At 37.7% G+C, this 288,358-nt stretch overlaps 11 protein-coding genes across 17 annotated transcripts in view; 8 read left to right on the top strand and 3 right to left on the bottom strand.

Moving 5' to 3' along the window:
* The first annotated feature begins 18,563 nt into the window (after nucleotides 1-18,563).
* Nucleotides 18,564-22,079, top strand: cyp1a (cytochrome P450, family 1, subfamily A). The gene is made up of 7 exons (XM_032561525.1): nucleotides 18,564-18,674; nucleotides 18,967-19,837; nucleotides 19,939-20,065; nucleotides 20,156-20,245; nucleotides 20,450-20,573; nucleotides 20,702-20,788; nucleotides 20,953-22,079. The coding sequence occupies exons 2-7, from the start codon at nucleotides 18,998-19,000 to the stop codon at nucleotides 21,248-21,250; spliced, it is 1,566 nt and encodes a 521-aa protein (XP_032417416.1). The 5' UTR covers nucleotides 18,564-18,674; nucleotides 18,967-18,997; the 3' UTR covers nucleotides 21,251-22,079.
* A 22,016-nt stretch (nucleotides 22,080-44,095) lies between these two features.
* cskl (c-src tyrosine kinase-like) lies at nucleotides 44,096-92,350 on the top strand. Of its 2 annotated transcripts, none has more exons than XM_032560914.1 (13): nucleotides 44,096-44,245; nucleotides 75,772-75,855; nucleotides 78,063-78,176; nucleotides 79,608-79,720; nucleotides 83,319-83,538; nucleotides 86,628-86,721; nucleotides 87,218-87,283; nucleotides 87,698-87,797; nucleotides 87,955-88,045; nucleotides 88,283-88,356; nucleotides 88,929-89,124; nucleotides 90,315-90,401; nucleotides 90,989-92,350. In XM_032560914.1, exons 2-13 carry the CDS (start codon nucleotides 75,841-75,843, stop codon nucleotides 91,169-91,171), a joined length of 1,353 nt encoding a protein of 450 aa, XP_032416805.1. In that variant the 5' UTR covers nucleotides 44,096-44,245; nucleotides 75,772-75,840; the 3' UTR covers nucleotides 91,172-92,350. The 2 variants fall into 2 exon arrangements, with proteins under 2 accessions (XP_032416805.1, XP_032416804.1); XM_032560913.1 differs by having other exon boundaries at nucleotides 78,060-78,176.
* A 29,759-nt stretch (nucleotides 92,351-122,109) lies between these two features.
* On the top strand, nucleotides 122,110-128,508 carry cplx3b (complexin 3b). Its single transcript, XM_032561036.1, has 3 exons — nucleotides 122,110-122,645; nucleotides 126,395-126,482; nucleotides 126,575-128,508. Exons 1-3 carry the CDS (start codon nucleotides 122,488-122,490, stop codon nucleotides 126,797-126,799), a joined length of 471 nt encoding a protein of 156 aa, XP_032416927.1. The 5' UTR covers nucleotides 122,110-122,487; the 3' UTR covers nucleotides 126,800-128,508.
* A 6,686-nt stretch (nucleotides 128,509-135,194) lies between these two features.
* LOC116718596 (growth arrest-specific protein 1) lies at nucleotides 135,195-138,080 on the top strand. Its single transcript, XM_032560719.1, has one exon. It carries the CDS (start codon nucleotides 135,849-135,851, stop codon nucleotides 136,590-136,592), a length of 744 nt encoding a protein of 247 aa, XP_032416610.1. The 5' UTR covers nucleotides 135,195-135,848; the 3' UTR covers nucleotides 136,593-138,080.
* Nucleotides 138,081-142,216: 4,136 nt separating this feature from the next.
* On the bottom strand, nucleotides 142,217-160,530 carry ulk3 (unc-51 like kinase 3). Of its 2 annotated transcripts, none has more exons than XM_032560717.1 (17): nucleotides 160,433-160,530; nucleotides 159,751-159,892; nucleotides 159,448-159,588; nucleotides 158,644-158,764; nucleotides 158,333-158,428; nucleotides 157,974-158,117; nucleotides 156,226-156,308; nucleotides 155,289-155,444; nucleotides 155,057-155,162; nucleotides 154,893-154,933; nucleotides 153,088-153,190; nucleotides 150,426-150,490; nucleotides 149,739-149,817; nucleotides 148,073-148,113; nucleotides 144,736-144,783; nucleotides 144,534-144,621; nucleotides 142,217-143,158 (listed from the first exon to the last, which is right to left on the bottom strand). In XM_032560717.1, exons 2-17 carry the CDS (start codon nucleotides 159,853-159,855, stop codon nucleotides 143,142-143,144), a joined length of 1,434 nt encoding a protein of 477 aa, XP_032416608.1. In that variant the 5' UTR covers nucleotides 159,856-159,892; nucleotides 160,433-160,530; the 3' UTR covers nucleotides 142,217-143,141. The 2 variants fall into 2 exon arrangements, with proteins under 2 accessions (XP_032416608.1, XP_032416609.1); XM_032560718.1 differs by having other exon boundaries at nucleotides 144,534-144,597.
* An 816-nt stretch (nucleotides 160,531-161,346) lies between these two features.
* On the top strand, nucleotides 161,347-173,955 carry tars3 (threonyl-tRNA synthetase 3). 2 transcript variants are annotated; one of them, XM_032561371.1, is made up of 19 exons: nucleotides 161,347-161,684; nucleotides 162,556-162,642; nucleotides 163,057-163,244; nucleotides 163,339-163,462; nucleotides 164,410-164,534; nucleotides 164,769-164,886; nucleotides 165,046-165,110; nucleotides 165,204-165,282; nucleotides 165,468-165,614; nucleotides 167,814-167,912; nucleotides 169,584-169,750; nucleotides 169,856-170,018; nucleotides 171,100-171,237; nucleotides 171,595-171,672; nucleotides 171,759-171,859; nucleotides 172,054-172,158; nucleotides 172,454-172,526; nucleotides 172,632-172,746; nucleotides 173,386-173,955. In XM_032561371.1, exons 1-19 carry the CDS (start codon nucleotides 161,364-161,366, stop codon nucleotides 173,532-173,534), a joined length of 2,442 nt encoding a protein of 813 aa, XP_032417262.1. In that variant the 5' UTR covers nucleotides 161,347-161,363; the 3' UTR covers nucleotides 173,535-173,955. The 2 variants fall into 2 exon arrangements, with proteins under 2 accessions (XP_032417262.1, XP_032417261.1); XM_032561370.1 differs by having other exon boundaries at nucleotides 162,553-162,642.
* A 1,074-nt stretch (nucleotides 173,956-175,029) lies between these two features.
* On the top strand, nucleotides 175,030-180,495 carry tm2d3 (TM2 domain containing 3). Its single transcript, XM_032561335.1, has 6 exons — nucleotides 175,030-175,169; nucleotides 175,479-175,580; nucleotides 177,028-177,188; nucleotides 177,277-177,451; nucleotides 179,040-179,115; nucleotides 179,231-180,495. Exons 1-6 carry the CDS (start codon nucleotides 175,064-175,066, stop codon nucleotides 179,394-179,396), a joined length of 786 nt encoding a protein of 261 aa, XP_032417226.1. The 5' UTR covers nucleotides 175,030-175,063; the 3' UTR covers nucleotides 179,397-180,495.
* Nucleotides 180,496-185,434: 4,939 nt separating this feature from the next.
* larp6a (La ribonucleoprotein 6, translational regulator a) lies at nucleotides 185,435-192,780 on the bottom strand. The gene is made up of 3 exons (XM_032560917.1): nucleotides 191,385-192,780; nucleotides 187,956-188,154; nucleotides 185,435-187,377 (listed from the first exon to the last, which is right to left on the bottom strand). Exons 1-3 carry the CDS (start codon nucleotides 192,236-192,238, stop codon nucleotides 186,280-186,282), a joined length of 2,151 nt encoding a protein of 716 aa, XP_032416808.1. The 5' UTR covers nucleotides 192,239-192,780; the 3' UTR covers nucleotides 185,435-186,279.
* Nucleotides 192,781-200,679: 7,899 nt separating this feature from the next.
* On the top strand, nucleotides 200,680-233,353 carry lrrc49 (leucine rich repeat containing 49). Of its 2 annotated transcripts, XM_032561277.1 has the most exons (18): nucleotides 200,680-200,784; nucleotides 200,912-200,977; nucleotides 201,394-201,463; nucleotides 202,121-202,300; nucleotides 202,461-202,551; nucleotides 203,464-203,667; nucleotides 204,549-204,615; nucleotides 207,649-207,792; nucleotides 213,311-213,372; nucleotides 215,717-215,864; nucleotides 218,276-218,359; nucleotides 220,249-220,424; nucleotides 221,438-221,533; nucleotides 225,367-225,601; nucleotides 226,411-226,596; nucleotides 227,751-227,860; nucleotides 230,050-230,203; nucleotides 232,603-233,353. In XM_032561277.1, the coding sequence occupies exons 1-18, from the start codon at nucleotides 200,695-200,697 to the stop codon at nucleotides 232,816-232,818; spliced, it is 2,379 nt and encodes a 792-aa protein (XP_032417168.1). In that variant the 5' UTR covers nucleotides 200,680-200,694; the 3' UTR covers nucleotides 232,819-233,353. The 2 variants fall into 2 exon arrangements, with proteins under 2 accessions (XP_032417168.1, XP_032417169.1); XM_032561278.1 differs by lacking the exons at nucleotides 200,680-200,784; nucleotides 200,912-200,977; nucleotides 201,394-201,463; ... (3 more) ...; nucleotides 204,549-204,615; nucleotides 207,649-207,792 and adding an exon at nucleotides 213,124-213,189.
* Nucleotides 233,354-236,473: 3,120 nt separating this feature from the next.
* On the top strand, nucleotides 236,474-279,842 carry thsd4 (thrombospondin type 1 domain containing 4). 3 transcript variants are annotated; one of them, XM_032561331.1, is made up of 19 exons: nucleotides 236,474-236,791; nucleotides 237,339-237,393; nucleotides 237,554-237,620; nucleotides 241,095-241,414; nucleotides 241,571-241,612; nucleotides 242,809-243,229; nucleotides 243,907-244,009; nucleotides 245,281-245,417; nucleotides 266,775-266,979; nucleotides 269,495-269,670; nucleotides 269,827-269,923; nucleotides 270,216-270,410; nucleotides 270,541-270,670; nucleotides 271,267-271,471; nucleotides 271,724-271,897; nucleotides 273,402-273,575; nucleotides 273,690-273,869; nucleotides 274,327-274,471; nucleotides 274,683-279,842. In XM_032561331.1, the coding sequence occupies exons 2-19, from the start codon at nucleotides 237,365-237,367 to the stop codon at nucleotides 274,823-274,825; spliced, it is 2,943 nt and encodes a 980-aa protein (XP_032417222.1). In that variant the 5' UTR covers nucleotides 236,474-236,791; nucleotides 237,339-237,364; the 3' UTR covers nucleotides 274,826-279,842. The 3 variants fall into 3 exon arrangements, with proteins under 3 accessions (XP_032417222.1, XP_032417223.1, XP_032417224.1); XM_032561332.1 differs by lacking the exon at nucleotides 241,571-241,612 and having other exon boundaries at nucleotides 236,475-236,791; XM_032561333.1 differs by lacking the exons at nucleotides 236,474-236,791; nucleotides 237,339-237,393; nucleotides 237,554-237,620; ... (3 more) ...; nucleotides 243,907-244,009; nucleotides 245,281-245,417 and adding an exon at nucleotides 256,817-257,002.
* A 7,209-nt stretch (nucleotides 279,843-287,051) lies between these two features.
* Nucleotides 287,052-288,358, bottom strand: part of pepd (peptidase D) — a 12,409-nt gene continuing 11,102 nt past the window's right edge. Inside the window, exons 14-15 of the mRNA XM_032561334.1 lie at nucleotides 287,794-287,985; nucleotides 287,052-287,618 (exon numbers count right to left, since the gene is read on the bottom strand). Of these exons, the coding sequence (XP_032417225.1) occupies nucleotides 287,487-287,618; nucleotides 287,794-287,985 (324 nt within the window). The 3' untranslated portion in view covers nucleotides 287,052-287,486. The remainder of the gene's footprint in view (nucleotides 287,619-287,793; nucleotides 287,986-288,358) is intronic.

Here is a 288,358-nt window from a genome sequence, read left to right as displayed (position 1 = left end):
TTCATACGGTTGATTGACAACGCCAAGATTATTCTTCCTGGTTCTGACTGGTTGTTTTTGACAGAAAACAGTACATTTCTTCAAATGACAATAGCAGCACAGTGAGGAGGTGGAGAAGATCAATTTTTTCACAGATCTCATATTATACTTTTACGATATGGTGATAGTTTGAACAAATATGTAGAGAACATATATTTTGTTATTAAAGTTACCTACTGCAGCTTTAAAAAGGATCGGGATTTTGTTTAGCTTTGTTTCCCTCTGCATGTTGTGGGCTGATTAGTATTTGAGATCCTGTGTTCATCAATCAGAAAAGAAACTATGTTTCATGCTTAATATAAAGAAGTTCAAACCACCATTTCCCTACATGATGTTCAGTGTTGTGTTGTGAGTGAAAGTAAAGTTGGACAGAACATGTTAAGGCTGGGAACTTTCTGAATATAAAACTATTTGACTGGTAGCTGAAAAGGACTTTAGATTTACTGCTCATCTTGGAAGTCAGGCAATGTTCAGAAGCAGTGCTGGTATTTCATCATTTCTCTTTGATGGATACATCCTGAGGGCAGAGAGCCACTTACACTGCAGGAAGAGCCATAAAACGTTGTCTCATTAAACTACATCAAAGAAATGGATAAAAACTGGATTTAATTGTGTTATGGTTTGCCAGAGTAAAACTAAAACATGTTAACTTAACTCTTTCTTCCTTTATATCTTTCTGTTTTTTTCCAACTTGGATCAAAATGGGAAAGTAGGAATGTGCTACATGAAAATAAACATATTTTTCCTCTGTTGTTGAGTGTATTTAAGGTATCTGCATAGAATATGTATGGGAACATATTTTAATTTTTGCTTTTTTGTATATAGTACTTGTGTTTTTATAGTGGAGCAAACAAGTCCCATGCCTGTACTGAGAGATTGCTTAACTTCTGCTGCAACTAAAGAAAACACCACGGTCCTCTGAATGACAGACGGTTCCTGTCATTCAGAAATAAGCCAACATTTTCATTCATGTGTCACAGGGAGTGTCTTTGGGATTGTTTGTGTGCTGGCTCTGAGGACTAAATGTTTTCATCTAGTCCTCGGAGTTAATTAGGGTAATATATGAAGATTTTATTTTATTTTTTTATGTTTATTTGCAATGCATCCTGAAAATAATTAAGAGAATTACGTTTTTTGATTTAACTTTTTATATGTACAGTATATGTTTGAGTAAAATGAATATTGTTCTTTTATTCTATGAACTACTGACAAAATGTCTCCAAAATTCCAAGCAAAAATGTTATACTTATTTGCACAAAATGAGAAATGGTCAAATAATGAAAAAGATGCAGTGCTTTCAGATAATGCAAAGAAAACATATTAATTTAGAAACAACAATAATAATGTTTTAACTCAGGAAGAGTTCAGAAATCAATATTTGGTGGAATAACCAGGAGGTTTTCAATGGGGTTCAGTGCAATATGGTCTCTTCATTTTTTCCAGAGCTGGAAAAAATTAAGAGTCCAGAGCTGTTATATATATACGTGTGTGTGGGCGTGTGGGGGTGTGTGTGCAGGAGTATTTCAGAATACACGTAAACATGATACAAGTATTTTATATGCATTTGGTTAATCATTACCTTCTTTGTAGAAAAGAACCTAAAAGTTATTGGGCCACTATCCAGTTCTCTCTGCACACTCTGTCTCATGGTAATATCTCGTTGTGCATCATAAATTACATGAAAGCAACCTCATGACTCATACTGAGGGAACTGGAAGTGCACATTGGCATAGTTGCATATCTGCACTGTTGCACACCTGCATTTGTGCAAAAGGAATTGAGGCGTTTACTTGAGCATAGACAAAGTTAGCACCACACCCAAGAAGGAACATTTCTTACTCTTTACCCATCCTTTAACACTTTTTTATGCACCATGCTTGAGTTTTCATGCAAAGTTTTAAAACACGCTTATTTCAGAGAACAAAGGGGTCAAAAAGATATGCCATCATATATAAGTCATTATTTATATTTATGAAAGCAACCTACTGTTGCTGTTTTCTTCATATAGCCTGTGGACAACTTTTAAGTTTAAAGATGACAAACATATCCAAGTGTTGTTGTATCTAGAGAAATAACCTCTGCGTGACAGTGATTGGTAGCCCAGTGATACTTCTGACACCTGTATTGCACATTATCTTACAATGCATGATTATATAATGTCTTTGTTTAATGTAATGCTCCACTGTGTAGCTAATTGTCCTGTGTCACGGGCGGCTGACCAGTTACACAATGGTTAGTGTTTCTGTGTCACGACAAAGATCTGTGCAGTCATATTTATAAGGTGATTCATGTGTGAATGGTAGCTATGCGTGAAAAGATTTTTTTTCTACTAGCTCATAGACCAATAAAACCAGACATTGATTTGGTGTAATATGGTTCCGGGGTTGTGAAAGTTCATTCTTGACAAGACCCAGTTGTTCTTGCAGTTTAGTCAGAATAAAATGCTTTGATTTATATTCCTAAATCACCACTTCAAATATTTTGAACTAAGTCTCAGGTCTGACTTAAACTAATTCTTGTTCACTTATCATAATTTGTTTGAAATAAATAAATATGTTTAGGGCATCACATATTCATTTATTAGTGTAGAGCTTTTCCCATTGCCTGTCATTTGTTTTATTCTTTTCTGTTGTTGTTACTCGGTTATACTATACTTTACAAAGGCTGAATTTCCCCAACAATGTTCTTAACAGATTTTAAGTTTAATCAGAAGAAAAAGGAATTTCGACCAAAAGGTTTCCATTTAAACTGTATAATTCTGGCCACTTTTAACTCTATTATAACCATTAAAATGGCACAAGAGTTATTTTTCACCCTTTAAATTACTACTTTATTGTTAAAAACCTATAATAATACAGAGTTACTGCTAAATTTTGAAAGATAAAGCTGCTTCGGTCAGTAGCAGCAACTTATAGCACAGTTTTAGAAAAAAAAAAAGAAACATAAAATTTAAATGAATTCAAACATACAATTTTCACCTAAATAAAATCCTGATTCTGTTAAAGCACATTAGATGACACATTCTTAAATCATGAAAATTAAATACATTTCTCTTCATTCAGTTACTTATCCTGTTCTCCATTTCCTGTCAATAAATAGATTAAAACAAATCTAACAGGAAAAAACCCTCAATACTCAACAGTTTTAAGTGTGGGAACCTGAGTGTGCAGTTAATATTCTTTTAAGCAGGGGCGTGCTGTGGTGGCTCAAGGGGTTAGCACAGGGGGAGCGTGCTGTGGTGGCGTAGGGGGTTAGCACACCCCACATTTGGAGGCCTTAGTCCTCGACGTGGGTTCGACTCCTGGTCCTGATGACCTTTGCTGCATGTCTTTTGCCCTCCTACTGTCGCAAAAATACGAGCCACTAGAGTCGCAAAAACTCTTTGGAGAAATAATAATAATATTCTTTTAAGCAGCATTGTTATAGCTGCATTGTAGTCACAATGTCAGCAAGGCTGCCACTGGGCCTCTGACCTCCAGCAGGCCAGGCAGGTGAGGTGTCTCAGACCAACTGTGACAGTCCGGGGTTTGAACAGGCAACCCATTAGTTGCAGGACAAAATTTTAAGTCCTGAGCCGCTGTCTCCCTGAAAGCCGCAGGTATTGTTTTTACTGTTTTATGACTTTAACAGTGTTGTTAATGTTTTTTATTTACTGCAAAGTGTGTGGCTTGATCTTTGTATGGGTTCATCCCTCCCCGCCAGGTTGTTATTGTAAATAAGAATTTTTTCGTACTAACTCACCTGGTTAAGGAAAGGTTAAATAAAATGAAATAAGATAAACAAACAGCTGTTTCATGCAATATTTCTGTTATTTTGAAACAACCTGTTGGGTCCAGGATGAACTGTTCTACAAAGAAATAGCTCAATCTGAGAGGCAGGTGCAGTTTTACGACAATTACATTTTAATTTGGGGAAAACTGCAATGCTGATTCCCCATAAATCACAGCTGCGATTGATTGAAATCCTTCCTCGCCTGACGGGCTCAGTAATAGGCTGTTGGCAGATCTATTTGTAACATCATTTGATGTGGCACTGCAGGGCAGACTGAATAAAAGACTTTCTTGTCACTACATGTCGCCTGACATCACTAACATTTCCTTGGAAAAAACCTGTGTACTTTCTGATGTTCTTTCTAACTTTATATGGAAAAGCTGCAGATTGTGGATGGCAATGTTTCAGCAAGCATGCAGACAATTTGGAAAAGAAAATCAGGAAAAATGAGTTTTGCAGTTCTGTTCACAAGATGCACATGTATCAGAAATACGTGAATGACAACAAGCGTTGGCCTGAAGGGATCAAAATTTACTTAAGCCATGTTACACCCATTGGCAACAAACAACTAGACTATTTCCTGTGTCATTTTCACACACTCAGTTATGTCTGCTGCATGCACGCATCTATAACCCTGCAGATACCAGCAGCAACAAAAACACAATAGCCTTCTTGCATGCAGCCATTGTGATTTATGCACAGGCCAGGCGTGGCAGCTCCTTCAGTAGTTTCTGTCGTGTCTCTTGAGCGGTGCCGTATCACGATCACCATCTTTAATCTGCTGGTGTGAGAGTACACAGAGCCATTGGATTACTGCCCTCATTTATCACACATGCCAAGGCGGCTCACAACAGCCGGTGATGTTAACACACTCTTTCTACCTGAGTCAACCTGAATTGCGTAACAGAAATGCTTTCTGCTTGTTTCCCACTAATGTTTTATCCTTGGAGCATAAATCGCACATATTACAGTTGCGGGAGTATACAATTTGAAACATTAACAAGGACTGAGATGTGTTGAGACTCTATGCATCTATTTTTATCGACATGCTGAGACACAGGAAAATAAAATGTTGGGAGTGCTTCACAATACACACAAATAATGTATTACCCCCAGTGCAAAAGAAAGGGGCAGTAGCGTTGTAGTTCACACCTCTGTCCTGCAGCTAAGTCAGCACTATCAGCTGCTGTGTCATCATTCTGCCTCTGTTCTCCCACTGCGTGTAATAAATCCAGTGTGTCTGAGCACCTGGCATGCACAAATGATTAACTAGTGGCAGAGAGAACTGATTAAGGAGATAAAGCTTGGCACACAAAAGCCTCAGTGGTACGCGTGTACCTGTAGAACCAGAGCTTCCTCACGCAAGGGTTTTTTTCTTCATCTCTTCTTAGCATTCCATTGGATTCTCTTCGCTTTTCATCTGAACACAAGGTGTATAAATCAGTAATGCTTGTGATTTTCCATGCTCCCTCCTTTGGTGTGTCTTCAGAATTAAATCACAGAGAGGAAGAGCAACTCTTTGCAGCTGTTCAGAGACACACAATCAAGTTTATGAAAGAAGCCAAGGTCTTTAAAAAGATCTGTGGAGCATTCAAAACAGTCGCAACTGGTGCATAGTAGTATAAACTTTCTTGATCAAGTGTGCAAAACAAGTGTGTGCAAGTGTTATCTCAACAAAGTATTCTGGGCAAAGGATATGACTGCTCACTTTTCTACACTGCTCTACAGGCAGGATAAATATGAGATGTGACAACTGACTCCTTCTCCATCATGCTTCTCGTTAAATGCATCAATTTGCATTTTATTGTGACAATCTAAGAAAGAAAGAGCACAATGTACGACACATGTACGCTGTTACACAGTGCATTTCAAAAGTACTCACTTTGACTTTTTCACATTTTGCCACAGAACAGCTACAAACGTCAAACCATTTTATCGGATTTTTATGAGAAGGATAAACAAAAGTTTAAAAAATTTGATAAGTGGAAGTAAAACGATACATTGTTTTATAAGATAAAAAATTTAATAACTCACTGAATTTGTTTTTAACCCCCCGCTCATCCTGTTTGTCCACGCTTCGGAAAACCACCTCTCCTTGTGTTTTTATGTTGCGTGTCCATTTCTGCCCATTCTTATTTGCAGAATAGATTCAATCCAATCAGTCTGGAATTGGGAAAGTCTGTGAACAGCCATTTCCTGTTCTACTCAATCGCAATGAATTCTCAATTAAATTTAGGTCTAGACTTTGGCTAGTCCATTCTAAGACATGCATATTATTTTATTCTAAACCATTCAATTGTAGCTGGCTGTTGTTTAGGTTTCTTCCTTTATTGGTCTTAATTTTGATCTATCCCTATTCTCATCAACTATGACCATCCTTACTCTCCCAACTGAAAAAAAGCTTTTAGTGTCTTATTATGTGATGTATTGAAGAGAACAGAACACTACCTGCATTTATACTGTAAATGTATTTGACCACTATTTACAAATTAAGTGACTTCTCAAGGCATTTGGTTGGGCTAGATTATTAAAGGGTTGCAGAGTAAAAGGGCTAAATAAAACACTTAGATTTTTATTCATAAAGGATTTTTAAAACTTTACACCATATTTATCCACTTCACAGTATGTTATATTAAGTTAAAATATAAGTTAAATAAAGAGCCCTAAGTTTTGTGGTTGAAATATATGGTTGAAATATTCCCATGTGTATATTGTGGTGCTGGTCCATACTGGAAATGCCAGTTTATTAGAGAATATGGGACACAGAACTGATTCGGCAATTTTAGTAAGTTTGGGTTATGTTAATCCTGCTGGGCTAGATAAGATAAAGCACGTTTTCTGAAGTCTTAAGAAAATGCATAAAGTAGAAATGTATGTGAGGTACTCCAAAATGCAGAGCGTTATTTTATTTTATTTTATTTATTTTTTATTTATTTATTTTGGCTATTTCTCTCTTTTTTTTTTTACCCTCCATCCAAAAGAAAACAAGTAAATATATTTACAACAATGGTGGACAATGACTTTGTTTTGTAAACAAGGCTGACCGTCACCTCTGTCCGTTCTCAACTTCCTTACCCCATTCTATGTCCGAATAAACACAGTCTGCACGCAATGCACAATCATTAACTCGGAGATCGTCTATTTAAGGTAATGCTCACAACGTGCCGTTTTTGTAGTCACAAAAACATAGAAATGTCATAAATACGGGGGCCGTACTTTACAATATTAGGAAGCATTTTGGTTATTTAAAAAAACAAAATTTGATGCTAAAATATGCTTTTGTTTACGTTCAGTTTTACTTTGGATATTATATTGTATTTTGTAGAACTGCTGAACTCATTTCAAGCCATTGTTTCATAGAGTCCACAGAAATATATACCAGTAAGTTAAAAATTATTATCTCTTTAATAATAAAAATGACAATGTAGAAGTCAAGATATTTAATTTATCTGGTTTAAAAATCTGCAGAAAAGTAGGCAGCGTGAGCCCTCTTCATTAACAGCAGAACAGCACTCTCTTTGTCTCGCTCTCTCTCTCTGAGCCCTTTGATTGGCTGACTTGCTTGACATAGTTCACCCTGCATGAAGGTTCGAGTGGGATGATGTGCGTGCATGTGGATAGGGGATGAAAATGTTAATATACTGAATGTAATGCGTGACTATTGTTGCGTGCCAAGCTCCTCCATTTGCTATTTCCCCACAGGGACTAAGGTGATCTGTAATATTTGTATTCTATAGAGAAGTGTCTGAACAAGAAGTGACACCTTCTGCTTCAAAAAAACCCATATTGAATAGCTTTGTGAATATGGTAGAATAAAATATTTTTAAAAAAATAGATGAATGTATAGAAGGTCATAATAAGATGAAAAATGCTTTTTTGAAACTAAAATAGTACCACATTTTCCACCAGTGTAAAGAGAAAACTTTGCAAATATTTTTATTCAGAATCTGCACATCTTGGGTAATCTGAGTACCATAAATGTAAATTTTATTTCCCCTTGGAAGTGAGAATTTCCAAATAATTGGAATAATAACTGGGATGCTCCTGCTAACTTTCCAATTTGGAAAGTTGTAAGTTGTCCAAAAACCAAGGCCTAAAATTGGAAGTTGTAAAATTCTAAAACTTCCTGCTCCAATAGCATTTTTATGAAATTTTACTCAAATTGCAAACCATTCTAGTCCTGTTGTGAATGTCATCATATCCATTACTAAAATAACTGGCACGTTGCTAATAATTGTCTGATTTACTATTTGTGTAAGCAAAAAAAAAAAAAAAAAGCCAGTAATTGTAAAGGTTGACACATGTTCCAGGTTAACTGTTTTTCTATACTTCTGATATTTTGCATCTTGAAGTAGTCACACACAGCACAGAGTTGTACGTTGGGGAAGTTATAATTACTGTTGACTTCCAACATGGAGCCAGGGTTTTCTTCATGGATGCATTTCCATTAGCTGAATTTCCTCTTGGATATACTCCATTCATTTTTGTTACTATTGCTCTCCCTTTTTTTTATCTTTGTCAGTTTGGGTCATGACTCTGCTTAGACACGCTGTCTTGTGATTTTTTTTTTGTCCTCTCTGATCTCTCCTTCCTTTGCCTTCCCTTTTATGTTCAGTTATGACACCTTCGTGCTCCACTGTAGAGGGAAAGGTGACAGAAAGATAAATGACCAAGATATTTCCGCACGCAACCATTGTTTCTGCTGCAGAGCACGAACGTGCTGCTTGCAAGGTAAGAGCAGAGCAGCAAGGAAATCATTGGCTCAGTTACTAATCTGGTATTCACACTTCATAGGGGAAGGAAGGAGATCTAGTAAGCACCTCACAAAACACACGCTCACTTCAACACATACACACCAGCATGGAAATACATGAAGACTTTTGCGTTCGTGGCATGCAAGTGTTGGTGCTGCATTGGTTGCGTGCGAAGGATATATCAGTGTGGGCTGTTCAGCTGATTTTTATGACAAACCGGCAAACTCACTTTGACCTGTTGTCTGCTGATTACATCCTTTTGTTTTTACCCAAAATAACAGCTTAACCCCTTCCTCTACCACAAAGCCCTGCAGCTCCAATCACTGACCATTAGACAAAGCACAGTCTTATCTCTTCCTAATTATCTCACGATCACTTAAAAGAAGCAAGAACATGAATATCTTCATGAACCTAACCATGTTGTTTTTGATTGTTAGAGCTCTTAACATGTTAACTACAAATCATAGCCATAAATCCAAACAATATTGATCTGCAAATCTCATACATGCACATTTGATGCACAATGGAACATTGTATACATATTCAGTGAGTAAACTAAGACATTTTTTCATCTTTATGAAATAAGAGGTAATTTTGTATCAAATGGTAGTTTCTGAAAACTGATTACAGATCAAGGTCTCAGTAACATATATAAGCTAAGAGCCTTTATGCCTGAGCCTAGCGTTTCTCAACGGGGGCGTTCAGAGGACGGCGGGGGGCGCTGGCGGAATTTTTTACAAAAGGCGCAGGGATTCCGTTGGGGGGCCTTTGCTCCAAGGTAAACTACACCTTAGATGCACAACAATACAAGTTTAGACTTTGAGCAACTTGCTAAAACTGTACTGTGTAACATTAAAACATGCATGGCTGCAAGTGTGTCGATGGCAGCTCTTCTTCTCTTCAGTGTTTGTAGCTTCTTGGCGCAGCCTCGTTCTCCTGGTAGCTTCACCGTATCAGTTCAGTGTTACACCGGCTGATGACGTTGATGTGACTCACTTGTCTGGTGTCTGATTTTCAAATATTTTATGTTTTATTGAGGATTTTTGTACATATGTTTTAACAGTGCTGTAGTTGTGTCAAAGCAGAAACTTATATTAAAAAGTGTTTCTTGTCCGTCTGGATGCTGCCCGCTACCGTGGAAGGACAACGGAATTTCGCTCTTATAAACATGATTATTAAAATCACGATATCTTCACTGTGTATCCCTCAGAAAAATGAACTAAGTTAAATAAAGAAATCCCTCCGTGGGTGATTCCACGATAGAGAGCGTTCATTTTATAGAGTTATTGGTGCTGTAAGTGATCCGGTATGAAACGGTGGTACCACAGCACTTTTGAATTTTAATCATCAGAATACCGGATATCTGAAGCTGCTAGCCCCGCGACCCGACCCCGGATAAGCGGAAGAAGATGGATGGATGGATGGATGGATGGATGGGTGGATGGATGGATGGATGAATGGATGGAGAATACCGGAATTTTTCCGTTGTTTTAAAAGACGTCAGTCTACCTTTCCCCATCGATACGCTTCCCGACAGTGCGCACCGTAGGGGGTGAAAAAAAAAAAAAAAAAAACGACGCAAAACTATGAAACAAGAGAACCGAGACGTAGAACGGAGCGACAAACTAGATGTGAATGTCATAATGGTGTTAAGTGACTCCATGACACTTTCAGTTTAACTAGGATTTGATTTGATTGATTAAGAACCAACTTTGTTCTGTGTAATTTCTGTCCAGAAAAACTATTAACCTATAAATCAATAGACAGGTCTATATAAAGACAAAATTCATGTTTCTGTCCCATATTTATATGGCATTAAAAGGATCTGGAACTTTTGTTTTTCCACTGAAAGCACTGGTTTACACAGTAAATGCCATGTGGGTGAAATTTTATGGATCATGCCTTGATGTTCCATTCTCCTGAAGGCAGCACAAAAGCTGCACCACCAGAAACTCACAGAAACACTGAAGAGAAGAAAAGCCATGATTAATATAATTGCAGTTCTATCCATGCTTTAATGTTTGCACAGAACAGTCTTTTGCAAATAGTTGAAACTGGCATTGTTGTACATCTTTTATCTGGTCATTTTCTGCAATATTTAACAACTAACATCAGAAAATGGCACAGAAGAAGATTTTTTTTCCCACTCTGATTGGCTGCTAAGCCTACCGATTTTAAGTTGAATGTCCATTCATTGCATTTTTTCGTAGATGTCTGTAAACAAAATTTTTTATTCCCATGGCTTTTTTGTTCTCTGGAAAATTATTTTTGATGATAAATACAGAAACAACCATAAAAATTAAAGCATCAACAATAGTGATAGTAATATTAATAATAGAATAAAATTCAATGCAAAGATGCCTACAAATTTTTGATGGGGGGCAGTAAGAGACCTGGATAATGGATAGGGGGGCGCTGGCCCAAAAATGGTTGAGAAACACTACCTTAGCCTTTATGAGTGCAGAATTTATTCACAGTTAAGAACTGCAGGCAACCAATGAACTTCCAATACTGATGTGTTCAGTAGGAACACATCATAAAAATGTGAAGACAGGGTCATGTATTCACAGTCTTTAAGCATCATAGAAGCAAAGAGACCAGTTACTGGAGTTTTTGAATGGGAAATGTCATTTTTGTCTGATTCCAGTTGACTTCTTCTGAGTCTTCTTCATCAGGCATGTTTCATGATCCATCAAATTCTTCTCAGTTGGAGAGATATCTAGACTCTGGGCAGGTCAGTTTAGCACCCAAACTTATTCATTTGGAAGTTGTGCCATTTTAAGGGATACAGTATTTGGTTTATTGCCACATTATTGGGATAGATGCAAATCTTTAAGTTTGACCTGGAAATGTCAGACCAACATTTCAGCCAGTATTCACATATTGCTTCCTGTATAATACTTAGAAGATGGTGTTATTGGTAACAAGCACAATATTTTAGCTGAGCAAAGTTACATATTATTGCCACTGCTCTGTTGCTGTCATATTACATTAATTATTCAACCAGTAATTTGTGCTGTCTGGTCTAAGTTGGGATTTTATTTGTGGGGACAGCATTAAAAATTAGAGGTGCAATCAAGGTGAAATGGAAACTATTGTAAAAGCCAAAAATCAGAACCCCAAATCAAAACTTTAAGTCACCTGTAACATTAACACCAACTATCAAAGTGGTTGTTGTTGAATGGAACTTTTGGGGGGGATTTGTTCAGAATGAGTGTTTAAGTTTTTGTTTTTTTTCTTTTTCCATGTTGCTTTGTGGACTTGCGAAAACAACCAACTGAACGTTTTAGCTCCACATTAATTGGGTGCACCAAGCAGTGATGAAAATGTGCTGTGAGTTTATATTAGGTCATGGCAGCATTCATGTGAGGTGTCGTGACCTGCAGCACAAAATAATCCTATTAGTATTTGCTCGATGGGGCACAGGCAAGCCTTGGAGGCTGTTCGGCGGTGTCCTATGGGCGCAGGTATTGTTCTCATTTACAGAAGAATAGCCACAATGTTGTATCTCAGTTAAAATGAGGTTCTGCTTTTGAGAAATATTCTGATATAATCAGTGATAGGGAGAAAGTACGAACCATAAATAATTTTTTTCTGCTAGTCAAAACTTTGGTTTCTATATCATAACATGTGCAAAACACATCTGTCATGGAATGTTACACGGGAAGTTAAAATCACATCAGATTACCTGCTGTCAAGGAATACATCCTGCTCCCATAAACACAAGAATTTCAACCCTGGACTGCAGTTAAAAAAAAGAAAAGAAAATTCATGATGATATGTGTGATTATTTTTTGTGGCCATCTCAAACCACTAAAGTTTCAGAACTTTGAGGCTGTAGCATGCACTTATTTTGATGCTTAAACCTTGAAGTCAGTCACAAATAGAAAGAAACACTCTTCACAAGGCTTGTATGCACCAGAATAGATTCAGGCACACAGAATGGGTTCCATACCTGCACGCAATGTGTATGCGTGACAACGTTTGCATGAGAAGACTGAAAACCTTCTCAGTCATTACACCCGCTTTTATGTCCACAAACTCTTTGAGACATACATGACTGGAGGCAAAACCATTTTTTTTCTTAATTTTTCTGCACAGTTCTCATAAGATAGACACAGAGAATCTAACATTTAAAATCTCTTGGGCTTGGTGTCTGCTCCATTTAACCTGCTGTACTCATGTTCACACACAAATACACCTGTGGATCTGCACAGTGGCACAGTTATGTGCCACTGTGCAGACAGTTATCTGTGCCACTGCTGCCTTCAATCTCTTTAATCTTTTAAAGAATTTATGAACTACATCAGTCCTTCCAGTGTCAACTGATCTTCCACATTCTTCATTACTTATTCGTCACCAACTGAAACGTTCCTGTTCCATTCTGGGAAATGCCTTTTTACCTTCCATGAAAGAGGTGAAGAGGTTCTCATTTATATTATAGAATAGAATAGAATAGAATAGAATTACTTTATTCATCCCAGCATGGAAATTATTTCGCAGTTACAGCAGCATAGAGACAAGAAACACAACAACCACCACTGAGTAGCAATTGTAGACAAGATAAAATAAAAATAAAATATAACATGCTGTCAATATAAAAAGCAGCTTAGAGCAGTCCTTGCAAAGATTCAAAAATGCAGAAACAGTATGTATATGTAAATATATGTACAGCAAGTGTGCCACAGTGCAGTTGTGCGAAATTGGACTGATTTGTGCAGAACAATAATTTAGCTTTTATTGTACAGTGAGATGGCATGTGGCAGGAAGGATTTCCTGCCACATGCCATTTGTCAATGAGACAGAAGTGTAGAATGCAAGTGGATCTTAATATATTTTAATTTGTTTTTGTAGTTCAATTCCAATTTGAAGTTGTACATTTCACACAGGGCAAGTTTTCTTGTACCTTTCTATTGATTTGAATGATTATACCAACAAAAAAACCAAATCAATTTTGTCAGATAAGAATGTTATGTAAAAATCACATAAATTGAATTTTATCACTTAAATGTAAACTAAAATTGATATCAATGTACTGTACAGTCTATCTCCCTCCTCAGTATGTGGTCAGGGCTCATTTTGCATCTACAACTGCATCAGCATAGCATGGTATGTAGGAAACAAGCCCAGCTTTAAATGGGATTTTCAGCTCACCTGCATTGTTGGGTCTGACCCTGGTGTTTCTTGACTTCCTCTTGACAAAAACCTACAGCATCTCCTTAAAGCTTGTCAGCTGTGGGACTTCTAATATTGCTAGGAAGATACTTTTTTCTACCACATTTTTTTCCACTCAAACTTTCATTGCTATGGTTGGAAACAACTCTTTGAGCAGCCGGCTTCTTCAGCAAATGATCACTGTGTCAACTCATAAATCTTTTCATTACCCTTTAAGCAATCACCAAAATGAACAAAAATATTACACCCAATCACAATTATTATTATTATTTTTTTACTTATTGGGACAATCATAAAGAAGCATAAGCCAATAAATGTCATCCTTAAAGAACCTGACTGTTCAGGGTGAAATACCCAAGTAGTGGTTCGGTAGGAAGAAAAAAAAAACTGTAATAAAAAAATAAAAAATTGCCAGAACGGTGTAGAGCTGGATCCAAATGCAGAAAAGAGGCAGAAAATTGTAACTATTTACTTAACTAAATAAAGAAAAAAAATCAATACAATGGAAAAATACACAAGGACCTGAAACCATGCTAGAGGTAACAGAAAGATCTGACTCAGAACTGACTAACGTGAAAGATATTTCAGTTGGAGCATTAATTGCTGAACAATGAGCAGGTGGTTGATTAGAAACAAGGTGCAGCTGTGAGGGAAGAGATGCAATTGAAGCTGAGCTGTTGAATTTGCTGATACAATAGGAAACAAAGAAAGAGAAATCCCAAATGTAAACACACCAGAGACACAACCCAGCATAAGAAATGATCAAGATTCAAAGCAAAGGTGACACAAAAACACAGTAGAAATATGGCAAATAGATAACCATCAATCTATCAAAAATAATTACAAAGAAATGCTTGAAATGATGCACTTTTTGTGTAATGAATTCTTAAAATTTTGTAAGTGAAATGATGTAATTCTTCATTTGAAAATGCCATACTCATCCAAACCAATTATTATGCTTTTAAGTGTTTTATTACAAGTGCATCTGAATAAATTAGAATAAATGTGAAAAGTTTATTTATTTCAGTTATTTTATTCAAAAACTATAGATAATACACATATTCATTACAGCTACAGCTTATAGCTAATGACGGCCTGACATTCACTTTGAAAGAAAACTATATTACCATAATTTAATAAAGAAAAAATATAATATATGTATATATACAGTATATATATGTAATGTCTTACAGAACCAGGGAAGATTGCTGATTTGACAACTGCCCAACAGACAGTCTATAATACCCTTTATTAGGAGGATAAGCCACAAATGATCAACGATAATTTTTTGATAAAAATCACTAATTATGCTGTGTACTATGTGAAATTCACTTGTACTGAATTACTGATTGTTTTTTTTTGTTTTGTTTTTTTTCATTTTTGGTAAAAAATGATAAAAGTATGTATATATTTTGTAATGATTTTATGAGGATGTGCTTGAATGCAAAATATGTTAAAATGTAATTTAAACTTTATCAGTCCAATTTCATTGACACTATATTTATTTATTTATTTATTTATTTATTTCAAATTAACCTTTTGTGCATTCCTTTTTTGTGATGCAGAAAATTGATTGCTATTTTTTTTACAGTTTTCTAAAACGTCGTTTTCTTTACCTCTTGCTATTTTCCGTAAAGCAATGCCCTTTGAATTATATAACGTATGACTGGCGTGGTGAAAGTAAATATGCCTCTTTCCAAAAATGCATATAATTTTGGAAAGAAGATATGTTAATTATTTTACATCTCTAAATGATCTGTTTTGAAGTTTGAAATCAAATATGCAATTTTATTTATTTACTTATTTAATCTTGTGCTATTCGTATGTAAAAGAAAAAGAAATAAAATGAAACAGATTTTTTTTTTCATTGCATCTTTTTAATTTGAAATCATAATTATTAAGAATTATGATTTATTGGTTGCACTCCTTACCAGCGGGCTCAACTCTTGGAGCTTGCAAAAGTCCGGGAGGGGTGACGAGGTCATCTTGTTCGGAGTTTTGGCGATTCGTTTTGCCCTACAGCGACCTCAGCGTGTTACATGACTGCAAACAGTGAAGCCTGAGTGGCAGATTGCATGACTCCAAAGCTACAAGATCCTCTCATTTACAGAAGCTACAGCGCGCGCGCGAATACACGTGCACCTTCGTGCGGGCAATGAGTGAGGGGCGTGAAAAAAAAAGAAAAAAGATTTGAGCTTTTTTTCCTCTTTGTTCTACGAGTTTAAAACCTTTGTGTCTTTTCCAGGGGCTACAGCCTTCGCGTGACTTAACCAAGCAGATTTAGGATTGTCCAGAAGACGGAGACCCTCCCCTCTGGACGGCAGCTCCGCTTCTCACGCAACCTGCTGCACCAGAGGGGTAGCGCCGGAGCGCACGGAGAAAGAAACCCTGCAGATTCAACACATGCATCCCCCCAGGGGACCGGGACAGCGCTGTTCAGCGCGGACCGGAGGGAATTGGCGAACAAATTAAGTTATGTCTTTTGGACGTTATTCAAAAGAAAAAGTCTCATTTTCCTTGAGAGTTGTGCCCAAGGCCGTTGGATCTTGGTGCACAAACTGTCTATTAAGAAAAAAAAAAAAAGTCACATTATTATTAAGAATGTGAAGGGAAGTAAAAGAGATAAACGAGATATAACGCCCTCCGTCGGCAAAATCCTATTTTAGCAGTCTTTTGAAATAAGCAAAATAAATATTCCCATCTGATTGCTTGTTTTTTTATTTGAAAAATCATTGTTTTTTGTGACAGCATTTCACTATTATAGGTTCTCTGATTTTTGACACCACGTTCCTTCAAATTCAATAGCACACGCACAGAATAACTGTCAAAGTCACAAATGCAACATTGCTGTATTGTTTATAACACCAATGTTGGTTATATATTTTTTCACTATATATCACCTAAAAGGTTACCTATATCAGTAAATAATTTCAGAAAAAGTTAAATGAACACTTGTAGATCCATTATATACAAGGTGATACATTCCAAATGTTTAGTTGTGAATATGATTTACAGTTAATGACCCACAAATTATTTACCTAGGAAAAAAATAACAACAATAAAGGATTTTTAAAGTAGAAATAACAGCCAACGGACAAGTGTACTGTACATTATACTTGGTCTGAACTTGGTCTGCATCTCTCTTCTCTCTTGATTTTTACATGAAAGCAAAAATTTGGTTTCATTTATAAAGAAAAGGCAGAACCACTTAGCAACAGTCATTTTAGCCAATGTACACTTGTGACAGTTTCTCTGCTGGACTCAAAGTTTTGTGTTTGTGCACTTTTTTTCTAGTAGAATTTTTTTCTTCCAATAAACTTTCCATCATAATGCTTTGATACAGCATTGTGTGAACATCTTCCAGCAATAATCTTTTGTGGTTAAGCCTCCCGGCAGTTGGTGTCAGTGGATCTTCAGACAACAAGTTAGATGTCTTGTCCATAACCATATATAGCTTTACATGCTCATAACTTCTACATAAAAAAACTATTTAACTTCATCTGTCATTCGAAAAAAAATTTCCTGAGAAAACAAAGTTCTGACTTTTTGCTTGAACTATATGCTTTACTTAATGACTTTGTTTTAGCTATATGAGACAAGATTTCTAAACTGTTCAATATTCTATTTTATGAAGATGGATGAGCTCTGTCAGAACATGTAAACATAAACAACTGCAGATACCTGCGAGTTTTTCATCCCTTCTTGTCCAGCATTAATCCAACAGATTAGAAAACAACGTGGGCATGGCATGAGCTAAGGGGACAAAAGGTTTAAATTCAATAAAAACTAAAGTGTAGCTGAGAACCAGGTTGGTGCTCTTAATAATGTGTTGTTGTTTTTTGTTTGTTTGTTTATATTTTTTTTTTCTTTAACATAGTGGATTTTTGTTTCAAAGTTGTAACGGTGCATTAGTTAAGCCACTCATTACGCAGCGCTTTATTTAAGTGTATGAACTCGTCTGGCCTTTTGCTCCGGCAGCAGCGCCGCCTGCTCCCCCTCCCTCCCTCTAACTCTGCCCAGCATCCTCCTCGAAGGGGAGGGGAAGGTTTGATCTCTGCGCTCTCACGCAACTGGTCAATCTTTAACTCCTGCAGAGTGCATACAGGTACAAGCACGCAATGGCATCTGTTTTTATCAGCACTGTGTAACCATGCCTGGAAAAGGCTGGCATGGTCAGCAGTCTCGTCCTTACTTCCAAATCTGGAAGGTAAGATGGCTGAAAGTTTGTTTGGTATCACAATCACAAGCAAATAACCCATCTCAGTTGCTTCCAATTAAGTCCGCTTCATGCGAGAAATCCTTATAGTATCAAGAAGCTCCTTCACCGGGCATGAACTCTTCTGTGGTTATCCTGACAGACCGCACTCGCAGAAGGTCTCTGCGCCAGCAAATATCCTACCTGCACAGACCGAGCCAAAGTGCATTCAAGTGTATTAATCGTACCACATATCCTGCATTAGAAAATGCCAAAACTGTTGCATTGAAAATACATAGCAGATACTGCAAAGTTTGAAATACCTGCATAACAAGTGCATGATGACAGTGATTTGAACTGTCTTATCTCAGATCACACACTGATTTACAGCCAGTTCAGTGTCTCATACAGAGCTAAACTTGAAGAAAGCAGTGGAACATTTGCAATACACACAAATTTTGTAATGTAAGGACCACACACAGACACACCCACCAACTTTTTTTTATGTTCCAAACTTCATTCATGGCAGAGAATTAGAAAAGGAGAGCCGCAGAAATTTGGAGGAGGAGAGATGATGTCATCCACAGCAGCCAATCAGATTGTGCAGTGCTCTATAAATTATAAGTCCACTCTCGGTTTTGAAGACATCAGCAACGTTAAGGACACCTTTGCAAAACATTTTTGTGTTGTTGGATACACATCTCTGGAATTAGAGTTTTCTTTTTGTCATTCAACAGAAGGTAAGGTGACTACCTGCATAAATATTTTTTTAAGATAGGAACAAGACTGTGGGGATTCTATGATGCTTGACTTTATTTTAAATTAGTAGTACTGACATACTAGATGTCCAAGACATCTACTACCACTGTGCATAGTCTGCAGGTGTGCACAGATCACCACTGTGCAGCAGAGTCAAACACATGGCATGGTTCTCACTAACTTGAGATCTTGCTGTGCAATCATTATGTTGCACAATACTGCTTTCTTCTCTCTGTCAACACTGATCTAATGTCCCTCCTATTTAATTCACAGGTTGAGCAGAGAACAGAGAAAAGTTGTCATCATGGCATTAATGATACTGCCATTCATCGGAGCACTCTCAGTGTCTGAGGGTTTGATAGCCTTGGTGACAGTGTGTTTCGTGTACCTCACCCTTAAGCAGTTCCGCAGAGAGATCCCAGAGGGGCTTCGTCAACTCCCCGGCCCGAGCGCATTTCCTATCATAGGGAATTTGATAGAGCTGGGAAGCAAGCCTTATCTAAGTCTTACTGAAATGAGCAAGCGCTTTGGAGATGTGTTCCAGATTCAAATCGGGATGCGTCCAGTTGTCGTTCTGAGTGGTTATGAAACAGTTAAACAGGCTCTCACCAAACAGGGGGATGACTTTGCCGGCAGACCAGACCTGTACAGCTTCCGCTTTATCAATGATGGCAAAAGTCTGTCCTTCAGCACAGACCAAGCTGGCATTTGGCGGGCTCGCAGAAAGCTGGCCTACAGTGCACTGCGTTCTTTTTCCTCCCTGGATGGAAAGCTCCCAGAATACTCCTGCGTGCTGGAGGAGCACATCTGCAAAGAGTCAGAACATTTGATCAAAGAACTCCAAAATGTCATGAGAGTTGAAGGCAAATTTGACCCTTTCCGCTACATAGTTGTTTCTGTTGCCAATGTCATCTGTGGAATGTGCTTTGGCCGTCGCTATGACCATCATGACCAGGAGCTGCTCAGCTTAGTAAACCTCGCAGAAGATTTTGTCCAGGTGGCAGGCAGTGGCAACCCTGCAGACTTCATCCCTGCTATGCAGTATCTTCCCAACAAATCAATGAGGAAGTTTGTCAACCTCAACAACCGCTTCAACAACTTTGTTCAAAAGATCGTCACTGAGCACTACACCACCTTTGACAAGGTACTCTACTGCATAAGTGATAAAATATAATGTACCCCAGTCTTATTTTTACTTTTAAGACATAGTTTGTTTAATTAAATGGCCAAATCATTTATTTCTAGGACAACATCCGTGACATCACAGACTCCTTAATAGATCACTGTGAGGACCGGAAGCTGGATGAGAACTCCAACATCCAGATGTCAGATGAGAAAATTGTCGGCATTGTCAATGATCTTTTTGGAGCTGGTAGGTTTTAATACATGCTGAGTGGTTGGATTGTATGGAAACATTATTTTACACAACATGATCTCCTCAGTAATGTATTTGTTCTCCTAGGTTTTGACACCATCTCTACTGGTCTGTCGTGGGCAGTGATGTACCTTGTGTCATATCCAGAAGTTGAGGAGAGGCTTTTTCAGGAAATCAGTAAGTTAGAGCTTTTTCCTTAAATCATTTTTTTTTTGCCTTTTTTATCTTGCCAGACAGTAAATCTTACAAAAAACCATTGGTATTTACAATTTTGCTCCAGACTCACAAAATAGAATGTGATTTTTTTGTTGTTAAGAAAACAACTCATGCAGTTTCCATCTTAATCTGGATTGATATTTTACCAACTCTTCTCATTTTTAGAGGTGCAGATTGGTCTGGATCGTACTCCTACTCTTGCTGATAGAAACAATTTGCCTTTACTGGAATCTTTCATCTTGGAGCTCTTCCGTCATTCTTCATACCTACCTTTCACAATCCCTCACTGGTAAGATTTGCTTTTTTTCTACTTATAGTTTTGAGAATTAGCTGTTAGCTGGCAGAGTATGTAATGAAGGCAAAAAAAATCAACATCAACATAGGATTCTCAATGATCTTGATCTTTGCCTTTTTCAGCTCTACAAAAGATACGTCTCTGAATGGCTACTTCATTCCCAAAGACACTTGTATCTTTATCAACCAGTGGCAGATAAACCACGATCCGTAAGTTTCTTGATAGCTTTTAATATTCAATTTTGAACTCTCTTAGAGTTTTTACTGCACCAAAACAGTTGTGAAACCTTACATGACAAAGGAAACCACAATCCAAATAAATCAGGAAACAATAGGATCAAGCCTGAATTTCTTTTGATGTTGTTGCCTTTCAGAGAGCTCTGGAAAGACCCCTCTTCATTCATCCCAGACCGTTTCGTCAATGATGATGGCACAGAGGTCAACAAGCTAGAGGGAGAGAAGGTGCTCATTTTCGGCATGGGAAGGCGGAGGTGCATTGGCGAGGTTATCGCACGAAATGAAGTCTTCCTCTTCTTAGCAATTATCATCCAGAAGCTGCACTTTTACAAGTTACCTGGAGAGCCTGTGGACATGACCCCAGAATACGGCCTCACAATGAAAAACAAACGCTGCTACCTGGGAGTTTCAATGAGAGCTAAGGGTGACCAGTGAAGCTATGCATTATTCAGAATGTAAGACTCTGAAGGTGTCACACCTCACAGAATGTGAGAAGGTGTCTCACATTCTGTGATACTATAGACTGTGATACTATAGATTTAGAGTTACATTAAGTGTGAGTGAAAGAAGTATTTTTCTGAGAATCGAGGGCACTGAATGATCTTTATCTATAGAGCTAATGGCATTGAGGCAGGTAAGGAAAATTGTATGATGCAGACTGTAAGATATTTCTACATTTGGACTACTTTGTAGTTTGAGGCTCTGCAAAGCAATATTTCTGCCAATTGTCTCTGCTTATAAATGAAGAACAAGAAGATGCATATTGCTGTGTTGTCCTGTAATCTAAAATAATTCCATGCAAAAGTGATTAGGGATACAATAGGAGTTGTTAGTTTTTTGGATGGAGAGTAAATTTTAGGCATTACTATGAAGGGCACTGCAATCTACACTTTGTACCAGAAGTCGCTGTAGCAAACAGATATTACAGTATGATACCATTCCATTCAAGTTTGTAAGCTAATTATTTTCATTTCACTATACTGTAAATGCCAATCCTGAAGCTATATTTGTATCCCTAAATGTGATTATGTGTGTGTGTATATTTTTATAGGTCATTTTTATAATTCAAGCATTTGTTTATGCTTGAGGTGAACTACTTGTCTGTGCCAAAAAATGATTAATCAGGGCAGTTCAAATGATTCTGGAAAAATATCCTAATGCTGTACAATTTTATATCTCTTATATATGCAATGCATTGTATAGAAAAATAAAAGTTGGAATTATTTTATCAACAGAAATAAAATAAAATGCTGTGTATAATGCAGTTGTCTGTCTCATTTTAGCAGACATTAATGGGAACCATTATGATCTAATAAGAAATGTACTAAAGATAGGATTTCTCACGTGTTTTAAATCCATTCACCTTCCACCAGGAAGAGGGGAGAAAATCACAACAAACCCACGTGGTTGAAACAGGAAGTAACGTAAACCCTCAACACTGCGTCAACTACATGAGCCTTTTTTCAAAGTTTAGCTTCACGCTAGTGACGTATTTGAAGGTATAAATCTTTATGTTGTCAACTAATAATACAGAGACTCATTGTTAAAACATGTCAGTTACTTATTTACAACAATCAACGAAAATAATGGTAGTCAACTTCTATAATTAATAAAGCCGTTAACCTGCGGACTAGCAGCCTCTTCGCTAGTCGTTCCGCGTCCGCATCGTACGTCATCTCGGCCGCCATATTGTGAGTGGCACCTTTTGTTACAATCCATGCTACAAGCTGTGTAATATATATTCATTTTAAAGGTCTTTTTAGTTGAACCACTTTTAGTGTGCAGTCTTTTATGATACCGACAGAAATATTAGAGAGTAAATGGATAAATAAATAAAGTATGTCATTTCATTACATACATTTACATTTGATCCATCTATTTAAACAATGGCCTGAATAGCTTTGTAAGCTTTTGAACAATTATTTTAAAACATTTGATTATTTAAAAAAATAGGCATACCTGTGCGTATTTTAAGGCAACCCATCAAACACACTGTTTCTTAGTATGACATCCTGAGAAAATAAGATATTGGAAAAGGAATTGTCAATCTTCACAATTATTTTTACATTTAAGCAATGCAGAAATACCCAGCCACTATACTGTTTAGGATGGAAATTGGTTTTGTGTCCAAGAGATGTATATTTACTGCAAAATGTGCATTTTAATCCAGAACAAAAGCAACAAAACCAGTAAGAGATGATTGGTGATTTGTATCACGTCATTGGAGTGTTCTTTAGAGGGTGGAAGGAGGACTGGTGCACTTCACCAAATCCATGGCAATATTGGGTAAACACTTCTGGAAATATTAAGCAAACATCTTAAGGCATCGTCAAGAAGTTATAGTCCTGATCTCATAAAAGTCTCAGAAGGAGTTGTGGCTTCAAGACACTTCTTCACACCTGACTCAGTTGCCCCTGTTCGTTTAGGTGGACAGAACCAAAATAACAGCAAGGTGTTGTGTGAGGGTATGATACCCATAACATTTGACTATAAGTCATATAGTTACAATTAAATATTCCAAATTACTGTAAGATATGTGAACAAGTTGATTCAGATATTCAATCTCCCAGTGTTCACTCAGTAAATTGCATTGGGGAGGAATCATTTGCAGATAGACTTACCAAGAGCTTATTAGTAATACAGTCAGATTCATTTATGAATGGTACACATTTTCAGTGTGAAAATTATTATTTTTCGTAAAAGAAAGCAACTGTCGTTCACATCAACACTGGGTTTCGATCATCACTTACTTTTCCCCCCCCCTTGTATCACTTGAAAAATTTGAAGTTTGCAGAGACTCAAAACTGATTCTATAAGTCATCCTCTACTCTAATCCAACTTATCAGCAGGACACCATGGCCAGAGTTACAGAACAATGTACAACTCGAATCATTCCAGGACATGTGAGTGAAACGATTAAAACATATTTGTTTACTATGCAGCTATTTTTTGTGGTGAAGACCCCAGAAAGTAATAAACTGTATTGTTTGAAGCAATGAAATAGGTCATATTAAAGGAAAGTGTAAAATATCCCATAATCTTGTCTATAGGCTATTTTATAAATTCAGAGAAAATTAACAAAATAAATGAAGAATTTCAGCTCTTGGAGTTTAGACATAATTGATGCAATTGGTGTGTGTAAAATATATGCTATATTAAAACGGGTTAGTTTTTTTCCAACAGGCCCTGTAATATTATTTATTAATATTACAAGTAGCTATTTATTAAAGTAATGACAACCTGCTACATATTGCAAATCCTTCTTTGTAGAACATAATTGTAATGTCTGACATGAAATAGAAAATGTATTAAATATTTTTAAAATTCCGCAAAGTTTCTTTTTCAACCTACAAAGAGGATGAAGATACTAAGTGTATGGGCCCCATATTAGCACTAATCCGTGTGGCTTTGTTGTCTTTCTAATACTGCTTTCTACCAGAAGTTGGATTTTTGAAGTTCCAAGTCAGAAATACAACAATGAGCCCTGAAGGTGGAAATATGAATGTTAAAGGCAAAGGTTGCAGCTCCAAGTTCATTTTCTAGCTTGGCTGCCTTGGAAAACAGCTGCTCTCTGAAGCCTGCATGCCCTTCTCAAAATGCCATGTTTTTGTGGCATAGAAAAATGACACCATGATAAATTATTCTCACATATTTTCTATCTTTAATCTAACATATATCCTTTACAATTCCACAAAAAAAACAAGTAAATCTGTTAGGGGAAAAATATATAACAGCTACAAAAACCTATAAGTGAGCACAAGTTCAGTATTTTTTTTTTTTAATCTGTCAACATCCCACATTTTGACTTGGTTACTTGATCACTTTAACTGAGAAAAGCCCTCCAAATCTATGAGACTGTGAGGACGTCTCTTAGTTCCTACAGAGTTTCTGCTGGACTTAGTTCTGGACTCAGGGTACGCCATTCTATAACTTTAGTTTTCATCTGTGGAAGCTATTATTTTATTTATTTTGAGTTGAAGTAGTTCATATTTTCATACAACTTGACTAAAACCTCAGTTCCATCTAAATCCATCTAGATTAATTTAAACATTTCTGTAATCCACCATCAGACAAAGCATATGCTTATTAAATCAAGGTATGAGATATATTTTCTTCTTGTTAAATAACATGGGGGAGTACCTCTACTTAGTGTGCATTGGGAATGATGCAGAGAACATGAAACAAAAGTGAGGAAATGGAATGTTGGAGTGTCACAATAACATATCATCGTTGTTTTAATTTCTGCAGACTATCTGAAAGTTCTTCACAGCTTTTGATTGCAATAACTGAGATTATTACGCCTAATAATTTCAGTTATGTTTACTTTTAACATATGATCAAATGTCATGTGTCCTTCTTCACTCACTATCAGTGTACAATCTCCCATTGATTTCACCCCCTAAAAGGCCATGACTTGTATCATCTTGGAAAATTATTTATACCACATCAGTTGTTTCATTTCCTGGGATTTTCTATGGGAGAAAAAGACACGGTTTTCGCATTTGTTTTGTTAGCACTTTGTTGAAGTTCTCTTTTCACTTTCAAAGGCCTGTTGTGGGAAATCTCTACCTGCTTTGATTGTCAAATGAGACAATTTTTGCCCATTTTTGCAAAATAGCTCAGGTTGACTCATCTCGGTTCAAGACCTCTGTGAAAATCTATTTGGTCAAAACTAACCTTTACACTTTCCAAAAGAGCAATATATTGTCTTCACCTGCAGATTTCAGTTGACTGTGCTAATAATCTTATTAGTATGGCCAATGTTTAATACTAGGGAAGAAAAAAACTTAAGGAACTGATAAAATGCCATTTTATTGCTGTAAAAGAAAACTGAGATCTTTGTGTAACAAAGTTTACCCTTGTGAAATCAGCTTCTGTTTTAGTCTAAATAAATTAGCGACAATGTAACAGGAATGCAGTTCAACAGTGGTCCTAGCCAAATCATGCTGCCATTGTGTTATTGTTTACATTGAACTTTGCACTGTGATGGGTATTTACTGGTGCTCTGCAATGGCACTTAATTTAGTTGTTTGTCATGTTAAGTTGCAGCTTCACACCAGCTTCACAAAATGGTCAGCTGCCAACTAAGGATACACAGTGGTAGATTTTAATCATAAAATATTAAACTTTTTTCAAAGAGAATTTATATCATCATGTAACATTTCTTTTTACACCACGACTGGATTTGAGTTATTGAAAAGAAAATATAATGGCCATCCAGAATGTTTATGTAATTGTAAAAAATAACTAGAAAATTCCTGAAGAAATTTAACCGGGGCCTGCCAAAGTGTGCCCGTCGGTTTGGACCCAGCGTTCTCATGCTAAAAAACATGGACTTGCACAATTCAGTATGTTAAAGTAAGTGTATCAGCTAAAATTAGCCAAAATTCTAATGTTAGCATGATTGCTATGATTAGCATGTGGGAAATCACTAGCATGTTGTCTTACATTTACTTCCTACATTCAGTGTCCTAAACATTGCTAATAAGTAAGAAAAATAGCTACAAGCTTATTTTAGGGAAAAGGCTAATGCTAATGCACTAACCTGAGAGAAAAAGATAATGCAGGCTAATATTGTTGCACCGCCATAGGCGGTGCACTAACCTCAGGGGGATATTGAGGCTTTTATTTTGAAAATTTCAGTAAGCTTCATATTAAATTGCCACACTATTCCAATGTGTAACAGTGCTTTGGATAAACCAGTCACATAAAACCAAAAAGAGCTATTAGATGATGTAAAAATTGTTAAGGCTTTTATTTTGAAATTTTCAGTAAGCTTCATTTCAAAGGGCCAAACTAATCCCATGTGTAACAGTGATTGGGTTAAATCAGTTATATAATGCCCAAAACACAAGTAGTTCTAAAGGCCAGCTCAGTCCTCCTCTGTAGGCACTGAGTGTCCGCCATGTTGTAGTTCTAACCTTCAGTCATTGTAGTTCTAAAGAGCCGCACAACTGTGATGTGAGTGAGACACACAGAGAGAGACTGAATTCTAAGTTTTTGAAGCAGTTAGTTTTTCTGAACAAAGCAGGCCGAATAACTCCTTACCGTTCAGGAACCGTAAGGCCGATTCAAAAAGCATTTGAAGCATATGAGAGGGCTATTTCTGCTCTCCGATAATACCGCTATACATATCTGCAGCTCTTTCTGCACTAACCTGAGAGAAAAAGAGGACAAAGGCATGAGATATTACACACATTGTGTGATTTTGTTGCAAAATAAATCTTTTTTGTACTATAATTAAAACACAACATGACATAAGTTTTTTTTCCTCCTTTGTCATTTAATGACAAACTCATTTTGTGTTTGGAAGTGTATGTGTGTATTATCGCTGTGGTTCATATTGAGAAATATGAGCTTGGGACTGAACAATGATCTCCCCACCATAAGATTCCCATAGCGTGCTAAAGGCTTGTACCACAGTTCCTCTTTACAATATGTGTGTGACTAAAATCAATAAACATTCCCCCTCCTTCTCAGTGTCTGCTCCTAAAGCCTGGCTTTCATGCCTCCGTGCCCTCGTGTCCTCTCTCTCCCTATCTCCCTGCCCTCATTCACTGTTGGCTCCCACAGGAAATCAACACCCCTCCCCAACAGGAAGCCACGTTGTCCCAGTGTGCTCGGAAGGCCAAACTGATATCAATTGTGGAAGCAATGTTTACCTTTTGAGTTTTTATTTAATCTCTTGCTCTCAGGCCGGTGGCCAGGGAGCTAATGCCCAAATTGCATGGGGTCAAAGTGCTGAGTGGCTTGGGCAGGGCCGGTCCTTTCACATGCAATGCCATGCTCCCAAGAAGTCCCCTTCACAAAGAAGGGAAAATAGGGTGGGCTGTTGCTTTTACAACATCAGAGATTCCAGGAATGGTTTCTAAATATCAGCCATTGATCTCTTTGAGGGAATGGAATGGGGCTTTGGAAACTGGCTGCTTTTTTGGATAATCCAAAGGCCCATTGAAGCAGAAGCAAATTCCATCAGACGGTCAAGAACTAGTGCTTTGGTTAAGCAGACTGAAAACTGTGCTTACAAAATGTGCTTTCATAACCAGCGTACTGGCTTGGTCTATGAAATTAAAGCTAAATCAGGGTTGGAGTTTTGTCACCTATTCAGGACTTGTTGAGTTCACACAATTTTACAGATTGTACAGTATTGAATGAATCAATTTTTGCCTGCTCAGCTTTAGTGGGCTTGCTGTAAGCCCACACCATCATTCCCATCACTTCTTTTCAGCATGTATGGGATGCAGAAAAAGGTATTGGTCATTGTGCACTGTAAAATATTGTAATTAACAAATCAATAGTCGCATTCTAGTTTCGAATCCCCTATCGATGATAAATTTGTATGCAATTTTACTCCATGTTCAAAATAATCTATTTTTTCATTATTATATGTCATGGTCAGAATACTTATAATTTTGCTTTAAATAATGTGACTGAAAATTCAAATGCTAAAAATGTTGCTAAGAACTACTGGGAATATGTGAGATGAATAAAAGATTATGAAGACCATGATTTATCACGTCTTCTTTGTTGTGCCTTGTCAGAGATGGAGTTAAAGCAAGTCTGTTATTTTTACAATTATGAGTTCTGCAGTGAAATTTCATCTCAACTCCTCTGTGCTTGTCCAGATTTGTGGTGGAAAGATTGTTTGAAGTAAAATCAGTGTCTGCCTGCTGTACCTGTTATTCATTAGCGTTTTTAACTTGGATCTGTGCCCAGTTCATTCAGATTTTGATCCAAAGCATGACAAAACACTTCCTTGTAAATAAAGACAGAGCTGGTTTGTGGTAAATAGGACGCTAGCTTCTGTCCTGTTCACACTGGTGAATTTACTGACCTACAACGGCTTTACAGACATGTTGATCAAGTGTCACTTTGCTTGCTTCTTTTGGTTGATCATGTTTAATCACATGCATCAAAACTTTTTATTGTGTTAAAAGTGAAAATAGGTGAATGGCTTTGTTTTTAGTATTTTTTGAGAATTTGTGCAAATGCTTCTTTTATGGTGACATACCAACTCAGCGCTAAATGATTTGGAATGTTGTTGTGGAAAATAATTTAAAAAATGTAGTTGGTTAGAAGTAAACTCAAAGATTGCTAACAGGATTGTATTAACAGTGTACAACAACTTAGTTTCCCAGTATCTTGCGTGAGAGAGCCCAAAGTACCTGTCATACTGACAGTAGCGTGCGACGCTGCCTTTCTGTATCCTAGTTAGCGTGAGAGCTGAGATGATTGGAGTTGAAGGCCAGGTTTTTCCAGTTTTTTTTTTTCTCTCTCTCTTGGTTCATTTTAGGTTTTTGTTTTGTGCTTACATGTATGTAAACTTTATTGAGTGTCAGCTACTGCATGCTCAGTGTGTGAGCTGTAAAATGATTTCTATGGTAGCTGTTCACCTGTTTCTATGAGAATATGAATAGTTGGCAGTCACAATCAGTGTAAGATTTCAATCCAGAATACAAAATCTGTTGTATAATATTGTCTTACAGACATATTCAGTAAACTAGAGTATGAGTTCAGATGAGGTCTTTTTGTCAGATTAAAAGTACCTTTTGAAAATAACATTTAAACACATATTAAACATACTTTCTATTAAGCCCACATTTCTATAATACATATGTTTTGTTGTGGTCTGGCGTAATTTTCTAATATTAAATATCTTGTTTTCAAGACCTGTAGATAAAAAAATGATCATAATTAACAAAAATAAATGGTTCCAGACATTCATCTATATCTAATTCATCTATATAGTGTGTTTCATATCTTTATAAAATTTCTGAAATAAAGTGGCTTTTCAGTAATAATCTAATTTATTCAATTGGTATATAAATATTGGGTCATTTGTAGAAAAGAGTATTGGTTTTATAATTCAACTTTATACATTTATTTCAGTTTAGAGCTGATTGTGATGTGATCTAACAGATGAAATATACAGAAGTATTTTTTATATTTAAAATGGAAAATATAATAAAACAAAATATGATGCTCTCACCCCAAAGCAGGGGTAACATGTAATGGTGTAACATATGACGTAAATTTAGATTTTACACAAGATGCTGTGTAATTTGAATAAATATCTTTTGAGAGTAAAACACAACACAACTCAAAGATAAACACATATTTCTATATGTAAATGTTTAATCTGGGTCTGAAACGTTGAACAAAATACTAAAAATGCTACTTTGTGGAAATTTTCACAAACAAAAGAAAAGAATAGTTTTAAGCAAATGGAAGAGAGAGTAAAAATCTCCAGAATTTTGTAGCTTCCAAGTGCTTACTGTGTAGAATACAGTTGAGCTATCTGCCCATGTAGAGCCTCCAGTCAGCTGCATTGAGTTTGTCTTTCTTTTAACCAATAAAAAATAGTCTGTGTACATTTCCTTCAGCCAGCTGACTGGGAAAATACAGAAACAGGTAGGGAAGGGGCAGTGCTATGCTCCACACATTGGAAGAAAACTTGTCACATTAGCATTCTGTGTATGACGAAGACTTTTCATACAGTTAACCGGCCCATCCCTAATTAAGACTATTGCAAACTTGTATTATGTTTGTAACATTTGATGATATAACTTCCATGTGTTTACCAGGTGTGTTGACCTTTTGGACAGACTGCTTATTTTGGATGAACACGATTTTTCCACTGTGTACTCCTGTCTGAAGCCGAAACAACACTGGCCAAGAGGACAGTCTGGTTATGTAAGAACACTGTTTTGACAAGCGCAGCAGGGAAGGACTCCAGCTATTGTTTAACAGTGAAATCTGCACAAGATTTTTTGGGGCACCTGATGCGCAGCACTATATAAGCTCCTAATTCTTTAGAAGAAGGGTATGAAGTGTGTGTTTCATTTGAACATAAGCTAAGATAAAAAGTTAAATACAGAGGTTGCTTTTGCATGTACAGCTGAGTAATAGTTATTGTTTAATCACTAAGCTTTGTAGAGGACTTGTAGTGTTATTGACTAGGTTTTCCAACTTGTTCATCTGTTTTTCAGCTCCAGAGCAGTCCTCAGCTCAAAGAAATGTGTCTTCAATAAATATTTGTGAAGCTAATAGGCTTATTTTGTTCTCCATCCACCTGTATGTTTGGTGCTTCTCATACAGAGAGGCTTAATAGAGTTAAATGCAGTGCAGAGAAAGAATGTGATCATCAAATTCCAAATAAGAATGAATCATCATCCTTAATCCTAGGACAGCAACGTGTGACATAATATGAGATGGTTCCTTGCAAAGATATTCTTTTTTCCACATATTATCACATTAAAACCAAAAATCTGTGAGGTTTGAATTGGGATGTCATATGATAAACCAAAAAAGTAGTGCATAATTAACTAACAGGTGTGGTGTGCTATTGTTTTTAGCAATTTTAACTTCGATTCCCCAAAATCAAATTCAGTGCAGCCTCCAGGAGACACCTAATTTTCAACATACATTCATTTGTATGTATAGCTGTTCAGTGAAGCCCTGAGTTGACTTTAAAAAAAATAATTTTTAAAGAAATAAGATCATATAAACCAAGCAACAAATCAGGGAGGGCTTTTGATAAAGTTTTGGAGTCTTTTAGACTTGCAGCGAAGAATGGCCAAAGAAACAGTCTATAAATGTGGAAATCTGGAAAAGACAAACCTCAACATGTTTCAAGTAAATAATTAAATGTTGACTGTTCCTTTTAGATTTTTATTTTTGATACATAAGAAAAAAACATCAATTTTCCTTCCCCTTTACTATGTTCTACTTTGTGTATCACACAAAAGCCCCATGAATATATTAGTTTGTGGTTGTAACATGGCAAAATGTGAAAAAAAGTTCAAAGGGTATGACTATCTTTGCATGACACTGAATGCATAAATAGTTTAGTCATATTACTTTAGCTTTGAAGTTGATAGAGTGTGTTTCTGTTTCCCATGAGAGTTGCGTCATCTTATGCAATAGAATTGTAGATGAAAGTGTGAAGTACTGGTTTACAATCTGTTGTTCTCATTATTAGATAATGAGAACAAGTAATAACTCTAGCTTTTTATTCTCTGTAGTGCAGTATTTGACAAGCCTTTTTAAAGCATTCAGAGTGGGAGAAATGGTTAAAATCTCCAGGAATAGAATAGAATAGAATAGAAGTACTTTATTCATCCCAGCAGGGAAATTACTTCGCAGTTACAGCATAGAGACAAGACACAATAACAACTACCACTGAGTAGTAGTAGTAGATAAAATAAAAAAATAAAATAAAATAAAATAAAATATAAAATGCTATGAATTGTGAAAATATAAAATGCTGCATTCCTGGTTACTGTTTATCATGGCCCGACTGACTGATCTCCCACGTTCCTTCTTGTGTAAGCTAAAAGAAATGATGACCTGTCCCCTGTTACTTGAATTCATTCCAGGATTCAGATTCTTACATAAGTGGCTAATATAACATACACATGTGACATAAAGGTTACAGAAACACAAACCCCAGAGTCCAGGTCATGAGAGGTTTCGTGATTATCACCTTGCAGGACGTGAAGCAGGAAACCCACTTACAGTAATACAGGAGAGCCTGAGTTCTGTGGCCTGTAGTGTGTAGCGTTGTTACACCAGAGCTAACAACTTTAAAAGTAATAATTTTGTAGAGCAATGTTTATGGTTCCAAACTCTGAAAACATGTGAAATAATGATGAGAAACAAATTTATTATGCAAACTTCTGTTTTCTTGTTTGTGTGACATTTTTGAAATAGATTATGTTGGCTTTCTTTCCCAGAGATTTATTCCAGATATCCTTAAAGTCATCACTGTAACGGAAACTTTATAAACAGGACATCCTAAACTTTGTCTGCACTCACAGCAGCACTGCAGATTTGCAAACACTGAAGCATATTCACCTCTTTTCCCTCTGTAAACAAAATTGCAGATAACAGCTGGCTAAATTTTCAAGAAATCAACTGATTGGATTTATTGAAATTCAAATAGTCTTTTCACCTCAAAGTCCAAAATAGGCCTTTTTGGCTCTTTTGGTAATTTCCAAAGAACAAACAGATTTGGTTCAGCTCTGTGTTGCTGTCCGCAGACGATAACTTCTACAGATAACCGTATCAGCTAACTGATAGCAGCGTTCTTGGAAAGAATGGGTGTGCTGAACAGACCAAATCCCACCTTAAATATACCTGCCACCTTAGCTTTGTGACTGTCTCTGCTCAGGGACATATTAACACTTTGACCTCTCATTCTGTACTTTAGAAAATGTAACAGATACTGTACATACCAGGCCTTTTCACAGAAGCTATGTGTGGAAATAGCTAAAAGCTGAATTTGAAATGGGCACAAAATCACTTTCAGTCGGCCCTGACAGTTATAAGAACTCTGGAGCTCATTAGCTTTTTTTTGTTGTGCTTGCTGGGAAAAATCTCTAAAGTGATGTAAAATCCAGATGCTGTGAAGCAGATGAGTCAGAATCATGTTTTTAATCCTTTATCAGACATTGGCTTGATAAAGCCTGATCTTCACTCTATGTCCTCTTGTCAGACCAAAGGAAATTTGGCTTTTTGTATGCATATTAAGGCCCCAGAGTCAAGAGAAGGAGTGGAAAATCCCAGCCAGCGATTCTTTAGGAAGCATTTGATATCTGCTGGTATTGATCCTCCTGTGTTCTCCCAGGAACTCATGAACACCGCATGTTTCCCTTTGTTGGCATGCTTAAAGTAATGCTGATTTAATTTTGTAGCTGGACTTCGCCTTTCTCTATACAGATTTAATAACCTTGTTATCACTGAGTTACTGTAGCTTGACCAGCAAACTGGCCTGATCTAAACCCCAAAGTATTGTTAAAATGAACATCCAACAATGCAGACAAGCTAACCGTTGCTATTAACACAACCTGGGCTTCCATTACACCTCAGTAGAACCACAGACTGGTTGCCTCTGAACTGAAATATATTAGTTTATATGTCAGGATGCACATATATAGACTTAATTAACCCTCTCTGTGTTTTATCTAGGGTTGGAAGGGGATATTAAGAGACAATTGTAGTTTCTTTCAACCATTAGGTTTTCAGGACTGTCCACCAACTTAAACAACAGCAGCTCCTATGATTGGGATGCTGAACAGAAAACCCTCCAGAAGCCAAAGAAACTATAAATGTTGGGAACATTAACCAATTTTTTGTGGATATGTTTGGCAGTGTAATATTTCTGTTTTGCACGTGTGATAGCAGATTAACTTTAATGATCAACTTTAATGTACACATTAAAGAATTCACTCTGAAAAAAGTTCAAGTTTTCAGTTTTGGTTCATTTAATGAACAAGGGAGATAATCGGTGGCTGATTTCTAACCCTGACTGACTCAGTGGTGCATCACTACTGAAGAAGTACCTGATGAATATTTTGCTGTTTACTCTCACTGCCTTTTAACCTAACCAGTTTGAAAACATGTGCTTAGATCTCAGTGGAACTTAGCATGTAAAGTGGCCCAAGGATTTCCCAGAACCAAAACTGTTTACAAGAAGAAGGAATGACACTTCATACTTTGATATTTTTTTTCTATAAAATTATATGATTAAGGTGCAACAGCAGTGCTCAGTGGAAACACTTGTGTACCGCTTGACAGAGAGCTGCCAAGTGCAGCTTTATTTTCTTTCCATGCAGACAGATTTGCTTCCCAGGGCTGTCATCATAATCCCCATCCTCCGCACTCTGTAATTATAGTGCCGCCGTACAGCCTTACATAAACAGCACCTCTAAAGGAGGAACAAACTGCAATGCTCTTGACCTGCAATCTTTGCCAGTAAACAGATAAATCAACAATGTGAGAAGGTAGAAAGAAAAACAGTGCCCAGCTGTTGGTTCCGTTGACATAACTCAGTGACATGGGGATTTGGCAAGTCTTTTTCAAACGCCATTGTTTATTGTAGAAGTCTGTAAGTTTAGATCTGCTATTATCTAGTTTGACTTAAGTGAAACTGGAGCACAAATAGGTCAGACAGCAGCTTGCATTGTGATCAAGTCAAATGTATCTGGTTTCTGTGATTTTATATAAACAGTCAAAGAAAACAGCTGCTATATGTTGGGCTGTGCTTACTATGTTTTGAAATATTCAACTCTTCGAGTGAAAAATATTAATGAAGTTTGTAACTGATAGTTGTTTTGTGCACACCATACCAATATTAGGCTGTTATGCAGCAATAATATTACCACAATGATTTAAGGTAATCACACTCATTGAAACGATATTTTTCCTCACGTTGCACCAATTTACTGACACCCAATCTCTCTCTCCAAGCTCCAAGTCTCACATGTGGCTTTAACCCAGCTGGCGTTGGTGGCTCTCTGTTCCCTTTGCTTGTCATGCTTCAGATACTGTTTCGAGCTCAGTTTATTTTAGCGTGTCTGCTTACTCACTGTCACCTGGTTGAGATACTTGATTGTTGAGATTTGTTTCTCACAGCATCGAAAGCGGATGCGTGCATGTGTGTGAAAGGGAGGAGATGGCATGTGTTTGTTGGGGTAGTTTTTGTAGCGGCAAAGTGTTTGAAAAGTAGTTAGTGCATCTTAGTGCAACTCCTATTTCCTCTGAGCTTGGCAATCAAATCAGCACTTTGCATGACAACAAGTGGCTGACATTCCCGTGCTTATCACTCACACAGGGATCCGCATGTTCCACATTTCTGAAACACATTATCAGACTTTGTGCAGGACCTATAAAAATAATAGCAGAGGAGTATAGATAAGTAGCGGTATTAGCTGAGGCCCAACTACATTGTTTTATATTTTGTGCGTGATTTGTGTATTATTTTAACCATGTTGAGCTGCATGTCTTGTAACTGTTGGCACCGTCATGGGATGAGGTGTAAATTTGTGTACACCCGTGAGGCTGCCAAATTCCCAGTAATCACCCTAGAGATATGAAGGCAGCCATAAGAGAATAAACTACCTCCCCACAGTTTTATTTATCAAAGAGACTGAGCCAAGCACAACTGCTCTCCCGGTTTGACTTTCATTACCCTCCTAATGTGCTACAGGCAATAGATAGCTAAAGATTACCAATAACACTGGCAAGATTTACTCTCACTTCAGTTTTTATCTGAATTTACATTATGTTAAAGTATTTCAAATTTACACAACAAAGGACAACTCTGATAGTGTATAGTTGTGCTACATTTCTGACAGACACAATAAACTCAAGTGGCTTTAAGCATTAGGTCAAACTAACTCAGACCCCTCTACTACGTGTGGATATCCATCTTTCTATGAACAGCACCAAAAAAAGCCTAAAGTTTTTCATGGGATTTAAACTCTAGTTTTCTGTTTTGGTATTGGTGTGGTTGAACTGTCAAGCGTTTATGGTTTTCTGGTGACCTAATTAATTATTCTGGTTAGGTAAAGGTGAAATTTTAAAAAGTGACATATTTTAATTGACAAACTTTTCATCATACAACTCGCTTTAATATCCATGTAATCAGTTGAGAGATGTTGTCTGAATCTAATACTTTACGACCCTACCCATTGCTGTGTATGCACTTTTTCTTTATGCACAAGAAAGATTTGGCCTTTTGGAAAGGCCCTTATTGAAATATTGATGCTTCAAAAACACAGTTACTAAGTGACAAATGACGTCTGTTAATCATGTATTTACAGGCTGGTTGATGGGGCAGATAGCCCTACTAATTGACCAGCTAATTTTGGTGTAACTCTGCAAAGAGCAGAAAAATATAAAAGGATAATATTAATTTTCAATAAGGACTTGAAATGACTATTATGACAAGATCTTTTATAAGCATAAAACAATGTGTGTATAGTATATTTTTGCTGAAGTCTGTGCATTCTAATACCAATAAATAAACGTTATGTGAAACTTTAGAAGTTTAATCATATTGAAATAATGTAGCAGAAATAAGAATAATTGTTAGTTTTCTGTTTTGAATGATAGAAATAATATTATACATTTTTATTGCAAGCCTTTGTGTAAAGTGTGGCTTTTTCACAAAAGGGTCCCATAGAGTGTGAATTTCATTGTGGCTCAGGAAAGATTATCTACAAAAAAAAAGAAGGTATTTTTAAATGTATAGATAGTCTGCATGTCCATATTGTCATCTGATAATTAGTGGTGGTTTTTATAGAGTTGTTAAAAATTAAAGAGGTAAATAAATAAGGGCTTCTTTCAACTAATTTAAATGCACAGCATGCATTTTGTATTTTAGGACTTGCACTTCAAGCAATACTCGCTGCTGTAAAGCTGATAATGATCTAAACTTGGCTTCACTGTTCCTGATTCAGATTTTTTTCATCAGGTGTCACATCGACACAGACACCACATATTTTATAAGCGTGTTGCAGGAAATGCTTCTTTACTGTAATTTTTCTCCCTGCCAATAATGGCCTTCTTTTCCTCTTCAGGGTTGAGTTATAACAATTCCTTTTAGGGAAATTCTCATCATTCCAGATTTATTTACTTACCTTCTATTTGTTGTTCAACCAGTGCATTGGATTTGATGGGTTCTGTTTCCTCTGTTTTGAATCAGTGTTACTAAGAATTTCTGTCTGAATGTTTTTTGTCAGAAAAGCCCAAAACAAAGGGGTAGTTCATGCAAGTCTGTTCAGTATGTTTTCTTGGATGATCACAGCTCTTGAATACAGAAGTTTGTCAAAGGTCCTCTACTTGTGTTAAAAGCTGACAAATATCCTTTTCAGATACACTTTTTTTTTTTACATTTTGTCATATTTCAAACACAAACTTCAGTGCTTTTGTCAGAGTTATCTATATGAGTGTGAGAAATAGTGTTGAACTGAAGAGGAAGAATTACATTGGCGACCAGGTAAGAGGGGAAAAGGTTATCTTTAATGGTAGAACCACAGCTCCACAACAAAAACTGAGAACTAGAATGGGCTCAGTAGAGCTACCAGGAAGCAAACAACAACATCATTCCAACAAGCAGGAACCAACAAGCACAGGAAGAACAGGTGAACTGAAATACACGAGGAGATAATCAAGTAACAGAAAACAGCTGTGACCAATAACGGAGAACAGGAACAACACAAGGACTAAATTAATTAAACTGACCAAAGAGAAACTCAAATCATGACAGATGGAATGACACAAAGTAATACATTGTTGTAAAGGTTAAAAATAATGATACATTTTGTAACTTTACATTTTATTGTTTTTTTATTGGCTGTTATGTAAAAGTTTAAACCAATATGCCAAACCTTATGTGACACAACATGGCCATTCTTGCAAAATGATGAGTGACAAGGAAAGACTTAATTAAAAAAAAACAGTCAAGAGGCCTAGGGTAACTAAGTTGAAGTCCACTGCTCTAATCGGAAAATCTGTCTCTAGGACTGCTATTAGTTTTGCACTCCATTAGTCTAGCTTTTATGGAAGAAGGTCAAGACCCATTCAAAGTTTTCCTTGAGCCACCATGGAGATACAACAACCATGTGAAAGAAGGTGTTTGATCAGTTGAGACCAAAATGTAACTTTATGACTTACATGCAGAATTCTGGATGTGTGGGAACACTGTCCATCACCGTGACTCTATCATACCCATGGTGTATGATGTTGGGAGGATACTTCTCTTCAGAAGGGACAAGAAAATTAGTCAGAGTTAATTGGAAGATGAATGTAGCTCGATATAGACCAATGCTGGAAGAAGTCCTGGAAGAAGACCTGTTATAGGTTGCAAAAAACGAGAAAGGTGGACAGTGACCTTTAGCATACCACCAAAGATATAACAGAATTGTTTAAATTAAAGCATATTTATGTTAGAATGGCCAAGTCAAAATCTAGGCCTAATCTAATAGAATCTGTGACAAGAGTTGAAAATTGCTGTTTGCAGATGCTCTCCATCAACTCAGACTGAGCTTGACTTTGCAAAAAGGAATGCTAAAAAATTTCAGTCTCATCTTGTGCAAAACTGGTAGAGACATACCTTAGAAGACTTACCGCTGTTATTAACGCCAGAGAGTTTTTTACTGTGTATTGGCTCATATGGGGAATAAATACAAATGTACCAGAAATACTCCTCGTGGTTGTCTACCACTTTCTATCAGTCTGTCATAAAAAAAAAATCTCAATAAAATATTGTGATACATTTGTGGTTGTAATACTGCAAAAATGTGGAACTGCACTTCAGTGAGTGACTGGAAGCCATGCCTCTCTTTAAGTGTAGTCCCTCCAAATCTCTCACCACAGGATCTTTGTATACAGGTGCAGGTGTTCAGGTATGTAGGATGTTTCTCATTTTTTGTCACGCCAACCCTGCTGTGTGTTATGACTGACACAACCGCTAATGTGGGGGGTCCAGCCCAGTGCAACCCAGTCCCAGTGCAAATCACTGGGGATTGGTCAGAAATCATGTGATGGTGCGTGTGAACTCAGGGTCCACTGGGAATGGGCGTCTCACTCTGAGCACCTCATGTTTGCCATGTTTTGTAAAGACTGCCTGTCTTCCTTTTGTTGCCACAGACAGCAGTGACAAATGGTGAAGGAAAACAGAGAATATTGCTAGATGGGAACAAAATTTGGTCAGCCAGAAGATTTTTATTGTTTTTTTTTCTTTTCCTTTTTTCACAGTAGGATTGTTAGAGGCAGGCAGTTTTTTGTTGAATTCAATTAAAAGTAAAAACAACAAAATATTATGAAATGTCAAGTTCTGTAATTTATAGAAACAATATTTGAATCATGTATTTTTTTCCAAATGATGAACAAATATTGTTTTCCAACAGCTCCTGTAAGCATCATACACAATGCTTTTTTCACCAATCAGTATTTTTAGACTTTTTTCCGTCCGTCCGTCCGTCCGTCCGTCCATCCATCCATCCATGGTTGTTTGCGTTTTTAATCTGATTAATTATTTAAAACCTGACCACTGTAATGGTCATAGTGACCTTTTATAGTTATGCAATGAAATGAATTGGAAAATTTCAAAATTTGAGTATGGAAAAGTATGGAAATTTTGAATAGAAACAGTCTTTAATTGCAGTAAGGCCTTCTGAATGAGAATGAATTTGGTTATTTACCACTAACAGTTCTTAACGGAATATGCATCAGTTTTGTTCTGTGTTTTTCATTTTCTATATGTGTTAGGGATTTAATTCTGATCCTCGATGTGATTTGTTTGATGCAACACTATTTCATAAACATCTTCTACACTAAAGCAGTGCAGCTTAGTTTTTTTCTTTCCTTCACCTTTTCTAGAGTTTGTCTTATTTAGGATCACAGAACAGAAACTCAGTGGATCACTTAACAAACAGGTTTGTCTCACACTTTTTTATCAATTTGTCACTGTGACATGGTGCTTCTCAAATGTACATCCGGAACTATTGAGAGCTCAGATCAAGTTGAACTTAGCACTGCTCTGCCAGGATCAAAGGTAAGATCAAAGGGTGTGCCACTATTTCTGTCTCTGTCATCAGTCATCAATTGCTTCTTCATTCAATTCAATTAAAAATAAGGAGAGATGCGATAATTTGATAACATTTTCCTTACGTATACATGTAGCTGAAAATATATAAAAATTGTTAGTATTGATATGTTTCTGTGTTTCAAAGGAAACCTAGATTGGAGTTTTTACTTTTAACTGCATAACAGAAGTAGTGCAATTTTTTTAGAGAAATGAATTGTACTTTGTTATTAGGTTTTACATCTTATTTTATGCACAGGATGGTAAGCAATTGAACTAGTTAAAAAAATAAACAGGTCTATTGTTGAATTTCGGAGTTTAATTTTGGAGAAGCCCATTCACTGTTAAACTAGCATTTAGTGATTTTTACAACTATTTGGCTTGAATAAATTCACTTCAGATTTCATGTTAGAATATTAATAATAAACATTACATTACAAAACCAGCTATGTGTAATTTATGGTCAAAACAAATAGCTGTACTATGAGGGCATCAGATATTAGAGAACATTAGGGACCAAACTGCATCATGAAAAGGAACCCAGTCAAAAGACTAAGAATACAGTTAAAGGGAACTTTAAAGCAGGGTTAGAGTACAAAACATAAACATCCTTCTTTGGGGATCCGGTTTTTCAGCAGACACACTGAAGCCAGTCAGGATTGATGGGAGGAAGGACTAAGGTCTAAACAGAGCAATTCTGTTAGTGACTGCAGTTTTCAGATTGTATTTTTTAACATTTTTGAAAGCCTTATTAAAATTTTCTTCATTTTAACAGTTTGTGTTGTTCGGTCGTGTAAATTCCCATTTAAATGTATCACAGTTTGCAGGTGGTAACGTGACAAAACATGAAAGGGTATGGATTGTTTACCTTGGCACGTACCAGGTCAAACAGATTATGTACACAGAATAGAAATAAGGAAATCCGTTATTGGTTGGGGATTTTGACTGTTCCAGTCTTGTATAACTTGTTTGTCTCTTAGCATCTTTTTCACTTTGGCAGTCTGTTTGTCTCCTTTTTTGTATGAATTAACTGTGATTAAGAAAAGTTTAAGCTATAGCCCACAAGGGCAAAAAAACATACACAAGTGGTGGGGGTTCCCAAGACAGGTTAGTCAACCATAATCACTCAAAATGTATTGAGCATTCAACCAGAAAGTCACAAAAGAACCCAAAACAACATCTAAAGTGCCACATACCTCTCTTGCATGTGTTGTTAAAAGTTTAACAATAAAAAAGAAGCTGAACAAAAATGGCCACCACAGGAGAACTCCAAAGCCAAAACTAGTAAACAAAATAAATCTCGGATGGCAAACGCTTTTTCACAGCACTGTATCTTGCAGTACAATTAATCCTACAGATGAAATTATTTTCTAAATAAACCCTAGAGGAGCAAAATATATTTCAATGTTTAGATTCAGTTTCTACGCAAGTCTTGGTTGCACTGATGAAAGATCTATGATCAGTAATGAACTCTTTGTATAGTGATTTGTGCTCTGCTACATACTAGATAATCAAAAGAATGTCGCCATCTAATGGACAACCTGAGAAATCTTTTAAAACTCCTAAGCTTACGTTTCTAAAATATCCCAACCTAACACACACAACAAATCTATTTTTATGAAGATGATGGACATTGTTTTCTGCAATATTTGACTTAAATAACTCTGAAATATCTTTTGATTATTTATTCCATCCTGTACGTGTCTGAGAACCACCTCAACAGCCACTAGAACCCACTTCAGAGGGAGCAGGTCCTGCAGTCGCCCCGTCAGCTACTGACTGAGCAAACAGAAACTGGATTTCAGTGCTTAGAATTGATCCTCCATCGTAAGCAGCTTCAGGCGATGGAGTCAAAATGGAGCACATCTTTAAGTTTTTCTTAACTTTCAGTTCCACCTGTAAGATATTAATGTTCCAAATTAAGTTTTTTCAGGAACCACCATCAACTTCCACTCACCCTTCAGATGTAAATATGGCATCTTTATGCAACCAGCACAAAGATCAAGAAGGTTTTAGTTTGATTTACCAACACATAGCATTACAGAAGTTCCTGTTAAAAGACAAAACAAAACTTGAAATGTATTCAAGTTTCTGGAAGAGAGCATGCAGCACCTCTCATGACTGAACATTTCCCCATTTAACCACTTTTTGGGAAATCCCCAGTAATCTATTGCTATACTGTATTTAAAATCCTTTTTCCTGGTGTTAGTAGTAGCACAAACAAGTTACATTAGAATATCTGTAAACATCAGGGTTTTTTCCAAGTCTTGTCACAGATTTCCAAATAGATATAGGTCTCTCCCTTTTCATCTGATTGGGGTGAATTTAGCTGTACCCATCTTCAAATAATCTCTGACACACTTCCCTGTCCATTCTAATGAAAAGCATTTTCACAGGATGATTCTTGCAAACCACCATTAGTGGGGAGGGTATCCAAGTAGCTTGGAGGTTTAGATTACTATCAAACACTGTTTTCTGTGTAGGTCAAAAAGCCTCATATGTACGGTACATATTAGGACATCCTCAGGTCTCAGGAAAAATCCTCACACATTAGGTCAAACAGCCTCAGATGTCAGACCACAGACAAAAAGCCAGCAGACCTCTTTCTAAACGGCATCAGAATAAAAAGTCGACGCAAAAATGGCCTCAGATGAAAATGTGTCAGAATAAAAGCTCTTAGAAAAAACAGCATTAGATAAAAAAGTCTCAGAAATAAAGGCGTCAGAAAAAACGACATCAGAATAAAAGCTCTCAGGAGTCACAGAGAAGCTCCCAACAGGTGGCGCCATTGTCAGGTCTTGGGTTTCAAAATACGTCATCAACGTGCTATTTTGGCACACTGTAAGGCAAATACACGAGCATTTAAAACCATACCAACTGCAGCAACAGAGGTAGAAATGAGAGAAGAACACAATTGGCAATAAATTAATGGTTAAATCTATAATGAAATACCTAGGACCGTGAGACATGAGAATTTTTTTAAGACAAAGAAACAAGGACTTTTGGATGGATAATTAAAGAGAAAATAATACAATTTTACGTGAATAGGTTAGAAATCTGCCTATTCAAGGCTAATTTCATTTGCCTTGAATAGGCTAATTCAAGGCAAGTGGTATTATTGGTACAATATCAGGGTTTTTTCACCTGGATTCTCCGAGAAGCAATAATAAATATGACACTAATGGGGAAAAAAAGAAATTTGAGACAGTTTGTTCTAACTGCCTCAGATGAGGATGGTTTCCTGAGACGTGAGAATGTCCTAAAATGTACATCATAGTACATGACCAGAGCATCATGGTTTGAGGCATGAATTATGATGGATTTCTTTAAACAACAGTTTTTATTTCTCGTCACTTTTACTTAAAAGCTGAATTTCATCAATAACATTTCCTACCTAAGCTGTAGTATCAATGCATCTACTCCAGAGGTTTTGCAATACTTTTTCCATATTTGAGAGCTGGACTAATAAGTGTCCTGTGGTATTGTTTTAAAATCTGTCCGGTGTTCTTTGCCTGTGTGTTGCAGTGGATTGTGGATTTTGTTTAAGCAAGTAAATATTCCTGAATAGACATCTATAGCCCCCTTTTCAAATTTTAAGTTTACGTTAACACAGCAACAACAACAACAACAACAACAAACATGCATCATTTTCCTTCCACTTCAAAATAATGCCCTGTTTTGAGCTGGTATGGCATAGAAAACGTTTAAAACCATGTAACAAGTTTGCCATCAGTTGACGCTCACCTGTTGGCCACGCGGTTGCGCTCACACACCGTTCACTGTTCCGTCTCTGCTTGCATGCGCATGCGCGTATCGGTGACGGAGATGAGCCCATTTCCTTCCAGCAGCAGCAGCAGCAGGCCTGGCAGACACACACAAACACAACACACACATATGCAGTCAGAGGACAGAAAGCCGTCAAAGCAAAGCCACGTTTCGGATTGTCCGACATTAGCCCCGCGAAAACTGGATGCCCCCAAACCGCAGAAGTTTTACTGATGGGCGTTCATCGCTAACCTCCAGCCGCATCTGCTCGACACCTCAGCGGTATCTTTTGGGTGAGTTGGCCACAGCGCAGTGACTGTTTTGTCTCGGTTTGTTGCTGCTGCTGCTGCAGCTGCAGCTGCAGCGTTTTACCAGGGGGAGGTTCAGGGCAGCTCTCCGCGGAATGTGGTTTAATCTCAATGGTTTGGCGTTAAGCTTACATTTCCCAAACGGTGTGGGGAGAAATGATCCAAGACTGCCGAGCTAACCTTAAATCTCGCTCAGTGTTAGCGTTAGCTGCTGCTCAGTGGTCAGTAACGTCACGAGATCCATTATCGGACAGTAGTTCAGATGTTTGTTAGGTCTGACTAGGTTTTACATTTTCTTTGTGTCTGCTAATACGGTTAGCAATATAATAATAAGTACCCGCACACAAAGCAAATAAAATCATTTCTATGTCTCCTCTATGTGCTTATTTTAATGACCATTATGTCATTGGCGCTTCAGTAGTTGCACCCCAAACCACTGAGTCACCCCCTTTTTTTCCTAGCCTCTGCTTCCATATTCGGACAAGTTAAGATTTTCAATTATTTTCCTCTCGGAATACCATTCATAAAGCTTTGGGTAAAATAAATTGACATTCTGGAAAAAAAAAAAAGGGGGAAGAACTGCTTACTGAGGTTTAGTTAGTGAGAGAATTAAAGTAAATAAATCTGTTCACATTAAACATGTAAATATTGAGATTTACTACTTCGTTTTTAGCCTGATTAACTCGTGTCCGACAATGTGTTTAGTAGCTTTAACGTAGAGCTAGAATCTGGTTAAACCTCAACCTTTTGTGTTTGTGCTACACATATTACACGTCTTTTTTGAATTGACAACTACAAACTTCAGCAGCAGATAAATGAAACAATCTTGTGTTTACAGTTTGATCATTTCTGAAAAGCATGGGTGAATAAAATGCGTTGCTCCGTCCATTTAAAACGTGGATCAAGATACTCACACTTATTTTATTTTTGCACTCAAAAGAAGCTCGTGGGTCCCTGCAAATTTTGCATTGTTTAGCTTTTTCAGTTCATCAAGGTAAACGTCTGATATCTTGAAAGGCACGTATTTGTACAAGCCATGACAGGACTGACAATAACAATTCATGTGTGACTGCATGCGGTGTTATATTACTATACACAGAATTAGTAATATTCCAGAGAAATATAGGTGAGGACTCTCAGGTTAATCAGGTCCTGATCTTTAGCATTGGGCTGTTCTCAGGGAACATTTCTTCTGATTAGTGTGTTATCTCAGTGTCTGCGCTTCTTATCTAACATGTTGGCGTTTTGTGGTAGGTCAGATTTGACCATGTTTCCTGTTCAGATCTTGTTGCCTCTGCAGGTTTGACCAACCAGCAGTTCTGGCATTACAGTCTTGAATGTCTGGTTAGATTGGCTTGTTGCTTGTAAGTGACTGACTTGGCTCTGTTTTTAATTGAACTCTTGACAGAAAAACAAAACAATCAAAACAAAACTCTTCTGTTGTAAAGAGAATATAAATATACTTTTTTCATTATTATTATTAGTAGTAGTATGAACAGAAAAAGTAAAAAAAAATTATCACATTGTATAATCCTTTTCAGTAAAAGCAGAAAAAGCAACAATTACTATAGAGGTAATGTTGCCAAAATAATATAACATATAGACTATTTGTTTTAATAATGTTGGCAGTAACATTTTACATTTATTCATTGTTTTTATTTATTTATGACATATTAACTGAAGCAAAAATATAAAATAATTTCCAAATGTTTATAAATTTTTTATTCTGTTTTTGTTGTACAGTAATTGCTTTAGAGCAGCACTTCTCAATTCCAGTCCTCAGGTCCCCCTGCTCTGCATGTTTTAGATGTGCCTCTATTCCAGAACAGGTGATTCAAATGATTGCATGACCATCAAGTACTGCAGAAGTCTGTTAATCACCCACAGATTCAATCCAGGTGTGTGGCAGAAGGTAAACACCTAAAACATGCAGGGCAGGGGGAGCCTGAGGACCGGAATTGAGGAAACACTGCTAGTGCAAGTTTAAGTTTGTTTGTGAGATTATCTGCTAGGGTAAAGCCTGCAGTCAGCTGCTATATAGATATCCTTCTTGTATTTTGGCAACTGTTGTTGAAAATTTGTATATTAAGAGTAATGGGTGGTTAATTTCTCTTGCATATCATCAAACAGACTATGAACTATTGGAAATAGTAATGGACCAATTCTAGTTTTCTGGCTTACAATTATCTCGTTTTCTTTTGACCTGATCAACCAATTCTGTGTTAGATTGATTTCCATTTTAAGTTATTGTCTTTTCAAAGGACTAAATCATGAAAAAGAAGAAAAAATGGTATTCCAATTGTAACTTTTAATCCAACCAGAAAACAATTACTATTTATGCAGCAACATAGGTTCTTAAGTTTTTATCTGACTTTAATTAACCTAAAAAGTGCTTGTAAGTGCATACATATAAGTATCTGTAGGCCCAAATTGTGAAAGTTCTTAGTTTTGATGCTTTTAATAGAACAGAAATGTCAACATTTTAATTTTTTTGACCTGCCAATTGAGACATAATTGTCAGATTCCAGTCTCTGGAGTTTGAGAATTGTTTGTGAATCTCTAATAGAAACTATGTGGATCAAATGTTTAGCAGTTTTGAAACTGTACCTCCACAAAACCTTGGTAGACCTTGATGCCGGTAACAGGCCTATGCCTAAATCGTGAAATGAAATGTCATCAGCTTGTTCTGTGCTGGTTAAGTGGGAGCTGATGATGAGAGCTGTGGATATCTTATTAGAGAAATCTGTTACCATGATTGTTTGGAGAGGGTAGGGGCTTGGCTTGGCATTCATTGTTCTCTGATGAATCTTGTGAACCAGACTGCAACATGTTAGCAACCCATATGCCAGATCTGTCAGGGCTGAACTGCTAGCCGTATGCCGGGATGTCTTGCAGTTTATTACTTTTTGTATTTTATTGTGATTCTAGTCAAAAGGCTATAGTTTCAAGAAGCTTTCAGGTTGTAATGCTTGGCCCAAGAGGCTGAAGCATTTCAGATGAACCCTGTGAACACCACTTTGTGCCTCTTGTCACACATTTCTTTGCCAGTAATCCTCACTGATTCTCCATCAGGTGAGAGTTGTCCAGTTGATGTGCAGCCAGCAGCACAAGACTGCTCTAAAAGCTTCATGTTGGCCGTCTTTTAATTAGCTCTGAATCCATTTTGAGGGAGGGGAGAGGGCTTGTTTCTGTGAATAGCAGTGTTGCTGTCTCATGTTAAGCTTTGAGCCAGGCTTATGTGCTCAACAGAGAAGAAATGGCTCCTCTGTCTGCACAGGATCCATCTCATTGCTCATTTGAAAACCATCCAAGGTCTGCTGACCTCCACGTTTTTCCCCCCCCGACATGTTTCTTCATCTTTTATAATCAGCGATTGCAATAAAAGAGGACGGATTTATTGGAGACTCTCATGCACAGTCTAACAGGATACAGGTATTTATCAATCATCAATCAATCAAATTTTTATTTGTATAGCACATTTCAGCAGCAAGGCATTTCAAAGTGCTTGAAATAGTTTCTTTATTTATGGGCAACATTATATTACAGAAAGTATATAGTAGACCCTGCTAGCTCTGTGTCACGCTACATAGATGCATTCAGCACCAAAGTTTAAATAAAAGGCAGTCTGATGAGTCTCTCACCCAGGCGTGCAGAGTTTGGTGTCTGATAAGAAACATGCACATTACGGGTGATGCATTTTTATTATAGACCTTGTTACATGCAAAGTGAGAAAGCATGTCATGGTCCACTTGGGTAGGAATTGTAAAGGAAATGGAAACTGACATAAGCTCTGCACGGCTTCCTCTTTCAGAAACAGATGCTTCATACATTCAAACTGTACTCCCCTGTTTATGAGGTTCTAAATAGTTTCTTTATCGACATTCTGTGAATTATGGTCTATTTTATTGGTCTCTAATCTGTTTCCCATATAACCCTCTTGTCTAGTGTTTGTTTTGCCACATACCAACATGAGTTCACATCAGGGACTGTGCAATTAAGATCACTTGTATATCAGTTTTTGATTTTTGGGGGATGAAAATTTACATGTTAAGCACAACAAGTATCATTTAAAAATGTATTACATTCGAGTTAAATTAGTTCACAATAATTGTGATTGGTTTTTTTTATTCTCCCTTTATGTTAACCTAGGGAAGAATATTCTGGCTGTACTTTATTACATAAGAAAATTGAAAAGGATTTTTGTTTGAAAAGAAAAATCTACCTATTGTAAGTGTTGCTGAATTTGCAGAATAAATCAAATCGCTGTTATTAAAGTCTTTTTGCTAGCATTTTTAATATTGCTACTGGCTGCTTGGATGCAATATTTGATAGCCTGTCATATTTAGATTGCTCTGCATAATTTGTACATTTGACCAGTTGGATGAACTTTTGCTATCCCGGATGCCCACAACTGATGTAGACGTAATATTAAAGCTCACAGATATTGATGAAAACATCATGATGATGGAAAAGAAACAGAGGAAAGGGGGAAATGTGAGTAAATCAAAACCAATCTCCGTCACAATTTTTATGTATTGTGCTTAGGCTGCTACCAGCTTCCTTACAGCCCTGTAAAGATTACACATCTATAAATTTTATTTGTAGTTTTTGATCCAGAGTTTTGTTGTTCTGACCAACCAGATAAAGTTTTCTTTCTTTAAAACTTTATCCTACTAAGTACTACAATACATAAAGACTAGCATCTGCAGTCTGATGCAATACACCTATCTTGATATCCTGCCTGTCTAATTAGTTTTAGATGTGTGTAATGGGAAAAATGATTCACCTCACAATTCACTTCTCTCCCACAATGCAGTGTGGTTCACTGATTTTACAGAAAATAAAATGATTCAGTGTAATTCTGTTTAACCATTCGCTGAAGTACATAAAGCAGATAAATTATACTTTGAAAACCTAACTACCTTTTAATAAACAACAACCTGTTAGACAACCACAAATGGGTGTCCAACAGTTGTGCACTTTTATAGAATCTGATGAAAACACTGATGCCAAATAAAAAATTATAAACCTCTCTGACTGCATGGGATTAACAGTTATTGGGAAACTCATCGGTTACCACAAAATGTATTCTCTTTCATGAACTACAAAACAGAAAATTAGTGTTCAATAGTTTTCTTCCAGAAGTTATTGCTCAAAAATTTATTAAACATTCATCATGACTGCGAGGCAGTCCACCTGTGCTGAGAAATTTGTTTCCAGGCTCTGAGATATGAGCAGATCAAAAATAAAAACATTGAAAGCCTTCTTTTCAGAAACACTTAAAGGCTTAATATTTTTAAAGCTGGCAGTGGCATATGTCTTTAAAGTAACAAAGCTGTTAAACCAGACCAAACCTGAAGCAGGTATAATGGGGTTGCAGGGAGACCTTGGGGTGCACAGTATGTTGCTTCTCAACTAGATAATCAAGTTAGTTGTTCTAGTTTGTTGTTGGCTGGTATGTACATTTTTACTGCCTCCATCATCTTTACGTTGTTGGTTTTTTTTGACAAGTGCCTTAGAATCAAATAACTGGAGTAAAAGCATGGAGCATTTTATTAAAAGGAGTGAATTTTTGTTGGATAATTTTGATTATGGTAAAATTGACCAATTTCAATCTCTGTCTAACCGAATGGTGCATCATTAGTCAAACTTTAATTTAGTCTCAATTTGTGAGAATAAATTTGAAGTCTGTGTCAGCAAAAATATCAGAGCTAGCAAACTGTTAATTTATTCATTATTTTTCTTTAAATAGATGTCCATATGTTTTGAAGAAACATCAGTCTGATTTGATATATAATGTTTTGAGTCTAAGAAGTGACTTGTTAATTTGCCATATTGTCTGCCTCAGTAGGACAATGTTTTATTTTTTGAAGCTGTAACCAGTCCTTACCTCACTAAATGTGATACCTACACATGACGTGTTATATATTTATTTTAACCACAACCAGTCCGGCAATTTTTTACACAGTGGCTTTGTGAAAAACATTTTAAAGTTTGAGAGCTGAGCCGTGCTTTTTCAACCTGGGGACAGAATCTATTTTACCACTACTCCTTCTCAGGAAATCATGCTGCACAGCAGAGTAGTGTGACTAAAATCTTGCGCAGTAAAATACTTACAAGTACACTCCCTGCTCAGTCTATCTTATGGCTGCCTGGGGATCTTTTTGATGGCCAGGACTCTTATTACCAGCTCACCCCTGAGTCTCGGTGTTTCACCCTCAAGCAGTAGAAGTTTCCCACTGGTATCCTCCTGACAGAGAAAATGATGTTAAACTTTGTAACATTTCTAGAAACTGGCATTTTAGACAGCTTTACATCCCATTTCCCTGATCAAATCTTGCTGCTTGACTTCTGCTAGCATTCTAGCAAGGATAAAATTAGAAAGGTTAAGGGAAATGAAAAGGGGAAGAAATCACAGCATTAACATTTCATGACTGTTTTGTCTCGTTTCTTTAATTTTTAATCTACACCTATTTTTGGATTTTGTTCCTGAAATGCTGTTAGAAAAAGAAAAGTGAAAAATGTTAATGCTCCTTCTTTCAACACTGAAGATATTTGGGAGTGAGAATTTGGGAAACCGCACATTTTTTTTCTACTGACCTTAGTAGAGTCTTACCGCCCATGTAATAAGGAAAAACATATTATTCCTATGTAGTTATTGTTTTGTAGGTTAATACAGAACTTACGGTCTAGTTAAATAAAGATCAAGTCCTTTTTATAGATGTCTGTGGAGAGGAAAGTATATGTTTTTGGAGCTGGTAAGCTTGGTATTTTAAGTACTTCCCTAATATGAATTAATAAGAGTTTCTTTCGGTCAGTGTCTTCTGTAAGTTGGATCTAGAGTTGTAATATTTCAGAACTCAACCAGAAATCCTTAACATTTATTTAATGATACTCTTCCATGTTATTCCACTAACCACTATGGCTTCAAACTTAAGATGTATCTAAAAATTTGAACTTTCCATTTATCACAATGTTTTGTGGTGTTCATTATGTTAATGATCCAAGTGATTTATAAAAGGTACACCAGTCAAAATAGCCAATGCAATGTTATCCCTAAACAGCACATGAATCATTTATATTTTAAACAATATTTATTTTCTGTATTTTCCTTCTCCCATGAAACCAATAGTAGAAAAATAGTAATTCCAACAATACATACTCTGAATAATACTCATTTATTATTCAGAATATGTAATCATCACCATATAAAGTTTGTTTTCAGGATAGTTCTACATTTTTATGACCATAACAGAATTTATTTACATTTATAAATTATCATTTAGAATCTAAATAAAATTTAGCCTGATTCTCCCATTATCTAACAGAAATGACTGAAGATGTCTACTCTGCATCTTGCTCTGATTCTCACCGACATTTTAAAAAAGTACTAAAAGACCACATTAATGTTTAACACCTGTGCTTTGTATTTGGCTGCCAGTTGACACTCTAAATGTCAGGGTTAATTATTTTCCATGTGGAGTAATGCTGATAAGAGAGACTGTACTTTGGCCAACTCAAATGTTCTCCTTGTTGAGAGCATTTCCTTATTGTTTTATGCCAGTTGTGACTGGAAGCTAACTTTTGTCTTTATCATGCTTAAACTGAGGGTGTATTTTACTGGACTATCACATAGGTTTCAATGGAAAAAAAGGAATGGATAATTTTTGTAAATTCGACTAGACCAAAGACGGTGTAAACTAGTATTTTGACACAGCATTGTTTTAAGAAGTTTACATGGTAGAAATCTGTTTACATTGAAAGGTTTTTTTTTAATATCTTGTATTGAAATTAGTAGTAAAATTGTATAAAGTCTTTTCCAGCACTATCTTAAGATAGTGGATATGGTTATGGTCAGAGTTGGGTATGGGATTCTCAGTGTGATTTTTGAACACAAATCAAATCCCTCTTTTCTATTTCCCCAAAGATATCTTTGTTTCATAGCTAAACTAAAGCTTTTTGTTTGTTTTGCTTCTAGCGAGACTGTTGAGGTTTTCCACATTTCAACAACTTGTCTGCTCAAAGTGTCTTCAGAAATGATAAGCTATTCATTAAATCTTATGTTCCATTACTTGCTGCTTGACTTTTGATGGTATTCTAGCAACGATGCTAGAATCCAGATAGTGCATTAAAAACTGTACCAATCTGTACCTCACTTATAGCTATACCTACATGTGAGGTGTTATTTGGTTCATCTGTTTCCTGTATTTTGTTGTTTTTGTGACAGATTTATAATATTAACAATGGACTTTTCAGTTTAAACTTTATGAAGTCTAAACAGAAAATAACCTCCCAAACAAATGTCATGTCGCTGGTTTCCTTCATAAGACTATTGCCATCTTTTCCTGTGTATGTGGATGTTTGCTGTAGTTGGTTTCATTGTATGATTATTCTGTGCACTATCCTACGTCATGATCACTCATGTGCTTTATACTCATACCATTCAGGGAAGTATAAGAAAGACAATGCAGTCAGCAGGAAGAAACCGTTTTCTCCATTTAAAGATCTGTTAAAATCAGCTGAGTTATTTTGGTAATCCTAAGGTGGAAATAAATCAGTAGTGATGGCAATGACTGGGAGACCCTGTACTTCCTCTTTATCTCTCTTTTGATGCTCTGGAATTGTTTGAAGTTATGTGACAGAAGGCTGAGAACCTTAGTGAATTGAATTTTGTTTGTTTATACTTGGTGGATTATTAGAAAAAGTCCTGTGGAATTTCCTTTTTTCCTGTTTTCTTAAATTACAAGAAATAGTGTCATTTATTTTTTTTAAATAAGATTTTGCTGTAGAAGTTACATTGGTCCTTTTATCTGGAAGCAGGTTTTGCTTGAGATTTAATGAAAATGCTAATCTCATGAATGACTTGCTGTGCTTTGTGATTTTCAAGTATCACATTAGAACATTTTGATGGAAATGGCAAAGTTCAAATTAACTTCCTCAATTTTGCAAAAAGGTTTTTACGGTACCTTGCGGTTATTTTTTGGCTTTTTGGAAAAAAAGAGTTAAAATGGGAGATGGAAATGCATTTGCTGAGTAAGTTCTGATGCAGCAAACTTTCCCATCCACTGGTGGTGTCCAAACCTCAGCACCAGGACTGTTGGCCTGGAGTGGGCAGCGAGAGTCACTCTAGGTTGTGATGGGAGTAGTGGAATACCTCCATCCGCAGGTGGGTCTGTGCCTCACAAGAGGCACAAAAGTCTAGGGCTGTTGTAAACAAATATTTTAGTAATCGAGTAATATATCGATTATTCTTACGATTAATCGGGTAATCGGATAAAAAAAGATTAAATAAAACATTGGTAAATCTAACATAACAGCAGTATTACTATCACATATCAACATCAGTCCAATGTTTCATATTTGAGCATCCCTAACAATAACTTTTGCGTAGTTTAGAAAATTAACTCGTAACAATAGTAGCCGACTTTCCAAGTTAACCTGAAGAAAAGTTATACAAAAATCTGAAATTATATTCAATTCAATAATAAAGAGGCAGGCTCACAAATGGGTGATTCTCACGAACCCAACCTATTGAATGTCTTAGAAGATTTTAGGGGCATACTCATAAAAATCTCAAAATAATCCACTTTTATTTGGACAATCATTATTTCTAATATTTGGCACAGATCATTGTTGGTTACCAAAATAAGTTTTTTTATGTTTTTTAACTGTTTTTGGAGTCATAAATTCATTACCGTAATGCGTCCTAAGGGGAAAAAAAATGCTTTCGCCTCAATTTATCATTATAAATAATCAAGCAGGTTCATAAAAAATACCATAAATTTGTTTAAATATACATAAATTAATAAAATATGATAATATATAATAATTTCCTGTTAAGTAATTCAGAATATTTCAATAAAAGTGAGTGTCCGGTGGTTCAACTCTCATTACCGTTACACCGTGTTCAAAGTCCTGTAATATTCACAGCATTTTTTTAAATAAAGTTATTCTGACCCATGATGCACCACAAAGAAGAGAAGACAAAAGATGGCTACAAGGTAAGATTGTTTGACATCTTTTGATCATGATAACTGTTAAGTTTCTCCTTCCATATGCCTATGTTTACACTATAGGTGATCATTACCGTAATGTATAATACCTCATGTTCTTAAAAAGTTATTAATAAGATACTTTCTTGTTTAGAAGAAGTTAGGGAGTTCACACTGTTTGTGAGAAAAGTTTAACTGAGTCATCACGACATGCTAGAATTTTAAGCTAGCTCATGTGGATGTCATTCATTACCGTAATGCATAACTTTCATTACCGCGTAATCTGAGGCCTGTTGCGGTAATGAGAAACAAGATTACGGTGATGAACAGTGTCATTTTGCAATAATAAATAGATAAATGTATAGGTTATTTAAACTGTAATGTTGTTTGTTATTGTTTATTACACTTTCAAAGTTTTTTAGGCTAAATTTCTATGCTAATTTATGCTAATTGATATTACCTAATATGAAGGGCAAAAGGAAGTGAACTGAAGAGGGCGGCATCAAAAGCTAGGGTGGAAAAACATAGGCAGAAGATTTATAACAATCCGGACCTTCTAGAGGAGTATAGAAGAAAGGAAAGGGAAAGGTAGTGTCTCTCTTTCTCCTTCTCTTCCCCTCTCCCTCTCTTTTTCCCCTCTGTCTTGTCTCTCCTTCTATTCTCTTTTTTCACGCTCACACTGTACAAATACAATATGGAATATGCTGAAGACTTTGCTGTCTCACAAATGTTCCTATTGATATCTTATTTTAACAGGTATCAGAAGCGCAAAGAAAAAGGGTTGTTAAAGGCAGCTGCAGATCTGACACCCAGGCAGCTGCAGAAACAGCGAAAAAAATGGAGGGAAAATTCTAACCGATATAATAAAAAGAAACAAACAGTTCAACACATACTAAATGAAACCCCTCCCTCAGATGACAGTGTGAACGAAATCAACCCTCAGCCTCAACCACGACTTAGTAAAATAATCATCCAACCAAAGAACATAAACTCTAATCCGTCTGCAACATCAACACCAAAGCGGAAAAAAACTGCCAAATTAAGAGAAAAACTAAGGAAGGCACAACAAATTCTCAGTGACAAAAAAAAGGACCTCGATAGTCTGAAGAAAAAAATAAAAAGAATGGAGGAAAACAGGTCCACAGTTCTACTTACAAGTCGAGCCAAACAGAGGAGAGAGAACCACAAGAAGCAGTGTGAGAGAAGCCAAAGAAGAAAGATGAGTGACAATGTCAGACTGTTCCTAAATAGAGATGATGTGTCCACATTAATAAATGGTAAACTTGGGGAAGTCAGGAAGGGTGGACAAATTTACAGGAAGAGGTTCCTCTCAGACACCATGGGAAATCTCCACAAGAGATTTCTTAAAGAGAACCCAGGCCTCAATGTGTCCCGCTCCCAGTTTTTTAAGCTGAAGCCCTTCTGGATAGTGAGACCAAAGGTCACAGACAGAGAAACATGTGCCTGCAAAATTCATGAGAATTTTTCAAGTTAAGTTAAAAAAATGCACCATCTTGGAATGATACATACATTATCTGTTACTGATGTAGTGGCTTCATCCGTCTGTGATTCTGAAAACATTGATTGCATGTATGGTAGATGTGAAGCCTGCAAAGATCTTACTTTCCCTGCCATCGTGGATCCAACAACAAAAAACAACATCATATCTTGGACTGAGTGGACAACAAGGTCAACACCAGTAACAAAGAAACTGCAGGACGGCACTACCACTGAGACTGACATCAGAACCACAACCCTGGAGAAGAAAGTAGCTAGTGTTGAAAAACTTGTAGAACTAACAAAGTCGGAACTGCCCCGGATCTCTACTCATTTGTACAACATTTGGCACCAGTTCACTCATCTTAAGCAATTGAAAGAAAATTTGACCCAGCATGACGTTGTAGTCCATGTTGATTACAGTGAAAACTACACCTGCAAATGGAGCAAGGAAATAAAAGACACTCACTTTGGTGGATCCCACCAGCAAGTCACACTCCATACAGGGGTGTTATACTTCACTCGTGGTCAAGCTGAGTCCTTTGCTACTGTGTCTGCCAGCTTACAGCACGATGCTGTTGCTACATGGGCACATTTGCAACCGGTTTTAGGATACATAACATCTAACTACCCCCTGGCAAAAAATATCCACTTCCTGTCTGATGGACCAACATCTCAATATCGGAATAAGGTAGCATTCTACCTTGCGTCCACAGTGCCTTTTATGAAAGGGTTTAAGACTGTGACGTGGAACTTCACTGAGGCCTCTCATGGGAAGGGAGCTCCTGATGGAGTAGGAGGTGCTCTTAAAAACCTCGCAGATCGTGTGGTGGCCTACGGCACAGACATCCCAAATGCTTCTGCTCTACTAGAGAATTTGGCAAAGCACTCATCTGTTAGGATTTTTGAAGTAACAGAGGATAATATTGCTGCATGTGGGGAACTTGTTCCTCCATTCCTGAAATCAGTCCCAGGAACTATGAAAATACACCAGGTAAGCACCCACATGTGCAACTAAACAAATTCATACAAATTTTTTATCTTGCTTGGCTTTTTTTTTTTAGCTTGATTTCAATTTTTTCAATATTTTTTGTTGTAAGTTTGCATTTCAAAACAAATGTTTTTTTATAGATCTGACCTTTTCATGGTTTTGCCGATAAAACTAAACATAATGTCTCCACAGGTTGTTGCTGCTGAACCAGGAAATATTAGATTTCGAGAGGTCTCGTGCTTCTGTAGTCACTCTTGTGACTGCTTCTCCCCAAAGGAGTTTGTTTTCACTCAAAGGGAATCTGAAGAGACCATCAAAGTAGGAACATGGGTCCTTGTGGACTATGACGGAGACCTCTATCCTGGCACAGTAACACAGGTAGGTTTAAGACTGAGTGGAGAATTGGAAGTCAGGTGTGCAAGTATTGGATTCAGATTGTCAACATGTAATGTGGTGGTAATGATCATGTAATAATCAAATTGTCTTTGAAAAACGCAGTTGATAACATTTTTTTGCTTCATTAATCCAGATTGCCAGTGGTCAGTATGAGGTTGATACAATGAGCTGTGCGGGAGACAACCGCTTCTACATCCCATCAATAAGATTTGCTGGTGAGAAGGTGTGGTATTATTTGGATGACATCAAAGAAATTATTCCTGAACCACTGCCTACCTCTTCATCTGCAAGACACTTCTGTGTAGTGTCAGAAATCTGGGCCAAGTACAAAAAGAAAGTAAAATGAATTATTAGCTACATTGACATATTAAGGCAGCTGTAGATAGAAACAAAAGAAGGAAAAAATTTCCACCAAAAAATCAAAAATTTTGTAGAATATACAAGTAAATTTGTAACTTTTGAAACTCAGAAAGTTCCACATTCGTTTCTCAAAAATTTCTGATTTTAATCTCAAAATTTCATGGGTTTTTGTAGTAAATTTTTGACTTCTTGAAAAACAAAACTCAGAAAGATTCTGACATTTTTTTAAAAACTACATTTTTTGGCAGAAATTTACTCCTCTTTTTTTCCTATCAGCAATGGCCCTCTTACATTGTCATTTATCAATGTTAATGAGAAGAATAAAAAAAAAAAACAGAATATTGGCTGTACTTCTGAAATATGTGATTTCTTGTGTACTAGCATTGTTTCTTGTTTATCTGAGTGGACGCTGTTCATCAGCAAGACTCTTCGGATTCACTTCCGAGTCCTGATAGCTGTTACTATAAGCACTGTTACACAAACATGGGACTGTTTTTCTGTTCAGTTTGTGTATGTCAACTTAATAAAATTTGAAAATGTATGTTTTACTAGGGTATTTTATTGTTTGTGTAGTTAAATATTAACATAGTTATGAAGGGTTCACTACCGAAACATTGTTTTTCATTACCGACATATGTTTTTTCATTACCGCCATGTTAACTTTATGAGGATTTATTTAGATTAGTTATATGAATTACTTTTATATTTTAATCCCTTGATGAAACGTGCCAGACCCTTTATATTATGGTTATATTGTTTTTTCAATGTAATGATTTGATAAAAAATCACAATCAAAATTGACTTTGAAATTTGCATCACTGTTACGGTGATGAAATGATTTTTTGCATTAAAATAAAACATTTTGTTAAAAATGCCTGTTTTTGTTTATATTTGTATCTCTGTGCACACTGAAGTCCTTGGTGTCCAAAAAATGTAAAAAAAAAGGTTTTGTGGTTTGAAATTTCTTCATGGAAATTGTGTTACGGTAATGAATTTATTTGCTCAAAGTTAGAATAAAATGTTTAAAATTACCTAGAAAATGTGCATATAGATTATAATTTTACAATGAAAAGTAAAATTAGGATCTATTTTATAAAGAGTGAGTGTTTTTGTGTGTATATAATGTTTTTTAATTTTTGCTACAAGTTGGACCATGTTCGTGAGAATCACCCAAATACGCTTATAAAAAATGTCTATACTCCAGCTTTTGGTTTATGTATTCATCTTCAGTCAGTTTAATAGGTGAACTCTCACCTTGCCCAGACATTTAAAGCTTTTGTGTTTGTTAGCGACGGGATTTGACACCTTTGTTTGTCACACACAGAAACACGTCTACCAGCTACGTGCCGCCACGATGCGCTTCGACAACATTTGATGAAATTATGCCCTGCGAAGCCTGGTTAGTTTTCTCCAAATCAATTGATGGAAAAGCGTCTAATGTGAATTTTTTTTTCTTATTTTTTACGTTGTTTAAAGTTCACTCAAAGTTCATGACAATTGGATGGAAACATAGCTATTTTGTTGAATTTGTTTTGAATACATGTTGCCTTACACTAAGAAGGTTCTGGGTTCTAATCCGGGAATCTGGTCTTTCTGGATTGACTTGGCATGGTCTGCTTGAATCAAGTACTCCAACTTCTACCCCAATAGAGACCAATATAACAAGCCAAACTAGCTAAATGTGTGCATTGCTAAATGTGAACACATGATTGTGTGTTCTGTGTGGTGGACTGGTGATTTCAGCAGGTTGTATTCTGTCTTTAACCCAGGGGTCACAAAATGCCATCCTCAAGGGCCAGACAGAGTCCTGCAACTTTCAGATGTGTTCCTTCTGAACACTTGAATTAATTGATGAAATTGACTCACTAGCAGGCAGTCAAGCTCTACCGAACTCTGTTAATGAGCTAATATTGGAGCCAGGTGTGCTGAGGTAGAAACATCTAAAAGTTGCAGCATACCGGCCTTGGAGTACTGGAGTTTGAAATCTCTGTTCTAACACAGTGAGTGCTGAATGTCCCCCCTTGTCTGATGAAGGCATATTAGTTGTGTCTGCTGATTTTTAAACCACCTTTTGATTTTGAATGGTGAATGAAAGCGACAGCCAATGATGCAGTTTGCTTGGGTATAATTTAGGTACTTAGAATTCACTCTTCCGTGACATGCCACCCGTACACACAGACCATTTGCTATATTTGCTGATGTCATCGAAGGAAGATAAAGCTTATCATCTCACGTTTCTGTAAAGCCTCTTCGGTCTCTTGGGAAAGTAGTACCGCCCGAAACATTTAAAACATGCAGACACTGCCTAGCTATTAATTCATGTTGTCATAGAGGCAGCTTGGATAAATGTTAGCCTGTGAATTAATTTTTCTGATCTGTGCCAAATGAGGAGCTTGACTTTGCAGCGCTTCAGTCAGGGTGTGCATCGTTAGTGCTGTAAGAGGAGCTTTATCTAACCTCACTGTAAAGCAATTTTCTCCAGATCCCTTTTGAATGTTTTAGAAGGGATCTAAAACATCCCTTCTAAAACATTAAGGCATCATTAATTTTGGACGTTTAAAAAGTAATTTGTCAGAAACAGTAAATCTAAATGATTTCTTTGCTGGTCACTTAAAGGGCTTTGATGCTGTTTTTACACTAGAAGTTGGCTGCTTGGATTCAATTTTGTTCCATTCAGCGGAGTTTGTATTATCCTATACATATTGGGGTCCAGAATAAACTTTTGCACATTTCTTACAGATACTTCACTATCAAAACATTACATTGAGTCATACTTTTGTAATTTCCTGTACAAATTAATTGCAATTCATAAAAAAATTGAGATGAAATGTTTTATAACCTTGTACCTACAGTACTTTTGTCTAAATGTATGCATTAATACTATTAATTTAATCTAACAAATCCTCCTCAGCATATCATCAAACATGGTCCCATGTTTCTACACCATAGACAGGAAACTAGAACAGAAGTCAAAGTTTAAACATCTAGGATGATGGGGCAACGTGTGGAGGCCTGCAGTGCTAGTAGAGAGGCCCACTGGCAGAGAAGGGGTCGTCAGCACACTCCAGTTCACTGGATCCCATGAAACTAATATTTTTTTCACATATATAATCTCATACTTGATGTATAATTTTGGTGTCATCTGGGGATTTGTCTGTTTATAGTTTATCAGAATTTGTGTGAATGTTGTCACGTGTAAGGCTTTGTTTCAGTAACTGAGCTAGAAGTGAACAGGGCTATCATCACACGTTGTTAGGCTTTCATTGAAGATTTTCCCTTCTCTTTGCAGGCAGGATATGCAGTTGGTACCTCTGCAAACAGCAGCCCTGCATTAGCAAAATATCTTCTGTGCTACGTGCATATTTCTTTATGTGCATCCAGGGGTTTCTCAGTCCTGAAACCTTGTTTCACTTGCAGAAAGAAGCTCAGAATATTACCTAGAATTTTTTTTTTTTTTGAGTTTAGTTTTGTTTAATAATTCCTGGCTTGATGTTTGGTTGTTGCAGAAGTTGTGAAGTTGATCAAAGCTTTGCTGTCGTAACTTGATGTGATGTGACCACAGTGCTTAGTTTGGAGTCTCACACACACACTCATCCCAAGATCTTCAACAAAGCTAAAAAACAAAACATTGGGCTGGTTAATTCTGACAGTTTTCCTCCGAGATAATTAGGCTCCATTTTTAATGTAGACTAGGAAAGGAAAGAGTGACCTAGTTAGTTTTGTCTCTTGGGTTGTTCTATTACGGCTGAATCAGTAACGAGTGATAAGTGGTTATTTTTAAGGCGAGTTTTAATTCTGAATCTGAACACAGTTTGGTTGTGTTTATTAATCACTGAAGTAGCATTTTCATAATTTTACAGGTTCTGCTGTTGTTTACCATTCATACCAAGATGGAAGAAATGACAAATGTGTAGGCCTGTCACGATAGCAAATTTTGCTGAGCGATTAATTGTCTCAAAAAATTATTGCGATAAACGATAATATTGTTTGAAGACCTTTTTACACTGATTTAATGGAAATGACGTAATAATGCATGTGATTTCCTGCCAAAGATAGATGCACTTTATTTTCAAAAGAATATTTAACACTGGAGCTGATAAACAAAATAAACAAAACAACCAAAAACAAAAATAAAATGGATTCTCAGTCTCCATTAACAATAAATGTACTTGAATAAAAACTAAACAACATAAAGCCAAAGTGGAAATAAATACTGCATTCAACCAAAAGAGGGCAGATTATGGAGTCTGTATACTATGTTGCCCTTCAGTAATAATTAGATTTAAATAGAGAAGATGGGCACATCGACTACCTGATGCAATAGTTCACACTACATGATTTTTTGCTCCTATTTCTCCCCTTATGACAATCTTAAAACGTTGGTCTTTCTAAGATTGTGTGGTGTGTTACGGTAGATCGTCGTTGCCGCTCCGATCTAAATCAGGGGTTTTCCCCGACTGGGAGCTTTAACTACACCTGTTGAATGCGACAGGTAGCCAATCAGAAAGCGCGGATTCTCCTCCGTGTTTTCTGAGGGGAAATTACCTCGGGGAATCCCAAACAGCTGACACGGCGCAACCCGAAGTCCAGCGGACGTGGAAACAACATTAATGTTTATTCAACATGCAAAGAATATAGAAATGACAAGGGGAGGAGTTGGAGCGAAATTGCTACCGCAGTTGATAAGCCCGGTAACTTTTCAGCTGTTCTTCGTTAACGTGACGTAAATAGGTTATAATGATTTTCATTCAGTCAGGACTTTACGCTGACATTAGCCACATGCATTGCAGGTAGATTGTAGTAAAGCATTGATTAATGTCTGGTTTTAAAATTAGTTAACTGGACTTGTAACCATTATTTTGTGCCCATTGTTGGACACCACACGGCAGGAACGAACCCGATCGAACCGTTATACCTAGGATTTCTGTCGGCTAATGTGTGGTCTGTCAGGTTTTAAAAATGGGCCGACAATCGGCCGACAGCTCTAAGATCGTGTAGTGTGCGCTGGGCATTACACTAAGGAAATGAGGAAGGGAGGGTCAGTGGAGAGCACAGGAGTTGAGCCTTTTTTCATTCGGTGTCATCAACAGAAAGAGAAAAGGGCCGGAAGAGACGATAATGCCGATAATTGAAATGACGTCGATAGTTTTAATTTATCGTACGATTAATCGATTTATCGTTTATTGCGACAGGCCTACAAATGTGTGTATCAGATCCTTTGTTTCAAGCAATTTAATTTTAGTTGTCTTTACACGTTGAAGGCATCATTAATTTTGGAAGTTTAAAAAGTAATTTGTCAGAAACGGTTAAAGAAATGTCTTTACTACTTTATGTGAGTGTATTAATAATATGCATGTAGCGCACAAATGCCTCCAGCATGTGAACACACGCATGTTGTTGATTCTAAGCAGGGAAACGCTCCACAGGGTGCTCCACAGTGTGCGCTAATGCTAGTCTGTGGTTGTGAATGAATAATTTAGCATGTTGGCATTGCTGGGTGGAGCCTGGATTATTCATGGTTGGCACAGGAAGCGACAGACTGCTGTTAATATTAAGGAGCCTCAGATGCAGAGCCTCTCTATACTCCTCACTCGTCTTCCTCCTTGCTGTGTCCTTGCTTCCCTAACCTCTGTCCTCTCCATCTGTGAGCATCATTTTTTAATATCGTTTTCCATCTTGCATTGAGGGTACTTTCCATCTCTCTTGCTCTCGTGCATCTACCTTCTTTTTTCGGCAGCTGTAGACATTGAATCTCTTTCTCAATTTGAGATTACTTACTGTGCAGGTAATCTCTATAATCCCTTTCCTGAGCCATAACAGTGATCCAGGACAATTTGCAATTCCAGTTGCTGGCCAGCCTGTAGCTTCTCCCTCCCTTGCCTCTTTCTCTGCTCACTGAGTCTGATTTTTCTCCATTCTGTCTGTTCTGTTGCCATTGAATGCTTCTTTTATTGAAGAGATTTGAAGCTGCAGTTGCTGCTAATGCTGCTGCCATATTGTACCAGCACCCCTCTGTGGCTGCCTCTAATGAGATTCTTTGTGTCACCATCGTCGTGCTTTGCCTCCTCATCTCCTCCTCTGTTCTGAATGGTGGAATTGTCATGCTTAGCTATCAAAGGGGAAGGGGAGGCGATGAAAACAGCAGCATCCGCAGCAGGCGGTGTTCTAGCTTTTTTCTCTATTATTCTTCACAAGCCCTAAAATGTTTAAGCAACTTGTGTGTATGCATCCATCTTTAAGGGACTGACGATATGACAAGACTTAATACCAGTTTCTTTTGAATTTGTGGCACATGATATGGCAATATTTAAAATCTTCTCTTCATTCCAATAATAATGTCCTATTCTCTAATGCAGCTGCAAGCAGTAAGTCAGACTCTGACCCTCCTTTACACAGCAGGACAAAATTAGCAAATTACAGCTGTTTTCCCACATAAAGCAACAGCAGATGTGTTATTTAACAAGTTGAGTTACAAAACAAAGCTGGAGTTTTGCTGAACTTTTTGAATAAAGCTTATTAGAATTAGTACATCTGCAAAAGTATGTTATACATCAGTGGTCCCCAACCACCGGTCCGCGGACCGGTACCGGTCCGCGCAAGAAATAATGAACTACTTCCGGATCTTTTATTTTGAAAATCCTAAACCGGATTTTACCGGTTACGTCTTGCGCGTCAAAATTGAGCCAACTTGCAGCAGAATGAGTAACAAAACAACATCGGAGTACTGTGAACCCTTACTATTTCGCGGTTCACCTTTCGCGGTCTCGCTGCTTCACGGATTTGCATCGTGCATTGTGTTCTGCATTCGGATTGGCTAAACAGTCTCTCCGCTTCTTCTCTACCTGTGTGTCAACAACGTTGCGGTATAATATGTACACATACAGTACGTAAAACAGCTTGCCAAATTTAACATAATCGATGGTGGCATGTCGGTTTATAAGAATCTTTTTGCCCAGAAGAAAAAAGAGCGACAACAACTACCGATAACTATGTTCTTCTTTCGAAAAAACACACCTGCACCGCGGGCTTTAGAAGAAAAAAAAAAAAAAACGCTACAGAGCGGAGTCAGGATGCAGTCAGAAGAGCAGTGAAATACACGTGAGTCACTATTTGTCCTACTGTATCATAATCATTTTTTATTTTCTCCCTTTCTAATCCAATAACTCGGGTCGCGGTGGGGCGACGCTGATCTCTGCAATTCGGGCACGGGAATCCACCTTCAGTTCATATTAAAATTATTATTTTACAGTACAGTAGTTATTTGTAAAAAAAAAAAAGAAATTGTTTATACAGTACTTTATATTTGTTAAACAAATGTTTGGGCCTGAAAAAAGGTTTTGTTCTTTGGTTTCAATGTATTATGGAGTATTTTATTGTATAATAAATGTAAAAAAATAAAGGTGCCTACTTCGCGGATTTTGCGATTTCTTTTTGGAATGTAACCCCCGCAACAAACGAGGGGGTTAGCCCCCTCCCGCCCCGGACTCGATACTTACGACGCACCCCCCACCCCCACCCCCCACCACCCCCAGGTCCGCATCAAAATTGCGAAGGGCTGACGGGTCCGCGCGACTAAAAAGGTTGGGGACCGCTGTTATACATCATGATCTAAAATGACTAGCACCTGGTCTGGCCCATATTCAGACCGCACGTATGCTAAGCAACTGCGAAAACCCCAAAACGCCCCCTGAGGACAGTAATAGAACAAATTAACCAAATACCTAAACATTAAACTGCAACAGATCAGGGACTGAAAGAGTAGACTTTTCAGAACATGCCATGTTTTGTTAGTGAAAGCACTAATAAAAATTACATTCTGACTGGAAACTAAATTAAATGATCTGTATGTATTCTATTATGTGATATTTAATGAACTGCGACAGAGACCCTGTGCAACCCTTAGCGTAAAGCTGATGTAAACAGCAGAAGTGTCTAAAAAGGAAAGTCCAGAATAGCAGCGTATTAACATATCCTCTGTTTTGTTAAAAAAAAGGTGTAGTTTCTAGGTTAAAAATAAGTAGTCTACTTAGTTAGAGGAACTTTGAGAAACACATAGAAATACTGACAAAACAGCAGGACAACTATCAGAATTTAAACTGTTTTGCATGTCTAAATAAATTTTTTTCTCATCATTTGATAATGAAGTTCATGACCCTTTTCTCTGTTTATGAGCTTCTTTTAAACTAAAGCTGGAATGGTTCCAAAAATGACTCCAATGAATGTTAAAAAAAATCCTTCAGGCAATTTGTTGCCTTAATTCTTTGTCTTATATTTACTGTTCAAGTGCTTTATTCCCTTTGTCCCCCATATGATCATGTGTTTCACAGGGGACAGTGTTTGAGGTTGCACAACATACAACAGTTAATTTCACATTAACTGTGATGGAGAGGCGGCAGACAATTGGCAGAAATATTTGGCAAAAAGACTAAAAGGTTTAGCTAGACAGAGTTTCCTTAGCATAGTGTCAACAAAAAATGAAGAGAATTGTATTTATGAAAGACTTCCAAGACAATTTCTTAAATATTCTGTAGTTCCAGCCATTCCTCAGATCTCGCAGTCCGACATGTTTTAAGTGTTTAATTGCTAACACACACTTGGCTGATTAACAAGCCTGTCATATGATGGCATTTTGAGGAGGTAATTTAATCATTTGAATCAAATATGCAGGAGCAGAAACACTTCCAAAACATCTCTATAAATCTGAAATGCAAAACTGAGAACTCTAACTCGAGATGGTCTCTTTACATTTTTTTTCAGTTTCACTACATCACCTGATAAACAACCTGTGTTTGTCATTTGTTTTTGACTGTGGGAGAGGAGGTTAAGTGATGTGTTCAGGGATTTTAAGTGAAACTGAGCTTCCAGCAAATCGGATACTGCGGCGGAGTGGTTGCTTTGGAAATGCACATCATTACATTGTCATTTTAGATGTTGTAGGTGGCACAAAGATCCATAAATTGAATGTATTCATGATATTGCTTGAAGAAAGTGCATGCTTTACAATGCACAAGGTAAAACATTTATAGTTTAGCTTAAGCTTGTTTAGTCTTCAGTCATCCATTTGTTGCATGTCTTTCTGCAATGCTGCTTCCCTTTGCGTCTCACACTTATTAATAGTTTGTCCAGTCATCTCCCAAACACCTACACACTACTTACCATTGGCTTCTTCTACATTCTGATGGTACCATTGACTTTCTCCTCCGCTGCCCTTAACGATTCTAAGCTTTGTGTCCTTTCAGCATCTCTGCCAGATAGATTTGGACTGTCAACAAAATGAAATTAACACTCCTGTCTATTCACGATTCAGTATTTGTCTATTCAAGGTCTCTTGTTTTTATATTGTACATGAAAATATATAAAAGAAAATGCAGTTTTATAAGCTCCTACCTAGGTGCAGTGCTAATTGAAAAACTGTTGGCTGGTTTTTGTAATTATTTATATTAATGGCAAAAGTGACTGCCATTAAAATGTTATAATTTTAGCATTTTCCATGACAGACTGGCTGACGGCTTAAAAGAATAAACTAGAATCACTACATGGAAAATGCTTAGCCTTCCTGGTATCTATTAAAGTCGACTTTGGTTAAATTTTTTGCCAGTTCAACCAGTTGTCTACGGTAGAAAATGACCAGAAAAGAGTCACCTGGCAGATGGCTCTTCTCCGTATCAGAAATAGACGAGTAAGAAAACAACTAGACGTTTTTGTTGTTGTTTTGTGGTGAAATCAGTTGTTGTTGATCTTATTTAGCTCCAGCTACATTACAGCCAACCAGTATAGATTGGCTGACCTGGTCTCAAGACCTAAATCAGGTGTTTTTCAACTGATCAGGATTGAAATCCAGTTTTTCTATCTTCAACATGACTTGATAAGCTAATTTAGATTTTTTGTTTGCATACGCTTTTAAAACAAAAAACAGCTTACAACTCTGCAAACACAGAGACTCTCCATTTATAAAAGGGGATATCCTGTAAAAAGAATCAGAAATTGGACACCGTCTCAGCAGGCAGACCCTTCGGTTCAGTGTCTCCGTAATGTATTCGATGATGAAAACGGCTGCAGCCTGCCTCTGTCTGCATGGATATTGTGTGGATATAAATAGCCAGATCTGGATGAATGTGTGCTGAGCCTGGAACCGCGGCACACAGAGCTTAAACAATAAGCAACCATCACTACCCTTCCTCCCCCTCTGCTTTCTCCACTCCAGGAGCCTCCCAGAGCTCAAAGGGGGCCAGGGGTGAGTGAAATGGGTGGGCGGGTTCTTCTGTCTCCCTCTTCCTTTCTTTCTTCTGCTTCCTGCATCCCTGCTCTTGTAATCTGTCATCAGCAGCGAGCCCAGGCCTGTCACTTGTTACGTCAGAGAGGCAGGCTGGAGGGTTGCTCCCTGTCTGCCCACCTTTCAGCCTGCATGTGGTGGGAGAGTTTTCACTCCTGCACTGCTTTCAGTCATTTAAAAAAAATGTATTGGACCAGTTTTGATCTGAATGTTTTTCCTTTTTTTTGTAATTTAATATTCTGGAAGCAGGTATTTTTCTACGATATTAAAACAAGATTTCAAAATGTATCACTTAATACATGCTTTTAGCATTACATCTACTGCTAAAGACATCACATTAAAATGCTTTCTTTATCTTTAATATCTAGTAATAAAGAATTTTTTATAGTTTTATTTTATTGCATTGAGAACAGAAACAAGTATGTTATTATTTTCTTGCTACGTTTCAGCAAAAGGTTTAATATATTTGCTTTATTAACTTAAATGGAATAGGATTGCCATTAGTGACTTTTCTTTATTACTCTGTCAACTTTTTTTTCTTTTTTAGATTAACTGAAAATTCATTTTCCTCAAAGAAGGAGATACTTTAATATTGTTTGCATGACTAAATGTGATAAAAATTGGAACATTGATTAATTCAGACACATCTTTCCATAAACAAATATTTATGGGAGAATATAGCTGATTGATATGGAGGTCTCTACTGCTCGACGGTAGCCCTGGATGTTGTCTCTTCCGCTGCTCGTCATGCATGTATTGTATCCTCCTGTGGTTTCAGACAAAATCTTACAGCAGCCAATCCTCCTGTTCATTATCACCTTACATGAAGACCTTCCACTTCAGCTTTGACAAGATTTAAAACCCTTTACAACCCCGACTCATTTCTGAATGAAAGCAGACGCTTTATTAGCCATGTTCTTTAAAGTACCGCTCCTGACTGCTGTCAGGGGTTTTTTACAACAATATAGAGAAAAACTGCTGTCAGTCATTTTGAAGGTTACATAAATGAGGATAATTTTCTAAAGACTGTCGACTAAAAGCATTTGATTTAAAACTTGACATTAATGATAATTTACGTTGACTGGTTGTGGCAGCTCTACACAACAGTGGAAGAAGTAAAAATCAGTAAAAAAAGAAAAAATTCTTATTCTACAGTACATTGTTTTTCTTCTGTTTGGTAATGTGATGTTAAGAACCTGTCAAGTAAATAAACAATGTTTCTGCTCATCAATAGGCAACCTAACTCAACCCATGGTTGCATTTCTTTTAGTACTGGGAAAATTCTCACCCAGTTTTCTTTTCATTTTACTTTAAAGGGGAAAAGTGACTCAGTTCTCCTGCATTTGGATGTACACAGCTGACTGACAGCTTGCGGCTGCTCTTAAGTAGTATTTCAGTGCTCTGTGCTCTGAAATAAAATTGCCCAAACTTTCCCACTTGGGGTCTGACATGTCATTAAAAGCTATTTTAACAGCTGGCCTGGTATAAGGAATTTGTATAGTTTCGAAATGGATGTATTAAAACCATAATGTATAGAGAGATATTTTCCTCTGAATCATAGTAGACTGTGAATTTACTACAGTACTGTTTTGATCAGATGTGTATTTTACAACACATTACAAATTCTCTTCATAGTTTTAGGCACATTAGTTGCATAGTTCTTCTGGGTAAAATGTGAAGGAGCTACTTTGTTTCTATGTGAAGAGGGAAAGTAGATCAGGCTTATGTTCTCATTGTAATTTTTTTTGTACTAATCCTAAAAATGGACTGTCAAACTGTGCAAAGTAAATGAGAATCATTTAAATTTCCTCGTTAATGTATTTGAAAGGCCTTTTCTGGGATCTGGGATGCATTGACAGGCAGATTATTCCTGAGATGTCCGGAGCAATGTGGAATAGCCTGCAGCCACAGTTTCTCGTTCTTCCGTACCAAGCACAGTGGGTGTACAAGGCTCAGATTTCATGGGAATTAGATGCAATTTCTGGTTTAAAGCTCAACATAATCTTTGTTTGGATGAATTAGAAACCTAAGGAAAGCAGTCAATATTGTTACTGTGTCTTGTCAAGACGCACTTCCTTTTTGAGCCATGTTCAGTCACTATGTGTGGGGGAAAAAAAACCTTGTTTGTTGCTCTAAATCTCAGGTTGTGTTGGACTATATTTGAACTTAGTATAAATGTTTAAAAATATCCAAATAATTTAAATCCAGAAGGCCAAAGCTATCTTTCTGTTGCTGCAGAATCCTACAAAAGACAAAACAAAGAGGTCAGGAGGAAAAAAAACCACTCCAGCTAAAAAAAAAAAAAAAAAAAAAAGGTGACGGTCCCTGGAAACATTTGATGTGGCAGATGGCAAACAGAGCCACAGTCATCATGGCTGAGTAAGCAAGAGCATCTCTTAATTTATTTCACTCTCTCATGCCTGTCTGATACTTTTCAGCTTGAATTTGAAAGTATAGCTTTATGCTCATTGTTAACTTTGAATATTTTGGATTTAATTGTAATAGGTAAATATGTTGTATAGAATTGTGAGTTTGTGGTATAGTTGCCTTGCCTTTTATTTCTCTGCTTTGCTAATAGTGTTAGTTTTTGTTCCTAATTTGCAGTGCTGTGCTGTTATTCTACGCGTATGTGCCACACTCGGACACATCTATTTGTTTATTTTAATGTTTGAATAATTAAATTATCTTTTCTATAAGTTCTATTTAAAAGTATTTTGTTGGTACTTTCAGTTCATCGATTTAGTAGTTTTGTTTTGACTTGTAGAAGAAGCAGCGCTGCATAAAAATGTAGTTTTAGTCCAGCTTTAAACCCCAGATATCAGAGCTCTGGGATCCCTGAAGCATGTGGATGTAGTGACTGCTGGGATGGGAGACTGCTCAGCCAATGAGAGAGATTTGAGAACACTGAGGCTAAGGATGTCCAAAACCTGACCCTTATTCCCACAGCCTACTTCCTGGTTGACACAAACCCCTGTGTACTGTCATGCAAATCAAAAATAAAAACATGCAAACAATAGGGTTTGCACAGTGCAGTCTGGTTATGGCCACATTTTTTCAACATTTTTAATACAATTTCTTCAATTTTGTATCTAAAATGCTAAATCTGACAGGCTCATGCAAAAGGAGATTTCTCTATATGTCAAAAAAAATAATAACCTGAAAGTATTGTTGAGTTTTTATTTCTTTTAAATCTTTGGATTTTATTGCTGCAGGCAGCTTTACTGTCAAGTGATTTACATAGAGGGAAATTTGACGCAGCCACGAGTCATTTGTTGTTGACAGTTCCAAGCTGTCCTCTGTGCAAACTCTCAGCCCTGTAAGCATTTTATTGTCAGCCTGTACTGAATATTTGCATACCCAACAGATCGTATTTCCATATCTTTCCACACTTTTCTCTTTGTTGCCAATACATTCTATAGTGAAAGCTTCATGCTCTGCTTGTGTGGGACTTTACTAAAACTTTACTGCACTAAAATTTCCATGTACTACAAAAGCTTTTTTGAATTGCCTGCAGCCTAGGAATAAATGAAGGGGTTTTATGTCCTAAATAAATGCCATTTGTTTGTTAGGAAAGTGTTTCCTTGTATAGGTCAGCAGATCACAGAGCAGTCAGTTCTTGGCAGGAAATGCCAACATTATGATGACCTTGAGTGAAAAGAGTTGATGTGTCTTGCGATCAAAATTCTTTCTCAAAGTAGATGGGTTTAGTTTTCTTGTGAGGGAAAGGTCTACTAGCGTTCTTTCAGCTAGCAACGAGTGGAGGAGAAGTACCATGTCATTCCATACTTGATGCAACTGGACAAAACTCTGCTCATACTTTTTTTTAGCATGTCTTTAAAATTACTTTACATCATAAGATGGTATGGTGCGATACTTTTATCACAACTCGTCCTCTCCATATTTGTGATGGTCTGACAAAGTGTAGATGAGGATGTAAGTTTTGACTCATTTAGTGGAATAAGTCTATTATGTAAGTGATAAGTATACCCCACATTTGCTTATTTTGACTATTGCTAAACATGACTCGTGTTTCTAAACGGGGGGAAAAAAAACACATTTATGCAACTGATTCCATCGCTGTTTAATTCTTTCCTGGACAAATTGCCCAAATTAGCATTAGCAAATTTAAAACAGATTTTCTCCACGTCTATAATTAAAATTAATAAAATAAATTGAACACAGCCACATTTCTATATAATTTGTGTTGTCTAAAACAAGTACAGGTTACTATTATTAGATATGTTTACTAATTTACCTTCTTCAGCAGCTGCACAGTTTTCCATAGTTTTAATAAAATCTTAGCTGTATGTTTTTGTCTGTTTACCACATTTCCATTTTCACCTCCAGGTCTGCATTTCTTACTTCTCCCCAGAAAATTTATGCCTTAAGACATTTTCCACAACTTTATATTATCATCCAGAAATCTTGGACAACTAATATTTTTCTTTAGAAACTGTGCAAACTTAATGTGCCTCAGTGACATATTATTTTCAAGGACAGGTCATATTTAAGTACCTGGTTCTCTTCAGTGATGCATCAGGCAAACCCCCCAAAATCTGAATTGATTGGTTTTTGTTAAATTAAATGGGTGTTAATTTGCCTTCTGCTTTTTTTTCCTTTGCTGAATTGTGGTACTTTTTTGTAATAAGCACCGTTTCAACATTACTGGCTCAGAGATTTGTAAATGCATAATGCTTTTCATAGCAACCTGATTTATGATTTGAATCTGAATGGAAATGAAAATAAAGAGATGCAGAAAGAGCACTTTAGTTTGGGTATCTAAATAAATGCAATTCATTACACCATATTTCGGACGTTTTGTCATTTTTGATCAAATAAATGATTTGATTTTAAACATTTAGCAAAAATAATTTTGTTTTTACTTTATGAGGGCTGAATTTTAGTCTAGGCTAAATTTTAGGTTTAACAAAAAAACATCAACAGCAGATTGCAGAAGCATAATAAACAAAAAGTTGCTGAAGATGGGGAATGTTGCATATAGAAGTCTCTCTGTTGCAAATGAATAGGGTCATTTGCTGAGAAGTCGTGGAATTCAGTTGGAATGTTGCAATTATTGTGCATGCAATGCTCTTCTTTGTTGAGCGTAATGAGAGTTATTGTTTAATGCTTGCTCATTAAATTCAATTTTACCCAGGGCTATTGATTTCAATCTAGCATAAATAAAAGACAAGATGACATTTCACAATGACAAGTATTCTGAAACGTCTCCATGAAGCTCTCCCTTTAGACCATCTTCTAGATTGCCTTAAAATTAACGTGGCACAGAGAATGACTCAGTCCGAGGTTTCTCAGTCATAAGAATTACTTGCTGCAGTCTGAAGAATAAAGCACTATTTTTTTGATTCATGATGACTTTCATTCATCCAAAGAACCATGATAAAGGAATACTTATTTTATTTTTTTTCAAAATGGTAGAGATTTGCTTGTAAACCTATGAGTGAAAACTTTTAAGTTTTAACAATAAATAAATGTCCAGAACTACTCCTCTGTCAAGACACGGGGAGAAAATCTGCAGGAGTTGAATTGTAATTGAATATTTAAAGGGTACACTGATTATCTTTACAAACAGCTGTTTTTATAAAAATTATTTTCATGTATTCTCTTAGTAGGTCATGTCAATTTCTCAAGTTTTATGGAAGTTTCCAATTCCTAAAAGTGTCAAAAGTAAGAAATAAAATCAAACTGCTGGATCAGAATTTCTGATTATATTTTATGTCCAGAAAATCTGAGTGGATAAATATCACCAATCTGTATGAACATCTGCAGATGGCTAAAAAGCAAACTTAATTTTTCACTGCAGATTTAAAGTGTGTGAAACAGAACGGAAGTGCTTACAAAGAGAAAATGTGCTTTCTTTTGTCCTTTATCCCATTTCTGGTTCAGTTGCTGTCTTGAGGGTTTGTTCATGCAATATTTCTTTGCTCTAAAATTCCCAGTGATGGCATTGTTTCTCTATCTCTGCAGTCTTTCCGGAATAAAAAAGGTCTCCAAAACCTTTTAAATTTGACTTGTGATAAAGATCTACAGTGCAGAGGATATACATACTGTATATATTTGTCCTGAAACATCCTATTATTCGTTGTCATAAACCTAGTTTCAAATACAGCTGTGCTGCATCTCCTGGATCTTCTTTCCAAGGTTTTATTATTTTCTTGTGGAATTATTGTTCAATTTAAAGTGCATAAAGCGGCATGGTTCTTTATTCATCAACAGAAGATTGAGAAGTCACAAGGCCTTACTGAGAACCACTCAACTCCCTTAAGAGTAAAGATTTCAACAGTTTAATGCTAAAGCTCTTGAATAGCTCGCAGGCATTCTTCACTCCTGGATCGAGATAAGAATAGCATTTGCTTGTCTCTCCTCTACCATTTTGCCAGCAAGTGTGGCTGAGAGTTGGTGTTGCAGAAGTAAAGAAGGGCAAAAAGGAGAGAAGCGTGTTCCCTTTGGATTCACCGGAGCAGCCTAGCCTCAGACAAATTTGGCTCTGTCAGTTTGCATACACATCTGTTCTGGTCTGCAATTAGGCTCTTTCCTGTTTCAACACAGGATATGGTCATGCTGCGAAGCTTAGCGATTGGTGCTCTCTGGTCGTTACACTGCTCTTATTGATCAAAGATTATACACAGCAACGAGAGATTTCAGAATCTCTTTTATGTATTTATTTTTTTATTAGCACCTACCTATTTTGGTTTTGATATTTGGTCCAGAATTTAGTTTGTAGTTTTGGATGCTATTCTTTGTCTGCCGACCTGGCCTTGTTGAGATGGGTTGTAATTGGTTTAAATGTAGCCACAGACACTTTTGTCCATGTTGCTGTTCAGATACAGCCCAGTTCTCCCTTTATAAAGCTTTGGAAAATGTGCGTCATCTACTTCCTCCTTGTGTTTCTCCACCCTCCTTGTTTCAACTTCCTGTTTTTGGCACAAGCTGGAAGTAAGATGCTTTGAATGGGAGTCACTGTGGTTGCTGTTATCCAGTGACTGCTACAGTTATATAGAGAGCTGCTTCTGATTTGTTGTTGTTTTGAAAATACACAATTTTTTTGTAAATTCAGAAAACTGACTGCTTTGGTTTAGCCAAATATTTTATCTTATTTTGCAAGCATTTCAGACTGTCTCTGGAATAGTGCATCTATTCCACTAAGAGCAAAACTCCTGCCCCCAACATTACAATCAAACCATGCTCCATTTACTTTACCTCTGAAGTGGAAAACCATAACACTTGTTATGGTTGCTTACGGTCATTAACTGCAGACTACAGATTCACCAAAAAATTGTCTCTTGAACCGAATTGCCAGATTTTTAGCTTGATCAACCCTGACCAATGACCGCACAGGAACTTAAAAGCAGTCAAACTAAAAATAAACAGTTGACATTTTCAAATTGCCTCTTTGCTTGACTGTTCATCTTAATATACTTCAGAATAGTGGGTATGAGCTGAAGCTCAAAGTTGATGGATAATAGAAGGACCTTGAAATTCAATAAGACAGCAAATAAATGTGACCCAATGTGCACCAAATGGGGTCGCCATTATTTGAGCTTTTTATATTGACTCTGCAAATCTTCACTTGTTTTGATCTGCAGCCAATCCCTTTTAATTTCTAGGTGAATCAGTTAGAGGTGTGAATCGTTCCTCTGTCTTTCTCAATCTGCATCGCTGCATAATAAACATCCACATGAGTTATTGTGTGATAAACTGCATTCCAAAGTTGATGCCTCCCTCTGATAGTTCAGAGTTGTTAATGTTCTGAAGATTGTCTCAGTGAGTACATTTCTTTTCCATACTCTTTGAGACACATTTGCACCTGTTTTGTTTGTTTTTTTGGTGGAAGGGAGGACAGCAATGAGCAGAGGGAAAATAAGTGCAATTTATTTCAGTTTGTACTTGAAAGAATCTGTAAAGTTTATGATGACAAAAGTGCATATTTCTGTATTGTTTAATGTGCGTGATTCCTAATGCTGTTGGCTTTTGTGTATTACAGCTCTGATGTTACTAGCTGAACAGTGACCACTGCCTGCCCAAGGACACCTGCTGCCCAATTCCCCTCACCATGTCTGCGATCCATGTAAGCCTTTCTTTGTCTTGTTTACTTTCGGTATCCTTGAGCTTCTGACAGGTTAATGTTGAACTTATTTTTGACTCCTTTGCATGTTTATCATACAAGTCATCTGTAGAGCACTTTAAGGAGTGGCCTTAAAATATGTTTCTCACCCTCTTTTAAGAATGCATTTACTAGACATCTGCCAAAATTACTTGCAGAAATTATTTTTTTTCTTTACAATTGACTGAACTAGGTTTGTTTTTAAACTAAAATGTAAACATTTGGTTCCTAAATTAAATAACTCATTATAGAAGTTTAGCCACACCTGATCATTAATCAGACTGTATTAACATCATAAAGCTGTGGAGATTGGAAAGCTTTTCTATGCTGCTGTCGTCCACATCTGTACCAAATACTAATGTTTGACGATTGTCAACCTTTTTCCAGCAAAATTTATAATAAAAGAAGCTCAGTTGTGTTCTATCAAATTCATTTTATTAGAAAAATCACATACCCAATAATGCATTAACATCAGCATTGGCCAATATCAGTAATTTTTAGCATATCAGTATTGGCCTATTAATTAAAACAAGGCCATAATAGACATTCATCTTGAAGTCTTTCATCTTCATTTAATCATCTAGATCAAGCTAAAAGAGTTAAGAAAAAACACCCTGACTGTGACCATCAAGGCTCCATCTTTAGCTGACCTGGTTCTATTAATCATTTACTAAGCAGATTTCATATTGACCAGATAAACTGTGGGTAGTAAAGGAATTTATTTATATTGCATTGTCACATGCCATGTTAAGAGCTTAACGTAACAGTGCTTCTTCCATTTTCCCAACGCAATCCAACTAGAGCCGAGGAGAGTATATGAGCATATTAGTACTGCTGGATAATATTTTCACCTGCAAATAGCATATTATTGTCAGTGACAAACTTCACTTTTTTGGGGAAGAAAGCCACAGACTCACAACTACTGCTTAGTACTCTATTTTGTCTCATTCACATTATTATTTAAGGATGGTTTCAATTAGACTTGCCAGAAAACATCAGGTCAGCAGTTTTAATGGTGACAGTGCATAATTCATGATGGGTAGTCTGCACTTATGGATAATTCAAAACTATTACATCAGCATTACAGATTTGTATAGATTATTTAAAGACTTCTATGCATTTATTCAGTTTGGAATTATTAAGATAAACTATTACTGTCTTATTAGAAATTGAGCTTTCATTTGTACTATATGACAAAAAATTGAAAGAGGATGCAAAGAACGACCCTCAATAAGACATTTAAAAGAAACTGCTGCTTCATGGGTTTGCCTAAAAAGTCAGTCAGTTCCTATTTGCAATCTCACTAAAACTAGGAAAATGGAGCACATCACCACAGTCAACATCGCCCCAGTCAACATTTCAGAACATTAAAGTCTTCTGGTTCTGGTCTTCTCTGCATCCCCAGAATAAGAAGCAGCATTCAGTTTATACACCACTAATCTGGAACTTCCAGAAAACCTCAAAGATCCTGAAACACCTGTTAAATATAGGCTAAAACCCCTCTTCCTTAGAGTTGCCTTTCATTAAAAACATCTCGGATATTGATTATTATATTTGATATATATTTGCCTGACAATGCAAATTAATATCATTTGCATTGTCAGACAGTGCAACAAACATTTGTACCGCCACAGTGCACTCTGCCACCCATTTTTTGTGAGCAGGAAGGTCGAAAATGTATTTTCCGGTTTGTCTGAAACGCTACAATAAGCATCAACTACAGAGTTCCATCTACATCTCCATGTCTCCACCTATATGCATACACCCACCGCGCTCTTCACCACCATTTGCTCCAAACCAGCTGCTAGGAAGCTACTTCGAGAGGAGACGGGGTGTCGTATTCCATGCAACGCACCAGTCATTTTAAGGATCTCTATTGGTGCCCCAAAAAACTATAAAAACCTGGACATCAATCAATGAAATCCCCCCGTATTCCCTGGACCGAACTTGAAAATTGGACGTTATGCTGCTAGCCCTTAGCATTCCTCAACCGAATAAGCATGTTGCGCAACATAAATAATCACCCGGCTTTAACACGTAGCGCTAAATAGTGAAACAAAATTTAACAAAGCTTTGAGAATTTTAACAATGTAAATTCTCAAATCATTTGAGGAATTGTGACAGCCCTACTACAATTTAAAGGTGCTTTTTCTGTGTCTTCTGTGTAGCAGGTGCCATGGTCATCTGGCACAGAGTGCGTTGCCAAGTATAACTTCAAACCTGGCACTGAACAGGACCTGCCTTTCTGTAAAGGAGATGTACTGACCATCATTGGAGTCACCAGGGTAAGAATTACTGTGTGAGACTCATTTCACAAGTTGCATTCTCAATTTAAATGGAATGACCAGCATTAATGTGTGAATAAGGGTGGTATTCACTTTGTATTTAGGGGGTGAAGCTCTTGAATGCACGTAAGGAGTGAGGGCTGATCCGTTCCAACAGAATGAGCTACTACTTCTAAAATTGCGGAAGAAGTTCATGCACACAGTGAATTGCAGTTTGTGGTGATGTCATATGTCGAAAGGAGCAAACAGTGGACATGAGAGCATCAGAACTGGACCGAGCAATAGAAGCTGTTGGCCTGGTTTTAGGAATCATGTTTTCTTTTACGTCATATAGATGACCAGATGCATGTGGATTGCTTTCCTGAAGAATAGTACCAAGATGAACTAGGGGAAGAAGGGCAGCCAGCAGATGGAGTATAATAATTATTTTTGCTGGGACACATTGTGTCCTGCCATCCATGTGGATTTTGTTTTAACACCTACTTTTTTCAACAGGATTATGTTGTAAAGTGAACCAGAAATGGTTTCAGGAGCACAGCAACAATTTTAGGTGTTGATTTATCCTCCAACTTCATTTTAGTGGATTTAGACTACATTTAATTGTATAAACCAGTCTCATAATTCCTCGAAAGGAGATCTATCTCAAAAAATTAATACTTCCTTTCAAGGGAGTTATCTTTACTACATGTGATAGGAGCAGAAAGAGGAGATGAGATGCAATCAATAATCAATATTTAAAATTCTTTTTTTTAGGGTGTGAGTTGTGGAGTGTCTTTATTTTTTAAACATTGAGATTACAAAAGCTTGATATCAACTGTGATCAAATTCTTTCACATTTACATTTAAAACAAAGGAAGCACAACAAACAGAACAAGAACAGAACAAGAACAAAGAGAGAAAACAAAAGGTTACTATTCTGTAGAAACACTACTTGAATGTACATAACCAAAAGGAAATTAGATAGCCAATAGACACTTCCTGCAAAATAAACCAATTCTTTACTACATTTTTTTATTAATCAAGCCAAAATTCTTGCATGTTGTTTTATTAACATAGGATATCCATTTTGACCAGAGTGCTGTACACTTGTTCATCTCAAAATGAATTGAGAATGTTAATCTTACCATCTGATAGATTTCTTTAACACATTCTGTCCATTATTCTAGAGTGGGAGTATCAGGTAGGAGTCAAAGTCTGATGACTGCTTTTTCAGGCTGTAATTAAGATCTATCTCAATTACTGCTTATTTTATTGAGGGAGTTTAACATTCATGCAAACCAACAAAAAAAAAAAACAACTTGGCAAGATCATATTGTTGCCATGTTTTGTGGATTCTTGGTTTGCAGGTGGTTTAAATGTACTGTTCAGATGAGTGGGCCTTCAGCTTCAACAGAGATGGAAGTTAACTCTTTTGGTGTTTGACTCTTTTAGGATCCAAACTGGTACAAAGCAAAAAACACAGTGGGCAGAGAGGGCACCATTCCGGCCAACTACGTCCAGAAACGGGAAGGAGTGAAATCAGGAGGGAAGCTCAGTCTTATGCCGTAAGTACCAGAGTGCTAATGGAGCATGCCATGCGTTGTAAAAGCAGCTGGGCATTCTTATGCAACACTTTAAAAACACTGCAGGAGAAATACTGCAGGGATGTGACTATGGTTGTGCATCTTGCACATTTGTGCCACATATGTGTCTGCTGCTCAACCGTGTGAAAAAGTTGTTTGGCTCCCCGCAGCGAGGGGAAAACACAGTTCCGACATCAATCCACGGAAATTCCGCCTTTATGGTGTCTCATTTCATCTGTGTCACTGTCTCAGAGGCCAGAAGCATCTGTGTGCCGCTTCAGAGTGACAGAGTGGCTCTTTTTGAAATTGTGACAAGTCAAAAAGAGGACAACATGATGAAAGCTGCATGCAAATCAAATGACACAAGAAAGCCAAGCCTCTCTTTCTGCAGTATCAGAAAATACCGGAATGTTCTGACTTCAAAATGAGCTTTTCATTCGTGAAGCAAAAGGAAACAAGTGCTACAAAAATGTTGCTTATGTTAGTATAAGTTGAAGTTAGAAGAAGTTATAGTGAGCTATTGTTATACTCAATTTCTAATTGGATAAAATGTTGACATTTTTTCATTACCGTAGAAAATTAAATTGGTAATTAGCAGTTCATTGCCATTTTTTTTAAATCTTTTGTTCATTTCAAAGAAAAGTATAATCTACACTATGTACATCTATATTAGTGAAATCAGATCTTCGTTAATTATGGTGCCGGTGCTCGTCAGCATTGCCTCTTTAACTTACAGTGGCTGACTTTCACATCATGTTGGAAGGAAGCATTTGAACTGACTTTTGACCCTCTTTGTTTCTTCATGAGCTACTGCTGAAAGCTCTAGCCTCTCTCTCTGTGCCACCCCTGGTATCGTCTGTCCACACTGGTGTGAATGCTCATCCAGCATGCTGGAGTGTGTTTGTGTGTAAAGACAAACACACTCCTATGTTATAGGAGTATTTGCTTATACATCGTAATCATAATCATTCCAGTATTTTCCAAGTATTGGGCAAGCCTCTTATTACCTGTAAGCAATAATCATAACAATTAACAGACATAAGCACTAGAAACATAGCTTTTTGTAATGAATGTACATTACATGAGTTTAATTTTTTAACATGAATATCTGACATAGACTTTAATGGAATTCATTAACCTTAGATAATCATTTGTGGTGTGATATTGTATTAATTAAAATTCTTTGTATATTTGTATTGTAATGGGGAGGCCAGGTCATATTTTAGTGGATTTAATTGCTAGGATTTTGATATCACCACATTTTAGTGCTCTCTTTATGCATAAGCCGTCCTCTGATAGTACTGTTAGTGATGCAGAGGGACATTTTATATGTTGTCATGAATCACTAACAGATGTCTCAGTAATGGCCTCTCCCTCTATTCTGGGTTACATAAGGGTTCAGCTGTGGTCTTCTGTCCCCATTCTCACACTCACTTGTTGATACTCAGCAGAAGATGCCATCTTGGGGGCTCTTATTGCTTCTGTTCACTCTGCTGCCCTCTTGTGGGTGAATTCTGCTCCTCATTGTGGCACCATCCTATGATAACAACAAGGATATTAAACACTGGTATTTCCTCCTTCCATGTTGGACCAAGCATGTTTAGGACTCCGTCCTGTTTCACCATGATGTCACGTCTGAAAACTGCAGTTGGTTTCTCGGAACAAAGCAGCGCTGTGTTTCCACTGAGCGCATCCATGGCCGTTCACACAGCTTGTCGTCCACTCTCAGATTAGCGGGAGTTAAAGAGCTTCTGTCCATCGGAGAAGCTGCAATCACTGATCTAATCAACTCAACCCGCATTAAGCTGCTTTACCACGAAGACCTCCGATGTCTCATGAGCCCAAGAGCTGAGGAGGAGGAGGGTGCAACGGAGGCAAGCACCAAAAAACAGGATAAATCAATTGAGTAGTTAATTACCACCCATTGACTAGCAAATGCTGAAAGGAAGAACCTGTTTTCATGGAATAGTTCTTCCATGAGTGGCAGAAGTCAATGAACAACTGTGCAGTGTCAGAGGCAAGCAAGAGCATTACTCAACTTTGTTCTAAAATAAGACATTTGATCTTAAATAGACATTTATGTAAAAAGAAACTAGCACCTTTGTATCTTAGCAGAGGACTCAATTTGTTTTTTTCTCCTCCATTTAGTAAAAGTTCAGGTCACTTCTCAGTTCCCCCTAATCTCACTCGGGAGTGGGTCTCTTGGCTTGTCGGACTCGCTGCCCTGTCTAAACCTTTTTGTATTTTCCTGTTATTGCTGTGCCTGCATGTCAGTTTCCTCTTCTGCCCCCAGACTTTATTTCTGTGTGTGTGTGTGTTTCCTGTTGTTTGGAACCAGGTACATTCTCACTGAATCTCTAAGACGAGAAAGCCTTCGCCTCTGGTCTGAGTGGAAGCGCTGCTGCTGGCTTCCCTTTACTGCTCCACTCCTGTTTTTCGCTTCTTCTTTCAGAAAAGATAGCAAATCACTGTGTGTGGCTGAAACTTCACAAGTTTAGTGACATTGACATAGTTTCTCTTCTTTTTTTTGTTTGATTTTCTCAGTACAGAAACTGTGGCCAAATGCAGTTTATAGAACTTCTTTTTTTAGCTCTTATTTACTCTGAGGAGGCGTCTTCTTGGCTCAGCAGGGGGGTTTTCTGACAAAAAGAAGACCCGATTGATCTGCTGGGATAATGGTTTGTGTTGTAATTGCATCCTTCAGCAAGCACTACCTTAAGCAAAACACTGCTCTATTAAGTAGTTGCTGATATTTAGGAAAAGGAAAAAAATGCTTTGTCTTGTAGCATTTTTATTTCCAATCAAACAAAAAAGTAACACGCATTTGTATCAGACTCTCATGAGTCAGTGCTGTCAGACCGCCGTGGGAAAGTCTTCTGGGGTACGCCTCCATCAGCATTTTGTATCCAGAGGCTTATATGTTAACCCATTTTTTTGTAGGCTAGTTCAACCTCAGTCAGATTAGATGCATCTGAGAATTAGCCAGGTGTTGCCGTGGATTCTTAATTTATATTTAGGTTTGGAGTTTGACGGGGCCATTTTAGCACGTGCTTATGCTTTTGATTGTTGCTCTGGCTTTATGTTTGCTTTTGTTCACTTACAAGAAGCTCAATTCAAAGGCCTTTTGCTATTGTTTTTATGTCTGACCCGTCTGATGTCTTCATGATGCCGTTTGTTCACCAATGTTCTCTATCATACCTCTTAGTCCCAGAACAACTGGTTGTCTTCTTAAAGTACAAACATTTTATTTACTCTTCCGCTGACTTCTAGAGGAATTTTGTTGCACTAGATTTTATTCGAGAGGTAGCAGAATGAAAGGGATGTAAACGGAAACAATTTTTTGGTAAAAAGTAGTTTTGTAAATTGTCATTTTCTTTTACCATGATGTTAGGCACTTCTTTGCAATAATTTCAGATAAAATTGTCAGGTGATGCACTAAAATTTGTGGTTGTAATATGACAAAATATGAACAACTTTTAGGAGTTTGACCTACATTATAAAGTTGAAGTTATTTCAAACTCTTACATTCCCTTTCTGTTTCTGTGCTTTACTAACTTTTCTCTTTTCTCCATCACGTTAGATGGTTTCATGGGAAAATCACTCGCGAGCAGGCGGAGCGTCTCCTCTACCCCCCTGAGACGGGGCTTTTCCTGGTGAGGGAGAGCACCAACTACCCTGGCGATTACACCTTGTGCGTCAGCTGCGACGGCAAGGTGGAGCACTACCGCATCATCTACCACAACGGCAAACTGACCATCGACGAGGAGGAGTTCTTTGAGAATCTCATGCAGTTGGTTGAGGTGAGGGTTGAACTCAGATGGTTTTTTTGTGCTTTTTGTTTGGTTGTTTCTTTTTTAGGTGTTGTTATTATGCAGGTAATCTATTGTATTCCTCAGTTATCATTATTATAAAGAAGTGCTTTTTAAATAAAATGTGTAAAAAAAAATATGTATCTCATGTTGTATAAGAACAAACCTGTTAGATTTCTTAAAAAAGACCTATTATGCAAAATTCCCATTTTGCATGTTTTTGTATTTGCGTTTGATTTTCTATTGTTTCTAAAAACAGCCCAAGCACTTAAAAAAACACCCAGCTGTTTCTCTGGCAATAAGTAAATGTTTTTTGGTATCTGCAAAATGAATTCTTTCAAAAAACCTCCTGATTAAGTCTCATTTGACGGCGCTATGCCGTCACCTATCAAACCCAGCTAAGTGTTTTGTTGTTGACTTACCATCCACAAACCACTTGCTGCATTCTTGTTACCTGTGCAGGAGGTTCTACTTCTGCTTTTCAAAGATGTACAGTTGTATAATTGCGGATTTGTTTGCATCCATTTTCTCGTGTGAGTGTAAATGGATGTGGCTTATTTGTATTTATTTAAAGTGACAATAGGGTCTAAAACGGCTCATTCTGAAATGAGCTCAAAATTGGCAGTTGTGCCAATCTTAGCAGACTAAAATCTTATTCTGCAAAGATTTTAGCAGACTAAAATCTTGATTTTGAACAGCAATTGCAATGAACATGTTTTGTATAGCTCATGTACCCATCCTAACCTGTTCCAGGAGGCTTAATAGGTTACCGTTTAAATACCAAAGAAATGTACTGTTACTAATAATGCATTTGGAAAAATGCATTATTATTAAAAATATTGTGAACAAATATATATTTGTTCACAATCCACAGTACAAACTTTGCCACCATATTAAAGTTTGGGTATTCATTCTTGCTGAAACATTGCATAACTCAAAACAAGGATTCACACTCACTATCCACCTTTCCCTTAACATCAAGACTCAAGCATACACTCTGAGCGCTGTTTGATCGTCTCCCTTCCTGCCTCCTATCTGAAGGCAGGTTCAGAGGAAGGACAGAGAGGAGAGGGGAAGACGGGAGGCGTGGTGGCAGGCAGAGAAAGAGAGGTCTTTCATCCTCTCAGATAAACAGGAGGAGAGAGGCTAGATTGGCGGCTATCACACTTCTAATTGGGCCTCATCTTTTTACCCCGTGGGGCAGTGGAAGTGGACGATAGGAATTTGCCAGCTGGCAGTGAGATCATCCCCATTTCTGGTGCATTCTTATTATCAGCCACCCACAATCTCTGTCTATCCTGTTCACACCCTCCACACTCGACTCTGCCCCCACTTCCTTTCTCCACCTCCCCTCTGTTAGTCTTTCCTTCTTCGAGTTCCCTCGTGGATACCTGGCATATTGCTTTTTGTCCTCCTCTCTTTGTTATCCATCTCACTCTTCCCCCTGCTGGCTCATATTCCCCGCTCTCCTTCATTTTCCCTTCTGTCAGCCTCTCCATATCTTTATCCAGTAGACTGTCTGCATTCCCCTGTAAATAGCCTTAGATAGGATTCTTCACATTCTTTGGTGTTTTTCCATCTAGCTGTCTGTTCCAGCGCTCTGCTGCTGTTCTTGGTCACAGCATGTTTCATATGGCTTCTTCCTTCTATTTATCCCTAAACATACTGTTTGCTGACAGCTTGTTGTCAGTTATGGCATCCGCAGTAATGTTATGGATGTGATAAAAGCAAAGATGTCTGCATGTGGTAGCCGCAAAATAATTGCATGATGGAGAAGTATTGTCTTTTATGCACTCATTGAGTATTTTTACTTTATAATCACAGCCTTCAGTGTTAATTACACATGGGAAGATCTTGATTTAGCTAAAACGATTATGTAAATCACTTTTTTTGTCAATTGCAACATGTTACACGAGCAGAATCAGACTATTAGGAGCATTTCAGTTGATAAACACTGCACCAAACACATAAATGAGTTAGTTCAACAGTAGGAAAATCCAAGATATAGCATAATCATCCAAGTACATGTTCTTATTTAATATTTGAGGATCCATTGGCAGGCATGAACACTAGCAAGTTCAGAGTACATTCTTCCTGTACCTTGCTCTCCCTCTGGTGGTTGTAATGGTGACTTGCACCTTAATGGAGTAACAACCCTTCTTCAGCTCCCTCAGAACCCAACAAACTTCCATTTTTTATTTGTCTAATATTTGGGGCTGGGCGAGACTTTGATTTTATCGACTACTCTAATTTTCTGTTTTTGAACATTTAATTTTTGGAAAATCTGTAATTTTCATCAGCTGATTTTTTGGGGTTTCCAGAGTTATGCTAACCTGCCCAAGAAGTACCTTCATGTTTGACATGTGGGTTTTACAGCATCTGTTTGTTTCAACTTTGAATTTAGGTCAATTCCGAGAAGGAATTATTGAAATAAAAAGTTTTTAAAGATATTTTCTGTCATTGCTAATTATTTAAGGGGAAAAAAAGTGAGGAGAAGGTAGACTAAAATTGTAAATTGAATTTGGTATTAAAACATCAGAAAATTTATTTTTAAGCCATATCAGCCAGCCGTAATAATATATGAGCCGCAGTACAACCTGATTTCATGACCCAATGACACGGTTTTGTTGTGTTATGTGGAAAATCTCATAATCACTGACCTCTCACACTAAATTTCCCCTCTGCTGCGTCGCATCAGTCTAGCTGGAGTGCTGACAGAATGCTGTGTATTATTGTAGCCTTGTCTTGCCACTGCTATGGCCTTAAGTGACCTGTGTCAAACCTATTTATGGTTCAATTTCAGATATGACATCTGGAAGTGAAATATACAGTTCTCAGAAGAAGTTGTGCTGTTATTAGTTGCAACAGTTTTCCTTTTATCACAATTTTCATGTGCAGCTGTTTGCAGATAAAAGGCTTTTCTGAATTATTATATGAACAAAGTGATGATTCATTAAGCACCACCCAATGTCTTAAGTCTTAATGCCTCCAGTTTTAAGCCTTCATAAAATATAAAACAGGGTAGTTTTACATTGTAAACCTAAAAATGACGTCTTAATTGTGCTAAATTGTGTCTGCAGCACTACACCAAAGACGCTGACGGGCTTTGCACCAGACTGATTAAACCCAAATTGATGGAAGGGACAGTGGCGGCACAGGACGAGTTCTCCAGGAGTAAGTTTCTCTTACTTTTACTACACCACTCCACTAGGCTTCTGGCACCGAGGCTCACAGAGACATTTGTTTACTTGCCGTCGTATTAACCTTGTAAGCGCAATGTCACATGCATGCGCATGCAGTAAACTACAAACCCTACATGCCCTCAAAGGTTGTGCTGTCATCTACAGCCTAATAGCTTTAATCACAAGGGTGATTAATCTTTTTTGTGTGTGGATACTCATGGGCTTCACCAGCAGTCAAAGTTAATCTGTACCAGCCGGCTCCTCCTCCATGTGCCTTTGCTGAACTTCATGCATCCCTCTAAACATGGCTGATTATCGCAGCACTTATTCTAAAAGTCGACACAAAAAAGAGCTCTCATCAAAGTGAAACGTATTTTATTACATCTTGTGATTAGTTTGATTGTAGGTCTCTGAATATTCCGGGAGAAAAGATAATATCGTTAATGTTGCATTACAGTTATTAAGCCCCTTCTGGCCCCTCTTGGCAGGTGGCTGGGCCTTGAACCGAAAAGAACTAAAGCTGCTTCAGACAATTGGAAAGGGGGAGTTTGGAGGTGAGTAATTGTTTTTTTTTTCTTTTGATATAATTAGAATTAAATTTCATACAAAATCGAAATCATTCTGCAGATGATTCACTTTTTATTATTATTATCCCTGTAATTCCTGAGACCTTGGCTGGTTTTTTACTTCCTTACATTCATTCTGTGAACAGAGTGAATCTAAAACAAAAATTCAGAAAATCATATTGTATGATTTTTTTAAAGTTATTAATTTGCATATTTAACTCATTAATCTATTACTTGCATCCCTACTTTTAAAGTTTCAAGGAATTCTGGTTTGTTGGAAGCAAAAGTTCAAGAAATGAGAGGTGGATCAGGACAACCGCAAACCTGCATCAGAGCTATGATCATAATAAACAGCGATGACTTTCCATCATATTGAAATGAAAACATGTCTTTCATGACTAGATGTGATGGTGGGAGACTACAGAGGGACCAAGGTGGCTGTCAAGTGTATCAAAAATGATGCCACAGCACAAGCTTTCATCGCCGAGGCCTCTGTCATGACGTAAGATCAGACTTTTTTTTTGTCTTCTGTAATTTGAAACAATTCTTTATACTTCTGTTTCTTAATGAGGTTTTACTTTAGCATGAGCAGCTAAATGGATTTATGTATTTTCTTGCACACCAACAGCATCATTTTCTCCATCTGTTTGTTTACAAAGGCAACTGAGGCACAACAACCTGGTGCAGCTGCTCGGTGTTATTGTGGAGGAGAGGGGCAGCCTCTACATCGTCACAGAATACATGGCCAAGGTCAGTTAGATCAGTGTGTGGGTGGGTGTGTTCTCTAATAAAGTAAAAAATATACCCAGTTGTAGAACTGGTTTGACTTTTCTTAAGTTATTAAATATCAGTCATTTTGGATTATGATCGATATCTTCATAATTATTCCAGAGACTAAATGCACTGAATGCTGCACATGTTTATTTTTCTGAATTACCATTTGATGTTTTCATAATCTAGCAGTTTACTGACGTTAATATCCCACAGGGCAGCCTAGTGGACTACCTGCGCTCCAGAGGACGGACTGTTCTTGGTGGGGACTGCTTGCTAAAGTTCTCACTGTGAGTTTTCCTCTTGGTTAGATTTAATTCTGAAAATGTTTGTTTAGCTGTCAGGAGTTCTACAGAATTTCATGGGAACGGCGTCAGCCGTTTGGCTGGAAGCACTCCAGAACTGTTTGTTTACAGACAGACAGATTATTCAGATGGTTTTCTCTGAAAAATGGCTGCTGCATTGGCAAATATATGCTTTGACTTAATCCTTTTTTAATTAAACAGTTGTTAAGACAGTGCTGTCTTCTAGCACCTGTGAAAAAAGACAGTGAAATGAGCGAAAATGTTCCAATCTGAAGGTATTTGTGCATTAATCCACTGTGAGGTGTTCAGTGGCTTATTTTCAGTGGGACACATGGAATACTTGGCTTCTCTTATTAGAAATAGATTTTATTTGCATGAAATCAAGCAAGAAAAGGAAGAAAATATCTACCAGACAAAGATATTGGATCTGAAAACACAATATTCTGTCTCTATATTTGACTTTTCCTCTTGTCAAGAGCTAATCACACATTTCCTCTAATCTTTCATGTAATAAAGTAATAGTTATGATATTGTTGTCCTTTACTTTCTACCCACAGTGATGTGTGCGAAGCCATGGAGTACCTGGAGGCCAACAACTTCGTCCACAGAGACCTTGCAGCTCGGAACGTGCTCGTGTCTGATGACAACATCGCCAAGGTCAGCGACTTCGGTCTCACCAAGGAGGCCTCCTCCATACAGGACACTGCCAAGCTGCCCGTCAAGTGGACCGCCCCAGAAGCACTGAGAGAGAAGGTGAGCAGCAGATCTGCACTGGCAGGCTGCGGCTTTCCTTAATTTAAACTAATCAAAACATTTCACTGGGTTTATTAGTGCAGTTACTAAATATTATCTCGAAGCATTTTCAGAACAGTAATACGAGGCAGATTGTACCATGGTAACCATAGAAACCAGTCAATTGTACATCCCTGATTTGTTTTAGGTGTTTTATCTTCAGCTGATTCAGGTAATCTACATTACGTAAAATAATGGAAATGGCTCTAAACTCAAGTGCCCAACTGATTTAACTGAATCAGTTCAGTTAAATTCAATTTATTTCCATGATTTCAGTTCACAACAAATGTATCTAGAAAGGTAAAATTATATAATTAAAGAAATCCCAATTCTTCGCAATCATTTTTGGCAAATTCAGGAACATACATTCAAATTGGATCCTAGTTTTAATACAGTTCATGCAAGTTTCAGTTTCTAATACCAATTGGTAAAACTTTGTCTAATCATGGCCTTATAGTGACCCCTCCAGAACGACTACTTGCTTAAATGGCACCGTGTCTGTTTTCCAATAAATAATTTCTAAGAGAAGTTATTAATGACATTAAAATTTTGCCAAAAATTATGGCAACAGAATGCAAAAACATGTCACCTCTGCTTATAATCCAAGCATATAAGATAATTTTTCCTGAGATACTTTCAGAAGGAAGCTTGATTAGATTCCTGGGTGTTCAAGGCAACTCTTGATTGTAGAAACTTTCAACTCTGACCTACTACATTGATAATAATCTGTTATCACGTTTGTTTCGAGCTGTTATTTTATTCAGGTGCTGGAACATATCTTTGCAACCCATACATATAATGATGTTATAGATTATTTGCAGAGTTTCTGGAAGTTTTCTCAAATGTTTATCTCTAGTCTTGCAGGCATCATGTGGAAATAATTTATTTTGCTTTGAAAAGTGGGCACATAATCCCCATAGATGCTCAAATCTCAACGTTACAAAGAAACTTCACAAATATGAGCTTGCACTAAATTTAGGATCCTCATATCCAGATCTTGTGCATTCTGCTTTAATGACGGCACCTCCTCAGGCAGCAGCTGTATCACCCTGTCAAATCGCTGCTAATTATGTCAGCAGTGTTTATGTGTCACTTTCTGAATGACTTCATGTAAAAACGTGTTAATGGGTTCGCTTGTCTTTACCCAACAGAGGTTTTCCACCAAGTCGGACGTCTGGAGTTATGGAATCCTTCTTTGGGAGATTTACTCCTTCGGCCGCGTGCCTTACCCTAGAATTGTAAGTATCCTGGCTGGCCATCTCTGGTTGTCAAATTTGAGATAAACCAGCAGATGGCAGGCTTTAGCGCTGGGACCAGTGTTGAGTCTGGTTTTATTTTTGTGCAATAGGAGAATCATTTTAGCTGGAAAAACAAACAGCAGGTTCTTACACAGTCCTCAGAGTTTGTAATTTGCTTTAATTGTGTTCCATTTTTAGAAAAGTATTAAATGTTTGAGTTTACAAAAGATAATAAACCTCAATTTCGAAATCTTTTAAAATGATAAAGGTCACCTCTTATGAATTTTAAATCAAGATTGGAAGAATTAGGGAAATAAAGTTGCTTAAATGCTGCATGAAATCAGTTGATATTTGAGAAATCTTATTTGCATTTATTCTCATTTCCTTAAACAAATCCCTTCAAAACAGCCATTTATCACAATAAATCAGAAGCCAACTTCCTTTTCATCCTGTGGAACATACAAGTATAGGTGCATCTCTGTAAATTTGAATACCATCAGACTTAATTTATTTCAGTAATTCAGTTAAAACATTTTATCTCAATTTGTTTATTTCAGTGTGTGTGTTTGTGCGTGTCTGTTTCTCAGCCACTAAAAGATGTGGTGCCCCGGGTGGAGAAGGGGTACAAGATGGACGCCCCGGACGGCTGCCCGCCTGTGGTCTACGACCTGATGAAGCAGTGCTGGACCTTGGACCCCGCCATGCGGCCCTCCTTCCGCATGCTGAGGGAGAAACTGCAGCATATCAGAGCCAAGGAGCTGTACCTGTAAAAAGCAGCTGTGGAGGCAGGGATTGAGAGGGGATGAGGAGCAGCCCTGTACAGACGGATCATGGGAGGAGGAGGAGAAGAGGGACCACAGCACCTTCCTCCTGCTTGCCAAACCAAGGGACTGCCAAACCGTGTTCCCTCCCCTGACCTCAGGCTCCACCCTGCTTTCTCACTAGGACTGTTTTCCTGTTTGTGTTGTATAGCTTTGCCAAGCAGCTTCCTCACATCTCTTCTTCGTCCTCCTTCACCTGCCATTGTTTGCTCGCGCTCTGTAACCTGGTCCGAGCTGCTCTTCCTCATCCACTTGCATCATGCCTTTTCTTTCTTTATTTTTTTTCACCTCCTCTTCCTCCTGAAACGTGGCATTAACTGGAGGAGGGGCTGGCCTTTTCCTCCACGTTCGTCAGGTGCTCTCTTCTTCACCCCCAACCTTTGTGATTTTAAAAAAAAAATTTTAAATCATTCCAGTATCCATGCATCACCACGTGGCTCTGCATGCCAGCTCTGTCATTCCATCCTTCCATCCCTCGACCCTCTGCTGTGTTGTCAGGTGGAGGGGGGGGGCTTCGCTCTGTGCCAAAGTGCCTCCAGTCTACAGAGCTCCACAACCCTCCACTGCTTAATTGGACTGTTGAGGTGTCATTTTTTAATTATTATTTTTTAATTTCTTTCTCTTCAGGGAGGTCAGTAAATGTTTTTTTATTACAGTCTCCCAACAACTCCACCATTTCTATCTTTTGTTTTGTTCATTTTTTTTCTCCCCTAAGAAGAGCACATGAACAGGAAGAATTGTTTAGCGAGGGGCGGCATCATCTTCATCCTGCTGCCAAGGCAGCCCCGAGTGGCGGCGTGGGGTGATTACGGGAGAAGACTGGGGCAGGAGAGGCACTTCACACACATGGTCGATTCATCATACGTGGGCTTGTTTTTATATCAAAAATATATTTAAAGGTTTAAAAGAAAAGACCAAGAGAAAACTGACCGGGACGGGACAGAGAAGGAGGACTCTGAGAAGCCAGGAAGTGACTTTTTGTTCTGGATGCTTGGCGTCCCTGAACTCTGGGGTCGGGGTGGTGCATGCTGTGTGTGAGAGGCCTTGGGTTCAGCTGTCAGTGCTTTCAATGTTCATTGTTTTATTATGCTATCATGACTATGAATAAATCATTCCATCTGAACAGTGTGGAAATGCATCATTATTGTGGTGTTTGTGCATCCGCAAAAAGTCTTTAAATGTCTTAAATTCGTATTTAAAAATGTACATTGACACCCTAGTGTAACTAACCGCCTGTGAAAGCATTGCGCTGATAAATTTAGAAAATTACAGCAAACTGTGCGAGCCAAGAGAGGCGGTGGGGTGGTGTTTGAGTGAGATGATTTACATTTGAGACCCGGATAATGATTTTCCACTGTCTCAGTTCTAGTTCCAACCTATAACGATGTTGCATGCATTCTGTGCAAAAAAGTATGGAATTACTTCAATGTAAGACACATGGCTATCTTTTGTACATTTCCGTCATGATACAGGTATTAAATTGAATTCATAATGGGCTTAAAAAGCCATAAATTTATAAATGGTCTCCAAGATAACCACCTGACGCAAGTTTGTCAAGTGTGACCTGCATTTGTTTTCAGCCTCCAAGAGAAGAGGCTTTGTAGAATCACATTTCGTTATTACAGCTGTAAATCTTTTGAAGTATGTCTCTGCAAGCTTTGCACTAGAGAGTCTGCAGAACAGCTCCAGCTCTGTCAGATTAGTCGGTGTCTGTGAACAATTTTCAAGTTTTGGCACAGATACTGAATTGAATTTAGGTCTGGACTATGAGTCATGCTTACACATTAAGCTTTGATATTAACTTTAATTTTAGATCTGGCTCTATGTTTACGCTTGAAGGTTTCCATAGCTCCAGTTTCACATTCTTTACAGGCTCCATTTTCGTCCAGGTATTTTCCAGTGTTTAGCTCAATTTTCCAATAAATTATGACCAGCTGAAAAGAAAAACATTCCCTCACCATGATGGTGGCACTACTATCCCCATGATGGTGTTATGCTCAAGATGAGCTCTGTTAGATTATTAGTCACATATAATTTTGCATTTAAATCAGAACATTTTTTTTTAAAATCTAAACTGAAGGGAATCAACTTGTTGCTTATGTTGCCTGTGTCCCAAAAAGAGGAAATGTTGCAGTATTTTCTATCAATTGTATATACTTGATAGGATGGGTTTGTTTTTTAGCTTAAGATTTTTTAAAAACCCTCAAAACCCTGGAGTTACATGCTATTGTTGAGGAACAGCATTTTAAATTGAGTCATATGTGTAATGTTCTTAAACTATTAAGAGAGTTAAAAATAAGTTATTAAAATTATTTATTTTTCAGGATTTAATTGGGTTTTAAATTTTAATTGCCTTGATCTTAAAAAGGCTCATTTGATTTAGTGAAATGTGCTGAAATTTCATTGTGAAACAGCAAAATGAAAGTTCATTCAACAGATTAGTTCACATATATTAAAGTAATGCACATGTGTCTCAAACACTATGTGGATAAAATGTGTAAGAGTAATATAAAGTGGATAATGTAGCAGTTTGGTGGTCTTCGTTCAGGGCCGTCTCAGTTTCCCTCACTAGCCTGTATGATAATTCTAGATCTGCAGAAGTGTGAAAATGTTTCAGTTTGCTTGAAAAAGTTCCTCAATCAGGTGAGGTCTTCAGAGATCTGGACTTCTAGTCTCGGCTTGGATCAAAAGCAACCAGGGAGTTTTATCCCAGCATCTATTAACCACATGTGAATGTAGTTTGCAGGAGTGCAGTAAACAGGCGAGGAGTGTTGTCAACACAGCCTTAAATGTGTGAAGGAGTGTCATTTGACTAAGTTGTCGTGGTTCACACAGTGCTGCCTTCACTGCTCTCTGGAGATCATCATCATCATCTTAGGAAGGAGCATACAGTCCATTAGTTTCGCTGCACTTTTTGCTTCCACTTTAAAGCTCTTCCGATCTCCGTTCCTCCTCTGTTGCTACAACAATGTTGTGTGGGTCCTAATTTTGCATAAATCCAATGAATTTTAACAGCAGTGACAGGGCGGCAACAATAGGCCCGTTACATAACAAATGCGCTTTATGCTCGTGGCTAAGGCTGCGCCGCTGTCAGGACCTATCACGGTAGCTCTGATTTGTTATGCTGCCACAGCTGCATGAGATGGGCCTGTTGCAGAGGTCCACTAACACATCCACCTCAGGAGCTCAGAGACATTCACCTTCTGAGCTTCTTGGCAAACATGCAGCTCATTAGGTGGCCGAGGGGCCATTTTTAGCCTACCAAAGGTCAACAAAAAAAATTGTCCCAAAGAGGGCTTAATTCTATTGGGCTTAATTTTACTCATTTGTTTTAAGGAATTATTAGTTATAATCTGGGAATCCCACCTGACACATCAGTCTGACATGAGTTGAGTTTTCTCCCACATCTAGATGCTTAAGTCTTTCCTTCACGCTTAACTAATCGTGACAGGCACTCAGCTTTTGGTTCTTAGGAGGCACATGCAGGAGGATTGAAGTGTTAATCAGCTTTTTGATAAGTTATTATACGGATCTGTGTGACCGTCGGCTGTCAGACTGAGCCCAATAGAAACTAATTAGCTCCTGAATTAATCTGATTACAACAACACCAGTCCGAGGAAGACGGCGCCGGTGTTGCGTTCGCACCCGCCCGCCAGCCTCTCACACACACTCACACATCAAACTGCAGCTGACAAATCTACATGTGTGACAGAATGAGGGTGAGCTGGACAGGTGGGCTCAGGCTTCAGGTCTACATTAGCTTATCTGTCACATGAAGCAGGATTCCTTGAAGCTGCCAGCCTGTTTCATGTTGGTTTCTAGTCATTACGAGTAGTTTAATACCAGGTTGTTGTTGGGTTTTTTTTTCATTGGGGTCACTACACCACCTCTCTATGTATTAAGCTTATCTCTAAACTTGGCCTTTTTTTTTTTCTTTAAAAATATGTTTCTCCGGAACTGGATGTACCTTTAAAAGTGTTCTCAGGGCTTGAACTCTTCCATTGTACTTTGGAACAACAAATCTTTGTGGATTTTATGACAGATCAACACAAAGTAGTGCATATAGTTTATTTCACAGAAATTTGGAAGTTAACCAGAGATGACGGATAGAGTTGTACATCATACTTTAAGGTCGAGCAAGGGTTGAGAGCAAACAAGACAACAACCCCAAATGTAGAGGCAAGTCCAGCCCAACATCATCTGAAAACCTGTAGCATTACTTGAAATTGCTTTTTAGAAATGCATTTCACCTGATTTTACTTTGCTTTTTTTGTAAAAGAAAAAAAAATCAGTCCAAAGACTTCCAGGTAATTCAATCAATCAGGTTTTTCAAGGTAGTGACTCAGATGAGCTGAATATAAATGCACCTCACACAACATTCATCTTATTCATAAGAAACAACTCTCTTCCTTTCACTCTACATTATTGTGCTATTTCATGTTGACCTACAGTATAATGTAAAAATCCCAATAAAATATCTAGAAGCTAGCAAAATGTGGGAAAGACTTTTGGACTTCACACAAACTGTCTCTGTGTCATTAAATTGTCAAAATAACAGTACAGTAGACAATTCCCAAAATGTTGACCTCTCCCAGCAGAGACACTTGTCTGTGATGCTGCAGATTGCAGAGAAGGAAGTCTGGAATTACCCTCTCCAAGGGTTGTATTTAAACAGCTGTAGCACTGTCATTGAGAGTGGGAGTTTTTAATTTTCAGCCTGTTTCCGTGTCTCGAAGCAAGCTTTCAGATGACAGAAATAATATTGACATTATCAGGCCAACAGGCTGTCTCTAACGTCCTCCGGTTCTTTTTTAGAAATTGATGCATGGCTTCACATGCCTTTCTCTGTCCGGGCTCACCACTTTGCTGATCAGTCTAAAAATAACCCACTTCCTGCTGCTGTTGGTGTACAGGAAAGGATTTGGTTTCTTCAAAAGACGAAGATCCCTTTTTGAGCAGTGGGGTTGTTTCTAGGAACCTGGTGACATGTAGAGTGTGTCACTTATTCCACTGGGTGTTCCTGCTACATCATGAAGCCGTATTTCTTTGGAGTATCAGGCTTCCAGTTATTACTATCTATTCATCAATCATCCTATACAGCATGAAGAGGGTCGGGTGGGGTAGGAGGTGATTGTCGCTTATCTCCACTGATTACCATGTCGCAGCTAACTGTGCCTGTCAAAATATACACACTCCTTGAACATTTGTACTTGAGCTTCTGAAAGCACTTGATTGCAGTTAAAAGGGGGCTGATTACAAAAGCACATCACAATCTTACATCTTTCCATAAAATCCAGATTAAACACTTTGTTTATTGGTGACAAATTGTGGAAAAGTTAAAAGGGTGTTAATATTTTTATGAGTTGTTTGCATTTTAAACCTCTGCTCAGTTTGCTCTTCCGATCCGATGATTCATGCACAGTAATCCAGGTTGACAGCATGATGTCCGACCTGTGAGAGGGTCATCTGGCCATTGTCCATCAGCTGGAGGACAGCTCAATGTGGCACCATAGAAATGAACAGTGTTGTATAAGCTGAAAGGTAAAAGATTACCTGCTTTTTCAGGGTAAGTCAAAGGCTTATAATGTATCTTAGGATCATTATCTAAAGATATTTTTAGTGTTTTTATCGTAATACACAAAGCAGTTTTGCATTTTTTTCTTAATAAAAATCTTAAATGTTAAGGGGTTGTCTAGACTACTAAAAAAAAACTACAGCATGATGCTGCCACCACCATGCTTCACAGTGGTGATGTGCAGTGTTTGTTTTTCCAACACGCACAGAGTTCTGAATGTATATAGATGTATGTACAAAGTTCAGTTTTGACATAAATTATCAAATGATTAGACTTCATTTGTGTTTTGCATGAACAAAATTGATATTATTCACATTTGCATACAGTAAAAAGACATTTAGATGAAAGCTATGAAACTGAATCCCTAGCCTTTAACATTTACACAAAACATTTCACTCAGATGTTCATTTGAGTGTCTCATGTGAATGACATTAAGACTTTAGCCAGTACACCAACAGGTCAACGCAATATTTTAAAAATAATTTTAACTGATGCCATCCTAAAAGTTGAATCATTCAGTGTAACACATCCACTTCAATGCTTCATTGCCTTAATTTCCCTCCATGTCAAATGAAGCAGGAGACTATGCTGTAGAACCACACTTTATGAATCCATATGATGTAAAAGGCATTGAGTACAGCTGATTGTACTATAGTGCAAAGTGTTACATATTTATTAAGTAATCATAAGCTGACTGAAAGTTTGCAGTTGTCAGGTCAGTTGTTAACCCAGCAATGATTTCTTGGCTGCATTGCCGCTTCTACACCATGCTGTCTGTGCATTAGCAGCGTTTTCGGTTGAATATTGTTCCTCCTTATTCTTGGTGTCCCGCTGCTAATCAAAGCTCAGGCTGTGGCTCACATATTGTTTATGGGCTCAGTGCAGAACATAGATAAGACACAGGAACTGAGTCCAACAGCCAATCCAGCAGGTGAGAGCACCACAGTGATGTAATGATGGCTTAAATTAAGACGGTGTGAGTCGCCTCTCACTCAAAACCTTCATTGATTTTCTCAGTATGAACGCTAGTCACGTCTCACAGATGGAGATGGGCTGGAGACTGAGGATAACAAACCAGTTTCTGTATCCCATGATGTAAGCAGCCCGCTTGCTGCACCCTGACTTTAAATAACCCAATAGTTGGCCCGCAGTGCTGGCTGACATGTTCATTTGACCTTGTGAAATATCAAGGTTCCCTCAGTCGAGGCAAACATGCTTTCTGCACTGCTTGTCAGCATGAATCTGCATTTTGTGCCTGACATTTCACCTCCCCCTATCCCAGGCTCCCGGCCGATTGGTAGCCAACCGAGGGGAGGGCGGTGCCAACACATATTCTGATAAAGAGATGGTGAAGGGCCCTGAGGCCCCAGAGAGGAACCTCAACTGCACAACAACTCCAGTACCTTTCTATCTGCAATATCCTGAACAGCCATGCCAAATCTAAAAACATATTGTGCTTAATTGTTTCTACATTTTGTCACTTTTCATCCATAAATTTCAATGTATTTTACTGGTCTATCACATTTGATCTATTTGATAGATCAAAATAAACAAATACATAATTCTAAAGTGGAATGAAGATCTAATTTTTAAAAAATGTTTTAAATCTTACAAGTGTGGCACTTGTATTCAGCCCCATTTATCATACCCTACAGTATGAATGGGTATGATAAATCAAATGCAGCGCTACCAAATGCTTTCAAAAGCCACCTAATTAGTAAACTGATTACACAACTGTGTGTAATTTAATCCCAGTATAAATATAGCTGTTCTGTGAAGGCCTCAGAGGGTTTTTTTTTTTTTTTGTGAATAACATAACACAGTACACCAATGAACACACAGGGTCAAGAATAAAGATGTGGGAAAAAATTAGAGCAGGGTTAGGTTGTAAACAATGTGTCTAGCTTTGAGCATCTCACAGAGCTCTATTCCTTTTATATCATCTGAAAATGGAGTCAGGCACAAATGGAAACCTAACAAGACTCACCTAAGATAAAAGGCTAAGCAAGAAGAACATTAATATCATGGTAACTTTGGAGGAACCACAGAGATCTTATTTGAATAAGACAACTAATACTCAGGTATTCTCCAATCAGACTGAAGCAATTGTTGAAAGAAAGCATGAAGAAGAACTGTTGAGCTGAGGAAAAGTGCACTGATCAGATGGGGTCAAATCTGCAATGCATAACACATCACTGTAAAATGTGTGAATGGCAGCATCATGCTTTGCCGATGATTTTCCTCACCAGAGAAAGGGAGACGTCTAAATTTAGAGCCACTGATGAATCTAAGGACAGGTAATCCTGGAAGAAAACAATGTCTCATTTTCCTTCCTCCTGACTATGATGCAATACATTGTGTTGGTTTGACTCCTATAATTGAATTAAAATACATTGGAGTTTGTATTTTTAAAGTGACAAAATGTTTAAAAAAATAGCTGTGTAAACACTTTTGCACAACATAGTAAGCAAGGAATCTACATTAAACATGCAAAAGAATGTCAAAAAATGCATAAGATCAGAGAATGTTTTTATATACAAGAAGGCCCATCTGCCTTGTGCTCTCAAGTGCAACATAGTACAAATCACTATAAATAAATAACAAAAAAAAATCATTTTTTTCTTTTCAACCAGATGGCTTCCAATGTGTAAACACTTTCCAAAATTATCTGATTTTAAATCCTGAGGAGGGTTTCACTAAAATTGTGTGATGTCCTCTGCATAACTTGCTGATGTCATCCAGTCTCATTGTCACCTGCAGGAAAAATATAACTAATTGTTTATTTCATCATTTGAAAATGACCACTTCATCAACAGTGACTAACCTTAATACGATCAACCCCAGCAGTAGGATGGCTACATACAGACATTGTTGGCACTCTGGCGTTCCAGTCGGTTCGTAAACACAACCCAGCTGACTCTAATTCACAGACGTCAGCTTGCAGGATCTGCGAGCTTTGAAGTTCAAACAGCTTTCTTGGACTGCTCTCTACCGTTTGGAGACGTTGGAGTGTAAAGATTGTTGGTTGAGCTTGAAGGACTCTTTCCCCTCCTGACAGTCTGGTGCCTGGCAGATGATACGAGGTTTGATGAATCCTTGGAGCGTGAGTCACAGTTACAGCCCGACATTTGTTGTCAGTCAGAAGTGGGAGTTTGCTATCAGTTTTAATGGAGGAACAGTGGGCAGAGTGGCAAGCTGCCTGAGCAGATTACGTCTTTGTGTGTACCATTAACAGTGGGAGCGTATGACAAACTTGACACAGCATTTTGTTTGCTGAAAGTCTTGAAAAGGCATGCAGTATCCATTGAAAAATTGACATAAATGTCAACATTTTTGTGCTGAATAAAAAAAAACTTTGTTGAATTGTTTAACGAAAATAGCAACTCACATGACAGTAGCTCAATCCATCTAAATGTGGTGAAGACAACTTGCTGCTCATTAAAATTACCATTGGAATTTTGATTAAATGGGAATTGAGTGACTTTGAACAAGGTTTGGTCGTTAGTGCAGGATGTGCTGGTATAAGTATCTCTAAAACAGCTGATTTGAGATTTATTACCCACAGCCATCCCTAAGGTTTTCAGATTATGGACTGAAAAACATAAAATCCATTGAGCGTCAATTGTAGGGTCAAAAATGTATATTTAATATCAGTGGAGAGTGGACAGACTTGTGCAAGATGACAGAAAAACGATAGCCTTGTCTGTGAGAGACAGCAATCGCTATGGTTGTGTCTGGTATAGTGCGTGACTGCTGCTGCATCTCATCCACTTGACAGCACGGTGAAGAGCAGGGGACTGAGTATACATCCCTGAGGTGTCCTTGTATTAAGAGTGATGATGCTGGATGTGTTAATACTAACTTTTAAATTGATAAACATTCTAACACTGGAATTCGCTGTAGCTACAGTCTGTGAAATGTATACACAGTGTGTGTGAGCTGTAAAGATATGATGATAAACTGAAGAGGAAAAGATGAATCAAAGTTTTCAGTCTCTGAAAAGCAAACCAATGTTATGTCATTTAGGGTTTCCTGCCTCAAAAATCCCTAGACTTTGTTTAGGCAGCTCAGCAAGCGTCCTCAGAGGACAGAGTATAAACTGTTGTGACACATGAGGATCTGCAGCCAACCGCAACTAATGTTAAGGTTCACAAATGCCTAAGAGACAAGAAAAGTCATACACTTAAAGGTTTTGCACTAACTGCACGTGAACACACCTTACAGAGGTCAGAGCGAGGTAACACAAGAAGTTAAACACATCTACTCATTCCTTCATCAGTGTGCATGAAAATGTTCTGGACTGGACTCAAAAGCAGGTGATGAAAGTGTGCCATGCTACCTTTGGCAGCTAGATTGCTTTGCTTTTTCTACGCTTCACTTTCAAGGAGGAGCCTATGTCCGCCATCCCTCAGCCACCCAGTGGGGGTGACCACACTCACACAGCCCTTTCACGCACACACTATCTCAGTATTACTCCTGAAGCCTGGCCAGGGGCGCAGGGGGAGGAGAGACACAGATGAGGGCTGAAAGCCTGCTCAGTGCCGTGTGCCAGATCCTTGCTGAAACACAGGAGCTAATGAATGCAGCCAGAAGTCAGAGTGTGTGGCTTGAGCAGCTGCAGCTCCAAAGTACACTTACACACAACCTCACCCAAGTGGCCATTCCTGCTTCATTCACAAAGGGCTCTCCAAGATCAACAAAGCAGACCTGGGACTGTTTTTAACCATAACACACGAGAACAGCACATCCATGTGTAGCCTCTGTGTGTCCCTATTTTCCTACTCTGCGTGAGAGTGATGTAACAGCCTCACTACCGTGGGCAGGAATGACTCCAGGCTGCTTCGAGCACATTCACATTAATTAAGTTGATGCGTCGTGGCAACTCGCATGTAAGCAGACATGTATAATCATGTAGCCGCTGCAAAGCAAGCTGTTAGTGAGCACCCGTGCTCCCTACAACTGCCAGTAACAAGAAAATACCAAGCAGATTTGAGTTCCCTGGTTCAACTGGCAATGCAGATATTGATGCAGTAATTTCAATACAAACTACTCTCAGGAAAATGTTTGACTTTTCCAGTTTAAAAGATCCCCTGTTCAGTGGCCGTGGAGCACTGATGATGGACCTTTTCCTTGTAGAAATCTAAAAAGTGAGGAGTTTGGTTTTTTTTTTGCCCCCTTTAGTATAATATCTAGCCATATATAAAATCCAGTGCAATTAATTTACTTCGGAAGTTACCCAAAAACTAAATAGTCTGCCGTCAGTGTATAATACAATCTTAAATGTCAGAGATTTTTAGAGAAAATTAGTGAAAGGAAACAGCATCATGAAGGCTAAGGAACACAGTAGTGGTAGAAGAGTTGGATTATAAATAATATTAAAAAACGTTAAACATCTGACAAAGTACTGTTAAATCAAACATCCAAAAATGGAAAGAGCATGGCACAAAGGCAAACCTACTAAGTCCTGACGGTCAACTCAATATTTGCTATGGTAACTCAGGAGGAGCTGCAGGTGGTAGAACCCTTTGAAAGATGGGCTATAAGATGTGCACTCAACAAATATGGCCTTTCTGGAAGAGTAGTGTTATGACAGCTGTCATAAGGGGCTGGGTTTTTAATATGTAAGTCTGAGTGTGCTGATGCCTCTTCATGATTGGTGGACCTAGGTGACAAACAGGTCCAGATTGTAGATTGCAGATGCAGATTGGTTACTTAGATGGAGATGAGGTGTAAGATGAAGCTGCTGAGAACTACCCACTGTTGTGGGGCGTCTTTATAAAAGCCTTTAAAATACATGTTATGTGTGGGAGTTTTTAGAGGTGGACGGCCTTTTTATTTTGACCCTAGTTTTCTTCTCTTCATCTTAGTTACTGAGGTAAGTCCTTGTCATATTGGTGTATTTATTTTGAATGGGTAAATTTGGTTAATATTTCAAATAGTTTCTCATGTTATTTTGGCATAAAGTCCATCCTCTTTTCACTGGATGACACCAAAAATGCAGTCAAATTTACAAAGGTGGCATTTAGATCAAAACAGATTTCTAAGTAAAATCTCCAAAGTCCTAAAAGTAATCTGTGGAAGGAGCTGAAAAAATGATGTTCACAAATCAAACCAATCTGACTTGAGCTGAAACTCCAGGGAAAAGTGTCTCTACAAAGTGTTGGCTCAGGTGGACTTGATGCAGACACTGCTCCGTTTTCAGGTTCATGCACTATGTTACTTTCACTTGACAATAATACACTGCTGTGCTGGTCTATGATATATAATCCCAATAAAATATATTAAAGTTTGTGCTTATAACTATACAACAAGGGGTGGAGGCAAAGCCTTTTTATAAGGGATATATTCTTGGTCTTTCTGTGTTGCAGCTCTGCTTTGATGTGGCTATTGGCAATTTTCATCTCTGCTTTATGAGACATTATTCATAACCTTGGTCCTATAATAAAACATTTTGAAAGAACAAATTACAATATTTTGCTGTTCTTGGAATCCTATGAAATCACCCATTTTCTTGGTTCCCTTCCTGGATGTTTCCTGCCTGAAACTGGGGAACCCTTGGTCAAGTTTAAGCTGTCAGTTTTCATCAGCTGACTGTTTTATTTCTTCACACACCTAAAACCTGAAATCTGATCCAAAAAAAAAGCTATGTTGTCAAATTCTCTATGAAAATTATCCACTGGCAATCAGTGGTGCATTACAGCATCGGGTTTGTTCTTCAGCATTTCTTCACTGCGCTGGGATTTGTCTTCAAAGACTCGCCTCCTGTCTAAGTCCAAGCAGAATTACTCATCAGCCCCCACACTCAGGCGTGGGTGGTCATGTTGTGAGTGACTCACGTGGCTTCTAGGAGCTTACATTTAAACTCTTCCTCAGAGAGATGAGAGCGTCCGATATGCCGATGCAGACTTGTAAAGAAAGCGTCTCTCGAGTGACCATTACGGTTTGAAACTTCATATTCATTCACTCTTTACAAGGCAGAGTTCACACTCAGAGCTGTAAAGCTGCACATTTAGCTTTCTCATGAGAATTAAAATATTTTTTGTCAAAGGATAAATTAGCAGCATACAAGTTAAAATAGAATTTTATTCTAAGAGTCCAGAATCCTGGATGAGAGCTAGAATCTTTTAATTCCTACCAGTTTTGTTTCTTATCTCTTTCTTTGTAGGAGGGTGGTAGACTTTAAGATAATCACTGCTGACAACACACACAAGCACTATCTTAGCATGTGAGCAGACAAGGTAATTAACTTGTGGAATACTGCAGCAGGTTTCTTTCTCAATATATCCATGACGTTTGTATTTTACTTTGGAAAAAGGATCAGTCTGAATTCTGAAATAGATGGAAAAAAGAAGGAAAGGCTGAGTAGGTAAAAAAAAAAAGACAGGGAAATTTCATCATCTCAGACTACATGTGACATGACAGGCTGTGAAAGGATTGCTGTCAATCACATTTCTTTCAGCTGTTCTGAACACAGAGGCCTCAAAGCAGTATGGCCTGGAATATCCCTGGTTCATCAGAACCATCTGGAGATGTCTCTGTCCCAAATGTCTTCTACCGTACAATTACAGGAGATCTTTAAATCCTGGCTGTGTTTTTGGAGAGTCACACCGGGGTTTCTTATCTGCTATTTTTCTGTCAGTTCTTTGTAGAACCACCTGCCTCTTTTATATGTCTATTTTAGATTTAAAGATATAGAAAATTAAGCTTTACATAGATTACAGATGGAGGACATTAGTAAGTTTTCAATTCTTGCCACTGGACCATTGTAACATATAAATCAATACTTTGATCTGGATACTTCTATTGTAGCTCTGACTAGACTTCTGAATCAGTTGGTTGCGCTGGATTTATTTAGGGGTATCAGACTAAAATGGGATAGGTACATGTGCATGCCACATTTTTAGATCTGAATTTGTATTGGTTCTTTCCCCTGCAAAAACACAAAATCTTATTAGGTATTTTTGTCCAGTTTCTAGCGCAAATACCTCAGTACACTTGAAAAAAAACACAAAACTAACTTAAAAGTAAATTTTCAACAAGATAAGTAAGCTTGTTTCAAGTCAATGATTCTTTAATATAGGTTAAAAAATACTTGTTTCACTTGCACATGCTTTTCACCTGTAGTGGTAAAAAAAAAGTATTTTTATAAGTAAGAAACTAGTCCTTTTTTAAATCTAAATTCAATAATTATTGACTTAAAACAAACTTACTTATCTTGTTGAAGTTACTCTTAAGTTAGTTTTGTCTTATTTCAAGTGTACTAAGATATTTTCACAAGAAACTAGATATAAATACTTGGCAAGATTTTATGTTTTTGCAGTGCACCACCATATATTGCATAATAACCTAACCAAATACACTGATGTGAGTAAGGCGCTATCGTCAAGGTGGGTGTCCTGTAGAATCAGGTTGATCTTATTCTTTTGTTGCAACTGATTGAGGTATTACAAATACTTTTTTAAAATGCTAATAGTAGTTTTGCTCCCTGTGACGCATCAGCCAGGTGTGAAGCCTTCAACAGTGGCAGGCCAAATGTTTAACAGGGGACAGGATGCTCTCTCCTGGCTGGGGGCGAAAATCTATGCCGTCATCTGAGTCACATGGCACAGAGTCTGGGATCGCTTCTGCGAGATCCATGACGCCCAGCAATGCTAACATCTTCAGGCAGCCTGTCACATAAATCCACCATCCGGCATCCGAAGCTTTGATGGCTCCGCCGTTCGGCCTCAGCTCCTCAGACGTCATCGGCTTACTTTGGGAGCCAGCCTCACCTTCACCTTCTAGCTGTGACACGTGCTAAAACGCTCTGATTGCGCTGGAGTTAATTGAATTTGGTTGAGCAAAGGTCTGACATGGAGGAAGAGGGAGGAGAGGAGGAGATGTTGGCGCTCCGGCAGGGAAGAAGATGATGAGTTTGCCTTTGGGGTGAGGGCTTGATTCAGCAGAGCATATGAGCCGTTTTTCAGTTGGTTTCATCAGAGCTGGCCTCATGCAGACACATTTTTTACCAATACACAGTGTCTTATGTAACTTCTACTTTTGCTGTGCTAAGTCAGGAGTAACTTGTGTTTAGCAAAAACTAACATTTTCTAGGCTCTTTTGATCAGAAAAAAAAAAAACTTGTAGCAGTTGCAGGTTTGATGTTTTGGAGCATTCTAGTAACTTTATTTGCATCTTTCTTGCCTTATGCTCTGTTTGCTTCAGTTTGGAGTACATCATCATTACCATAAGGGTACACTTATATAGGATTGAACTATTTTGTTGTACAAGATTAACAACTCTCAGTATAGATACAGAAATCAATCAAATTTCTATGATAAGGATTAATATTTGTACTTATTCCACCAAACAACTTTAATGAGGAAGCAAGGAAATTCCTCTATATTTCACAGATGACGGCAGCTCTGGAAAACAAAAACAAAACTGATAGCAAATAATTCATACAATTATTTGAATAATTGTATCAGTTATTCAAATGTTATTACAGTTCAGTTAAAGTTTGTGTGAAATCTAGACTGAATGTAGTAATTAATGTAATCTGACATTGTGTTTATTTCAACCATTTCAATATCTACTTGCTTATGATTTATTATATAAAAGAAACTCAAAAACTAAAAGATAAACCAAGATACTAAGCTAATACTATTGCTACTTAAAGCTGAGAAAAAATGAATTTTGCATGTCTTGGTACTCTTTACTCTTAATTTGGAGTTGATCATCTGACCAGAGATAAACTTGGGAAATACTTCAGCCATATCACTTTAAACACTCAAAAATTAAAATATATTCTGGCATTGTTTTCTACTTCATTCTTTAGACAAGAGAAAGAACAAAAGTCAATTCCAGCCAATCTCCTCCATAAAGCTACTATTAATGTAATTTCATAAAGATTAATTGTGGACCACTTAAAAGATTTCTGAATTTGCAAAATAAAGAATTTTGAAAGACTTAAACATATAATGACAGCTTACATTGGGCAGAACACTTGATTGATCATGTTTTGAAAACTCAGGGACACCCTAGGATGAGCGGTATTAAATTTTTCAGGGTCTCTAAAGTTTTGACAGCATTGCTTGAATAAACACAAACTTCTTTTTCAATTGCAGGCTGGATTTTGTGGTAAAGAGCCAAAATGTGACAACAAATAAACTGGTAAGATAAAGGACATGCTCCTTTGGTTTGTAGCTCATGTTATTCAGTTTTTTTCTATAATTGCTCAAACCCAGCTGTAGTTGAAGTTTGCAGTCAGTTGCGTAAACCTGAGCTGTAGTCTTGCCAGATGTAATGACACTTGTTCTGATTTACGTGTTCTTACCAAATAAGAGCATGAGTCATGAGAATGAAAGAAAACAGCTGTGTGCGTCACAAGGTGTGCAGAACACAGAAGACAGAAAAAGATGCTGTTTATCAAACTGCAGTCTCGGCTGATTTTATGAGCAGTGAAAAATAAACAGACTCTTTGCAATGAGACACCACAAACCCCTGCACTTTAGCAGAAGAGCCACACGGCTGTATTGAAATTGAGCGTGCAAATAAACAATCAAAATTAAATTCACAGGTTTTTCAGTTTTACCTCCTTTCAGCCATAACCTCTTTGCTTATTCAAATCTAATATCAGTCAAATCATTAAAACTTTCAAATTTGATTTGAGGACACTTGGTAATATCCAGCGTGGATGATAATTAAACAAATTATCACAAAATAATTGCTGCAAGTACACAGGGGCCTTTGAGAACAACTCTTGAGGGAAAGAAGAAGCAGATGAGGTTTACTGTGACTCTGAACTAAAATATGAGAGTAACTTTCTAGCATAGTTTGCAGTGGCAACTGTACAAGACATAAGGTTAACTGTTGTTTTCTGCAATACAACAGTAAAACCTGCAAAAACACCTTGTTATCCTTAATAATTATTTTTGTTAATATAATCAGACTGTGGAAGGTTTTGACACTCCACCCTCATATGGGATTCAAACTATTAAATTGTAGTAAATTACTTAATACAGTAGACACAGAAAACATGTGGAAGAAGGCGCTCTGGTCTGAAGAAAAGAAAATGTATGAAATGCTATGTGTGGCAGAAAACAACCCCACATTGAACAGCAAGGGCTGAATGTAGGTCAGATTTGATGGGAAGATAGACGAAGCTAAGTACAGGACAATAATGGTAGAAAATCTGTTAGAGGTTGCAAAAACACTGAGACTGGGGCGGAGGTTTACCAAAACCTACAGCCTGAACTATAATGGAATGGTTTAAAACAGAGCATATTCATGTGTCAGAATAAATCAGGTAAAGTCTGCCTCTGGAATGCAAAACCATCTGTAAATGAAGAAAGATGAATAACCAAAGTACTGACTCCAAGAAGCTGAGTGCAAATGCTTTGATGTGTAATGCATAACACTTAGGTTGTTTTCTCACCTGGTGGTCCAGTAGACCTGGTTCAATTGGGGACTAAAACTGCAACATTTGTTACATTTTCACACTGAACTGTGACAAATAATCCAAACCCTTTAAGCAACCTGTTATTCCTCCTTGCCTGTGGAGGTGCTACATCAAGAACCACTGAAAGAAACGACACAAAAACTTCCAAAGAAGACACGAAATGTAAACAAAAATGGAGTAGCATCAGATGTTAGTGGTTTTTGAATTTCTCTTTTGTCTTTGGTGAAAGACCATGAGCCATTTCTCCCTTTTGCGTTTGTTCTGGTTGTACTAATCTCTGGTCTGCCTGTCAGTGAACCAGACTTTCTAGGCAAATGTCCTACAGTTCCATTAAAATTGACTAAAAAGGGCAGGTGTATATGCACCCTTAAACTCTTTAGTTGGATGACTTCCTGATCAGATCCTGTTAGGGTCTCCTTCAGCTTCAGTCCAACTATGTTTGTCAGTTCGGTGTTTTGGTTCATTTAGGGAGCAACGGCAGCGGATGGATTTGCTAGGTCTCTCATCTGTGTCGATGATCTGCTGTTTTTGTGAACACTCATCCAAAAACCTGAGCAGACAGAAGAACACAGGAAGTGACAGGATGAGGACGATTAGCCCCGCCCACAACATGCCCTGACCGAACACTCACTGACTCACTCCTCGCTCTTCACATTGGGAGCAACACGGCTTCTGAAAACCGCCGTGCGGGTTTGTGTGCACATTTGGTGTTTACGGACATGAGGCCTCGGAGGATGGCAAGGACTCAGAGGCAGCGACGTGTGAGAGCCGAGAATGGATGAGGTCATCGGGGACGGCGAGCTGGCCCGTGCAGCGGCTCCGAGAGAAGTCAACTGTGTGTTTATGAGAGAGGTACAGCGAGGGAGAGTTAGAGGATGCCCTTAGTGGCAGCATATGTGACATTTTGCTGACATGAGAGGAAAAAAATGTTCACCGTCAAAATTCGGCTCTGGAAAGACACTAAAATGTTCACTTGTGTAAGTGAAAACAAATGTCAGACATCTATTTATAAATCATGAGCTGCACACACACGTCTTCACAGTTCCTTTGCCCCCGTCCCAATCTGTCCCAGCCTCACAAGGCCTCATTGCTCAGATTGGTTGTGTTCGCCATGTTGGCGTCCGCGTTCCCGTGCTTCGACTGAATGAACACATCGAGAGGCTGAGGCGAACACACATGCTCAGTGACGATGTATTAGCTGCAGCTGGGTCAGTGTGGCAGACAGAAAAAGCTGGAGCGCCTGCGGGCTGCTCATCTTCACCAGAAGGATCTCAATAACACAGAAAAACATCCACAAATTCTCTCCCACACTCTGTCCGTTTCTTCTTGTTTCACATTTGGAGCTCTTGATTGTGAGCCAGATAGCAGTCTCTGAGTTCAGACTGCGGGAGTTGGTGCTCATAGTGTAAACAGTATTTATTTTAAATATAAGAACAAGTTCAGTTCTGTGGTGACTCAAGCGCGTGTGACTCTACGCTGGGAAACGTCATCGTTTCAGTGCAATCTCTGCAGAGAGGAGGGTGTTGCAGACATGGGGTCATAACTTCTGTCAGGACTTTTCACCGCGCTGGTGGGGGATCAACGCTTTTACGTAATCAAGGACGAAGGGATGCATGTTGCCAGCATGGCAGTGCACAAGAGAAGGGAGGTGGAGAAAGGAGATGAAAGTTTCCTCTCAGCCACAACACACCCCACCCCTTTAGCTACCATTACTGGAGTCTCTGGATGCCAGAAGATGTTTTTCAGACACTGTCATTTGTGTCTGTAAGCTTTGCTTGATGAGTCGGTCAGATATCTAAGGTTTCAGGCTGAGCTCAGGGTAAAAACTAGATGAGAAGATGCACAGAATGACAGTATACATTCCAAGAAATGTTCAGTATGCGCAATGCAGTGTTCATTGAGAACTGCATACTACTGCCGATATGCAGAACACATTAATAAATAAAATCCCATCAAAATTAGCCCCAGTAATTAGTTCCCAGTGTAAATGCAAACAGATGGAAAGAAAATAAATCCTCTGTGTCGGCACAGAGCCTTAGGAAGGTGTGGTGGAGCTGCTGCTTCTTCAGTCTTTCTGTGAACAGCTGGTGTGCTTGTTCCTTTCACTCGCCATGCACCGTCACTTTAGAAAGACATGGAAGGGAGACGTAAAATGACACTTTGCAAGATCCATGGGCTGTTCAATAGGCCTATTTCTGACAGCATCCAGCTGCCGGTTGTGAGCACAGCTGCAGCTGCTCGGCACTTCTCTAATGAGTGGAGCAATCACGGTGCCTTGTGAAGGTATTCACCACCACCCCCCTCTCCCTACACTGGTACTTTTTTCCCTTTTTTCTTGCCTTACAGCTGGGAAAAGAAAATACTTGTATAGTTTTTCTATGATTTTATGAACACAACATGTTGTATATATCGCTCTGTTAATTGGTATGGTTAAATTATGTCAAAAAGCAAAGTTAGAGATTTTTGAATAGGGGCTGGGATCATTTTCTGGATAGAAGAAGGCTGCAGTGCTGCTCTGTCTTGCACAGGCATTGTGCATCTGGGTGAAACTGTCCATTTTTTTAGCCAGAGAGACATTAGCTGCATTTCCTTTGACCATAGAATTGCACAAATTGTAATTATGAAAATAAATGTGCTTCATGGAAACACGCCAATTTTGAAAGAACCTTAAAAGGTTTTTATGCTAGCATGAGGTGGTTTTTCAGCTGCATCGGAATTAGTGTATTTTGCAAAACTGCATGGTCATGTGATCAACAACCGGATGTTACTACTGGTGGAAAAGACGAAGAAGACAACAGGAAGTGGTGGGAGGATGATGGTGCAACATCCTCCTTGTTCATGTGTGATTTTAATTGTGTTTCTTTTTTTAATGGAAACACCACAGTTGTGAAATTGTGATTTTTCAACATTAGCAGAATATCAATAAACTTTTGCCCACATTTGTTTTGGAAACACAACTACTGTTTAAGGGGCAGATCTGACTTTGCAACAACTTTCAGAATTAGAAGGACATGCAAAGTCCACTTTGCTCATATGTGGCATACAATAGCTTAATTAATTTGCCACACAAAGTCTTAGAGTTGGATCGACACTCAACAAAGCATGAAGTATTTGTTTAACAGAAATTGTTAAATCTTTTTTTTAGCTAACTGGCATCACCAAATCTTACCTGTTTGTAAAAGAGCTTATAAGATGGCACGCATCCTAACAGTGTTTTGGTTTGTTTTCCAGAGCTGCTTATGCTGAGGTCAGGAACAGAACTGGTGAACCAGTTTCTGCATGTGGCTCTGGTAGGAAGGCTCGTGCACGCGGAGACAAAGCAGACGGTGAACTCACTTTAACCACAGTCATCCCCAACGGCAGCTTGCCATACAATACTGCATCTGAACAGCTTATGCTTTATGATTTAGAACAAACACAAACATTTGCAGGCCTAGAGTGAGGTCTGTTCATTGTATTGTGTACATCAAATTAGAGTTTATAAAGTGATTTTATATTCTAACATCATTTCAGTGATGTACTCTTCTTTATTTTTCCACAGCAGTTTTTTCACAGAAGGGAGGGTTGTTTGAAGCATATCAGGGGTGGTGTGTTTGAGAGGTTGCATTTTAAAAATCTGACAGTGTGACATCTTCCAACAGACCCCCTTAGGCACCTAAAAATGCGCCGGGAGAAAAGTTTATAAATATATATAGATATAAACTTTAATTCTGTGACAGAAAATGTTTTAAAGACAACAAAAAAATTTAAATACAATATTAAAGAAAATAACAAAATGTTGCAAATTTCTTATTACTGCCTCGTGCAGTGCGGCAGCAGAGCCATGTAGACTGAGCTAAAACCCTGTTGATGAAGGATGTTTAAAGTATTTGGTGACTGATATGTTAGAACTCTGGGCACAGTGGAAACAGTAAGAGGAAAAGAAGCTTGCAAGTTGATTGAAGAGCCAGGAACAAATGCTTGATGGTTTTCCGGTTGAAAAAAAATGAACCCATCTGTCTCTGAAATTGCAAGAATGCTTAAATGTGACCAGAGGGATCAGTGTGCTGCTGTTGTATAAAAATGGATTAGCTCTGGGGACATTACATTGTTTAGGATATTATGGTATTTTCTGCCCTTCGTGTAGATGGTAAGTACTTCCAAGAGTAAGCGATGTCTGTGTGTGTGGGTGGCAGTGGATGTAGTTTTCTTAGCAAGTAAAGATGCTCGCTATATATAGTAAATATAGTAGTGCATTTGATGTCTGAGGAAAGATAAGATTCCAAATGAGTGGCTCTGAATCCTTGCTTTCTCAAAATTCCTTTTTATACTGAAGGCATTAAGTTAAATTATCTGCAATTTTCACTGAAGAACATGAATATCAAGGTAGAGTGTATTTCAAAAGTATACATACCGTAAACGTAAAGGAAAGTCATGTAACATTGAGATGTAGAGTAGAAAATATTTGTCGTTGTTGTCAGTATCTTAGTAATGTAGCATCAGCTGGTAAGCTTCTTTCGTTATTGTGTTTTTTGGTCGGTGACTCAGTGTTGCTTTTGTACATAAATTAGGCCAGATATGGAATAATGAAGAATAAATTGACCCAGCATAACATTTAAAACCAGCCAGATGTTGGGCTCGTTCCTGAGCTCTTCCAGTTCTGTTCTTTACTTTGCAGAGGTTTTGATGCACTTCAGTGAGCATTTTCTGACTTTTCACATTATTGCAACAGGTCCATTCAAACTAAAGTGGGATAGAAAAAGGATTTCTCATTTTTCATAATTAGAATAAATGTATATTTGCCAGTATTTTCAAACTCAGGACATCAAATCCATTTATTTTTCTGTCCAAGAACTGTGTGGACTCATACATTATACCTGTTACAATTTCAAGCAGAGGATGAGGGTCCGTGAATAAACTGGAATTAACTCCTGTTCTCCTGAACTGGGAAAAGAAATTCCTACACAGCTGTAGAGGAAACTCAAATCTGAGTGTTAAAGAAAGTTTGTAAGAAACTCTGAACACACCGACTTGAGCTCGTGCTGTACAAGATCAAGTCACAAATTTCAAGAGACAATTTGTTATTTTTAGTAATGAAAACATTCTCACTTCCCACTGACCTTTGCTCCACCTTTCACTTTCATTCTCATTACCACCCTCCTCCTGTCCTTGCCCTTTGCCCTTTGCTTCTCAGCCTGCATTATCTCATCTTCTTCTCATCTGTTCACCCTCACACTGCTGATTGTTTGGATCTATTCATGAAAGAAAATTTTCCGGTTTTCTCATTCCACTTAAGCTCAGTCAGCACTAACCTATTGTGCTCTGATGTTCCTCTCAGGCAAGAGGTCTAAATCAGGCAAAGAGAGAGAGACGAAGCAGTGAGATGAAGGGGGGTGGCAGGGATTTTGAAGGAGGGAATGAAGGAGCTCAGAAGGAAGTGTTGGAGGAGGGGAGAAACAAGTGGAGAGAGAGCGCTGAGGGAGAGATGGAAAATGAGGAAAAGATGGCTCATCAGTGAGCCATGTTAACATATCTTTGACATGTCATACTTTATCTCACTCTCCCTTCTCCAAGAACTTTCAAAATAAAAATATGCCTGCTTATTTAAACATTTTCTATAGCCAAGCACACAACAGTCTCAGTGACTCTCGCTCCAACTGTACAGCGTCTACATTTCCTGAAGTTTAAGCCCACTGTATAGCTGCTTATACTAATACAAGTTCATGCTTTTGCAGGAGCAGAACATGCCAGTGGTAATTTTATCCTGGGCATACATGGTGATACAAGTTGCATTTGATGTAGGCCTATTCCCTCTAAGTGGCTTTAACAGGTTGGCAGCGGTTTAGCAGAAAATAGAGCAGTCTTAATGCACAGTAGGTGGATTAAACTGTGCTGCTCAAGCTCTGAAATGTTAGAGGCTCCAGAGGGAGACACAGATACGTGTGTGTGTGTCTGGGAGATTAAAATGTGTACGGTTGAGTTATTCCAATTTCCAGGTAGATTTAAACAAATGACAAGGGGTAGTACAACATTCTTTCAAAATGTTGAAAGAATGTTTCAACATTATATATATATATATAAATATATATATATATATATATATATATATATATATATATATATATATATATATATATATATATATATATATATACCGGTTTAATTTAATGTGTTTCTAAGCAAAACTGGGTTTTGCTTAGAAACTGCTTTATAGAGACTAGATTTTCCAATGAGGCTTTACCTCTTCAGCAAGTGACTCTTTGTTTTTGTTATCCGTAAACTTTCAGATAAACTACATCATTTGATAATGATGTAGTTTATCGTCCCATTTAACACTCATGTAGTTTATCAACATTATCATTTGATAATGTTGACCAAAGTATTTTTATCTCTCATCTGGAGCTTTAGAGTCAGATTCAATGGACTTAAATGTGCAATGCACTTGATTAGCTCCATTTGGGATAGAGAGAAGGAGGTTTCTATGTTAATATTAAACATTTCTTTTCCACTCAAGTGCCATTTCCTGTGGGGGTTCCTCAGGGTTCAGTATTCATATATCTTCTTTTATCTGCTCATTTTGGAGTGTATCCTGAAGAAACAATAATATTTCTCTCCATTCTATGCAGATGACTGCCAAATTTATTCTCCTCTAATGATGATTTTAATCATTTTAAAATATATCCATTATAATAAGGCATGCATGGCTCTACATTTCCTGAGCAGAATGGCAGAATGAAATAATTTTAGAATTGCAATTTTGGCTTGTAAATGCCTACTGTACATGTTTTTTTCTCTATAGTATCTCTTTGACCTTTATACCTCATGTTTCTTCTCAAAATCTTAGATCAGTTGACTTTCTGCCTTTAGCTAGTGAGAGAAGAAGATAGAGCTCTTTCATTTGTGGCTCCAAACCTTTGGAACAAATTATCTTCAAAAATTAAACAGACATCTTTACCTGCTGTGTTAAAATTTCATTTGAAAATCTTATTTTCCATGTGGCTTTTGCAACATCGTGATTTGTTTTGTGTTTTTGTATAATTTTCTATTCTTATTTTATTTTTCATCAACATGATATATTTTTACATCTGGTTTTATTATTTGTCATGTGTTGGTTTTATGCTTTTTACTGGTTTTATTATTGGTTTAACATATGGTCATTTATATGTGATGTCTTTATAAGTTGGACTTGGACATAGAAATGATTAGAAACCTCATGTTTTACGGCAACAAATACAGTCAGGAATTGACAATCCCTGTTTTGAAAATTACATCTGTGAATTTGCCACTGTGTGAGTCTCCTTGGAGCACAGATGATGGATGAGGTGAAGGTGTTGGGTGAAATCGGGGTCAGTGGTCCATGTAGGCATTTAATTAAACCAGTGTCATATTGGAAAGGGAAATGTCTTTTCTCTAACTCTTTCTACAAAGCTCCTGGGTGTTGATTTAACACAAGGGTGGGATAAATTAATCACCTATCAGTTAAAACTGCTCAACCTAAAGAGGAAAAATATTCTCTATGATTTCTGTTCAAAGACAAACCACTAAAAAAGAACAATGTTTCCAGCTTCAAATGCTCTAAGGTTTGGTGATCAGTCAGCAGCATTTTAAAATCTTAGATCACCTAAGCATCTTGTTGGAGTGATGATCTTCGGACTGACCAACAAAATGTCAGTTCCAAGAATGTAAAGGTGACTATGTAGATAAAAGAATTGTTGACCGTTTTGATATTTTTCATTCTTGGTCAAACCATCTGCAGTGGATTCTGAGCGTTGCTTTTGGGATCAATAATTATTTATTTTCTTCTTGACACTAGTAGGGTTTTCTATAGGAAAACCTTGAAGCTGCGTCCAGTTTCTCTACAGAGAAAGTCAAACATGATACTTCTGTTCAATGTTATTTGTCAGTATCATGCAGTTTCTTTGCATTTTTCAGCTTTGAACATAACACGTTTCTGTGAAAAACACAGCATTCAGAACAACGGTTAACACATTCTGTGGTGCTTTTTGTGCTTCTCATTTCCTCGTCTGAGTGCGGATTTCAAGGCAGCTGCAAAGCATTTCGAGAAACTTTTTTTTCCCTTCGCACTCAATTTCACAACCTATTTCAGTTTTATAATGTCTGAACATTTGTGTTTCATCTTTCTCACTTTTGATGCGCGTACTTTTCTGCTGTGAATTCTGTCGCAGAATGTGTCTCTTGGCAACTTGTTTTCGCACTTTCATGCTCGCCAAAGTGAAGTGTAATAATGATCCCAGGCTGGCTTCCTCCTTGTATTTGCCACTTTCTCCATTACATGTATATTTTCTAAGCTGAAAACCTTGCTTGCAGGCTACAGATTCTTAAAATGCTTTTTTGCATTGGAATAAACCATGACTCTGCAATTGAGCCAGAAATACAACCAAATAAATGGTGCTTGCTTTTGATTTCATTCAGAAAGGCAGGAAGTGACTTTATTTATTAAAATCAAAACAAGAAAATTTCAATTACAGCACATTTTCAGCAGCTATTTTCATTTTCTAATGTTTTCTGGTGTCAGATCTGCAGGGATAGTCTGTCTTCTCAGGTTTGGGAGAGAACTTTGTTTTCAGAGAAGCATCTCTTTCCAAATCTGTGTCCCAGTTAGCCTGGATAATCCACAGATTTTGCTGTCAAGTTTCTATCTGAACTACTTTCTCTGAAAGCGGTTGGCAGAGAGTTCTGTGGATTATCCAGTGAGGCTGAGGTACGGTTTCTGGAAAGAGATGTCTCATTGCGATTTTCCTTTTTTTAATGTGATAATTTTATTTTGTGAGCACCACAAATGAGATTCCATCTGCTTGCACTGCACTTAAAAAAAAGGCAGATTTTTATTTTTCTCTGCTTCCTTTTTTCTCTTACAGCCTGGGCAAATATGAATATGAATGTTCTTCATTTCCTAAATACTAAATGGCAAAAAAAAAAAAGTTTAAAATAGTCCCTCCATGATCTAAATCAGAGCTATTATATTCATCTCCTGCAGATGCCCTTGATGTAAACTGTGGGGACAGTTGCCATGTTGCCATGTGGTGCGGTTTAACACCTCCTGGACAGCCTGCAGGGCATCAGACCCCGTCTGCAGGGCCAGCCCGCTTTGCTCCGTATGGTGCCATGCTGCTGTGACCCCACCTGTCTGTTCTAGCTTTGGTCAACCCCCTGATGCAGGTTCAGATAAAATAGAATATTTTCTAAAAGTAGTGCAGCATTGCTTCATGCAGTAAGTAGTTCTGTCTGAGAGTGTTCAGATCAGCTCTCAATCCTAACGTGATTAGTGTGATATTTTGTCATCTCACCAGGCGGGCGCCACACACAGTTTTTCCCACAGACTGGCATCCCAGCGTTTTCCTAATAGCGTCATCTCCTCCTGTGTAAATTTAAGAAGTCCCTGAATGTGCACATTGTTTGCTGCAGGGCATGCATGTTTGATGAGTCTAATCCCTTGTCTACGGAAACAAAGGTGTAACATTCGGCTGCTGTGGATCAGCGGCTGTGAGTGATGGTGTACATAAACCCATCTCTCTCACACTTTCTCTCTCTCTCTCTCATTCTTGATTCCCACACAGCTTCCTAATCCCAGAAGATCAAGAGCATCCAGGCTGGAAGTGTGACTGGGCGGAAGCCAGCATGACGCTTTCAGTGATGTTGACTCACGTTGCGATCGCTCCGGGCTCACAACAACCACGGCATGTCACGGCTGTCTAACCTTTTGTTGTTGCAGCCTCAAATTTGTATTCAGATTCGTATTCAGATGCCAAATATTTGCTACCTCGTGAGCAATGCACATTATTACTTTTTCTGCTATTCAGTGGTAGACGTTGGCTATTAGAGCAGAAAAAAATGTCCACAGATGCTAAATCCAAATGAGATGTTTTCTGGCTTGTGTGCATAAAATGCATGTGCATTACGGTGGATACATTTACCAAGGCTTAGCATGGCTATATTCATCATATATGCTCACATTTGGAGACCTGAGCCGTTCATTTTCACCGTGCAGAAAGACCGAGGTCAAAGCTGAGTAGGCTGTAACATGAACTGAGCGCAGCCAGGGAGCATAAACATGAGCCTATTTTTAAATCAGGCAGCATGAGTAATGTTTTTTTTTTCTCCTCTGCATTTCACTCTGAAGGTTTCATGTCAATGTCATGCCCTCTTACTGAACAAATACAGCTGATTGGTTCCTAGTTACTCCGCTGTGAGTGAAAGACTGCAAAATAACCTGTGATGGGAATTCATCTAACTCCGATTTTTTGGCGGCAGCTGCCTCATTTACATTTTGGTAAGGTACAGTTTGACAGATTCCGAGATGAGCGAGCACAACATTTGAAAGATCTTTGCTGGTATTCAGTGATCCTGCTGAAACATTTGTGCCCTGTCACTGAAAATAACTGTGAACGTTAAACCTACGTACACTTCAGAAACGTGACGCTGATGAACTGAGATTTTTATTTATATCCATTAGTATTTAGTCATGCGTGATAAATTCCATGATTTCTCCAGGACAGTGTAATCAGACATAATTTACATGATTGAAAATCCACTTCGGTTTGCTGCTTATCCTGACAAAATGCTCTCCTCTACAACCACACTGCCTTGCAGAAGTACAGTATATATTCACATCCCTTGAACCTACATTTTATTACATTACAACAACAAACCTTAATGTATTATATCGTTATCTAATGGGATGGACCAACACAAAGTGGTGTATAATAACAGTGGAATAAAAGTTATTTATTATTTTCAAAATGATATACAAACAAAAATCAGAAAAGTGTGGCACCCATTTGTATTTACCTCCATTTACTTTGATACACCCAAACAAAATCCAGTGCAGCCATCTGAAGTCACCTAGTTTGTTAGTAGTCCAAGTTTAATTTTATCTCGGTTTAAATGCAACCATTGAGTGAAGTTGCTAACAGTGACAGGAAGTAGAAAGCAGGGTAGATTAGGAAACAGCATAAGATTTAAATAACTTGTGGAGCATTGTTCAATCCATCAAGCCAGGCATTTGAACTTTGACCTATTCAAAAAACACTATGGAGTAAGCCTTTGATTGAGTCATCAGGAAAAAGCAACTGTCAGAGTGGTGCAAATTCATAATGTAGCTTTTGAACATGAACCCAATGTTTGAGACTGCAATTCAAAAATTCCTACTGCTCCACTGAAGCATATGTCTCTAACCTCTATCTGATTTTAACTGAACCAAAAAAAGGTGAGCCAACCAATTTGAGAGTTTGATGCATTTATTAAATGGGGAAAAATGCTTTTGTTAATGTGCTGATTACCAATCAGAGGCGATTAAGGAAAATATTACCCATTTAGATGTATGGATTGGTGCAATACGATGCAAACTGTGAATCTATAATGTTCCTATGTGGACATTGCTACTGTTCACTACAGAGACTATAGAGAATCAGAAGACAAAGGTTAAATCAGCTGAATTAGTGTGCTAATGTTCTTCCCTAAAGCAAGCTAACACATCTCAAACACACAGAAATTAAACATCCCTTTGACCTGCAGCTATAGCCAGGATTTAACAAACACAATGAGAACATCAGATGTTCTAATAGGCTGTTAGTGGATAAACAACCTTGTAGTTTTACCATGTAACACCTTGAGTATATACATCTAACAGAGATGTGACATTGCTTCTAAAAATGATCAAATATCTGCCCTAGTTTTACCAACAAAACACTTGCTCTCCATATTTATACCTGTGAAAGTGAGTTTCTGAGGCTCTTCACACCATCAAGCCATGTTTTGTATGCACCATGTTGGATTAGAGCTTCCTGCTGTGTACCTGCTAAAATACTTGTAGACCATGAAAAGTGATGGAGACCTCCTCCTGCAACAGATCCCACAGGACCGAATATCAAAAGCGAAATTATATAACGTGATGTTAAAATATGCTGGATAGGCAAATTCCTTCCTTTTATTCAATTTCACAGAGATTAGGTTTGATCTTACTTGCTGTGTTGTGTTTTAGACCATTCACCGGCTTCAGCTTTGAAGTTGAGATGGGGTAGGGAGAGGTTTTAGAGCAAGGCAGGTGTGGGCTAAGAGGGTCTCACTAAGCCTGTGACAAAAAGGCACTGAGACGTTGCTCCGTCTCCCCCCCACGATCCACAGGGACTGGAAAAGTAGGCCAGGCTCGGTGTCAGGCTGCTGTGAGGATCAGGACGCTCAAGTTGTTGACTTGTGATCAAAGTTGTTTTTCACACTTTGGCTGTTGGAAACTCTTGCAGAAATAGAGATTTAAAATATATATATATCTCTCACATAAGGACAGATGCAAGTACAAAAATGTAGGTCACATTTTTATTAAAAATGTTTTTTCTAGCTGAACACTATGTCATCTACCTTAATACTGTTTTAACAAGCCTTTTTTTTTTTGTTGTTTTTTTGACAGAGTTTGAACCGTTCTCTCTGCCTACATCACCAAACAGAAACATGAACATAAAGCACCAGGAAAAATGGTCTGATAAGACACTGATATTCTGAACCTATTAGACAAAAACAGGACCTTAAGTGGCTCCTGCCACTGGAGACCACATTCGCTGGCTAAACATTGGACTCCATCTGCTCATGCACTGCACACATCATTTCACTTACTTCACGTCATGGAGTCATTGGTGTGCACTGTGCAAACATTTCAGTGATCTGTGTGCAACGCATCCTTCTTGAGTGATAACATTATATATATATAATCCTTCCTACATTTTGTTACGTTAAATGAGATAGCCTAACACAAAGTAGTGAATATATGTGAATTGTGGTGAAAATGATTATGCTTTTCATTTTATTTTTGTAATAAAAAACTAAAAGCTGTGTCATGCATTGGTAGTTGCCCTCGTTACTTTAATACCCCTAAATACAAAAAGTCATCCAACTAATAAACAGACTCTTCTGTGAAGGTCTCGAAGAAGAATTAGTTCAACAATTTCCCAACCTTTGAATGTTTCATAAAGCAGTCCTTTCTGGAAACTGAAAGGACTGTGACAAAACTGAGAGCCTCCAACATTGACAGACTGGGAAGTAAAAGTAACCATAAAAAGCAGCAAAGTGTCCCAAAAGTCTCAAGGATTTTAAGTTAAATTTATTAGTTCTAAACTCAATAAATCCGTCAAATATAGAAGAGTGGCAAAAAAGCCTTAAAAAAATGTTACTTCGCATTTTTCTGAGCAAACTATCTCTAAAGTGAAACATGGTGCCGGCTGCATTATGCTGCATTACTTCAGCATGGACAGAGCAGCTGGTCAGAATCGATGGAAAGATGGATGAGACAATCCTAGCGTGGAGGTTCACCTTAGAGCAGGACAACAAAGCCAAATGTACGACCAAAGTTAAAATGGAATCGTTTCGATATAAAATTATTCATTTTAGAATGGCTATTTCTAAGTATAATTAAAAGTTTGGCAAAGACTAAAAATTGATCTTTGCAGATACATCAAACCTGACTGACCTTGAGCCATTTTGGAAATAAAGGGCTGAACATTTCTAGATGTGCAAAGCTGGTCTCAAAAGACCTGGCAGCTGTAATCGTGGCAAAACATGATTATTGTCTCACGGGAGAAACAAATGTCCGCCACACTTTCCAGACAGAGTTTAATTACTAAACAAACAACTGGAAAAACGTCCCTTTTTCTTTCCACTTCACTATCATGGGCTACTTTCATGCAATCGGGACGCTCTCATCTGTTGACAAACTGTGCGGCGGCTGGATGTCCCTGAGAGAGACGGAGGCACCGAAGCGACCAGGAGAAACTCACGCTCGTCACGTGTTGTTTTCTTCCCCGAGTCCATCGCCGCACATCCTCAGACGGCGAATCACGGCATCCCGAGCCGTGTGAGCGCGCTCCGAGTCCGGCGGTGCCTGGGATTGGGTGGAGGGAGGGAGTGGTGGCGGAGGAAGGAGTCACGGGATTGGTAGAGTTCAGCGCCAAACTTGTTGACTCATAACTGAGCTGCTCCTCTCCGTCCATCTCGACGCGGAGCTGTCCGGGGCCAGTGGTGCTGAAACTGTCAAGCTATCCGACGCGCCTCCAGGGCTGATAGCACATTCCTCTGATTCCAGGTTTAAGCATTTCCCAAAGTTACGCTCATTTTTTTTTCGTTTGTATCCCTTTTTTGCGTGAAGACTCAAGGCGTCTGATTTGAATTTGGAAGAAATCTTCCCACAACCCCGCCGCTCTCTCCAGGAGCGCACCGAGTCTGTAACGTCAGCCGCTCAAACCGAGGACTCTCCGGACCGCAGTCATGGCTTTCATGGTGAAACACGTGGTGGGAGGGCAGCTGAAGAACCTGACAGGCGGCCTCACGGAGGAGAAATCCGAGGGAGAGAAAACAGAAGCCTCCGCGCAGGGAATGACTCAAGAGGAATTTGAACAATATCAGCAACAGTTAGAGGAGGAAAAGTAAGCGCTGACTGAAATATGTTGTGTGGAATAGCAATGAACAGGAAGTTAATTTATTGTTGTTTTTCTTTACGAAAAATGTCAAAATTATGGCTTATGTGATTCTATGGGTAAAAAAGCGAGGAGCGCTCTGTACGCGGCGCGCTTTTTTACGCATCAGTGCAATAATAGGAGCGCTCCTCACACAGCTGCTCCTCTCGCCCGGAGGAGCTCTCCATCTCTATGCTCGGGCAAAATAGAAGAAAAAAACCCCTCACGTTTACATTTATTTATTTATTTATTTATTTATTTCGCAGAATACCTTTACTCTGCCTGGGGCGAAAGATGTTCCTGATTGTTGTGCGATAGGACGCATGAAAAATCAGGTGGAACCAAATTTGCATAACTTGCGTTAATTAATTCAGAGGCGACTTTCGTCATTTCTGTGTGAATCTTTGCTCTAATACGTTTTAGTGTGTGTAGTTTTCCACAAAACTAAAGCCACTGATGAAGTCATGAGATGTAAAAATGCAAGAATAAAATATAGCAAGCAGGTCGTCAAAGTTGCCCCAGCCTTTAAAGCTGGACTCTACGAAGCCGGGTTAGATGATCAGTGTTTGTTCATGATGCTGCATATTAGGACAGAGAAAATGTTCCCATTTCCTCTGCTGATTCTGGCTTCCTATCACCATCAGCTAACACCTCCCTTCTAACACTTTCATCAAAACTGTCTTTTGGGACCATGTGCAGACATTTTAAGAGTGAGTGGGAGGTGAAGCCATTAACACTCAGCAGAGCCCACTGAGCTCCACAGGAGAGATGCCTGACACTCTTCCATCATGACGTGACCTTCGGTGGGAAAGAATTATTAGTCAGAAGGTGCTAAGCTTGAACATAGATCAGGAGAAGCTCCTCCTGCTTAGATTAAAACAGAGTGAGACTTTTGAGGTGAAGTGTGGGCTGCTCACACTGCTATGATGACACATACAGGCATTTCATCACCCTGAGCCGCCAGGACACAACAGTGACACCCTGGGTCAACTGATGCCCTTGAGAGACAGAAGACACAGAAGCTGCACATTGGTGTGCGCTGCATGGCCTTTCTATGTTTTGGCATGTTAATCTGAAGTGATCTCCGGATCACACGGAGAAATGAATGCTCCATCTCAACGAGAAGAGGACCTTTCCTTTGAAACAATGAGTGCGAGCATGTCACTTCTAGTGTTTCTTTGAATTTCGATGCTGCTGCTGATTTTATCCAAGTGTTCATATTTCAGCCGTATCGATGGATCATTTTGTCCTAAGGACGCACTTGGTTTTCTGATCTTGCACAAAATGTTCTCATTTTGTTGTTGTTCTCACTAGATGTTTGACCTCTGGCTGTTCAAGCAAGTTTGATTCAGATTGTGTTGCCCGACTGGCTCGCAATGTCTGTGGCTCACAGCAGATTTACCAATTAACATTCTAGCAGTTGGAAGTGGAGAAAACACTTCCAGCCTGCCCCCTGCTGGAGGCAGCACAAACTGAGGAGACGAATCCTATCTATAAGGCGGAAGGTTGGAGGGGACTCCAACTGTTAAGGTTAAGAAGGAGGAGGATTGAGGGCTTGTTAAGAGCTTCCAAGCGTTGAAAAAGAAATATGTATATTGGAGAGGCTTTTAATTTCTTACTTTTTTCTCATTTCCTGAAGTTGTCATTTTCCTTGCCCTGCTCATGTGGTATTTAGTGGCTAAAATATCTCACTGCTAAATGAGAAATAAATAAATATATCATATGGAATAAAATTTTCCCAAACACATGACTCAACATATAGTGAACTTCTAAACTATTTTAAGTATATCTGATTACAAGTGTACACTTTGTTATCCACAAGTATAATATATTAGATTATGTAAACATCCAACACAATTTTTCCTTTTTCGGCTTGCTGGGAAGAGCTGAAACTGAACAAATACACTGTTATACATTAAACTACGTCTTATAACATTTTTGTTGACCTATTTTAAAATGTTGCAAATTAGACTTGACCATTGAAAATACAAGTGTAAAGATTTTTAATTCTACATTTACTACTCCTTTGTTTCCAAATGTGTGCCTCAAAACTCTGATTCTGGACATTTGGACAATTTTACTGTGAAGATAGAGAAGCAAACATGTCACCAGAAAGAGCAGAAAATAAAACAAAAATACCATTTCAAGATGATAAATTAAGGAAAGTAATTTTCTTAACACATTTTAACAACATTTCTGCTCTTTTAAATCATTTCAAATTGCTGCAAAACTAGTTAGTCTACAGCTTGAATCGTGTGAGTTTGGTATTTTCTTGTCAGCAGAAAATATTAATAAATGTCTAAAAACTATTAGTAATTGATCATCTTTAAGACATATATTTATTCATTTCAACATGTGAAAAGCAAGAAAAAAATGATAACATTTGCATCGGTTTTCTTCTAGCCTGTATGAATTAATCTATAGACATCAGATGCTCAGTGAAGGTCTGAATTCAGGCTTTTCAACCAGCAGCTATCATACCACACACACATATCACAACACATGAAATTTATTTGCATCACAATAATGACTAAAATATATTAAGCTTAATATACATTGATGTCTACCATGTACTGTGCTACTTACAAATCAGAAAATATCCAGTGATCACCTCAGTGAACGGGAGGAGGTTGAAAACACAAAATTATTTCCTAAATGACGATGACATTCTGATTTTGTAACAAGGTGGTTGCTGTGTGTAGTACATAGAAATGAGTTACAAGATGGAGGATCTGGTGGAGCACATGTTGCATGTTTGGCCATGTGCTCTCGATCTATTGGTGCTTCATCACACTGGTAAAGAGGACAAAGGATTTCGGAGGAGTGGGATTTGCAAATATCTCCAGAATTCTATTCCTGGATCATGAGAATGATCATTCATACGAATGGATGTTCCAAGATAACAATGGAGGATTAGTTGACAAGAAAAGTCGTAACTTGTCACAGACTGTCCAGACCAAGTTAAGCTTTGGGTTAACTTTGGGTTCATTAGCAAGTAGCTGGAGCAGAAGAGGAAAGATATTACATCCTTCCTTCAGTGTGGCAGATGTGGAAAGGGGTGAAGACATCTCCATTTTGTTAGTCCATAACAATGGCACTGTTGTTCCACATTACCCTCCATGACCCAGCCTGGTAAAAACAAGCCCCTTCTTCTATGCTTTGCTTGGTACAGAGCAGAACCTCTTAGCTATTGAGAAACGATTGCTTGCTGGAGGTCTGGACTCTGTTGAAATTTTAAATTTTACCCAATCACTAACGTTTGGCCGTGACTTACGAACTGAATGGCTTTGTTCTCTTCCACCACTACCATTGCTGAAACTACAGGCAGACTACAATTCTAAAACACAGCAGAAAATCGAAGTTATCGTTTACAACTTCTATTTCTGGTCGCTGGTTGGCCTGGCTGAAATTCTACCAGAGAAATCCAGCTCTATAGGAGAAATCCCATCGCGTAGGAAGGCAATGATCAGGCTATCCATGACCCAGACCAAGTTGGAAACTTGAAACTCATTTTTTCCATCTTCAGATTAATTGATAGAGGCTTAATATGAAGGAGATATTGCGACTGGCATGTTAGGTTCTGATTTTCAAGAAGCCTAATAATTATTAGGAGGCAACCTTTCTTTGCCGTGTTTGGTTCAAAGTAAAGCTTTTTCTCAAGCTTTTACTCCTTACAGAACATTCTGCCTGAAGGCTGTAATTTTCTTCCTGTCTTGCAGACAAGAACGAGAAGCTAATTTTGCCCAGAAGAAAGCAGAGAGGGCTACAGTCAGAACCCATTTTCGCGAAAAGTACAGACTACCAAAGGTAATTTAAAGAATGCATGTACTTCAGCTTCTCAGACAAACACGTGAAACTAACATTGGCATGTTTTCTCTTCCTGTGTTTCTCCACCTCAGAATGAGCTCGACGAGACCCAGATCCAGCAGGCAGGGGACGACGTGGTGCTGCCCACAGAGCTGGCCAAGATGATTGCTGAGGACAACCAGGAGGAGACGCACAAGCAGTCTGTGCTCGGCCAGCTGTCCAACATCCAGAATGTGGACATCGACCAGCTGAAGGACAAAGCCCAGGCCACACTGGAAGACCTCAAGAAGCAGACGGAAAACTGCAATCTCATGTGAAGTGGGCCTGACCTGTTCCACAGAGTTTCACTTGTGCAGATATTTATCAGAGGCAGAGCTTCTCCAGGTGTAGACATTTTCTCATTGCTCTGGTTGAATGTCAGTTAGCAGAGTTGCATAATTATAGTTTTATGGAGATCAAAATCAGACTGGAGCCTACGAGATCTTTGGCTCACTTTCTAACCAGTTAAAACCATTTTGAGTCTTAATCATCCTGAATGTTGTTCCTGTTTTTACAAAAAAAGAAAAAGTAAGAAAATGAGCCAATTTGCACTCTGATAAAACTGAAACCAATGAGATCATTTCTGCAGGTTTGAGCGAGTTCTTCTCTTGGTAAATTTGTACAGTGCACCAGATCCTTCATTCCCTGTATTCCCATTCTCCTTCGCTCTCTGTACCTGGCCAGTGACAACACCATGCAGTTCTGCAGCAGAGGTCGTAGCAGTGTGTATGTGTGTGATTTTTCCTCAGCAGAGGAATTTTATTGGCTAAGGCGTGCATCTCCAATAAAGTCAGGACCGCTGGGGTCAGCTGCTCGGTTGGAACAAGAACACACATTCACAAGCTTAACACTCAGGGCCGGCCTAAGTTAGAACTGGGCTCTAAACAAAATTTGATTTAGAAGACCTTCACCCACACGCCAGAGTGTCTACAACCACTTTTAGTTTGCATTACGTCTTCATTCTTTTTAATGAAATATTGGTTGATAAAAAGTGTTTTAGAAGGTGAAAACAACCAGTAGATCCTGGATATTGGGTACTTTTTCTGACTTACTCATAAGCTTTCGCAGCGTAGTAGAGTTAGGCTGAATGGGTGAGTCTGACTGGTTTTGCTTTCATGCTACAAAAAAGTGGTCAGGTATTTTCCAAGTGTATTCTTCAGCCATTGTGTATCAGTTTTGTTTCTGAGTGTAGTTAAGAATTTTGTCGAACTATGACAATTATTAGCCATAGTAATGCTCCAGCGGTTCTTATTGACTTTCTATTGAGAAAGAGGAGCGATTCTGAGCTCCCATTTAAACTCTGAGTCATCTCCTTTTGGGATTAACATTAGCTTACAGTATAACGCAAACATTCATAAGTACATCAAAAAAATATTCTTAAAATTATCAGGTATAAAAGCAGGTACAAAATGTCCCTAGAACAGCATTGACATATCTCATAGTTGGTCTTGTGGCAAGTAGCTTCATCTTGAATGCAAAAGAGTCGGGTACAAAAGCAAACTAGAAAAGTGTGAAATGGTAAATTAACCAATTGATCTTGACCACTCTGGTCAGAATTAGAGGACTCTTTGAGGACCCTGCAGGCCTGGGGGCCCTAAACAGCCTTGAGCCGGCTCTGCACACCAGCTCATGTTAATTATACAAACAAAATCAGACAATTTAATGGGCAACAACTGTTTAGGACAACTAAAAGGTTAATCTTCCATGGCATTTGTTTTTCCTGTTGTTTTTGCAGCCTTTCTTGTGAGCCTTGTTGGTGAAGGCTGAAGCTCCAAGATAAATGAATCGCTTTCTGAGCGGTTAATTTATTAAACAATTTATTTCTTTATTTTTAGTTTTACTAAAACCTACAAATAATTACTCACTTGTTTAGGTGTGAAGACTTGCAGTGATGAATGCTTTACATGAACATGTTACTGTGTGCAAAGTTAATCTGGCTTCCATACAATACCATTTCTATCCACTATATACAGTATATATAATTATACAGTACAGACCAAAAGTTTGGACACACCTTTTAATTCAATGAGTTTCCTTTATTTTCATGACTACTGACATTGTAGATTCACACTGAAGGTATCAAAACTATGAATAACACATGTGAAAATATGCACTAAACAAAAAAGTGTAAAACAACTGAAAATACCCCTTATATTCTAGTTTCTTCAAAGTAGCAACCTTTTGCTGTGATTACTACTTTGCACACACTCTGCATTTTCTTGATGAGCTTCAAGAGGTAGTCACCTGAAATAGTTTTCACTTCATAGGTGTGCCCTGTCAGGTTAATAAGTGGGATTTATTGCCTTATAAATAGTCATGAAAATAAAGAAAACCCATTTTAATTAGAAGATGTGTCCAAACTTTTGGTCTGTACTATATATATATATATATATATATATATATATTTATAAAAATTGTGTGTGGATCTGTTTATATGCTGCTTTCTGATGGCTGCTCAGATTGGTAGAAAGGAAATGCTTTCAGTCGTACGCCAAAGCCTTTGTTGATAACACTCTGACCAACGCAGAGGAAATGGCACAGATTGTCAGATTGTTTGCCTCTGGTGTGTGTATAAATCCAGCTGAGTCTACATGCAGATATTTATGTTCTATGTAGAGTTCTGTGCTGTTTGGCTCCAGCAGGTTGATTCTCACCATTTCCAACAACGCGTTGAGTCTTGTAGTGTCGTCATCCGTCCCATGATCCTCGCCTCGTCCTCCATCTCATCTGCCATCTCAGTATTCGCGTTTCGTGCTGGTGGTTGTTGTGTTGTTAAGCCAGTGTGATGTGCTAAACGGCGTCTTTGTGAAAGGAAAAATAACGAAACCGTTCCTGTAGCTGGGAGTGCTTGTAACATAACAGAGCACACAGTCAGTCAGTGTAGGCTTAAAGTGGAGTCCTGCCTGCGATGTAAGGAGGGGATTCAGTGTTGCATTAATGTAAAATACATTTTATTTTATGTGTCCAAATTTTAGACTTTTGTTCTAACTTCTGTATGGCAGGATTTTTGTGTTTTATGTAAAAGAAGCTTACTGCTGTGTGATTTCCCAAAATTAAACGGAAATTTTATTTTGTTACGTGCCACGCTGCTATTGAATGAAGGCCGAGGCAAGACGTTTTGCGTGCAGTGGTTAATTTCTTGTGATAGAGACTATTATATTCGTAACATATAAATAACATAGGAGGAAAGTTGCAATAACTTATTTTTAAACAAAGCTACTAGAATCTGCCATTAAAGATCAGAACATGGTATCAATAGTTGGAAGCCAAGCCATAAATTACAAACTATTTGTTTTATATAGGTGTGAAACTTGAAATTAATAACTCAATAATCCTAATACACAAGTGTAAATTCTGTGCTGTTATTCTGTGAATCTGATTTTTAAGGAAAATGCTGCAAATGGCAGTCTCTTCTTGATCTTTGGCTGTTTCACTGTATGTCTGTAACTGTGAGAGTTCTTCGGTGATGTTCCTTTTTGAGTTTTAACTGCAATAAACAAATTTTTATGATGCTGTGGTTCATCTCACTTTTGTCTGAACATTTTTGGTAAAACTGCAGCCGCTTGAACACCAGAGGGAGACAAAAATACACCGAGGAATGCACAGTGACGGCAGGCAAGGTGGAGATTTTTACTCCCATTTAGCATTGGATTATAAGAATTCACAACATGGTACATGTCCTGTGAAATAGAATTTAATATAGGTGTAATATTAAATGAATTTTAGTTTATGCAACAAATTACTTTATATAGAAATTAAGGAGTCTACAGTAAATCCAACATTTCTTCACTTTAAATGCAAAACATCCAATTTGATCAAATAAAATCCAGTTCTAGACAATTGCAGTGTTGTATAAAGTACTGAAATCTCAGAGTCAAGTAAAAGTACAAGTACCTCTCCAAAATACGACTTTGGTAAAAGTCGAAGTCACTGACTGAAATGTTACTTGAGTAAAAGTCTTAAAGTATCTGAAATGTCTTGTACTTAAGTATGGAAATTACTGTAAAAATGGATGTACTCAAGTAATGTAATGAAAAGTACAAGTAAAAAGTAAAACAAGGCAAGTGTGAATGACATTTCTTATATTTTGGTAAACTTGTCAAATGAACTTAAAATAATGTACACAACCAAGTGCAGGCAAAATGAAACCTGCTAATAAATTGTTCCAGTTTTAAAGAGTAGCACATGTTAATGGTTTGTGGTTTTGAACTTGCATGCCTTTCCTATATTCGTTAAATTTAGTCTAAATTGCTATCGCTATGGCTTCTGTCCCCCATTGAACTAGGGTGACCAGACGTCCTCTTTTTCCCGGACATGTCCTACTTTTCAGACCTAAAAAGATGTCCGGGGGGAATTTAAAAATTGTCCGGGATTTTGGTCAACTGCCTCAAACACATTACATAGCTTACAGTGCATTATAGGGCACGGCGCTGCGTGTCACGTAATCCCTGAGCCGCGTCAGTGCGGGCAGCACTCTTCTGTGTTCGTCCCTCCCTCCCATCCGCTGTACGGTGTTCTGATTTCTGATTTCCCCAACAATGGGAGAAGCGAAACAGGTGTATCCTATTGGAGGTGATGAACAAGCCCAGGCAAGCAGGCTACGGACTTTGTTCGGTAGCCTACTTGCTAATCAGTAGGTGGGGTCAAAACACTTTGTTTCTCTCTCTCGCTTTTTTGTAACGAGTAACTAAACCACACATTGAAAATGTATCGGAGTAAAAGTACGCAATTAAGTTCGGAAATGTAGTGAAGTAAAAGTGAAAGTCATCAAAAATTTTCATACTCGAGGAAAGTATGAAGTACTCCAAAATATACTTAAGTAAAGTAGTGAAGTATTTTTACTTCGTTACTATACAACACTGGACAATTGAAGTATATAATTATTAGCAGAGGTGGGGACTCGAGTCACATGACTTGGACTCGAGTCAGACTCGAGTCGTTAAAATCACGACTTGAGACTTGACTTGAAAAAATGCTGAAAGACTCGGACTTGACTTTGACTTTCATGCCATTGACTTGGGACTTGACTCGACTTGAAGCTGTTTACTTGAAAAGACTTGATATTTTTTACTCAAAGTCTTAAAATTTAAAACACATTATTTATAAAGTGGCGTCATTAATTAATTTCACTCATTCCGTATCAATATGCGCAGACCGTCACTATGGTTTTCCTCTCTCCTTATGTATGTATGTGTACGTAGCTGCAGCACAACCAATCAAATTAACAGGATTTGGACGTTTAAAAAAACGCGGCAAAGCTACAGAGCTCAGGGAACGAAATACGAAATAACCGCTGGAATATGCTTCCGCGAGTAATTTCTTTTGGCTACGTAGGTTATGAACTTTAGACTAAAAAACGAACTGCAACTTGTAAAACATGCAAGAAGAGAATATCGGATGGAGATGCCACGACGTCCAACTTTGTCCGGCATTTGAAGCTTCACAGAGATCGGTAGGTGGCACTTTTCTTTTGCTGTAAGATAGTTGACTTTAGCTAACTTCGTGTTAGCATGTGTACTCCGGGTTAAATTGGTGATGATTTACCATAAATCCGGTCCTTCAAATGCCTCCACAAATAATGTGCACCGTGTTAGCTCAGGAAGCCGGTGGATAGTGAGCGGGGCTCCGGAACAGAAAGCAGATTCTGGACCTGAACACAGGGAACAGAGTCTCTCTGTCCCATCATGATGATGAGCCGGGTCTAGTATCATCTAAGGATGGTTGGTGTATTTGAAGACATCTACGTTGGGAAATTATATTGACAATATATTGTTTACTGCAGTCAGTGCATTAAGTCAACTGTTTTTGACTTAATGCACTGACCGGCGTGACTGTCACATGTCGCACAGAACCCATTTCCAAGTAGTATAGCTTTGCTGGGAAAAAAAAAAAAGACCAAATACAGTGACTGTCCCAAATAAATGTTGTGTTTAGAATATCTGTCCCATATTTACGGAGGACTGAAACTAACATACTTAGAAATAAAAGCAGAAAAATAAATGCACCAGACCTTCCTGAGTTTACTTGTGATAACTTCATTTATACTTATTTCATTTTTTGAAAACTATGATTGTTGTAGTGTTGATGTTTATTTATGAATAGAAGGAGTAAACTGAAGTCAAATGTAATTCATGAAAGGCTGTAATTTATTTTCTGACATCTGTTTACTTCTGACAGATTTGAAGAATACCAGATGAATAAGAGGATCACAAATGAACCTCAAATACATATTTTAAAAAGAACAAATGGTCTAATATTTGAATTTTATGTATAATTGCAAATTATTAAAAAAAAAAAAAAAACGACTCAAAATGACTTGAAATTAAAGGTTCCTGACTTGAGACTTGACTCGACTTTGCCTGTCTTTACTTGAGACTTGACTCGGACTTGAGGACAGAGACTTGAGACTTACTTGAGACTTGCAACACAGTGACTTGGTCACACCTCTGATTATTAGCAAGTTGTTGTTAAATGAAGGAAATTAACCAAATTTGTATTCTCTATGATTTTAATTTTTTTTTTAAAACAGAGAGAGCTATGAAGTTTTTATCAAATTCATGAGTCCCTGGTCATCATGCCTCTCTACAGAAAGAGAAATATTTGCAGTTTACCCATCGAAGTCAAAAGTACTAGCACATAACTCTCCACTACTTAGTTTCTTTGTTCTTCATTTACCATTTGCAAAAGTTTTCACATCCACTTAACTTTTTCACTTTTTGCCACATTGCAACCACAAACTCCAGTGTATTCAATTGGAATTGTGTTGATATTCAGCTACAAAACTGATGCTGTTTGTTCACTAATGATTAACAATCTACTGAGGGATTTAACAGAACAGATTAAATTAGACATAATTATACTCTGTTTACTGATTACTTCTGAAGTGCATGTTTAAACGTGCAAATTATTTATCCATGTGTTTGTTTGTCTAAAAGAAGTTATTGTAGCCTTGGGTAAATTTCATCTTGGGCATCCAACTGTTCTGGGCAGCTCCTGCAAAAACTGGCACAAGCTACATGAGGGGGTAGACGTGGACCAACTTTACCCCCTCAAAAAAAGAAGTTAGTTACCATTTCAATGGCAGGAAAGCCTGAGCTATTGCTGGTTTTCAAGTGTGGTGTGAAAAGGAATAGCTGTAAAATATATTGATGCTGAACCCCTCCCTATTGATAGGCTGCAGTGCGTGAACAATCTTCAGCCTGGAAAGACACTGGGCCACTGCATGGCCAATCTGACACAATTAGGGTGAAACGGGCCAGAAAATAGCATTCTCCCCTATTCTCCTCTCTCAATCGGGGCTTAAAACTGAGCAGAATGACAGAGAGGGAGGGGTAGGGTGACAATTAGCGAGGAGCTGTAAGAGAAAGCAGCCATTCCTGCTCTGGTGAAAGCTGGAGCAGAAAAGTTGCAGATGTGACCTTTCTGTAATGGAATGCATTTTGCAAGCTCCCCTCCTGGCTGCTGTGTTTTGCGAGAGGAAGCCAAGGGGGGAAGACCACACAGATCCGTGGTTTTGTGCAAGCAAAATTATAACCAGTTTTCATCCAGCCTGTCTCTTCCTACAGTGCCTGGTAAAAATCTGCATAGCCCTTGAACCTTTTCACAATTTGTAACATGCCAACCCAGAACTGGGTTCACAAATGCATCTCAGCCTTTCCTGGATTAATTATTTGAAGAACCACATTTAGCAGCAGCTACAGCTGCCATATTTACAGCTACGGTGTCTGAACTGGATTTAGGTCTGGACTTTGACTGGGCCATTCTAACAAAGGAGTGTATTTTGAGCGAAACCATTTCAAGATTCAAGATTACATTATTGATCTCCACGGGGAAATTATTTTGTCCAAATAGCACAGAATAATAAAAAAAATGTAAATAGAGTTAAGAAAATAGAAGATAATCAAAGTTTACTCTCATATGTTTGCAGTAAGTTGAACTTGCCTCAGATGTTGTTGTTGTTGTTGTTGTTGTTTTACATCTATCTTCCCATCCACTATGATGAGCTTTCATGTCCCTGATGAAAAAAAGCATCCCTACAGCATGATGCTGCCACCACCAAGTGACCATGTACAATGTTAATTTCCCTTACTTCCTTCTACATATGCTCTCTATTCCCTATGGCATGTGGCTACATACTACAAATGTTATATATATATATATATATATATATATATATATATATATATATATATATATATTCTTCAGAATAATCACTGGCTTCTTTGCTTCATGTCTGACCTGTCAGTCTGGGTGGACCACCATAATTCAGTAGGTTTTTGCCGTTGATCCATATCCTTTTACATGGTTCTGAATTAAAAAGTGGTCCTTGAGATGTTCAAAGTTTAGAATCTCAACCTGCTCTCTGCTTGTTGTTCACAAATGTCCTCTAATAAATCACCTTCACAGAACAGCCGTGGTGACACAGTGGTTAGGAGTTGATTTTATTCACTAATTAGGCGACTTTTGGTTGCACTGGGTTTTTTAATGAGGTGTAAAATTAAAGGTAAACACAAACGCCACAAACCTGACAGACTTTTTTTTTTCTTTTTTGCGATAAATAAAGAAAACGTATATTAATTTCCTTCTTACTCCACAACTACGCACTACTTTGTGTTGGTCTATCACATAAAATCCAAGTAAACCACACTGGAGTGTGGGCTTGAATTTGACATGTCAGACAGTCTGATTACTTTAGCAGTGCGCTGCAGTTTTCCGGATTTGTGGCGCTGGAAGTGGGTTTCCAATCTGCGACCAATCATTGACCAGGATAGTAAATGAAAGAAGAGAAAAGGAGGGCAGCCAGAGGGGGGGACTTTTTCCTTTCTTTTTTTTCGACAGAGGGAGGGGTGTTGTGGAGAAATGCTCGGCGGACCGTGAAGCGTTACAGCCAGAAGCAGGACAAAGACGCGCGTAGCGGGCAGCATGATAGAACTATGTCTTCAAAAACAACTCTGGGAAGCGTGGATGGATGCTAAAAGTTATTTTTTTGTGTGAAACGAACCGAGGAGTTGTGAGAAACATTAGTACTAAGAGCGGAACTCTTGCTGACTTTGGATAGCTCTCAGACTGCAGCCCGGAGGATCCTGGTTTGGAAAGCGCACACTTCCAGAGATGACTGTTTCTGCGCTCTTTCTCTACTTCGCAGCCGCTCCTGGTTGTTTCTGCTGTTACGAAGCCCAACAACAGGAAGCAAGACCAACACGGGTGCAGGTTTGTGGAACATTTGTACAAACACCTCGTTGGTAACAAAACCTCTGTAGGACCTTCGCTTGCTTGACTTGTTCCGATCCTGATGTGCACGTCACACGCCTCAAACTTCAGCCAAGCATGAGATGTCAGTGCAGCTCGCTGGCGCTTCTCCTGTGGCTGCTGGTGGCTTTGGACGCCCAGCTAGTCTGCTGGCAGGCGATCCTGAAGTGCCACAACGAGCCCGAGTGTGAGCTCGCCTACAACCAGTACTTGGCGGCATGCGAGGGGAACATCCACGGGACGAGGAGCCAGTGCCCGAGCCACTGCATCCAGGCGCTGATCCGGCTCAACAACACCCGCAGCGGGCCGGATCTGGAGACCTGTGACTGCGTTCAGGACCCGAACTGCCTCGGCGCGAAGCGGGCCATAGAGCCGTGCCTGCCCCGCAGACACCCCAGCGATGCAGGGGGCATCGGCTGCATGGAGGCCCGCCAGCGGTGTGAGGAGGACAGCAGCTGCCACGCCTCCCTTTCGGCCTACCTGTCGTACTGCGGGCAGCTGTTCAACGGCAGGCGGTGCACCTCCAGGTGCAAGGCCACCATCCAGCAGATGCTGTTCATCCCGAACGGCATGCTGCTGAACCGCTGCGTTTGTGACGGCGTGGAGAGACCTTTCTGCGAGGTGGTCAAGGAGAACATGAGCAAGCTTTGTTCCATTGGGGACCACAGCGTTGCTTCTGACCAACCTGAAGTTGAGGAGATCTACGACTATGAGGATGATGATCGAAAAGTTGACAGAGAGGAGGGTTACACTGACAGCTCCTCTGCGTGCCAGAGGTTACCCAGCTTCATGATGTTTGTCTTTCTATGGATATTATTCTGAGGAGATGGATTGCCGACTGGAATGTTTGGATTTATCAATCAAATGGAGATCTTTTTCTTTGAGAGTGCAAACCCCATGATGAAGGTTACGGCTGGGCTTCTCTGACATAGAGCGCAGAAGTGTTGTCAAGAATACCTTAACTGTTTTCTTTTACGTGATAGGAAATGACCTGAAGCAGACTTTGTTGGGAACATTTTGAGTGCCTTTAAACAGCTCTTGTTTACTTGGTTAGCTTTCATTGCTTCTTAAAGTGTGGCTTTATTAAGACTTTAGGCAAACACTGGAGCCATCCAGCCTCTGTTTGCTCTCCTCTCCATTGCAGAGGCCTTAGCATTGTTGCAGTAACCACACTTCAAATATTTGTGGGAACCCGGACAGGCGAGGGTGTGGGTCTGACTACTTAAATTAACTGAAGTGCTTCTCTAGCACTCCTGCTTGTCCCCCTCCCCCATCCGAGATTGTTTTATTGAACTCTTCCTGACTGTTCCCCACCCCTCTCTTCCTCCTCTCTGCAGCCTGGATCCCCTAAAAGCTTGTAAAAGCTCCCTGACGTTATTATTGCTTTCACACGGCCACAACACTTTGAGAAAATCTGTCAGCTGCCAAAATGGGTGAACATAAAATGTCTGCATTTTGTTCTCAGCATTTGCTGACGTCATCAAATAGCAGAATTTTCTTTTAACCCAATTTGTAGTTTAAAGCACAAGGAAATGTCTTCATTTAGTGGAAAACATGACATTTAAACACAAGGGGAGTAAAATCATTATCTCAAACACACACTTCACAATTATATTAAAAAGTTATGCAAATATAACATTTTAAAAAATGAGCAAATGAGACATCCAGGCACCGTGGGGAGTTAAATGTGTGTTTCTGTGTCTTATTTAAGGATATCTCAATAGATTTTTTGTCACCAGTTTCTTTTGTAAATATCTGTAAACAGGCAAAGCCCAAACTAGCACAAGAGATTGTTACTTGCACAAATTCACAGTGAGGTTTATTGCTTTCAAACACGTGCCTTGAATGCTTTTTTACAGTACTAGTTTTAGGCTGAGTGAATTAGCCACGCACCACATTTAAACCGAGGTGCTAATGTGACCCATTTAAATGTCTGCACCAATAGAAAACGTGATTCAAACCAGCCGTTTTTTCACTCTCATCCCATTCTCTTCTTTGTCCGCCTTATTTTTAGTCATGGAGGGAAAGTTGCAGTGATGCCGCCATCTTTGCCACTTGAAATTAAATCTTGAACCATGTTGTATGTTAAGTTATAAATCTAGAATATGAAGAACATGTATCTATTTTACAATTGTGTGCAGCAAAAAAGGTTTCACCTACATCCAGATAGGATAAACACACAAATGTAGATCAGATTCACTTTGTAGAAGCCAGACAGTTTTGCATTGTTTCTAGAAAAGTAGCAATAACATGAATTCAGAGAAAGCTCTTCCACATGGAGGTTTTATAATAAAATATGTATGACCTAAACAAGTGTCATGTTGTGTTTTGACAAAGGAATGAATCAATATATGGAGTTTTAAAGACAATATGTCTGGGTTATTATTTGTTTGTCATATATTTCGTCAGACTCCAAGGAGAATTTTTAATCTGTAGCAAAGCCTGTAGTGATACCACTAACATTTGGAGCTGATTGGAACAAAAGGTAGTTCTACAAAGTTTTGACTCAGTGGGGATAAACACAGCTGCACCCAACTCTTAATTTTTTCATGTGTTATTTCCCTTTTCACTTCACAATTATGACTTGCTTTGTTTTGCTTTATTGCATTAAACCATAATAGATAACATAGAGGTTTGTTGTAACATGAGAAAATGTAAAACGTTCAACAGGTGCAACCACTATTGCAGGGCATGGTGAAAGGATAAAGCAACTAAAAATATATATTTTGTCATCCATCTATCATGTGCATTCATTTGATTTATTTTGTTGCAAACAAAACAAGTTAAAGATATGGCACCAGATTATTTTTATTTAATAGTTGGACTATTGCAACTAACAGATTAGCTGGTTGGCAATTTTTTAAAACATTTTCAGTAACATTCTAGATATTCAAATTGTTTTGTAGTCATGTCATTGAGTTGTATCTGATTTCCCTGAGAAAACCGTTTGAATGCCCAGATATTATTGTCCTGGAAAAAAAATTACTTCATCAAATCTTCTACTTTCAATCATTGTAGCACAATAGTTTTTTTCCATCACCGCCTCTCTTTAACCCACTAGAATGTTGTTTTGTTTCTTTTTAGGTGGTAAGGATTTTTCTAGTCTGACCTTTCTGCCATTAATTATTGCAATTCAACTTTTAAAGTTTCTGTCATATCTGTGACTTTTTATTCAAAGTAAAACAGCTGATGTCTTCCAGGTAAAGGATTTATACTTTTTTGCAAGGGGTTTGTCAGTATATCCTCATGCTCTGATTGACACCATGAAATACAACAAATGACCACCAAAAATAAGAATGTATTGTTGGTCAAACTGTCTGTCCTGTTTCAGCGTTACACTGTCTCACTAAGCCCTGCATGTGGTTGTTTTCAATGCTGATTCTTAAGGGATTAGGTCAGTGTAATTGAAACCTAGGGAGGAATTTTAAGTGTCTAGTTATTCCTCAATCCACTTTTACTGGAAACAAATGGCAATTCAGGAGTCTATGTTAAAGCTTCAGTTAAAATGATACCATCAGCCCTGTAAGAAAATCTGCTAAAAGCTTTACTTGGCATTTCGGACGCCAACAATATGACCCACTTTAAAAGCGAGTTGCCATTTGGGGCTTCTTCCCCTCCTTCTAAGATATCTACAAGTCATTGACCAACTATAAAAGAGCCATTAGGTGTTGCTGCTTAGTGTGAGCAACACATCTGCTCTATACTTTCTGTCAGAGCGGAACAAATGTGAACGGGCAACAGCAGGTGGGAAAGAATAGTGGCTAAACCATCATTTGTTTGAAGGCTGGTATATTGCCTTGTTAAAGTATTTATACTGTTTGTACTTTTTCACAGTCATGCCATCTTAAAATCAAAATCTACAATATATGTTATTTTGATATTATGTGACAATCAAGCATTAAGTAGTGGATAATTGTGAAGTGAGAGGGAAATGCCATGAAGCTTAAAAAAATTTTATTAATAAAAAAGTAGTCTGAAAAGTGTGGCATGCTGTCTAACCAGCTTGTTGAAAATGGCAAAATATGACTTCTTAAGACTTTCTTTCAAAAACAGCTGCATGTATAATAACCATAAATTACACACAGATAGACTCTACCAGTTCTGAAAGTTACTGGTTGCACTGGTTTATTTAAGGGGATCAGAGTAAACAGTACTGAATACACAGGCACTCCACACTTTTCAGATTTTTATTTGTAAAACAAAAAAGAGAAAATGAATGCCAGAAATCCCTCCATCACAATTACATGTTACTTTGTGTTCGTCTATTGTATAAAATCTTGATCAAATACATTGAAGTTTGAAGTTGTTGGACTAAATGTATATAAGTTGATGCTGTGAGAAGACTTTTGCATTCCACTCCATGTGAGCAAACAGGTGGTAGAGTTTTGTGTCTCCAAGTACTGAACAGATTGTCTTAATTTTGTTTTAGCTGAGGGATGGCTCTGTGACAGTGAGAGTGATTTAAAGTGACTCACAGCTACAGAGCAGCATTATTACATCCAGTTTACAGAGGCTGTCTTCAGTTCAGTCTGTCTTAATCACTGCCATGCATCCCAAGGTTCTCCAAAACAACCAGCCCACCCCCTCAAATCCCTCCTGGCCTCCCTCCAGCCAATTCTGGGAGCAAAATCAAAACAAACATGGCCAGAGAAGCCTTGGGGACTTGAGTGTTTTTGGTGGGGTTGAGGGTTACAGAGGCAGCAGTGTGCTGGAGCCCATTTTCTAAATTATCTTTATTCAACATTCCTTTAAAACAACCCTCAACCCAACCACCCCAGCACCGTAGACCCACACTCTTCTGTCCACGGCTCCAGAGTGAGAGCCACCCCGGGGATTTCAAGGCTCTTGTCTCGCAGAAGAACAGAATGTTTCATTTATGACAGCTGTTGGAGCACAGTGAATGGCCGGCCTGCTCTGTGTGGAGATCATGAGGTCCAGGTTATCCAGTCCAAACTGCAGAGACCTGTCTTTGTGCAGGACACTGATATCAAGTCCACTCAGGGAAGAGAGAGGGGGGATTCTGGTGTGATTGGAGCTGAAACAAAATGGAGGCCAATCAGAGCCACAGAGGTACAGGTTGTGGTTGAGGGGAAAACTGGGTTATGTTTTTCATCTCTAGATGCTCCTCCCTGAGCTGCATTACTGGAAGAGCATTCACAAAACTTTTTGAGTTTTTTTTGCAGGGCAACATAAATTGGCAGCACTCCCAGAATTAAGCAACAAAGAAATCACAAGGGTCACAAATGAAGCCAAAGTTTTCCTGGCAGCAACTTGGTCATGTCCTGATTAAAGCAAAGAAGCCGAGCCAAACGGTGATGGCACCCACAGCCAATTAGAGCTACGAGCCGCATGGTTCTCCGTCCTGGATGTTTCAAATCGGAGCTGCGTAGCTCTCTCTTTTACAACAAAAGCTTTTACAGCTGGCGTGACAGGTGGAACATGTCTTGAGTTTTCTGGGACTTCATCAGTTTTTGAGCCAGTAATTTCAAATCTGAGTTCTACACGGACAAATTCCTCCAGAAATGACGAAGATTATTTAACAACATACAGATTGACAGAATTTAAACATTAATAAAACAAATGGGAGAAGCTTTCAAAGAAAAGATTTTCAAAATGTTTTGTGCTGATTCCTGTCATTGTATGGCAACATTTCTTTGCTTATTTAGGAACACATGAGGAGCAGCGAATACACAAGGGTGATTGATAGTGCCAAGATCTTCTTCTTGGCTCTTATTAGTTGTTTCTGACAGTGCAGTGTATTTCTGAAGATGACAGCATGCCCATAGGCAGAGGAACTCCATTTTTTCACAGATGATATGTCTCATATTGTAATGTCACAACATACTAACAGTTCTGACAAATATGTAGAAAGCATTTCTTTTAAAAGTTACATACCGCAGCTTTAAAATTCAAAGTGTCATTACCTAATAAAACTTTAATAGATAAGAGCATAGTAGGATTAGTTCATCTTGGGGCTGATTCTAGTCATGAGAAATATACTTAAATCTGCTTGTGATTTGTTTTACATTAAAGTTATTAATAAAAAAGCACAAATTTCTTCTTCAGTTTGATATACAAAAATATCAAACTGATTAGTCTATGAAGTTAAATAAAATTTATTGTGGAAGGTTTTAGTTTCAGGCTATGTCCATTCAAAACAGTCATATATTAGTAATTTCTCTTATCATCTTTGTTTTTCCAGGATACTCTGCTTACACCGTGGAGTCCATGCTTAGCTCTAGCATATGATCCCAGCCGTTTTGCTTTCAAAGATCGACCAATATGCAGACATTTAAAAATGTAACTGTTAATATGTGGTGTCGACAATTGGGCAGAAAATAAAACACTAACTTTGAAGATCAGATTTTTTGCATAATATGCATCTTTATTATCATTTTGTCTCCCAATAAATACACAATAAAAACAGATTTGGTATTTTATTTAAAAAAAAAAAGAAAAAAAAAGTAAACCATACAGCAGTGTGGAAATTGCAGCTGCCTAAAAATCTTCCCTTTAGGAAAATTTTTTACAGCTGGATCCAACGTACAAAAGAACTCAGCATATCTGTTCAACTTGTTAATCTTTAACAGAAGCCTTGGAGGATCTGTGAGGAGCTCAGATACAGATCACCACCCAAACCTAAACACAACGCCAGTGCAAGTGAAGCAGGAGCCACACCTCTGATGAGGATTCAGTCAGGGATGAGAGCATGATGAGCCTGTGGTTGACCCACAATAAAGGCAATGGAGAAGTGCTTGCACAAATCTGACTAGTTAGCAGTACGTTTCTAAACACCAGTGATTAAATATTACAGTTCATATTTGATTGTGTTAGCATTTTGTGCAACTCCTAAGCATGCTGAAAGGACCTGTAGATGTCGTGTGATAACTAATGCAGCGGTCTCAGTTTAACTCATTTAGCATAACAGTGTTGGTATTGTCAGACAAGCTGTCCAGAATTTCCATATCAATAGTGTGTCTGGAGGAGGGGATTGAGGCTCAGCTCACTAACAACACACAGTAAAAGGCAGGAAACTTTCACATTCACCAGTGTGCAAATCCAAAATTCAAGAGCTACTTTCAGGACTTCAGCACCCTCCGGTCTCCCTTATTAAAAATGAAACAACAACATTTAAACCGAATCCCTTACCTGCCAATTCATTTGGTTTAGGGACCTTTAAAGCAGCAGCCAAAACATTGTCCACCTTTGGTTGGTAACTGTCACATGCCACCCAGATAGTGAGCTCAGTTGGTTAGGATATGGTATGCTTTGGCCCCTGCAAAGGCCTGGTGTGGTGAGGTCGCCATGTCCATCCTGAACACTGATGGACGACCTACAGGGCATTCCTGGGTTTCACAGCTGCTGCTCCGCTCACTGCAAGCTGCACGCTGAAGAGGAACAGGAGACTCATGTTATTCATCAATGCCACACGCTCCAAATAAAAAGGCTTCCCATCATATTTTAGGTAATTCATAAGGGCAGGGTGGTAATCACATTTGTCATCATGTATTATGTGATGATATCATTGAAAAGTTAATTGATTTCAGTAATCCAATACAAAAGGTCATTAATTATACAAATTTGTTATGCACAGTGATGCTTTCTGAGCATTCATCTCATTTGATTTTGAGGATTATGGTTTACATTTAATGAAACCCCATAATTCAGTTTATTAGTAAGAATACTTAATTTGACCAATAATACATTATTTTTGTAAAGTGACACGGTGGACAAACACCAGTAAGGTCTTTAAACACTTATGTGAGAGGAACTTTGTGTTTTTGCCCATTCTGTTCCTTACTTCCCAGGCGCCCTCAGTTAACAAGTCTTTGAGGGTCTTTTGTGCTTTAGAAGAGGCTATATTCGTAATAAAAAAAGAACACTGCCTGCTGCTCTGCCGTCTCAGGGTTACAGTGTGATGATTCTCAGCATTTTGCTGCATTTTCTGGTGTAGTCCCAGGCCACCAGACAGGCATGGGCGTTGCTGCGACCCACTCTGGAGCAGCTGCTGTTGGATCCAGGCCAGCTGGTAAGCCCGACTGTAGTTTGGTTTCATTAAAACAACAGCGGCAGGGTAAGAAGCCACATTCTTCATAAAGCTAGAGCAGCCTGCTGACTTCTTAGTGCCCTGCCTCCTTTCCTTATTTTTTTAAAATTCATAATTCCTGAGGAATTTATTCCTGAGAACAGGATATTGTCTGGGCTTTAGGTATCCACTAGCAATCTTGGAGTTAAGCCCAGAAAATACTCTGAATTAGGACTTTGTCTATATATGTAACCACTGTGGAGATCCAGGTACCGTATATTAAAAACCAAGTAATGGTACGCTGTGGTCTGGCTGCATATGAAAATATGTAACAACATCCAGCCGCTGAGTATTTAATAGAAATAAAAAACTGTTATTTCTCCAATGGTTTGTGTTTTAAGGGTCAGTCTTTTTTTGCATCATATTTTATTTTCAAAAGTTGGGCTTTACAAGAGCACCGAGCTGCACACGAGCTGCACAGAGCTGTCCAAAAGCAAAATCAAAGAGCCTGAACACCCTACAGGGTGGCAAGCAACACAGCAAGACGATGGCTCATATTTAACCAGTGGAAAAACCGTTAATGAAAGGATATTTTATTGCAGTTTGTGGCACCAAATGCTTGCCACATTCCTCTAACAGCCCCGCTATGTTTTTACTTATCAGCGTAGCTGCAAACACTGGAGTACAACGCTGTTGGTTTAATGAAATGGTTTACTTAGCGTAGCAGGGAAACTCACAGCTTCTGACAGATTCTGCAAGACATTCCCGATCCAGAGACACATCCCTCTCACTCTCTTCCATCTGAAAATGAAGACAAACAACAATCTACTGAAGTTCATCATCAGCATTCTATGAACCAGTTTATTACCATTTAAAAAGAAGTCAAAATAAGTAATTATCCTTAGATAATTTCTTGATAGTAAAACCAGTATATTTTACCTTGATATGCTTCTTGAGGTATTCAGCTCGGGTCATGAGGCTTTTTATCTGACAGGAGACATAAAGGTTCCCATAAATAACATTATGCGCCCTGAAAGCAAGGGTGTGTTCACTACAGTTTCTAACTTTTATAGAGAGCACAATTTTTGCTGATGTAATTTTAGTGATGGCTCCAGAGGCAGATGTGGGGAATTCATCTAATGTAATCAAATATCAGGGCAACATGTGACTCAGAGAAAGTGCAGCTGGCCCAGGTTTTATTCCCATTCCTGGGTCATTTACTGCATGGCCTCCCCTTCTTTCAAACTACTAATGAGTAAAGGCCACATGTGACAAAAAAAAACTTTAAACCCCCCCCCCCCCAACTTACTAAAATATCCAAGCTATATTTAAATATTTGCACATATATTGTCAGAACAAAACCCCCAACAAGTTTAACATACAATACTTTGCAAAACAATATTTTTTTTCAAACATTTATTAGATTACATTATTGGTATGTGTAACAAAGCAATATAAAAGTAGTGCATTATTGTGAAGTAGAAGGAAAATGATACAATGGACTATATCTGCTATATTTACTAATCAGACTACTAAGAGGGAGTGAACATATGTGCACACCACACATTTAAGATGCTTTGTTTTCCTTCCACTTTCAAAAAAATCCCAGAGTTTGAACAGTCTCAATAATTTTGCATAAAGTGACTCTGACTACAATCTGACATTCTAACTCTTGCTAAGGTTTTCCACATTTTTCTTTGTTATTTTTTATAGATCATGTGTTAAATATTTGCAACTGGTAACAGTTGTTGGCAGGTTGCTATAAATCCTCTGGTGATCCAGAAGGTTCTTCAGTCTGTAACACCTGCATGTGTCGTCAAACCTTCTTGGGTTGAGCTGCAGCAACGTTTAAAGTTTGAACTAACAAACTGCAAACACCTAAGAACTCTGCAACGTTCCTTCTAGAGTCATTAGATGCAATAATCATTTTAACCGCTGGTTCTTAGGATCCGGTACCAATCCTGATATTATCTCACCACAGGACTTTAATCAGGATCCCTCTAATCAGCAAGAACAACAAATGTGGGAGACATATATGTGTAAGCGGAACCTGACACTGAAAGACACCAGGACAATAATAACTATGAGAAGCCAGACTAAGAAACTCTAAAAGAAGGATTTTCTAAAATAGTTGTGAACACAAACTGAGGCAGCGTTTGTCGGCTGTTTCGGGTTCTAACAAACACACATGCTTTTAATTTACCCCTCTCTTCCCGAACACCGCCTCCCGATGCTGCATTAGATTATTACAACCGCATCTGAATTTACTTAAGGCAAGCACCCATAAAACTTCAAACAGGGAGGTCCATGAGGCCCACTCAGGGCCCTGCCCTCCCTTTTTTTGGTTGGTTGGTGAAATATGATGTTTTGTTGGTTCAGCTGCTAGATAAACAATGGACCAAAAGAAAACACTTACAGAGCAAACCTACACAGGTAATAAAAGACTCATTTGAGAGTTCTGAGGGATTGTTTCTGTTCTAATGTAATCTTTCTAGATTATCAAAATGTACAATCATGCAAGAATTTTCTGATATTTTCATTCGATTCTAAGAATTTTAAAATTTCTTCATTATATATAAATTTATACAAAAAGAAATTTTCTCACCAAAGAGCTCTATAATACCGCAGCTAAACAGTTTTGGAAACTCAAATTTAGCACGCTCTATATCTGCTATAAAAGCCTGAGATATCATATTTTTGAGTAAAATTCGGCTTGCTGATTACATGTCTGATAAAGGTCATTCATGCCTAATTACTAATTTTGGCTGGGCAGTTAAATCGAGGATGGCAGCTGGTGGTTCTCTCCGCCATAAGAGAATTATAGATGGTGCTGTGGTGTTGGTGACTTTAACTGCTGCAGAAATATCTCAGAGTTGTGTCATTATATTCATAGCTTGGTTTGTCTTGTTCATGTCAAGTCTTATAACAGAGTAAAAACGGACAGGTTCTCATGTTTTCAGTATCTGAACTTTTAGAGGACACAACCAGCTGTAGCTCATAAAGCTGAGTTGACAAGATAGATCTGATATGACAACTGTGTCTCCTTAATTGTCTTCAATAAACTTCAATAGGCACATATGTATGTATTAGCAGAAAGGGAAGGACCTAACAATGAACCATCCCTATACTTTTTCATGTGACATAATAGTTGAATGTGTTCAATTTAAAAACTGTCAACAACAGTAGCTCATTTTCACTGACAGACTTTACTGGCTCCATGAAATTCATTAGTGATGGTGTGTTTACTAGGGGTGGACCGATTTCAGTTTTCTGGCTGATCAGCAATTGCTAAAAAGCCTGATGCGATTTTGGATGATACCGATTTTTTTGTTTGAACAGTCGCTAAATAGAGCGACAAAGTCGATAAGTTGGCAACAGTGGGGTGACTATTGTTAAGCGCACACATGAAAAAGTGAGCTGGTGGGTGAGTCTGTCAGTCAGCCCCCTCTCATAGCAGAGCAAATGTATGATATGTAGATAGGTACAAATCTGGAACAAACTTCCAGGAAACTGCAAAGCAGCCAAAACACTGAGTTACTTTATATCAAGGCTAAACCCCACTTGTTTAGAGCTGCATTTGATTAAAAACAACTGGAACATTGATTAATACATCTGATGATTACTCTTGATGATTTTGATGATGGCATTTGACAAAATGTAATGTCTGATGCTTGTTTCATAGTTGGTTATGTTTTTATCATGTGAAGCACTGTGAACTGCCTTGATTTGACATGTAATGGTTGCTATGGGGACTCAGTCATCCTAAGAAGCCACTCTTTGCTCTATTTTCCAACAAAAGTCGAATTGAATTGAATATTTCTGCCTTGCTGACAATTTAGTTCTTTTTTCTTTTGGTTTTCTATATCTTCTTAAATGTGAAGGACTCCATGGTTTATAGTTGCTGTTGTCTGTCTGTTTTGTTTGGTTTGCTGTGACAAAACACAACCTGATTAGACCAATCATGGTTAGGAAAAACAATAAAGTTCCTGAGTTGTGAAATTTAATTACCTGAATAACTCACTTCACGGATGTAAAATATTGTCCATAATTGTACAATTTAGTTTAGGCAAGAAGCTATGATTGCTTTCACACATAGTTAACATAAATATTTAAAATCATAGAGAAGAGATTGATCCAAATGTGTGATTATAATTATGGAGGATGACTTATGTTGTTTTCCCCCTCCTTAATGTTGAGGAAAACAAATATGGTTCATGTGATGGTTATCAGCGAGCTTGTTGGTGCTAAAAGTAGAACCATTGCTTCACCCACTCACCTCATTGTGGAGCAGCTCTCTCCTGCGACCCTGGGGCTCAGCTGGATTGAGTAGAGAGTGGGATAAAAAACAAAAAGAGCAGAGAAATAATGAAACTAAAATAGGTGGGGAGTCCGGTGGGGAGTCTAGTACCTAATCACTTTTGTTCAAGAAGAGGCAAACTACTAGATTGGATTTCACTAGCGTTTTGACTGGAGGCTGAAGAAGTGAAAATTGTTCTAATCTAGGCCATTGTTTTCGCAGTCAGTTGTGCTGGAGGGTAGAGTGGCAGAAAGAGGAGAAAAAGGAGGAGGGCTCTGTGGCAGGGAGGTGCACTGGGGAGCTGAACAGCAAAGTGCTTCTGGGGGAACAAAGAACCAATGTTTTCTCCCAACAATCACTGTGGTGGAATCTGCTGTACAACACACCCTGACAGTGGAGAAACAGGAATTACTTCTCCATAGACAACTTGGAGACCTTTCTTAGCACATCTAATTTGATGTTGCTTACATAAAGAGCAACATCAACACATTTAAGCAATAAAGTTGTGGTAACTGGGATAATAGTTTTTTTTTTGTCTCCAGGTTTCAGTAACACACACAGTTGAAATGTGGTGTCTGAAGTGGAAGCAGATGACAGAGCTTTCATACCACACACAGGGCACTGGCAGCCCGTCTCATCCCAGCTCAAAGCCACATCTGGATGACTCTGTCCCACCTCTTCCATTAGGCTGATCTCCCAGATGAGCTCATGAACCAGGCCTAATGGACGCCAAGCCACAGAGTGAGTTGCTGGAGTGTCTTCAGTTACTCCCATGCCTGTCACTTAAAAGACTCCAAATCTTCATTACTCCTTCGTAGTGATCTAATCTCACATTTGAAGTTTCGCCTCTTTCTATCTACATACAATTTCTGTAGTATCACATCGTTTAGCAAATTTGTAACCTCATCTCTAACAAAGCAGCCCTTCCCCGCTCTAAAGCTGGACAATAAATCAATACTTTATATTGCAAAAGACTCGTAATCAAAATCAATAGAAAATACATCTGATGGAAAATTCAATATTCAATATAGAGAATATTCATTGAACTCCGATCCGGAATCGCACAGCATTCTGGGGAATATAGGCAGAGGACAGGCTTTAGTCAATCAACCTCTCACGCTAAGCTAAGATGAATGACATCAACTCACTCACTCATTCTTTGGTTACCTAGCAACAACATGTTGAGTAACATGAGCAGGAGAAGTTAAAATTTCGCCCCATGCTTCATAACTACTTAAAAATAAAATGACGTGGACTGAAAACTATGGATTAAACAGTAAGTGTTATGCCACTTGTTCGCCAATATTTCATAGTATAATATTCAATATCGTGATACGTTTTTCAACCCTTCCGCACTCACTAGGCTCATTCTCAGAATGCAGATGAATAATACGTTATGGGAATATAAAATAGTGTACATTTCTTCCTAAAATATTCCTGAACTTAGCTTTGATATCAGGTAAGTTCAGGAATTTACCTGAACTTACCTGATAAAGTCTGTATTTTCTTTATCAGGTAAGTTGGTAAACTTACCTGATAAATTAAGTTTAATTTATCAATATTAATGGAATATTAATACTGCATTAATGCGATATAGAATATTGCATTAAATTCAGAACATTATGCAATAAATGCATTTGGTTACCTGCTAATGCCAACAGTAGCTCTCCTAGGCATTGCTGGTACATATCCAAAGCTTCAAGATCATCTGATTCATTCTCCTCCTATGAAAGCAGATTTAGATGATCAGAACCTGATTTGATACTGCCCAAATCAAATCACAATAAACAAGTCCCATAAAAATCACATTACTTATTTATTCATTCTTGGTTTTCTAAAGGTTCAGTTTGTAAGGACAACATGGTGAAACTGTTGGAAAAGTATTCACACACTATTACATTGGAAATGCATTTGGGATAGAGCGAAATCATAAGGATCATATTCAAACCTTCTTACTAAAGAAACTCTCAAAAGTGTGGTGTGCATTTATATTTAGTCTCCATTTATATTTAGTCTCCTTCATAATTTTTTCTGTGGATTATTTTTATTTTATGTCTTTAGCAGTAAATTAAGCATGCAGTATTTTATTAAAACAAAATGAAACAGGACACATTTTCGTAGGAGTTATTGCCTGAAAAGGAACCTCAGACATCTGTCTTAATAGTGGGTGTATTGTTTCCTAACTTTCTGGGGGAAAATGCTTCTAGTTTAAATTGGTCTAGAAAATGACCATTTTCTAGAAAATGGTCTAGAAAATGCTTTTAGTCTATTCCCAGCGACACCAACAAGAACATTCTTCAAAAGCCCTTGATGCCGTCTCTCAGTGTCTAACCTTAGCAATAGCTGTAGAGGCCATCTCCAAGGCAGCAAGGAGACGTGGTTGGTCTTTAGACATTTCTATAAAAAAAAATATACATACATTTCTAAGTTCAGTAATAGTGCCTGTGAAGAAAAAAAAAGTAGCTTACAGCTCACAGTCATTTAACCCATAAAAAGGACTGCTGAAAACAGCAAGGATTCATGATTTGGATAAATTATCAATAACATTAAAAAAAGCAGAAAAACACTGCATAAAGTTAAAGTCAGTAGTTTATATACAGTATTAAATGTAATCAAGATTAATTTGGTGATTTCAATAATGTATTTGAACTGTCCTCAGGTCTAATAACTGTTTCAAGGGTGGAATAAACAAAAGAGGCACAATCTCAGTGAGAAAAAAAAACTGGGTTCCAAAATTTGAATGTAGTGCAGATTTTCTCCACACTTCTGCATACAAACAAATTGCCCCCTTAGCAAGTTCTTGAGATACCAATAAATCAATCAAGTTTATCTGTATAGTACATTTCAGCAATAAGGCAGTTCAAAGTGCTTTACATCATAAAAACCATAATAATAAGAAGTCATAGAAACAACATACAGCCAATTATTGAAAAGGCAGTAAAATATTATATATTGCAAATATTACATTTTGAGTAGTGCCATCATCAAGATCATCAATAAACGTTGAATATATTGGTCAATGTTCCATTTATTATGGTTTTAAAGCAACTCTAAACCACATTTTCTTTGCAGTCAATAATAAGATCCTGGCACAATTCTGGGGCCAGTCATCTTGCCACGTATTTTAGAGCAAAAGCAAAGGCACTGCAGTTGTGGCCTTCTAGACACTAAACGTTAGCATGCTTTGTCCATTGCAAAACCACATTTGTTGAGTGACTGGAATCATTGACTTGCTGGAACACTGTGCCTAAATTTCAATCATCTGACCCAAACTATCATAACCACTTAAACGATTTTGGTTAGGATGTTAAAGAAAAACCCAGGAACCTCCAGGGTTCAAGCTGTTGGAAATATTAGTTTAATTATGCTAGTTTTAATTATGTTTAACTTTAGCGCATGTTGAACTATTAGACTGATCCTGATTGTTTTGAGTAGGCCTCAGTTTAGATTAGTTTTAGACTCATGGTTTAATAAATATATAACTTAATCAGTAGAACATTTTTCTTGGATATAATGATCCCGATTTGATTAAAATGAGTCTAATCAGTAGTTTTGTATATTAGAACACATTCTTAAGAGTGTAGAAGTTATGTATTCATCTGAAAATGTTTTAGGTCATTATAACCAAAGGAGTTGAAAACTAATCAGAAAATATCGAGTGTTTTGGCATTGAAACTGCTCATGTCTGTTTTATCAGAGTTTGAGGATATTATATAAAACGTGTGCTAATTTTTATAGTCAAAATCTGCTGTTTGATGCACTGGGTCAGAGGAGAAGTCAGGAGAGCTCTTTGCAGTACAGAAACCAGTTTGAGGCAGTTTGAAGGGATGAAAAACACGGATGATCAACTTTGGTCTCGCTTTCTTGAGTAAAATGTTTCTGTATGAAATTAACACATCTATTGTTTGTATGCTGGGAAAGTACGCAGGGAGGATAGCTTAGACAGTGGATAGATTCATCTCTGGGCCTTGGTAACACCTGCATGGTCTCTGGCGTGCAAACAGCAGCACATCATTACGGGCTGTTTGAGACCACCTCTAAACTGTATGTTAGAACGCATCAGACAGTAGAAACACGCCTTGATATAAAAGTAATTGAGCTAAAACAGCTAGTCAGATCACTGGGGTGGAATTGTCTTAACTGCCACATGCAGTGGTCTTCGAAGGTGCGTCTTTGTATTTTTGTATTTTTCTAAGGTAATTAATTTCTTCTTTGTGGTTTTGGTTTTCTGATTATCATGATGAGCTGTTGATGTGATTTTATGCACTTGATTGTTTGAATAAAATTCTGGATGATTGTGAAGTTGAACAGTGACTGTTGTCTTTATGGTTTCACTTTTACACACGGACCTGGGGAGACGAGATAACAACGAGCAACAGGTAGAAAATATCTCGTTTTCTCAACAAAGCATATTATAGAAAAGAACTGTCAGTATCCACTGAAGGTTCAAGTTTAACATCAACACGGACTGAGACGTTTACTAGAGGTGTGCCAATCATAATCGGCCGATTTCCGTGAAAAAGTGTATGATCGGTGATCGCCGATCACTGTCTCTGGTTGCCGATCACCAAAACGATCACTTGTATCTCACTTCTCAGCCTGCGTGTGCAGCTGATCTCCTCTTTCCTTCACACTGCGCAAGCGCGCAGCAACAAATCCTGTCATGTGGAACTCAGGTGAATTTATTACCAGATCATTTTTTAATTTTGCCAGATCACATAGTATAATTTATAACTAATGCGAAAAATAAACAGTCAATCCAGGCGATAGGTAAAGATCGGTGATCGGCAGAGATCGGCCTCATGGGTGATCGGTATCGGAATCGGCAGCAAAAAACCTGATCGGAGCACCCCTAACATTTACCATTTAAGTTTTGACCTACATTTAAGTTTCACTTGAATGTATATAAATTTGGAGCTGCCCACATGGATAAGCCTTCTGGAAAATAGTTTTAAGAACTATTTGGAAACAAAGACCAGGGGTATGCTATTTACCTCGGAGAACATCTCTGGATGTCTTAGCCTCCTCGAAGCTCCGCTTGTTGTCCGAAGCGAGAAGGGCTTTCAGTTCCTCAGCTCTCGACACATACTGCCTGACCTGTGGGTTGAACCCTTACAATGACTTCTTTGATCAACAAAACATTTTTCCATTTACACTGCATGCCACTAAAAAGGGCAGATAGAGAAAGTATATTGTTGTTACTTGTAGTGTTCAGCAACATATCATAATTGCCTTTACGATACCCTATTTAAAACCTCAACAGCTGTTGTGCTCAGAAGAAAAATTTGTTTGAATGCCATCATATGTCAACATCACTGGCTCCCTGTAGCTCAAAGAAAAGACTTTAAAATACTGTTGTTAGTTTACAAATCACTGAACGGCTTAGCACCACAATACATTAAAGATCTGCTTTTATTGTATCAACCTTCCAGACCTCTCAGGTCTTCCGGTTCTGGTCTGCTCTGCATCCCCAGAACCAGAACCAAACGAGGAGAAGCAGCTTTCAGCATCTATGCACCACAAATTTGGAACAAACTTCCAGAAAACTGTAAAACAGCTGAAACACTGACTTCTTTTAAATCTCAACTGAAAACCCACCTGTTTAGAATTGTATTTGAAATGTAATCAATTACAAATTTATTGATGTAACTTGACTTAATGATTGATTCTATATTGCATTGTGATTCTGTGTTTGTTATGATGTAAAGCACTTTGAAATGCCTTGCTGCTGAAATGTGCTATACAAATAAAATTTGATTGATTGATTGATTGATCACTCTGATGTCATTTTATCAATTCAGAAAAAAAAACATAAAAGGTTTACAATAATCCTTGCTTAATTGTAACTTTAAATAGTGAGTGATGTGTAAAAACCCATGCTTGAAAAAGAGTGGAGACAGGCCTAGTAACTGCATGCTATTTTGTAAAGAGTAATATACTCTGGATATTTGTTCTCTATCTCAGGCTAAAAAATATGCTTTAGAAAAATGATAGAATCCAAGTTGTTATTAACTGTCAAATGTGATAAATCTCTTGGGCTACCCCAAGACTGCCTCTGATTGGTTGTCATGACGACTCCTCCCCTGGAATAACACACTGCCAAGAGAAAAGCTCAGTCTGGGTTCTGTAAGTGTTTTGGTTGAACACATTTACTTTATTACATTTATCTTGTTTTGCTGCAGAAAAATATTTTTTGCCTTTCTTCCATACGTTGGAGGTTTGCTGTTCATTCATTGGTAAATTAAAACCATGGTGCTTAATTCTTTCTCTAGCCATGTTTTTGTTGCTGAAACCTGAGCAATCGGAGTGACTCCAAAACTTGAGGTTCATCTAACTTTGCATTTCTTTCCCCCACATTACCATTACGTATTTGAACTTAAAACTAGTCTATGAGTTTATTTCTCTAGGATGTTGAAAGATGAATAAAATATTGATAAATTTAGACTATAATCAGTTTAAGATGTTACTCTGAAAGTTAGTCACAACACTGCCTCCTTTTGGCACTGTTTTTAAAGTAATATTAGAATTACTATCTTCTGTTCTGCTTTTTGTTTGTGCATTTGTTTTGCTTAATTAAATCATTAGTTAATATACTTTAGCTTGAGCACAACTACTTTTAAATTATTGTCTACAAGCTCATAATGATTCTTCTCATAATCTTAGTTAAATTATCTTTGATCCTACATAAATCTTCTCCTTGTTTAATCATTTAGATTAACTCTGAGGTTATGTGACTGACATAAAAATAATTTGCATAACTTATTCATGCTACACATATGAAAAGTTCCTTTAGGCATACCTTCTGCCGAAGGGCATCTTTACGCTGTCGGTCTGTCTCATCTAAGGAAGAAGTGGAAATATTTCAGAATGAGTATTCCTCCTCAGTTTATTGTTTTTGTGCAAAGAACATGCTGTGTAGGAGATAAGCTACAGACAGGATATGAAAGTATATCTTGCCCTTACAGTGAATGGCGGGGACGAAGTGCTCGAGGGCACTGCAGTAGAAAGACAGTGCTTCGGAGCGCTCCCCCTCCTGGTCCTTCTGCACGGCCTGCAGCACCAGCTCTTTCTTAAAATACCAATGAGAAAGAAAAATCTGTCATTGTGAACTATTAAAACCATGTAAAATAATAATCGGCCTGTAGTGTTTGTGGTGCTAGTTTGTCCACAAGCTGATGTCTTCTCCTTCTCTTACTGCTTTCACTATGCTGTCTGCGCTTGGCATGTGCTCCATATCCAAAAAAGGGTGAGTGAAGAACTCCTCAAAGGTGATCCGGGTATCTGGATTTCGCTCGAGTAGCCTCAACAGAAGGTCTCTGCAGTCCTTGGAGACTCGAGCCCCAGGAGGGAGCTAATGCACAAAACACAACCTTATTATGTTGCACGCAGTTCACAGGATGATCCAAGAAAAGAAAGGACAGTGCTTTGTTAGCATAGAACCTTGTGTCCCACATCTCTATGTTCTGACAAAAGATGACCTTTAGAGTCAATGTGGATCCCTGGATAATGCACAACGCTCTAATGTGATTCCACAAGTCAAAGCCTAATGCTTACTTGGGAATTCACTTGGCATGAAAGCACTTCTTCATCAAAAGTAAACACAGTCTGAACTTCCTGATGCCCAGTTCAAACAGGGCTTATTTTGTATGTACCAGAAATCATAAACAGAAATAACTTTTTGTTTAAAAAAATATCTTGCACATCACTAATCTGAAAACATATATGATAAACATTCAGACACATTGTCTTCTAACAGATACAACTAGTAGTTTTGAACATCATATCTCTATATGCAATTCTCTTCATTAACAAACCTGTTGTAGATCTTATCCCAAACAGGCTTTCTAAATGTAAGGGACGGAACCAGTCCTCCACATATATAAAAACTCTGCCATCTAGTGGTATAAAGGAAGATTGACAAGAAAGAAGCTTCAAACATGACTACACTGATGCCTGTAGGGAATTTTAATTTCTCTCATTCCTACTCAGTCTGATTATGTCTGTATATCGGATTAAGAAATTAAAGGCAATTTAAAAACAATTTTACTTGTACTATTCCAGATTATGTTAAAATCTGGCACTGTTTGGAGGAACAGAACTGACTGCAATTAGTTTAAATTCTAAATGTTTACCTCGACACGTTGATTGCTTCGTATTTTCTCCTCCAGTTCAGCATATGACTTTGATGCAAATGGAGCTCGTCCAAACAGAGCCTCTGTGTGTATAGAAATAATGGAGAAACATTTACAGATAGGGATAGATTCTTCATCATATCAAACTAAATTAATGACATCAAGCTGATATTATCTGTCAGCAACTTTAAATGTAAAGTTAACAATACTGCTCCCCTCCTGCGTATTTTAAGCTACTTTCAGAATGATCTGTTTTAGGATCTCCTGTCACTTTAAATCAAAATTTTCCAGACACCAAAACGCATTAACTTATTGCCAGTTTTGAGCGCATGGGTCGTTTTTACAAGCAGTAGAGACCAAAGTACAAAAATGTGAAATATGTGAATTTTGAATAATATGTCCCCTTTAAGGTCTTTGTCCTGCTGGGAGGTAACCTCTGCCTCGGTCTCAACTCTTCTGCACCTCTGGTAGGTTTTCTATCACAATTTTCCTGTGTCATATTAACTCATACACTACATATTGAGTGTAGTACTCCCTCTTCCACCAGAAAATGTATTATATTGTTTAAAAGAAAGAACTTCCATAAAGAGAAAAATTGCTAAGTTTTATAAAAGATCTGTAAACTGCTGTAAAAACTGGCTTTAATTGATCCTTCTAATATTTCCTAAGGTCATTTATAGTATTAATAGGTCTGTCACAATAACAAATTTTGATGGACAATAAATTGTCCCAGAAGTTATTGCAATTGTTGTTTTGAGACCATTTTCAAGTGATATAATAGGAATGGAATAATACAACAAATATGCCTTCTGAAATATCAATACACTTTAATGTCTGATGAACATTTAACACTAGAAATGGAAGGCATTTTAACCATACAAAATCTATAAACAAATGTATGAAACAACAAAGAAAATGGGTATTGAAGTCTTGTAAGCAAAATTGGCCTTCAAAATAGGGAAAGGTTGAGACCAAAGAACTTACCCGAGTATTACCCCTTTAAGGTCATCTACTGTATTGCATCTTTTACATATACCTGTTCTCAGAGTGCAAATTGGTCACACTTCATTTTCTCTCTCTATTCTAACCAATTTCCACAGTATGTTGTATGTTTAACATTTGAAAACAGGAATAGTCCCAAGAGGCGCTGACTGGCTGCTTATTGTTAATCATCCTGTGGTGCTCATTCAACTCATTGCTTCTCCAACTGGAAAATCACTGAATGCAGTAATGCAGAGGAATTAACTAACTAAGTTCAATAGATTGATGTGAAAGTGCTAATTTTTTAGATATTGCATAAAAGAAATTAAATTGAGTAGTGAGTTGTGTTTGAGCTACCTGAAAAATTCCAATTTTCAAACACAATCTGGTGTCAAGAGCTCCAATCAACGAAAATAGCCTAGTTTGTGGCTGCAACATTATGATTTTATTAATGTAATATTAATCCTATAAAGGGCCATTCACCAGCCTGCCACTACATGATTAATGGTGCAATTCTGTTCTGACCTACTGAGCGCGCTCTTTCAAGCCGACAGGTCCACTCGTGTGATTAATCTTTTCTTGTGAAAAGGCAGCCCTGTCAGGTTGTTATTAATAGCCATTAGAGGGGGCTCACACTCCATAGCTCAAGACCTGAGCGGTATATATAAATTCATGTTAGCGAATGAAGATACTGTAAATGGCTAATCTGAAGATGTGCGTTTTTCATCTTGGAGGATTTCAAAAGAGATTTTTTAAAAAGCACTCACCGTAAAGAATCACGCCGACTGACCACAGATCCACTCTAGAGTCATACTGGCGTCGGCAAACCATCTCAGGAGCCATGTAGAGCGGAGAGCCTCTCAGCACACTCTTCTCATCCCACGGTGACATGTATTGGGCAAACCCAAAATCTAGACAGCAAGTCAAAATTTTAAGCAATATGTTCTCTGTAAAAGTTATTCCTTAAAATCCCAACAAAAAACACCAAGGTTTGTTGTTTTAATCTGCATAAAAGTAAAAATTATCAAAGAATCTACATACTTTTGCAAGGGATAGCTTCTATTAATTGTTTGTGTAGTAAATTCATAAGGGTTTGTGTTCAGTTTTTGGGTGGGAATGAGATCACCTGCCAGTTTGAGGACCGAGCCGCTCAGTAGAATATTCTGGGGCTTCAAATCCAAGTGTGAGATATTCCGTTCATGAAGAAACTGAAGAGCGCAGGCTGTTTGTGCACAAATATGTCACATAAAAAGACATGAGCAGAAATGCTACTGGCTCTAAAAAGACAAGTACACATTTTAAACAAATCATGTAAAATAATTAAAATATATTAATAGCAGAAAAAAGAAAAAGTTTCAAACCATATTTCTTTACATGGTTGGGCTTAAAGTGTGTAACATTTGAAAATATGAGTTGTTTAAACTTGGAATGCCTTACCCATCTGCTGCAGGAAGCGCCGAGCCACACTCTCAGGTAAAATCCTGCGACTGCGAATAAACCGGGAGAGATCTCCACCTGAACACCATTCCAGGATTAAATAAATGTTCTCCGCATCCCACTGAAAAAAATAAGAGAAGAAAAATATTAAAGATTAGCTACGAGGTCTAAAATCTTCTGATTGCATTTTTCAGCACTCACATCACAACGTGAGTGAGCATAAATAGTGTCTCAATTGGAAACACTCTTCTCCCCCAGGTTAATGAAAAATTTGATAGATAAATCAACAACCCAAGGGTGAAGAAAGGGGCCACAACATGTCTTATGCATGGCGAGGATAGGTAGCTTCAGTAGGGCGTATACAACCAGACCATTCAGGTAATTGCAGGTGCAACTTGTGAGAACAAACTTTGTCAGGTAATAAAATGTTTTGTTTTTACAGAGTCTTTAAAATTGTATGTGTTCTCCGATGTCCAAAGATGATGTTAATAATTAATCACGCTATCCAAAAGTTCCTCCTGACTGTTTACCCATCTGCTATGTATAGAGTTTCAGACATGGATATGAACACAACTATCATAAGGTAAAAGTCTAACCACATCTGAAAAGAGAAAGCTGTAAATTAGTGACATATGGCATTCAAAAAGAATGTTAGACATTCAAACCTCACCATTTTGCTCTACAGCAACACAAAGCTGCTTGATGAGTAAGACTGTACACACTATTGTGTAAAAGTACAACACATACTTTCACATGCTAAAATTGGATGTGTGATTACAAAGCAATTGTTCTACAAGCACATACCTGGAAGTCTTTGAGTTGGACTATATGAGGATGACGCACAGTCTTCAAGATTTCAATCTCTGTGAGAAGGTTTTCTGTTGAGGCCTTGTTGAGAGTTTTCTTCCCTACAACTTTCACTGCCACCACTTCTCGACTGTTCCCCTGTTAGATCACAATGAAGAGCTTAGATATCACTCTTTAAAACTCGTAAAGACCATCAAGACAAATCAAAACAGAAAACTTGTAAATCTGAAAAAGTAATACTAATAAGAAACATTTAACTTATATAGACATACAGAAAGGCTTCCTCTTTCCTAAACCCACCTTTCTGTAGGCTTTGTAGACAGTAGCATATGTGCCGCTGCCCAGGCGCTCTGTCAAGATGAAGTCTGCTAGTTTTGGAGGGGCAAAACTGGAGGTTGAGGCCATGCTCACAGAGCAACATCAGAGGTTCCCACAGTCACTTCTGTGATGCAAAGTCAACATGTTGCTGTTAAGTATTACACACACTGATCTTCAACCTTTAGTTGGCGGATGAGATCAACAGCTTATCCACATCTCTCTGCTTTATACTGGTTAAATTGTCATAATCACTGGGTTTATAGCTCATTTATATTATAGAAGGCTTATCAATACGCAGCACTGACTCATCTCTGTACACAGGTATGTAACATACTAAGTTACTTTAACTGCTAATAGCTGTTGCTTCATGTAGCTCGAAAATATGATACATGTATACGATTTAGAGACGCGTGTTAAAGTCTTTGAAACAAGAAAACAGCAGACGGGCTATTTATAAAACTAAATCTGTTTCAGTTGTTGCTGTTGCTGTGCTGGCTACCCAAACTACAGCTAGCTAAGATACACCACTGACTGCACTGGAAATACACACCACCAGTGTTTTACGTCTCTTGCTACCTTTAAATGCAAATGAAACACTCATAACGTTTCGTGGTTAATAAAAATAAATAAATAAGTAAGACGTATTGAAACAGTTTCCACAAACCTGTTGGCAAATCCACCGCACATGAATGAAATGTTTACATTGCTGCTGACAGGCAGCTGACGAGGAAATCCGTCTCAAACTTTGTTACTGCCCCCTAGTGGAAGGTTCTGCTATTGCAGCTTGATGGGAGTATTTTTGTAAGATTTGTAGAGTAATGTGATCTAACCCTTATAGCCTCACTCAAGGTTTTCTATTGTGTTTTTATTGAACTTTATTCGTTAAAAAATAACAAAACTATCTATCTATCTATCTATCTATCTATCTATCTATCTATCTATCTATCTATCTATCTATCTATCTATCTATCTATCTATCTATCTATCTATCTAAATATTCCTATGAATTAACATAAGAATATTTGCTAATAAACTATGTGATCACATTTTTTCTCACAGATTATTCAGTGTAATAAAAAGTCAGTCATCAGAGACTCATTAGCCTGTTCTCTACATGCTGAAACATTCAACTCATTGCTCTCTAGTATTTAAGGTTTAATGTCCCCTCCTGTTAAATTGTGTATTTTAGCTGCAAACATTTCTGCAAAGCGCAACAAAATTCCTTGTTCACAGTATTTATCAAAATGGAAATAAAATACATATCTGAATTCAATTATACATAAACCAAATCAATGAAACAATGTCCCCACACCTAAAAGGGTCCAATTTTTAGTTATCTAATATTTTGGCTTATTTTGCCTTGGAGCTCTCTCAGATGTTAGTTGCTTTTTATTTATTTATGTAAGGATCGTGAATGCTCTAAAACTACTACAGTCAGTATTTACTTTAAATTTGTAACATTTTGGCCAAAATATTAATTTTCTCACAGATTTACTGAGTAAATATTAACCTTTTTTTTTGCTTATTTTAATTTTTCAAGCGAGTCTTTTATTTTTCCCGGATCCTTGCCGGATGTCATCAGTGGTCATTTAAAGATGGCGCACTGCATGGCTGCACGTTTAAGCGCCCAGGAGGAGCAGATTCGGCTTCTCACCGCTGAAATCTCCGCTCTCCGGGACGGACTAAACGGCGGGGCTGACCGCGCCGGGGTTTCTTGTGTAAGTCCGGAGCTGGAAAACCTGCGGGCGGAGAATGAGAAGCTCAGATACCGGCTGCTGCACCTCCGGAGGGGTCTGCAGGCTGAGCTGGAGCTGGAGGAGGCGCCGGGAAGGAAACAACCAGAAGCACAGTGTGGCAAAACCCCGGAGAGGAATACCGTAAAAGCACAACAAACAGACAGCCGAACGGATAACAGGGTAATAATAAATACTGAAGTGTTATAGTTGGATTAATTATTGGGAATATAGAATAAAAAATGGATCAGTTGCAGTGATTAGTCATTGTGAGCGTAGCGGGCCTGAATAGGTCACACCATCCCACGTCCACAGACAGCTGTCCCACTCAGTTACTGTGTTTGTGTAGAATGACCTGCACTGCAGCGCTTAATGCGGTTGGTTCAGCCTTGTCCATCATGAACACCTGCTTTGTGAGTGAAACTGTTCCAGGTGAATTAAACCATACAGTAATAGAGCCACACGTTTTTTAAAAAAACAAGACGTGTGGTTTCTAAGCAGGGACTTTGGCTTTTTTTTTCCAATTCAAAAAGATGCATGTTGTGTTAATTGTTTTTTTCCTAATTGCTCTGAGGTAATTGTCCGGTAGGTCTCTGTGCTCCCCAGTGATCGAATATCCGTCTAGCCTTTTATCTAAGGCGTAACCCACGTCTCGCCAATGACCATTGGAGACAGCAGATGCCAGAGGCATTCAAAAATGCGTTTCTTCAAAATTCGTAGATTTTATTTTATTTTTTTACCAAACTGATTTCTAACACAAACTAATTAATGGATGCAGTTAAAAAAGTAATTTCTCTCACTTTCAAACCTGAGGAAATATATCCACACCTTCACTGCTTTCAGACTTGGCTATTGTTGCAGTGTTTACTTTAGATATTCTCCCATCTTGTTGTCTCGTTTAAGACTTACTTAAACGAGACAACAAGTAAGTCTTGTTTAAGTATTTAAACGGACCTTACTTGTACAGCTCTTTGGTCAACTTCTATTTTGTTTTAGTTATAAATTATTTTTGCTTAATTGGTTTCAAAACCAATTTTGTTCTCCTCATTAGCAGGTGCCAATCCCAGACAAGAAACCCAGTGAGAAAAACAAGAAGGAGAAGAAGCAGGATAAAGGAGGAGTGGATGGAGGAACGAAGGAGGTAAATCTTACTGGATCATAGTTATTTTCTAACAGCAAATTATTTTCTGTGAAATATACTTGCTAATTTATTCATTTTGCTTACTTGCGAGTGAATATTATTTAGTATTAGACATATCTCTTCGGCATCAGTGCCTGTTGAGTTTAGAAAAAGACAAATGTGAGAATGCCCTTAATAAATTATGTCCACAATCGAGGTGGGAGGCGATAATGGTACATGGTTTGACCAATGGACAGAACCATTTACTGTAAAATCTAGAATAAACTTCTTCCCTCCAGTGAAATCAAGTTGAACCATGAATATATTAGTTGTATCTTACCAACTTGTATATACAGTATATAATTAATATCAGGCAGTTTTTTGATACTGATTGCAGTTTTTTCTTTTTCTCGTTTACATTTATTCCTTGTGAAGCTGAATCCATGGCCTCCGTATGTTACCGAGCGCCTCAGCCTCTACGAGGAGCTTAAGAAGGAGAGTGACGCCCTGCTGGCGAGGAAGGCTGCAGAAAGTAAACCCGTTATTGTTGAGCTGACAGATGGGCAAAAGGTGCCAGGGAAGTCTTGGGTTACGACACCGTATCAGATAGCCTCTGACATCAGGTAATTTTTCCTTTTTTATTGACGGAAAAAAGGAAACTAGTGACATAATTAAGGATGCGGCTTTTCTGAGGGTGTTCTGTATTTTGTCTTTAAGCCAAGGCCTGGCCGACAATGCTGTGATTTCTCGTGTTAACGGAGAGCTCTGGGATCTGGACAGACCTCTTGAGCAGGACTGCTCTCTTGAGATCTTGCGCTTTGATAATGAAGATGCTCAATCTGTGAGTGCAAAACAAAACTTGCGGTGAATCAGTTAAATCTACCTTCAGTCCTTCTTTTTTAACTTTCTGCTTTACAATAATGTGACAATACCCAAACCGTTCTTTCAGATTTTATAAGAACAGATAACAGGAGAAATTCAATTGAAATTAAACTGATTTTCAATTAAGCAATAATACATTTCTTGGTTGCTCTGATGTAAACCAACCAAGAAGATTGATGTAAGAGTGCATCGTTTCTTTTTTTTTTCTTTTCAGAAAATTGAGGCCAATCCAAATCTGATTTTGTAAATAGTTTCCTGCATTTCAGGACTGTTCAATTAGTAGTTTATGTAGCAACAAATGCTATTTAAGAAGTAGACAAATAAAAGCTTTCATTTGTCAATTGGTCATGGGTTTAGCCCTTAAATTATTTAAGATTACTTTCACATATTAAGATACATCTAACAAATTTGAACATTGGTTATAATGTAGGGGGAAAAGAGAGAAATATTACATGATGGGGTAGAAAGACCTGAAGCACAAGATGTTTACTAAAGAGATTTTAAAAAATTATTAAATCAATTCTATTGGAAAGGACAATTCAACAATAAAAAAGTCTAATGTTTTATGAAAAGAAACACGTAATCATCAAAGCTGCTTTATATGAAAGGGATCTGATATGCAAGAATTAAAACAGTTTATAGCATTTATTTGAATGACACATTAAGAGAAGCACTTGTGAAGAGATGAAACCAAATAAGCAAATTAAGAGGTTTAATAATAAGAAAGCTGTTTCTGTCTGAAACAAATTTGAGTGTTGCTGTAAAAGAGACGTCTACATACTGTTCCTTCTCAGACTGATAATGATTATCTGATTTTAGATATTTGCTTTAAATATTTTTCTAACTTTATATATCTTTTTATATCCTTTATAACTGGCTCTCCGTGTGTCTTCATTTTACGTTTAGGTGTACTGGCACTCCAGCGCTCACATCCTGGGGGAAGCCATGGAGCGTTTCTATGGAGGCTGTTTGTGTTACGGCCCCCCGATAGAGAATGGCTTCTACTACGACATGTTCCTAGATGGACAGAAGTAAGTACTCTTTAACTATCTGCATTTTGCCACGTTCACATTGAACTTGTAGAAAAAATAGATATTTAACATATATTTTTAAACTTAGTTGCCAATTGAACAATGTTTCTAGCCCCATTATACGACCTGAGTCCAAATACAAGATCACTCTGCTAATAGATATAGACTGAAATGTCAGAACAGTACTGAACTTGAACTCTGGGTAAATGACCTGGATGTGTTTGGTGTTTCCAGGTCAGTGTCCAGCACAGAGTTTGGAGACTTGGAGGCTTTGTGCAAGAGTGTGGTGAAAGAGAAACAGCCTTTTGAGAGACTTGAAATCAGTAAAGAGACACTGCTTAAAATGTTTAAAGTAAGTAGTCAGTTAGGGTGGATGTTTCCTCCCTGCCTAGTTCAGGGGAAAAAATGGCTGAGATTATCTAGGCTACATGTATTAATTTAGGCACAAAAGCTTTGAATTTTTTTTTTTTAAAGCTTAGTGTTTTTCATCAAAAGCCTTTTCTCTTTCCAGTACAACAAATTCAAGTGTCGCATTCTGAATGAGAAAGTTACCACCCCGACTACAACAGTCTACAGGCAAGTCCTTTTTTCCAAATTAGAAAAACAATTAGTCATTTTAAATCCATGAATTTATGCAGTCATTTATGACGACTGGTGAATATTTTCCAGATGTGGGCCCTTGATTGACTTATGCAGAGGCCCTCATGTCAGACACACAGGGAAGATCAAGGCAATGAAGATATACAAGGTGAGTGGAAATAGCAGAGTTAGTATAGAGTCATTGTTGGCTTTTTTAAACAATACAGAACCTGTCCACATGTTGTCATATTTGGATTTTAGTGATATACCAACCCAAAATAGACCATTATTTTGAAGTGGAAGTACTTCTCAGATAAAAATTTCTTTTTTTTTTTACTTTATCTCTGTCATCAGAACTCCTCCACTTACTGGGAGGGCCGCTCGGACATGGAGACTCTGCAGAGAATCTACGGGATTTCTTTCCCAGACTCAAAGATGCTGAAGGAGTGGGAACGCTTTCAAGAGGAGGCCAAGAATAGAGACCACAGAAAGATTGGCAAAGTGAGTCAGTGCATGCAGACGCATTTTAGCGTCTACCTCAGCAGATAGAGGCCTAAAATTAGAGATGATTCTCGCTCTGCAATTATACTACCAACATAATTGCTGAAGCATCTTCTTCACATAGCAGTCTTTGTCTGTGTTTTTTTTTGTAGATGTATCAAAGAACTTTAAACCACATCTCACAGAAAAACATTTATTTAAGCTTTTTTCCTTTACCTCAGCTAGTTTACTGTTAGTCAGACAATACAGTTCCCTTCATATCCAAATCTGCTTCCTGTCATAAACCAGCTGGGGGCGCTGTGCTGCTTTATCCAGATATTTAGGACATCTGTGAATTGTCCAGTCACCCCATCTGGTTACTCTGCATGAAGGATGCAGACGGCAGCTCCTCAGTCAGCATGTTATTATAACAGTTCCATATTAAACGTGAGTTTCAACATAATGTAAAAAGCTTCCATGTTGGGTTAAAGATTTTGCTCAGTGGCACATTTCTCAGCTTTCATTTATGGCAATGCATCACAGCAACTCAAAAAGCCTCCAGCTGGCCTTCTGTTTTATAAAATCATAGCAGGTTAGAGTAACTTAGGTTTATGACATTTAAGTTACTCTATCAGACGTATTATAACTGACATGTTCATCTAAAGGTTAATCTTTTTCCTTCATATCCATTGAATGATCTCTAATGGAAGAAGCAGGGAGATTTGTGTTTACTTTGGATTAGTCAGAAGTATTTATATTTTGGCTAAAGATGATAAAACTAAAATTAATTTGTGTGCTTTTTCTTTTTCTTGAGTTAAAATAAATTAGTCTAAAATATCAACTGTAGAAGAAAATGTTGGTCAAGGGAACTGAACATTAAAAACATTATTAAACTGAGTATAATCTAAGCTTTATGAAGAATTGATGTGATTCTTGAAAGTCTGTGGATAGGAACTTTACAGGTTTGTTTTTATTATGTCAATCTGAGAGGGAAGGGGGGAAAAGGCAGGAGGAATTGACAAATTCACCTTTTGATTTGTCAGCTTTCAACACCAGAACCACCAAAGAAATCCCTACTTTTGGTCTGATGAGCTCTTTATGGTCATGGAACCGACCCGCATTTCTTCTCAGGCAGTTCTGGGACCTCCTGCTGAAGGGAGAGTCGCCTTTCCAACTCCATCAGCAGTTTTGTCGGCCTGAGTTCACTCACAGACTGCAGCTGTCGGTTCTGGCCCAAACAGTGGGAAATTATGGTGGTTCCTTTTGTTGGATTCAAAATTGGCTTTATTATAAAATAAAGTGACTAAGGGATGCTGGATATGAGTGCAGGAAGTTAAAAAAATGGAGAAACATAGTGAAGAATAAGATTTGAGGTTCTGTCAGAACCCAGATTATCTCTCAACATAATGAATTAGATCACCGTCAGCTTTTAAAAAACTTTCTTTGGACTGGAGAGACGAAACATGTAAATAAGGTCTGATTGTAGTCATAGTGACCTGAATAGTTATCTCCAAAACAACCGACCTTTTAATTTTTGACATTAAAAATTTCAAACACATCATCATTCCAGTGAATAAAAGAGCTGTCACATTCACAATTTAACACAATAATCAATGCTTAAAGTTATGATGAGTTATGAATTGGTTTTCAGAAAAAAGTATGAACCGTAGGCATGTATTGGCAGGCATTCAGATGTACAGAAATATATTTTTTACTTAACAAAATTGTTGATAATATAAATAGATTAATATTTTATTGAGATTTTGGAACATCGCCTGCATGAAATAGTTATTTTAGCTGAACCTAAGAGTCCAGAAAGACTTGGTTAGGGACTTGTACTTGTGCTCAACATTCATGTACAAGTGGACTATTAGAAGCCTAAATTAGTATATATTTTTGTCATATTAATCTTTAAGAACCTGTTATACCCTAGGTGCCAAAGTGCAATCTGACACTCTGTTGAAATGCGTGGAAATGGTGCAAGGTGTCACCATCTGGGAGCCTAATTTATCAAATCAGAGGGCCTTGTCATTGTTATCACTGTGCTCGATTTATTCCTGCTCACTTCAACAAGAATGGTTGACCCTGCTCTCCAGCTGGGAGGTCACCTTGATGTGTGATGATTGGATTGCTCCCTGCTGCGTATGAAAGAGTTTCTCATTGGCTTAGACCTGCAGATGAGAAGTTATTAAAAAGTAATTTCCTTTGTCTCGCTCACAGGATCAGGAGCTGTTCTTCTTCCACGATCTCAGCCCTGGCAGCTGCTTCTTCATGCCACGCGGCGCCTACATCTACAACACGCTCACAGAGTTCATCAGGGTACGACGAGTTCAATCAGCAACTTCGGTTGTTTCTTTCAAAACAATCATTACCTTTCAAAGCTCTCGGAGTCCTCTGTGAGGTAGCTCTGTTCATATCCTCAGACTCTTGTTTAGTTTACATGAAAGTTTTGTTGAAAAATTCTCTCTGCTTCTGCTGTAGGCGGCAATTATCATTTTAAAACTGAAACACTGCAGGGGGGCTGTAACACAGAAACACACTCCGTCTGAGTTCAGGAGATTCAGGCTATTCTTAACATTTCCGGTGGGCTGGAGGTGATTGCCACTTCACTACAATACAGACCACTTTGCTAGCAGCAAACTGAATATTTGTGGTCAGTTTTATAAGTTTAAATTCGCCTCTGGAAATGGGGAAAGTCTTCACACCAACTTGATTGCTGCAGGTTGTCTCAACTGTGATGAAAGCTTTGCAAAGTGTTTTATTTATTTATTTTCATCCATTCAGTGAGTGTCAAGCTGGAATTAATGTTGTCTTGCAGAGTATTCATACCTTTTTTGTTTAACATTTTGTCATATTAGACCAAAAGGCTTTAATGTATTTAATTGAAAACAAACACAAAGTAGTGCATAATTGTGAAGTGGGAGGAAAAGAATATATGATTTTATTTTATTTTTATAAGAAATGAAAGTCTAAAGTACAAAGTGCTTTTTTAGTTTGCAATTATATGAAGGCAGCTGGTTGAGCAAGATTTTATTTAGGGGTATTTGAGTGAATTTGGTTGAAGAAAATCCAAACTTTTCCCATTTTTATTTTTTTGAAAAAGCCTTATTTTTATTTCACAAGTATTGACTATTTTGTTGATTTATTAGCCTTATTTATAGCAAACGCATCCCTGAGGTTTGTGTTTTGTAGAGTGTGAAAAATGTGGATAGGTTTAAGGAGTGTGAATATTTTTTCAAGGCTCTTTAAATATGTTCCAGTGAGTTGAATTGTTGCAGAAACACAAAGGTATCCTCAGTCTGCAGCCGAACATCTAACTTTGTAATTGAAACTTTGGTCTCCAGAGCAACTTCAGTGGACTTTATAGACTCTGCAGGGATCTCTGACGTCTTTGCAAAGTTGAGTTGACATCTCCGAGGCTTTCACAGCAGGCTGCACACACCCACGGGCTCGGCCATGCCAGAGTGCCGCACATAGGCTCCACAGAATCGGTGCAAGATCATTATCACATCACCCGAGCCAGTTCTCACTCTGAAACTATGCATTTCACATTTTCCTTAAATACATGTTTTCAGAACATTTAGTCAGAACTCTTAAGGAAATGAAGCTCATACACATGACTGATGGCAGCCGTTTGTGGAATAATATGTTCTTTTACTGCTAAAAATAATTATTCAGAAAAAGCTGACTCGGTGTGTGTTCTCTCGCTACCTCCTTTATGTTTTTCACAGTTTCACATGTTCACAGAAATCTTTTCCACCAGCCTTCAACTGTTGGCATCAAAACGGATCTACAGGCTGTTACAGGTTTCTCTTCGGGGCAAAAAAATGGATAAACAAAACGGATGAGACACTGTTTTTGTTCAGTGACACTGTTTTTGTTGCAGTGGCTGGAGGTTTCAAGCCAAAAGTCGTGGCTCATTTTCTCAGTGAAGTACCTGTGCAGTCCATCTGGAACGTTTAGCCTTATGTGGTTTTCTTGTTTATCCAGGACGAATACTGGAGAAGAGGCTTTCAGGAAGTCGCCTCCCCCAACATCTACAACAGCAAGCTGTGGGAGACATCTGGCCACTGGCAGCACTACAGTGAAAACATGTTTTCATTCCCTGTGGAAGATGACATCTTTGCATTGAAACCAATGAACTGCCCCGGCCACTGGTAAATTTAAAGCGTCTCCCAGCCGTTTGCACATGAAAACCTTTCACACCGAGCGGAGGTTTGTTGCACAGTTTGATTTGCTTCTTTCTGGTTTGTCTGCCACAGCTTGATGTTCAGCCACAGGCCTCGCTCATGGCGAGAGCTTCCTTTGAGGCTGGCAGATTTCGGGGTCCTGCACAGGAACGAGCTGTCAGGAACTCTGACTGGTCTGACCCGAGTGCGGCGCTTCCAGCAGGATGATGCTCACATTTTCTGCGTGATGGATCAGGTCAGATCTGCAATCCAACCTTCAAGTTTATTGTTTGCAACAGAATAAATTAGTGAAATGGTATCATAAAAAAGTTAGCAAAATATCTAACCTCTAAACTAAAAGTAATCTCTCTGTTATGCCATGAAGGGGGATATTAACCCCCCTTTGTAACTATATTTTATCATTGAGAAATGCAGGTTGAAGCTTTAGTTCTGACATTTATTCTAAATAAACTGGGTATTAGTTTTAATATTAGATTTCTGAACATCTCTTACAAACATGCTATCATATTTTAATGCCAAAATACTCGCATAATCAATCATAAATGTTTTAATATATTACGATCTATGTCATTATTTATTAATCTATAATTTGTTAGAATCAGATATTTATGTAAACAAAATATTTTCCAATGCCAACACGTATTAGAATGTTCATGTTAAGCAAAAAGAAGAAAAAGCAAAAAAGGAAATGCAGTGTAATTTATAGTTTGTGAAACATTATTGCACCAAATTTAAAGACACTAGTATATTTACACTCCGGCTTGTCATCAGTATAGTAACTATATTTGAAAATTAATATACTTGTTAAAAGTTTGCTATTGTCAAGCAACTATATAACAAGTACTATATATTTTGTTAGTAGGGTCACATTCAATAAATTAGAATACGCATTTCAATGAGGCTTGTTTGTGAGATTAAAGAACTTTTGGAAAAGGAGAACCTTAAGCATGTTTTAAACTTACCTTTTACTAATCCATATTTGTATAATAGATGTTTTTCTTATTAGTCAAATGGTTTTATTAGCTGTAAGCAGAAAGTAATTATAATAAATAAATGGTTACATGTTTTACTTATTTTGATCATGGTTTCTGAAGGACTGCTCAATTTATCACTAATATTTAAACTATTTTTTAAAATAAGTTCTTGAGGATCAGAGCCAACTGGCAGGGACAGCCATATGAAATGCAAACTTGTTAATGGAAAATTGAGTGGAAGGAAAAGGTTTGGTAGGGTTTTAGTTTTTTGATGTTGGTCAGATAAATTCACTGTACCATGAGCGTCTCATTTTTTATTTTTATTTTTTATTTTTAATACAGATTGAGTCAGAGATGAAGGGTTGTCTGGACTTCCTCCGCTGTGTTTACGACGTGTTCGGATTCTCCTTCCAGCTTTATCTGTCAACCCGTCCAGAAAAGTATCTGGGTGACATAGCCGTGTGGAACCAGGCTGAGAAGGTAAACTGTGGTGTGCATTGTGATTACACATTGAAATAAATAAAAAAGAGTGAACTGATCTAATTTTTGTCTTCTTCGCTGCGATGAATTTAGATAAATAATTTCTCCTTCTGAGATTTGGTTCACTGTCACCTATGTGATCATCTAATAGTATCACATCTGTGAGTCATGTCAAATTTCTTGAATTTCTGTAGGCGGTGTTTTCAGCAAGTCATTACTCATATGTTTTATTTGGATTACAAATGTATGGTTTTGTTATATAATTTGATATTAAGGAGGACAGACTGAACGTCCAGTCATGTTCCTGCTTGTTGCATTTACTAAAAATCTCTGCAACGCATGCTTCATGTTTGACAGCAACTTGAAAACAGCCTGAATGAGTTTGGGGAGCCATGGAAACTCAACCCTGGAGATGGGGCTTTTTATGGACCCAAGGTCAGGCAGTATTTTCTCATAACCTCCCGGCAAACGCGAGATCGGCTCGATTCTGAGGGTTTGCTATTCTTTTTCTGCCGTTGCAGATTGACATTAAGATCAAAGACGCGATTGGACGCTACCACCAGTGTGCCACCATTCAGCTGGACTTCCAGCTGCCTATTCGCTTCAATCTGACCTTTGTGGGGTGAGTCAGCTAATCAGAATGCTGCCACGCTGCTGAGTCTGGGTGCTGTGTTGCACCAAAGCCAAGCAAACAAGACATGTATGCAAATTTTAGCTTTTCATCATGAAGGAATATTAATAAACATTTAAAGAGAGGAAAAAGATTCTGATTTTCCTCTTTCCACCTCACTTTCTGTTGTTTTTCTGTGATAACAGAAAGGATGGGGATGACAAAGTGCGGCCAGTCATCATCCATCGTGCCATCTTGGGCTCAGTGGAAAGGATGATTGCCATCCTCACAGAGAACTATGCAGGAAAATGGTGAGCTGAATCCCTGTTGCTCAAGCCCTTAAATCACAATCCATAATGTAAAATGCATATGAGTGATGAATTAGATGTTTTCCTCTTATTGTGGGTGTTTTTATGTTCCAGTCTAATTGTACGCTTGCTTTTAATTACATGCCTTTGTGTTGGACAGCAGCACAATTCTCTCACTCTCATCATTCCCACTACAGTGATTTCAGCCTTTTAACTTTTGGTTTTTGAAGAGGTTGGCGTGCTTGTTAGCTTCACGCTACATAAGGATCATCACAAGCCATCTGTGTCTCTTCAACAGGCCTCTGTGGCTCTCTCCACGACAGGTGATGTTGGTGCCTGTCAACCCCTCCTGTGAGGATTACGCCAACAAGGTGCGTGTTCTATTTCCCAAAATAGACACCGCTGTGTCACTGAAAGGTGTCATATGTTTGTACAGCATGCTGCTGATTACATTAAGTGGTATTTTTCTCTGTCAGGTCTGCAAGCAGTTCACAGAAGCCGGTTTCATGGCAGATGCTGATCTGGACTCTGGCTGCCTCCTGAACAAGAAAATCCGAAACGCTCAGTTGGCTCAATATAATTTCATCCTAGGTGAGAAAATGTGATGCCAAATTTAATTTATTAGTGAAGAGGATGCGAGCTGCTGTGAGGTGTAACAAATCTAGTCAGTTTTATATTTCAGTTTCATATTTATAGAGCAGCAGTTCTCTAACTTGATTAGTTGGGAAGGTTGTTCCTTCCATCTTGGAGAACTAAGAATATTTTTATAGCTACAAATTCATTGATTGGCTAATTCAAAAATTCAACATTTTAAGCAATAAAATATTTTATTATTTAAAGAATGAATTGAACTGTTTATTTGCATCTACCAATGTAATTCTAGTTTTGCGTAAAAAAGGCTCAAATAAAAAATCCGCAGAATGTTCCAATTTCATTTTTATCTGACTAATCATCAGAATAATTGATAGATAAATCAACAACTAAAATAATCGTTAGTTGCTTGCAGTCCTAGTTTTTTTTCCACTGCACAGCTGCTTAGAAAAGAACCATGAGATGTTGAGTGAGTGAGTCAAAAGAAATGCCCCTAATTACAGTCACAATTCAAGCCGAATGGTCGCTCAAGCTGGCCAACCACCCACAGTTGTTGAAGCCACCGATACAAAGCCGGGACTGTGTTAGGGTAGCTGTGCTCGTGGTGTCATGTCAAGCTGTTGTCTCGTGTCTTGGCAGTTGTCGGGGAGAAAGAGAAGATGACTAACAGCGTAAATGTGCGCACGAGAGACAACAAGGTCCACGGAGAACTGCCGGTGTCTGAGGTGATGGCTCGCTTGACCCTGCTCAAACAATCCCGCTGTCGAAATGCAGAAGAAGAATTTTGATGAAGATGGGCAAAGCAAAGCAAACTTTGTCCTTAAGTTACTTCATGCACAGCAGTTGAGTTAAAGGAGCTGTGAATAGGCAGATGATGGCATGTATGTAGATGGATTTTGTAAAGTTATAAATGTGAAGTGGACACAAATGGATCGTAGTCTTGTGTAAGTGCATTTTAATGAATGGGGCTGAAACAAGTAAATGTCCATGTGATTGTCGGTGAGCTCTGGAGGGGAAAATCTGGTTTTTGGGTCTTTATATCAAATAATTTCATGGCAGTCTAAATCAATTAGAAGGAAACTGAACTGATAACAGAGTGTGAGATCGCTATGATCATTAGAATGATGTGAAATTGACACCTATTCTCACAAAGATCTGCAATCATGGGGAGAAAAAAGACCTGAAATAAAAGGGAAAAAATCTGCAAAATGTGTTGTCTCTTCACTTTTCATTCACATTTTACTGTTTCTCATTAAGTCTTCCAGGCATTTTCTGTATTATTTGACAGTAATTGTTGATATTATTCTGTGTAATGTGAAAGACCATAATTACATTACATGTTAATGTGTAAGGTCAGGAACATACAGTGTCAGATTGTAAAATATATTTCTCTTTTAGCTGTTACACATGATTGTGCTACTGTCTAAATAAAAGGAGCCCAATAGTGAGATTTACCATTTAATTGCATTTAACTCTTTCTGTTGTTTAAAAAAAATCTAATAGTGTTTTGTTTTCTGTTTTAATAATGTAAAGATTTGAACGTTTCCTTTTGCTTTACAATTGACCCCAATATCTGTTAACCTATTCACACAAATCACTTTTTTTCTGTGGCAGCTTCTCATCTCGCCCATTGAGTTTAATGTTTTAGTTAAGGCAGACAAAATTAACTGAAAATTAAAACCTGACCTAAAATACTTACATAATCCTAATCATGCTTAAACTGCGATAATGAAATTGTAGCGAAATATTTTCTTTTTTAATTGTTTTACATTTAATGTCTGTATTTCAAGCTTATTTAAATGATTATCTATGTTAATGTCTATTTACTGAGTTATTCGCGCATTCATGCACTATTATTGAAAAAGATGCCTTCAGAGTCAAGAGAACGTAAAAGGAACGCCCCCTAAATCATGCTGCGTTCAAGTAACATCAAGGGAAATGTTCCTTCAATGTTTAGCTCCTACTCAGTAGATCCCGAATTTAATTTTTAAAGTCTTTTTTATTTTTTATCTCATATTTATTATCTTTTTTATTTCTATTAACCAAAAAATTATACTAAGCAGTGTAGTTATACGTTTACGTGCAATCCGTGCTTGTAAACACAAGTAAGAGGGAAAAAATAGAATCGCTTGTTTGCATCTAGATTAGTGCTTTGTTCACTGATTAAATCTATTACTTGGTATCATTTATATAAACAAAACACTAACGGTAGAGACAAAAGGCGATCATCTGTAATCGGATACAACAACATGCCGTCCATCTTTCTTGGTTCCTACACTCCGTGAATGCAACTGGTGCTTCTTGTTCCGCAGCAACAATGGCTACTAGCTGTCACATATGGAGACCAGACCGAGGACGGAGCTGCAAACACTATGGAATATTTGTCATCTTGTTTATGGATTTGTTTTTACAGTGCGTAAATGGTATGTTTACAAATACAGCTATATTTATTCAAGAAGAAGGCTTTAGCTTTTAGTTTTGTACCCAAAGCTACAAGCTAGCATAGCAAGCTAGCTCCTTCTCCTAGAAGCTGCTTCTGAATGAAAACAATTCTGACTAATATTTTCTGATTGAACCTTTATTTTACTGTAATTAGAACTAAACAGTGGCTGTCACTACTGATTTAGAAGAAGTTACTATACTCTGTTGTCGTCTCGGTAAAGTAGCAAACTGCTATGCTATGTTTGCCCTTTAAGCAATATTTTTTTTTACTAAATATGATCGCTTTTTAGGATACCTGAGTTCTCCTCATATTGACCAAGAACCTCCTTACGCAAGAGACGCCCAGCATGGAACTATCATCACCAGCCCGGTGATCCCAGCTGTAGCCTCTGGTAAATTCAAATAATATTAAATCTTCATGAGGAATATATCTTTTTTTTTTTTTAGCACACAATCACATTGGTACAAATATTTTAGACAGCTGTTAATATTTAGTATCTCTGAATTGATAGACAGTTCTTTGCAAGGTTCCTTTCCAGTCTTAAAGTCTGGAAATGTATAGAATTTTCCAAATATGGATACCTCTGTTTAAAAAGATAAATAAAGCATGGGAAAGTGTTAGACTATTCAGCCTTTGTTCTTATTAACGTATATAAATTTATCTAAAAAATAAAAATTAACATTTCATACAGCAAAATTTCTTAAACCACAGATAAACGAACACTCATTCAAAAATACAAAAGGCAGTCTCTTAAATCAGGCTTTTTCAAATATGTCATGTTTAGACACCACACAGCATTGAGGTTCATATTTTTTTTATCATTTTCACAAAAGTAAAGGTGTGAAATATCATAGAATCTATGGTAAATAGCCTTCGTTTGTATAGTTGTAGCATTTTATACTACAATCAGTCATACACCCTCTCGCACATTGATGTTGGTAAACTACATTGTAGCTATACCTTCCCTCTGACCACTACAGGCAGGCAAGACAGGTGAAGTGATGTAGCGTAGGTTTAAACTGGCAACCTGCTAGTTATAGGATGAACCCCTCCCTCTAGAATCACAGCCGTCTTACCATGTTTAGTGTAACATAATCTAGTCCAAATTTAAATGGGCTAATTTAAAGAAAAGTCACATATTAAGTACAGGTGAACTTCACACACACACACAAAGAAATGGAATCACTCTTTAGCACCCTGCTGATTCAAAGATCAGCATACAGATAATGAAAACCAATGAATTACAAGTAAATGTAAAAAAAAAAATCATTCTAGAAACAGAAAAAAATTTTGTAAAGCTGTCTTTATTGAGTACGTTATATTACATTTATAAGAGTTGTGTGTTCAAAGGTCAAAACCTTCCCATAGCTGTCTTACAAATTACTATAAAATTTGATAATGATTGGAATTCTTATCTCATATTTTATGTAATTTATCAAATGCTTGCCAAGTGTCAAACCCAGCTGCAGCAACCATTTAAAAGATTGTTTTTTCAAGGCATTGGCAATGCCAGGTGCCAGATGCCAGCCATGCAGTTATCAAAAGTAACATACCTACAGGTGAATATCAATAAATTAGATCAGAATTAAAAAGTTTGCTAAAGTAGTTAACTAGATTTTTTAGATCTTTGATTTTCCAAAAGCTTGCCTATATTTTCTTGTGCAGACTTTTTCGTAGAGAATTGTTTACAGTTTAATATATTCATAACTACATAACCACATTGCATCTTTGTTTTTTAACAGTCAACCTACTTTACTTAACCCAGGCAATCATTTTTTTTGTCAACTCTATTAAAGGGTTTTATTTTCAATCCAAATTCAATGCCAGATGTTGTGCAGTTTCCCCAACAGATGAGGACAGCTACACCTCTAAATGTCCAAGTGGAGGTTTGTGTGATCGCCTGCCAGCCAGTTGCATTCAGTGCAATTTCCAACACAACTGCACTTACGGGAAACCGGCATCTTTCACATGTAAACCCAAGAAAGGCGTTCACTGCGTAGTGAGTAGCAGCTTCTGTATGAGTCTGATTTACACTAAAGTCTGGTTAGAGTTACTCTGAAGGAATGTTTCTTTTATTATATTTCCAGGGAAAGTCAGGAGAGCAGCAGAGTAACTTCACTCTCTCCATCACCTGTCAGTTCTGCTGGCAGCTGGACCCATCTGAGTACCGCTGCTCAAACTCCACCAACTGTATGACGGTGTCCTGTCCCCGCAAGCGCTACAACGCCACCTGTGACGTCTTAGACCATGTGCATTGTTTAGGTATGACAACAGATGTTTATAGCATGACTATGCTCGCAGTTTTCTGCAAATTGTGTATTTGTCATCCACTTTGAACTTTGAAGGACGATTTTTTTTCCTGTAAAAAAAGGTATGGGCAGTTTAAGCTTCTTTTTTTTAAGTTGCCTTATTTCCTTTTAATGGAGCTCTGAGTCATGCAGAACTTTGCATTGTCTACTTCCGTTACATAAACACAGTAATGAACGGCGTGGGATGACTTTTTTTTTTCCTGTCTCCATCCAAATGCTGGCTTAAATTGATATAAATGAATTAGTTTTGCATGCAGGTAGATGGCAGTGTGTAAAAGATTTACACAAAACCACTTGGTGTATTTTGCTCTTAATTCCTTATGCTCATCTAAAGACAAAGCATATGTGGGCTATCTTAAATGACTGAATACAGCAGTTGATGCTGTATTCAGTTTGTAAAGGATGTTCATTTTTCTCTCCCTCTGACTGAAAAGGAGTTACTGTTGGCAAACAAAGATTTGAAACAGCTCTCAGAAAAATTGGTATGCAAATTTAGATGTGAAATTCATTGTTCATGGCAGCTTTGTGATTGCTCTGTCGTGACATAATATGCTTCAAAAAGACAGATTGATTTCCCTGTGATGCTTTTTATTGGATGCCAAATGGTTTTTTTTTTTGGTTTTTTTCTGGGTAGGAAAAGGAGCAATAATCTGTGCCTGGAGATTCTGTGATGAGATATTCACAATTACTTCTTATTTTTCACTTCAGTTTAGCACAAATTTTGTTTTATTTTACCTTCAACTGAGTGGTTTGTAATTTAGAGGTCCTTTACCAAGCTGCCTGATTAAAACTGAATGCTTCCAACAAAGAGAGAAATTGAGCTTCTTCTGCTGTCTACCAGTGCTATCTAGAAATAACCACTCAGAGAAAGGAGACAGGTCTTAGTGCTATCAATCAACTTTCTGTGTGGCGCTGCTCATGCTCCCCTTTTTCTCCTCCCCTTTCTCTTTGCTACTCTGCACCTGTTAGCATAACCACCCATGATGGTGGATAAGTGGTTTTCCTGTAACGACCATTAGCACATTTAGCAGCAAGTGCATTATGTTGATTGACAGCGCTAAGACACTCCTCTGGGTCTGATTGGTTGTTTTTGGTCGGGATGACTTGGGAGTGGTGCATTTCTTAAGACGGCAGTATTACTTCAGGCAGAAAGTGAAGGAGATTGATCTCACAGATTATTTGTCTCATGACAAACTGTTACAACATGACTATTTTAACAAATATGTAAAAAAACATATTTTTTATAAGTTACATACTGCATTTTTAATACCTTTGCACTACTTTGAGTTGACCTGCCAAATAAAATCACAATAAAACATTGGAGTTTGTGGTTGTATTGTGACAAAGGATGGAAGTTGAAGGAGTCTGAATACGTTGGGTGTTTTTTGTCTGTATAGAAAGTGACTTTCAGCTGTTAGTCTGGCAAAGCTAGCAGAGTACAAAACATCTTTTATATTTTTAATTATTTAAATGAGAAAAATCTCTCTTGAAAGTTAATGTGTAATATTAAAGTGACTATTGAATGTTATTTTATTCTTTAGGAAAAAGGCGGTTTCAGAAGCGTTTGTTCTGTAACTGGACCGGTGGATACAAATGGTCAACAGCACTCGCACTCAGGTAACCCCGTTTAGCCAGTTTTCAGAATTTTTTTCTCTTCAGTCAGTTTGAATCAGGATGTGTGCTCTCAATTTATCATCCTGTGAATCTGTGCCTCTGCTCTTTCTTGCTGCAGCATCACTCTCGGCGGTTTTGGGGCAGACAGGTTTTATCTGGGCCAGTGGAGAGAGGGTCTGGGCAAGCTATTCAGCTTTGGAGGCCTGGGTATTTGGACGCTGATAGATGTTCTTCTGATTGGGGTCGGCTATGTGGGACCTGCCGACGGCTCCCTCTACATCTGAAGCAGCGCTCCCCTAGGGAAAGTTGCTGTCTGCAACCCCTTCCGCCTCACACTACTTTGCTCGCAAAAGATCGAAGATCTGAGATGCCGTGTTCTTAGCACGTTTGCCTGTCCAGCACATCGACACGTCCTCATCCCATCTGCTAAGGAGCAGGAAGTGTTTTCCCCGTCAAGCCAGCAATGATTCTGCCTACAGAACCAGCATGCTCAGTTCCAATCGCTCTGCGTCCGAGTCCTGTTGAGATTGGGCAGATGGGTCTGCGCAGGAGGACGAAGAGCCGCCGTTTATGTGCATCCAGTTGGTTTGACTTAACCGGCAGTTTCACTCCAGCATGCTCATCTTTGGCTTCCTGTGGAGCGCTTCTTTCACAGACATCCTGTCACCTTACGCCACTCATTGCTCCTACTTTATTGCAAGGTAGATGCATCAATGTGGGTCAAATGGTTGCCATGGCTGCAGTTCTTTATATGGTTACGTCACTCACAGAAGACTGGTTGAAGGTAATATTTATGTTCTTAAAGCATGAATGTGCTTTGACGGAGTACTGTAATGTGATATTTTTTCCTGAAAACAGCCAGTCTCCTAAAAAAAAAAAAAGTAAGTTATTTTCCATTGATTTCTTTTTTCCCCTCTGAAATAAGGCAACTGTAAGGATATTGGCCCCAGGGGTTACATAGTTATTAATTATTATAGATTTTAACTATCATACAGTCTTTTGAAATTTAGTTTCAGATAGAAAAAGAGAAAAGATATGCAGCATCCTTCACTTGCTTCAGCTGTATAATCACGTTTTTTGAACGCAACAATATTACAGCAACATATGTTGGTTCATGGTAAATAACCGAAACACTTCAAAGATGTGTTGTAGTTGCAACACATCTTGCATTTTGTGGTTTTCCTGTAGAGATATTTGAGATTTTCTCTCCATCCTACTGGCAATCTTTGTCAAACACTATTAACTGTAAAAAAATTTGTTTTTGTTTCTGTTTGCGACTAACAGCATTATGTTCTTGTATGTTTCATTGAATGTTTTTCTCTGCTGTGACTGTAAATGATGTTTTCTTTGTAAGTTATGTAAATAAAATCCTATTATACTCTTGGTTGGCAGTGTGTCGTCATATTTTTACAAATTTGTGTTGGCTATTCTGTTCAGGTGAATAATAAGTCAGTAGATTTTGAGGAAAAACAAAAGGGTAATCTTGCTGAAGAGTACACACTGAAGGTAATTTAATTCCAATCAACATGTGAAAGTCACAGATTCATTACATGGTGGTATATTTCTGTTTATTTTAATTGACATGATCTACAACTACTGAAAACCAAAACTTGTTTTTCAGAAAAACAATATGGTGTAATATTTTAAGAAAAAAGTAAACTATGGAAAGACTGATGAGTTGACTGTTTTCCAGCAGACTGTTGTTGATGTTCCAAAAGTAGGAAAGTCTCAAGACATTGGTAAAGAAGCTGATTGCTATAGAGAACTTTGTATTATGTCCAAGCACATTGATGGATAATTCAGTTGAAGAAAAAATACACTGTAAAAATGGTGCAAAAGTTTTTCAAGAGGTCCAAAAAGAGACTCTTAAGATCAAAAAGTCAGCACAGAATGCTAACAATGTCAAACCAACACTTGGTCAGGCTGCGTAAATTGTTTTATTATGCAGCCTGACATGGAGCTAGTCCGGTGACTCATACCCCATAGATTCGCTCTGCAGTTTAGGTCAGGCAAGTTTTCTGGACAATAAATTGCAGTGAAATCAAGGTCATTGAATCAGGTGTTGGTGCTTTGTTTGGGCTGTGTGGGCGGGTGTTAAGTCCACACAGCCACCAGAAAAGGAAATCATCTCCACAGTGATTGCCAGCAGAGGTATGACTGAAGTGAGATCAAAATTTTGTGTTAGTCTGTTTTATCTTCCTCCAGATCTTCCTCCAGACTCTGGGAGCTTGATTTCTAAATAAAATGCAAAACTTGTCTGACTTCAACCACAGTCCACATTAAGAATCCCCACCGAGCTCTGAAAAGGCGTTCCCTTTGGTTAATCCTGATTCTTTTTCAGTTCCACTTTTTTCCTTTCACTCAAACTTCCACTAATATGTTTGGATACAGGAAGCCTATTGAGCAAGAATATTTTGTGGTTTATCCTCTCTGTGGAGGCAGTTGACTGTCTGCTGGACAGCTGTCAAGTCAGCTCTCTTCTCTGCTATGGTGTGTAGGATATAACGTCACATTTATGTATTAAAATTGCCCTTGTCATTGGTCCTATATTTTAAAAATTTTCTGTAGGTAATGAATCTGTACAATAGACCAGTTTCACTTTTGAATAGCTGAAATAAATTAACATTTCAATTGTTTAGACCTGAGCAGAAGTGTAAATGGTCTCCAAGTTTAAGCAGCACTCCAGTCTGTACTAGGAAATCAGAGTCTATTCATGAGGTCAGGTAATTTTTCATAAATTGTTGCCCTGTTTCTTTCACTTTTCAAGCAGCTGGTGGTGCTGGAGCAGTTTGATTCACTCATGTGTAACAGAAGGAGGAGATCAGGAGTGCAACATGATGACAGAGCAGCATTTCCTTCCTGTTCTAACAGCCTAATCAATGCACTAAATTACTACAGACCTCAGGGAATATGTACGTCAGTGTAGCTGGTTTTGCAGAGAATCAGTTCTGTTGGGTTTCTACTTTTGCTCTGGATTTACATCAATAATTTTTAAAAAATCCTTTCTTTTCTGGTAACTTCTTGTATTTGTATCGACTTTTTCAGTTGGCTGCTCTGCTTTGAGGCTGGAAAGTGTCTCCTCCCTAATTCTAGTTCCTCAACTCTGACACCGCCCCCCACACAGCCTCTACTGCTCCCATCCCCAGACTGATGCAAGTACATTGCAAATTATCTGGGGTAAGGCGATTACTGCTCTGCAAATAGGCATGAATCTTTTATTTTTTGGTTCTATTTGCTGTTTAAATCTCACCAAAAATGTGTCTGCTCTGATTATTACTGAAATTACATTAAAAGAATATGCATACAAAACCATGTTAATATGCTATAATAGTTGTGAAAAACAGTCATAATGTGATGACATAAACCTGAACACTGAAAAGAAAAAGCTATTATTTTTCTTTTGATGTGATCTAATCACCTCATCTTACCAATTACGTCTGAAAATAAAATCCAGTCCAGACTAAATAAGTCAAACAGCACAAATACTATTTTTCTGTTTAAACTTAATGATCAGATCTTGTTGCCCAATTAGAAATAATAGCCAAAGCAGGATTTCAGTATCGTCTCTCTTTGATGACATTTACAGTTGCACCTATTATGAAAATCATTAAAGGTAATTATATCAAATTGTATCCTCGGAACCATTATTTGAATCTTCTGCACTCTTCCCACAGTTATTTTCTCTATTAGTCTTGGGTAGCTGTAAAAAAAAAGGAAGGGAAAAAAGGCCAACACTCTCACGACTTCCCAATTTTGAATTGCTAATAACGCCAAGAGAACAAAAGTTTATTCATCTTTCTCTTACGCAATACCACTTAGTCTCACCATGCCTGTGAGTTTTGGAGCAGGGACCCTGACCTTCATCATCCAACTCAAGCTCACAGATTGCAACTTTTCTCCCCCCCCTGGAGCTAATAAACCTAACACACAGGAGTGGATAAATACTAAGCTGCCACCCCGTGAATTTAAAAGTCAGAACTGTGCACTTCCTTTCTCCCACTTTTGGGGTGGTTGCTAAGGAGAATTTGATACCACCTAAGGACATGGAACAAATTACAGTGCTCAGAGAAGCAATACTAAAAGTACACACCACCCTTTTATCTTTGCATTTGGTTTGCAACACGAGGCTAAACAAAGAAATAATTAAATTCACACTAATCAGAGGACTAATTGGTACAAAACTGAAAACAAAGACCTGCAATTTTATTTAAACTGACTACCAATATGAAACAATTGCCTACTCAGTTTTTGCCATGCTTTTGTTACATCCAAATCCCTTTGAGCAGCTGTATTTTAATAAAGGCATGATAAATTAATCCTATTCACACACCTATATGTAAATATGACCTGCTACATTGTCCATGATAAAGAGGAACATTCTGCGTTAAAATAAATAAACCTTAGGAGCTGTTCAGAGCACTCTGAGCACCCAGAGATTACACTAAGTGCCTCTCTCCAGTCGGACCTGAAAGAGAAAAGTTCAACATAAATGCAGCTAGATACAGACAAATACAAAAGAAAAAACCTGCTGTAGTCCTCAAAAAAACCCAACAGCAACCCAATTTAGACTCATCTTCACAACAACAATAGCTCAATCCAATACAAATCTCAATTCAACTGAAAAGCTTAGCTAGGGCCTGAAAGCTGTAGCTCACTAAATAGGAAAGCCAGATCACACATGTAGACTGAAAGGTAAATATAACAAAATTAAATAGATAAAAATGAGACCAATATAAATAAATTCAAAACATGTTCCACTCCTAATGTAGCATTACTTCTAGAGAATATTTGAAAAAACAAAATCATTTAGGGGAATAAAATGAAAAACATTAATGCTTTGTAGGAGCATATTTTCATTTTATTACAGCACTCACATGGCACAACTAACTTAGCAAAATTAACTTTCACTGCTAAAAGACTCCACACTTTAAGGACATGTTCTGTTCAAAGAGCCCTCTTCAGCTGAGGCTACAGATTTTATTCTGATTGAAGTCTAGCAGGGGCATTCTATAACTTTTATCTTCTTTTGGTAATACTTTTTTATGTGAATGTATGTTTCAGGTCAGTGGTTGTCAACCTTTGCCTCAGGATCCACCCGTCTTTAATGTTGGCAATGTTTCCCTGCTCCAGCATACCAGAATCAAATTAATGCACTACCTCCTCAGCATGTGACATAAGACTGGTAATCACCTATTTGAGTCAAGACTGTGAGACACAAAAACTATTAAAATATTCAGGAGTCCTGAGTACCAAAATAGAGAACTACTGCTTAGCTCATTGTCATGTGCTGATATTAGCATTTTAAACTGTTCATAATACCTTCTACACAGACTCTTCTTCAGGTTGGAAAAAGAAAAAAAACTCAATGATGCTTCAATATGGGCATCTTCTGTGAGTTATTATGCAGCATTTTCATATCAAAAAGTGCTTTTAAAAACACCTGTTTTAGACTGACATATGCCTATTGGGAGACTTCAAATTTGGTTTTGCAAAATTGAGTCAGGCTTTCATATTTTAATATGCAGCTCTTAACATTGCTCTTGGCAGCCCCCCCATCTATTTTCCACATTTTCAATTTTGGAAGGATGTCCCTGTTGCGCCATATTCTCTTTTATTGCCTCCTACTGCATATTTAATATCCATGTTACTTTACATCATGGATATTATCCCAAATGTCCCATGGTTAGCTTCTTTTTACCAATACATTTTTACATAGAGTTGCTTGAATGCTTTCTGGAGACAAAGGCTGTATTAAGACCACTTACCCAAAGGAAAACCTGTTAAAACTGCTTCACCTAGTCAAGAGCTAAACAGAGGCACTTCAAAATAACAGGCATGTAGCAACTCTTTGTTTAGAGAGTTTCAATAGTGGTTCATTCTGAACACTGCCACAACCACATTTATAAGTGTGCACCATTATTAATATTGGTGTATTCCTCCCCCCCCCCTTGATAGATTTGCTTATCAATGTTTTAGTTCAAATAAGTCTCAAATGAGGAAAAAGTTCTAAAATAATTAGTTTAAAAAGTAAAACCCACCAAAACTTTAAATTTTAAATGGTGGTGTGTAGACTTTGTACCCTGCATGTGCCAGAGCGGTGCTTCAGGTTACTTAACTAGCACTCATGTTGTACATTATTTTTCACAATTCATTTCAACTCCCACATGGCAGTTTTCACAAGCATTACCAAGATACCAAAAAAATACATCACATTTTGTTGCTTTGCCATTCTGCTTTAGCATCACATTTATCTCACCAATGAGAATATATCTGAAAAGATTAAGCAGTTGCATAATGATAGTTAAAAAAAAAGCAAGGCAAATGGCAGTTTCAGTGATTTATTTGTACAATAGGAATTTTAGAGTACAAATACCCCAGCTCTGATGTGAAGGCAAAAGAAAAGAATCCAGAAACATAAGAGCATCTATCCTTCCTGACCTGAATCTCCCTCAAAAACCCACTGTGGGTTTAGACTGGAAAAATAAAAATAAATAAAGCAGCTGCCTGCCAAGCACATGCAGGGCAAGAGGAGAACCCTACAAAGTGCCAAAGAATGCTAACCATAATGAAAGAAAAATAATTAAAACTGAACTAAACCAAATGTGACATTTACCATTTATGGCAGTGAAGCTGGTATGGCCTCAATTTAAACAGCATGTGAAAACAAATGTATGCTTGACAAATAAAGAAAAGGCATATGGTGATATCCAAGTCCATGTGCCTATATGCCACTTAAACATCTAAATGTCATCCAAAGACAATGTTGCAAACATTTACACTGGACAAGACAGTTTACAGTGAGGGGAGGGGGGAGCAAAAGAAAAAAAGGTGAAATTCTTTTCTCCAGCTTACCTCAAGTTTAGAGAAACTAAAGTTTAGAGAAGTTTAGAGAAAAATGGAGGCAACATGGTCCCTTTCAGTGGCATCTGTAGCTTTCTCTCAAAGCCATAATTAGTTTACATTCACTTTAATTTCCATTGGTAAACCCCTAATGTTACCATGGTAACAAAAAATGTCGTATAAAAATATAACAAAGACTGAAAACCGATGCACTCAACAAAAATATATCTACACAGTCTCAAATGTAGGAGGGGGCTGAGCAACAAGGCCAGGAACCTCTCATTTTGTTTCTGGGGGATGTGAAATGCGTCACAACATGCCACGTTATCAAGTCTGTGTGGCAGCAGTCTTTCCCCTCTCGGCAACTGTGACTCCATGAAAACCACGGGTTCCATCCGGACCCCTCGGTAACCTCATTACTCCTGGCGGCAGCCCATCGGCATTCTGGATTTTTCTACCCAGCATCGGGCTGCCGACTGGACTGCTCTCCTGAGATGCCACCTGCTTGCGCCGCTGAACCCATGGGCTCCCTGAAGGGGTCAGGCTACTGTCTGAGGAGTAGTCTGCCCACCGGCGCCCAGCCTCGGGGCTCAGCCTGCCATCGCCAAGCAAGGGAGACTTGTGGGAGTGGGGGGCTTTCCGCTGGGGACAAGGGCTGGCTCGGGGGCTAGACCAGGGGCTGTTGCGCGGGGATATACCAGGACTTAGATGATTGTTCTGGAAGCTGATGCCAGCAGTGGTGGGACTTAGTTTATTGCAGGATTGGGACTTCCTAGCTAGCCTGGGTGATGTGGGGGTGCTTTCTGTTTCTGATGAGCTGCATGCAGAGTCATCCCCGTGGTACTGAAGCTCTCGGACTCTGCTGTTGAGAGAACGACTTTTGCGCATTCCCCCCTCCTCGCGAGGTCGCTCTTTGAGTACTTTCTTCTTCGGTGGCTTGGTTCCTATCAGGACCACTTTTAACCCCAGCGAACCTGTTCCTCCATCTTCACCCCCAACAGCCTCATTGGCTTTAACAGCAGCCTCCACCTCCTCAAACTCCACAATAGCACACTCCTCATTCCCCAGCTGTGCGTACCGCCCGCTCAGCCTCTTGAGATCCGCAGGCAGGTCCTTCCCTGGCTTTAGGACTCTGACTGAGGCGATGGCACCGTATGTCCCAAATGCTTTGAGCAGCAGTTTCATCAGCTGTTCCTGCTGGGTTGCTCCTCCCTCATTGCTTCCATTATCCTTAGTGAGAGCAGCCAGTTCAGGCCACTTCTGCAGATCGCTCAGCAGTAGCATGCGGCTGGGCAACGACTCGCTGGCAAAGACTGGCACCGCAGATTTGCGGCGTACCTTACGACCCTCATCATTCAGCTCAAGGATCTTTGAGTGTTTTAGTGCATAGGCGGTTGTTCTCCAGTCACGAGTCAAGTGTTTCACCTGGAATGACAAAGTTTATTTCAGCAAGACCAGAGTCTCAGAGAGCCCACTGAGTTTTAAAACTGATCCAATCACTTGCTCATTTTTATAGCTTAGACACTGTTGACCTTCAATTCCTGATCAGTCAAAATTAGCCATGTTTAGCCTGGTTAAATATTCTGGTATAAACAGATTGAAACAATTGCAAGCCAACAAATATGCATGAGCCTAAAGTAGCACCTGCTGTTGTGAATCAATGTGAGAACATCATTACCAAAAACAGCAACAGCTAGTCATGCTGACACTAGAAACATCCAGTCCCACAGTAAGCCTCCATGTCACAGGGAAATACAATCAAATGCTTTTGTTAAATGTTGCAAATATAAATTGTGGTTGGATGCTTTATACTACCCTTTAGAAGCTTGAGAACAAAAAGAACATTAGGATAAAATGTGTACAAATAGCCTGCAGTGAGGTATTTAGCATGTTGAAAATACACAGTAATTCAGGTTATTATAGCCTTATTAATCTACCTTAGTTTGCCTATTCAAATGATTTTCTGCTGTGTTTTTGCATAGCAGACTTGCAGTCATGGTTACCTTTTTGAACGAGGTGAGCAACTTGACGCTAACAAACCCAAGTTTATTGCGTCTGACGTGCTTGAGCAGGAAGGCATCGTGCTCCAGGTTCTCATCAGACAGGTAAAACTCAATCTGAGTGACCAGCTTTTGGATGAGCTCCGTATCTGGAGGCTGCCAGCTCTCCTCCTCCAACTCCCCTCCACTGGTGCCGGCACCACTGTGTGTGGGAAGAGAACATGGATCACAGTCAGGAGAGACTTGCTGAGTGCTGTGAAATCTAAGTGTTTCATGTTTTAGACTAAGCACCAACATTAAAACTGTTGCACATTTTTCTTTACTTTCTTTAAGCCTATAAGCCACAGGCTTAAATGGCTGGCAGAGATGCAGCCTCATCCTGATATTTCTCTACAAATCACCAATGACTCCCTGCTTCCCCCTCCTACTTTCAGATTTTTCTTTACAGCCATCAACAAGCTGGGTCTCAGCGGCAGATCTCGTGTCCAACCAAGCCTTGAAACTGCCAAGGGCTCTCCATCTGAAGGGTGCAGAGTCACAGACTCTCCCTCCCACAAAGAATATGGTGGCTCACCACATCAGCCTCAATTAAAAAAGCCACATAAACATCCTTCATTTTGTTACCCATTAAAACAGCTGTTTAATTTCTAACTTTAAAGAAACTTGGTGCCAACCCTCAACTAAAATCATCCAAGTCTACCTTTTTAGTGTGTTTAACAGATTTAGTCTCAATATTTGTCGAGTCCTCATTCATACAGTCTCATGATATTCTCACAAGGAGATTTGAATAAATGTTTTGGTTTTTTTTGGCTTTTCATATGTCCACTTTGAATCATACCCATTAAAATGTTATCAGTATGTACTGTTAAATCAATTCAGACCTCAATATTTACTCAAAAATCAAGAAAATTGCTGGACAACCTTGAGCATCCTCTTTATGAGACCATCTACAGAGAGTCTTGTGTCAGAGGCTTCGTCAAGACCACTGTATTATTGACTGCTACAAGACGTCCTTCCTATCCACAGCCTACATCAATTTTGAATAAAATTACATGAATTGCAACACTTAATTTCCCTTTGGCATTAATTGAGTATTTTTAAATTTAATTTTAATTGTGCTTCCAGGGTTCCATCCTTCATATGGTTTGTTATCCATTTTCTTCCTCTGTCACATTTTTTAAAAATGTTGGACACAATTCATTTGAGTGCAGTCAACACCTGGCTCTACAGAATCTTTTTCCTCTCTCCCACTTTCTCAACAACTTGAATCATAAGCACAAAGCCCTGCCAACTTCCTTAAGAGCAACAAGTCAGAAGTTCTAGTAGAAACTTGATCTGTTTTTTTGGAAAGTTCTGACAATTCTTTATTCTAGTAAGTGTGTTAGGTGCCAGTTTTGATAGGACCTTGGGTATTAAAAAAAAAAAAAAAAAAGATCAATAACATCACTCAGTGTTTTGCTTTGATTTATGCGACAGTCTTCAGATATACTAACTAACCCCTTCTTGTCAATATTCTTTTCCATCTATGGTCACATTTGATTAACTATTGTAATTCAATTCTCTGAATGCCCTTGCACCTATATATCTCAGGTCTTATGGAAACCACTCCACAAATGTTGATTCTGAATTTATCTTCTGCCCTACCTGCTGGCCTCAATTCTCCTGTAAACAACCAGAAGCCGTTCATAACATCTGATGTGTTTCTTAAGGCTTCACTTTTATCCAATACCTATATGCTCACCCTAGTCCAGTGCAAATCATATTGTTTTGCAACATTTCTTATCTCGCATATGGCGATGACTTCCTGTCACGTCACAGGGCCTAAGAGTTAAGAGTGTGTCTGCAATATAAAAAAGTCAGTGGATGGGCAATAATTTCCTCAATCTTAATGCAAACACACAAGTTATTGTTTAGGTCACAAAAACAAAAGATTAGAAAAACAAATCAGGAAGGTCAAAGTTAAATTGACGATGCCTCCCAGAAACCTATGTGTAGTTAAGGTGCATGTGACTGAACATATTGTTCCTTTTAGGATATGAACCATGCAAACCTAACAGACCTAAGAGAACATGACAAGGCGAGGTGTTCAGTTTCTATGCTCATCAGCTTTGAAACAAGCTTCCTGAAAACCAGGGACGTGCAGAAACTCTCTGCTCCTTTAAATGAAAAACATTTACTCCAGCTTTTCCACAAAGGCCACACTCCTTTTACCATGCCTAATTTGTTTGAGAACAAAACGTTCCGATTACTTTTTTATGAAATATTATTCCTTCAATGTTATCTTAATTTTCACTGTGTTCCTTCTTCCTGCAAGACGACTATAATTGGTCCTACACGGTTCATCTAGACTTGTCAATATCATCATCGAGCAGCCGAGTCTCTGATGGTACCAAACCCACCAACACCTGGCTCAGGCTGTGAAGCAGAGCAGTCGGGTAGTTTTGCAGACTGGAGTGAGGGGCTGAATGAAATTTGTGTATGACTCATCACCTCCTCCCTCACACACACACCCTCAGTCAGCTTGCCAGCAGGCTGACCACGCAGCTAGTAGGGGCCCCACATCCACAAGACTTCGGACGCATACGCCCTCGAACATTTAGAAATCACGCACAAGATTTAGATGCGAATTACACTCTTGATTCTGATAAAACTGAAATAAATACTCTGAAGGAATGTTCAATCAATCAATCAATCTTTATTTCAGACACAAAAGAGGTCCATAGTAAAACAAAGAGAAAAGAAAAAAAACAAAAAGAAACATGACAGTCACTGAGCCACAAATAAATGATGACGCCAATGTTTGTTGTAGTAATCAGCGTATCTATACGATACAGGGTCTGAGTTCTAGACTAAGGAGCAACTTGCGAGTAAAAAACAAACCCCTGAACTGAAGCGCGACCCATTTTCACCTTTGGCCTATCCACCACTGACTGACTCACTGTTTGCGCACACAGGATGGGGACCTTATAGAGCAGAGGATAAAAATAGCAAGCCATGACGCAGGGGAATTGGATTAAAGGAAGGTTGCTGTCCTCAGCCAGACTCAGGTGTTTGTTTAACAGCCTTGAAAACACTTCCTACCCGGCGAAACCAATATCCATCAAGTGAGGCTGAGTTTACACACTCACCCTGCCGGAGTCTACCTATTGTCTCAGCGTTAGGCTGTTTGGCGTGTTTTGCCATCACACCTGTCGGAATGTCGGTTTCTTTTGTTCTGCATCTTTTTAAACTCTTTACAAGATATAGAGGAGTGCTAGATCATGTGCTGTCACTCCACCGGCTGGTCAGCTCTCAATGAATATGTGAAAAGCTTAAATTTAACCTAAAACTCGAATGGGTAGAGTTTTGGGGGAACTTTACAAGTTTAGATGAATTTTTATACAATCACACGAGTAAACCGAGCAGCCAATAAAGTCGGAAAAAAAGTCCTACCTTGATTTGTCGTGTCTCCCCAGCTCGTCCTCGCTGCAGCTGCCTCGGAGGCACTCAACATTACCGGGGCGCTCTTCCTCCGGCTCCTCGTCCTCCGCTGCCTGAATCGCCACGGTGATCGTCACCGTCCCCATCTCTTGCGAGTGCTGGTCCACGGTGATTACCTCATCGACGCTCGGGTCCGCGGGCGCATCCGAGGCTAGCTCCGCCGGGTTCACGCCGGGGACCCCCACGGCTCCGCTCATGTTGCTCCACTGGGTCCAGGCGGCTCCTCCGTGTCCCTCCCAGTCACGGATGGTAGTAACAGAAGCAGCGGCAGCGCTTGCTCCCTGGAAGCTTCTAATCTGTCTCGGCTCAAAAGCGCTGGCAGGACAAGGAATGCGCAAAGCTGTTCGACGCTCCTTCGGACTCCAGCGATGGCGGAGAAAGACCCAGGGGGCTCCAAAGATGCGCTCCACGGCTCGCCAGAGAGCCCCGACCCAGATCCGAGCCTTTGGAGGGCCCTGAAGAGCAGCGGGGCTTGTAGCGGCCAGCGAGACGCAGCCTGGACCAAGTGAGACCGAGGGGCTGGAGCCTCCTTCTGCTGCCGCCCTTACTTCCTCATATGTAAGAGGCTTTCTGCTTTTGAAACGAGCTCTCGGATTGGGCCGCTGCAGCGCGTCTTCGCAGTCATTCCCAACCCACAAGCAAGAGCTGACACAAAGCCAAGAAGGAGGCAGGAGAAAGAGGAGGCATCGCATGAAGGCGTTCACTAAAGCGTGCATATTTCTGCTTGTCGTGTTTCGCTTACACGCGCTGATTTTTTTTAGACATTCGGAGTGTTGTCTGTATCTGTGAAAACACGCGTGCCCCATTCGCCCATCTCTAAGTAGGGGAGAGGGTACACGTGTTTGTGTCTAATTGGGAAAAGGCTGTGCCAAGGCCGACCCCTTGGCTAACACCGTTAATTGAATAATTGGCTTTTTGCCTCTGTCAGCGCGTGGAGCGAAGGTTGAGCAAGTGCATAAGAGCGTCAAGGAGCCAAGTTAAAGGGAGAAAGTAAGAATTAATGACAAGAGGTGCCATTAAGACGGGATTGCTCCACCCCTACAGATTTGCATATCCCCTCTCTGACCGGGGGGTCTAACATGCCGAATACATTTTCAGGCAATTGACAGCAATTGTATTCAAGAAACAAGTTGCAACTCAGTCCTGCAGCCGTCCTGGATGACATATTTAGGTCAAAATTGGTCTACTTACAGTATTTAAAGTCACAGACACTAAATTATTTCAGGGCTTTTAAAAAGCACATCGTCACTTCTATTTAGTGTTTTGGTTCATAAGTTACAAAAACACCACTTGCAGAAGGTATGTGGAGGTGTTTTACTTCCTATCAAAATAAGAAGGTTAGACAGACTCAAGCTTAGGTTGGTACATTTGTATCACTGTGAAATGTTAGTTGTGTCCTATTCCTGCTATTGGCAGGTAGTTGTTAAGTCATCCACTTGATAATAGGACACTCCTAAGAAACTGATTCACTTCTCACTGATTGCTTTGTAAACCAACATGACTTAATACACCTCTAAGTGTTGTGTGAACCTAGAAGTCAGCATGTTGTATGCTTGGTAAGGAAGAAAACATGATCATACAAAATTGACTCTTTTAAATTTACTTTAAATAATTTTGATCATATTTTGACTATTTTGTGATGACACAAGAACCTATATTTTTTTTATAAGTGGCAGTGTGGCAAATAAAAACTTTTATTGTAACATTCTGTAGTTCTTAGTTTAGGAACTTATTGGGCCTCACATTCCAGAAGCAGTTAAGAAAACCCATTGTTATTCAATGTTACTTTTTTGCACTTTTATTAATTTAATTATAGCTTTTAATCAAATTTGTCTGTGAAGTGAAAACTGGTGAAGAAAACATGTCTAAAAAGAGCAAGTCACAGTTAGTGTGACTTGCATACCAAGCAAGAATGGACAATAAAGAGGAGGTCAGCACTGCTGTAGTGGCTCAGCTAGATGGGGGTCAAAATTAAACTTTCCTAAGGGCAGTCTTCTTTCTGAAATATATCAATCAAAAATAGCAAATTCTAACTATCTTTAAAAACATGTAAAAAAAAAAATGCATGACTCTATCACTTTAATAATGATTAGTCTTGCTTGTTCTAAGCATTTTGTCTAAGCAAGATAAAATGTACTTATTTACTACTTTTTGTTGGGGTTTTTTTGCTTGTGCTATACATCAAAATATATTAAAAACAGTGTTTTTTGTTCTTGTGGTAATTTGCAGTCATTTTCAATTAATAATTAATCCATTCAAGTTTTAGTTCTTGATCAATGAATTCTCACATATCAATGCCTGATTTAATTTTTTTATCTACAGAAAGCAATGTTATTGCATGTAAAAAAAACAAAAAAAACAATAACATTTTTTAATGAAATAGAAGATAGTAATAAAGCATTTTTTCTTCTTGAGGAAAAGCTTATGACACCCTACTGTACTAGGTAGTGTAAGCCCCTTTTGGTTGAAATAACTGTAGTGAAACTCCTCTGATAGCCATCCATCACTTTCTAACATAATTCTCAGGGAAGTTTGCCTCTCTCCTTAGTTTCAGCTGTAAGATGTTAGACTAACTAATTTGTTTCAATGTAATCTGTTTGAGGGGTTTCTTGCATCTTGCATGTACAGCCAGTTTGAAGCCACCCCACTGCACCACAATGAGATCAAGATCAGGGCTTTAACTCATCCCAGGACTTTCCATTTCTTAATCCTCCGCCAATCCTGAGTGAATTTGCTGTACTGTCACAATTTCCACACGCATCCTCTAATACAGATTTAATGGTGGATTTTTTTTTTTAAGGTCAGTTGGCAAGATCCTTCTGCAGCAAAGCATCCTTAAACCATGGCTTGTTCATGCCAAGCATGCCCTCTGTTCTGGTGTCCAAATAATAAAATTTTAGACCTAGCTTTTCAAAAACCATAACTCCATGTGTCCTAGTTTATGTCTCCATTTTGTTTAGGACACCTTGCATTAAACTTGTGCATTCTCTTTCTTGTTCTATAGGGATGAATTTGTACAACACCCTGATCTATGATTACATTTTTGAAGTCTTCTTTTAGCACGTTGTAGCCTTCTTTCATGTAAACCTGCTTGGATTGCCAAAGCAGGACATATAGGCAGTTTTTTTTTATGCCCTTTACTTGCACACATTGTTTCTGAAAAATTAAATGTCTGATTTTAAATTATTTGGAGACCTCTTTTAATTCCCCACTAGAATCATAAGCTTCTGTCTTCCATTTGAACACGTTTGAACATGTTTGAACATGTTTGAACATGTGTTCAAATATGTTAAGAAAAGCACACCATTGCTACAAAGTATCCTATTTTGTTCACATTTCTGTAATTTAAAATGAAGATTTCTATGCTGTTTATAAACTTTAAAGTTTTTTCTTAAGAATACTTTAAAATTTCTACAAAAATACACTGATGCGCAAAGATAAAACCATTTATATAGACTGGTTAAATTTCTGTGAATATTATGCTGTATTGACATTTAATAATGCATAGTTATACAATATATTGGGAAACAGGACCATTACAGCACTTAATGAGCCAATAAAAATTATTGTAATATTAATATTATTAACTGAGATATATTTGCATTACATTCACTGTCCCTTTTTTTCTGAATGTGATCAATTTATCATCTCCTCTGTGGAAAGTTTCCTGCTACATTGGTGTCTCCTGTGTATAATTACACATTTCTTTCTACATTGATCTGGAACAGAGAACACAGACATGAACCCCTCCTGAGACCCTGTAAGATGAAGCAGGTATTGAACATTGATCAATGTATGGATTTATGGTGGCAGAGGTGTAGGCGTTTGCACTAATAGATAGCACATTTTGAATCGGTCTGGTGGTTTTCCATGTTCCCCCATGACTCCAACTTCCATCTGTACATTGCTGTAAAAAGTATTTGCTCTCTGATAAATTTAGCTTTTTTTGTTGCTGTTAAATGTTTCAAATAAATCGCACTATCACACAAAAATAATACACATTATAACTTCATTTAATTAACTGAAAAAAGCATCCAAAGAAACCTGGCTCATAAAAGTAATTGCCCTGTAAACCTATTAACTGTTTTGGCAACTTTTGAGCGGAAACAACTGCTGTCAAGTGTTTGTGTTAAAGGGAAATTCGATCACAGTGTCAGAATCTCACTCCTATCAGTCTTTTTTTTGGATTTGCATAGAAATTTGGAAGGCTTATTTTTTACACTGACTCCCTTCATAAGGTCAATCCACATGTCTCAATCAAGTTTAAATCTGGACAAAAAGGGAAAACAGAAGAAGTCCTCAGGAAGGCAAATACCTTTTACAGCACTGTGTTTTAGATTTACCTATAAGAATGAGATATGGATGTCTTTGCTACCCTATAGAGGGGTAACCCTCTGACCCTTATCTCTGTTAAGTGGAAGACAGTGAATAGTACAGATTCGATTATTTACCTTTGCACTTTTCCTACATTTATTTTACTTTCTTCTTTCATTTATTTATTTTTATTCTTTATTCTATTGTGCTACTTGAGAGAGCAAAATTCCTGTTGTGTGTCACACTCATGACCAATAAATCTGATGCTGAACTTTATTTCAACAGCTTGACATTGTTTCTCTCCATTATGGCTACACAACCCCCACACCGGTGTTGTTGGCTGTTGCCAGCTCTGCATGAAGTAGCTTTGCTCCTCCCCACTGCCAAACTGGGCTCGCAGCTGGTGGGCAGCCTGAGTCATTTTCTGCACCACATGCCATACACTGCTCCAGCCTGTGTACAATGCAACATGGTGGGAAAGAAAGAGAGAGGGATTTGGGTGAAATAAAGTAACTTCCAGTAAATTTCCTACAGGCTTTTAGGTGATTGCTGCCTACTTATCTCCTCAAACCAAATGACAGCCTGCCAGCTTGTTTGAAGACTTTCACGTCATTTCTTGGCATGCCTTGTTTTGTTTTAATCAGTTAAATCAATGCAACTGAATAAGCTACTCTAAGATACACAACACTTCATAAAATAATCAGTCTCTGAGTCAAAAATCATTCAGTCTCATAATTTATCCCTCATGATAACTGGAAAAAAGGCTGAAAGTGGACAACCCCGCCCATCCCAGAGCTTACAGTTTATTTGAGTTATATTCATGCATTTCTTACAGTAGAAAATGAATAGGATTTATTGTCTGATGGCAATTATCCTAAATTGCCAGCAGGTACAAAACATTCTTCTAGTAGATATAAATTTGTTGCATGGTTAGTTCAGTAGATTCCCCATTGTTGCATAGGAAATGACAAGAACAACAAAAGTACAACATGGAAAAAATGACCAGCACTCCACAAAAACAGACAAACACAACATAACGTGTGGTGCAATCAGATTTTGAAAGGCTGATCAGGCCTATCTTCTGACCCAACTGGGCAAGTTTTCTTGAGCCCCTTCTCCATTATCAAATCTCTCTCTAACCAGTTAATGTCTGGTTCGGTTCTAGTCAAATTGGGTGTGTCTCCATTGGCAGTATATTCCGTACTAGGGAGTGAATAACCATAACGTGGGCAGGACATGAGCACGCAGAGCTGTGGTTGTTTCTGATGTAATTTCTCTGAAATACGTATCTCAGCATATTTGTTTACTTTGAGTGGTCCTGTCCAGTTGACACAGCCACAATTGATAAAAAGCTTTGGACCTCAAGGTTCAACCATGGAATTATCTTTATGCAGGCCACCATCTTACAAAATACTATATCACAGATTCCATAGGGTAATCAAATGTAGTCTGCTGCCAATCAAATCTCTTGCATGCAATACCCTGCGAGGTCCAGCTTGTATAGAACCTTTGAGTTTGTTCCAAAAAAATTAGGAGGACCCGCACATGGCTGCAGCTGATTGAGGAAGAACCAGTTAAAGGTTCTTTAACAGGTTCTTTAATATTCTTTAAGGTTCTTTAGTTTTGGTGGGTTCTGAGATTCTTTCTTTGTCACCAGCTTCAAGCCCTCACTGGCAGTCCACATTTACCTGTAGCACACCCCTTCCTATACCAATGTCATGCAAGACAGCCAATTAATAAAGACACCTCATTTAGACGTACGTTTATATTTATATAATGTTGATAAGCTATCACTTCAAACATGATAACTGATCACAAGACAGTTTTAAGGTCGTTTTCCTAAATGATAAGATTCCCTTTCAAGATGTAACATATAGTGACAGGCATTGATTCATTGCTTTTTAGGCCATTCACCGTGCAATATTTTTCTAAAGTCATCACTTTCCAAAAATAACCGCCTAAGTAATTTTTTTTGCCAAAGGTGATTTTGGCAAAAAAAACAAAACAAAACAACAACAACAAAAAAACATCTCTTACCAAAGGATGATTATTTCCCATAGGCAAAAATAATAATAAAAAAATAATAATAAAATAGCATAAAATGACTTGAACCATTATTTTAGAAGGATGAGAATATTTTTGAAACTGTTTATTCTGGCTAGCTCATTTTGAAGGGGATTGGAGAAAACCAGTTCTAATGGGTAAAAGGTCAAATCGAAGATATTTTGAGCTGTACACTGTAAATAGTTGTGAAACTTTGAAAGGGAACAAAGGCAGTGCTGTTAGGATGATACTGAACCTTCTACACACCACTTCCTCTTGTTGGAGTCCCATTTCTTTTTAGGGTGATCACCTTAGCTTTTACATCTTTAGCAATCAACAATCTGACCTGTGAAGCTTTTCCAGATATTTTTCTTCATTAGGTACCAGTTACCATCTAGCATTTAAAATCCCATTTACACTTTGACTCAGGAGCTAATTTATGATTAAACCTTAGATCTTGATTCTACAATATCTTACATGAGTAATCACCTCTTAGTTTCTGAATTTATGTAAATGAGGCTTGGAGCGAACATCTCTAGAAGTGGTAGTCTGAGGTTCCCCATTCATACTGACATCAAGTTTTGTAAATACTTGCTATATTATGGAACCATTATGACTAACTTTTGTTCTGATTCTAACATAAGTTTAAGTCTGCTTTGGAGTGAAAAAACACTACATTGTTTACTAAAGACCTACAAAAGTGATGTAATAAAAAAACAACTAACATAAATCTGTTAAATTGAGTAAATGGTTGCAATGTAGTTTATAAAAATGGGATAAAATGTTATCTTATAATAATATTGTTTAAAATTACAGATTTTTTTTTCAAGTCTTTCATACATCCTTTATTATAATGCACATGCATAATGACATTCTAGTGTTTTAATCAACCCCTTTTCAACTCGCACATACACCACACATATCACAGCGTTTTTCATTTGAAAACGGTGTTGTTGTTTTTTTTTTAAATCCTCGACATAAACACATTGAGAGTGCCTGGTATACTGCAGTGTAATGCTGTGTTGATGCTTGCGTTGAGTTGAAAGTACTGCAGTGCAATCCCACAGACACTAACAGAGGTCCACATGCTACGATGACTCAGTAAAACCAGAGAAGCCTGTTGGATAAGCAGCAAATCAAGCTTAGTGTGAGACATTAATTCGGGATGGACATCAGAGTCAGTCCCATTTTATTAACCTTACCTGTCAGCCTGCCTGTTTACTGCCTGCTCATCCTTCACACCTGCAACCAGTTACAATGAGCCATCTGTTTCTCATCCAGCGATCAGGACTCCCAGTACTTAAGCTTCCCTCTTTCATTTATTCTACTGTTGCCTACTCTGTGCTTGTTTCGTATACAAATCTACTTTACTTTTAGCATTTTGAATAGTATTGTATCAAATTAATTTCTAAAGCCATGCCTTAAGCATAACTGCTTGTCTAAATCAAACAAGTCTTGGCATCTGACCTTAAAATTCCTCACATTGAAATGTTTCACATTAAGAACTTTGGCTTTTTTCCATAAAACTGAGGCAATGGGAACTCAGTGGATTTATGCAGCATGAGAACTAACACTAACACAATAACTTTCAGCAGTGTCCAAAAAAAGTTTGTGATTTTGCTTTACCTATGCTTAACTTATGAAAATATCTATAAATAACAACCTTGTTTTTTCTTACATACAAATGTCTTCAATCAGTCACTGCAGCATCCATGCTGTGCCACTGCCAACAAATCAGAGCTGGGGGTGTTAAAACAGCCCATTTATATTTACATTTTCATTATTGATCAAAACAAGTCCTGGTGTGCATATTTTTATGATAAACAGTACAGCATTTTGTCTAAAAATGTTATGGATGCACAAGGACCCTTTCAATAAGCTGATTGCTGGAAAAAAAATGCCTTTTATTGAGCACTTGTTTTAAAAGCTTCTTAAATTTATGCAGTAAATGGATAAAATTGACATTTTAGTTTAACGTGTGCTGTCAGTCATACAGTTGATTATTTCCTCCCATCACATGTGTCAGCCTGGGCTTAATGAATAGATTGTGACAGGCAGTGTGTGGGATGCCCCTTTGATGAATCTGCACTTGTCTGTTCTCAGCAACTGCTTATTACTGCCTGGTTAAAAAGGGGCTGAAAACAAACGGCACAATTCATTTGATCCCATTTGTTGTTCTGAGGTGCGATGTTGTCTGATTGTCTTGAACCTGGGCTAGACAGCAACATTAAGGGCAAAAAGATGACATCTAAAATTTGTATGATATAATTAACTTTTGGTGCCACATAATATAGCTGAATTTAAGCCCTAATATATTTAACTGTATTAATGTACAGAGATAAGCTTCCTGCTCACTGTAAAACTGCTCCTACTTTGAGTTTATTGAAAACAAGGTTAAAAACTTTTTATTTGTAGTTGCTTATTCTTAAAATTCTTAATTCCATTCACTTAATATTATATTAAAATTTTTTGTAATATTTGCTCTGTTTATTTTTAATCTGCTTGTCTTGATGTATATATATATATGTATATATATATATATAAGGCAAAGTTGCCTTGCCCAAAGTTGCTTAGTGTCAAAATAAGTCTTATCTATTAGGTATCTTAATTCTTTCTGTTGTGGGTGAGTATATTACATTGGAATTGCCATTTTTGAGCTAAATAAAATGTCCCTACGGTTCTGGGGACGTACCTTTGTTTCCACAAGGAGGCCTTTAAAGTTACACCGGAAGTCAAACGCAGCTGTCGCTATGGTAACAGCTTCTAAGAAACAGGACTTTTTCGCTTCAGGTATTTATTTTAGTAAAATAAACAGGCCTTTATCTTTTTCGTTTCTAAAATAATGATAATATTTATTTTTTTCCTCGGTCAAAGTTAGACTTAGAAGTTAACTTCAGGACAAGTAATGGAGTCCGACCTGACTGACGGGAAAACTAGACGCGGTGGTAGAAAACAGCACAACGTCAGCGACAAATGCCTACTACTTACTCCTATGGTAAAGACTATGAATTGTTGCGATAATAGTATGAGCAAAATAAGCTAAAGTTATGTTCTGTGGAAAAGATAGACATAGCAAATGTGCGCTTTTTGTTTCATTCAACCTAAACTGGTCCTCTGTGCAGATCAACAGCTGCAAGTTGCACCTGATGACAGCCAAAACACTGTTAGCGAGAAACCTGCAAACGATGGTAAGTAATGACATGACAGGGACAAATATGTTGGGTTAGTGGGCTAAAACAGTAATAAATTAATCACGTGTTGCGGCCTTTGAATGACACAAAATTAATTAATGGCAGATTAAACTAGACAGTATTCACTATCGAGTTTGAGATATGCTTGTGTTATTGGGTTTTCAGTTTTATTTCTCTGTTAAACACAAAAAGTTAATTTGAAATGGGAAAGGTGGGTTGTTTTAAATAAGCCAGTACTATTGAAAACTTTCTAATACTTTAAAAAGGTAAAATTATTAGTCATTGCTTGAATCCATTGCACAAACAGCCATCTGTATTATTTGTTATTTTCTTGGAAGTACTTTTTATTTCAGTATTGCATGTGTTTTTAAGTGCTTAGTTTCTGGTGACAACGTATGTTTACTGTTTTTCAGTCTGATTCTCAAGATTTCAATAAACAAACAAACATCAGTACCACACAAACAGCTGGTGATTCTAACCCAGGTAAGCTTTATACATTTCCCTCCAAAATGCAAAAAGATTCTTTCTGTGGTTTAGGTCAGGTAAATTTGCTGGTCAAAAATCACAGTGTTTATTATCAAGAGCAGGTAGACAGTTTATCAGTTTAGACAGGTGCCAAGTTCTGCTGGCATCACCATAAAGCTTATCAGCAGAGGGAAGCATTTAATTTCTCATAAATTTCTTAGTAGACTGGCCTGATGCATATTCACCATTTTCCTCCTAAGCCTTCTGTTAATATGTTTGGATACAGCACTCTGTGAACAGTCGTCTTCTCCAGCAATACGTTTTTGTGGCTTATTTTCGTGCATCATTGACTGACAGCTGGACAGCTGTTAAGGGAACAACCTTTGATTGTGTAGAGCATAGAATAACATTTTTGTATTTTAAATAAAATTTGGTATTTTTACTTGCTGTTAGCCATAATAACAGAAATAAATGCGTGAAATATATTGTTCTGTGTGTGTAATATACACATTTTACTTTTTGAATTCAATTACTAAAATAATTTAATAAAATCTGTTGCCATCCTAATGTATTGACATGGAAACTTCTCTGTATATGATTTGACATGATGTTGCACATGATAAGATAAGCCTTTTCATGTTCTGTTTTCTACATTTTGCTTTGTGTCGTTTGAAGAAAGTGAGTTACATTCCAACAATAAAACCAGTGACAACTCTGTCCAGCAGTTAGTACGGCTATCTGGTGCTGCTCCAGTTTCTCATTGTCCAAATGAAGCTAGAGGCAGATTAAGCAGAATGCCTCACAGTGCAGAGATCACTTGCCATCACATGTGCCTAAAGCATCTCAAGCCAGTAGGTAAATGCAACAATTTGTTTTCTCTAAAACTCATTCAGGTAATTATACATTTTACAGCATGTTTGTATTCTGTACCAATAAAGTCTACTGCATATTTTATGTAGCTGGATTAGATGCTACTAAAATACAGAATTTGATTTTTTAATATGTATATTGCTAGGTTCTCAAGGGTTTAAGTACAGAGCTTCTTCAGGTTTCACCTGCACCCAAATAACTTCTGCTGCCAGTTTTCAACGCATAGACTTGGACAGGTACTCTTCAAAATTTCCAACAACATTAACATTGAGTTATTCTCATTCCGATGTGTTTTATTTAGCTGAAAATCATTCTATATTATAGAAGTGACTGATTTTGAATCCCTCTGCAGCTCTAATTACCTTCACTGCCAGTTTTTCAAATTGTTGTCTTGTCCATTATTGCTGAGTTTAATCAGGTCAGGTCACCTCTCATGTAATTTGCAGAAATTACAGGCGCATCTCTATAAATTACTATATCATTGGAAATGTATTGCAATTCAAGTATTGAAAGTAATGTCACTTTTTCATTCAGTATTTACTTCTGCAAACATACATCATTATGGCTGACAATGAAAACTTTAAAAATCAGTTTCTCTGAAAATAAAGTTTCATCTGAAAAGAGAACGTTGTACCTCTGTTAGCCACCACACTACACTTTTTCCTTCTGTTCAACTTTAACATCGTTGGATACTCTACTACTGTGTTGTCTAGTCAGCAGACTTCCCCATTATTGTGTTCACCATAAGGGAGTCAGAGAAACCTTTATTTATATTTCTATATTTGGACTTCATTAAGCCATAAACAACAAAATGAACAAACATGACCATTTTAAACATTTCAGTTTTATGTTAAAAATTCATATAATATACAAGATTACCTTTTTCTATTGAATTACTCACATTTTTTGATAAAAGCTTATGGTGAACATAGGCTAGGCTGCCACCAGGGAGCAGCATAGTCTCTTTGAATTACTATGCCCTGTGTCCAACAAATAACTATGATCTCAAGAGATTTTTTCAACCACAATGTGTTGTGAAGTATCAGATCATTGGAATCTGGAAGGGAAGGAAAATGAAGTGTTTTTTTTTAATGACTGACTGTTGTGGATGCTAAATCTGGCTAAATATATTTCTTTCATTTATCCAGGCGTTGTCTGGAGGAATTCCCTAAAGTGGGTTTTATTGAAGAACTCCGACTTCTCAACCTGCAGCACAATCTAATTACCAGGATTCCGCATTTGTTGCATCTGCAGCAGCTCACCGTCTTGAACTTACATGATAATCACATCTCTGATATGAATGGTATTGAAAATCTCAGCTCTCTCCGGGTTCTGACGCTGGGAAAGAACAGGTTGGTCATCACAATAGGAGCCAATAAATAGGATCTTAGACTGTTTAAAAGGTATACGTTATCAAAATAACTGTTACACTGTTAAATTTGCCCAAGTTATATATAACCTAATAAATGCTTCTGCAGTTAAAAGTAAAATGCAGAACTTCTTAGTATTTACTAGGTAGGTCAAATAGAAAATGGAACTGTTTTATGTTACTGAAAGTTTTAATTATGCATTACATTGCAAGAGTATTCATCCCCCAAAAAGATGTTCACATTTTTTTTCTCATTAGAACAAAAATCCTTAGTTTTTTTCATGGGATTCACCGTAACGAACCAACTAAAACTAGTTCACTACTGAGAGGTAAAAAAAAAAAAGTTTTACAAATAAAAATCTGAAATGTAAGGCACACATATATATTCATCCCCTTCAGTCCTACTTATGTGTAATTTAATTTTAGTGTAAATACAATTGTTCTGTGAAGGCCTTTGAGATTTGCTAGACAACATCAGTGAATAAACAGCATCATTAATGTAATGGAAAACACCAAACGGGTTAGGGATATAGTATGGAGAAGTTTGAAATAGGGCTGGATTATAAAACAATGTCTTGCTCTTTAAAGTTCTCAAAGAACACTGATTAATCTTTCATCAAAAAATGAAGAGTATAACACACCTAGATTAGTGGTTCTAAAAGGTATTGACTAAGTACGATTTAATACGGTTGCCACACCTTGGATTTATCACAACAAAAATTAGAGCTAACATTTTTCTTTTACTTCACAATTTTGGACTGTGACACAACTTTCACTGAAATCTACGACTATAATGTGACAAAATGTGAAAAGAATTGATGACAGTTAAATTGTATACACCTAATGTTTGAATTTTACTTTCAGAATTCATAAAATTTGCTGCTTGGAACGCTTATACAAACTGAGTATCCTGGATTTGCATGACAATCAGGTACTGTTTCTTAACTGTCCTTCAATGTACAGCTTATTTATATTTAGCAGTGTTATTTCTTTATCAATTCTGGACAGTGAGATAAAGCTGCAAAGTTCAGGTAGATCTTGACCTTCTTCCTCCAGATAATAAATTTACCAAGTGGGGCAGAGTTTTTGTAAATGTTATTTTGATTCTTTATGCCAGCAGTAGGCGGGGATGATTATTCTCAAAACTTTCTCATGGTTTAAAAACATGCAATATTGTGTATTTTCAGAGCAAGTATTGCAACCAAGTTGATTGCTGATGAAAAAACACAACTCTAAAATCTTTTTTCCCTGTTTTGTTTCTTTTTCTTTTTGAAGCTTGATATAGCTAGGCTTCTTTTATGGAGATTTAAACTATTAGTTTTTCCACCAGCATTACAAATCAAAGCATTGACGATACAAAATTCACAGGGTCTTTTCTCAGGTCCACTCCTACGATTATTTCCCTAGCGATCCCTGCTTAATTTATCTAACAGGCATAACTGTTTTTATGTTGTCAGCCCTGGGATCAGCTTGGAGTGTTCACAGATTATACTGTTCCTTCTGTAAAGATTCTGCTTTTGAGGGCTGTTTCTTTGGCCTCCAGAGCCGAGCTTTGCCTGAAGAAGTCAAACATTGTCAGATGAGAATGTAAAAGCTCTTGGAAATAAAAAAAATAGAACAGAGAGGCTTTCCTTGGTTAAATTAGCGTTGTGCCAGCATTCCCGCCCACACTTCCCCTTAGAGAGCTTCTCCAGAGCTCTGGTTAGACTTTCTCTTTTTCTGGTGTTGGCTGCTCTTTACATGAACAGGCATCTCAATTACTGTTCAGTGACTGCTACAGTGTTATGTTATTTTTTCTCACAGTGAATGGTTTGTTGCCTCTTGCCCCCTGAACTTTTCTGCTCTAACCATTTTATGTATTCATTTAGCCATTTGTGATAATGATACAGTGGAATAAGTGTCTCTTTAATTCATTGAATGAACCATTTTAGTCTTTGTGACACATATTTTGGGGTGTTTAAAGGGAATTAATTTCAGAGTTGCGTTGATCAGAATTTTCCTTGCCAACACTAATTTCTGTCTTTCTTTGAAGTCTGACTGGTCAATTATAATGTTATTTTGTTTCTAACAAGGATCATAACACTTAAAAGAGAACAAAGGTGTTACAGGTTCTTATACTGAAGCAGTATTCCACAAACATCAAAAAAGGAAGAAATGATTAGAATACTCCATGAATGAATCAAAGTATGTGAAGTTTTATTTAATTTTATTAATGAACACAAAAAGTTCATGTTGTGTTTATAGAATTAAAGTGGTGGGATTTAAAATGTTTAATGCATTAATGGATAGAGTAACAGCCAGTCGCAGATCAAGGGAAAATTGGCTTTCACAGTCCAAAACATCACTGTTAGGCTAATTGGTCTCTCTAAATGGCCCTTAGATGTCGGTGTGTTGGCGTGTGTGTGTGCATAGTTGACCTCTTCCCTGGTGACCAGTGCAGATGGGCTCCAGCATAACAACATCCCTGGAAATTTATCCAAGTAAAAATGATGGATGAATGTATGATTCTCACAGACTGTTTGTGCTTTGAGCCAGTCACTTCAAAGTCACTGTTGTACTCTCAAATTGTTCCAGACTAAAACTTTTTCAGTTTTTTCCCTCATCAGGGACCTGACAACTTTAGTCTTTTGTATTGTTCTTAAATGATGGTACCTGTTTACAAAGGGACACTGATAGCCCTCTTTCTGTATGTGCATGGTTGCCGTTATTACAATATTTCTCTTTTCTCACTTCTCACTCAATCAGGAAGGTTGACTTTGCTTCAAACACAAATCTTTTTGCCTATTTGATTTTAGTAGGAGGATGTGGTTTCACGTCCAGCTGGCTTTGGCTTTCTAAAAGCTATACTCTCTTTGGGACTGTGTATCCATCCTACAGCTGTTCTGCTGAACCAGGTCTTTGGGTTGTTATGCTACCTGATGTGACACATGAAAATAGTAACTAATAAGCTTTCTGGAGTTTATTTATTTTAATAAATGTAACTTTTCATACTTTTTATTGTATTTTTTTATTATTTCAAAATTTAACCAGTCCAACCTTTCAACCTTTTATGATCAGTTTCTATCAGTATCTCCAGACTTTATTACCAAAACAAAATCTGATCAAAAATGAGTGGTAATCTATAAAATTGATAAAAATTAGAGGGTGAATATAAGGTTAAATAGGATTTTTTCTGGACTCTCAAATATTCATTTATATTAGATTATTATGCATGATGCTGATAGAAAAGTGTTAAACTTATTTATAATAACCTAATTTAATACGTGAAAAAACTTACTTTAACAGTGATCTGTACAATTGTCATATCTACTTTGAACTTTTAAACTCTCCAATCTATAGCTAGCAGAAATGTTTTGCAGAAGCTGCTTTCCATCCTTTCAGTTTATATATTCATACAGAAAATCAAAAACAAATTCTAATAGTATTTATTGATGTTAGTGCATGTACATGCAACTGGAATAATCTCAAGGATTAGAAAGTGAACTCATAATGGCCCTTTAAAAGTTCCTCTCAGTGTGAGAGAAATTTAGAGAGCAAGCACAACATCTCACAGCCTCTTAACAGCCTCGAGGGATTCATGTGAAGTTTTTGAAATAACATAAAGGTTCCTAGATATCCCCTCCTACTAATAATAAGGTGAGGAAGGAAGTAAAAGATTTCACCACTGAATGGCCTCCAGTTACATGTTTGTTTTTATAGTTTAAAGGTTCAACCAGCAGTCATGGGTCGGTGAATTGCTGCTTGCTTGAAATACAATAATTACTGTGTTTGGTTGTGATGCCAATCATTGCTCTTATGTAGGTAATATGAGATTTCAAGAAAGCCATAGGAAGAGTGATAGTTCAGTTTTTGTGGAATAATTTCCTAACAGATATTATTTACTGTAATATCTGAAGATCATTAAAATCACGTAGTGCTGAATGTGTTAAAATGTGTTAAATGTATGTAATTTGCTTTGATACAGATCAGGAAGATAGAGAGTATATCTCACCTGAGTGAACTCCAAGTTCTGAACCTGTCCTGTAATCGCATCTCAAGTGTGGAGAATTTGCAGGGCCTCAGCTCGTTGACTGAACTCAACCTGCAGTACAATTGCATCTCTGTGGTGGTAAGAAGCCTCTTTACCAACGTGTGGTCTGTCTTGTTTCCCCTACATATTAAATGAAAGTAAAGTTAGAAATCTTAACTGGAGTACCTTGGAAAAACATTTCACAACTCTTTAACTTTTTTACAAGTCCTGTTACCACCTAAACTTTAATGTAATTTTATTGGGATTTGGTACTATAAAACTAATTAGGGCATAATGGCACACATAAAGAAGAATTACACAGAAATTTCCAAAGGTGTATTATGTGTGTATATTCACTCCCCTAGTTAATACTTTGAAGACTCACCTTTTATTGCAGTTACAGCTGCAAATCTTTTGTGTTTATCTCAGCTTTGCTCATCTTGAAGTTGAAAACTTGGTTCATTAATTTTTCTAGCTCAAGCTCAGTTAATTTGATCAGAGAATGTCTTTTAAAAGCAATTTTCAATTGGATTCAGGTTTATACTTTGACTGTCAAATGCTAGCATATTATGGTCTGATTAATTCCATTGTAGCTTTTTCTGTATGTTTAGGCTTCTTGTTCTGTTGTAAGCTAAACCCCTGGCTTAGTCTTCAGTTTATTGCAATCTCTTGCAGGCTTTCTTCCAGGACTGCCTTTTATTTAACTTCATCTATCTTCCTATCATCTCTGACCAGTTTCCCTCTCCCACCTGAAGAAAATCATTTATACTACATGATGCTGCAACCTCCATGTTTTATTGAGGGGGTGGTGTGTACAGGTTGATATGTAGCGTTAGTTCAAAAGCTCTGGATATTATTTTGTAACACTATTTTCCGCATGGAGATGCCTCAGCTCAGAGCTGTAATGATCACAAGTAAATTCCTAAATGGAACCATGCGTGTATGTGTCTGTGTATGTTTATTTTCTTCACATCTACTTGGAATAATACACACATTACTTTTTCTACAAAAAAACAAACAAACAAAAAAAAACACATGCTTATTTTGACACGTGGTGGATGTGAAAATAGTATTTTTTTTCAGTTTCCATAGATGATTTCTGTTCTCATTTTTATAAGATTTAATGGGCCATGAGTGTTAAAAATACAGGGAAACCAGAAGTGAAATCAATAGAGTCCTTGTCCGAGAGTCTGGGGTGAAATCCGTCCTGTTTTTGTTGCCTAGGGAGACCTTGGAGGTCATTATCCATAACCTCCCACTGACTTTCCGGTGGAGTGAAAGAGAAACTGGATGTTTGAAATGCGGAAAATCACTTCTCTTTGGTTACTATAGTTTTAATCTGATAAACAGAGCCGTGCGTGCCAAAACAAGCCCCTTCATTTGTATGCAAATCCCTTAAGTCTTGGTCTGCTTCCTTGATCGAGGGGGAAAAATCCCAACTTTGTGTATTGAGTGAAAACTATTCTTATCACTCATCGTGTCCTTTGCCTTCAAGCTGAGAAACCGTAATTACTGGATTTAATGTTATTTGAAAAAGAAGAGATAGAAATTGCTACCCATCAGCAGTTTCTTTCGTCTCTGTCATTAGTGTTTCTTTCTGCCAAGCGTTTTTATCACAGCACAGTAAAACGCCATCCTCCAGGTGCAGAGGCATTTCCTTTACACGAAAGGGAAGGCAGATGAAAAGTGAAATCAGCAAAAAAAAAACAAAGTTGGGATTATATATGAAAAATTCTGGTTTTGATAATTTAAAATAATTTGTCTTCTGTTGAACTGAATTTAGCTGGTTTAATTTTCATAAATCGCTCAGTCTCTAACTCCTCAAAAATAAATCTGAAGGATAAATCTTACCTTTTCACTGAATTAATTATTTGGGGGTGATTTATAATGTGTTTAGATGCATTGCAAGAATTTATATTTAAAATAAAAGATGTAAAATGTAACTTGAGATAATTTGCAATAGAATGAGGGAACAAGTTTTCCTACTCACTATTGATTGCGTAAAACAGAATGACAAATTTATTTTGGTAGGTGAACCTCTTCTGGGAAAGTTCCCCACTGTTCCATGTTTTCTCCATTTGGCTCTCGCTGTGGTTTGCTGGAGTCTCAAAGCCTTATGAATGGGTTTATAGTCCTTTCCGGATTAATAGATGACAATAACTTCCCTTCTCCTCTGTTATCGAAGCCTCTGCTTTGTGCTATTACTGTTATTTACTGTAAGTTGTGGTTTAACAAGGTGGTAATTACTTCTTTATATAGGGCCAGATTGACTTGAATTGATTTGATTTGATTTTATGTATGTACTAAGATTATCTTTTTCTGTTAGCAAAAGCTGCTTGATACTTTTAATAATAGTTTCTCCACACCACTCTAATTAGATACCGAGCAGTTTATGTAATTTTACAAATCTTAGAAAGGAAAAATGCTTTTTATATAACAAGAAAGAGAGAGAGAGCAGTCTACACAAGCAACAGAGAGACGAGGCAAAAAGGTGTCTTCCAGAAGTAGACTATCTTTTTGGATTAGCACAAGGGCTTTCTCATCTTCTGAGCTACTTGATTTAAGCTGTCTAAAAATGGTTAATGCGAGACAATCTGCAGCACACTTTCAAAGTGTTACTATAGATTAATTATCTTAACATGTCTGTGTGAGGATAGCTCAGATTTTTTTCCCATAGGAATTAACATAAACACTGTTTGCTTGATTACAATCACATCTGCATCTACAGTACATGATCACATGATACATGATCATTTAACAGGAACAATAGTCCTATTACAATCCAAATACCGTAGTTCAAATATGATCCAAGAGCATGCAACATTGTACAGAGTATACCAAAGGATTTTGATTGACATATGACCTCAAGCAGGTTTCGTGCAAAGAATTAATCTGCAGTTATGGTGCACCTTAGAAAATACTTGCTAGGATCTTATTGCATGTCTGGTCTATTGAAAGACCTGCCACAAAATTCAACAACTTATGAAAAATTCCCATCAGGGCCCACGCGTACTGGTGTTTATTTGAGTGCCTTTCATTCCCCTTTTGTGGTGTGTCATTTTGCATGCTTTGGTGAGAGCTTATTCTATGTTTTTGGAGTAGCCCATCCTCTGGAGTTCAGAGTAAGTGTGAAAATTGAAGACACGCAGGCTGTCAGTGAGCAGAGGGCGAGGCAAGGATTTAAAAAAGGTGAAGGCACGGGCACATAGATAAATACACCCCTGCAGGCACAAAAGGAAGCACAAGCATGCAGCTGTGCACAGGCTCTCAGCAAATCCTGTCAGCTGATTGGTTCCAATCGATCAGGTTGGTTGAAAAAGAGAGCACATTGGTGGGTAATTGTTGTAGCTCATCAGCCCAGTGATGACATCATTCTGTCTGGGATAGAGCTGCTATTTTTAGCTAAAGACAGTATGCAGCTGCTGCTTCTTTAACAGCATCCACACAGAGGCTGAAACAGGCAGGGATTTGGGGAGTGAGGTACATCGTCAGTGCTGGATAACACTGGACAGCATGACTTGGGACTTTTTCAAAGAAAAGTATTAGAGGTTCCCTGGGAAATACAGTGAATAGAATTACTTAAACTCAAAATTCTCACAATCCAAAAGGCACTACATGTTGAGAAATCCCAGGTTCTTAATCGAATATGGTAGTATCAAACAACAATTTGCTGTAAAAGGTGCAATTAACTTGTATGCTTTTCCATTTAAGGCAGGGGTCTCAAACTCTAGTCCTTGAGGGCCGCAGACCTACAGTTTTTAGATGTGCCACAGGTACAAAACACTGGAATGAAATGGCTTAATTACCTCCTCCTTGTGTAGATCAGTTCTCCAGAGCCTTGCTAATGACCTAATTATTCTATTCAGGTGTGGTGCAGCAGAGGCACATCTAAAAGTTGCAGGACTGCGGCCCTCTAGGACTAGAGTTTGAGACCCCTGATTTAAGGGAAAGCTTTGATGTTGCTTGCTTGATGGTCCTCTAACAGAGAGTGGTCGGTACAGTTAACTGTTCTACTTTCATCTGAGCTCATATGATTCTTAGTGTTTTTTGTGTTGACTATGGATGTTTTTGTAAGGCCTGTATCCTGTTACATTTTGTCTAGAACTGACACAGAACCTCAAAAAAGACTGACTTGCTGACAGTCGAACTGGGTTGTGGTGGTGAAATGATCTGGGGATGTTTTGCTGCTTGATAGTGCTAAACTTTTTGTTGTCCTAGATTTACCAAGGTGTCAAGGGTTCCTCAGGTATTTCAGTTTATATGACTGTCACACAGTTGCTGCAAATTGGTCAACTGAACATTGATCACATGACTGTCCCATCCACCACATCCCAGAGGCAAACAATTAACTTAATTAAGGCTATTGGCTACTCCAATAGCCTTAATTGTGAAGGCAATTGAAGTAATCAATTTTTTACATGCAAGAACAAAGTTTGAGATTATTTAAGCTGTGTGACGTGGATTATGCTACTGAATGGTCATGATGGTGGGCAACAATAATGTGGTGCTTAAACAATTCTCAGTTGTTTGGAAGAAAAATATACCAGAAAAATATATACCTCACACATTACACAAAGACTGTCAAATTTGAAGTGTGCTCACATACACTGGTATGTGAGTGATATTCAGACATTTTAATGGCTTATAAGCCAGATGGTTCACACTATCAAAATTATGTTATTCAATTTATAAGGCCTATATTGAGAATGAAAGATACTTTGTGTATGGATGTAGACTGCGGATAACTCTAAGAAATGCGTATCTGCTGCATTGGTGTATTGCTGTCAATGAAGGAGTAGCATAACCTAAGCTAGGCTACAGTCTAATTTATACAGAAGCTGGGCAGGAAATCTAAACCGCGATGTGAGGCGTTGGCTGCAGGATGGGTGGATGCTGACACAGCTCATTCAGGCTGCTGCTGGGAGTGCCCTCCTTGCTCCCATCATGTGCATCACTGGTCATCCACACACACATACACATCGTAAGATGCTCTTCTACATGAAGTACCACCTTTCTGACATCTGATTAGGTGCTGTTTTTATGACATTGTCCTTTGTTCCTCTGTGTTCAGGTCAGCATGCCAGCTGGCCAGCTGCTGTTCTTCACCCCACCCCCTCACTGTATTTGTGTGTATTGATTTTGAATGTGAGCTGATGAGTCAGTAAAAGCAGTCTTAGGCCTTTTTTTTCTTATTGAATTTACCTTTGCTGTCCATGTTTTATAGTGAGATGTAGTTCTGTGGCCATTAGCTGTATGTACTCCTGGATGTGTAAATGTCCCAGTTAGCATGTCAAGTTAGCCTCCTGCAGCAGGAAATCTCTGCATTAGCGCAGCACACACTCCCCTCCCACTGTTCTCTTCATGCTGTCTCTCTCATTCTCTCTCTCTTTCTGTTGCCCCTCCCCTCCATGTGCAGACAAGGCAGCATGCTCTGTGTGTGTGTGTGCATGCGCAGAGTGGCTGAGGATGCTGAATGCTAGAGCAAAGAGCTGCAAGGTGACTGAGGGAATGGAGAGGCAAACAGAGCTGTGACGATGCAGTGCCCTCGTCCTGAACATCCTCTTCTCTTCACTTCCATCCATCCCTCTGTCTTTTCTCTCCCCTTTTCTCTTTCTAGACTGAGGTGGACCGCCTGGCCGGCTTGCAGCGTCTCTTTCTCAGCTGCAACAACATCCACAGGTAAGAGCTGGTATTGCTTAACTCCCTCATTCTCACAGAGCAGAGGCAGGGATGGTGACTGGACTGTGCCACGTCCAGCCACCCTTCTCCTGGGAAGGTGGGATTTGGCAGCTTCTGTTAAGAGGCAGAACACACACAGCCTCACACAGGTACTGAGAATAATACAGATGTAATCTACTTACATGTATCCTTTTTGTATGTATTTGAAATGCTATGTATGAAATAGTTGTGATGAATGCTTAAAGTTATTCAGGCAACCAAAGACACAATCTGAGAAAAAGTAATAAAGGTGTTTCTGAGATTTTGAGGTTAAGTTATAGGCATTGTTTTGGTTTATATCCCAAATTTTGTCACCCCTAGAAATATATTATTTTCTTCCTTCCTCATTGATCTTTAAAAAAAAGAGGTATCTCAGAGTTACTTTGTCAGAGCAACACATCATCTATACTGAATGTGGGATTCATGGTGGGACAGCCTACTTGTCCATGTTAACCTTGTACTGTTAGATCTGACCTGACATCTCTTGCCTGCACTGTTGTTCAAGTGTCAGCATGATTCAACATTGGGTCACACATAGTCAGGAACAAATAAATACCATCAGATACTGAGTGAAAATAAAAATCTCCAATTAACTCTACAGTGTCATCTTAGTTTAATTACAATGTATATATAAGAAATGTGTAATTTGTGCATGCATAGTTAGTTCATCTTTTTTTTTTTTGTATTTTATTTTATTTAAGCCAATCCTGCTGAATGTAAATTTATAGCAAGAGTTTTATAGCCTGGGATAAACATTTGAAAATATATAATACTGAAAGAGGAACAGTTGTGCTCTGTTGCTAGGTAGATAATCAGAGCACAGTCATTTGTTTGGTGTACCTGCCTTACAAGTGTGATGTTTAGGGTCTCTACAAAATCTTAAAAGGCCACTAAAAAGGCTTACATTTTAAAATCTTTTTTAAGGCCTTAAAAGTATTGATAGACCACTTTAAACAAGTTCTAAATGACACTTTGTTTTACCCATTTCTTTGTTTCTTAGCAGCATTCTGTATGTCAGAACTTGTCACTATGGATGAGGTATTTGTGACAGTACTACAAAACATATAACACAAAGAAGGGACAAGTCCTTGTGAGAGCAATTTGTCCAAAGACAATCATCTTTCCTGTAAACCTATAAAGCATTGAAACTGGCTGAGGAATTTTAATGGCATTATCTATCTTTTTTTATAATGGGTATATTTAAATAGACTGAATAAAATTAAATGAAACCTTCACATTATAATTATTATTCATTACACACAGGGTGATATATACACAAACAGATATACTGTTTGTGTTTTATTATAGCTTACAGCTAAAGAAAACTAACAATTCAGGTTCTCGGAAAATTTGATTGTTACATAATAATTAATCATTACAATTTTTTAAAAACAGAAACTGACTGGACAGTTGCCCAGTGGACAGTCAATTACAAATGAAAAGTTTAGCAGGTTTAGCAATAAATCCAGTTTGTTTGAGGTCTAGTGTGAGAGTTGAAGATTTATGAAGCCATGTCATCTGCTGTTATTGGTTCATTGGGTTTATCTAGTCAGTTCAGCAATCTACCTGGAATTCATTTTTAGCACTTCAAGCTTCCCTCAGCTGAAAAGTTTTATGGATTTTATTTTCAGGTGCATGAGTATTGGATAAAAAGGAAGATGAGAAACACCAGACTCAACAATGCAGATAAACTGATGGCAGTTATTAAATCAACCTGTGCTTTCTTAACACCTCAACAGAGTTGCAGGTTGATTGCGTCAATGCTACGACAACTGATGCAGTAATTAAATACACAAAGATCCCTCACCAAGAATTAAGCACTTAATTATATATATATATACAGTATATATATATATATATATATATACATATATATATATATATATAGCTTAAACCATAATCACAAAATTATCTGAATTATATGCATCTATATGTCACTCATTTACTAATTTTACTTTTGAAACAGTCCCTGGAATAAATTTATTCAATAGAATAGAATCATATTCTAATTTATAAAGTTGTTCCTGTGTATTTCAATATATACCACAGAAAGGTGTAAAAATAGGCAGTCAAACACCAAAAAGGACAACAATGCTAATATAATCAATATTATCATGATTTTGCTTCTTCATGTCTACAAATGACCCTTTAAGATACAAAGATGGTAAAGGATGTCCTTCTTTGACTTCAGTGTTAATTACAGGCTTTGTAAAAGCTCCATTATTTTAGCATAAGCTATGGCTCAGTGGTTTGTGTAGTGACGCATTGTTCTTAAGAGCTCACAATGTTCTTCCTTTCTATCTAGTTTTGATCAGCTAGCCTGCCTTGGAGAGTCACAGTCCATTTCTGAGCTCACCCTGGATGGGAATCCTGTAGCCCTGGAGACATGGTACAAGCAGGCCGTCCTGCGCTGTGTGCTTCACCTGAGACAGCTGGACATGAAGCGCATCACAGTAAGACTCTCTTTTTTCATTGGCTTATTCAGGCGTTAATGGGTTAATGGCACAAAGAAGTAGTAGTTTGAGAAACACTTTTGAAACTTTACTTTCTTAGGGATCTTGACTGCTGACTAAGTATTTTTTTTCTAAAGACTATTACAACTGAAAGAGAGAAAATATGCTGTAGGAGCATCATTGTAGATGCTGGAAATTTTAGTTTTAATGTATTTATTTAGCAGATAAAAACTAGTTTGTCTTACTAAGATAAATTATGTCAGAATATCTTTAAAAAGGGGTCGTAATCTCTGCCTTATTTTTTTTATACTGATACTAATACCCAACCAACCATATTATTTAAGAACATTTAAATGCAAACACACCATCTCTAGTATGTATTGATGCATGTATACATGCATATATACAATATCAAATCCTGTTTACTTTACTTTAAGTATTTTGAGTATTACCATAATAAACACCATTGTATTTCTATCACATGCCATGAATGTGTTACAGTGGAGCATTAGTTTGCATTTAGAAGTGAGCACCCAGGACTGAGCTTGTACCTGAAAGGAATCTGACAGTACCACAGACCTTGCCCTCAAAACATAAAAAGGGAATTTCAACCCCTTTCTCAGGTTTTCATTTTTAAAGTCTAATGACACCAGGTTTTTCAAGATTCATGATCTGTGTGATATGTAAAATATCTTCAGCAAGCTACTGCCTACAGCTTAAAGTTCTAGAAGTCAGTCTGTTTTTTTCTTCCATCCAGCAAGTAAGACATTAAACTGCACTCAGTTTATCTGAGTCTCTCTGTTAACAGTGATCAGGTGAAATGATATTTCATTTCACCTGATGAAATGAAATATCATTTCATTTCATCAGGTGAAATGTTCCAGCAGCAGCATTTGTAAAGCTACTCCTAGACGAACATGTTGAGTCACAATTATTGTATTTAAGTTGAATCTGTTGCATCATTTTATCCATTTAATTGATTAGTTTTATAATTAAGTCAATACTTTTTTCTTTTTTTACTTTGTATTGCCATTATGATGATGAAATATCATTTCATCATCACCTGATGAAATGATACTAATCATTTCATCAGGTGAAATGATATTTCACCTGATCTGCTTTGGACAAAAAAATCCTCCACTGCACTACGTTGTTACTAATCCGTCAAGACCTCAGGCTAACTGCTGGAAGATTAAATCTTATTAATGAAACAGAGAAAAGAATTTTACATTTTAGAAGAAAATCAAGAGGAGGTTTAAACAGCCCATATACTGCAAGTGCTTCATTTATTGAGGGGAAAATATATTTGACTTAGTTAAATTTAATTCTATAGATTAGCAAAATACTTGATCCAAATGTATCTGTTTTTTTCACTTGCAGATACTATCCAATGAAATGCAATACACCACTTTAAAATATGTTCATAGCCTTACATTCACAAACTGACTCATTACACCATAAACCTTAATGCATTCTATTTGGATTTTTACATGATAGATCATCTCAAAGTTGATCATATTTGTAAAAAAAAAAAAAAAAAATCCAATAAATTGTGTTTTGATGTACCATCTTGAAAGATTTTTGCCCTTCTGGCTTTGTAAATTTGCTAACACTCTGTCAGATTGGATGGAGAGCCACTGTCAACAAAAAAGCATTCAAAGCTTTGTCACATTTTCTAAAATAATTTGGGTCTAGACCAATTCTAACCAAACAAAATGTAAAAATATTCAAGGATAAAAAAATACTTTTAGAAGGCACTGCATCAGTTTTTTTTCACTTGCAAAAACTGTCCAATTAAATGTCACATGGCAGTTCACATTTGAAGATGCTTTCTAATGTTCTTATTGTAAATGCAATTATTCACAAAATCACTTGGAATTTAATTGCTTTAAACTTCAACACTAAAGTACTTAACACAGAAGACTTTCATGTTTTCGAGATGAGAATTAGAGTCTTTTGTTCTTCATTTTGTGCGACAGTATTCACAAGATCCAATCAAAACTTCCTCCAGCTGCTGAAATTATTTTTTCATTTCACTGGATCAAACTCTGTTGATCACTCTGAAGCTGCGCCTCTGCTAGCTTTTCACTGAAAGCTGAATATCCCCTCTCTCTTAGCCAGCAGGCTCAGATTGTTTTGGGAGCATTGCATTCTGGGAGTTCTGCCTTTCCACAACAGCTGGGCTCAGTTTATCTGTGACTGGAAATCAGACAGATAATCCTGTGATGCAGTTGGCTGGTGTTAGGATTCCTCGCCCTGCTCCCATAGTGGTTGATCTTTGGTGCTGAGAAGAGTCTTTTAGACCCAGACTGTCTCTTTTGTGATCCCCCTTCATTCCCTCCTAGCTCTGTTGAATAATTCACAACTCATGAATGGAGCGACACCATGATTGCACCAGCTTTCCTTTTCAGGACGAGGATCGGCGCATGGCAGGTGTATTGACTCGAAAAGAGGAAGAAAAGAAAAAGGAGAGTCACAAGCAGACAATTCATAAGGTACTAATCCTATTTGCTTTGTTCTGGTGTTAAAATCTGCATGGATTGAGTGTATTGATGTTCCATTTCAAGTACATCTAATATTTTGTATATTAGATTGCAGATAATTGCTTAGTTGTTTTTGGTACATAGATGAGTATTTGTTGAAAAAGTTCAATTTAGCTTTACCTGAGGCATCCTAAGGTCTAATTCTTTTATTTAAGCAGACTGCTACTACCATTTTTTATTGATATCTCTTACTCATTTTTATATACTTTCTCTAACGTTGTCACTAAATATATAACAATTGTCTTATTCTGATCATTTTATTTCATTTTAGTTTGTCTTAAAATCTATAAAGTTAGGTAATGAAAGAGTGGTGTATTACAATTATTCCTGGGGCATTTATATGCAAGTTTTTTTGTTTAAATAATATAGCATGCTTTTTTTGTAAAACAAAATCTCAGAATTTATTTGAAAGCTGTATTTCAGGAACTTAAGAAGAGTCTGTGAAAACATATTTGCTTCCCCCCCAGAGATTTCTTAAGAGTTTTTCTGTTTTATGTCATCAGATTACCAGATCAGGTAACATGAGCAAAATTAGTTTTTAAATTAGGATTTCATTTATTAAGGAAAACAATCTATCCAAACCAAACTGACCCTGTGTGAAAAGCAATTGCTCCTCTTGTTGTGTTGGTTTTACACCAGATGCAGCAGGGATGCACACTTATAAAAAGTTTTATTTTTTCCTCATGGGTCTTCAGCATCACTAAAATATTTCTAACTGATGTGAGATGGGCTTGTGTTTGTCTTTGGTTAACACCATTTTTTACAGAGTCATGTTGCTGTTGTTGAACACTAAGCTTAGCTAAAACAAGAAAAGCCTACATTGCTTTAAAGGTTGTACTTAGCAAGTCATAAAGTTATTTTATGACTTGCTGGATGAGTTGTTAATGCTTTCTTAAAGTAATTCTGATAGACCAATTCTTGTAAGGAAGGTTCAGAGCAACTTAATGTATTCTCCATTTTCGGATATTTCCTCCCACTGTGACTCACTGAAGTCCCAAAATCTTAGAAATTACTTTGTAAACCGTTCCAGACTGATGGATATTGATGACTTTGTTTATCATCTGTTTTTGAATTCCTTAATCAGATGAATTTGCTTTTTGAGATCAGTTACCTTTCTTCATGTTGTCAGACAGGTAAGTATTTAAGTAAAGTCTTGATTCTACACGTTGGATTGTAATCCGGCCTCAATGTCTCGAGAAAAACTGATTTAAACTTTACAAAAACAAAGCTAATCATAGTTAATTCAGGATTTAATAAGGAGAACTTTTTCACATTGGTGTTGGATAGTTTTTCTCCCTTTACAAAAAAAATAATCATTTAAGCTCATTATGGTATTTACTCAATTTAAATTTGCCTGATATTAAAATTCCTGTGATCTGAATCATTTAGAATGCGATGAAAAACCAAAAACAGAAGAAACATGTGAGGTGGCAAATACTTTATTGTCAACAGCATTTTGTTTATGTGATCTTAAATATTCAGTCTTGTGCATGAACCTATTGACAAATAACTTGTGCTTTCCTAACAGAGAATGTAATTCATTACATTCTGTAATGAATGTGGAAGCCATGGATTCTTAAACACTTTTAGTAGGAATTTGTTCTGATCAGGTTTTGCAGTGAATTATCAGGAAGGAATAATGTGGCAAGCTATTGATGCACTTCATTCTGCAGAATGAGCTGAAAGCAGACAACTGACCAAACAGAACCACAAATACCAAAAGCTTTTTTTCTATTTTTTGGTCTCCTAATAACTGAATTGAATTCTAAATTTATACTCTTTGTGCAATGTACTGGAGTAGTTACACCTTTTGTGTTTGTGTATTTGATGTATTCATCAAGGAGAAGCGTCGTCTAGCGATCCGTAATGCGGCCCAGCAGTGGGAGGGTGTCAAAGCCTGCTTGGAGCTGCCTCCAACAAATGGCTCTAAGGAGGACGCTAGTCCAGAAAACAGTCCTGCTCACAGCCCTGCGCAGACCAATGGCCTTGCACAGGAGACGTCTCCAGAGGAACCAAGGTACGTACTGCATAATGTTTCTTATTAAATACTAGACTTTTTTAAACTTTTGGAATCACTATTTGGCCAAACCTGCAGTACCTTGCTGTGTATCCATTACCCCTTGCAATTTTCTACAATTTGTCACATTGCTGTCAAAATGTATTTTTTGAAATTATGTTAAGAAGCAAAGTGAGCTGCAGTTTTTTGTTGTTTGTCCCCAATAGTTTTCCACGCCTACAGGCTGATATTTTGCCCTTTCTTTTTTGTATAGTTCCAACTCAGTTAGATTGAATAGGGAATAAACATGAACACAATTCTATTATTTCTTATGACAGATTCTCGATTGACTCTGGCTATCTTGCACATCCTAGGAAATAAAAGCATCCCACAGCATGATTCTGTTAAGACCATGTTCGACCTTGAGAACGGTGTGTTCAGGGTGATGTGCAGTATCAGTTTTTCCCCACACATGTCATTCATAGATTAAACTGTTGAATTTTGTACTGACTTTTTCCACATACTTGTTTTGCCTCATGGCAAAAGGGCAAGTGGAACTTCTATTGCTTGTTTTTGAACAATCAAATTTTTCTCACCAAATTTCACTAGTTCCAAATCTGTCTTTATGTAGAATTACCATGGACCTCTTGCACAATCTAAGTTTTTTTCAATATACTATAACAGTGGTTCCATTACTAAACCCAAAGTAGACATAAATACCTGTATGTTTAAAGTTGCGTGACCTTATCATACATGGCATAGGCATGAACATTTCTGGGTCTAGTTTGTCGTAAGTGTCATGACAAGGACAAATTTTCAGGATTTCTTTTCAGACATGTGTGGTCTCTTTAGGATGATTTCAAACTACTACTTTCATCTGAGGTCCTTGTTTCTATAGCCAAAGTCTCAAAATATAAATTCATCACAACCAGTGAGACAAGCCAATAAATGAAGAGCAGGAGTGACACTAATTTGGTCAGGTTTGTACACATTGTGTTTTAATGTTGCTGAAGGTTTTTGCATGTTTCCAACAGACGGATAAGTCCAGGTTCAGGACCAGAACGACCATCAGGCGGAACAGAAAACAGACTCCGCACCAACAGCCGACCTAACAGCCCTCGAGATCCAAAGTAAGGAAAAACTGCTCTCATGTTTACTGCACCAATAATGCTGTTCACAGATCCACTCCCATCAACTCCTGAGGTAGGTTTCCCGATAGGTTACTTGACTTCTGGAACTGATGTCCCTGTAAAATCTTCAGCAGCTAAAATACCATTTAACAGTTGAAGCCAATATCTGCCACAGCTGTTGTTCCCAACACACCTTAAAATATTTTCAAGTAACACAGTGACCCTGTTATTTACATGCTCAGGACCTAAAGACCTTCCTTAGTCATGCACTTTGAGAGATAGTAAACAAGTATCTGTGGGAGATGTTAAAAACAGGTTTTCCCCTGCTAGACTTCATAAGGCGATGTTGAAAACTGTTTTGTGAAGTCAAATGTCTGGTAGCTTCTCATGCACACACTGTGATCCAGCTCTGGATGAGTTATGAGGAGGAGGGCTGAGATGAAAGCAAGGGCCTTCTGAAGGAATATTATTACATGTTTCAGAGAATGCCTTTCCTCCCGGCATCATGATGTAAAAAATAGCCTCAAAGCAAAAACCTTCAATGCCAATGCTGTTGTTTTAAAAGCACAATGTAGTTTCATTGAGGGAAAAGGTACAACTGATATAATTCAGTCCAGTATAGATTCAATACATTTGTTTTAGCTTTTTATCATGTTTCAATGTTATTACCTTATGAAACACGTACCTGAGGTGTTGCTTTAATTCTTTCACACATGTTTGAGCAATCCCTGAATCCTGATTCCAGTCATTCATGGTTTCTTAAATGCTTGCTTTCACAAAGTGTCACCTACTCCAGCTTATTTCTCCAGCTGAGCCTCCGCATCACAGAGCGCCCCTCCTCTGTGCCTTCCCTACTCAGATCCTCCAGAATAGTGACAGCAACAATTAGCAAGCATGGTGGAACAGCGACTCTGCTGAGCTTATCATACAAACTTCTTCTCAGTTCAACGCTCCTAAGAAAGGTTGTTAATGGCTTAATTGAGCTTATTGTAATGACATGCTGAATGCCAAGTGTCGGAAAGAGCAAGAGCTTCTTAAGGACACAAAGGCCAACTTCAAGGTGTCAAATTGCAAAATCAAATTTCTTTTAAGTTATGTTTGATATATTCCACCTTAACAACTAAATACAATTAGTTATTAAGGAAGCTTGCATGTTCTTTATTAACATTAATCATCTGCACAACAAATTCTTGCTTAATCTTACTTAGTTCATTTAAGGGTACTTTAGATATAACATAATTTCTTCTTAAACTAGCATTTTGTCTACCTATTTATAGTTTTATAACTTTAGCATTACAAGTAAGTCTGTATGGGCAGACTGACAGACTTTAAGATGAAGATACCACTTATATTTGCACAAAACTAGACTCAACTTTTCAAAATAGTTCTCTAAACTTCAGTTTTGTTTTATGAATAGGCATCCCACTCTCTACTTTAGCTTCTACCAATTCTTCATTTTCTTGCCATAATGGAAATTTACTTTGAAATCTGCAGCAGTGTGTATTAATTGATCACTGCTCTCACATTCGGAGAGAACAGAATGTTCTCTCTCTTTAAACAGAATTTTCTCAGTTTGTTTAAACAGATCATAAGATTAGTTAGATTAAAAAGGAATTTTCTTTCATGGAGAAAGAAAACACATGATCTCATCTCTGCTTGACATTAGCTACCACGACTTGGTGACAAATCAGAATGACACTAAAGTTAATGCTGGCGCCACTTTGAGCATGTTAATTTTGTTATCAAATTGTGATTCATAGGAGCAGAATTTACCAGACCATAGGTGATGCAGGATCATGTCTATTTCATTTGCCAAATGTTTAAGGCAGAAGACAGGTGGAATGTGTCTGGCACATCAGTCGAGATAGAAAGATGAGGAAAAAGGTTTACTCAGATTCATTAATGAGAGGTGAAATCTTGAAACAACACCTGATGTTGAACACAAATTATTTGCCTCAACGACTCTACTAGTTTTCACTTTTAATGAAAGGATGGAATGCTATGTTGTAATGAAATTAACTCACAGTGTGACTGCCTTACATTATTCAGGCAGTTGTAAATGCATGCATTGGATGTTTCTTTGGAAAGATTAAGCTTCTTTAGAGATGACAGATGTCACTTTTAATAGTGCTGTGGGATTATGTGAGATAGAGCTAACTGAAGTAGATTCAGGGTTTGTTGCTGCCATAGTTTTTTTCACATCATTTTCCGTGCCTTGTTCTCCGCCTTCATGATTTATCTGTAGCGTTGTGACACAATGGAGTTCAGAGCCACCTGGCAGACTTTCAGCCCTGATCATGGAGAGACATCATCTGACATAGTGCAGAGGATTGATGGTGCACACAAGTTTTTCTCATTTTTTGTGTGCTTTCTCCATATGTCATGCTTCATCTCCACTTTATTAAGACCTGACTCTAATTCACATTCCATGTTGTTTTTAGCTGCAGTGGAGATGTGAAATATCTTCTAATACTGCATTAATGTTAACTAAATCAATGCCACTGTTCGCCATTGTGCTGGTAATTCTGTATTAGGAGAGAAGTCCAGTGTGCACATTGTTTATATTGCAGAAAACTGCAATGCATAATTGTTGGCTAATATATTCCAAGTGTCACAATGTCACAATTTGCGTGCTAATTAAATAGTCAACCTCATGGATGGAGCACAACTGCAACAGATGCCCACATATAATAGTTCCCAAACTGTGGAGAGTGCTGGAAAAACACATCAGAAAAAAATGAATGAGGAAAATGTGGATTTTCACACCTGCTATATTTTCATCACAACATTTAACAATAATCATAATACCAATGCATGATTTTTCAATATCTTTCATCCTTAGCGTTTCGTCCATAGCGTTTTACTTTATGGCAAGCTCTGCAGTGTAATATTCACAGAGCTGCTGGGCATGCTAAACAGAATGCTTTTGATTAAATCATTAGTTGATCCAATGTACAGTATAAATAAGTATGACTGAAGATTACTTAATTTCATTGCTCAGGTAATCCTTTGACCCGTTCTTTCTCACAAACTTCTTCTAAACTTAAAGTGTCTAGGTCTCCTCTATGCACTTTGTTCTTCACTTTACATTGATTTAACTACCATAGATTCAAGTCCAGCTATTGTGTTTGACATCATTGTCTAGCTGAAAGACTTTGACAGAGGTGTGATGTTTCAATAGAGATAGCTACTCAAAGTCTGATTTTATTTTACAGGAATCTACATAGGCCCAGTCTTGTAGTTCCTCAAAAAGTGTCTTTGTTTTTTTTTACCCAAGTATGGTACTGTGTGTTGTCAACTGACTCTGACTACCTTTGTGAAGTCAAGAAATTAGATTCCTAAAACTTGGTCAAAATATTATTGGATTAAGCTTCTGTAATCTAAGGATTAGTCTATCCACTCTGGCTCTCAGCCACAGAGTCATTATGTTCAATATGAAAGCGGGTAATTAGTTTGTTGGAACAATTTGAGTTCTTTATGAACTCAAATTGTTCAGTGATACTCTATGATACCCAGCAATGTCCCCTGAGTATATGTAGACCTAAAAAGGTGAGTACACAGGCTGCTAATTATCATCTGGGTAAACATCTCCTTTAGCCTTGCTCAAGTTCTCTGCTCTCAAGACTTTCTTCTCATTAAATGAGCACTTCGGCTTTTGTGCAGGTAAGCAGAGAGCGGCTATTAACCAAAACATGCAGGATACTGTCAGCCGCCTTCTTTATAATTCTTCAACCAGCTGTATCCACCTTTGCCTCCTCAAAGATTAGCCTTTAAACTTCCCAAGGCAACACACTTCTGTTTCCAATAGAATGTTTTCATGTTTGTCTTTCCAGACTTGTGGAGACAGGGAGTGGCAACGTTCAGAGCTTGTCCTTGTCTGACAGTCATCTGGCGGAGCTTGATGGAGACACCCTGCGTTTATTTGGACTTGGAGCCCTGGAGGCCCTGGAGAGAGGCTGGGGTGTTCAGACTGCTGGTGCTGTCACCGTCATCACCTTCCGCTTCATTAACTATGATGCCATCGTTCCCACACTTCCTAGGATAAGAGTCAAGTTCCCAAATCTGTCGGTGAGGTCACCAGTTACATGGAAAACTGTTTTTTTTAATCAAAACTAAAATAGGAAAATATACATTGAGTAGAAATGAATCTTCAAATTGGCTTTTGTTGGTGATCAGCATGTTAATTGTGGAAAAATATGTTTTTCCTCCTATTTCTTAAAAAAAACTCCCACTCTTAATTCATCAATCTGTGGCTTTATTTTCTTAACTGAGTAAAAATCACATAAGAAAACACTTTTTCTTTATGAAAAATATGCAAGAGTGGCAAATTCACACCAGGAAATAGGGTTAGAATAATTCAAAGAAAAGCTGAAAAGTAAGCAGAGGTATTTTCTTTGATGGACAATTCAGGATGACCTTGTTCTTTCTGTTAGGTTCAAAACTTTAACATGTTTTTTGTTATATGTTACAGTTGTAAAATATTAGCCAAGATAAACCTGATAAAACATCTCTTATTAGTCCATGAATCCTCGCTTGCATATGTGATAAATTGGGAAGGGAGACACGAGCGTGTCCAAATGAGGCTCTCTGTGTGTTAGTGCAAATGTAAAATTTAGAAACTTGTGTTTTTGGTACCTGCATTGGTTTAGTTAGCTAGACATTCACTCTTTGTCTTTTCTTTGGTAGGTATTTGGTCTTTTTGTACAAAAACATTACATTTAGTCACTCTGCATTTGTTGACAGCAATGTAATACTTTAAATTGCCAAATACTGAAATAGAGTTTTAGCCTAAAGCTAATTTTTGTCCTTTATTTTCTTTGGCATTTTAACAAATAATTTTAAAGAAATTGATGTAGAACTTTGTTTGTCTTTCTTAGCACCTGATATTTCTGGAAACCAACATCAGCCGTCTCCCCCAGCTCGCTGCTCTGGCTCAGGTGAGGCGTCTGGACCAACTGACCATTCATCCAGAAGGAAACCCAGTGGTCGGTCTGGCTTTGTGGCGCTCATTCATCATCTATCGTCTCTACCACTTCAACCTTCAAAAAATCAATGGCCAGGAGGTGAGGGCTGGCTTATGCTTCAGTACAGACCAGTATGTACAGTGCATGCATACTGCATTTGTAGTACAGTATCCGTAATGTAGTATAGTCTGCATGTTGAACTTTTTCATTGTTACAACCACAGACTTCAATACTGAGACTTTTTGTGACACACCAGCAGAAATTAGTGCATTATTGTTTAGTGGAAGGAAATTATTACTTGAATGTCTAGGTTTATATTTTACAAATAGAACTCCTAAAACTCTGATATGGATATGTATTCAGTTCCCTTTACTCTGATACCCCAAAATATCTTCCACCAACAAGTAAACTGGGTCTATCTGCATATAATTTAATCTCTATATAAATCTAGCTGTTCTATGAAGATCTCAGAGGTTTGTTAGATAACATTAGTCACAGTCTTCACTTCTGTCAGTCTGCCCCAGGACAGGTAATACAACTTACCACCATCAGCAGGTGAATGTAGTGTAAAGTGCTTTAGAGTCCTGTGGACTCGATAATGTGCTATACAACTGCAGGCCATTTACATGCGAAGGAAGGTGGCCTGGTCCGAAGAGGCCTAGGTTAAATGTTTTGGCTAAGATAATGTAGAAACATGCCCCAAAAGACTTCCTACTATTACTGCATTGAGAGGTGGTTCTATCAGTCTGACTAAAACAGGTTGGTTAATGTCAGTTTAGAAATCAAGCACAAATGCATCAAGAACAGCACTCCTAATGGCAAAAGTACAATGTAAATGTTGTTTCCTTCCAAAATGTTGGAAACTGTATATTACAGATAAGAAGGTTTTGTGAAACAAATAGTGACTTATAGAGAGTAATTATAATAGTGTTATAAATAGTTTTCTCATTTAACTTTGCTGTACAAACCATATAAAATGAACACATCTTTATACCTAACTATATTTTTCTCTTGGCAGACTGAAGGTCAGCATTTTTCTTACCTATGTTATTTGTATTTTGCAGGAACACATTAACATTGACTAAGCTAAACTCTTAAGTGTATTGTATCTGTATTGTATCTTTAGTTTACTCTCCTATACCTGTGTTATTGTACTTCATAAACCATGAAAGACAGACTTAAAGTTTTTAGGTTCTAAGTCAACTGTAGAAACATTCTAAATAGCAATCAGTGAACTTTTTTGTTGATTTTAGGTGACCATGAATGATGTAATTGCTGCAGAGCGTGTATTTGGGACACTGGGTCACATAGCAGCCACCGAAACCCCACGTTGCCGGCTCCTATTGCTGCTAGAAGAGTCCAGGTGAGAACTGTCAGATGTTCAGTAGACTGTTTCAGGCTGTAAGCAGTATTTGTTTAGATGAATCAAGAATGTTTGGATTCCTCAATGAGTTTCAGCTCCTGAATATGTAGGCTTCTGTACATGTGCATTCATGCCTGTGTGTAGCATTGTGCGAGTATACATTTCTGCGACTGTGTGTGTAGCTATGAGACAGAGGCTGGCACAGAGGAGCCAGAGGATTTAGACTTTGTGTTTCTGGCTAAGGGTGGGTATTTGGCACCTGGACACAAGCATTCCTTCCAGCCAAATAAGTCTTTAGGTCTGTCACTCTGGGTCAACAAAAACATCCTCACGAATCCAGAATCTGCTATACTTGTCACGCACAAGATGGCTCTCAAATTGCTTCTTAAAAAGCTTGGTTGAGGCAAACATGGACTTGTTTAAAGGAAAAATAAGTGCAGTTAAACATTTTTACTTTTGACCTGTTATTTTAGTTACCAAGTGCTATTCTTTTAATTAAAATAATAATCTGGAATTGTGAAATCTCAGGAAAGTTGGTATAATTAGCATTTACATTAAATATTTAAAACAAAAAGCCTCCTTTATATCTGCACTGTGCTTTTATTTATCACTATAGCATAATGTCACCTTCACAGTGGACATAATGAAGGTTTTCCTGAATACTTGGTAATTCTCAGAAAAGGAGATTCAACCTGACTTTCATTTTGAAACGTTTTGGCTCCCACCACTTATCTTCATCTCTCAACCTAATTTGTGCACATTTGGATTCACATGGATTAAACACATCAGCCCGAGGCTTATCATTTTCATATCACTGTTGAAGTCTTAATCTGCCTGCAGAGCTGTCATTTGCATTCAGTTGTTACAGTTTCAAATCTTTATTGCAGAGAACAGTATTGTTTTTGGTGGCCTTCTCCTAATAAGTACTGTGCCTTGCAAAAGTATTCATTCCCCTTAACCATGTCAGGTCACAGTCATTAAATTTAACATATTTAATTGGGATTTTATGTCACAGCTCAGCAAAAAGTAGAGCATTATTGCCAAGGCTATGTAGCTTTCTTAAAATTGCATTAGTAATTAATACATGTTTTCAACCTTTTTTACTGACAGCAACCAAATAAAACCCACTGTAACTAATTTGCTTCTGAAGTTACCTGTTTAGTAAATAGTGCCAAACTGCATATAGTGACCTGACTAGGAGTTTCTGTATTCCCTTTCCGGTAAAACTCCTCCAGAGTTTAAATGGGCTGCTTGGTGCTTCTTTGCTTAATGTTCTTCTAAGTCTTTTTCAGTTTGAATTGGCAGTCATTTTCTTTGTAGGTTTGCAGCTGTGCAAAACTCTTTGCATTTTCAGTGTTTTGTGACACATTCAAACCTTCAGATATTGTCATTTTACAATACAATTTTGATATTTGTATTTTGTAAATAATTTTTTAAGTCAAGCAATTAGGATACCATCTCGAGATTAACTTTTTGTAGGGCAAAGCTGCTCTGGAACATATTCTTACCAGCTGCATTCCTGAAATTTTGTGACAAAGCATGTTTGAAAAAGGAAATAAAATAAAACTTAAATTTCCAATAAAATAAATTGAAGCTTATTGTAAGCTTTTGTTACTTTATTGTAATGTAGCAAAAGCAAGGCACTTAAAGCATTTGTTATGTTTGCATATGAAGCCCATCATTTGAAACATGTTTATTTAAAGCAGTTTGCATTATTGTGATTGGAGCCTGCTGGTTTCTATAAAATGGATTTCTACACACTGATGGGTTTCAGTCGACACAGATGCACTTCCACATGCTTTCACACACTCTGTCATTTAAAGTGGAATGTTAGCCTCCAGCCTGCTCTGTAAAATTTAAGCATCCTGGCACTGCTGAACATGTTGGTACAAAGCTTTATCAGACAGGATTTTATACTTACAGAAACATTTGATGTAGTTTATTTCATACAAACCATAATATTTGTGTTTTCGTTTAAATGTATGTATTTGATTCTCAAAACAAATTGTTTATCCTTGATGGTTTTTTCAACTATTTATTTTTCTTATTTCTTAAAAATCCTTTTTGCAGAGTTAAAGGAGAAAGTTGCTATCTAATTAGTTTTGTTCTCTTGTTGCCACTGTTTCGCTGTGTCTGGCTGTTTCTTTACTCTGACTCACTTGTTCTGCTTTTCTGTTTCCACTGTGAAGGAAAAGGCAGCTGCAGTTCTTGTTGGAGGGACGTGGTCGGCGGGCGGGGCTGAGTCCGGAGGAGCTTCGGGATAATGGGAAGCTCCTGGGTGAAGGCCTGAGCAGAGCGCTCTTTAACTATCCAAGCAGAGACTGTAATGCAGAGAGCCCTGAGGTTTGTTCTGCTTTTATTAACAAATGTGTTACAGAAGCTTGGTGGTGTGAAAAACAGATCTAGACATTTGTCTGCCAAACCAAGCACCTCTTCACTTGAGGTGTACTAAATGCCAGACACTGACTGCCAGACAGGAATCTCCTTCTAAAAGCTACTAATTTGAAAGATGTCACACTGATCTCAGGGATATCTCCACATGGATACTTGCCATCACAGAAGTGTTGAAACACTTCTTTTTTGCTACTAAACTCTGATTGCTAGTGTAGCTCCCGTCCCATTGCTTGTGCCCTGTCAAATATGTTGACATATTTAAAAATATAATTGAAGAGGACTAAGTCTGAAGAAACACTGCGCATTTTGTTGAAACATGTGCACATAGGATGTGCCACTTTGTATAGTCATTGTTAATTAGGATGAAGGGTGTAAAATCTGGACAAAGTTTTTTCCATACACAAGTATTCTTCAACATTGTGACTAGTTTTAAGCAAAAACATATGAATCCCAAAGTGGTCAAACAGTTATTAAAAGCTGATTTGTCCCGCCATTAGAGGCACTTAAATTATTTGGGATGCTAAAGCGAGTGAATTTTTGTCAGGTTATACAGAATATCTGCATAGTGTAGAATGAGGTAAAGTAACATTAAATATCAGCTCATAAATCTGGCATTATTGAAAAAACCTCCTTTATCTTAGACAGATATCACATTACATATCCTGTAATAGTCTATACTCCAAAGAGCCACAGGAAACTCTCATTAATCTAACACTTTTTCTGTGAGCCAAAACACTTTCTAACTGAAGACTTTCTAAAACCTGCAAAATTTGTTCAAGTTTTAAATACTTAAAACCTTGGTTTATCTTTATGTTAGTAGCTTGCACATGTCTGCCTGTTTTCAAAAGAACCTTAGCATTAATTTACAACCTGTTAAGCTCAAATTTCAAAGACTTTACGCTGCATGTATTTGTCTCTCGTTTATTATCCTGATGGCAAAATGTGGTTAGAATCTGATTTGAAATCTGAAGATGTACTTTTGGGGCTTTTCCAGTGATCTACCTCTATAAGTATTGCCACAGGCTGCATATCAGATAACATGGCATGCAGTGTCAACAACAACATCAAATCCAAAACATTTAAAGACTGTCTTAGGGTTGTCTGCACATTCTTTAACTCACTGGGGGATCAAGAGGAGTAACGTATGAGTTCACCCTGAACTCCTCTTGCTATTCTTTATTCTATTCAGGTCAGCTCCAGGTCAGCTACACATATATCTTCTGAAGCTTTTGAAACTGCTTAAACATGAAACCACAATAAGTGTATTAGGTTTCCTTGATTTTAGCTTGTCCCAATTATATTTTGTGTGTATAAGAACTTTAAAGGATTTGGGAACTGCCTCAGGCATTTAGTGGAATTACTTAGATGATCTAGTGATGAGCAAAGACAAGAGTGATTACATCTTTTACATCAGTCTGTGGTAAACTAAGAATTGTGCAAATTTGTGGCACAGTTTTAATCTGAGATCATGAAGAAAACATACAATATCACAATGAATCAAAAATACAATTAGGAACTTGTTACTACCTCAAGAAAATATTTCTATTGCCCTTTCTATCTATGGCAATCACAAAATAAATTATTTATACATAGTATTAGATTAGTTTTGTGTTTAATTACTTCATATTTTATGTGCTACGATCCATTATTAAATTTAGAATGGCTTCCCAGATGGAGCTGGGCACCTGATTGGTTAACCTGCATAGCAACCTTACTGCAGACCAATCATTTTGTACGTAGCACCTTTAGCTCCACTTACTGACTTTGGTGGGAACGCTGACAGAAAGCCAATTTACGACAGGGCTATGAAATAATTAATTGAATTATTTCCACATTTAGTCATGCATTAAGATATGTTATAGTTATGTTTTTTTTTCTTTATTGTATTTATTTAAATTCTCAGATATATAAAAATGTATTTAGAAATGCCAAATAAATTCATTGATTTTCAGTAGTTTATTGCCCTCAATAGAAAGGGCAATAGAGATACGTCCTTTAGATGGCAGCAGGTTCTCAATTGTACATTTTGATTCATTGTAATATTGTTTTCTTTGTGATACTAGCACTGTTTTGAAGTTGGCTTTAATCTCATTGTACAGATGTACAGTGACAAACATTAAAAACCATTCTATTCTATTCTACTAAAACTGTGCCTCTAATTGGCACAATTTTTAATTTGCCAAAGAGGGATTTAAAAAAAATTTAATCGCTTTTGCTCATCACTTAATCATTTAAGTAATTTCAGTTAAGGTCTTCCTTTGGTATCCGCAAAGTGCCTCAGGCAACTTCCAGCAGTGTAATTAATCTACACAATGTTTCACTCTGTGAATATGCTTATTTCGTCCCAGGAGGGCACCGTGGAGTCATCAGAGCGTGCCGCCGTGATAGAACAATACCTCCAGGAGTTGGTCAAAAGAGCGTCAGACACCAATCTGAAGGGTGAGGCTTTACACAAGCTCTGGCCATCCATGTTTGCAGAGATGGTGAGAGACTGCGTGTTGGAGATGAGGGACAGAGGGGCCTTCCGCCAAGCCAGTCTTGCAAAGCTCACTGAGACCAAGTGAAAAGGACCAAAGGTTCACCCTAAGATCACATACACATTACCAAATGTGGACATTGCTTCCCGCTGCTTTTTTTTTTCCCCACGTCAAACTCCCAATTCTTGGCGCTTCATCTCCTTCTGATTTGATCAGTTGTTAGTTGGAGGCCCTTTTGAGATTGAGGATTTAAAGATGTCTGTAAAATTGTCAGCACATCTTGACTGAATGTAGATTTTCACTGATTCCATTCCTCAGAGTGTGGAGCTGTATCATGCCTAAGGAAGCTTACAAGGACTCACTGACTTGTGGTGCACTGACTTCCCTAAAAAAAAATCCTCTGCACTTTAAAAGCTTTCTGAATGAAATCCTGCACCGTCCAGAGTCTCTTTTTCTGGAGAATAGAAGGATTTTTCTGTCTTCTAATCAGCATCATGCATTGTTATCTCACTTCGTCCTGAATGACATGAAAGAAAGGGCACAGACAAACACATGGTCTTTTTTGTTTACTACTGACTTTCTGTATTGTACTTAGTATTAAAAGATTCTGCATTAGCACAAAGTTTGTGTTCATAGTTTTATTGATTCTATTTTCTGAAAACTTTGATGTATAATTGAAGTTTTTTTTTTGGGGGGGGGGGTTGTATTCAGACAAGCTTTTAGTACCAGAACTACCATAAAACTAAAACAAGTGCCTTTCTTCAGTGTGACAGTGAGGGTTCTGTCATCTCTCAGCCCCGTTCTTTTTTTTAGTTGATGCACTGGGTCCCTGGATAGGCTGTCTGTTCTGCAGGTTTTGTATGTCTGCAGGTTCCCCATTTTTTTATCATGATGAATCAAACCACAAATGTTAAAGTTTGACGCTTCTATAGAAACATTTACTGGATTAAGCAGATGAAGCCTTAATAACCTTTAAAACAGAAAGAAACAACAAATTTTATGCATACATAAGTATGAGTATGTAAGAATATACAGTTCAAACAAAAACATTTACCACTTTAAAACTCAAAAGAGTGACCAGTCCTCTCTTAACCAGTTGGGTAAAATCATTTTGGTGGTGAGTCTCACAGAGAGCAGGCGCTTTGGGGGCATTGTTGTCACAAGGGATTGTTCAGCCAACCATACGCAGACTGAGTGGTAACAAGAGAAATCAGACAAATTAAGATCATCAACTATAATAAAACTTGTATATTTTATTTTTCATTCATGAGAAACTAGCAAGTGCTAAGTTCTTAAAAATTCAACAATTCTTTTGACCAGATCTGAGACAAGTCAAGCTGAGACATTTTTAAGGGACCAGTGCAGGTATAAAGTCATATCTGAGGTGAAGCTTCTCTGTTTAGTGTTAAGCATTAACACTGGAATGTCCCTGAAGGTAGAGGCTTCACCTGCTTCTCTTATATTCTTGCTCACCTTTGCTTAAGCCCTCCCTAATAACCTCTTCAACCCCAGACAAGTCAAGGGAGAACGCAACACCAACCCAGACAAATGGCTGAAGTGGAATCAACTATCAAACAGCTTCACACTAACAACTTGACAGGTTCTGCTGTCTGGGGTACTTGCGCTGTCGGAGATCAGTGCCTTGGTTACAGATATTTTACCTAAATCAGTCAGTAAATTTGTTATGTAATGTTTATTTCTTAATTTAGTTTTTTAAATTCCACATCTTTCTAGCTGCTTTAATGTCAGCTTTGTGGTGGTCAATATGTTAATTTATTAAATAAAACATAGAATTGTAAGGTTAATTACTTGCATTAATTTAATTTTTAAAAGCTTTTTTTTTTTAAGTAGAAGTGGTGTACTATGTGGAGTTGAGACTTGAAAGTGATCAGTTTTAGCCATTTATTGCTGTTAGTTAAAGTTTTCATGTTCCAGAAAAGTTACTGCCATGATTTCAATGACTCCCAAGGTGCAAGGAGAAATGTTGAAGATCTAGTAAAGGAAAGACTCAAGCAACACTTGAACTGAGAAACAAGTTTATTTGAAGATCAACACATTTCATCAGAGATAAAGGACACAATTCAACAGCCTCTGTACTAAAAATAAATTTTGATGCTATGTAATATTCTAATTTTGGGGTTTTATTCACTATGGGGGATTATTATTGAAACTACCACAAATGAATGTGTATAATCCATATAATGTATGAGTTTTAAATTTTGAATTGAAATATTGAAAGAATTCAACTTTTCAATTCCCATTTATCAATATACATTTCTTTCATAGCTTTACCTGTTTTCAAAAAAATGGATTTGATCATGAGAAATGTTTCTTTCCAAAGGCTCTAACCTACTAGTTCAACTCAATTTGGAGACAAGCATCTTGTTATATTCAAAGTATGAAGATCTGACATAAAAATCTTCCATTCTGCTTTGACAGGAGTCCAGTCTGTGTGAGCATGTGCTGTCAGAAAAGCTTCTGTTAGTTCCTTTTGAACAACTGTGATAGCATCACTGCTTTGTGCTGAGACACTGTGACAGTTTAGAGGACTTCAGCTGCCAACACCGCGAGCAGTTTCAAAAGCCTGACACAAATCCAAGACTAGTGATAGTATGCAGAACGAGTGTGTGAAGAATGTCTCGGTGCACATAGAAGCTTAAAAATTTAAAGACTTATTACTAATCTGCTACATTTAGTTTTCTTAAAGGATTAATTCCTTTATTTGTGAATAAAGAAATTGTGTTGGGTCAAAGAAATATGAAGAATTAAAAGAAAATAATATAAACTGTTTTTAATTTGTATCATAGCCATGTTTTAAAAAAATCAAGTTTTTGAAGCATTAATTGGGACAAGTTTTCCAATAAATTACAAACTGATGCTAATTTTAAGCAAAACCTTTCTTTAAAGTTTTTTAAAAAGTTGAATTTTGTCAGATATTTTGAAAATAATACACAACAATTTAAATTTTTTTTATTATTATTTTTCCAGTAATACTTAGGCATGGTTGCAATAGCATTTCAATAAAATGAGATAATGATAATAAAACAACTAATGATGCTTATCACTCTAAATTCACTATCCCACCGGGAAACGTGGTGATGGATGCATTATGCTGGGGGATATCTTTATTGAGCAGAGTAACTGTTGGGAAGACGGATGAAGGTAAAATCAGGGCAAATACATGTGCAAAACAGGAAGAGACATACCCCAAAAGACGCCGTAAATTATTTACTCCGGGGGCTGAAAACAAATGTTCGCCACACTTTTCAGATTTGTATTTGTTAAAGCAGTTAAAAACCATGCATACTTTTTCTTATAGGTCACAATTATGCACTACTGTGAGTTTGCCCAATTAGAATACATACAGGTTTTGATTATAATGTGTATAAATGTGAAAAAGCTTAAGGTGGATGAAGGTTTTTGCAAGGCAATGGTATCAATTAGGTAATGTTGGACAGACTGGCTCAGCAAACAGCATAATATCGCTTAATGCAAACTGTCAGATATTGGCTCAAACATGTGTTAATGAGTAATCGATGAGTAATTGATTGTGTGCGCTGCTTTTGTTTTAACCCTGCAAAAGGAGTGCCAGAGTGTTGATGTGGCTGAGCAGATGAAAACCCTAAACTGCTCTGCTTCACCTTCACGCTCAGACAAATCCAAGCGCGCACTCTGGGAAAAAAGCAGGAGGAGACTCCCACCTCCGTATTTTTTACATGACAGCTCAAAGAACAAAGTGGAGTAGGCTGGCTGAGGCAGGGGGCGCAGCAGAGGGTGTTTTTCTTCTGCCGTGTCAGTTTTCAACTCTCTGTCACAGCCCTTGTGTTTGCGCGTAAAAGCAGAACCGCTGGAGTTTCAATGAAGAGCTACAGACGGGGCTTATGGTCTGATTGATCCAGAATTCCCAACATGGCTTCAGTGGGTCACATGGATCTGCACCAGGTATTGAGAGGGAAGACTTCCATTTCTTCACAGATTCAAGATTCTATTGTGAGGATGCCTGCGCTTGGAGAGGATACACCAGTATAAAAAGCAGAAACGCTTCAACATTAGGCTACAGGTAAGTGTGAGAAGAATGCAGGTATTAGATTTTGTCTTAATTTTGTGTTTTTTATTGATATAATCACAGTTATTTGCACCTTTCTAAATGTTTGAAGATAATAAGCCACTGTTCCCCTGGGATCAGTTCATGCTGAATTGTTATCGGGACGCGTTTGAAAGCCTTTTTGCTTCAGTGAACTTAAATAGGACAACGTGCAAATCATGACTGAGTTAAATAGTGTGGGGTTGAGAGGTGAAAGGCTTTCTCTAGCTGGATTTTAGATCTGCTGTCTGCAAGTAGGGGGGGGGGGTCACCAGAGGAGCTCGCTCATTAGGAGCCAAAGAGGTCAGAGGTCAACTCACATGGTCAAGTGGGTGGAAGACTTTAACGGTTTCTGCCAGAGTCACTATCTGTGGGTGTTCAAGCTGAATGATTCTTGTTGAGAATATAAAAGAAAAGTCAAGAAGTGGACACTTGGTGAGACTAAATACATTTTAAAGGCTTTAATTTTCCTCCTCAAAAAAGTGAATAAGATGGCACTGTTATTTTCTTTTTGCACTCATAGTGTCCAACACTGTGGAACGAGTCGCCATGCTAGAAGTCAGGATTTGGTCCATCAGGTAATTTACCAGTTTGCTTTGAGTTTTCTTTGGGGCCTTTTTATTTTATGATTCATATTAATTCAGCAACACAATATAAACGGAATTACAGTTTAAAATCTGGCACCTTTGTGCAAAACTGTAATTTTGAACAATAATCATTTCTTCATGTTGCTTGCAGACTATCTGTTCAGCTGCTGCTTTGGTCACAACTCCTGGACAGTCAACAAACAGCAGATCACAGGAAGGTGAGCAATATTTGATTATTATTTATAGAGTAGCCTTTGACCAGAAATTTATGTCAGTGATTCAATTAAAAAAGTTTTCATACTTCGTTAGACTTAGAGTTCATTAAATATTGCCCATTTGGTGAAATTGGTGAACTTTTCCTTAGCTTGACGGTTTGAATACCATATTTTCCAGACTATAAGTCACTCCAGAGCATAAGTCACATAAGTCATAAGTCAAAAAAATATTTATATGTTGCATAGGACTGTAAGTTCCAGGACCAATCAAGCGATGAAAAACGTATGACATATTTTGTGGAAAATACGATATTTCATAACATCAATTGAAAAGGATTTTTTTTAATACAGAAATGTGATGGTTATTTCTCATTGCCTCCACATTCATTTGGAAGACTGTTGACCTGACAGGGGTCCAGCAGAGAGTCACTGACACTCTCCACAATGGGGCTAAGCCAGAGAAGGTCAATGCTATGGAAGCTGGTTGATCACAGTGTACTGTATCCAAGCGTTTCAGTGGCAAAACCAAGAGCAACCAGAACTGTATCATGTGGGCCAAGAAGAAAAATCAATTATCTTTTGCTTAATGTTCCAAAGTTCTGCCTTTAGAAGAAAATCACTTTTACATGTATTTATTTATCTAGACACCAACCTCCCAGAGTTAAAGTCTTCTAGTTAGAGTTCAATGACAATTTTGGGAGACATGTTGTCTGGTAATATCAATGCTCCATATTTTCTTAAATATAGTCGTCTATCAAGAAATTGTACTGTATTTTATGGTTCTCTGCTGACAAGCTTTATGGAGATGCTGATTTCATTTTCCAGAATGACGTGATGCCTGCTCTCACTGCCAACAGTACCAATACCTGGTTTAATAATTATAGTATCACTGTGCTTGTTTGGCCCACAAACCTGTGTGATCTAAACCTCTCAGAGAATTTATAGGGTATTGTCAAAAAAGAAGATTAGAGGCAACACAGGCGGTCCTGACCAGCTAGTAGAGCAACCTGGATCTTCTTAACAGGTATCACATGCTAATTGCATCCATGCCACATGCAAATTGAGTCCCAATTAAGTTCTGAGCTCACATACCACACAGTGACATAGCCTTCGGTAGGTAAACATTACTGCAGATCAAAACAAAACAACAAATAAACAATTGTAATGTAGTCCGTATTGTTTTTTCGTTCATTAAACCAAAACATGAAATCGGATAACAGTTCGAAAAAACGAACTGCCTTAATAAACTCGGTCTACCGGAGACTACTCCAAAATTAGGAAACAAACTATGGACTCCTTGCAGCGTGACTTTACGCACGCAAGATCCCGTCCCCATCTCCCAGCTGTAGGACGAAAATGCTGATGGCTGACGATGACTACGACTGGTTTAGCAAAGTTATTATCAATATAACGTGCTAAATCTTAAATGTAAGCCTGATATATAAAAGAAAAAGGCATGCAGAGCTTTGCAACTAATTGTCAACACTACCACAACTAGATAACAAGGTCAGGAAAACGTTTTAATTAAGACAAAAATAGTAAGGGAGGGGGAAGGAGTTCAGTTATCCTTGCTTGACTTTGACAACCGTTACATGTAGATGTGATGTGGAATTCGGTGTGTTTCGGTTCACTTAAAACTAAATATGGCGACCTACACACCAACTCTGACAGATCATCACTAGAGTCTGAACAAGTGTTTAAATTAGCTAATCAACCACTGAAGTGTTAGATTAGCTTATAGCAGCAGTAGCTAATCTACTACAGCGGTCACTTATTAATAATTGCAAAATAATCATCAAGCCTAAAAACATGACACTGTAACGGACTGAATATTCTGTTTTATGTGTGGGAAATCTTTGAGTGTTTTTTGGTCTTGAATCCCGATGTGGCGTTATTGTCAGTTGCTCTGGCAACGAGTCTGCGTGTAGCGTAGCTAGCCGACACAGAGTAAGAAAAAAGTGGTTTTGAGTTGTTCATCAGCGTCTTTTCTCCGTTATTGTTTTCCCTTTGTTGTGGCACATATGACCAAATTAATAATACCTCTATCTCCAGGTTTCATTTAGTTAACGGAATTGTTCTACCATGTAAAAGAATATTTTTCCCTCCAGCGTTGTGCGCAGGCGCAAAATTTCCGGACGTAAAAATAACATAGTCCATCATAGAGTAGGGCATTCTGGGTAAAAACAAACGAACAAGTCTAGTGCTATCTGGAGAAATGGGTTGTGGACTTTTACAAAGGACAAAAGAGAAATTTTACAACTGCTAAAATCTACCGCCACTTCACTTTTGTTCACATTTTGTGAAGAAGGAAGTTGAAATCAATGTCTTTTTCAGATATTTTTGTGTAATTACTTCAGTAGTTCTTGGTGCAGCGCCACCACAGGCACTGTGGAGAATGTGTTGCTCAAATGTATTTGGATAGATTGGCACAGAGTGAAAGTGAGCCAAGCCAGCTGAAATGTCACAAATGTTGCAGTTTTGGTCCCCATTCAAACTGAGTCTGTCAGACAATTATTAAAACACCCTTACTCTATGTAGCCAGTTAGATTACCTCCTGAGAGTAGCTCATTTTGCTCATAATCTGTGAACTTCTGAGAAGTAGTGAGTGCACCCAAGTGACACAGAGAAGGCAGGCGTCAGCTGTCAGACAGCTGTCAACCTCTTGAACCCTGCAGGAACAGAAACCCCATGGAAGAAGCTCACGTGTGAAGCTCTGTGACACATCTACAGTCCCTTCAGTTAAAAGTTGGACGGCAGTTTGTGCGAAGTTGACTTCACGTGCTTCCACTTGGAGTCCAGCTGCGTGACCCGATGATGACCCAGAGATGACAGTGGCATTGAGTTGAAGCAGTAAAGGAGCCAGGGGCGGGGAGTTCTGAGGTCTTGTTGAATAGCTACCCAGGCTGATTGACATCCGAGGAGCTTTCTGCCAACTCCCCCGGCTGCTCCTGTATTCTCTTTTCATCCGATAAAACTCGGTGGTCGCTAAGTTTTTACTGCAGCCATGTGTTTGCCCAGAGAGGGTGATGTGAATAGAGACAAAGTGCTCCTCAAAAAGTAGGATTTCCATACATAATGCCGGTTTGGCACACTGTTCCTCAAACAGTGAGCTCACTGATCGCTGCTAAAACGTCCCTGGCGCAGTTGCACAGAAAAGTAGAGTCAACAGGGAGTAATTCAGGTAGCCAATCAGGGATAGGCTACTAATAGATGCTGACTAACCAGCCAGATGAGGGTTTTATTACACTGAACAGAGGTCTGCTTCATGTACTGGGGCAGAGAGGTGGCGGATCAGGATATTCATGGTGAGGAGATGAGGTCACTGACTTGAGCATTTTTCCAAACCAAGATCCGCAGAGATTAAAGTCTTGTTGATGAATGCTTCCCATGAGTACTTGGCTTTCACATCTAAACGTCCTGTCCCACTTTTTTGCACTTAGCTGCTTATCTAATATAAACTCTGTTGCGTCCGTACAGGTGCCTCAGAGGACAGAGTCTCAACAGGAGTTCAGGTCAGAGTATGGGGAAATTCAGGGAGCCTGGGGCACCTGGGGTGCCTGGTCAACCTGCTCCCGGACATGTGGGAAAGGGGTACAAGAACAGACGAGGCCCTGTCTGTCTGTGTACACTCAATACCCCTCCAGAGGAGCTGCCTTTCAGCCCCAGCAGCCAGGCCATGTCATTTCAGCTTTGAAACCTGCTGCTGCTCCACGCCACAGTGGTGTCAGAGCCTTCAACAACAGCAGCAGCAGGGGAGAGCTGAGGAGGGAGAAGCAGAGCAGGCCAGGCGAACGCAGGTAAGAAAACTGTGAGATCACTTTTTTCATAAATAAAATTGAAACTATTTTATGTCTTCCCTGCTGCCACACTGTTATCTTAAATGAATGCGTGATTAACAGGCTACTGCCAAACAGGATGGCATTTTAAGGATGTAATACTCTTACTTCACTTAGCTCTGCAGGAAACCTGTCCTGGGACACTGTATACAGGACATGGTATGCAAACATCATAATACCTTTTGAACATTCACACACTTTGTCTTAATGTATATTGGGATTCTAAGCATAATTATCTTTGTGTTAATTATGCCTTAACATAAAGAAGGGCATAATTGTAAAGGTGAAACTTTTTTTTTTTTACAAAGAAAAACAAACGCAGCCATCAGATGTCTCCTGAAAAGTGAACAGACTTATTCTGTGCAATTTTATATATATACAAATGTTCTTTGAAGGCAGACATTGAGAACTTTGTGGAAAAGTTTAAATAAGTGTTAGGTTATCCAACCATTGCCCTCGACTACTTGTCCTTGTAGGGTTACGGTGAGATTGGTGCCAGTCTCATTGGGTGAGGAGTGGGGTACACCCTGGACAGGTCACCAGTCCATCACAGGGCAACACAGAGACGCACATTACAGACAACCAGACCTAAGGGCAAATTAGAGTGCTCATTTTATGGAGCACAGTTCATTTAATCATCTAAAAATGGAAGATACCAAAATTTAAATTATTAAGACATGTCCATTCATCTGAGATGAAGTGGCACAAGTAGAGCATTAATCAGAGAAGCTGATAAACACTCTACAAGAGACTTATGGTTGCCCTGGAGGAGCTGCAAAGATCTTAGCTCAGGTGAGGGAGCTGGTGTGGGTTTAATTTGCCCAGAGGAGAAGTTTCTTGTGTAATACGGATCTGTCCTAAATTTCTAAGCATATGAAATATCAACTACTTAAGATTTTTTATTTTATCTTCTATGTTGCATCGACTAAAGACAAGCTGTCTCAACTGTCAGGAACATTTAGTACACTTGGCTTTATAAAGCTCATGTATTTGTTGGGATGTGTGCTGCATGCTGAGCAGGCTGGTATAAAAGTGACTCTTTGGAGCCGTCACTGTGGGTCATCTGACTGCCTTCCAGTGGAAAGCCAGTCTTTTGTAGTTACAGTCAAAAGTTTAGCCTGTGTTTGGCAGCTTGGTGGCCTCCTTCCTGTCAGGCTTGCCTTTAAGCAAATAATGCTGACAGCTGAAGGAGTTGTTTCAGTTGGACTCCATGTAAAAAAGAGAAAAAGCACATTGACATTTTTCTAGAGACATACTGGTGGTTTTTAAACCACCACCTTCACTAAACCTTATTTTTTAGATAAAATGTGTTAATTTTGGGATAAATACATCATAATCTACATTCATTTTCCCAGGAAGGTCACCCACATTGTCCCAGGGAAGTACGGCTATGGACGAGCACCTCATGTGGCTCCACTGTTAGTGGATTCAGGCAGAGGCTCAGCTTCTCCTCGCCTCCACAGACAAAAACGCTCTCCTGCTGCTAACTCCCTCCAGGCCTTTCCTAGAGGGCACACCAACCCCAGATCACACAAACTGGATGCCTCCAACAACCTCCATCGCTTTACCAGGCCATATGTGCATCCCAGGACTCAACATCCAAGGAATAACCAACTCTGGACTTCCCTTTACCAGCCTGTATCCTCTAACCAGGCTGAGGTCCAGACTGGGAGTCACACCTCCAGCCACCAGCTGCACAAGGAGAGACCTTACAACCCATTGCCTTCATCCTTCTGTACAGGGGAGCATGCTCACTACAGGATCTGCAACAGTAATGTATGCATGTCTGGACTCCCACAATAGTAGGGCTAGGATTTAGTTAAACAAAGCCATGTTTTTTAACTGTGTGAACTGTGAAGAAACCAGACTATCCAGAGAAAACACTAATACATGGTTAGAAAATGCAAACTTTACACAGAAAGTCATACGACCCACAGACTCCTTCTCTGCAAGTCAACAGTCCTAAAACCTGTGCCACCAGGCAGCCTTGTGTTCTCAAATATGCCTCTAAATCAAGAAAAAATAAGTTATTCATCTAGTTTGTATCCAGAACACCAGGAATCAAAGAAAAGTTTTATGGTGCAGGCAAGACAAACAAGCCAAACTTTTTGAGAATGTCAGGAATTGTTTATTATTAATCTTTAGAGTAAAATAGAAACCTGTGAAAAAAGATGAAGCAGCAATCTATGAAAACCAATTTTCAGTCAGCCACAACACTTCTGTGCATTTAAATTAGTGCGCAATGTCTAGGTTTATATTTTCCTCCTGTTAAGTCAGAGGAGAAGCTGAATAGAAATTTGTTCAGACTTCAGTGAGATCTAGTTTCACTAACATGACTGTGGACTCCAACTATTTGTCAGAACATGACAGTAAGAGTCAGCAGTTGTTACTGATGATTTTACATGTTTATGGAAAAATAAATGCTTGTTTACCCTTTCTCTTGTTCATCCCAGGATTGTCCTCCATCCAGCAAAGACATCAGAGCGGTTCAGTGTTCTTCCTACAACAACCAGCCTTTCATGGGCAGACTCTATAAATGGGAACCTTTTAATGAAGGTAGGCTTCATTATTATAATTATTTCTGCTCAGTATACAAGTTGTGGTAAATTGTAAATTGCCACTTGTGTAGATGATTTGCAAGAACTTCTAAGTGCTTTACACTACATTTAGTCATTCATACTCACATTCGTACTGATGGTGTTACACTACATTTTAGCCACACCTACCCTAGAGCAAACTGCCATTCAATTGGCGAGCACCACCAGCAGGCAAGGCTTGTGATGTGTTTAGTCCAAAGGAAAAGTCAGTGAGATTGATGGAACTGTGAATCTCTGGAGCTCCTCTCAATCCCTGCTCCTCCTACCTTTGTTGTTGTGCCTTTGGGCAAGACACTTCAACCACTTCGCCTGCTGGTGGTGGTCAGAGGGCCTGGTGGCGGTGGCGCCAGTGCCTGGTAGCCTTGTTTCTGTCAGACTGCCCTTTATTACTCTCCAGTAGCTTGCCACCGTCAGTGTGTGCATGAATGGGTGAATGACTGACTGTAGTGTGAAGTGCTTTGGAGTCCTCTGGACTTGATAAAGCACTATACAAGTGCAGGCAATATACCATTTCTGTGATCTATGTTTTCAGTTAAGGTGGACGGCTTTTCCGTTTTCAGATGACAGATAGGATGATAGTCTGATTTGTTCAAACCTTGTGGTATTTTTAATTCCCCAGTGCTGCTTAAAACCTCTCCACAGTTTTATCTTTGACCTTTCTGTGGAGTCACTTGGTCCTAATGTTGCTGTTTGTTCACTACTGTTTTCTAATTTTTTAATGAAATCAAATCACATACAAGTGGAGTTTATTAATTATGTTACTTCTAAAGGTGTTGAGTAAAATTTCATTTAGAAGATCTGAGTAAAGGAGGATACAAATACATGCCACACTTTTCAGACCATTATTTGAAATAAACTGGAAACCATATATACACTTGCCATCTTTCTCTATGCAATTACTCCTACTAATTATGGTGGTTATCACACAAAATCCCAATAAAACTTGGTAAAGTTTCTGGTTTTAACCTGACAAAATGTAAAGCAAGTTTGTCTGTGGGCATACTGTAAAACATTCTTTTAGTTTTATACTTTTTTCCCTGTTAGAAACCATTGGATTTTTATCAAACTCACGTTAACAGACTAAATGAATTACCTTGTTTTCATCAATGATACGTCAAGTTTGTCATTGTCTTTTAGACTCTGACACTGTTTTCTTTTGCTAATACATTGTGTGAAACCATCATGATCTCAAAATATCTAAATGTCTCACTCTTTTTGATCTTTTCTCAGTTTCTGGGGGGCAGCATTGTGAGCTAAACTGCCGGGCCACTGGGTTCAGATTCTACGTGCGACAGTCAGACAGGGTGATTGATGGCACACCGTGTGGACAGAATGAAACAAATCTTTGTGTGGCGGGACGATGCGCGGTAAGCAATCTTCACCTGTGACCTGATGAGCTGTTCCCTTGAAGCACAGAAATGTTCGGTTTCTCGTGGATGATGGTTGCAGTGCATGTACCTAAAAGTAGCCATCATTATCCTGCCTGGTATTTTCATCCAGACTCTGTTATGTTGTTGGTGCTTCTTCTTTCTTGGAATATTTTTTTCTTTTTGGACTTTGTTTTATTATTTTTTAAACAGAAGAATGCATTTGATAAACAATAAAAATTTATATTTTTAAGTGTAATAATGGCTGTGAACAGGAGAGGGCAGCACAGCGTAGAAGTAGGCTCGCTCTTTGTGTTGTTGCCAGTGATGGTCAGTGGCATTTCTGGCTGGCTTTTCATGTTTTGTGAACTTCCCTGTTCTTCTAATCGGGTTTTTAAAGTCAAAAATGTACGAAAGAAGCAGTAAAGTGCCGTGTGATCACAACACTGACCTTGCTCTGGACTCTGTGTTTCTCATGCATTGTAATCCATCATTAATCACTGCGGCATTAAGATTATATCAGGGTAGTGAGGTCTTTAATCTCTGGGTTTGGATTTAATCACTTTTCCACCACTATAAAACATGTTTTGCTGCTGCTTCTTCACAGGGACTGAGTTGAATGTTTTGTGAATAATTGGGACAAAACAGAAAATTATTAGTTTGAGTCAAGATGTTGGACATTTTTTTGGTACCAGTCCAAAGCTCATAGCTCATTATAAAAAAAAATCATGATCCTAACTTTTTCTTCCAAAAGTTAGTTTTGCAAGAAAAATTTTGTTTTCTTTTAGTTTTTTATAATGTAATTTTAGCGTTTTGGGTAAAAACCAAAAGGTTCCGTGCATGCCTCAGTTTATGCATTTAGTTGTATTTAGCTTGCTTTTAACCAGGAATTACATTAATAAACCACATATACGCAGCTAAAATATACAGTTAGGAAATCAGCATTTCACAAGTGATATTAGATAAAACATTCTCAATTTGTTTTGGCCATTTTGCAAGGAAATCAATATTGAGGCAGATATTTGGTACACACCCCAAAACAACATATTTTAATGAATGTAAGTTTACAACTCAGCTGGGTTAGTATAGCCTTGTAAGTTAAATATACCAGTGGCTCAGTTTAGAATTGGATGAGTACTTAGTACAGTAGTTTAGAATGACTTAAAACCAATTAAAATCATTGCAAAACTTCAAATGGATGCTCAAAGGACACTCATAATTCAGTTTGACTGAGCTGAAGCTATTTTGCCAAGATCTACACAGATATTTTAGTATTTGGGTTTATAATGCTGGTGCAGATAAGCTCCAATGGACTCACAGCTGGAATTACAGCGATAGGTGGTCATACAAAATATTGACACAAAAGCTTTGAATACTGCTTTTTATTTGCAAAACATTTAAAAAACTGTTTCCTTCCTCTTCAGTTATGGATTGCTTTATGTTGGTTTGCTACATAAAAACTCAGTAAGACACATTGAAGTTTGAGGCTGTGATGTGACAAAACAGGATTAAGTTGAAGGGGCATTAGTACTTTTACTGTATGTCTGTATATTGGAAAAGCTCACACTGAGGCACTGACACCATTCTGAATGACTGAGTGTCTCAGACGAATAGTGAAAGAAAGGTTTCTTTATTGTAGAGCTCTCACCCATTTTTGACTTCCCCAAGTGAGTGAATATGAGACGTGTGTTTGTATTTTTAAAGGGCGATCACTGACCACACACACTTCACTGCTGGTGATGTTTGGCCCACCTGAAGTTAAAAATTGGTCTTCCCTGGACTATTACATACTCAGTCATGGATTTCCAGCTCAGTACAGTTTGGGAAGGAATGATGAAATAACAGAAAATCTCATATGATGGCTGAACTTACCATCAGTCTTTCTATTCTTAGTGCTGCCTTTAAGTATTAATGGTCTCTTATTATCTCTATATCACAATGATAGATGTAACGATTTTCAGAATTGATTTAGTTGTATTTTTATTTGCCAGTGAAGATGGATAAGTATACATCTATTCTCTTGGTATGCTGAGATCTCGGTGATAGTTTTCCTCTCTGACTGGTAAGTTTCCAAGGATCCAGAGAGCAGCTCAGCCCCAAACTAATCAAACAACCAGAACCTTGCTTCACTTCTCTTCTTTGACAGCTGCATCTGTTTTGTGCATTCTCTGCTGAGGTGGGCAGGCAGACTTGTTAAAATAGGGATGAGTGCTTTGATAAACAGCCTGACTGGCACACACTGTTGGAGATAGCTTAATATTTGCCATGACAAACCCCAGCTGCTGGCTCACAAGACTGTTCATCATTACACGCTGCAGATGGTCACGTGCTTATGTCAGTGGACATGAAGTGACAAATCCAGTCAGGTTGCTTTGCAAACAAATTATCTTTCCAACTAATCTGATTGAGGTGCTTGCTGCACTTTGCTTTGGGTTTCATACAGTCACATGAAGATTAAAGACAAAAAAGGTTTCAATCTCCTCATTTTGAAAACTACTGTTTCTATCAAGACACATGCTTCACATTTTCTTGTTCATTATGCATTCAATATGTTTAGTGGTTAAATTGTTACAAAAGAACAAATGATTTTGTGTCATACTCATACAATAAAGATTGGAACTTGTCCAAACTGGAATCAACCGGTTAAACCTCAAAGAAATCACTAACTGGCTTGGCCAGTTAATGAGCCAAAACATTAAAATTGATTTTCAGATATTCTCCATCCAGCCGGACTGAGCTTAAGCTATTTGGCAAAGAAAAAATGGTAAAAATATCAATGTTGTGCAAAACTTGAAGAAAACCTGCAGCTGCAATTGGAGGAACAGTAACGTCTACAAAGTATTTACTTAGGTTGATGTGGGATACAAACGCATCCTACATGTTTAAAGGTCATGTTTCCTTTTCTTTCCACTTTATATTTGTGCACTTCTCTTTGTTGATCATTTACAATAAATCCCTTTTATGCCAAAAATAATGAATAGTTTGTAATGTGAGAAAAGTAAAAAAGGTTGGCATACTTTTTCCAGGAACTTTATAAGGAAATTAAAGAGATCAATATAATATGTACAGACATTTCAGTCATCAATTTTTTTATATCCACATTTTTATACCTGTGACAGGTGGCCAGTCCATCACAGAGCATGAACAAATGGTGTCATTTAACTATTCTCTTTAATTTGTTCTAACTGTGGTTTCCAACATAGTTAAAGATTTTTAATCACATAATTAGTTTAGTAAACCTTCAATTTTAGTACCATCACAACAACAATGTCCCCAACACCATACTTTTTTTTTTTCCTTGAACAAAACATGACTTCTTAATATTAATTTGTTTAAATTATGTTCAATTTCTTTTTTCTTGTTTTCTATTTAATCCTCAACAAATTAATTTGTAGTCACCTGTAAGCATTTCGATGGTAAGCATTACAAACATCATGTAAATAACTTGAAAGTATCTTGAGTCGCAGTATTAAAGTTTATTTTTTTCATATTATTCACACTTTTTAAAGAAGCAGCAAATCTATAAATGCTGTTATATTTTTCAGAAGTTCCACCACAGCTATTATTAGATTTGATTTCTGCACTTATATCTATGGTTATCAAATAATTAATTTTTTTTCAGAAATTTTTTTTTTTTATATAATATCTCAATTACCTAGACGGCGTTTAGACTGCGACAGACTTACTGTTAGCAGCTGCGAGTCACACTACAAAGAATTTAGTGTTCAGTAACAGTGCCATTAAACTGCCTTGTAAAAATGATTGCATCAGTATTGGCAACAGATTGCAGCGTGGAAAGACACAGAAACTCACTTAACTCCACTGGATTAGATTTTCTGTAAAATTCCAATGTTACATTTTGTTTCTATATGACTTGCTGAGTAAAATGATGCATTAAGCCCTCCTTTTCACTGATGAGGTGTTTGATTCTTTGCTTTGTGCAAAAGCGATCATTCTCTGAATAGGTCAGCTTTTACTTTAGAGCTGAAAGCACTTACATCATGAAGTTAGAGATATTGAAACCTTTGATGATGCTTCTGATATCCAGCAATTATAGTTGAAGAACAATTGGGACAAGTTGATGTTAAGATGTGTTGGAGATAACAGATTAATCTCTCCTTTTTACTTCAACTTCATTAGTTAATATTGGCCCTTTATTAATACTTTCAGAGTCAGTGTGACCTGTCCTTCTCCAGCAGGCTCGGATATTCCATCTCTGTGGGTCAGACACTTGTTTTCCACCCACACACCTCTGCTGGTCTCTTTTCCAGCTCATAAAGTCTTTCTTTGAGGGATAGAAGAGTTTTTAACCTTGTGAGCTGGGCCTCCTTCTGGCTGAGAAAGAGCAATGCATCTACAATTAATGAGATCTCCATTGATGTTCCTGAAGTTGGCTCCACATTGTTACTGCACTGAATTCCCTTAAAGATACTGTATTTTACAATAACTTTTAAAAAACTTTTAGCATTTTGTCACGCTATGTGCTTTAGTTAACTGGGCTGTAGAAATCTAAAAATAATGTATCAACAAGCCAGTCATCCTCCCACCTGATGGACATGGTTAAAGAGTCAAACTAGCAACTAACCAACACCTTATCGTGCTGTTTGTCGCATCATTCATACGATATAAATGAAACTATGTATGTAATTCAAATGTATTCTATTTTAATTCCATTTAAACATGCAGTGGAGATTGTGATATTGTGATTTTTCCTTCCTTTGGTATTTATCAAAATGTAGACAATGTCTATTACACATTGCTAAACTCATACTCAAACCAAGATGTGGTGACCATAATTTATTAATGATACCAAGGACGGCACTGGGGCTTTGGAAATTCATACTGGAACCAAATTATATGTCTGTTTTTTTTTTTGTGAGTCTCGGTTCAAAACATAAACTAAACTGAAAAATTAATCAATTAACAGAGATTCGCTAAAAACAGAACTGGACATTCTTGAAACCTGCATTATTTGTGAAAACACAAAAAGGATGCATGTTAAATGTTTGGTCTTTGCTCTAGTGAAACCAACCTGGTCACATTTTGTGGTTGAAACTGTCTCACTTTTATTCTAACAGCACAAACTAAACATTTTAAGTTAGAGAAATGACCTAGCAGTTTTTTGAGTGTAGGTGTGACACCATATGTGACATTATAATCACAGGAAGAGCAAATGTCTATGGACTTCCATTTCCTGAGCATTTTTTGGCAGGTCAGCTAAATCCAGCCTAAGTGACTTATATCAGCACAAACTCACATCCTCTTCTTTAGACAGAGGAAGTTAAACCTAAAAGGAATAAAACAGGAAAGAAAATCAAAAGTTGTGATGACAATACGCTCACATCCCTTTGAATTTTAAACTGAAATGACACATTTTCCCCAAATTTGTATCCATTTATTTATTTTTTTATTTCATGCACTCTAAATAAATCTGAATAATTAATGTAATAACTAAAAAAAAATTAACAAAAAGTAGCTGAAAGAAGTGTTATCTGCCTTATATCTTCCTCCACCCCATTTAAATTAAGAGAATATTAGCTATTCAACTCAGAAGACTATTACAGCCATGTTTGAAATGCACAGGAAACACATGCAAAAAATACACAACAAAACATCACCTAATTCAATGCCATATCGCTTCTTCATAATGTTCTTAATTTTTTTTTAAAACAGAAAGAGATTTAAATGGTTTTATCTCACTGTCGAGATGGCTCGATACACCTTTAATTGAGATTCATCTTTCCATCGTCGTGCTTCTAAATCTACAATTTTTGAAAATCTCATTTCCTATTGAATTATTTTACTCTTATCCTACACATATATAATGTCACTTCTCAACATTTATGTTGTGCACTGTGGCATTTTGGTTCCTCATCTTTTTCTTTCTTTTTATTACCCTAGTAACTCGTACTTAAGATAATTTTCATTTAAGGTGACTCCTGACCAAGACACAAGAAAGCAGTAACCTCCACAGTGACTTATAAGAACGTTCTCTACAGTTGTGGTTGCACATTTAGTACAGTGTTGACAGAGGTTCTTTTCAGGCAGATGACCCTTGTCACTAATTAGCTTGTTGAGTTGCTGTTAATAGGCTGTGGAAATTGTTTTTCTTTTGCCTCATCAGTTTGTTTGGAATGTGTATTAAATGCATGCATTATCATTCTTGCACTTGTTGCCATGTGATCCAAAATGTAGTTGTGGGTTATATTTTCATGTGGGTTATAGCCGCATTGAGGCTATTAACATAAGATTTATAGGTGTCAGAAGAACCCAAGTAACTCACACTTACAAATAATTTGAAAGTAATTAGTCCCTAAATTAAGCTTTGTGTAATAAGGTCTAATGAATACAAATAGTAATTGAATACATTAATAAAATGAGACCCAAAAAACAGCAAACCAAGAAAACTGAACATTGATCTTTCATATAAAGCAATCTGGCATGAAGCCAGTTTAAAATCTACAAAAACAAATTAAGAACTTTTCGTGTGGAAAGATCCATCAGAATCACTCCTTAAGATGCATTCAGTATAAGGTTTAGTTAGGTTGCTATCAACATCTTTCTTTCGTCTTTATTGTTTATTTGCATAGTGACAAGTGTTAAGTAATCAAAAGCAAAACACTTTTAACATTAATAGCCTTAGCTAATTTGCAATGCACGTTACTAGGTGAGCATTTAACAACGCAAAACTATTAAGACGATAAAGCAACATGTAAAATGTCATGCATCTGCTTTAAAAAGCCATGCCAATGGATAGTTAAAATTATATTCAGAAATAAAAATGTGGACATGTGTAATACTGGTCCTGAACTAAATGTCTGCCAAATGTGGTTCTCAGGGCAGTAAATTAGACTCAGATTTCTTTCTTTCACGTTTGTCTAAAGCACCTTAGTTCTTTAGTTTGTTTTTTTAGTCAGTTTAGCTGGGACAATGTGCAAAAAATATTCATATTAAAATAAGAAGTTTTGCATCAGATTAACTTAATCAGGTTTCCATTTGTAGTCCCTTAGGAGGTAGGTTAATACAACAGTCTAAAATCATACAAAATACATTTAATGTCCACACATGTCTTGTTTACAATCATTGTACAAAGTCAAAATTACCACAATTAGACAGAATCAAATGCCTTAATTACTGTTTTAAATTTCAGTGCTGACACAATAATGCTTTCCTGACATTAAGTGAAAAGTCCTTCAGGTCAGCAGAAAGTTTAAGACTTTGTGGGAGCTTGTTCCATTCTTTAATCCCTTTAAATGAGAAAGCTGTCTCTGCAAATGCTGAGCTATGTTTGGGTTTTCTGCAGTCGTTACACCTCATGGACTTGGAGCTCCTGGTTTTCTGCTCAGTAAAGTTTTTCAGTGGTGAAGGAGCAGTATTATTCACAATTTTAAAGATTAAATAACATATTATAACACACAACTAAATTTATTAAAGTGTAAAAGTTTTTATTTTCCTAAAATTTGACAGTCATGGTATCTCTATCTCTTTTTATCAAGCACTTTGTTGGCTTGGCTATAAAAGCTTTGCTTGATATCATCATGAAATACTCTGAATAATGTGAGAAAGTACCATTGCTTTCAAATATATTTTTGCAGTGTCATGAATCAGTGTATTTTGCATGTGGCTACTAACAGAAGTATTAGTATATGATTTTTGAATGTAAATGTTGGATCCAAAACAAGTCCTATTTATTACAATTCCTCTGCTACTTCATTTTGACTCTGAATGGTGGCTCAAACTTTGGTTTTCTAGTCTTTGTAAAATATTGCCACTATTTACGTTTAGTTGCACAAAAGGCTGATGATAAGGTTAAGAACAACTAAAAATGAGACTTGTAACTTTAACATGCTACAATTTGGGACTTTGTAAAAGCTTATGTAATGAAAAATTAAAATTGTCCATGAAAATATTTGAAAAATGTATCAGTGGACACCCTGTATTCGTGGATTATCAACCCAATGAATAGTTAAACTATAGCTAGGATCTGCTGTAAAAACACTTAAAACTGACTATTTCAATAGCTTACACACCAAATATCCTTTAATATGCATTAATACTCACATTTGAAACCTTTGTGGTACCACCACAGAAGCTAATAGCTACAGTCGCCCTTATGTCCACTCGGGGATACAGCTAATCAGCAGTAAAGAAAATGAATAGCACTCCTGGATTGGTTGCTTTGCAAATGCCATCAAATAGCATTGATGTAGCGTGTGCCTAGATATTTCAGCTTTCCAAGCTGCATTTTCTTTCAAATATTTTAAATATACTCTATGAAAAAAATTGCGACTAGGCAAAATTTTCACGCATAATTTGGAGTTATGTTGTAAAAAATATCAGCTAATACTGAACTGAACTGTGGGAGTCCACTGTCCATTTTATCTATTGTATATTGAAATATATAATTATAAAATGTCTGTCATTATTAACCTCTAAAAGGTTTCCTGGAGCCATTTCATGGCTGGTTGGTCCTATCAATTTTCTATGCTATGTCAGAGAAATCGTTACATCTGTCTGGGATTTGTGTTCTCAGATTGTCTTGTTGATAAGACCTTCTTCAGAATTCAGATCTGGTCAGAATTCAGATGTGCTTTGAATATTTATTACTTAAAAATTCAAGACCCGCTCATGATATCCAGCAATTTCACACATAATACATTCCACATCAAAACGTCCTTTAGTCTTAGAGTTTCATCAAACCTGTGATAATTGGATTCATACATAGTTATTATAATAAGACCACCAGAACAATGAGTGTTTTTAGTGAGGTATTATTTGAAAAACCTCGTTACTTCTGTTTCAAGCCAGAGATAAATAGACACAGAAGCATTTCTTAGACACACCCTGTCCCTCCTATCAGTGTTCTTCTCCTGACCTGCTTTATTCATTAGCCATCCTCTTCTATCCTCCCTTCTTCAGTCAAAACACTTTGCTTGAGGGAAACAATCATGGGACCTACATGTCTGGTCTTGCTTGACTAATATGTATCCCAGATGCACAAAAATTATGTCTTCTCTTTCTGCGTCCTCCTGTCTTCAGGATTTTGTCAAGTTGACTAAATGTAAAGGATTTAAAAGTAATAACTGGGGAAAACTTGGTTGGCTCTCTGTTAGAAATTTAAACACATGCTTCATGAAGGTTGTAACACTGTTTTATTGTCTTTCGCTTTGAAAGATTAATTCCAGTTGAGTTATGGGATTCAAGTTGAGTACTTCTTTTTACAGCAAGTCACAGTTGCCAAAATATGTTTGCAGTCATCATAGCTTTCCTCATGAGCTTCAGACTGAAACATCCCTCAGTAACTGTAAGAGTGTGAGTCAACTGGACCTCGACAGAGCTCAGTAATGTTGAGAACACCTGTAGCATTCTAGCATGTGTGGGCTGGAGACCGGGAGGATCAGGCGTCCTGAGCCAAGGTTGCTTCTGGGCTGGCCCATCTATAGACAGACACATGGACCCCAGGGTGTGCTGAAGCGTCGGTCTGGCCCCGCCCGACATACACTAACTGGTCTATGATTAGATCTCTGATTTTTCAGAAGACTAGGACAATGCCGGTACGGCGACTGTGATGGATTGGTTGCTGAAAATGGACCTTCCCCTTTTATATGACTCCAGCTGAAAATACAGTTGTCATCCTGCAGATACCCCATATCGGATTTCATGTGTGTGAGCGTGTGTGGGTGTGTCTGTGTCTCATGCTGGCTCTGTTCCAGCAAATAGCATAAGTCAAGCCAGTTGAATAAAATAGAAAAAGATCTTTGCATTAAAATCCTCTGTTTGATTTGATTTGAGTAGTTACACAGAGTATTACCCAATATTGGGGATAGATGATTCACTAAGAAATTAAATGACATAAATGTTATATATTATTGCCAAGTAAATATTTGGGTGTAGGTTTAGTTATTTAGTGACAATAAAAACAGTCATCAATTTAAAGTCCAAAGCAAATAATTGTGACAAAGCTTAACAAATTCTTACTCAAATATTCCCTAATACAGTTTTGGGGAAATTTATTCTTGTCTAACTATTAAAAACATGTAAGTTTTAGTGAGTAATTTAAAAATGATGATTTTATGTAGCAGTTTCTTATCAAAAAGTAGATTTGTGTATGAGGTCTTCAAGTATCAGATCTCATTTTATTCCAGTAGGTGTCATTTTGGTTCAACGCTACTCATATTTCTAGTGAAGTACTTAATTTTGCAATTTAATGTTGGTGCTTCTGGTTATAGAAAGGCTAACTGCAAACGCTACAGACTTAGCAGTGGAAATGTGATGAGAGTGCTCACTGACTGACTGTTTTTTACTTAGTTACCATTATATTTCTTCAGCGGTTGCAAACATATCTTGCTGAGCTTCTGCCACTCACAACCATCACAGATGTAGCTTTCTGGTGCATGAACTCTTCAGATTGTTGCAGACTGTTGTGGTCTCCATGTGCCTCTTAAAACCAGGAAACGTTTTCAATTAACTCACTGTATGCCTTTCCAGGTCAATTCTCAAAAAAGTCATTTTCTGCAGAAACAGTCATGACAACTCTAAGGTTCCCATGGTACATATACGTACTTCTAATGATAAACCTAATGACTTCAGCCTTCTTGTTATCTGCTAAAGGTCTTTCTCTATCTTTTTCTCTCTCTCTCCTTTTAAGTAGTTTCTTACATTTGTGTGCTTTCACTGACATCACTTTTAAAATATCTCACTGCCATAAAAATAAATAGGCAAAGTAGGTAATGATTAGTCTTTGTCATCCATAAACAACCTCTACACCAAACAGTGTTGTTACTGTTGCAATCTGGCAGTTTATATTTACTGTTATAGCTGAAAGTCGCCTTTGATCTCTGGCTCAAGGGCCAATTTAAGTTTACATTGCTCTGACTTTTAAGAATTAATGTTGTGGAAACAAATTGGGTGCAGTTGGTAAGCTATGTGATTTTAATGGAGGTTTTTTAACTGCCTGCATTATGCAGCAAAATAATTAATGTTTTACTTATGTGTTGACAGAAATATGTTTTACCTTTTAAGCATGTTTCCATTTTAACACATTTTTTATTGTGTTTTGCTTTCATAGAATGAGAAACAACCTTAAAGATAATTTCTGATTTAGAGTTTATATTTGTTTGAATCCTCTGAAGATAGCATGGCCACGAGCCAGTTGCACATATTTTAATTGCTGAGGTTATGCTTCTAAAATTTCCTCCCTCCTTTTCATCCCACATGGAAAAATTCCACACAGCTTCCTTTCTGACTTCCAATTTAATGTCAGTAGTGACTGTAACACGTATTTTCCTCCCTTCCAATTGATTTTCAACTTCTTACTCTTTCTGCTCTAAAGAAAATACCCCTCTTTATCCCCCAGCTGCACCTCCCCCTGCTCATTTTACTGCAGTAGCTTGCAGAGATCACTTCTGGAGTGAGAAGGTTCTTTTTTGGCTTTGTCAGAGCCACAGAGGCGAGGAAGAAACAGACGGAAGCAGGCATCAGACTTGTGAGCATTTTTGTGGCCACATGAGAGGATGCTGTCAGAAGTGGCTCTGCTGCTGCTTGTCTGCCTCCACGTGTGTGTGCAGGGGAAGCCGCGGTCGCAGGTAGGATCACCTCTGCTGGGTCCAGGAGGAACCTGAGGGAGAACGGGGATTCCCATTGTCGCTCAGTGTCTGATTATGACAGTTGAAGCATTGCTCAGGGTGAGATTGTTTTGGAGGCTCTGAAAGTTTCAGTGTCATATGCATCGCACCAAGATGAATTCTCTCTTATTGCCAGGCTCTTGGTGTTATAAACATTTTGACAGTGTCTGTTATTGCAACCCTGTGATACTGTGGTCCAGCTATTGAATGGAAGCATTTACAGTATTGCTGTTTTAATTCTGGCTCTCCTTGCTCTCTGAGCTGTTTATTTTTCCACAGAACATTCACTGGCTGCTTGTGGGATTATATTTCTCTCCAACTGGAAGAGCCAGTGAGTCCTGGAGCTTAACAAATGTACTCGGGATACCAGCTCAGACGAGCTGTGTTTGCTGAAGAATAAATGCATTGTGGGACACCTGAGGCTGTTATGTGAACCTATCAAGCACCAAGGTCATGATAAGGATGCCCAACCTCATTAGACAATGGGACCGCTTGTTAACAGCTACTGGATCTGTTTTTATGTAAAAATCTGTTTGGTGACAAATATGTCACTTAATATTGGGGCTTTATTGGCTGCTGTATATTGGTAATAAACATACACAGCAATGAGCTAAACATAGATTAAAATGAGCTATTTTTGGATCTCCAACAGAATTTGGAGATCACTTTTATGTAATACAGCCAATATCAGGCAATGTTTGGAAATCAACCCTTCAGCAAACGGAGACTGTTCTGTTATTATGTTACTAGAACTGACCATCCATATGAGAGTGCTGCTGTCAGGAGAAACTCAATCCATTTCATTGGCTGAAGATTCACTTCACTGCATGCTGTTTCTGAGTTTTTTACTATCAATGGAATCTTCAAATGAAGACACACTGGCATTTACTCAGGACAGTCTGTGGTGTGGATGACGTCTTGTTTTACTGTTGGGATGAAAAGGTTTTACCTCTCCTGTAGACTTTTCTTACAAAAGGGTACATGGCCCACAGTGTGTACTCAAGAAATTGTGCAGGACACCAGGGGGGAAAAAAACGTATTTGTCTTTAAAACGGCACACAGAGTACTTGTGACTTAGCTGGAATCATGGCTGCAATTGTTTTGTCTTCAGTTCATGTCTTCTGAGTTCTCCGTTATGAATCCCAGCCTGTTTGTATTTCGTGAAAATGGGCCGTTTGGTTTAACATTCCTTAGTTTTGATTTTGAACAAAGCTCTGTTGTGGAGAACAGAAGGTTGGATGATTGCTACACAAAACACCAAACCTGGGTTTGTGCTGTGGTTGTAGACCATTGTCAGTCTGCAAGTTAGTGTTTCCATGATACCAGAGCCAGGACTAAAATCTGAGGGAAATGAGCAAATTGAATAAATGTGTGAGTTATCTTACAAATTGTAGATGCAAAACAAGTCTAAACAGCTTGTCTTATTGTATTTTTGGGCTGATTTAATACTTTAAAAAATCATGTATAATGTCTCCTGTGAAGTTATATGCAGGTTTGGCACATTTCTCTGATAGCTTTGAATCAATTTGTGTTACAGTCAGACTGGAATTTGATAATGAGAGTTAAAAAAAACAACTTTTTGCATATATATTTTTATACAAAGAATTGTGAATATCTAAATATAATCTGTAATCTCCGAAAGCATAAGCTCTTCTTTTAGTGGTCTACTTACTGCCTACTGTCCAGTGAAATGTTTTTGCCCCTTAAGGATTTCTTTCAGATAATGAAATAAATTTTGATATCAGACCAAAACAACAAAGAAACTGTCTTAATATAAGGATTGCACTTATTTAGATAAAGCTACCCAAAAGTAAATGGGCTCTATTGTTTAATAATTTACTTGAATAATTTTTTAGAAAAAGACACTGCATGTCTTTGTTGCCAACCATGGAAAATTAAGCCTTTATTTATATAGAACCTGTCTGTCAGAGTGAAAAAGCAAAGCTAAAGAATTTCAAGATCAGATGAGAAACATAGTCATTGTTATAAGTTAGTGTGAGTAGTGCCAGACTAACTTTTGGGAAAATATTCTTTGCACTGGCTTCATAAAAGTGGAACCTTTTTGGAAAGTGTGCCTCCTCTTATTCAGGAGGACAATGATGTGAAGCTCTCCAGAAAATCAGACTTTGAATTGCTTTAGAATCACAAAAGTCGTGGTCTGGGCTGACCTTGTCAACCTTGTCAAAGCTTGGACTTGAGGCTGATTGAGATACTCTGAGTGACATTGAAAATGATGTTCATTCTTGAAAACCAAAGGGTGATGTATTGAAATAATTCTGAAAAAAGAAGCGGACCAAAATTACTCTACAAAATTTGAAAACTGCGTTTTGCATTAACTCTGGTATCTGTTTGATGTAAAAAAAAATTTTTTTTTAAAGTTTGGTATTGAATTCCAAACAATTAGGTGCAACAAGAAAAGCACAGTCCAACATGTTTCACATTAAGACCGGTAGCACTGTTTATTGGTCAGGGTGAAATGCTCACCCTGGATCATAAAGTGCTGACTTGAAGGAAAGACAGAGATGACTACCCTTGCTCATTAAACCAGTTAAATTTGTGCAGCATCTCAGCATGTGGGAGGCAGATGGTAGTGGCAAAGGGAACTGACTTTTATTTCTTATTTATCAAAATCTAAGCTTATAATCTTATCTCTCAGATAAAAACCAGATTGGGAAAAAATATTTAAAAAGGTCTTTTTGCCTTTGTGTTTGTCAGATACCAGTAATGTCAATTCCAGTTCAATGTCAAATCCTGAAGTCAACTCCTTTGTAAATTCCTTGTCACTGGGATTATATTGTCTTTGTATCCTCTTTTTGGAAGCCACCCTAAATCAGTATCACATTTCCAGATGAGCTTAAAGTTGAAGCTGACCTATAACAACTTTATTAGCTTCTTATTAAATACTTTTACCAGCCTCTAAAGTGTTTTTGAAATTTCCATCATGAATGTCTGATAGTCCTCTTCAAAATAAACTCAGAAACAGGACCTGAGTTTCTGCACATAGTTTGTTTCAGAATATCTTTCTACACCTTCCAAATTGTTCCCATAAATCACACTTATTTCAAAACCTTATTTAAACCTTATAGGAGAAATAGAACATCAGTTTACCAGGTAATGAAATTCAAAACAGGAACACATTTTATGGAAGAGTTCGCAGTCCCCGTCTCACAGTTTAGTTAGTCCTTTTATTATTTGTTAACAAGATGAATGGCCACCTGTCAAAATGCAGGTTATGAAGTTCTAGCAGGAACCCAGTGTGGATTTATGTGGATCAAGACTTGGGAGGTTTTATCACCACATTGTTTTCAGCCTGGGAAGCCATCGTTTTATGCATATCCTACTTCAATTTCATTGTGTTTTTCATAGAATTAAGTTTGGCGGCATGTAGCCATAGGAGTTATTTGTGTAAAAAGACTCAAGCAGGCATCTTCTCATTTTTAACTCAAACTACTAATACAAAGTGGTGGAATGCAAACTGAGTCCAGAGAAATATCCAGTCTTATGTCTTTTCAACACTTGGCTTGAAACACATCAAACAGAAATGTCATAAAACTGTAGTTTCTATTGTTGTGTATGGGCCAGGACAGCTGTCCACATCTGGATGCTGGCGTTGCAGCTGCTGCTGCAAGTCTGAATTTCAGGCCAGGACTGGAAGTGTCTGTCAGCCGCAGATCATTCTGTTTCAGATCCAAAAAGACATTTAGGTGTAAACCACTGTCAGTCTTGCCTTCATTTTCCAAATGGTTTTATTTAAGCTTTGTATGTGAGGATACAAGATGCTTATAATTACACAGGAGCAACAGTTGTACATTCATGTAAATTCATGACCACTTTAGTCCTTTACTATATGTACTAAAGTTTGTATTATATAAAATGGCAAATATTTATGTGCAGTGTCTTGCAAATATATTCTCACCCATTGATCCTTGAAGTATTTTGTCAAAATACAACCACAAACATTTTGTATTTTATTTACATTTTATGTGATAGGTCAAGAGAAAAGAAAGGGATTTTCCTTTTTCATCTTTGTTTTTACAAATGCAAATCTGTATTTAATTGGACAGAAAAGAAGTTACAGTTGCATATCTCTTTGGGTATATCTCTACCCAAAGAGATATAAAGAAGATGCCCACTTTAAAAGATGGGCATCTTCTTCTCAAAATATCTCAAGCTCTGTCAAATTTGATGGATAGCATCTGTAAATATAAATTTTAAAAAAAAGATTTGCCCTAATTTCTCAAATTAGATCCAGTTCCAGACTTTAACTGGGCCTTCCTAAAAGTTCCAGTAAAAGTCTAAAAATCTCTGGGAACAATGCGCTTGTGTTGTTGCCAGAGCATTGTTGCTCTGGCTGTTATTTTAGAATTCTCTTAGGCTAAAGTTTTTTGCCGCTAATATCTTCCTTTCAAGACAGTTGGTATTGTAAATTTTTACTTTTGTACTACTGCACTTTTAAATATGACCACATATTATTGAGACTGCCAAAAATAAACTGGTACATGGCCTGCAGTCTGGTACAACTTACAAATTGTTGGTAAGTTAAAAGCTAGACCATTCAAAAAGTACAAACATACAGTTACACAATGCATTAGTATTAGCTGCCAGGCAACTAGAAGCTTCCTTGGGCCTAAAGTAGGGTTGCAAAAAATACTTGCTACTGGTGGTTAAAATGTTCCTGCTATACTTCTAGTGCTTTCTGAAGCAATGTGGTTCCCTCAGTTGTTTATTGTATTTACTATGTCTAATATTAAAATTAGTTTTCTAAGCTGAAATATCTAAATGTGACAATAAAAACTAAAACAGAACAAATTTTTAAGGGGGGAAATGCATTTTTAGAGCTATATTTCAATAAAGCTCTGGGTTGGAGACGCCTTTAACGAGATCTTTTGTAAAGTCAAAGCTGCAGTGGAAGTGCTGTTAGAGCTGAACTTTGGACCAGATAAACCTATATATAAAAGAAAACAAAACTCAAAGTCTTTCATAGCGATCATGTCCAATTTAAAGACTTGTTTTGTTTCCTGGAAAGAGATGAAATCTTTACTGACTCAAGTGTTTGAATCCCTGTCTAACAAAGACCTTGGAATGCAATGAGTTTAAAAATCATCTGCTTGTATGGAAACCTGCCAGGATTTACTTTGGGTGATGTTTTCTGGGTTCACATCTTGACTTGGAGACAACTCTGCTATCCTGATGCACATAACCACATCCAGATGAGGGCTGGCTTTAGTGACGCTATAAAAACCACGTTTTACTTCCACTAAAAACAGAACAATTTTTATTAGCCCATGACAAAGCCACCCATAGAGAGAGGATGAAAAAAAACAGTTGTTCTCCCTCATTGAAGAAGCAAATCCAAGACTCAAAAGCTGACTCAGTAGTTATTAAAAATAATATTCAGGTATATAGGAGCTGGCAACATTTTACCTGAACTACAGTTGCATGTGCTCATGGGTTCTTTTGGCACCAGCTGTGCCTCGCTTCCATGGGTTCACACTTAAGGCTGAATTTAGTCAGTCCAGAGGGAAGGTCTGACAATTTGAAAGATTATTCAGGGACAAATTGCATTCCATATCCTTCTTGCATGTATGCTCCTGTCAAACAAATGAGGAGTATCTTTCTGGGTCGTTAAAGCAGAGTCTCGTGGCTCTAGTTATTTCAGAGAAACAAATGTGCTGGGCCTCCTTATGCTTAGTTGAGGGGAATTAACAGTGATCCTCCAGATTTTAGGTAGAAATCCCAGTTTTGTGTCTCCATTCCTGATCTTCCTTGTCATGCTACATTTACAGGGGTGTCAAACTCCAGTCCTCAAGGGCCACTGTCCTGCAGTTTTTAGATGTGCCACAGGTACAAAACACTGGAATGTTTGCTTCTTGTGTAGATAAGTTCTCCAGAGCCTTGCTAATGACCTAATTATTCTACTGAGGTGTGGTGCAGCAGAGGCACATCTAAAAGTTGCAGGGCAGTGGCCCTCCAGGACTGGAGTTTGACACCTGTGTGCTACAAGCACAAACTTAAATTTATTTTATTCCAATTTCATTTGATAAGACTAATGAAGTACAGTAGTTGGGTTGATATTCTAACACCTCCAAACGTGCTCTATTGAATTGTTATCTGATGTCTGTGGAAGCCACATATTGAACTCATTTTCATCTTCATGTTGTCCACAACCATGGTTATGTTGACACAAGAAGATGAATAACAACATTCAGTAGGGAATAAAAAGCCCAAAGTGTCAAGTAAACACCTATTACACCATTAAAACCACCACCTTCTGATGCAAGGCTGGATGGATCCATACCTTCATGTTGTTTCCTCCAAACTCTGACCCAACCATTAGAAGGTTGGAGTGGAAATCAAGAGTCAGCAGACAAGGCAATATAATTCCTACTTGTTGTCCACTTTTACCAAATTGTAGCCTTGGTTTCCTGTTGGTAACTGTTACGAATATATGATTCTGTGTCTTTCTTCTATCTCTTATCTGTTTGCATGCACACACATAAACACGCATGCACATGTTAAGCTAAGGAAATGACTTCACAGAGGAGCGCCCTTTTTAGGGTTTAGCTAAGCGAGAGACCTAAAAGAGGAGTTGAATATTATTGTTCTGGGCCACTCTGTGCTTGTCCCTTAAGGACTCATGACAGTTGTCCAGCGCTGAAACTGTGAACTATTTATCTGTTTTTTCTACACATTGTTGCTACTTGACTTTAACAAATTGGACTGATGATTTTAACTCTGTTTTCTTGGTTATTCTAGACGATCTTAAAAAAAAAAAAGGGTCCACAGTACAGAGCATAACAATTAACATTAAGTACACACACACGTTCACCCCTTCAAAGCGTTCTGCTTGAACAATAGAGATGGTTGTGTGTAGAAAGACAAGCTGATCAGCAATTTCTGAAATTCCCAGACTGGCCCAATTTGTTCCACAACCATGCCATTTTGAAATTCACCACCACCGTGATTCATCGTGGGGATGCTGTGTACATGGTGATGTGCAATTTTCTTTCTCCGTCACACAGAGAATTTACAAACAAACCAAAAGGTTTTGTTTATCTCCTTTCTCACCAGATCATCGTTCATGTTTGTGGTCCTCCCAACATGCCCAAAGGCATTCAACTTGAGCTCCAAACAGTATCTTTCGTGGCTTTCTTCAAAAAATAGCTTTCTTGTTACCACATTTATATAAAGACCATATTTGTCCTGTCAACACATTCTCCCACTTGCAGTGTGGATTTCTGACACTCCTCAAGAGTAACTATTAGTTGGTATGGTAATGCTCTCCATGACTGGTTATTGGTGTAGATAGAGGACATGTCTTTGAAGGTCAGTAGTTGTACTCTTTCCGTTATAGGATAATGGTTTGAACTGTGAAGCTTAAGATATTATTTTATAATCAACCTCTGCTTTAAACTTCTCCACAGCTTTATCCCTGACCTGTAGGGTGTGTCCCTGGGTCTTTATGATGATGTTTGTTTTGTAAGGATCTCTAACAAAACAGCTCTATTTACACTAAGATGAAATTACTCACATGGTGGTGGCAATTGGGTTCCTTTCATTTTCACCTAATACCCAATAAATCAACAAATTCTGGGAACATTAAACTGTTGAAGTTGTGCTCTTAAATGACTCCTTGTAATCAAGAAGGATGGTTTTAAATGTTTATGTTTCAAATGAAAAGAGTAAATATCATATCACATTTTCCAACCATAACTGCTGCACATTCATTCATTTAAACCGTGGTAGGACTAATGTTTCTTTGTGGCTGATTAGCTGTAAATGAGGACAACAGTGATGATGTTGTGTGATTATACTCTTCGACATCATGGGGCCTAGAGCTGGATTTGTATTTGTAAAGGAAAATAACAACTGTACAGCATGAATCATCATTTCCAACCACAACTACCACACGATTGCTCGTGGCTTTATGCTGAGATAGCTTCATGCTGTAGAGATTTTTTTAGAATGTATTAAAATGCTTAGTAGATATTTCAAACTAGAATTTTCTCTTTTTTTGAGTTGCTTCTTGTTCCTGTGTAGCTGCTCACTGTGCTGGACACATTTATTGGACCCAAGGTAAATATTTATAATTTTTTTTTTCTTGGGTAAATGTATTTTAGATGTATATCATATTTAAAAAAAATTATATTGCTGTGATTTACTTGATCGATTAATAAGAATTTTAAGAAGCCTCCACTTATAATTTTCTAGTTTTGCTTGGGTATCAGTATGTTTTGATGCAGATGCCAAATTGCTTTAACTTCAGGCCCCTGGACTGGATGAGTTACCACATTTATTTTCCACAACGCAAAATCAAGATGATGGCAAGAGTACCATCAACATGTCAACTGACCGGTTGGGAGTTATGTTTGAAAAAAAGTATTACTTTGTCCTTCTGTCACAAACATAAATGTGTGAAGTTTACCAAACTCTGCAAAGTCTTTAACTGGAACTGTCTGCTTTAGTCAGAATAGACAGATTTAACTTTGACATGGCAGGCATCCTGGTCTGCCATAAAATTTATTTGCAAGTAGAAAAACATATTCACACCACATTAAACACCAGAGAGACTGTACATGAACGTGGTATTTTACTATAGCAATAAAACACTAATTTATTTTAGGATTTTTTTACTCATCTTTACCAGACATGCAATTAAATGTGGCTGGTCAGCGATGTAAAAGGACCTTGCTGTGTTTTACCTCATGCTTCATTCATTGGACAAACTAAAGAGCTGTTTCATTTGCGCTGATCTGTAAAAAGAGGTCATAAAACGTGGCCGTCGCTCGCTGTGTCAAACTGTTATGTTTAATGATGTGATCCTGTCTTTAGTCAACTCCAAGTTGTGCCACAATATACTGACCACAGAAATGTTCAGCTGTTCAACACTTCTCTTTATTTCCATCATTTACTATTTCCTGTGTGAAAGTGGGCACTTCATGTTTGCTTTGGCTGAAAATAGAGAGTAATGCTAGGAGAGAGAGAGGGCCAGCTTCTCCTTTACAACTTCCCTCTTTTGGCTCAGATCACCTTTTCCTGCCTCCATCTCTCCTTCACTCTATCTTTCACCACCTGTTTATGATCTTATTGCTGTATGCCTGTTCTGCCACAAGTATGCTGCAGATTTATCGCAGCTTAAGAAGGCAAAATCTGCTGAGATGGCCAAAAATTGAGTGAGTTTATGATACATGTCTTGTAAATTTGTTTGTCTCATTTGTCTGTCGAGTTGGGTTTTCCACCTCGACAGAATCCAGTCTGTGTTGGAGGAGCTGTTGTTTAAAATGTATTTATTTGTTTGTCTTGCTAATGTGGGAATACAGCTTCAGTCCTAAAGGAGAAGTATGGTTGTTTTATTGTACAGATGGTAGATCTACATAAAATTCAGATTATAGCACTCTGTTTGTTTGAGTGAATGGTAGCTTACCGAAACCATTTTGGATCCTTGACCACCTGTTTACACAGTTTGCTGGTTTTACTCCTGATTATGGAGTGCTGATGTTAACGGTTCTGTTTTTACTACACCCAGCTTTCCTGTAATTTACTATAATTGATGTGGCACATAAAACTCACACCCTAAAGAGAAGGAAAATAAGGCATTGACTCGTTCGCACATCCTGTAAATCCTAAATTATTTTAAGGAACATATCATGGTTTTGTGTTTCACCTTAATGAACTTTCTCCTGTAATAACTACCACTTAATCCTTCCTTGTCCTCCCCCTCTCTGCTCCATAGAGCCTTGGGTGCGATGAGTATCTTGGATCTGGGAAGGTGGTTGACAAATGTGGCGTGTGCGGAGGTGACAACTCAACCTGCAGGCTGGTCTCAGGAGTGTTCAAACACAGCTTGTCCAAGATTGGCTACCACAAGATCGTGGAGATCCCAGAGGGAGCCACAAGGATCAACGTGACGGAGATGGTGAAGAGCAGAAACTACTTGGGTGGGCAACAGAAACAGACCTTGATGACAATACAGAAGATTCTCAACTTTGTGGAATAGTATTAGTGTCTGTGGTTTTGCTTTGCATGTTTACTTTAATCTGTACACCTGAAAGCTGAGGAGCTAGACTTTCTTATCATCTCTGAAAGTGGTACTGAGCAATTATTTTCAACTCTCTTTGTTGGATTTTAGCTGATTTTTCATTTTTCTTTAGTCCAGTCATTGTATTTTAACACCATAAGAAGGAGTATAGCTGCTAGAGTATTTTAACTTTTAGATAGTGCATCATCAGTGGATGAATAGTAGAGGAAACATCAAGCGAAGAATGAACCTTAGAAACATGTTGTGCTTAAATTGATCAACTGTTGGGCAAACTTTCAGTTTATACTTGTGGACATGGCACTGGTTCATCCCTTGAGGTTAAGAGTTTTTGGGCTGTACAGACTCTTAACCTCTTAACCTGTTGCAACTATTGGCATTGCTGACTTGCAGCAAGAGGTTTCTGGGTTTGAATCCCAGCCTAGAGTCTCTCTGCATGGAGTATGTTCACCTGGGTTCTCTCTGATTCTCTGTCTTTCTTCAACTGTCGGAAACATAAATGTCAGGTTGATGGATTCTCTGGATTGCTTGCAAGAATGAAGGCATGCTTATTTCCTCTATGCGTCTCTGTGTTCCCCTCTGATGGGCAGGTGGCCTGTCCACGGACAGCTGGCGAAAGCGACGCTGTAAAAGATGAACAATTATAGACAATGGATGGATGTCTATAATGGCCGTCACTAAAGCTTCTTGAATAGAGAAGTTTTAGTATCTGCTTGTTTTATTAAGAGCACTGCATTTTAAGTCCTTTTTTACAACAGTATAATGGTCCTTGAATATTTGCAGTCTGGTTTACCAACTGAAGATTTAAATCCAATCATTAATTTAACAAGAATGAGTAGCTATATTCAGTATTTTGACAAATACTGTAAGTTGGAAACACGGCAGAGTTGGAGTTCTCATTCATTCTAAATGCACGCTTTGTTTCCCTCCAAATAGAACGTTTAATTTTCCATCCTGCTTTACAGTTTTTGGCTGCCGTCTACTTCAGTACTTTCCTTTATTTTACTCCTGGTCATATGTAGAAAAAAATTGAAATCTATCTCCTGCACACACTGTTATGACAGCAGTGAAAATAAACCTCATAAGGAGTGATGACACAGACTATTAATCATAAATGTAACATTTTTAAAATTTAGATGATGTGATAAGTTTTAAAAAGTTATGGAAAGGCCTGTAGGAAAAACTTGAGACAAAATGCCACAAGTTCACAATATTTACAGAAACGTTAGCTTAACAAACAAAACTTCACAGCATAATTCAACACAGTCAGCAACAATTATTCCTGCTACTGCTAAAATTAGAAAATATGTGGTTACTTACAGTTGCATAGCATTATCGATGAGATTTGTTAATTTGATTTTGATACAATTTGATTGTGTTGTTCTGCTCTCTAAATAGCAACACCAGCAAAATAAGCTAATATCAGCTGCTTAGTTAGTCGGGCTATCTGCTGTGGCAGTAAGGCTGTGGTCTTAACTTCTCCTCTGTAGTTTCAAACAATGTTACCTTAATAACTCTATTTAAACATTGTTGTGTTTTTCATGTATTCGGAAATCAAAGAGTGAGGGCTAGTACTGCTTGATATCTACTTCCAAAAAAGTCTCTCTTGTAAGAAAAGTGCAACTTGTGGAAACGTTTCTTCAGACAAATGACTCGTAGCTGAAAAAAGACGGTCACTCCAGCATTTTGTTTGACATCTCATTTAAAATAAATCTGAAATCATCTACAATGTCCACACTATGTCCTATTTTCTCTCCTCTCTCTCCCTGTCTCTGTTTCTCTTGATCAGACTCTGTTTTACACTGCAGATATCTAACAGTGCTTTTAGTTGTCCAAACACTCTTTTACAAGCCAGTCTAATGTTACACTCCTAATGCTTTTCTAATTGCCTCTTGCATTTAATCCACAAAATCAGCAGAAAACATCCAGGGAGAGTTTGTTATAGGATTTGCATGAAAGATTTTGCGAGCATCAGGGGACTGAAACAGTAGTCAAGAATATTGGTGTTGAAAAACCAAACATTTCCTCAAGCATTTAGCGGTGATTCAGTTTTGAGGGTGTATAAACTGAATACTTCATAGTTTCTTCATTCTGTAAAAAGAGCAGTTCAAATGCTTTGATAAAAAACTCAAAATGAATGTGACATTAATGTTCATAATTATACGTAAACTTCTGTACAGAATAACATTAATGTCCGTGTGTATGAGAGCCATTTTAAGATGTTTGTGTGCATGTTTCAGACATGCATCTGAAACATGCATAGTTTCAGATGCATGTCTTTTGTTTTCTTTTCAACAAGATTTTGCTATAAGTAATACTTGTAGAGAAGATTTGTGTGTAATATTTATTGAGAAGATTGGTTTGAGCTCAGAGTTGTTGTTGGTGATTATATGGTCATTAATTTCTGTCTCTTGCAGCTCTGCGAAGCCGTTCAGGGAGATCCATTATAAATGGAAACTGGGCTATCGACCGACCGGGGAAATATGAGGGTGGAGGTACCATGTTCACCTACCGCAGACCCAATGAGATCAGCAGTACAGCTGGGGAATCCTTTCTTGCTGAGGGCCCCACCAATGAAATTCTGGATGTTTATGTAAGCAGAAAAATAATAATTTATAAAAAAAAAAACGTTCTCTTCAGTTTAATGGCATGAGTTTGACTTGAGACCGCAAAAAAGTTGAAAAGCATGACAAAATATTGTGAAAGTTTTTTAGCCTTGTCTTCAAAGTCTCCATCACTTTTCTTTTAGATGATCTTTCAACAACCAAACCCTGGGGTTCACTACGAGTACATTCTCCCCTCTGAGAAAACCGTCAAGCCTCAGCAACCAACACAAACAGCAGAAGGTGAATTACAGCTAACTCTGTAGAGAGACAGAGAGAGACACTTCCAGCAGATAACTGAAAGGCTAGTTTGATTTTAAATCATTGCTGATAATTAATGACACAAAGATTACAGAAATAGGTACTAATGCTTTTTTCCCTGTAATCTACTTATATTAAAGTTCTTAAAAGAAAATGGAATATGCTTTAAGATCGAAAGGTTTAACAAAAAATTGAGATCAGACATTTTAAATGACAGTTGATGGTGGTGATGGCTGGTGCAGTCTGGTATTTTTTCTGTTTTGTGCCTCCAAAGAATCTGCGAGAGGAGAGGATGAGTATACGCAGCAGATCCACACGCAGCAGGAGAACTTCAACTCTGCAGGTGGGGGAAGATATCACCCACATCTTCCTGACAACCAGGTACCTGCTGTGGTTCCTCCAAGACGTGATAGGGAGTACAACTGGAAACTGACTGGTACCACAGAATGCAGCTCCTCCTGTGGAAAAGGTTAGAGAGCTCAACTTGAGCATATGGTTTACTGTGTTAAATTTCAAGCAAATGTTAATGTTTTTGCTTCCATCGTGACTATATCATTGGCCAAATTAGATGTTATAGCCAACGCAGAAATTTTTCTCAGGTTTCAGAAATTCAATCTTCCGCTGCGTCCACCGGCTGAATCACGTCGAGGTGTCAGATGCTTTTTGTGAAAGCAGCAGCCGCCCAGGTCCACAGGAGGAGGCCTGCAACTTGCAGCCCTGCCCAGCATTGTAAGGGAAATCACTTCTGTTCTCATTGGCTAATTTCTGGTAATTACCTCACTTGAAGAACATTGTATTTAATACACAGCTAAAAAGTAAACTCTAGGTAATGATCAAAATCATATCCTTGGAGTCACTATAATCAATGTCACTATTGGGGTTGAATATTAATTATTTTAGAGACTTCTGTACCACATGGTTTCAGCTTTCATTATTGAAGTGATGGAAGTTGGTACTGTATACATGTTTTGCTGCTGGGAAACTTTGAGTTCTGTTTTATTTTAGAATTTTACTTTGATGCAGTGATTGAGCAGTGTTTACTGATGGATGGTGGCGCCACTTAACAGTAAACTGTACTCTGTGTCTCCCCAAAATGATTTGCTATTATAATAATTTGGGGTGTTTTACAGAACCGAGTCCACTCTTTGGTTTGCTATTTCAGAACTTGTGTATCTTGCAATGCCTGTACTTTCCCATGCAGTCATCCTGAACATTCAGTTTTGTTTTGCATAATCTGAATATCATAACTTTTACTGGTGAGACACATCTCTAGAAAAATACATATTTTATGCAGTATTACTAACATTAAGCTTTCATTGGATTAGTTGGGATATCGGAGAGTGGTCAGAGTGCAGCAAGACCTGTGGACTGGGCATGCAGCACCGGCAGGTTCTGTGCCGCCAAGTCTATGCCAATCGCACCCTCAACGTCCACATGAGCCGCTGTCAACACCTCGAGCGACCCGAAACGGCCAGTACCTGCCAGCTCAAGATCTGCAGTGAGTGGCAGATCCGCTCTGAGTGGACATCTGTGAGTGAAAACAGTCCGGTGGTATGACTCAAACATGAATTATTCATCCGGTGACTTTAAGCTTTGAAAAATTATTCCTATAAAGAAGATCATTTTTCATAAGTTTACCTTAATGATTACATTTAATAAATTAGCTTAGTGTTTTTACATTGCCGTCTCGTCAGTTTATTCATAGGTATAGCGAATGAAACTCATTACAACAATGAAGAGGCAACAGTCCCTGTTGTAACCAAGCAGTCTGTGTCTCCATAGTGTTCGGTGCCATGCGGGGTGGGTCAGAGGTCAAGAGAGGTGCGCTGTGTCAGCAACGTGGGTGACTTCGTTCCTGATGAGGAGTGCAACATGAACCTGCGACCCACCAACGTAGAGAACTGCGACATGGGAGCCTGTGCCAAGAGCTGGTTCTACACTGAGTGGGGAAACAGGGTAGGAGAAGAAACAATTAGATGCTATAGAGTTTTTTTCACTTTTATGAACCTTCTGTATACAGCATCCAGGCTTACCAGGTATTACAAAATGTTCAATTTGAATTTACTTTTTTTTTTTTTTTTACTTTGCTGTTTTAAGTTTGCTCACCATACCCACAAACTTTTTCATGTTTGAAATGATGAAATACATAAAAAAGCATGAAAGAAAAAAATCTATACAAGGCAGCCGAAAGTCTGTACCTTCAGTTTTAGTTTATGAAATAGAAATTAGTCATTTCCCCAGAGAGGAGCAGGAATTTGGGGAAATGCTTTCTAAAATCAGAAGCTTTCTGACCTTATAAACATGCACCCTATGGAGAGATTTAAAGGTTAATTTTTTGCAGTGGTTTGAGTAATGAAGTAAAGTTCTGCATTCAGTGCTGGCAGACATTAGAGATAATCCTGTCAACACTGCTTCCTGCAATGCATTGCACAATAATGAGATTTTACAGTAAAACTTTCCACCAGTTATTTTTTGTTGTTGGCGGTAAAAGCATTAGACAGCCATGCAGATATTCCCCCAGTCTCTCTTTTTTTCTATAACATCAAGCCATGGTTTATGTTTGCTTCTTTAACTGCACAACAATAATGTAATGGTCAAGACATTGCTCAAATGACACTGTCTGTATCACCACTTAATCTCTGGAAGTAGATCTGAAATTTCATTTCTTACATGCTGCTTGCCCATGTGGTGGAGTGAAAGAACATAACATACTCATCCTCCTTCATTTGGCTCCTGCATAAAGGGAAAAAAATGTAGGAGAAACATTAAGAGAAAGTGGCTATAGTTTTACCTAGTAAAACAATCTGTTACACCAGCAGATGACTTATCCTGATAGAGGATCATAAAAAGAAAAAGTAATGGTAAAGGAATGCATTTTACTAAACTAAGCTACTTTATGAACTTTATGTTCACACCACAATTGGTTGATCAGTCAATCAAGTTTATTTGTATAGTGCATCTCAGCAACAAGGCTATTCAAAGTGCTCAAAATCATAAAAACACAGAAATACAAAGTCATAGAACACACAGTCAACAATTGAAGCATTACATTTTGTCAAGTGCCATCATTGCACATGAGAATATTGATTAATGTTTCATTTCACATGTTTCAAAAGCAACTCTAAGCATGAAGGTTTTCCTTCAGTTTTAAAGGTACTCATTAGTATTTCCTTTAGCCATGTTATAAACTGTGTTACTTCTCAACTTTGAGTATTAGGAAACACAACTTTGAATGCCTTATTGGCAGAATAAGAAGCGCTTGCAACACAGTTTGTTTCTTTGACTGTTATTAGACGCCTGCTATGGTTAGAAATGTTCACAGTCTTCATATAATTGTATTATTTATATATAAGCATTTATATATTATTTTTTTCTTTTAAACTAAGAAGAAAAAATATGTTTTTGATGACAAACCTGCTGATTACTAACCCACATTAATTACAATTTGTTTTCCCCGAAGTGTTCCGCTGAATGCGGGATGGGTGTCCGAACCCGCAGCATTCTTTGCCTGACCAACCACATCAGCAGCCTCCCTCTGGAGGGGTGTGGCAGCGAGCGGCCTGCAGACTCCCAGGTCTGCAACAACGGTCCCTGTGACAATCGAATCGAGTGGTTCACAGGTCCTTGGAGCCAGGTAAAAAGAAAAGCAAAAGACTTTACCAGAAAAATGTTGGTATTTTGTGTTTTTCTTGTGTCTGTTTACCATTTCTTTATTTAAAATATTGCATGCTGGGTTTTTTTAAACCAGTGCTCTGCAGAATGTGGCACAGGCAGTCAGCAGAGGTCAGTGGTGTGCCTGATAAAGTCTGATGAAGGATTTACCGTCATGCCACCCTATGAATGCTCATCCTTGGACCGACCACTCAGTCAGCAGAGCTGCAACATTAAGACCTGTGGGGCGAAGTGGTACCACACTGACTGGAGTGCGGTGAGTAAAATTGCAACAAAAAAAATATATATACTGTGTACACATATATATATATATATATATATATATATATATATATATATATATATATATATATATATATATTATTTTTTTTTTCCAGATTTGACTCTAATTTATTGTAAAGGGTTTTTTTTCTATTATTACCTTTTTTTGCGACTGTGTGCTTTACTTACTTATTCCTGTTGCTGCTCTACACTAGGAATTTCACCTCTGAAATGCAATTAATTAAAGGATTCTTGAATTTTGTCCAGCCGCTCAAAATCAGTTCATGGGCCACAAGTGGCCCCTGGCCCACACTTTGGACACCCCTGCTGTAAAGTGTTCCAGTGTTATGCGTATTTTATGCATACAGAATTTGTGCCGGCTGTATAAACTGCACGTAAATATTTTTGTTGAAGCAGTTCTTACTCGATCCACTGATTTATGCCCTTCTCAGTGTTCAAAAACATGTGAAGGAGGTTTCCGCGTTCGGGAGGTGCGCTGTCTGTCAGACGACATGCTGTCCTCTGAGGCCTGTGATGAGCAGCTGAGACCAGCGGACAGGGAGGACTGCAGCCCTGAGCCCTGCATACCTCAGATAGGTCAGCCAACGTTTACTACATTGTCTGGAATACCACTGACAGGGGATCAGTATCTCCTGATGATTTCAGCATCCTCCTGAACATATGTTCACTGTAGTATCTGCAATGTTGAACTTGTTCCATGGAAATTCATTTTCATTTGTTTTGAAAGAAAGATCTCAATGTGGAGGTTGCCCTGATAACTAGTGATTTTTGTTTTTGTTTCCTTCAGACCTGAACTGCAGAGACAAGTACTACAACTGCAACGTGGTGGTCCAGGCTCGCCTCTGTGTTTACGATTATTACAAAACAGCATGCTGTGCATCATGTTCACGCATTGCACACAAACAGAAAGTACACCGAGGTCACAGCTAGCACCGACTTCCTGACGATCCTAATTCACACCCACTAAAGGCTCTCTGACCCTGAGCCTACCTGGACAGACATACATACAGACAGGACCTTTTCCAGAAAGGACCCTCGTTAATGTTAAGAGGGATGAAAACTTGAGAAGGACCATTTGTGTTGGATCTTTTACAGGTTGCTGTTGGGGAACAAAAAAGGCTACAAATCATGTGTGACATGAATCTAGGTGCTGGAAATAAGGAACGTTATCCGGATCAACGAGAGCCACAACAAACAGAGGAATCAGAAAAACTTGTTGGTTTCTTGTTCCTCAGTTTGAGATGAACCGTCTGGCTCTTGTGCATCACTTTGTCCAGAGGAGACTGCCAGTAAACCCTCTGTGGAGGATATATTCTAACAAAGTGGAAACTGTCCAGCATATAATAAGCGGTTTCACATCCAGCCTCACTAACATCGGTTCATTAAACTGAGCTCAGCACAAAAACATTCCTTTCATAAACAAATTCTGTGCATTAAACCCTCCGTGGGGCTAACGACGTGTCCGTTCCTACACTGCCCTGAGATGTAAAAGCAACTTTTGTAATATAATTATCTGTATATGTGTTTGTGTATAACAACGTTTGATAATTTTTTTGTTTTTTTTAATGGTTCTCTGACCCTCCCACGTAACCTAAAAGGAGGGGGGAGTCCTCTTTATTTATGTATGTGACTCTCCAGGGTGGATGCTACTTTATCGGCCACTGGTGGTTTCTTTTCAGCTGTTCTGCCTCTAAGCCAATCACAGCCTCTGAACTGGATGTGGGCGTCCCTCTGCTGGATGGCAGAACCAGATGCTCCAAACACTGGTGATTTTTGACAAATTGAAAACATGATATTTTTTTTTCTTCCCTGTGGGTCATAAACAATAATTGAAAATGTACACACAACTTTTAAAATATTATTAATGCTTTATTGATATAGCTGCATTGTACAGATGGCTTGATTTGATATGTCTGTGGTTCATAAATTTCTGTTTATAATTTAGCTCTTTTTACCTTAACAATGTTGTTTATAAACTTTCTCATGTAGTACCTCACAAGTGTTGAGCATTGTTATTACTAATCCCCTCTCAATTTACCTCTGGCTACTGATTAGAGGTATTTCAATAGTTGAGATTATAATTAAGACGTTACACACAATTTCAGACCTTCATTTCTGTGAATGAGACCCAAAAAAGGTTTGTCTGCATTTTAGATCTTCTTCAGCTTAACAATACTCCACTGATTCTCTATTGGGTTTTGGTCAAGCTGGTTTGCTGGCTAGTCTAGGACAGAAATACTGTTATTAAACCAGATATCTGCACTTTTGTCAGTATGGATAAGTGCCATGTTCAATTCCTTTCGAGCAAAGGAAATGAACATTTCCCTAAAAGTTGTTGAGAAAATTCTGAACAGCTGCACTGACTTCGGACTCGATGAACCAGTGAACTCCAGACACGACTCTTTAAATCTTCACTAACTTTACACTGAACCCTAATCAAGTTGTACTCTGTGCATCTCCACTTTTCTTCTAATCTCTGGATTTCTAAATGAAATGCTAAGATTATATTAATCTGAAAATCTGAAAAGATCATACCTTGATGTATGTGATTCCAGATGGGTTAAAGCAAAGAATGCAGCAGCTGTAGTTTATGTCCTGGACATGTCTATGTGTGGTGGATCATGAAGCACTGACTCCAGCTGCAGGCCACACTTTGTAAATCAATCCCAACTCTTGAATATTTTTTGTTATCCCAGCCTGGGTGAACTAATTTTCTCTCTAAAATAAGCCATGGGAGGATGCAAATTGTTCATTGATCCTCACCTTTACCCTGTTCTCCGTCTCACCAAAGGAGAAGCTTGTGTATGCATCTGTGTGAATAACAGCAGAAAAAAAGAACGGTTTCAGATTCAGCATGCCATCAATAGATTTGGTTTGTTATCATAAAAACTCAAATATATGAATTAATTCAACCATTTGTTCTTTTTGGGGAAAAAAGTCAAGTAAATGTGAAAAAAAACCCACAATCTATTCTCTATTCTTTTTTTTTGTTTACCTTTGAGGATGTAATTTACATAGACTATGTTTAAAAACGTGAAAGCTATAGGTGGTATGGGACTCATAAACCTTTTCTAAGAAGATTGCACTTTTCTGATGGTGGTTGTTGGTGGATTTCACATTTTTGGTGAAGATTTCCCTCATTTTCTACAAACAGACTCTGTGAATCGGTCTAGTGGCGGCTTGTTGCTGCCCCAAACGGGTCAGATGTTCAAACTGAGCGCTCATCTCCTGTTTAAATGACAAATTGTGGCATGTGGGTTCTTAAATTTATTTATCTTTTTCTAGTTTGACCTATGTTTAACCATTGGCAGGTGCAATTTTCTAGTCAATATGTGCTATCATCTGAAAGCAATCTTTCCTTTTGAAACACGATGTTCTCCTTTCATGGCTACACTTTTTCTCAAAAACATGCTAAACAATAACTTAAAAAATGAAAACCTCATGGATTTGACATAGTAGAAACTTTAGTAGTTATACTAAGACATTAACACAGTTTACATTTATTTAAACTGTGTTTAAATAAGCACAGTTTATTTAAAGGCAAGTGAAAGATTTGGATTAATATGTAAAAATGCTTCACACATCCATGAAGCTACAGGTTGCTGCATGTTTGTCTTCAATACATTTTGTCCTAGAGTTGCAGGTCACTTACCTTGTAATCCTCAACAAATTTGTCGAGAGCCAGTGGGAGTTTGGAGTTTATTATCAATCCAAGAGGAAATTATATTAAATAATTTCTGTTTTTCATTGAAAGCAAAGACTTAACTATATTACTTTAGAGCCATCTAGTGGATAAAGTTTGCACCAACATGCAGGACTCCTGATTTACCTCCTGTGTGAGCAATGCTCCAACCTAACATGTTTCATATTTTAGTAAAGGTTTGAATATTTTTTATGTAGCTAATCAGAAGGAGCAGAATAATGAACTGAAGTTCTTTAACCACTGAACTCATTTTTAAAATTTTAATGGTTGCATGTTGAATGATAAATGTTGATAGCATGTCAAACGCTACTGGAATTCATTCTTAGTTTTGACCAAAAAATACATACATTCTTGAGTGTAAACAGCTGTTGTTTCATGTTGTAACAAGAAAATACTTTAATTCAGGTCCCTTTTCATGCCAACGTCTGTTTTTTTGATGGTGGAATGCTTAAGCAATGAACAAACATGAACAGAAGCTTTTGTTTTCAGTTTTGGTAAACTTTCCTAACTATTTTAAAGATATTCTTATGTCCTGTTTTTTTTTTTTCTTTCTTTCTTTTACAATCTTGATCCAGGCCTCACTTATTTTTGGTTGCATGCTGTACAATAGGAAATGCCAAAATGGTTTGAAAAGTTATTAACATATATTTTAATAACTTTTTTACTAACAGAAATTTGTATTTAAATTTGCTCCTCTTTTTTAGGCTTTTGAGGTTTGTATCTATCAGCGTTCCATTACTAGAAACTGAGTTTTTGTTGATTGTGCTTTTTCAAAGTAGTTCAAATTCAGTCATTCTGGGTGGAGAGGGTTTGTGAAAAGTTCCCAGACATGCATTTATTTTAAATCTCAAATATTCCATTTTAACACTTTGTATTTGTTTGTCATGTTCAAAGAGAAACCGCAACTGCAGTTACAAGCCTTTTGCAGCTTTTAACGGGTTTTCTTTCAGTAATTGCTGACATTTAGCTTCACCCAAATTACCCTAAATCCTGAAAAGCTTCCATGTGTCTGATGAAAAATAGTATTCCAGCAGCATTATGTTGGAGTGTTAGGAGCCTCTAAAGTGCTACTTTTGTTAGTTTATTTAAGGGTCCCCATTAGTTTCTACTTTTCTTCCCAGGATGCATGCCTCAAATATTGCAATAACATCACGCTTTTAGAAAAAAGACAATAAAATATATTTTTATAAGGTGCTTTTTAATCTGTAATTAATGTAATTAGAGAAGCCAACATGCTCCAGTACTAAAAAGCTCTATACACAACTGTTTTTTTTTTTTTTTGAGAATGTTAGCTGGAGGCAGAAGTACGGTAATATAAAAGTAACAATAGAGGCTTGTCTAATATTAACATGTCTATTGTAGGGGGGGTGTCTTTTCTATATGTAAACTAAAATAATACTTTCTACTCAAACTGCAAGCAGGACTTCTTATAGCCTTCTTTCAAAAACAGTTTTCCTCTTGCCACACGAGCTGTATGCAAACTAAAATGGATTCCTGCATGTGGAAAAGAGTAGCTGCATGAAACACAGCACACAATTTCCAGTGTTTCTGATAAAAAATCTTCTGTTTTAAACAATTACTTAGAACTAACCAAAGAAAAAAAAAAGTTGATCTGCAGAATGTCGACAAAACTGAGATGATTCACAACTTTATCTCTAAGTCTGTGTAACTTCATCAGTGCTGCAGTTGGCAGTGTACAAAGCCCTTTGAGGTCATAACTTACGCCCCTGTCCAAGTAGCATGGCTTCCAGGCAGCTTTGGAACAAAAAGAACGGATTTCCACATCTATGGCTCCGCAACAGTCAGACTTAGTCACTCCAAAGGCCAAGTGGAAGAAAGACTTTTGCACCAAAGTAAGAATAGGACACTCTCTAGCACACCGCAGGGAAATAGAAGACGGATGTAATCTAAGACTCAGCAGTAGTCAAAAAACTATAACAAGAAGAAAAAGGGCAATAATCTCACTGTTAGTTTTGGAATTGTGTCTTTATAAATAACCACAGACAGCCACATGGCTGACTAGAATATGAATGTGTGTGCAGTACTGCAGCCTCTGTTCTCCTCCTTTCAGCAACACCATTGACTTTGGGACTAAATCATCTCAGTTCTCAGTAAAAGGCAGCTAACACCTTCAGGGTATCATTACCCAGTCAGTAGACTGGCCTGAAATGACATCAGGATGGAATATCTCAGGAGAATCGGAGTGAAACTGCAACAAAAGTGCTTAAAGAATGAAAAAAAAAATGACTTCCACTATTATTTTCCTTATGTTAAAAATTTGCTGTAAGACCTACATTTCCCCACTGTGGGATAAATAATATTTCTAGTCTAATCTATTCTGCTTCATGTTTGGACAATTCTCTTCTCTGGTTTTGGACACACCCTGAATGTTTCTTGTTTTCCAGCTAAAATTCCAAAAATTATTTCAGCTCGCTAAATACCAGAAGAATGAGAAACAGTGCTTGCATATACTCAGATTGCTGCACCTTTAAAAATTTAAGAAAGCCGATAATATGCTGCTGTGGTTCATACATTTCTGATCGGTTAATCAAGACATTTTTATTTCCCTCCCAATCTATCTATGAAACGCTGCTTCCCTCTGTGATGTAATTGAAAACTCATAATAAAAACAATCTAAAAACCATCACTATATCAGGAATTTTTTTGGACCTCCACAAGTTTGATTCATAGTTCAGTACAATTTCAAAATTCCTGAACATTTCATATTTATCTTTTCAGACACATTAATGCAAAAATAAGCAGCATGGGAATATCAATTCATTATATTTTTTGGAAAAGAGTCAGATTCTGTGGAAGATATGAACATATTTTGGTGCTGAATGAACACATTACCTCTAGACTAAACGCAAAAAGAACTTGTGGCTGAAGAGTCACAAGTTCTTGACACGGGCTTAAACTCAGGAAGGAAGATGCCTGAAATGACTTTCTGTGAATTTTCATGCAGCATTTCCACTTTTTAACAGGGACAATATTCCAACAGAAGCTGAGCAATAACTCCTCCCACTTTCCCACTTTCTGTCTGCTGAACTCTCACCCGGCAGCTGGGTGTTTCATCCTGGTTTTAAATGGTCTGATTTTCAGCAATAAAGCTTTAAATGATGATTCTGCTACAATGAGTATTTTAAAATCTAGAAAGATCTGCTACAAACTCCATGGAAAGGCTTCATTGTTGCAGATTTTAAAATAAGTTTTTCTAACAAACTTCTGTGTATTCTTGCCTTTTCAGAATATTGACTTCAGGAGTTGTTTTATTAGACATTTTCTTTAAATTCCTTCACATTCTACATTTTCTGCAGGATATCATGCATAGTATTGTCATTTTGGATCATAGACAGTAATTTTATAATTGCATTACACTCAGAATTGCTTGTCATGGCTGCTGATGGCAATTTTTTTAATTGACTCAAATACATTTTAACCTCTGAAAAAAGCAAGGAGCTTGTCAGTGACATTTGATTTTATATTTTATTTTCATGTCTTCCCTCTTTGAAGAAATGTGAAGCCTTTCTTGGTTAATTTGGTGATAGACATTTTTTCTTTCTTTAGACAAATTTCTTTGTGACATTTGATCCATGATGTAACAGCATGTAAGTTTATAATAAAGCACAATAAGTAACCTCTATGAATGCCAAAATGTGCTATGTTTTTCTTAAAGAACATTTATTGAGGTCTGAATTTAGCCAAGAGGAATACACATTTGTGGAAAATATATCAATTGAAATCAAACACTCCTTTGTCATTCCTTCAAATTGAAACATCGTCTCCTAAACAGGGAAACCTCAGTCCAGGCTTATTAATGCTCCCATTCCTCTGAACATAAGAACACCTTTGCTTTTTTGTTCTTCAAGTTAAAAGATTGTCCACATGCTCCATCTAGTGCAGACAAAACATCATTTCACGGCATTTAAATCTGAAGTGTGTGTATCCAAACCAAAGTAACAATTAAATCAAATTAAATCCCAAAATGGTTTTACGCTGTAGAAATTTGCAGCCTCTAAGATGAAAACCGCTCTTAGTTTTCATCTCGACTTCACTTCTGCAACCTTTAGGGATTACAAAGTTTGTAGCAGAACAACCAGCATGTTTAATGAGCCTTGAGTGAGCAGGGCACTGTGACCTTTGCCCTCCCATTCAAAGTGGAAAGGGAATCTGAAAGCTAATGATCTGCAGCCTCATATGTTCATATTTCATTTTCAGGCTCTTGGTTTAATCATCAGTTTTTTTCTGACACTTTTCCAGAGAACAACATGCTGAGATGACTTTGTATGAAGGCTCATTTTTAATGGAAGAATAAAGTAAAAATATATTCATGCAACTATATGAGATATAAAGATGCATCTTGATAAACTAGAATATGATCAAAATGTTCCTTTGTAGTAATTTATTTTAAAAACTGAAAATCACATATATGGACTCATTATATCCAGGCCAGCTCTCCCTAGTGTGCACCATATGGACATAGTTGCTGTCGTTTAGTTAATTATTGAGTATTTTCAGAAGAGTGGCACACAGTGCACTCTCGCAATAATTTATAATAATGTCGAAAAGTTCATTTATTTCTGGAATTCAAATAAAAAGTGAAAATCATTGATTGCTTGCACACATTGTCAATTTTTAACAATATAAATGGTATTTTAATTTTTTCATATAAAGTCATGTATGTTTGAAATCCATCACATATCGGGAGGAGAATGAGATGCAGTCTTTGTAGCTCCTCATTGAAGCAGATTTAACTTCTTATTAATTAACACTTTCCAGAGCCTGCATTGGTTTCAAGTCAGCGTGAATAGAGCTTGCAGTAGTGCAGTAACACTATTACATTTTCTGGTTTAATAATACAGTGTTATTTGGCTTGATTAAACAATTTTAATGATCATGCGCATCATAAAATGTGCCTATTTATAAATCTAACACCTTGTAAAGTTGCCAAAGTGTAAAACTGAAAAAAAAAACAGATAAATATTGATGTGTCACCAGGATATGGGTAAAGTATGAAAATGAGTGCAAAGTTGTTTGCCAGATAAACCTACAAAATGATCAGTGTTTTTCTACCAGGAATATGTTAATCTATTGTAGTCTGAAAATGTTATTCCTTATTAGCATGAGTTCAGTGGATTTGTATAAGAGCTGTAGAGCTGTTAACCCAGCCATGAGTCTCCTCTGGGAAACGGCTAACAACACTCCACAAATTCCCTGAACACACAGCTGAGTGCGGCTTAAAACTGTGTATATTTTCAGAATAAATGGTGAAGCGAGGCAAATGATGCTGTAGGTAGCACATTTAATATAAGTTTGATATGAAAGACTGCCAAGATTGTAAGTGGTTGAGTCCCTTGAGAACAGGTCACAAGTGTTTTGCTGCATAAATTGCTAACATGATGAGCAACAGTCATTTTGTGGGATCAAACACTGTCCTCACTTTCACAGTCAAAGATTGTCCCTAAAGATTTTACATGTTTTTTTTCTGAATACAGGCATTGTACAAATTTATAGGACCATGCAGCTTAATGTCTATAACTCACATAATTCACATAATTCACCCAAAGTGTGATGAAATTGTCCACTTGCTTGTTGAGAATTATACAGTTTAACTCTCTGTGGGTTTTGTCCGTTGGGGGTCTTTTCATTTGTGCTGTTAGATGTTCTGGTGAATAAGTGTAGAGAAAAGCTGTTAAAGTCCCGTTTTTCTTCTTTGAGACTGTCTTAAGATGTAAAGATCATAAGAATAAACACCACAGTTTCCCATCATTTCGAAAAATCAACTCAGTTCAACTGAATTTAATTATGTACCAATGACAGTAAAAATCAGGCCCTTTTAAAACAGGCAGGAACAATTAATTTCAGAAATATATGATCAAATAAATCTACAGCTCCACAATCATATAAAAAGGTTAAAATTATATTAAGCACATTTGAATTTGATCATAGTTATAAAACAAAGCAGTGAAATTCTGTTTATAATGCAGGTTGGTAGAAAGTTATTTGTTCCAGGTGATTGTGTCAAGTCAGTGACTTTCCAGCAACACCCTGAAAAAGCATGTGGTGAAGGTGGGCAATTAAAGCAACTTAGTTTTTAAATTTTTGACTAAAAATGTGTCAGCACTGGATAGTTGAATCGTGGTGATAATAACGTTACAGCAATATTTCCTCCTAAGCAAGCATGTGGCAAGATTAGCTGGTTGATTGCATCCAATCATTGACTCCGCAGTAATCCCTCCTCCTGAGCTCACATGCGGTGACAGTGGATGCATTGAGCCATTAACTTTGTGGCAATTGCTCCTCCTAACCAATCATTAGGCAACATTAGACAGTTGAATCAATAATTTTCCCTGCAATCACTTCTTTTCAGCAAGTGAGGACAATGAATGGTTTATTGCATCCGGTCACTGACTTTGCAACAATCCCTGATCCTGATTAAAAAAAGAAAACGAACAGCTCTCTAAGGACTTAGAAACCTCTAACACTAACAGGGGCATTATTAGTGGCAATCTGTTGCAAATTACTTGGGGTTTAAGAGAAAAAAAGACAAATTAAATTATCACTTTGCTGCTGAGTGCTTGCAAACTAGATAAGTAGGATATTTGACAGGTCACCAGCCTTAAATGCTAATTGGCAGTCCAGCTTTGCCAGTGCACGGCTGAGACAATTTGGAATGCATTCAGTCTCTAACATTTTGTGGCAACCACCTAGATAACACAACTTTTTCCAAATATCACTGTATTGACAGATTTGAAAACAATGGTGAGTGAACTCTGACATTTTTAGGTTCTTGTATTCCTAAAACTAACAATTAAACACCAAAACACACACAAGCAGCTGCAACAGAGTAGAATAAGTTAATGCAAAGCTACAGACAACCGATCTGCCAGAGACGCACATTAGTGTCTGTACTTTCTGCAGGATCACTATCTCTGTAAAAGTCTTAAAGGCCAGGAAGACAGAATATCTTAAACAGGGTGGAGTTGTACCAAGAGCGACATAAACTTGCCTTAGGCGGGTTATTCAAGCCTGCAACACCATCACCTCACAAAGAGACAAAAAAAAAACAAAGAAAAAGATGTCCGTTGTTGTTAACCCTCTGATGCATGAATTATGATCCTTTGTGTCAGAATTTTTTTTCCATTTTTTAAAATTCTTTTCTTAAGGCATAAAAAAGGTAGGAACATTTTTTTGTAAAAATAAATTTTTTTAAATTTTTTTTTTTTTTATGTGATCAATTGTAATTTTGTCCAAATACAAAGTTGTTATTTGAAAAATACATCAGTAGTATTGTTCCTTAGGGGTTATCTGATGTCACAATATTTCTTTTACTTGCAAGAGTCGTCTACAGTAGAAGGAGGGACCGGGTCGGTTCTCATGCTTTTTTGTCTGTCGGCCATATTGTATTTAACAAAAATAATTTCTTGCATTTGCAGCTGATGGCCAGTAGTTGATGGTATATTTTATGATGCATTAGTGTCCACTTCAGTGGTCTGTGTGCATTTATAACATAAAAATCCACAGGAAGCACAAGAAAATGGCTTTTAGATAGCTGTCCACTGTAGTGACCACTATGCATGAAAGGGTTAATACTGTGAAGATAAACTGCTGAGTGGCATAAATGTAAAGATGAATTGTCTTTGTCATCTATTACTTATTTCTATTTAATTATTTTTTATTTTAATGTAATTAAAGCTGACAAGTGTTAAGTGTAGAAGTGACTACTACAAAGTAATGATCGTAAAATTATTTAGTCAGAAGCCCTCTGGCAGGAATCAGATCTTTAATTAGTTGGTAGTCTGTCAGCTCTTATTTCATACATTCATATTTTTTTCACAGCCAGGATTTATTTCATTTCACAGAGTATATGTATCACTTCAATTCAAATATGTACTCATCATAATTCATGTTTAAATGTATTGCTATTATTCCTCTTTAAAAAACAACTAACAGGAAGCCTGTGTGGAGTTATCAGGTTCTCCAGTTTCCCACTGATATACTAGTTGTAAAGTCCAAATCCTGTTTGTCTGGCCATTTCTTGCTTCCAGTAGAAGTGTTGTAAATGTAATTGAAGATGATTATGTCTGTATGTGGTCCAGTGACAGGCAGGGGAATATGCATTCTGCCCCATTGACTGATGGTGAACCATTGAAAGGAAAAGAATAGGTAGATATTGGTCAATAATGCCATAAAAGAGATACAACTGTAAGGTTCTAGCAGAGCTGCAGCTTTGTTAAAGATAAAGTGGTCAATTTTATCAAGCAGTGAAATGATTCAGGTGAGTTTTTCACATGTTAACAGAAGAAAGAGGTGCAGCTTTGCTTTAAAACAACATTGTCAGGAGTTTCACAGATGATTATTACAGATGACTGGAGATAGATGATGCAGGAGGCTCAAAATGATGTCATGAAAGCCAGTCAAGTCAGACATCCAGATCTAGACTGGACTGTCAGCAGGATGGTCACACATATTATAAGACAAATTTGTTTCTATTTATGAGATCAGCTGATGTTTAATGTGGTAGAAAAGAACTACTGTGAGTTGTTAAACATGGTGGTGACTTTTACCATTTTTTGGTCAGAGAGGAAATTTTCTATTTTATTGTATTTGAAGCCAAATAGGATCAACATTGCTATTCTAAAACACCAAATTGCAGAACATGAAAGCTTTCTCTCAGTTGCAGCAGACAGAGAAGTGCTTGATGATCAATTTGTCAATCTGAAAGCCCGACAGAATAAAAATGCTCCAAGAAAATTGAAAGATCAGTCAGAAAAGCACAAAATTGTAGCTTTTTCCACACAAGGCAGCAGAAAACCCCACGCTGTCATTACCACCTGGCACACAGTTGCACAGAGACAAGATGTAGTGATTTATTATGAAGAGGATGATGCAACACATTGCATGTTTTGCTTAGTAATCATAAAATGTTTTGTTGTCATATGGTGCTCTGATTCACATCTAGTTTCACTGTGGAGTTTTATTTTCATCACCAACATGTCTAGGTTTCATCTTGGGAGAAAAATAATACTAATTATCAACTGGCCATTTCTGTTCCTCAGAAATATGATTTCTGAGGAACAGATACAAATAAAATATCTTCCCAGAAATCTTTTTGGGGGTAATTTTAAGGATTATACACTTGATGTCAATGTGAAAAGATCATTTCAAGTTTCCAAATAGTTTGCATCTTTACTTTTCATTTTGATTTACTTTTAAATCACACAAGTGGGACAAGCTATGTAAAAACACCTCAAGTCTCACCAGGTTCTCGTGGTCTGCAATTGCACATCTGACAAATACTAACGTTCCTCTCCTCTTGATACTCTACTGACCCCATTTTTTTGTTTAGACAGACCTTCAGTATTTTGGGACACTGCTGTATAGGTAAGAAAAACTGTACATCTAAGGATGAATTACCATAAACAGTAGAAAAAATATAGTTTCAGAAACATCCACCAAAAATCTGCAATGAGTTTATTGAGGCGACCATCAATAGTGGTCATTTTCCATCCTGGTCTTCTGGTTACAACCATGATAATGAAGAAAATATACATTGTTTAAAAAGTTTAAAATGGCTGTTTTCTAAAAATGAAATATATCAACAAATCTGTTGCACAAGCTTAAATTTTTATTTCCACTTCATTTTGTTGTAGAAAATGACAAAGAAAGAAATTAGTTTTAAAAAAATCTCCAAAAATCAAGATACTGCTGTTTACATTGATAAAAAAACTTTAAATCACCAAAAACCTTTATAAGAAGGATCAGGGAGAAAATGAGAGAATTTTCTTCTAATGATACTTTTCATTTTATGTATTTCTTTAAAATAACATCAGAGGTAATTTCAGATAACTCAGACTTGAGTAACTTGCATGATATGCTGTTTTATATTTAGGCATTCTCAGCACCGAAGTTTTTGTCAGAGTCGGCCATGAAAGCTTCGATCTCCTCCACTGTTCGAGGCACGCAGGTCAGCAGCTCCATGCCATTGGCCGTCACTGCAATGTCATCCTCGATGCGGACCTGGACAAGTTAGAGAAACTGAGGTCAGTTCATAAACCCAAAGTCCCTGTGAGTGAAAACATTTATTTTACACAAAGAACAGTGAATGAATTGTGAACTGTTTTACATTCAATGATTTCCCATTGATTCAGGACCAAAAGACATAAACGTGTAAAAACTCCAGAAGCACACTGACCCCTCCGAAGCCTCTGAAGCGGGCCAGCACTTGGGAGTTGATGAAGCAGCTCTGAGCAGGGTCGGCCAGGGCCTTGTCCAGCAGGTGGTCTATGAAGTATATCCCAGGCTCCACAGTGAGGACCATCCTCTCCTGCACCAGGCGGCCCATTCGCAGGCTCTTTAGTCCAGGCTCATCAATGCGCTCCACCCCCTTAAAACACATAGATAATTGTGTCTTTTTACAAAAAAGTTACAACCACTTCCATTTAGAAAACAAGATAATTCATGTATACCTATAACACTGGGTTACAAAAAAATATTTTTTGAAAGTTGTCTTTGTTTTTTCAACTGAATAAGGACTATTTTACACCACTGAATCCAAAAATAACATCCATTTTTCTCAAACAGGTCAGGTTTTTCTTCTAATTTGATTTAGAGAAATCTGATCTTCTGACTAAATTGATTACATTTTTGAGACATTATTAGTTCATTTCTGCTAATATTTCTCATACAAAAAAGGTTTTAGGAAAAAAAATTTCTGGCAGAGTATATTAATTAAATGTTACATACATTTCTGTAAATTT

This window comes from Xiphophorus hellerii, chromosome 4 (genome assembly GCF_003331165.1).
Source record: "Xiphophorus hellerii strain 12219 chromosome 4, Xiphophorus_hellerii-4.1, whole genome shotgun sequence".
NCBI classification, from domain to species: Eukaryota; Metazoa; Chordata; class Actinopteri; order Cyprinodontiformes; family Poeciliidae; genus Xiphophorus; species Xiphophorus hellerii.
Note: the sequence above shows the minus strand (reverse complement) of the source record. Positions and strands in the feature narration are given on the sequence as shown.

Bases quoted from the DNA above. Each gene is read 5' to 3' on its own strand.
- ulk3 (XM_032560717.1), bottom strand. From the start codon at position 159,855: ATGGCCTCAACCTCCAGTTTTGCCCCTCCAAAACTAGCAGACTTCATC. The intron at 158,429-158,643 runs GTAAGGCATTCC...GTGCACAAACAG, and splicing joins GCGCTTCCTGCAGCAGATGG to CCTGCGCTCTTCAGTTTCTT. The intron at 156,309-157,973 runs GTGAGTGCTTTT...CTATACACACAG, and splicing joins AGTCGGCGTGATTCTTTACG to AGGCTCTGTTTGGACGAGCT.
- tm2d3 (XM_032561335.1), top strand. From the start codon at position 175,064: ATGGCTACTAGCTGTCACATATGGAGACCAGACCGAGGACGGAGCTGC. The intron at 177,189-177,276 runs GTGAGTAGCAGC...TTATATTTCCAG, and splicing joins AGAAAGGCGTTCACTGCGTA to GGAAAGTCAGGAGAGCAGCA. The intron at 179,116-179,230 runs GTAACCCCGTTT...TTCTTGCTGCAG, and splicing joins TCAACAGCACTCGCACTCAG to CATCACTCTCGGCGGTTTTG.
- larp6a (XM_032560917.1), bottom strand. From the start codon at position 192,238: ATGGGGCACGCGTGTTTTCACAGATACAGACAACACTCCGAATGTCTA. The intron at 188,155-191,384 runs GTAGGACTTTTT...TCCCACACACAG, and splicing joins GGGAGACACGACAAATCAAG to TGGTGCCGGCACCAGTGGAG. The intron at 187,378-187,955 runs GTAACCATGACT...TTGTCATTCCAG, and splicing joins TGCTCACCTCGTTCAAAAAG to GTGAAACACTTGACTCGTGA.
- thsd4 (XM_032561331.1), top strand. From the start codon at position 237,365: ATGCTAGAAGTCAGGATTTGGTCCATCAG. The intron at 237,394-237,553 runs GTAATTTACCAG...TGTTGCTTGCAG, and splicing joins GTCAGGATTTGGTCCATCAG to ACTATCTGTTCAGCTGCTGC. The intron at 237,621-241,094 runs GTGAGCAATATT...GCGTCCGTACAG, and splicing joins AAACAGCAGATCACAGGAAG to GTGCCTCAGAGGACAGAGTC.
- tars3 (XM_032561370.1), top strand. From the start codon at position 161,364: ATGGCGCACTGCATGGCTGCACGTTTAAGCGCCCAGGAGGAGCAGATT. The intron at 170,019-171,099 runs GTCAGATCTGCA...TTTTTAATACAG, and splicing joins TTTTCTGCGTGATGGATCAG to ATTGAGTCAGAGATGAAGGG. The intron at 171,673-171,758 runs GTCAGGCAGTAT...CTGCCGTTGCAG, and splicing joins GGGCTTTTTATGGACCCAAG to ATTGACATTAAGATCAAAGA.
- lrrc49 (XM_032561277.1), top strand. From the start codon at position 200,695: ATGGAGTCCGACCTGACTGACGGGAAAACTAGACGCGGTGGTAGAAAA. The intron at 202,552-203,463 runs GTACTCTTCAAA...TCATTTATCCAG, and splicing joins CAACGCATAGACTTGGACAG to GCGTTGTCTGGAGGAATTCC. The intron at 221,534-225,366 runs GTAAGGAAAAAC...TTGTCTTTCCAG, and splicing joins AACAGCCCTCGAGATCCAAA to ACTTGTGGAGACAGGGAGTG.
- cyp1a (XM_032561525.1), top strand. From the start codon at position 18,998: ATGGCATTAATGATACTGCCATTCATCGGAGCACTCTCAGTGTCTGAG. The intron at 20,574-20,701 runs GTAAGATTTGCT...TGCCTTTTTCAG, and splicing joins CCTTTCACAATCCCTCACTG to CTCTACAAAAGATACGTCTC. The intron at 20,789-20,952 runs GTAAGTTTCTTG...GTTGCCTTTCAG, and splicing joins TGGCAGATAAACCACGATCC to AGAGCTCTGGAAAGACCCCT.
- cskl (XM_032560913.1), top strand. The intron at 78,177-79,607 runs GTAAGAATTACT...TGACTCTTTTAG, and splicing joins CCATCATTGGAGTCACCAGG to GATCCAAACTGGTACAAAGC. The intron at 86,722-87,217 runs GTAAGTTTCTCT...CCCTCTTGGCAG, and splicing joins ACAGGACGAGTTCTCCAGGA to GTGGCTGGGCCTTGAACCGA.
- cplx3b (XM_032561036.1), top strand. From the start codon at position 122,488: ATGGCTTTCATGGTGAAACACGTGGTGGGAGGGCAGCTGAAGAACCTG. The intron at 122,646-126,394 runs GTAAGCGCTGAC...CCTGTCTTGCAG, and splicing joins CAACAGTTAGAGGAGGAAAA to ACAAGAACGAGAAGCTAATT. The intron at 126,483-126,574 runs GTAATTTAAAGA...TCTCCACCTCAG, and splicing joins AAAAGTACAGACTACCAAAG to AATGAGCTCGACGAGACCCA.
- LOC116718596 (XM_032560719.1), top strand. From the start codon at position 135,849: ATGAGATGTCAGTGCAGCTCGCTGGCGCTTCTCCTGTGGCTGCTGGTG.